Genomic DNA, 288,358 nt, shown 5'->3' on the forward strand with positions numbered 1-288,358 from the left:
TCCTCCATATCTGAGTCTCCATTAACATGGTTAACACTTCACCTTGCCTTGGTGATTCCTTGAGATGCTGCCCCACCCAACTTGTGGGCACAACCAAGCTACTTCCAGTGGCTTTTCCATACAAACGACCTGTCCTGGCTCATGCTGCAGATTTTCCTAAAATCTCTCAAAGATTCACAAACCTCAAACAAGCAGCATCTGGCCTCCATATGCCCTATACCTCTTGCTAAGTCACCCCAAGCCCAGCACTAGAGGCAGCCAGCCTCAGTTCAAAGGCTTTGCCTCTCCCAGGCACCTCCAAGCCCAGTGCAGGTGGCAGACATCTTTTTGGCTCATTCCAGGTGGCCATGTGCAGGGCACAGGCTGCAAATGAACTTGACCTGCAGTGAGGCCCCTCCCAGGAGGCCCTGGGGCTGGCATGCCTGGTGGCCAGCTTTGGACCAAGATGGAGAATTGTCTGGCTATCTCTGAGGATGACATATCCAAAAGATGGTCTGAGCGGGCACCAGAGCCCTGCTAAAGCAAATCCTGCTCCATAGGGTCAGCCCCTGCACAACAACTCCTCCACTGTAGTCACAGCCAGTCCTCACAACCAATCAGCCTGAGGGTCAATCCCTCTCATTGATGAGCAAACAGCGACTAAGGCTCAACTACAACATGAGGACACACACAGTCCACACAAGGGACACACCTGGAGCACCTGGCTCAGGCAATCAGGGAGACTGCGCCACTGCACCAATGGGCCCCACAACACACTATTACATAAGGACACTCTACCAAGACCAGGAGACATGGCATCTCTACCTAGTATATAGAAACAAACACAGGAGGCACCCACAATGGGGAGACAAAGAAACATCCCAAATGAAAGAACAGAACAAAGCTCCAGGAAAAGAACTAAACAAAATGGAGACAAGCAGTCTACCAAACGCAGAGTTCAAACACTGATTATAAGAATGCTCAGTGATCTTAGGGAGAACGTCAAGAAAGAGATAGGAAACATAAAAATGGAGATAGAAAACATAAAAAAGAACCAGTCAGAAATGAATAATACAATAACTGAAATAAAGAATACATTAGAGGGAATCAACAGATTAGATGAAGCAGAGAATCGAATCAGTGATTTAGAAGATATGGTATCAGAAAACATCAGAACAGCAAAGAGATAAAAGAATCCAAAAAAATGACAATAGTTTATGGGTCCTCTGGGATAATATCAAGTGTACCAACATTCACATCGTAGGAGTACCAGAAGGAGAAGAGAGAGAGCAAGGAATCGAAAACATATTTGAAGAAATAATGTCAGAAAACTTCCCTAATCTGGCAAAGGAAATAGACATACAAGCCCAGGAAGCACAGAGTCCCAAACAAGATGAACCCAAACAGAACACCAAGACACATCATAATTAAATGCCAAAGGTTAAAGACAAACAGAAAAACCTTAAAAGCGGCAAGAGAAAGGCAGAGCTTCCATAAGACTGTCAGCTGATTTCTCAACAGAAACTTTGCAGGCCAGAAGGGATTGGCACAAAATACTCAAATTGGTGAAAGGCAAGGACCTACAACCAAGACTACTCTACCCAGCAAAGCTATCATTTATAATCAAGGACAGAGAAAGAGCTTCCCAGACAAGAAAAAGCTAAAGGAGTTCATCACAACCAATTCAGTATAATAAATTTTAGAAGGACTTTTTTAAGAAAAAGAAGAAGAGGAAAGATAAAAATATGGATAATAAAATGGCAATAACTACATGTCTATCAACAATTACTTTCAATGTAAATGGATGAAATGCTTCAATCAAAAGACACAGCGTGGCTGAATGGATAAGAAAAGAAGACCCTTACATATGCTGCCTACAAGAGACTCACTTCAGATCGAAATATAGACACAGATTGAAAGTAAGGGATGGAAAAAGATATTTCATGAAAATGGAAATGAAAAAAAGCTCAGGTAGTAATACTTATACCAGACAAAATAGACTTTAAAACAAAGGCTAGAAAGAGACAACAAAGGACCTAGTAGTCCCAATTCATGGTATTTATCTGAAAATACCCAAAACACTACTTCAAAGGGACATGTATATCTATATGTTCATTGCAGAATTATTTACAATAGCGAAGATATGGAGGCAACCTGGGTGTCCCTCAAAGGATAAAGAAGACGTGGTACATACATAGAATGGAATATTACTCAGACATTAAAAAAAAAAAAATGGAACCTTCCCACTTCCTCAACTTTGTCCTCCTGCAGGAGGGTGAGGTCTACTCTGCAGACCAAAGGATCTCTATGCTTGGTTTCATTGTCCTGCTCCAGATTACCCAAAGGCCTGGAGCCTTTTACCCCACAGACAAGCTGGTAACATTCAGCAACTTGGCCCCTTTTTCCTCTATTTTACGCTTGTTGTTGTGTTGTTGACTTCCTGGTGGCTTGTAATCCTGAATAAAATATAATAACAAATTTTGTATAAATTGGAACAAAAAAGAGTCAAATCTTGCCATCTGGAAGAACATGGATGGGCCCTAGGGTGGAGTGGAGTAAGTCAAAAAAAGACAAATGCCTTATGATTTACTTATGTGGAATATAAAGAACAAAATAAATGAACAAACAAAACAGAAAGAAACTCATAGATACAGGGATGGTTGCCAAATGGGAGGGGCTTTGGGGATGGGTGAAGAGGGGAAGGGATTAAGTGGTACAAATTGGTTGTTACAAAATAGTCATGGGGATGTAAAATAGAGCATAAAGCATGTAGTCAACAATATTGTAATAACTATGTATGGTGTCAGATGGGTACTACATTTATTGGAGTGATCACTTTGTAAGTTATATAAATGTCTAATTACTATGTTGTACACTTGAAACTAATATATATGGTATGTCAACTGTAATTGAAAAATAAAAAAATATTTAAAAAATAAAACATACAGAAAACAAATAGCAAAATATAAAGCTCACCTTATTAGTAATTACATTAAATGTAAATGGATTAAACACTCCAATTAAAAGACAGAGATTGGCAGAATGAATTAAAAGACATGTTTCTAACTATATGTTATCTCCAAGAGACACGCCTTTAGATTCAGAAACACAAATAAGTTGAAAATAAAAGCATGGAGAAAAAGATGTAGTATGCAAACCACAACCAAAAGAGTGCTGGAGTACTATACTAACATTAGCCGAAATAGACTTTAAGACAAAAATTATTACTTGAGACAAAGTTACTTTATAATGATAAAATGGGTTAATCCATCAAGAAAACATAATAATTATATATGTTCTAGAGCCTCAAGACACATAAAGAAAAAGTGATAGAATTGAAAGAAGTAGATGATTTAACAATAATAGTTGGAGACTTTAGTGCTCCACTCTAAATAATGGATAGAACAACTAGACAGAAGATCAACAAGGAAATAGAAGACTGAACAAAAATGTAAAACTATTAGATCTAAAAGACCTATATCAAACAAACCATCTGACAATAGCGGAATACACATTATTCTCAAATGTACATGGAACATTCTCCAGGACTGACCATATGGTAGCTCATAAAACAAGCTTCAACAAATTTGAAGGGTGAAATCATACAAAGTGTGTTCTGACCACAGTGAATGAAATTAGAAATTAATAACAGAAGGAAATTTGGAAAACACACAAATAGGTGGAAATAAACTAACCAATGGGTCAAAGAAGAAATCACCACAAAAATTAGAAAATACTTTAAGATGAATGAAAACAAAAGTACAACATACCAAAGCATATGAAATGCAGTGAACACAATGTTGAGAGGGAAATTTATAGCTGTAAATGCCTATTTTAAAAAAGAAGAGGGGTGGCCAGTTAGCTCAGTTGGTTAGAGCATGGTGCTGATAACACCAAGGTTGCTGGTTTGATCCCCGCATGGGCCACTGTGAGCTGCACCCTCCTTAAAGAAGAAAGAGAAGGAGAAGGTGAAGGTGAAGGAGAAAGAGAAGGAGAAGGAGAAGAAGAAGAAGAAAGATTTCAAATCAAGAACCTAATTTTCCACCTTAGCAAATTAGTAAAAGAAGATCAAACTCATCCAAAACAAGCAGAAAGAATGAAATAATAAACAGTAGAGTAGAAATAAATAAAATAGAGAATCGAAGAACAATAGAGAAAAATCAGTGAAACCAAAAGTTTTATATATATAGTTGCATTGTAAAACACCCAAAAACATTGACTTAAAACAGCAGAAACTATTTATTTGCTCAAATGTCTGTATTTTTAGGTAGGACTCAACTCTATTTCACATGGTCATGTCTGGGTTTGTAGTCACCCAGAAGCTCAACTCGGGCCGTCACTTCCAAAACACTCCACTCACATAGCTGGTGGTTGGTGTGACTGTAGTTCTCTTGAATATGGGCCTTTTCTCGTGGCAACTTGGGCTTCCTTACAGCATGGCCACTGGGCTCCAAGAAGGAGTGTTTCGAGCAGTGAAAGTGAAAGTGGCAGATCTCTTAAAGACCAGCCATGAAAGTCTCACAGCATCATCACTACTGATACAGTCTATTGATCAAAACATGTCAGAGATCCTGCCAATTCAAAGGAGGGGAAGTAGACCACCCTATGGGAAGAGTGGCAAAGAAATTGTAGCCATCTTTAACCCACCTCCAGTGGCTTGCCTCAATCAGCCCTTCTCCCATAGGACCAAAGTAGATCCAGGACGTTCCTGCTACTAGCCCGCAATCTGTTTTACTTGCTGCAAACAAGAGATTTTGTTTTTATACAGGAGAGTGTGCTCCTCACTCTCCAGGCATGTATTTTGCTGCTTCTCACGTGTGTGTGTGTGTGTGTGTGTGTGTGTGTGTGTGTGAGAGAGAGAGAGAGAGAGAGAGAGAGAGAGAGAGAGAGAGAGAGAGAGAGAGAGAAACAAGAGGCTGCCTAGGACAGTGGGATGAAGAGCTCAGACTCTGGAGCCAGATGCTTTGGTTTGAATCCCACCTCTGCCACCTCCTAACTGGCTGACCCGGGCAGTCACTCAATCTTTCTGAGCCTCGGCTTCGTTGTAAATGCGATGTAAGAATTTGCTACTGCTGTTGTGTTGTTGTTACTACTATTATCTGAGCCACTGGGCACCCTCTGCTATCATCCTTTAACCCTTGATTGCTGCTGCTTTTGGCAGTCCCACCTCTGCTGTATGTAGCTCAGGATTTCAGGGGGCTCCTAGGTTCATTGGGAGTGGACTTCATGTTTCTGTACCTCATTTCCCATGTTGCTCCTCGGTAATTTTTGTGAGAAGGGAAGAAAGTTCTCGTTTTATTATTTATGTTATTGTAATAAGAGTGCTGTTTATCGTCCTGGTACAGGGAGGGCACCTTTCACATGGGAGGTTTAGCTCCTGTGTTCAGAGAGGCAAGGGAGGGTCAGAGTGTCCTCCTTGCACCAGCTGTCTCTCAAGTACCTTTAATTCAAAATACTGAAAATGCCAAAGTGGCGTCTTTTTGAGTGACGTATTCTGCTCCCCTTCAATGATATATATTCATTTGAATCTAAAAACAATGTCGATTGAAATATACGAGTTGCAAAAGTATCATTTTCAACCAGGTTCTTAATCATAAGCAACAGAAAATCCTTCTGACTTAAACCGAAAAGGATTCATTGGGAGGATATTGGCTAAGTTACAGGGGAGCCGAAGAACCAAAACCCAGTACTAAACCTGTAGCTGCGGTGGAGCCCAGCCCTTCGGCTGAGCCTATGTCACGTGCCTGTCCCCAGATGCCAGGAGGGCTGGGAGGATGGGCAACTGGCCTTTTAGTTTTTATGCTAGAGGGGACTCTTCCTCCTCCCGGAAAGGGGCCTCAGACACTGAGCAGCCAAAAGAATGACAAATGGCCACATAGCAGTCGTTTAAGCAAAACTTACAAACACCCAAAGCAACAGGCTAGATTGTTTGCAGATAAACACAGTTAACAGAAGTACAAATTTATTCATGGGAATGATACACTAACTCCAGGATAATAGGTACTTCTGAGGAGGGAGGGTAGGGGAAACGATGTAGGACTTCAGTTGGACTTGAAACATTTTTATTTCGTAAAATGAAACCTCTAAAACAAAGATGGCAAAAATGTTAACATCTGTTTATGCTTGGTGGTGGGTACAGGGATATCATTATTTTCTACCCTTGTCTGTATGTTGCAAATAATTCCTAATTACAGAAATCACTTCAATAAATCAAAAGTATGTGTCAGGCAGCTCAGGTCTCTGCAGATGTCTCCTTATATAATTGTTGAAATGCAAATAGATTCTGCACCCACAAGAGGAAGTGGAAAGCTGTGCTTGCAATCACCCACATATCTTGTGTTTTCCAACACTTGTGAGCAGTCTATGTCTCCATCAACTGAAAGTTGGCAGGGGTACTCGGCTGAGATTGTGAGACTGAGTAATGCTTGGCTTGGTAGTATTTACTGGGAAGGAGTGATTCATCTCATTATCAAAATTCTGAGTCCTTTAAAATGCCTCCCAAGAAGTTATCTGGTTTGGAAGATCAGAGACAAAAACTGGAAGAAAACAAGAATCTCAGAAAATTTGGAAAGATTGCAGATTAAAAAAACCCTTTTGTTCAGGCATTGACTCTGTAGCCAGTAGAAGTGAATTAGTGAATGTTTCTGTATGTAATTTTTAAAAATTGCAATAACATATAACATGGTGTAAGTTTAAAGTGTACAATGTATTGATTTGATGCACTTATGTACTGCACTCTGATTACCACCATAGCTTTAGATAATTCTCTCATGTCACATAATGACCATTTCTTTTGTGTGGTGAGGACATTCAAGATCTGGTCTGTTAGTAACTCTGAAGTATATAATACAGTGTTGATTACAATCACTGCATTAGCGCTCCAGGACTGTTTTATCTTCTAGTTGCAAGTCTGCACCCTTTAACAACATCTCCCTAATTCCCCAGGCCCTCAGCCCCTGGTAACCACCATTCTCATCTCTGTTTCTGTGAATTTGGCGCTTTTAGATTCCAGATATGAATGATATCACACAATATTTCTCTGACTCAGTCTGTGTGTGTGTGTGTGTGTGTGTGTGTGTTGCATCTTCTTTACTCATTCCTCCATTGATGGATACTTAGGTTGTTTCCATGTCTTGGCTATTGTGAGTAATGCTGCATTCATACATAATTGTTAATAACAGGAAATTCATTTTTCTCTATCCCTGCCTCCAGCCCCCCTTGCAAATAAATGATTAGCAAATATTTAAAGACTATGGCTTTGAAAATGACACCAAATTGTTAGCCTGCCAGGGTTATAACCTGTTTGAGTTTGGTCCTAAGCGTAGTTTCTGGACCATAATGTGAGCTTAATAGATATTAGCTATTATTACTCGACAGCAAAAATCAAATAACCTACATAAAAAGACAATGGACAAAAGACTTGAGTACACATTTTTCCAGAGATGATACACAGAAGGCCAAGAAGCACATGAGAAGAGGCTCAGCATCACTAATCATTAGGGAAATGCAAGTCAAAACCACACTGACCTACCACCTCACACCCATTAGGGTGGCTACTAATAAAATAAAATTAAAAAGACCCAGAAAATAAGTGTTGGCATGCTGTGGAGAAATTGGAACCCTTGTGCACTGTTGGTAGGAATGTAAAATAGAATAGCCTCTGAGGAAAACAGCAGGGAGGTTCCTCAAAAAATTAAAAATAGGGAGGTACTTCATGTCTCTGAACCGCAGTGCCCTTACCTCGAGCAGCGCTGATCTCGCAGGGCTTGTGTGAGGATAAAATGAGAAATAGACACCACAGGGCAAGGGACTTTTGCAGCCCCGCCTTGAAGAGTCCTGGATCTGGAATTTGGAGAAAAACTTATTGTAGAAGCCTGTTGTTACATCCTTACCTAGCATCCCAGCTCCCTTCTCTTGGGACCAGCCCAGGCTTTTCCTTGGGGAAGCCCCCTTTCCATCTTTCGATCCAGGTGATTGGGGTGAGCTTAATCCATCCCTAACTATGCGGGTGGCCACAGGCCATGGCTGGCCAATCAGAGCCATATCTCCCTGGTCTCATTGACTGGTTCAGGGATGGTCACATAACCCAAGACAGACCAATGAGGCTCAGGCGTGAGACTTTTGCTAGTATTACTGGGAAAGTCTCTCTGTTTTCCCAAAGAACTTGCTAGGCTGGGAGTTTGGGGCACACTGCCAACCTAGTCTTGGGCAAAAACCTAGCAATAGAAGAGTCTAGGGCAGATGTAGATGGACTCTGTCCAAAGGACAACTCACCTCTCCTAAGCAGAGGCAAAAATTGAAATTCATAAAATAGTTAATTAAAGGAAAAAAATTAAAAATAGAAACTACCATCTGATCCAGCAATCCCACTTCTGGGTATATATGCAAAAGAACTAAAGCAGATCTCAAAGAGATATTTGCACACCCAGGTTCATAGCAGCATTATTCCCAATAGCCCTAAGGTGAAAGCAATCCTAGTGTCCAAAGGAAGGAAATTCTGACACATGCTACAACAGGGAATAACATTGAGAGCACTTTGCTAGGTGAAATAAGCTGGATGATTCTACTTATATGAGGTATCTGAAGCAATCAAATTTATAGAAACAGAAAGTGGAATGGTGGTTGCCAGGGACTGAGAAAGGGGGAGAACGGGAAGTTCTTAGCTAATGTGTATAGAGTTTCAGTTTTGCAAGATGAAAAACTTGGAGATTTGTTGCACAACAATGTGAATATACTTAACAATACTGAACTGTACACTTGGAAATGGTTACCATGGTAAATTTCCATGTATTTTTTTGTTTTACCACAATTAAAAATGTAAAAGTTAAATAAATATTAGTTTATTAGTTAATATTTATTAGTTAAATATTATTTTACAGGTGAGGAAACTGAGTTTCAAGAGGGAGGAAGTGAGTTGACCAAAATCACTTCCTGTCAGTGCAGAACTGGACCTAATCCCATGCTCTTTCCACTTGGTCTTTGGGTTCCTCAGACTGATGAAGTCTTGGCTGATGAAGTATTTGTCTTTTTGTGATTGGCTCATTTCACTTAACACAATGTCCTCAAGGTTCATCCATGTAACATATTGCAGAATTTCCTTCCTTTTTAAGGCTGAACAATATTCCATCGTGTGGGTAGACCACATGTTGCTTATCCTTTTATCAGTTGATGGACACTTGGATTGCTTCCCCCTTTTAGCTATTGTGAACACGGATGTACAAATATCTCTTCATATCCTGCTTTCAGTTCATTTGGGTAGATACTCAGAAGCAGAATTGCTGGATCATATGGTAATTCTACTTTTAATTTTTTGAGGAACTGCCAAAACATTTTCTTCAGAAGCTGTACCATTTACATTCCCACCAACAGTGCACAGGGGTCCAGTTTCTCCATATTCTCGCCAACACTTTTTTTTTTTTAATTAATAGCCGTCCTAATGGGTGTGAGGTGATGTCTTATTGTAGTTTTGATTTACATTTCCCTAATGATTAGTGATGCTGAGCATCTTTTCATGTGTTTCTTAGACATTATGTATCATCTCTGGACAAATGTTTGTTCAAGTTCTTTGCCCATTTTTGAATCAGTTGTTTGCTGTTGAGTTTTAGGAGTGCTTTATATATTCTGGATATTAAGCCCTCATCAGATATATGATTTACAAATATTTTCTCCCATCCTGTGGGTTGTCTTTTTACTCTGTGGATGATGTCTTTTTTTCTTATTTTCCTATGTTATTGAAATATGTAATGCTGTGTAAGTTTAAGGTGTACAGCATGACTTGGGTTTCACATACTGATTACCACAGTAAGTTTACTTAACATTCATCATATCATATAGATACAAAAAAAATTAAAAATGTTTGTTTCAGTGTGATGAGAACTCTTAGGATCTGCTCTTTTAACAACTTCCAAATATATTATACAGCAGTGTTAACTATAATCATCATGTTGTATATTATATCCCCAGTATTGTTTATCTTATAATTGGAAGTTTGTACCTTTTGACCACTTTCATCAAATTCCCCCACACCCCCCTTCTGGTAACAAATCTGATCTCTTTTTCTATGAGGTTTTTTTCCCCCCTAAAGATTCCATATATAAGTGATCATGCAGTATTTGCCTTCCTCTGTCTGACTTATTTCACTTAGCATAATGCCCTCAAGGTACATCCATGTTATCACAAATGGTAGGATTTCCTTTTTTTATGGCTGAACCATATATATATATATATATATATATATATATATATATATATATATATATATATATACACCACTACTTCATAATCCATCCATCCGTCCATTTGTCCACCCACCCATCCATCGATGGACACTTAGGTTGTTTCCATGTCTTGGCTATTGTAAACAATACTGCTATATATAAACATGGGGATGCAGATATCTCTTTGACATAGTATTTGCATTTCCTTTGGATATATTCCCAGAAGTGGTATTACTGCATCATATGATAGTTCTATTTTTAACTTTTAGGCAACTTCTGTATTTTTTCCGTAGTGGCTGCTCCAGTTTACAGTCCTACCAACAGTGTACAAGGGTTCCCTTTTCTCAATGTCATCACCAACAGTCATTATCTCTTGTCTTTTTTATAATAGCCATTCAAACAGGTGTGAGATGATATTTCATTGTGGTTTTAATTTGCATTTCCCTGATAATTAATGATGTTGAGCACCTTTTCATGTTGGCCATCTGGATGTCTTCTTTGGACAAGTAAGTATCTATTCAGATCATCTGTCCATTTTTTAAATCAGGTTGTTTGGGGTTCTTTTTTTTGCTATTGAATTGTATGTATGAGTTATGTATTGTTTATATTAATCCTTATTCAATATGTGATTCACAAATATTTTCCCCCATTCCATAGGTTGTCTTTTCATTTTGTTGATCATTTCTTTTGCTGTGCAAAAGCTTTTTTAATTTAATGTTGTCCTGCTTGTTTATTTTTGATTTTGTTGTTTGTGGTTTAGACGTCAAATCCCAAAAAATCATTGCCAAGACCCATGTCAAGGAGCTTTTTCCTATGTTTTCTTCTATGAATCCTATGGTTTCTATTCTTACATTTAAATCTTTAATCCATTTTGAATTAGTTTGTGTGAGTGGTGTGAGATAGGGGTCCAATGTCATTCTCTTACATATGAATATCTAATTTTCCCAGCACCATTTATTGAAGAGACTGTCTCTTCTCCATTAAATATTCTTGGTTCCCTTGTCAAGTATTAGTTTGCTGTATATACCTGGCTTTATTTCTAGGCTCTCAATTCTGTTCCATTGGTATATGTATCTGTTTTTATACCAGTACCACACTGTTGTTTGATTTGTGTATGTTGAACCATCCTTGCATCCCTGGATTAAATCTCATTTGATCGTGCTGAATGATACTTTTTTTTTTTTTGCATTTGATAATTAGATTTATTATTTTTTAAAAAAATAGTAAATACAACCTTAAATCAATAGAATTTCACAGTAGACTTTCCAAATATTTGACTTCTGGCATGTGGTAATTAAGTGTAAACCATTGCTTTGAGCGCTGTTTTCAACATACAAAAATCACTCTTGCTTAAAAAATATTCAATATACAAAAATCACTCTTGCTTTAAAAATATTCATTTAATTTAAATTCTTCAGAAAACATCAAAAATGAATTACCATTATATTGTAAACATGATCAATATAAATCTTACATGATGAAAAAAAAGAACACAATCCCAAAAAGCAACACAAGTCTCACCTCCTTCAGAGGCCAATGTCTACCAAAATTAACATAGAAGATATTAACAGAATTCACCTGTCAATGACAATGGGAAAGAGAAAACTGTTTTCCACAGGGAGGATTCCTGGAAGGTTACAATTGTGAAAATTACTGATGAGAATTTTCACTTGAAAATTCTGCAAATGTTCATTAATAGTCCATTCAGTTATTCAAAAGATTTGTTCTCTCACGAAGCAACTTCTAACAGCATTGCTGAAATATTAGGTTCAATTTGCATTTGGACGGTGTGCTGCCTTCAAAGCTTGATCTATATCTTCCATTAGGTCTTCTTTATCCTCTAAGCCCACAGAGAGTCGAATCAGTGTGTCACTAATCCCAAGGGCATCTCTCTGGCTCTTAGGCACTGATGCATGGGTGATGATTGCCGGAAGCTCAGCAAGACTCTCGTATCCTCCCAAGCTCTCAGCCAGAGTAAATAACTTCAGGTTCTTGAGGAAAGTCTCAGCATGCTGAAGAGTGCCCTTAATATAAAAGGTGACCATCCCCAGGCACCCAGTGCACTGGCGCTTTGCCAACTCATGCTGAGGATGAGAGGGCAGTCCAGGAAAAACAACCTTTTCTACCAGAGGATTTGATTCCAGAAACTGAGCAACTGCCATTCCATTTTCAAAATGCTTCTGCATTCGGATTTGTAGAGTCTTCAGACCTCGATTGAAGAGGTAACAGTCAAAAGGAGACGGAACTGCTCCAATAGAATTTTGCAAGAAACGGAGCCTACTATGGAGGGTCTCAGAAGTAAGAGACACAAAGCCCATTACAACATCACTGTGGCCATTCATATATTTTGTTCCTGAATACATACAAATATCAGCTCCCAAAGCCAAAGGCCGCTGGAAATATGCCGACATGAAAGTGTTATCCACGACCAGAATAATGTCTCCACGTTTATGGACAGTATTTGCACAGGCTGCAATATCAACTATCTTCAAGTTAGGGTTCGTGGGAGTTTCAATCCAAACAAGCTTGGTTTCTGGTGTAATGGCTGCGTCTAGCAATTTAGTTTTGGAACAATCAACAAAAGAAATCTTTAATCCAAATTCAGCTGCCACCTGCCTGAAGTACCTGTTTGTACCTCCATACACATCATCCATACAAATAATTTGGTCTCCCGCTTTTAAGAGATGGGTAATAGTCACAGTGGCAGCTAAACCTGAAGCAAAGGCCAAACCGAGTGCCGGCCCGGAGCCCCTTGCTTGAATGTGGTGGACAGTGAGATGGGGGGCACTACAGCCATGGAGGTCCATTGCTCTGGTTCCTGGCCCACGTGGATGGCCTGCGTGGCGAAATGTTGGAAGCTGGGCAGGAAACTGTGTGGGAAGACGTCTTTTTTCTGCATGCTGAGCGGAGAGTGGGCCCTTCTCGGAGCGATGTCCAGGCTTGGCTCTCACACTGGGGGTCGAACCTGGGCAGAGTCTGGGTTAGATCCCCAGACCAGATGTCGAACCCGGGCCTTCGAGCAAAACTGGAATCTTAGCCGCTCCAGCTGCCAGAGGAAGGGCCCTCTTTGGTGCGGTGTCCATGTTCTTGGCTTCTCGAACAAAGAACTGAACGAAATACCAAGGTAAAGTAGTGAAAGAGCAGTGTATTAGAAGAAAAAGTACACTCCAAAGGGTTTGGAGCGGGCCCCCGAGCAAAAGCAAGGCTCAAAAAGCCCAAAGGCCCAAGGGCCCAAAGGTGGCATTATTTGGAGAAAGTACACCACAAAGCACCGACCAAAGGAAAAGCTCAAGAGACTCAAAGGCCGAATGATACTTTTAATGTGCTGTTGAATTTGGCTTTCTAGTTTTTTTATTGAGAATTTTTGGATCTACATTCATCTAGGGCCTGCAGTTTTCTTGTAGTGTCCTTGTCTGGCTTTGGTATCAGGGTAATGCTGGCCTCATAAAGTTTGGCAGTGTTCCCTCCTCTTAGTTTTTTTGGAGGAGTTTGAGAAGGATGGGCATTATTCTTCTTAAATGCTTGTTAAAATTTACCAGTGAAGTCATTTGTTCCTGGGCTTTTCTTCATTAGATTTTTTTAAATTATTATTTCTGATTCAATCTCCTTACTATTAATTGGTCTGTTCAAATTTTGTTTCTTCCTGATTCAGTCTTGGTAGGTTGTATGTTTTAGGAATCTTTCCGTTTCTTCTAGGTTATCCAATTTTTTGTTGTACAATTGTGTATAGTGGTTTCTTATGATTCTTTGTATTTCTGTAGAATTGGTAGTAATGTCCCTACTTCTACTTCTGATTTTAGTAACGTCAGTCTTCTCTTTTATTGTTGTTTTGTTTTCAAGTCTATGTAGCTAAAAGTATGTCGATTTTGTTTATCTTTTCAAAGAACCAACTTTTGGTTTCATTGATTTTATGTATTGTTCTTCTATTTATATTTAATTTATCTGTATTCTCATCTTTATTATTTCCTTTTTTTCTGCTACCAGGGTTTAGTTTGTTCTTTTTCTCATTCATTAAATTACAAAGTTAGGGTATTGATTTGAGATCCTTTTTGGTTTTTAATATATTCATTTATAGCTATAAATTTCCCATTTAGTACCACTTTCACAGCATCTCATAAGTTTTGGTATGTTATTTTCATTTTCATTTATCTTTAAGTATTTCTAATTTCCCTTATGATTTCTTCTTTGATCCATGGGTTGCTTGCTTAAATTTCACAATTTTTTAATTTTCCAGTTTTATGTTATTGATTTCTAATTCATCTTGTTTTGCTCAAAGAAGATACTCTGACACTTACCTTTTTAAAATCTATTGAGACTTAATTTTTGGCCTAATTTATGGTCTGTCTTGGAAAATGTCCCATGTGCACTCAAGAAGAATGTATATCATGTTGTTTTCGGGTAGTGTTCTGTAAATATCTGTTAGATCAAATGATTTATTGTGTTGTTTAAGTCCTGTTTCCTTATTTATCTTTTGTCTGGTTGTTCTATCCTTTCTTGTGAGTGGGGTATCAAATTTTCCAACTGTTATTGTAAAACTATCTATTTCTCCCTTCAATTCTGTCCTTTTTTTTTTTTTTTTTTAAGATTTTATTGGGGAAGGGGAACAGGACTTTACTGGGGAACAGTGTGTACTTCCAGGCCTGTTTTCCAAGTCAAGTTGTTGTCCTTTCAATCTTAGTTGTGGAGGGTGTCGTTCAGCTTCAAGTTGTTGTCCTTTCAGTCTTAGTTGTGTCGGGCAAAGCTCAGCTCCAGGTCCAGTTGCTGTTGCTAGTTGCAGGGGGCACAGCCCACCATCCCTTGCGGGAGTCGAACCGGCAACCTTGTGGTTGAGAGGATGCACTCCAACCAACTGAGCCATCCAGGAGCTCAGCAGCAGCTCAACTCAAGGTGCCGTGTTCAGTCTTAGTTGCAGGGGGCGGAGCCCACCATCCCTTGAGGGAGTCGAGGAATCGAACTGGCAACCTTGTGGTTGAGAGCCCGTGCTCCAACCAACTGAGCCATCTGGGAGGCAGCTCAGCTCAAGGTGCCGTGTTCAATCTTAGTTGCAGGGGGCAGAGCCCACCATCCCTTGTGGGACTTGAAGAATTGAACTGGCAACCTTGTGGTTGAGAGCCCACTGGCCCATGTGGGAATTGAACCGGCAGCCTTCGGATTTAGGAGCATGGAGCTCTAACCGCCTGAGCCACCAAGCCGGCCCCAATTCTGTCCATTTTTGCTTCATATATTTTGATGGTCTGTCCTTAGGTGCCTAAGTGTTATGACTGTTATGTCTTCTTGCTGCATTGAAACTTTTATTAATATATAATGTCCTTCTTTTTCTTGCAGCCTGTTTTGATTTAACATCTATTTTGTCTGATACCACATTTCCCTGAAATAAAGACCAGGTCTTATATTAATTTTTGCCCCAAAAGACTTATTAGGGCTTATTTTCAGGGGATATCTTATTTTTTCATGTACAACAATCTACATTTATTCATTTATTCATGTACAAAAATCTACACTTATTCAAATACAGTCATGTCATCTTCTTCTGGAACATCATCATAACTCTCCAAACCCCGAATTCCGGCTTGAATTTCTTGCGACTCCATTTCCTGTAGAACCATTGGCCCCAATCTCATGTCCAGCAATAGAGCTCTCCTTCAATGAGCACGTCTTGTCCATGCAGTCTGCTCGTAGAGCATTGGCAACACAGCTATCAGTGATTTTATCCCTTGAATTCTTCACCCAAGTCACGACCTCTTGAAGGCTAGGCTTCACAAAGTTTCCACACTGATTTATGTCCATGCTATTTTCAATGTAGTCATTGATTTCCATGAGCAAATGGTCCTTGAATGGCTTGTTTATTGCAATATCAAGAGTCTGGAGATAGGCAGTCATTCCTGCAGGAATCAGTATTCCATCTGTTCTTCTCTCTGCAAGGAAGTTCTTCACGTCTTTAGCGTGGTAAGTGCTGGCTGAAACCCAGACTAGCAGACCTCTTTGGCCACCTCGCAAAACAAGTGGCAGCATTAAATCGATCCACTTCCTTATAACTGCTTGTGTGCACCAGGATTTTTCGGTTTCAAGAAAATAAATGCCTGAAAGATGTTCAACCTTATCTTTCTTGCCCTTAGTGATGATTAGAGGTGGGGCTTTCTTTCCATCCAGACAAATTGCCAAAATACAGGTAACACGTGCACTTTCGTAACCAGTGGAGGGAATGCAGTAGGTTGACGAGGCACCCCTGTGATCAATTATCATTTGAGATCCTTGGCCCATAAACACTGCAGTTTCATCTATAGCAATCATGTTGGAAAGCCGGTATTTAGAAAAGTCGATGCCATCAACAAAGGACTTAAATGCAAGTACACATTTAATAACTTCAGTATCTTCCAGCTTGAACAGTGTTGTTGATCTTAGAGACAGTTCATATCGCTGAAGGACGCCATCCAGCCAGTGTTGTGATGCTTTGAATTCTTCTGGGGATATTTCTAATTGTGGTGCCATTGCAAGTGCAAATGCTTGCCTATCAGCCCTGTGCACAATCAAAGCCTTTGCTCTCCTGTCAGCAGTCCATTCACAGATGATGTCTTCCAGCTCAGGAAATAATGGTTGCCAGTCTCATCCACACTTGCACTTCTTAGCATTTCCCTTATCCACCTGTTGACTGAGGTTATCATGCTTTGCTCACCATTTTCAGACCATTCAGAGATCCAACTTCTTCTCTACAGAAAGCCGTAAGATTTTTGCCCTAGGGGTCCTCCACAATTCCTTTCTTGTACTCGATGGAATAGCTCTTTCTTTTTGCACTCAACTTGTCTGGGGGGTCAAAATATTATTCCCTTTAAATCTACCATTAAGTCAAATGTTATTTGAAGATATATGAGACAGGAGTGGCAACAAAAATGATGACAGTTAAGAATGATGGTCCACACAAAAGCGACGAAAAATTGCAGGCACCAAAATTCACAAAACGTTTCTTTATTTCACATGAATGCATTAAGTAGTTCCTTTACAGCGCATGACATATTGAACTATGAAGATTCATATTAGACACAACCACATCCATTCGTTATCCAGTGCTCACGTTATTCGTGCGTTGAGTCTGTACTCGGATTGGTCATTCGGCAATAAGTCTGAAGTTCATCTGTTTACATAGGTGTTTACCTCTCATCCAAAGGCGCCCACTTGGGTATTTACAAATACTTAATTATAATTTATTTTATCACTTATTTTAAGTATTAATGTCAATATTATTTATATTTAATTATATATTGTTATTTTATAATTCAATACGTCCGTTGTTTGTTGCAATGGACATAATAAATGCGTCCGTCTGGCTGACGATTTTAACTGGGGCTTATTTTGGGGATAGGGCTTATATTATGAGAATCCTGAAAACTCATGCTAGGGCTTATTTTCCAGTTAGGTCTTATTTTCAGGGAAATACGGTATTAGGATAGCCACTCCTATTTTCTTATGATTACTAATTACATGTAATTCATTTTTCCATCTTTTCACTTTCAACTTGTGTCTTTGGATCTCAAGTGAGTCTTTTGTAGGCAGCATATAATTGATTTGTTTTCATTCATTCTGTGGGTCTCCATCTTTTGATTATAGAGTTTAATCCATTTACATTTAAAGTAATTTCTGACAAGGAAAAGACTTACTTCTGTCATTGTGTTGTTTGTTTTCTATATGCCCTATAGCATCTAGTTTTTGTCCCTCATTTCCTGCATTCCTTTCTTCTTTTGTGTTTAGTTGACTTTTTATAGTGAAATGTTTAAATTTCTTATTTCCTTTTGTGTATATTCTATAGCTATTTTCTTTTTGGTTTCCATGGGGATTACATTTAACATAAAGTTATAATATTCTAAGTTGAATTTATGATAGCTTAACTTCAATAACATACAAAAAACTGTTCCTTTACAGCTCTCTGTCCACAACCCTTTTGGTTTTTGATGTCGTAAAATTACTTTATACATTGTGTGCCCAAATATATAATCATTCTTATAAGTGTATTAGTCTCCTAAAGTGTGTAGAAAACAAGACGTGGGAGTTACAAACCAAAGGTACAGTAACAAAAACTTTTACATTAATAAATGTTTTTTCCTTCAATCATGTAGGAAACAAAAAGTACTGTTACAAACAATTGTTATAACAATACTATCTTTTATTACTACCCATTTATTTACCTTTAGTGAGATATTTATTTCTCCATATGGCTTCAAGGTACTGTCTAGTGTCTTTTCATTTCACCTTGCAAGACTCCCTTGAGTATTTCTCGCAGGGCAGGTCTGAATGGTTAGGAACTCCCTCAGCTTTTGTTAATCTGGGAATATATGAATTTCTCCATTACTTTTGAAAGAGTTTTGCTGAATAGAGGACTCTTTTTTCTTTTTCCTCAAAGTTTGAAAACTTTGACTTTATTGGCCCATTGTCTTCTGGCCTTCAAATTTTCTGATGAGAAATCAGCAGATAACCTTATTGAGGCTCCTTTGCATGTGATGATTCACCTCTCTCTTGGTGCTTTCAAGATTCCCTCTTTGTCTTTTGAGGATATGAGTATAATGTGTCTAGGTTTGGGTCTCTTTGAGTTCATCTTACTTGGAATTTGTTGAGTTTCTTGGATATTTATGTTCATGTGTTTGATCAAATTTAGGAAGTTTTCAGCCATTATTTCTTCTAATACTCTCTTTTTCTTTCTTGCTTCTCCTCCTGGGACTTTTATAATGTGTATGTTGGTCCACTTGATGGTGACCCACAGATTCCTTAGGCTCTGTTCGCTTTTTTTCAGTCTTTTTTTCTTTTTGTTCCTCAGCCTTGATAATTTCCATTGTCCTTTCTTAAAGTTCACTGATTCTTCCTTCTGCCCACTCATATCGGCTCTTGAACCATATAGTGAAATTTTCATGTCAGTTACTGTGCTTTTCAGCTCCAGGATTTCTTTTTAGATTTCCTCTTTATCAATATTTCTGCTTTGTTCACACATAGTTTTCTTGATTGTATCCTTATCTTCCTTTAGTTCTTTGGGCATCTTGAAGATGATTGTTTTAAAGTCTTTATTTAATACATTTGCCATTAACTTTCTCAGGACAGCTTCTGTTGATTTTTTCCCTTTGAATGGGCCATGCTTTCCTGTTTCTTTGTATGCTTTGTGATTTTTGTTGTTGTTGAAAACTGGCCATTTGAATCTAATAATGTATTAACTCTAGAAATTATTTTCTTCCCCTTCCAAGGGTTTGGTGGTTTTTGTTACTGTTTTTGTTGTTTTTGATTTTTTGATTGTTGTAGGCTGTCTCTGTGCTGAGGATCAGTCTGAAGTGTAAATTTAATGTTTTTTTTCAGGTCTTTTGTGAGCCTTTCCCTGGCAAGTGTCACTTTCTAATTTTCCCTGTATATGCACTTGTTTTTTAATGTCCTAGCCTTTAATGTCTAGCCTCTGAAAGGGGAAAATGTGAAAAATTAAGAGGGGGCAAAAAGGTTGCTGGTCTTTTAAATCCCCCTGGAAGTCACTTCAGCCAGAGGGGGAGGGATTTGCAACAATGGGAAGAGGTGAAACAATGGCTGCCCACCTCTTTGTCTGCACAACAATAATCAGAAGCAGCAATCAGTGCACTGATCCCCAATATTCAGGGGACAGTCTTTTTCCCCCCACCCTAGCTACTACAGGCTGTGACCATGTGCTCCAGAAAAACTTGAGCTGCTGCCTTGTGGCTGGAGATCATGGGAGGGTAGCTGCTATTGTGCTAAGAGCTGAAATTGACTGCAATTTACTATCCCCACCTACCCCTGGAAGTTGCCAGGCCTCAACAGACTCCAGAGTTCCAAAATATTTACATCAGACAGATTCTGCCAGTGCAATTGTTGTCTAGGTTGGGAGAGAGATTCCTGGTGCTTCCTACTCTGTCATCTTCCCAGAATCTTCCTCCACTTAACGTTTGATCTGTTAAGGCTTATGAACTCTGAGTTATCAGTGTGAGTGGGAATAGATTTAAGATCAAAGTGGCCTGAAAACCATAGACCCATTTTGCAGTTATGCCTTGCTCAAGTCTGCTGCTGGCTCACCACCTCAAGGTATTCAAGGCCAAAATGACATTGCAGGAATTGCCAGAAAACCATGTGGTTTTGGCTTCCACATCTCAAGACAAGTAACACGAATAAAGGGCCACTGAGATAGAGATGCAAGGCTGCCTTATGAGAAAGGACAGGAAGTCAATTTATTGAGCATCTATTATGTACTAGATTGGGATGGTGTACTAGGTGCTGAGACGGTGATGAGTAAAAGGAATGAACGAGTTCCTGGACCCTTCAGTGGGGGTCATATGAGTACTATGTTTAGGCTGGTGTCATCTTTAGGAAGACTTTGGTATCTGTAGAGGGTGAGAGTGTACATGTCGGTTTAAGCTTTTGACTGAGAAGATCAGTTCTCAATGTGGAAACATGGTTGTGAGCAGACATCAAATCACTGGTAGAGTAACTGGAGTTAGTCACTGATTCCCCAAATACTAATCATTAGCTACTTGGTCTTCGCACCTTACCTCCTTGGTCAGAAATTTTTAAGGAGATAACTTTTAAAGCCAAATCATAATGCTTACAGCAAGAAGGTATTTTGTGAAAATACCTTCTTGATCTAGAGCAGACCCTGGTCAGAAATACTTAATACCTCAAGAAAGGCTTAGACACTTGGTGTGTTTGTAACGGGTCAACTAAGCCAAGTTTGAAATACGTGCCCAAGAATTCCTTCCTTGCATAGTTTCAGTTTGGTAAGAACCACAAGGTCTTGTGTAAGATTTGGAAAGTGGAAACAATGCAGCAGCCACATTCTTTTTATATTAGGCAGGTGAGTGGAAAGAGGGCTTCAGTGCCTGGCACATAGTAAGCACTCAATAAATAGTAGCATGACCAGTTTTCGCCTGTGGCTACAAGACAGCTTTTCATACACACTGATCTGAGCAGCTCATATCCTATCCTTGTTGATGCCTAAAGATTTTACTACTTGACCTTGTTTATGTTAAAAAGGTAGGGTCCCTTCAAGTATGGATATTTAAGTGTCTGTACAAAATGAGCGGAGTACAGAAGAAAACCTTTTGCCTTTTCTTGCTCCAACCAGGATCTAGAGAACAGGATCTGAAAAAAACAAGAACCCAAACACCAAGATTCCTTAACTCAACTTGGAACATGCTTTAAAAAGCGAAACATGTCTATCCTTTACATACTGGTAAATTTCCCACATTATTTTTACTCCAAAGTAGGATATAAGACCTATGTATGAGTCTAAGACATTTCAGTTCTACCAAATGTTTAGGGATTTTAAAAGTAACTACTAACATCTTATTCCATATGCCAAGAGAATCATGCTTCAGACTAGAAAAAGACCTATTTTGGAATTAATTGTGTAAGGGCATCAGGCGACCTGGATGACGATGGAACGGCCACTTCACCATTCTGGGTCTTCCTCATTCTTGATTCTCTCAAGTCCTCGGAGAATCCCTGCATTATGGACGATACTCCAGTTGTCCCATCTATAGTAGTGGTTAGCTCCAACAGGATGCTGCCAGTCTTCTTGTGAGTTACATTCAATGATGTCCCCTTTTTGCCATGTATTAAGGTCATGCATAGATTATTTGCAATTATAGGTCGACATAAATTATGCAAAATATAGCATCAAAATTATTTTGCCTTCTCTATATCCTTTCCTACCACAGTAACACATGTCAGACACAGGAGAGAAAAACCTGAAAGCAAGCACCGTGGGTCCCCCTAAGCATTTTCAAGCCATTAGGGAACTAATGGCAACTGTCCTTTTATGTACAGTTTTGTCAGTCAATGCTATTCAAACACATGAGCAGCCAGTGATGAAAATAATATATGCTAGTTTTTAGATTTTGACTCAATTCATATTCAGTGCATTTGTCACCAATGTTAGTGACAGTCTCCCAGGGTTGCCAGTCTCAGGGAATATGTTCTAATGTACCATAAACAGGGAGTTCAAAGTGTTGCTAGAAAAGCCAAAGTACGGAAAAGCTCTTCACTGATACTTTTCATGCTTTGCAGATGCAGGCTGCATCGAATTACCCAGATCACAAATTTACGGCCAGGAAACTTTCCCTGGCTCACCTCAAGATCCCTAATCATGATTTGCTTGGGGAAAATGTGCAAATAAAGGGGATTATCTCATTACCAAATAATTTCAGCAAAGGATAAGGAGATGAAGCAAGAAATTCAGAGGGAATAAAAGGTGGCTGGAGCCTGCATCTACCTGCCTGTAGGTTTCCGTGGTACTGCTGGGGAAAGGTGTGCCGCTGTCCCCGCCCCGTGCCTCCTTTCTTCTGCAGTGTGCATCAGGACTCCCCATACACGACACCATTTCCGTGAGCCTTCAGAAGACGTAACCATGACTTTCTGATGAAATATGACACTTAAGAAAGGCATGTTAACACAGCATCACCTGGCATAGGCCTACTTATATTTTACTTATTTAATGGTACAATGAAATCTTTTCATTTCCCAAATTAAACCTACCTTACAATCACTTAAAATGGTGGAATACCCACTGGTTAATAAAAAAAACAAAATCCTCTTGTTTTTCTGATTGTTTCATTTGAACAAAGAGGCATCATTCCACTGCCTGTGGCCCAATGTTGATTTCAAGTTGTGCATTAGAGCAAGGAGCTGGTCAATACTGTCCTTGCCAGTTTTTTCATTTTTTTTTTCAGTTACAGGTGCACAGCATAGTGGTTAAACATTTATATAATTTATGCCGTGATCCCCCAATTAGTCTAGTGCCCACCTGGCGCTATACACAGTTCTTGTAACATTACTGACTATATTCCCTATGCTGTACTTTACACCCTGTGACTCTTTTGTAACTACCAATTTGTACTTCTTAATCCCTTCACCATTTTCATCCAGGCCCCCAACCTCCTTCCCTCTGGCAACCATCAGTTTGTTCTCTGTATCTGAGTCTGTTTCTGTTTATTTTGTTCTTTAGGTTCCACATGTTAAGTGAGATCATATGGTATTTGTCTTTCTCTGTCTGATTTATTTCACTTAACATAATACCCTCTAGGTCCATCCGTGTTGTCACAAATGGGAAGATTTTTTTTTTTTTATGGCCGAGTTATATTCTATTGCATATGTACCACATCTTTATTCAGTCATCTACTGATGGACACTTGGGTTGCTTCCATATCTTGGCTACTGTGAATGGTGCTGCAGTGAACATAGGGGTGCATATCTTTTCAAATTAGTATTTTCAATTTCTTTGTTTAAATACTTAGAATGGAATTGCTGGGTCATAGGTAGTCCTATTTTTAATTTTTTTTGAGGAACCTCCAGTTTTCCATAGTGGCTGTACTAATTTACAGTTCTACCCACAGTGCAGGAGGGTTCCGTTTTCTCCACATCTTCTCCAAAACAGATGTGAGGTGATGTCTCATTGAGGTTTTTATTTGCATTTCTGATAACTAATGACATTGAGCATATTTTCATGTCTATTGGCCATCTGTATATCCTCTTTGGAGAAATGTCTGTTCATGTCTTCTGGCCATTTTTTTTGTTTGTTTGTTTTGGTGTTGAGTTGTATGAGTTCTTTATAAATTTTGGATATGAACCCCTTATCAGACGTATCATTGGCAAATATCTTCTCCCATTCAGTGCTTTTTGTTTTGTTGGTGGTGACCTTTGCTGTGCATAAACTTTTTAGTGATGTAGTCCCATTGTTTCTTTTGTTTCCCTTGCCTGATGAGATCTATTAGTAAAACTATTAAGTGCAATGTCAGAGCTTACTGCCCATGTTTTCTTCTTAGGAGTTTTATGGTTTTAAGTCTTCAATCAATTTTGAGTTTATTCTTGTGTATGGTGTAAAAAGATGGCGCGGTTTCATTTTTTTTTTTTTGCATGTGTCTATCCAGTTTTCCCAACATCATTTACTGAATATACTGTCTTTACTGCATATTCTTGTCTCCTTTGTTATTGATTAAATGACCATATAGGCATGGACTTATTTCTGGCCTCTCTATTCTGTTCCATTGATCTGTTTGTTTTCATGCTAGTACCGTGCTGTTTTGATTACTGTAGCCTTGTAATCTAGTTTGATACCTCTAACTTTGTTCTTTCTCAAGATTGCTGTCGCTATTCAGTGTCTTTTGTGGTTCCATATAAATTCTATTTGTTCTAGTTCTGTGAAAAATGCCATTGGTATTTTGATGGAAATTGCACTGAATCAATAGATTGCTTTGTGTAGTATGGACATTTTAATGATGTTAATTCTCCTACCCATGAGCATGGTATGTTTCCATTTATTTGTAGCTACTTCTATTTCTTTCTTCAGTGTTTTATAGTTTTCCAAGTACAGGTCTTTTACCTCCTTGGTTAAGTTTACTCCTAGGTTTGTTTGTTTGTTTGTTTTTTTGATGCAATTGTAAATGGCATTGTTTTCTTAATTTCTCTTTTTGATAATTCATTATTGGTGTACAAAAATGCAACCAATTTCTGAACATAAATTTTGTGTCTTGCTACTTGATTTCATTCATCAGTTCTAACAGTATTTTGGTGGAATCTTTAGGGTTCTCTCTCTATATTATCATGTCATCTGCAAATAATGAGTTTTTACTTCTTCCTTTCCTATTTGGATTACTTTTATTTTTCTTGTCTCATATCTGTGGCTATGTCCTTGCCAATTTTCTGATGTCTCAACTTGGGCTCCACTATAGTTTTCTAACCCAAACAACCTTTTCTGAAGACTAAGGAAAACCAAGAACAATGGGAAATCACGTTTTTGAATTTATTTAAGGAACACCAAAAAAGTGCATCTGAATGATTAAAAAAAAAAACAAACGCAAAAAAAAAACCACAATTTGTTTTTAATTCATTATATGCTGCCTCAACAGTCCATATGCAGTCTAAAAGATGCTGATTTATAGACAAATTGTTTAATATTACTGAATTTGATACAAGAATATGTGAAGTTTCTTTTTTCCGTGTGGTGATGGGCACCTCATAATTGTTTGCTCAGAACTGTTCACACACCGTTTTCCCTCTCTCTCCTCCACATACTTTTGCCTCGACAACACGTAACACACACTTGAGAGGTAGGTCACTAAGATCATCTATTTTGGGAATAGTTGTTTTGTTTGTTACCGCAAAAGGCCAACTGGACTTTTTAGGACAAAATGTCACTATTGGGCTCACTGGAGTCATGCTCTCATCAACAGAGCTACAAATACTAAACAGTTAGGAAAAGCAAAAGTTGATTTTGCATATTGCTTATTTCCTAGGTGAGATTGGGGCTTTTTAAAGAACTATCTCGTGGGGGGATAAAAAGCATAAATGAGGAATTATAATCATTAATGGAGAAACTCACAATTTAATTTTATCTGTCCCATGGAGAAAACTGGTGAGATTGGGGCTTTTTAAAGAAATATCTCGTGGGGGGGGGAAAAGCATAAATGAGAAATTATAATCATTAATGGAGAAACTCACAATTTAATTCCATCTGTTCCATGGAGAAAACTGGCATAAAACGAAACGACTATTTTTAGGCTTTATCATGGGTACTAAGCTAAGAATGAAAGTGTTTTGTTAAAACCACCATAAAAATTGAAGCTAATCTAAAACATAATTGCCAGTGTTCTTTAGGGTTTTAAACAAAAGTGAGATGTTCCAGGTTGAGGTGAATGTTTCTTTGAGGTGCCAAATGCATTCCCAAGAGTGTTTCTCAGGCTGTGGAAATAGAAAGCCATGCTCAATTTCGTTTACCCGTGAAGACTAAAATTCCACTACATGTACATATTTAAGACTTGCCCTAATTGAATGCCCAAGTACTCAAGATTTCAGGTTAGATGTACCTGCACGGGAGGCTGCTTTTAAATCTTTTTCACAACTCACACCAGGAAGAAGCTATCAGCACAGGGAAGGAAAACTACTATGTGTCAAAACTGCAAGGAAAACCCTCAGTTTAGAAGAGCAACTACTAACTGTGTTTCAACCCCACAGATTTTGTTTTAAAAAATCCAGCTAGTTAATAGTAAAAAGGTTTTTTTTTTTTCATGAGCGAGGAGTGTAAATAAAGTTCCATAAACCAGTATACAAATGTTTATGAGCCAGTAATTTTAAAAAGACAACAAAAAAAGCTGCAGGGATCCTAAATAGATATGTAAATAAACCCCCTCCAGGTCAGAGATATTATAAGAACAAGTCTTACTTCTTAATAGCAAGGGTTAGAATGGAAATACGAAACTGAACAATTGCAATGCCAGCAGGCAGTGCTGTACTCAACATCATTTCCTCCAAGGAAGAGAGGAAGGGAAAAAAGCACAATCCTGGTTGCTCTTTTCACATTTCAGCATCTCACAACTTCATCCAAAACAGGGACAGACAGCTAATCCAGAACCCCCTCTGCTCACTGTCATTGCAGAAGTGTTGTAGGAATGACAGAATTTCTTCTTAGGGACAGACTGGGTGTGGCAGAAACCCACTCTCCCTCAGGAGGGACTTTGGCGAAGTCAGCAAGCAAGCCGCCTCTGACGTTCTGGCTTTCAAGTCTGAGACACTCCTGCGGAGCTGGGGGTACCAGACCCCCACTGTGGGGACTCCTGGTTAAAACTAGGACAAGTTGCATTCATAGCACGTCAGTTATTTAAAAAACAAAATCTCCTCCTCCTTTCCCCCATCCAGCTGTAGGAAAGGAGAAATTCATTAAGCATTTATTTTTAGGTTTCTGAAGTGCTATTAAAATTCAATCAAATATAAAACCTAACGGACAGCCCCAAATTGTCAGGATTATCTCAAGGGCCCCTGAATTGGATATTGCAAGTTGACATAAACTGAAATGAGCTGGACTTAAGCTGTTGGCTTCATCTGGCCACACCAACGGTCACTTCTGTTCCACGTGGAGTGGTCGCACACCACCCCTCCATGACAGTACCGGGCAGCAGCAGAGTGTGGTTTTTGGGGAAGCTACTGGTTTTGCCATTTGCTTCCAGAATCACATAGACTATAACAAACTTGACATTAAACACTGTTTAGTCCTGAGTTGGGTGAAGCCCACGGAGGAGGGGCCGAGTTCATTAGGACTCTTCCCTCCTTTGCGTGGTGTCATACATGGCCTTCAGCTTTCTCTCCTTCCGTTGCTTGACTTCCTGTTTCTCTCTTATTGGTGACTTCTCCAATAGTCTTCTTGCGCACTGCTTTACTGGCCTCTTCCTGAGGAAGGAATAAGTGAAATGTTCAATTAGTTCCTGGCTCCTCCAAACTGTCCGTCAGGTCTAACAAGAGAGCGGTGGTAAAATGACTTTATTCTGGGTGCCTGACTGGTAAGTCAGAGCGGGAGCGGGAGCTTCTCCTTGCCTTTGCTTAAAATGATCAGCCTGCCAAGGTTTAATAACCAAGTCCACAGACGAGAGGGTTGGGGAGTGGGGGACGATGTGCTGAGGACCAGAGTACAGCTGTGCTGCAGGGGGGCTGACCTCTCCTAGCACACTGCAGCTGGCTCCTGAACCTCAAAGGAAAGGGCAAGATGGTGGGGCTTCTCCACCACAGCCCATTTCCTCAGCACAGAAGTACCATCTGGAAGAAACCTGATGTGTCTGGTTTTTTAATAAGAAGAGCTTTAGCATCTATCTAGGGAATTAATTTTTCTCATCTCTTGCACGGACCTGTCAGCAGCCCTATTCTACCTATGGATGCAAACCTGCCTCGGATCAGATTGGAAGCTGTTTTCTCTGCTCTTGTGCCTCTCAGCTTGTCTACCTGTCCTGTGCCCCGTGCTCGCCCTTGTTAGAATAAAAATCCAGGGGTAAGGTCACTTCTTGATCTACCTGAAGGCAGTGAGTCCCACACACACCTTTGCATCCTGCTCTGCAAACTTCTTGAACATGTTGGCATATATTCTGCGGTCCCGCTCGTTGTGCTCCTTCGCCTTTTTCTGGCACATGGAGATCTGCAGTCTTGCGGCCTTATTCTGGGGATTTACTTCCAACACTTTCTCAAAGTCGCCCTTGGCTGACTCAAACTCGTTCATGAGCAGCTGGGCTTCACCCCTCCTGTACAAGCCCTTCTCGTTGGCACTGTCCAGTCCAAGAGCCTAGAACAGAGGGTCTGTATTTTAGAAAGAATGAACATAATTTGTGGGAATTTTAAAGAAACTCAGTATTTACGTAAGCTACCAAAGCTCTCTGGCCAAAGGAATTAAAGAAAGTGTATTGAAAAGGTAGGTTCAAGGTTATAATATACTACTGATCAAAATACAACTAGCTACCCCAGTTAATTTCTGTATTTAATGCAATTTCTATAAAGATCTCAAAGGGATTTGGGAGGAGTCTCTTGAGAAGTCCATTTTGATGGAAGGAACAAATGCCCAAGAATGGCTGAGAAAATTTTAGAAAACAAAAATGATGAGAGGGTACTTGACCTACCAGAGAAAAAGACATACTATTAAACTACTGAAATTAAAACAGTTTGGTTACTAGTCCATGGGCAAACTGGTCAGTGGAACAGAACAAAGCATTCAGAAACAGATTCATATGTATGTATGTAAAAATAGAGTTAATTCTTACCTCATATCATAAACACACACAAAAAATTCTAAACCAAGTATATTTACGTGCAAAAAAACCCCCATAAAGGCTTATTTGTTTTATTACTATTTAAAAAGTAAACCTAGTTGAAGTTGGGTTTGCAAGTACCTAGTGGGATTATTTTCATAATCTGATGGTACAGAAGACTTATTCTAACTAGAAAGGGAAAGACAAAAGACAGCAATTTGACTACTTAAATACTGAAACTTTCTCTACAGCAAAAGATACCATCGACAAAGTTACGGGTAAAAGACAAACAAATAAGGAAAACAGGTTCTCTATTGTCAAAGAGTTAATAGTGATAATGTACAGGCTGTTTCAATCAATTGAAAACAGATAAATAATGCAGTAGAAGGATGAGAACAGGCAATTTACAGAAGAAATACAAATGGCTAATAAGTAATGAAAACTTCATTAGTAACCAAGAAATAGAAATAAAAATAAAATTTTTTGTTGCCAATAATATTGAGAAAAAAACACTGATACTATTTAAAGACAATATATAATGTATTAAAATTTAAAATGTTAATGTATTAAAATAATCGTCTGTTGACCCAGTATTTCCAGTTCTAGGAAATTATCCTATAGAAACAATCCTACAATTATGCACAGAGACACTATGTAATTGGTAATATCAAAAACCTAGAAATACACCAAAGGGGATTGGTTAAATAAACGATGATAGGTATATACAATGGATACTAAACAGATTTTAAAAACAATGAAGAATTATATAAGATGCAGAAAGATGTCTTTGTTTTATAAAACTATGTATCTAAATCTAAACATTTTCATTTTAAAAAATATACACATATATGTAACTCTATGTGTGGAAAAAAACAGAAGGAATGTGTGTGAAATAAATGACTATGGTCCTGGGAGAGAGTCAATGGGAATTTTATGAATTGACTTTTACTTTCTTGATTGTTTCTATAATGTTTTAATTTTTAATAACTTTATACTACTTTTATAATAAAAAATAAAGAAGCCAAAGTTTGTAATTACAAAAAAATGTACTAAATTAACATTTTTTTGTTAGGTAAAAATTTAGTATAACATGATAAGGAACATATTGATCCACAAAATTCAATCTTAAAATTCAAAAATAATCTTAGAAAGAATGTATGAAATAGTTGGTTTTCTCATCCCTTTCTGTTTATCATTAAGATACGTCCAATTATTAGCTTTTACCCACAGTACCCACAGTATAATGTACACTGTTCACAATATTATGTTACACCAAATGCCTGATGTAATATCAGCATCAGTTTGTGTACAAAAACATCAGAATCACACATCTGATAAACACTGTCATCACGGAGCACCCAAGTACGAAAAGACCAATAACAGCTTTAACAATACAGATGTAAAATAGAAGAGGGCTGCTGATGCTTTGTGGGTCTTTCAATTACTTACATGTATTTTTAGTCAGTGAATAAATCTGATCATAAGAAAAAGTGACTTGTATTTATCCTCTATATGAGCGGTTGCAGTCAGGTATAATAAAGTCCTGAAAGGCTTAAGTTATTAAATCTTATTAAATTGAACCTGAGTTATATGTTTAATCTGATACGAAATGCTATAAATTTAAGGGAGGTCATGGATGAAAATTATTTAATTTTATCAAAACTTTTATTCATAATATATTTGGATAAATAATCCAGGTATCAGAATAGTCTGTAATCAAAATCTTTCTGAATTTCCCAATTCATACTGAGAAACAAATAATCCACCCCCGAAATAAATAAAGCCAAATGAACAACCCTCCGAACCCTGGCTGAGGAAGCAAAGGAAGACCAAGTATGAGGGGAGAAAGGGAGGTGGAGTATGTGGAGTCCCACCCCACACCCCCACTCCCACGCATCTGCAGACACCCTACCTTGTCGCAGCACTCCACCGCCTTGCCGTATTCTCTGAGTTTCAGGTAGCACATGGCCAGGTTCAGGAACGCAGCGAGCAGGAACGATTCCGAGGCTTTGGATTCCTTTTCTGATAAGCCATATTCCATCTCCAACCAGGATACTATCTTCCCATACTGAATCACCGCCTGCAGGTACTTGCCTCCCTAGGAGAAAAAGCCCATCATCACTTGTTGCACTGGCTCTGGAGGGATACAAAGAAGCCTAAGCTCAGGCCTCCCTGAGAAAAACAAACCCTCAGAACGGAACATCCTCCTCCTGTCAACCCTGGAATGCCACAATTTCTTTCTGTTCTTAGGAAGTGGCATCCAGGCACCTTTTCCATTCTTGCTGAAGTCCCAGGGACCCCTGGGTGGGTCAGGACAGTGCCTTGTGTGCTGCCCTGTGTTCTCCAGCACTTGCCACCCACACTTCTCAGAGGGGCAGTTCTTCCAGCAGGAGGGCATTTTTGGGGTTACATTCTTTGGTACTAATATCTGCAGACTTTCTAAAGGTTGGTGAGTAGTTTCAGACTACTTCCCACGTGTATATGAGGGGAAGTGACTCTTCCCTTTTCCCCTGACGACCAGCACCACACAGCAGACATGTTCTGGCAAGTGCAGTCCCAAACACAGCAAATCGTAGTTACCTAAACCCGGGCTTGGCAAACTTTCCGGAAAGGGGCAGATAATAAGTATTTAGGGCTTTGCAAGCCAAACAAGCTCTGCTACAAGTCATTGGTGGTGCAGAAGCAGCTACAAACACTCTATAAATAAATGGGGGTGGCTGTGTCCCAGTAGGACCCTACTTACAAAAACATGCTGTCAACAATGGGAATATACATAGTCGACAAGCAGCATCCAACATAACTAACTGTAAAACATAAATCAGGGCCAGCCCGGTGGCTCAGGTGGTTGGAGGGCCTGTGCTCCTAACGTCGAGGTCGCCGGTTCGATCCCCACCTGGGCCAGTGGGCTGTGCCCTCTACAGCTAAGATTGTGAACAATGGCTCTCCCTGGAGCTGGGCTGCTATAAGCAGCCGTGAGCAATTGGAGGTTGGCGTGAGCCACTGTGGGCTACCGTGTGCTGCCGTGGGCTACCGTGTGCTGCCGTGGGCTACCGTGTGCTGCCGTGGGCTACCGTGTGCAGCCGTGAGCAGCCGGCAGCCTGCGAGAGGTGCCGTGAGCTGCTGTGAGCAGCTGACTGACGACCAGCGACCGACTGCCTCAGCCAGGGGAGCGCAAGGCTCATAACACCAGCGTGGGCCAGGGAGCCGTGTCCTACACAACTAGGCTGAGAAACAATGGCTGGAACTGGAGTGGGGGGAGGCGGAAAAAGGGGAAAAAGAAAACAACAAAACATAAACCACATAGGTGTCAGTTAACACGAGATAAATCTTTCTCTTAATCATAATTTTGCTCTTACCTGACTAGAATTCTAACATATCGTGAATAACAATTGTGTAATTAATTTACATGAATTATATACATGCTCTGTACAACAAGTTATGGGGCTGAGACCATGTTTTTACTGCCATTTTAGGATGAATGAAAGAAAAGATAGCTGGTAAATACACAAATCAAATGGGGTAGAAGTGAGGGATCCTTTCTGCAGGAGAAGACTACGAGCTTGAAAGCAGATGGCGCATCCTAGCAGATGGCAGCACTGGGACCCGTTAGGACATTAAATCCAATGTCTCACCAATGAACAGCGTTACGATCATGTCACCAGGATTTACCGCAGTCAGAGCAGTGCATGCAGCTCGTCTCCCCACACACACTCCAAACCTCCCCCATGACTGCGTGAGAAACATCACAGAGCAGGCTTACGAGGCTGTTCCTATTCTGAAGGACTTACAGGGGTTGGCATGAGAAATGAGCTCACTTGGGAAGGGAAGCCCTGATGCCGGTTTTTGGTGATGAGGATGGGTAGGTCAGTTCCAAGTGGGGGGCCGGGCTCTGAATGAGGGCAAAGCTACACCCCCCCTTGAACATCCCTCTTCACAAGTGACTTGTTTAGGAAAGGGGAGACACAGAGCTCCCTGGTTCTGCTCTAGGAAGGCAGCACAAAAGGATTCTGAGGTGTCATGAAGGAGAAGGGTTCCAAAATCAAAGTCTGTTATTCTCTCTGCCTCAGGAATTTGTGATACAGGTTATCTGTACGAATATGAAACCAGGCCCTTTCATGATAAATGCTGCAATTCTTGGGGAAATGATATTGTACTTGGTAGGGACTGAACTGTGTTGTTCCCCACCGTGGATTCCCATGTTGGAACCCTACCCCCAAGGTGAGGTGCTTGGTGACGGGGCCTTTGGAAGGTGACTGGGTTTGAGTGGGGTCCTCATGATGGAATTAGTTCCCTTGTAAGAGACACCGAGAACTTGCTTCCTCTCTCTCCCTTCTGCAAACACCTAGGCAAAGTCCTGTGAGGACACAGCAAGAAGGCAGCCATCGGAGAGCCACAGAGAGGGCTCTCGAAGACAGTGTCCCTGCTGGCACCTTGACCTTGGACTTCTAATCTCCAGAACTGTGAGAACTCAATTCTTGCCGTTTAAGTCACCCCGTTTATGGTATTTTATTTGGCAGCCCAAGGTAACTAAGACAATACTTACATCTGGTCATAGCCATAGGCCCACTACTTCTTTTTTGGGCACTACAAAAATAAATAAATAAATGAGTCCTCACCCGTTTCTGTCCCACTTTTCTCTTGCTGGATTGTGAGCTCTTTGAGGACAGAAAGCATGTCCTACGCCTTTTAGGAAGATCCAGGGTTTAGCACAAAGAGGACTTCAATGAAGGTTTGCTGAGTAAACATTAAAGTCAAAGCACTATAACTATGGACTCAAAACTTTTTCTATCATTGGGGGTAAAAATGGAGGTGAGGTAGAAATGAAAGGTGTCATTTCATTTAGATTAGGTAAGAAGGACAGGCATTTTTCCTGTTATGCCTAGTTTCTTCCTCCTTTCTCTTCCTCCTCCTCCATCTTTAATGTTTCTATTACCTTTCCCACTCTCGCCTAATATGTTGTTACAGGGAAAAGAAAGAGCCGGGGGTACAAAGACCCAGATCATTATCACTTCAGTAGGTTCTGAATAATCAGAATGGTACAAGACTATGGTTTCTAAAAAAAAAAAAAAAAAAAAAAAAAAGTAACAGACTTCAAAGTACTTTTACATTTATAGAGCATTTTTGATTTCTTGAAAGTTCTCATATATATTGTCATGCAGGGTGTCATGGGGGGGGGTCTCAGCTCTCGCTCCCCACATAAGAACGCAGGACATGGTGAGGCCAAAAAGGAACACCCACGGAGCCATAGAAGGGGGGTCATATATTCTCTCTGGCGGCTGAGCTGGAGACACAGGAAGCAGGAGCCACACTGTCCGCAACCTGCCATCCACTTCTCTCTGCCAACCAACCTCACTTGCTAGCTGCAATCCACCGTACTAACTGCAATCCGCTCTCGCTAGCTCAGCCACCACCTTCTTGCTAGCCCCCCATTTGCTGCTAGCGTAGCTACGGCAGTTATATTAGTGGCCAACAGCTCACTGGTTACAGCTGACGGCCAACTAGCCACAGCTGATGGCCATCCAATCACAGTTGATGGCCTTTTACTACCCGAGTGACCACCTTTCCACGTGAGGGTGAGAACCTGGAAACTGCACTCCTGGCTCTGTCCCCACAATCTCATATATAATTTTTTTTCAATCTCAACTTCCAATGAGCAAAGGTATTCTGTGGTATTTCTGCTTCTGCTGTGCTACACAGGAGTTCTCAACTGGGGGTGATTTTGTGCCTCTGCCCACCCCTGGGACATGTGGCTATTTTGAAAGATGTTTTTTTGTTGTCACAACTGAAGAGGGTATATGTGCTACTTGCATCTAATGGGTGGAGGCAAGGGATGCTGCTAAACATCTACAATGCACATAAAAGCCTCCCACCAAGACGTATTATACAGCCCCAAATGTCCACGGTGCTGTGGTTGAGAAATCCTGTACTAAAAGAAGGAAGAAGAAAAAAGGTAGGGTTGACTCTTCTTATGAGTTTTCCTTTTTTTAACCTAAAATCCTAATCATAAATGACTTGTTTCCAACCCCAGCACTGGTTTCTTGGTTCAGCAAGGGTGGTCAAAACAGCAAAGCCTGGTTTGTCTGAAAAGGGTTCTGTGGTTGAAAGGGGTCCTAGCTCGCTTTGGAAATGCCTTTTCCCCAAAGAGCACAAGGGGGCGCAAGAACCCTGCAGTGTCGAGTCGGAGAAAGCAAACACCGACTAGGTGTGACGGGAACGCTCGGTCCTGCCGAATGCTGCCAGCCAGGTGGGGAGAGGAAAATCAAGCCTGTTTCACTGGCTTGCACAAAGTCTGCCGTAAGATCATGTTATCTATGCTTAATAACTAGTTTGAGAGCCAAATGAAGAGTCCTCTCCTACCCTTCTTCAGTGCTCAGAGGTCGCTACTAGGAGTTGACAATCTAAGCAGCAAAATCATTCCCATTTAAAAGTTGAGCACAATTCAACTCTACCAAGGGGAGAGATTTACCCACGTAAGTGTAATCCAAACCAACAGGTCAATAAAAATGGGGTTCCAACGTATACCTGGCATGGAATGTAGGTTTTTATTGCCCCATCTCCTGCTCTCACCCACACATCTGGACTCTGCTGGGTACCTACCATGTGCCAAGTCAAACGCCCTGGAGAGACCAGGCCCAGGAGGCAGTGTGGTAATGAACCTGCCCTGAAATTTTAAAAGGGAATGTGTACAGGAAACTATCTACTGACCATTTTGAAGCCTTACAGCTAAAAACTAGGACACTGCTGGATCTTTTACCTATGAATATGAAGGTACCTCCAGGGAAGGTTTCAGTAGTACAAATGTTCAGAGACATTGTGGGAGAAAAGTCTTAGGTCAGTGGTTTTGAACCTTTTGTTAATTTTGCCCCAATAGACTAACGTTTTGAAAGGTTTTGTCTATCAAATTACATGTTTAAAATAATGAGTTCCATATGTGCGCCTGCCGATCCAGATTTTATTCAAAGATAAGTTAATTTTAAGACGGTTCATGATATTAAGGAATACACAAATCACTACTGCGGTTGTGATGCTAAGAAGCAATAAAGTACTTGTCTAGATACTGGTACGTAAGCACTGCTTTCTGCTACTGATCACAAAGCACGTGTACACACACACGCACACATTCAGGACACAGCTATAAGATATGTGGCTTTGCAACATTTCATTACCGATAATGTTCCTCAAAGTTCTGAGTCATCAGCAACCAATTAGAGCTTCTGCCGTGTAGAGCTGTTCTACTACCCTGAGTTAACATTACTTTAGGTTAAGTGCCAAAAGTGTCACCCCCACCCCGTCCCCCACAAACTGTTAACATTCTATTTCCAAGTTTTAGGAAATATGAAAAATACATTTAAGACTTTTATGAACCCGAGGTATATAGGAAACACCAATTTATGGATTTTACAGAAAATTTTATTTTCATACCATTGCACTGTGTATTTCGGTCTACAAATAACCTATTTGGAATCTTACTTGAATAGTTTTGAATAGCCAATACACCCAAATTGAATTAAAAAAAAAAAAAAAAGATCAAACTTTGCTCTTGAGAGTTTAGAAACTCACAGGATTTTATGGCTGAAAAAACTTGGGGATCATCTAATCTAACTCCCTCACTTTTCTTTTTCACATGAAAAAATAACCTCTTTGGATCTTAAATGACTTTAAATCATTTGGAGCCATAAAATCCAATTTTCCCAGTTCCCAATTCAGAACTCATTCCACCAATGCTTATCCTCAATGCTTATCGGTGATCCATACATTATTTTGGTATATATAATAAATAGTTAGAAATAAATATAAATATATATTACCTAAGCCAATGGACTTCAAATTTGTTTAACCATAATCCACAGTCAAAAATGTTTTAAATTATGACTGAGTACCCACTCACACACAAGCGAACAAAAGATTTATGAAACAAAATTTATCCTAAATAATGCAATATACATGTCCACTAAATTGATTTCATGACCCAATGATGGATCTTCTCTCCAAGTTTGAAAAACAATAACCATACACACTGTGCCCTCTGTTAATTTTGTGTTGATTAAACAGTCTTATATAATTCTCTTGTTGTTTCATGTCAGTGAACATAGTCTCCCCTCCCTCCAGACAAGGTTGTCAAAACAACAGCTTATCTTATAGCAGAAGCTCCTAAAGACCTGTTGAAAACATCGTCTAATTTTTGTTCGTGGATTGCAGCGGCAAGGGAAAAAAAAGAAAGAAACCTGGACAAAACTCCATTCTTTCTCTCTCTTCCTTAGTAAGCCTTTCTGCTTGACAGGGAGAAGGTACATATTTGGGGTGGGGCAGCAACGGGGAGAGCATTCTGATTCGAATTGAATAAAGGGCTGTTTATTTTTTCTTCTATCTGGGGGTTTAAGACCTAAGTGAAGAAATAACACATTCCTATATGTTACAAGAAAGGGTTTTCGAGAAGCAATCAATAACAAGCTTCATTCAGGAATTTCTGAAGGGTCCTCACAGAAGCAAGTGTGGTGGGATCATTGGTGGGATCATTGTGGCCATTAGAAGAAATTAACACTCGCCTCCTGTCAGTTTCTTTTGAAATGTGTGCCGGTTCTCTTTCCTTTTGTCATGTGCCTCAGTGACTTCACCAAGACAATGGAAAGGAAATCGATGTGAAACTTACCCCCTAGGAAGTCTATTATTTGCTAACAAATATTCTATTCATTCTTTGTTTCATTCCACAAACACTTGCTGAGTGCTAACCATGTACCAAAGCAAGATGCTTTGGGCCTTGAGTGACAGTGGTGGCTGGGCAAGCCAGACCTGGTTTGCCATAAGGGGGGAGTTACAATCTAGAGAAGACTGTAAAAGAGGCAAACGTATTCTTTTGTCACGTTAATTCATTATGTTTCACCATTTCTTATACTGAAAATGACAGACTTGTAAAAATTCAGGCTTTTACCCAGACGGGTATTGATAAAATTCAGAGTAGGAACTATTAGCACAATTATTGATAAAATTCAGAGTAGGGACTATCAGCACAATTAACTGACATGTGAGTAAATTCCTTGAGATGGAAAGGACTGTACAAGAACTCACATACCTTGAAGTACACAGTTCCCTTCTCTTTGACAATGGCAGCCTGCTCCAGTTTTTCTTTGGTATCCATCTCCCAGGATTCTTTGGCCTGTTGTATAAATTTGTGACAATGGTTAGATGAACAGAGAAGGAAAAAGCATCAGCTGATGCCCAGAAGAACAACAAGTAGCTACTACTTCTAGAGGATACCCACACCTCAAAATACACTGGATTTAAAACTGTGTGTCGCGGCCAATTCACTGCCAGGCGAATGCCCAATGACCAAGCTGCAGCGGGACCGATGTTGCTCAAGAGGGAGGAACAGGCAAAAATCTAGTGAGGAACATGAAGTGCTGAACACTGTTGAAGAGTGTATCTTCAGAATTATAAGGGGAGGCCACACAATGAATGTGAGTCCCTTCTTTCCTTCCTGCAAACTCCACCACTAAACTAGTATAACTTCAGCAAGCTGTTTCTCCAAGCCTCAGTTTTTCAACTCTAAAATGGGAACACTATTAGAGTCAAGTCACAGTTGTATACTCACAAGAATTTTTAAAATTCCAAGTCATGTAGTTTTCTTCCACTCTGAAACAACCAGATACACTAAAGCCTCCAATCTGTATCAACCTGCAGATGTATACTTGGGGAATTTCAAGTAAAACATAATTGGGAGGATAAAGCTGATGCAAAAATATCATTTCAAAACCATAAATAAATGATTTTATGATCATCTGCTAATCTGTATTATGTGTATCATTATTCTCCCCCATTAAAGGTACAAATCCAGAGGCAACTGCAGTTTCATTATGAACAGCTGGATTTAGAACAATCATGAAGAGTCAATAGAGGGAAAATGACAATGGCTATGTCAGAGCTATTTACTGCGTAGGAATTATGAAGCTTAAGTGGTAACTGTAAAATTCTCTATTCAAAAGTGGTGTATTCCTGGTGTCACAGCACACCACCCCCAAAGTGAATAATGAGAGGTACCAGTCTTTCTGGCAACCCCATGTTGCTTTCTAACAATTTAGCTGTTATTTAAACATCTAGTAACAAAGGCCCTTTGCAATTTTTTATAGTAGGTTCAGTCTTTATGGAGTATAAAAATAATACGACGAGGCAGAGAATGAAATCATGTTGCCTCCAAATCACACACCTTCATGTGGTTTCAAATAAGGCAAGCTGCGTCCCATGGAATGTACTCCTGGGGTGACGACAGCACAGGCTCACTGTGGCATACCAGGGAGAACGCGCCTAAGTAAGCCACGTCCACTGGGCCTCGACAGGAAGAAGCTGCGTGTGACTTTACTGAAACTGGAGTAGGAAAGTCAAAGGTCTAAATGACCATGTGCTAAAGATTATCCTCTCTCTCGAACAGTAAAAACCACTTGGTGCCATGAAGACAGCTTTGGAGAACCAGCGCTGAATTAGCAGGCCGCCAGAAGAAATTACCTGACAACAGGCGGTGGTCATGACAAGGGTATATGTTCATTTTGGGGAACATGAAGTGTGCAGGGTCTGACCAGGAACACCACTGCTGGGGGAGAATCCTACAGCAGTCCTTCCCCGACTGTCTTAGCTCCAAGTTATAGGCCTACAGGACAATGATTTCCTTTCAGAGTCTAATGAAATATAAGCAATCATTATTCCAGTCCAAGGCCTAACGCACAGAACATGGAGGTAACAGTGCAGGAATAAAAAAAGGAATACAAAATGCAGTTTTTGAGGATTCTGGGGAAGGGGGGACTCTAGCGGTGCCGAGAGGACTTAGCTGACACGAGAAGACCTTGCGCAGGCATATGCTTTGTGTCTGCCCACTGAGGCTGCCGCTGGGAGCCTCCAGAGGCAGGCCTGAGGTGGAAAATACTCAGAGAGGTACGCCGTTTCTGGAACTCAAGGCAACTGATGAACTCTCTCTTTTTTTTCTATTTGAAAAGGCATGAAAAGAAAAGGCCTGGGGTTAGCAGGTTTGTCTCTTGTGTTCCTTGTCACAGAGCCTGGTGGCCCTTGAAGCTTTGCAGTTTGGATAATAACTTGGAGCTCCATGAAGGCCTCTTCGCCACTCCTGAGAAGGGTACAATCCGTTCAGCACTGGAAAACCGTCCCACTCCCCCAAGGAGCTGCTTGGCAGAATGTGAACCTTTTTGTCTTCAACCCAGGAAAAAAAGTACAAAAAGAACAAGTCTAGGAACAAATAAGGGAACAAGTCTTGGATTCTACCCAAAAAAGTAAAAAAAAAAAAAAAAAAAAAAAAAAAAAAAAAAAAAAAACGGCTGACACATAGGAACAAAGTAGGAACACTGAGCTCCTTAGTTGTGTATAGTTGTATATCAGCTCTGCTGTACCAGTTGTCCCATGTTCTATCTAGCTGCAGTGTCAGAGACAAAAGACAAACTTGATCATGAAAAGAACATACAAATAAATACCATCTACCTACACCACCTAGTAATATGTTTTATAATTTACAGGAAGTGGATGGAGAGGAAATCGACCATGATTTCAGAGGAGTTCGTATTTTCTCACCTTTTCGAAGCTCTTAAGTGTAACTTCATATATAAGCTCAGCATTAGGTTCAATACCAAATTTAGGCTTCCCTGCCTCTCCAAAACCATATCTGAAATGGAGAGTAAAGACATGAAACTTTAAAAGAATGGGTGTATTTCCAGGCACTTCCTTTGGTACTTTGCAGCATCACATTAGACAGAGCTATCATTTGCAGACTACACACGTCACAGACCCTGAAGATAAACCAGATGTTGATCAGAAGATATATATGAAGTATCGCTGCTGCGGTTTTCTATGAAACCGGCTAGGTTTAGTTTTCTTTTCTCCTTCACATTCACATGTAATGCAACACCTGTGCTCCTTGGGGCAGCTTGCTTACTGTGATTTTAAATGTCACCACCTTTTTCTCTGCTTGATTTTATATCTAGTTCTTTTTACAAAATAGCCATTATTTGGCTATGAGAACTCCTCCCCAAAGCTTTATCAACAGGAGGGTAGAGGAGCCGGGCACTGCAATCGTTACGGAGCTGTTCGTTAGAGGGATGTTTTAATAAGCTTTCAGCTTTAAACAGTACCACTCCTAACAGTACCACTTCCAGTCAGATGGATAAGGGGAAAGCTCACACATAGGGAAAAAAATACATTGCCACAGTATTTCTCCAAGACTTTAAAAAAGTACACTAAAAAGTACAAATGATATAACAAATGCCTAATCAAACAGAACAGCCCTAGCACGCTCTAACAGCTCACCAAGAGAAACACCCTCGTAGTTCTGTGGCTGTCAAACTGTAAAATGCTCCAGCTTCTAGCCAAAACAGACTGAATAAAAGCATGAGGATATAGAAATGTGTTTTTTCGGATCCCTTCAGATATTTAACAAATCCAAGGCATTCAAGAAGTCCACGTCTACCACAATGGAAGTTCTGGCAGAGGTCTGTCTGGTTTTCCAGCATTTAGGACAATGCCCAGCATATTAGGAAAATGTTCACTGGGATAGATTCTGTTCTCATCTGTTTCAAGCCAAACTACTCTTTAATAAATGGAAGGACACTGCAAAAACATTGAATAAACCCAAATTTTCAGGCGATGAAAGATGCCAAACCAGGTCAATGCTAATACCTTGAATTTTCTCAGGGGCAAAAGGACTGGAGCGGGAGCATTCATATGCTGCTGCTTGCATCACTTTCTTTACCCCTTGCCTGAATATTTCAGGAAGAAAATGCTTACTCACCTCCACTGTTACACAAGAAAATGGAAGCTGGAGCCAGAGTGAGGCAAAGAGACACAATGAGAGCTGGTAGGAATGGGGTGTGGTGGTTTTAATAGCAGGGCAAAGGGTATCTTCAGCAAAGAAACAAGAGAGGACATAATTACCAGTGGCCAATTTTAGGAAGTGGTGACGAGTTTTCTACTTTGAGCTCTTAGACATATACATCCCTTATTTTGTTTCTGCCATCTGGTAAATAAAGAAAATTCCTTAACTGCTGGGAACTAGGTAGGAAGGTGAGGCCTTGCTGGGCACGTGCTTACTGGCAGCACGTTATGTTTGGAGCCAGGTGCTAAACAGGGGCGACTCCAACAGATGATCTGGCACTTGCCTTACACCAGTGGCTCTCAGTAGGGGTGATTTTAATCCCCCCACCCCCAGGAACATTTGGCAATGTCTGGAGATGGGTTTGTCACAACTATGTGGCTGCCACAGGCATCTGGTGGGAATAGGCCAGGGACACTGCTGAGTATCCTACAATGCACAGGACAGGCCCCACAACCAAGAAACGTCTGGCCCAAGGTGTTACCAATGCTGAGAAAAGCTGCCTCCGAGGAACTCACAAACACGGGTCCCAAGCCTGGGGGCGGGAGGTGGGGGGTTGGGTCAAGGGAGGCACCAAATTGTCCTGGTTATTATCAACGGGATTAAAGGAGACTGAAGAAGGATATTATTTCTACAACCTCTCCTGGGTTCACACGAAGAGATTCTGTGGAGATGTATGTGGAACACATCATCCCGGGAGAGGAAAGGTCACACCAAACTGTTTTGGGAGCATCTAACCTGACTTCCACATGATACAGAAAGTTGTCTGACTTACGTTCTATCAGCCTGGGCAAGGAAGGACCCAGGGCACACAAATTCATCTGACCGAAAGACAGAATACCACCACTGAATTCCAGGACTTAACCAAAAGACAAGCTAGGCTACAGTAACAGAAGGAACCCAGAGTTCACGCTCCTGAATTAACAGTTGTCTGCAGAGAGTAGAGATACACATAATGACCATTACTAGACCAGTAAGCCTTTATGTGCATACAAGAAGCACGAGTACCCTAAGTTCTTAACCAACTGTCCCCTTTTTATAGATGAAGAAACTGAGGCTCAGAGAGAAGTGCTTCCTGAGAGTCACACAAAGAGGCAGTGTAGAGCCAGGATTTAAATCCAGACTCTGTGTCCCAGAAGATGGTTTCGTTTTTGACCCACACTGCCTCCTAATTAGTTTGGCAGCCTAGGTTTTGGTTTGGGGTTGATGCAGAACAGAAACATAAGGAAAGGAAGGAAAAAGAAAAAGTCAAAACTAGCCATACTTTACCTAAAACGAAAAAGAGTCATCAGTCATAGTATTTACAACAATATATAAGATACTATCCTGATAAGAAGAAAGAAAATGGGTTCTTTGGAAGTGTTTTATGAATTTCTTATTATGAAAACATCCTGCCAAGGAGTCTATCAGAATCAAAGAGAAGGTATGACCTGGACATCTTTTGGAGAAGGAAATACAGGTGACACTAGGAGTAGCACAGGGCATATTTACAATAGCGCTCAGGGACAATGCTGCACGGTAAGCAGGCATCTGGGGAAGAGAAGGAATCCCTCGCAGGCACTCACACGTGCCCGGTGTTGGCGTGTTCTACATACATGGGGGATACATACATGCGCCGTACATGTGTGGGTAGTCTCCTACCGCACAGTATGTACCTTCCATAACGCCTCAACATACTAACCAACATCTGAAGAAGAAATAACATGTTCCTTTCTAACTATGCTAAATTATTTCCATAAAACATATGAAAAAACTTTTATATCTACAAATTTATGAAGACTTATTGACGACTTTTATGACTGAAAAAATTTACCATATGTTTACACAGGGTTTCCTCTTCCTTGTGGTTTGAGGGTCAAATGGAAGAGGAAGAGAGGCCTCACAACAGCAAACCCAGCTAGTACACAGAGGGTTTATGTGTCAGCCACTTTGCTAAGTTCTTTCCATGCATTATCTCACTGAGTTCTCCACAACTTTATGAGGTAGGTACTATTATCCCCATTTTACAGAAGGGGAAACTGAGGTTTAGGAGAGTTAAGTGACTTGCACAAGTGCACACAGCCAGTAAGTTGCATAGCAGGGTTTAAGCATTAATGATACAATTTAAACTTGCAAGGAACTACGTGCATTAATAAATATAAGGATAATTTCTGTTTCTCTTTGCCATTAAACTTGAGAATCTGGCCCTACAAGTGCCTTGTAAGCTAGGTTGAAATGCAACAAACTCATTCATATACTATTATATGCTCAGTGTATACAGAATTTATCTACAAGGAACTTAAATCTGAAAACATACGTTGGACATAAATACCACTCTCTATATGAAGCTAGAACTACTATAATTTTAGGATGCTAGATTAAAAAATCATTAGATATTTTTGGATAATATCTATTATCCAAAGCAGACAGCCTTCTCTGTGCATTGCTTGATTAAAAAAAATTCCTTATAGAGAGAAACAGGTTCACTAAGGGTGAACTACAAATACAGAGGAAATGTAAATGAAACACTGACGTGGGAAAATAGTAGTGGAAAAGGAATATGACAGAGAAAATGAAGGTATTGTGAAGGCTCTGAAGGGCTCAAGGTATAGGGCATTTTGGAAGATTTTCAAGTGGGTGGGGGCATGTTTAAAACATCACTTGAGAAATATGATTATGGCCCAAGTGTTAGGGCAGAGGTAAATACGCCCCTGATTACTACGGAGGCTAACCAAAGGCAAGTGATTGTACAAAAGGCACCATATTACCTACTGGTAAGCGTAGTTCATCAAAATCCTACTGACTGAACTCCAAAGAGGCAGAGAGGGAGCAGACACAAAGAGAAGCAGATGCACGTACATGCAAACAGAATCAAACACCCTGGTTTCTCTCAATGGTCCATTTCTCAAGATAGAAGGATTGGATTCATGGTATAATTTTAGATCTAAAAATAATACCAAATGTGTTTTCACAAGAGAGACTGTTAGTGTCTGATAGTTCTGAGCGTGCAAGTGCTAATGGGTATCCTTATGGTGGGAAAATTTAGGCAAAAATGAGTCATCTCCGCTGCCTGTAGATCCAGGAAGAACACTTTTTTTTCCCAGGGACTCTATAAGAACAGGTGGCACAAATTCAAGTGGTAATAAATCATCCAAATGCTGCTGCTACTTCTAACCCCCACAGGTTTTACTGCCCCCGGCCTAATTTAGAGAAGAGGAAAGGGTTGGTAAGAGAATCACAGGAGAAGTGCCAATAGCTTCCTGTCTTGGCAACATAGCAAGCAAAACAAATAAACAAACGAGCAAAACTTGCCTGTCAATCCTATCCTTAACACACATCAATCAAGTGAACAGGTTCACACGAGTTGGTGACATAAGGCCCATTACTTTACTCCGTGACTAACATAGTTTGATTGTTTCCACTGTTAGCACTGACTTCACTGAAAATACCAAAATGTTGATTGTAAAAGCAAGCATATCTCGGTTTTTCAGACAACTTCACTGTGTACTGAACTGGTATGCAGCTTACCGTGGGCCAAGATGTAAAATACACTGCTCTTCCCGCTGCATTTTCTCCAGGGCTTTGTCAATTCCGATTGGGATGTCATGGTCTTCTCCTTCGCCAACGATGAAGACCACATCTCTGCAATCAAACATCCTTTCACCACAGCGGCCTTCTAGGTGGACTAAAGGAGAGGACACAGGCCAGTCACCAAAGGTGCTCCCTAGGATTGGCTCACTAGGGAGGTGCTAAGTGATGCCTCCCCTTTCCCATTTCATCTACAGACACACATGGTATGTCCTGCTGTAGTTTAGTCTGCCCAGTCTGAAAATGTAAGAGCAAGCATATTTCTTTCTGTTTTAAGTTTAAACTTATAACCACTGATAACTGTATCAATCAGATATTGGCTAATAAGACAAAGTGGAAAAAATAGGTTTGATTTAAACCTACTATATGACAGAGGTTTCCTCACCTATAACATGGGTTCGAGAAATACTAGATTATTTAATAATTATCAAAATGTCACAAATTTAATATCACATATAAAAATATAAGTTTAATATCAAATATAAGCTTAAACATTTATAACTGCATCTTGGCTTCAGATCCTTGGGTGAAAAACAACTGAATGACCATTTCCTCAATGATACACAAAGGTTAACTGAATACAGACACTCGTCTTTTTCTTTAAGAGTCTTAATCTCATTCATAGATATATTTGAATAAAAAAGGAAAACCCAAAAGCAACATCTGACATACCGTGTTTCCCCGAAAGTAAGACCTAGCCAGACATTCAGCTCTAATGAGTCTTCTGGAGCAAAAATTAATATAAGACCCGGTCTTATTTTACTATAATATAAGACTGGGTTTTTATAACATAACACAACACAACACAACACAACATAACATAACACCGGGTCTTATATTAATTTTTGCTCTAAAAGACGCATTAGAGCTGATTGTCTGGCTAGGTCTTATTTTCGGAGAAACACGGTAGCTATGTCCCTTAGTGGAGTAATAAATGTAAAGTGCGAAGGCATCAACAGTCTACTATAACCTCACAAATCAAATTACTTAAGTACCTCCTCAGAAATGTTAGGTGAAGGGGTTTCTTGGAGCCTAATTCCCCACTCCACTCAAACTGACTCATCTTATTCTGGGGGCAATTTCATATTAGATAAGGGGCTTTTATGTTTTTTCAAGACAAAACAGGAAAAACGCATAGAGATTTATATTTTTTCTTAATCGGTTAGATTTTTTTCCCCAGGATAAACAAATAATTATCTGAAACTTTCAACTATTTTTAATAGTGAGGATTATTCATTCCTTACCATGTAGATCTTTGACTCAAAAAGAAATATGGGTGGCTTGTATGACAGCACAACAGCAATGTAGTAATTTCTCTCCTAAGAAAATTCTTTATTCCTACTTCTGTAATACAATGGCCTAGATCAAATGTAATGATTTCCTAAAATGCTTTTCTAAGACGGTTTGCTCTATTTTAGATCAATAAGTTACTTTAGGGAGCGTAAAAATCACTCGTTCTGTTACATTTGTTCCATGAGACAATGATTATTTTCTAAATACATATTCAGTTCTAACTTACTCTACTCTTGACCTACTTGATCTCAGGGGTTGTCCTATGAAGCTCTGAAATTCTATGATTCTATGACCCAGTAATATAATTCTCAATATAGTCCCAAACCAGCTTCAAGGCTAATTCCTGTAGTTAATCATTTGATCAGGTTACCTTTCACCACGGCCTGAGAAACGAGAGAAACCCTGATGAGTAAACAGCAGTTATGTAGACACGAGGGGCCACAGTGTCTCATGAACATTTATACTTTTCTAATTTACTAGGATTTGTACTATCCTGCTTTGTTCGCATTGCAGACATAGGATGGAGTGTAAGAAGCTTGGGCCAAACAAGAAAAGGCCTGCATCGAGTCAGACCCTCCAAACAAGGCCAAGAACCAGACTGGCTCTTAGGGTGGAGCTGGCATATAGGAATTTTGCTCTTTGCCCCATACTCATAAATGCTGATGACTCTATTACACTCACTTCTGGAACGGTCTAGATAAAATAAAACTTAACTTGCAGCACATTGAAAGTTCTTTTGAACTGGAAAATATTTTCAAAATAAAGTCAACTTTATTATTCTCAAATACGTACATATTCGAGAGGTTCAGCAGGGAGTCTGGGGCTTAAAGTATTTTTACCAGAGTAAAAGCTGATGTTTCTAAAGGGTTCAGAGTTCTGAAAAGTCTGGATTCTTAAATATTTTTCAATCTGCCCAAGAAATTTAATTTAGACTAATGTGATCACGCTTTTCATGAAAAGAGATTTGCTGAGTGAGCAAAGTGAGTTTCAGCCCATCTATTGTGGAATTCCTCAAGTACTGAGATTTACTGTCCTAGTAGCTCACAACTTAGTTGACAAATCTTTTTGTCTGAAGTTTATTGTTAGAAGTATCTTCCTCCCTAAAGGAGAGTACATTTAGTGGGGGAGGAAACTATCAGTACATTCATTGTGGTTTTTGGTTGATCAAGTTTAAATGTGTTGTCAAAACAGGAAATCCAGAGACTCTGCAAAAGATTCCTGCCTGTGTCAGTTTCCTAGCCTGGTTTTCGGCATGCTGCATATACTTGACATTAAAATTATATAAATAATTTCAGAAATTCTCTACATGTGATAACCCATCGTATTAGGAAGAAAATACTGGCTACTAATAAGCATGTTAGGAAGGTAAAGCAAACAAGCAAAAAAAGAAATGTTCAAGTCAAATGACAATGAAGACATAATTAAGAAAGGAAAAAAAAACCCATTCATTGCAGCTGGTCTCTTTAAGAGACAATAAATGATAGAACCAATGTTAGTGGCCACCTAATAGGAAGAAAAATTTGTAATAACTCTTATAAATACTTCCTACTTTATACACGGACTAATAACCTTTTTTCCCCAGTAAAATCTAACTCTTCTAAGGTGGACCTTAACAAACACTACCTGCAATACCTAAGATCTTAAACTGATAAACTGATACGTGCACGCGCACATGCGCACACGTGTCCACGCGTACACACTCACACACACCAGTTTATACGTTTATATAAAACCACCATCTTTTAATACTATCTGGAATGTCAGCACAAGAGGAGGGATCATAGCCGCAGGGAGTATATAGCCCATTGATTCTTCACATCTACCTGTAGCGAACGCTATAGCCAATTAACTGGCTTCTAAACTTGGAACACTGGTGTGACAAGTTCTACAGGACTGTTGACAAGAACTCAAACACCTTGGAGCCCCACAAACGTGTGCCAACCGCCACAGTAGGAATCCCCCTTCATGGTGACAGAGGCAGCCATGCTTAGCGCCTATAAAGTCAGTTATTATTATTTTAATTGTCTCATCAATTGCTACCAAAGAAAACCCTGGCAGCTCTGGCTGTGGAAGACCGGTGGTTGCTTCTGACCTTGCATCTCTTAATGCAAATACTCACTTAATAAATATTTCATAATAACCATCATGACTCACTGGGAGCTCGGCCTCTGGGGCTCAGATCTGTTGCTAATTCCAACCAGCATGACTTGCGGGAAGTAGACGGTCTATGAGGTGCCCAAAGAGAATAAAAGTACATGCAGGATGCTTCTACTTAGGGCTTTTGGGTAGAGAAAGAAATACACAAGTTAAAAAGGGACAACATTTTCCCTTAAAGTCTATGTAACTTAAAGTGGGGGGAGGTCCTTCAAACCCCGCGAAGTCAAACCAAACCAAATTACTGGAGCTTAGCTGCGCAATCGGAGTGTAACCACATCAAGTGAGCCTGGTCTGCTGCAAAACATCACTTAAACTGGAGCTCTGACTTATTGTTCTCTTACTGCCCTAGAGCAATTTTGTTTTGAAGAGCACAGAACACCCTGTTCTGAATGTGGCTGGCACATGAACTCAATGTGCTGACAGCAATTTGTACTCCGATTAAAACGGGTGGGGGGAGGAAAGAGTGTACTGCAGTAACAAAAACTGGAATGCAAGAACCCCAAAACTGTGTAATTTGTATTTTAGGAAGCAAAACTGAGAAAGAGGCTCCATAACCTTAAAAAAAGTGCTGTAAATGCTCCAGCCTAAAGACGTAGCTCTGGTAAGTGTCTGTTTTTCCCTTTTCTAATTATAGTAGTTGGTGTCTGATAGCTTTGCACTCATTCCCAAAACAATTACTGGGTCATGGGGATCTGAATGGGAATGCTGTAATAGCATTACTACTAGACAAGACCGGTCATTTGGCCAGAGAAAACCAGGTTGACAGGTTACTCCCACTCGCCAAGGGTTTTCTCTGCTGCCTAATTCATGCCAAATGAATTTCTCTCTGCCTGTGTCTCCTGCCTAATAGAGAGCATTCAAGAGACAGTGGGATCTTAATCACCCCCTGAAAAGGCAAATGAGGAAGCAGAGATGGATTTCTAAAATCAGGAGAGCATGTTAATCACTGATTAGAGGAGAAATGGTTCCCATCAGGCATGGTGGTCAAACTGGGGGCAAACTCCCTCCCTCCCTCCTTTGCAGCATTTCGTACTATTCGAGATTACCAAATACCACTGTAAGATTGCTTATGGGACTGAGGGACACATGCTAACTAAGAGCAGGCATGGAAACTGGCTACTTGAATAGAATAACATTTATGCAGATGACATATATCAGTCTAAACAGGAAGCATTAACAGCAATAAATTCCACGCTAACACAAATCCTCACCACTTTTCTTTTTACACGGGTATAGCACTGTAGTCAGACGTGGATTCCAGTCTCAGTCTGCCACTTAACAATTGTGGCTTTGGGCAAGGTCATTTACATTATCTAATTCAGTTTCTTCATCTATAGAATAGGGGAAAGAATATTAGCTAACTCAGAATTGTTGAGAAGATTAAATTAGGTCCTGATTAAAGCTTCTAGCCCAGTCAGTACCTGGCATTTGCAGATTCATATGTTGGGATGGCTACTATGTTTTCACACTGTGTTACATGTGGATACACAGAGATGAACTCAATAAATGTTAGCTATGATTATTTTCCTGCAATTAGTGGTAAATTACACCAGGTAAAACATGTTTCAGAATTTGGTATAAGAAACCACTTAATGGCTCCACAGAGACAACTGTGAAAGTATGAATAAAACTCAAAAACAGGCAAAAGCGATGTCTTTTGCTTCTTTTGTACCTCACTGTGCCCAACACACAGTTCAGGGCCAGAAAGTAAACATTTATTTAATGATTAATGTGAAAACAGGGCATTAAGGTAAATGGTAGTAATTTTCACTCATTATGGGAATTTTCCTTTTTGATAGTAGTCAGTACTCCTATTTTTAATAAATTCCAAGAGCTATTTAAATTCTTTACTGATATGGAGCTTTTGTTTCTTAATACTATTCTAAAATAAATGATCCATTAGCTGGATTTTTTAAAAATAACAAATAAGACTATTTTCTACTAAGATTTTACTCTACCATAAGACTTACAGATACCTTTTTAGAGGAGGTATATAAATCCAAAATATTTGAAACAATAAACACTGTCCATTTTAGACCAAGTGCCACACTACATTATTTTGTGAAAACATATAATAAAACAATTTCAAGAATTTGCTCTCTTACTGGACAAAATTTGCCAGGACATTCATAAACACTTCAAAAACATGTGAAAAACAAAAGTAAAAAAAAAAACCTCATCGCTCTATCAGATGGCAACATGGGCATATATGAAATCTTTCCATTTTCAATTTTTGGTACCATTGTTTGTTATTGGTGGTGTTTTATTTATAAAGAGCACACAGCTAGGTTTTGCTGTTGTTTTAACTTTGTAAGAATTTTTGCCTTTAATAGGTGACTTTATTCCATTCATATTTTTTGTAATCACTGATATGATCTGTTTTCTTCCTATCATCTTAGTTTAGGCTTTCTATATAATATTTTCTTAGTTTTTCCTTTATTACTTTTACTGGATTGACCAAATTTTCCTTGTTCCTCTACCTCCCCACTGGGGGGTTTGGAAGTTCTACATGCTATTTTTACTAGTACCTAATATTACATTTTAAACAAGTCATTTCAAGGTGTATATATATATATATATGTGTATATATATATATATATATATATATATATATATATATATTTATTAATGTTAACAATCAGCATAATCTCCCCTGGAATAAGAAAATCATTTTAGGCAATTTTGCCTCCCCTCTCCATTTCCCATCTGTACTACATTGTGTTAAGGACCCAGAATCTAGCTCCAGACTGTTAAACTATTATTATTTTTAACATTAAAGTGTTACCAATTCAAGGCTCTTTCAAGATAAATGTATCCAACTTCACTGTCATATTTTGGGAATTACTTTTTTGCTAACTAATGTTTCTTATGCCTGAGTCTTCACTTCTTGGCTTTATTTTTTATGATGTTTTAGTATATCCTATGGTGTTATTTTCAAAAAGGGCATGAGTCTGCACATTCCAAAAAGTTAATTTTGTTCTCATACTTCAATGGTAATTTCACCAAATATAGAATTCTAGGTTCAAAATACTCATAGTTAGACACAGTGTTCAAAGCCTTGTCTTGTAGTATTCAGTGCCATGCATAAGAAGTCTGATATTCTAATTCTCATTCCTTTGCATTTAGCTTGCTCCTCCCTGGAAGGGTTCCAAATTTTCTTTTAAGCTATGCAATTAAGAAATGTCACCAGGATATATCTAGGTGGAAAAGCCCTCCTTAGTCCTGTATGCCACCATCAACTGCCCCTTTCAACCTTAAGACTCTTCTGTCTTCTCTAGGAAATCTTCTGTTACATGTTTGATGAGATGCACGTTGCCTCGCCTTGATTTAGCATCTCCGTCTTCTAATTTTTCTTTCATGTCTCACCTCTGTTTTTTTTGCTCTGTGTTCTGAGATATCCTTGACTACCCTTCCTATCACCAATTCAGAATTCTGGGACTGTCCGTTTTGCTTTTCAACCCTTCCTCTGAGTTCCAGTTTTGATAATCATAGTCTTCATTTCCAGAAACCTTCTTATCCTCCCTTTCCTGTTTTAGAGAAGCTGGTTGTTTGATTTATGAATTTAATATCTTGTTAAACATCTCTGACGATAATTAGTATTTTAAAAGTTCTCTATTTCTTGTTAGTCTCCCTTGGTGCTTCTTTTTCATGGTATTTGCTGATGATTCTTTGTTGTTTGGTCATATTTATAAAGGAAGGATTAAGCAAGATTAAATGCCTGTCATTCCCTCGCAGAGTATTTCTAAGCAGTTGCGTACATGGTAGGCCTTTTCCCAAAAGGGGTGGCTAACTGTAGAGATGTCTGGGTGAGGACCCCCACAGACTCAGCATTTACTGTGTGCTGAGCACAATGTGCACAGGAAAGTTGGGGACATCTTTCCTTTCCCACTGGTGATGCTTGAAAAAGTTTCACTTCAGGAGCAAAACACTGGCACATTTACTATTGTGCAGAGCTGCTAGTTCACTTCCTCCCCCTTCACATCTGTTTTAAAAGTTCAGACACTTTATGTCCTCATTCTCTAGTCCAAGTCCTAACATATGGAGTCTTCTGAGGCAGATTCTTATTTTATTTCAGAAATCTGGCCTTACTGGCATTATTAGCCTGGGAGCAAAAGTCACAGCCAGGCCCTGGAGTCGTAATTCTCAATCCCTGGTTGCAAATTAGAATCAACTGGGGGAGTTTTAAAAAATACTTATGCCTGAGGAGTTCTATCCTTTGAGGTTTGAGATTCTTATTTAACTGGCCTGGGCTAAGGCCTGGGCAGCAGGGTTTTAAAAGCTCCCCAGGTAATTCTAAATTCAGCCAAAGTTGAGAACTACTACACCGGAGGTTTACTGGCCCCGCTGTGCCACATCGTCTTCTTACCACCCTGGTGATTGCCCCACAGCCTGCTTTGGCTCCCTCGCACCAGCCGACTGTGAGCTTGGAGTCCTGCCCGGGCTTGTGGGGAAGAACGGTATGTACTTCTGCAGAGGTCTTCTCTACACCTGTTTTGGGTTGGGGTTTCTGAGTCTAGTTTCCATCAGTCCGATTTCATCTACTTTACATATTCTAGAAATTCTTCATAATTTCAGATCCACTTCTTGTATTCTCCTAGTTTTCCAGCACTAATATGGATTTTTCCTTCTTTTCTGAAATCATTCTCCACCCCCAGCCCTCATCTCTCACTTTAGTCGGACTTGGAGAGGGAAAGGAGTTGAGAGGGAAGAGTACTCCAACAATTTGAATCCTGCAGATCACTCCGTTGAAATTTTCACATCTGAAAATGCTGCCATTGTTTGCATTCTTTGCATGCAAATGCAGCTGAAAGCACACTGGGAGGCGAGGAGCTAGAGCCACATTCAGCCAGCACTTTGATGTGCGCACTCTAAACACTTACGGGAACAAATCAGAAGACAGGAGAGATGTGGAGTTGGGGTGAAGAGGAGCTGGAGGCTATTTAGAGCCTTTTGTCAGTCAGATTGGATTTTCAAAGCTTAAAAAGTAACAACGTAGCCACTCCTGGCAATTAAACTAAAGTAGATGACTAAAGTCTCAGTCATCATAATAATGCCAATTATTAGTCACCTTAGAACACAGTGACTTCTTTTAAATGGAAAAAGGACATTGAATAAAAATTACAAGATGGTCATCTTACTGACATAAGAAAAAGCGCACTGGAATGGAATCTAAAAATTGATTTCAAGCATTAGGATTCTAACAGAGACAGTAAAAATCAAAATTTCTTTGAGAAAGAATAAAGCCTGTTGAATAAATTTAAATTTTCTCTTCCACATAGAAACAAACAAGTTATTAAACGAAAGCAAAAGATCACCACTTAGTAAAAGCCGTTTGATTCGGTCTATAACTTTACTTTTCAAAAAACAAGCACAAATCCTGAAGAAATATGATTTAAGTAAGATACCTATTAAGAAGATACATTATTAATTTGAAGACTGATATTAAGTACAAAGACAAATTAATCATGGATTCTAGGTTACCCCTGGTAAAACCAAAAAGATGTGCTGATGGATTGGATGTAGGATGTAAGAGAAAGAGGAGTCAAAGATTTCCTTCCTTAAATCTATTTAAAGAAAGCAAAACAAATGAAATAAACATAACAGAGGGTGGGAAAAAGAAATTAAATGTTCACCATGTACTAGGCACCATTCTTCATTTAACTGTCACAACAGCCTGTGGGGGAAATGATTATTATTCCCATTTTACAGATAAAAACACTAGATGCTCAAGTGGTTAAGTAATTTGCATAATCATAAAAATACCAAGATTCCAAATATGTTCCAAGTCTGTTGCCCCCAAAGCCGGTGTGGCCCTCTTCCCTGACTACTCACTGTATCTTTATGCAGAAGCGACAGAAGCTCTAACTCTTGTGTATTTATAACGACATATTAGAATGAATGACCATTGTCTATTGTTCTCTTTCACTGTAGAATTGCATTTAAGTTCTAGGATTTCTACCTGGTTTTGAATGTAAGTGTATAGATGATGCTCCAAAAAACGGGTGAGCGGGTAAAGTCTGAGAAGACTTCAAAGAGAACAATGTGATCCCAGTTTCTGACAGAGACCACTTATAAGTCAACCTTCTGTCCCCCTCCCACTCACAGCTAACTTATTTCAAAGAGGAAAAACAGGGCACCTTAACCTTGATAAATGAAAATACAAGAAATTTTTATAAAATTGATTTGTTTCAGAAAACCAAAGAGGGTTTTTGGGAGAAAATTAACCATTTACTCTAAAATTTCCCAGGAAAGTATAATCTAACAAGATGAAAGACAAAAGATTAGTCATTGCGCTTTCGTAATATATTTAGAAACAGAAAATAAAATTATATGAAGGATTATTCAAATGCATTAAAAAAATTCCATTCATAGTATGTTATCCTTCATGCAAAATGGAAGGGGATATAAGAAAAAAAATAAATGTCTCTGCTTATTTCTGTAAAAGACATACAAGAAATCAGAAACTAATGAGATGAGTTACCTGCAGGAGTAAACAATGGGGAAATGGAACAGGTTAGTAGGGTTGCAGGGGTAACACTTCTGAGTATATATTTTCATATATAGTTGGCCCTCCTGTATCGGTGGGTTCCACATCTGCAGATTCAACCAATTGTAAATTGAAAGTATGGGGGAGGGGGAGTTACATTGTTGCTGACTCATACCGTGTAGTTAGGCCTATGATGATTTCGGCAGTACTGAACATGTACAAACTTTGTTTTTGTCATTATTCCCTAAATAATACAATATAACTACTATTTACATAGCATTTACATTGTCTTAGGTATTATAAATAATCTATAGATGATTTAAAGTATATGGGAGGATGTGAGTAGGTTATATGCAAACACAACATTTTATATAAGGCACTTGAGCATCAGCAGATTTTAGTTATCTGTGGGGGAGGGGGGTTGGGAGAGTTGGGTGTGTCCTGGAACCAGTCCCCAGTAGATACGGAGGGATGACTGTAGTTTAGAATCTCATGGTAATGTTTCATATATCGAAAAAACAAACGAATAATTAAAAGCAACCAGAGTGTGGAGAGAACCCCAAATGGAATGCAAACATAACCAATGAATCTAACTGTATTATAAATGTGTAACATCACCATACTGAAGGGAATGAGGAAGAAAAGAACTAACCTAAGTTGAAAAACAGTGTTTTCAAAGTATGCTATAAGGCTAATAATGACAAAAGGAACTATACACAAATATTTGCTACTTTAGAAATTTGTGTTTCACAGGGGTGTGCGTTGGCAATTCTGAAACTACTTTCTGTATATACTACAATTTATGAATGATGAGAGCCAAGTTTCTCACTGTTGGAGAAAACAGTTTCAAATAAGCACAGGGAGAAGAAGGCTAGAACAAAGCTATGGTGTTGGATTGGAATGGAAAGTGTAAACATGTAGTCATAGTTTTTAAAATATACCGGTGCCAAAAAAATGTATACATGTGACTTATATTCATCTTTTGTTATCGGTATATATTGAGTATTACAATTTTAACACAGTTTTTACCTTTCTTATAATGTGTATACATTTTTTTGGTACCCTCTGTATACAGACTAATAGAGAAATACATACAGATGTGTGTATATGCAAACTGAGGTTGACATATTTCCTACCTCTGTCTGCTAAGAGGTTCTAGAAACAATAACATTTGAAACCATTAGTATACTTAGCATTTTCTTTTTTTTATTAGGAAAGGGGGAACAGTGTGTTTTTCCCAGGACCCATCAGCTCCAAGTGAAGTTATTGCCCTTCAATCTTAGTTGTGGAGGGCACAGCTCAGCTCCAAGTCCAGTTGCCATTTTCAGTCTAGTTGCAGGGGGCACAGCCCACCATCCCATGCGGGAGTTGAACTGGCAACCTTGTTGTTAAGAGCATGTGCTCTAACCAACTGAACCATCCAGCCGCCTCCAGATCTTACTTTCTAAATACCATTCTCCAATAAGAGGAATCAAAGCTCTTTGGAAAATGGTTTGATTTTAGGCCTGGGGCAGGGAAATTACAAAGTGAGCCTAGAGCACCTGTACTACCAAAAATAAGGAAGTGCATACTTAAAATACAATGAAGGTATGTTGAAAGGACACAAGAGCCAAGGTGAAGAGCTTCAATGGCCAACTCTGGGACAATTTGAGCAATAAAATACGAATAGTAATATATAATAACCTACAGAATAAATATCCATGGGTCCATGATGATATAAATAAACAACTGAATAAATAAACAGGGGCGAATAGGCAGCTCTTTTTTACAGTAGAATTCCAATTAAATGTAAAAGGAACAATGGAAATAAAAAAAATCACCATTAGGTAACTACCACAGTAATAAGTGTTGTATGCAAAAATCATTCATGGATGCTAAAATCAATGTGTGAAGTTGTGATGTAAAAGAAGATACTTGCATAGTTTCCAGTATTTCCCTCCCAATGAGATACTTAGTAATTACAAAGGGAAACATAGTGACCTTACAGTGGAGAAACATGGCAGACCCCACCTTAACCAAATAACCCAAGTTAACATCACCCATAATTGGCTGACACCAACATCGTGTGCCTCCTGATAATGACGAATTGAGAAGGGCACAACATCACTGATATGGTATTTTCTGAAAACGCGTAACCTCAGTCTAATCATGGGAAAACATCATACCAAACCAAATGGAGGGATATGCTACAAATAACTGGCCAGTTGTCTTCAGAAGTGTTAAAGACTGATGAACTGTCCTAGACTGGATGTGACTAAGGAGACAGGACAAGTAAACACAATGTTGGATCCTGAATTTGTGGATCAGAAAAAGGACATGAGTGTGGCAGTTGGTAAAATTCAAATAAGATCTGTAGAAAAGTTAATAGTATTGTATTGTTGCTGATTTACTAATTTTGATAAATGTACTGTGGTTAGGTAAGATGTTAACATTAGGGGAAGTTGGGTGAAGCATGTAAGGGAATTCTCTGTACTAGTTTCGCAACTTTTCTGTAAGTCAAAAATTATTTCAAAACAAAATGTTAAAAAAAAAAGTCCCATTGAAAAGATTACCAAAGCATGATTTAATTTACCCTGCTCCAAAGTTAACTCTACAGTGGTAGTTTTGTGGTATTTTCTGTAATCGGGAAAAGGTTTTTCCCTTTAATTTAGTTAACAAAAACCTCCAGTTTTAAAGTATGTATTATAAATTGTTGAAACATGGGGAGTCACTGTATCATAGGAAAAAAAACCTCTACTTCTGTATATGTTTGAAGTTTTTCATAATTAAAATTTTAAATACATGACACTTTTTTTAAGTGGTTGTTAATATACTGAAGGTAATTTTCTATCATTCCTATAACACTCATAAACATTTAGTATTCTATCATGGAATGTTTAGGGCTAGCAGGACCTTAGAAATCAAGAAGTCTACCCTGCCTGCATGACTGTATAGGAAGGAAATTAAGCATAGAGGGAGGAAGTCTAGTTAGAGCCAGCTGAAGCCAGAATCCTACCTCCTGACTCCTGGTCTAGGTATTTCTTCAACATTATATATCTGAGCTCTTCTTTTTTTATTCTAAACCTTATCATAAATGATAACCATCTAAACACTTCAACTGCAATATTATAGTAATACAATTTATAACTGTTTCCAATTTAAAAAACCCACAAAAAATTTGCCAGACTCATAGAAATGAAATATGGATTCAAAGTAGTATATACAACATTAAAGACAAGAAAATCAACTATTCTAGTTTACTGTTTTGAATGAACTCATTATTTTAAAATAGGCCTTTTATAATAGTTCATGTTGCCATCCTTATTTAGTGATTTGATTTTTTTTTTTTGGATGAGAGTATTCCTCTATTTTCTCACAACTATTTTTTTTAAATACTTGAGCTCAGTAAGCTCAGCATCTTTCCATGCAGAAAGCATTTACTGAATACCAAATGTGTGTAAGGCATTGTAGGTGACGCTGGAAACAAAGATGAAGAAGATTCTAGTCCTGAAGCACATACTGTATACAGGGAAATGGGCAAATGCTGATTACAGTATTAACTGACAGTGGTGTACACACTGTGCTCAGGGAGGAAGGATGACCAGCCATCCCGTCCTCAGCAGTCTCCTTACTCCCAACTTAGCAAAAGAAAACATGGACTAGCCTCAGGTCATTCAATAAAGGACAAAGCAGACCGAGGACGCAGGTCTCCTGACACAGAATAGAATGAACACTGTCATCCAATTTTGATCTAACTAAAATGATGATTTGTTTTCTTATCTTGATGACAGCCGGTGAGATGGATTTGAGAGCCCTGAAGGGTATTACAATCTACTGCTGTTTAATAATTCTGTTATGTTGGGCAATTTATATACCTTCTCTAAACTTACTTTTCTCACCTGGGGAAAAATAAATCTTACCTCATAAGGTTATTGTCAGAAATGAATAAATACACAGAGGGTGCCAAAAAAATGTATACACATTTTAAGGAAGGAAAAAACTGTATTAAAATTGTAATACAATGAATGTTAGCATTCATTTGATTAACGCCATCTTTTGAGCAAACGTCATACTACACATTGCTACCGTAATTCAATTCAACTTCGAAAAGTAATACATAGATAATATCTCTTAAAACGTATATACATTTTTTTGGCACCTCCTGGTAGGGCAACTAATACAGTTCTTAGCACACCAAGGAGTCCATAGAGTAAGAATTCCTCAATGGATGGGACAACCTTTTTTTCATTTTTTTGAGTTTGCAGAGGCTGGTACAGTACCTGGCACATACGTATCAAATGAGTATTTACTAAATGAAGTCATTGTTAAATAAATGTCAAATTTAAAACTATCTTGAGATATATTCGATGTATTTATTTCTATAAACAGATTTTCATAAAGAAATCTCCATTTCATCCACATTAGTGGAACCCAATCTTTAAGGACTAGTTCCCTCTCACAGCAATACCTACCTTCCACTGTCGCTCCTTCATTTGGGTTTGAATATCCTTCTCCTTTATGTTTGATTCTTCGGATAATGCCTCCATCTTCAAATAAATCCTCTCCTTTGAAATCAAGGAGCTCAATCTAGAAAGGAAAATGGGATTTGGCTGAGAAAAGACCAAACAAAACCAATTTCACCTACTTAAAGGCAAGGACAATCAACTGTCCTTTCATTTTACAAAGTAAAAACTCTGTTTTATATTTAGCTGTACTTCTTAGTTATTGGAAGAGTAGGGAAAAAAGAACACTGCACTTTTCAATACCTGGAAAGAACCTTCACATGATGACAATGTCTGGGACGACATCCTGTGGGGCTGCAGTGCACAGACAGACAGGAAATACTAGGAAAACTGCCCGGTGGGCAGACAGCCAGCGCTACAACGTGGAGGCCCCCAACCATTCTGTCTGGCTTGGGAGGCCACCACTTTGCCACCCCAGATTCATGAAATTCCATTCTTAAAATGTAAGAATAAATCCTATGAAGCAGGCTTACAACCAACTACGGGTGTGTTTTAGCTAGTTATGCTGTTTTAGGCATTTCCCCCTTAATTTTAAAATCAGGTTTGGCCAAATATGGTAATTCAACACAGGATGAATAACAAATGATCATTACCTACTGCTTCTAATGATGAAGTGAGATCTGTGACATTCATAAACCTTTATACTATGAAAATACTTTACAACTTGGTTTAGGTATTATTTCAACATTTATTTCCCACATTTCCATCCTGTCTTCTGGTCAATTTTAATGTCATACTCACACCACTGACCAGAACCTTTATTCCTGAGCCTGGTGTCTTTTGTTTATTTGGATATGACCTTTCTGTGCCAGAGACACGTTTCTAAGAAAGCACTGGCACACACCCCTTGGGTTTTTGGGAAACAATTCAAGAAGCCAAGCTCCAAAATAAATAAATTGGATCTGATTCTCAATTGCAAGCTTAGCTCCTTGTTCCACTGCCTGCTGCTTCAGAGCCAGCACTATAGCAGAGCAGATGCTAACACGGCAACATCACACACATACTTGCCTCAAAAAAGAGAGTTGCATTTGAGGGAATTTTGGGGATACTGCCAGTCGCACCATATGCATATTCTGGTCTGCACAGTAAATGGCACATCTCTCCTTTCTTCATAGTAGCCACTCCAATGTCCCATGCCTTGATAACTTGGCCTAAGAGAAAGGAAAAGTTGAGAGGCTAAAACTGCAATTATGTTATATATGAAGTCTTTGCTGATGTGGGGCTTAGCACAAGCGACTCCATTTTGGACTTAATCTCTTTTTTAACAAAAGCAACAGGCCATACTTAAAAAGATAAAACAAAAAATTCAGACAAATTTCCAATTCTTTATACTACGTACTCAGCTAGGAAGTAAGGGGTACAAAAGAACTCAGTGAAAGCTACACATTGAAAAATAAATTGTGGTAATTTTTTTGAGGGCTATGAGAGAAGATTCCCTGCTGAGGAAGACGAAAAGTAGTATTAATTTCTCAACTGCTCAAAGATTAAGTCTTTGAAAAGTGGCAGTAACGTAATCTTTGAAATGTAACTGTGTTGCAGTTGTTGCTTAATTTATCATTTCAACCATAATAATAAGTAAATATTTTCTAGGCAGAGATGAAACAAAAATAGTATAGAAAATGGAATTTATCCTAAGGAAGCTTATAATTAGGATAGACAAAAGCAAACAAGAAACAACCAGAAAAGTATAAATTGCATAAAAGAGCACACGAAACAGAGTTTTTCCCTCAAAATTTAGCATGAGAAAAAAACTTTTAAAAAAGCAAAATGGAACGTGTTCTTTTGTCAAATCAGAATTTTTTCCCCCTATTTCCAGGAAACTAAAAGTCAGTTTTACTGCTCAACTACAGAACAATATTAGCCTATATAATTATATCTTAAAATAAGCAGTCTCAAATCCTTTGGGAAACAATAGGAAATACAGGTAATTTAAAGGGATAAAAATACAACATTAAGGTGTTATGTTAATCAAAAACTTATGTATTCAAAGTGGGATCAGGTAAGCAATGAACCTAGAGGAAGTGAATTCTGAAGAGAGCTGTTATCTGGAACTGAACTGGTGGGAGGATATTAGAATGATGGGAACCCTATACCAAGGTATGTAAGTAGGAAGGATAAAGGACAAAGCATTTGAGACTCATGACTTCAGCTTGGTCTTCAGTATTACAACTTTTCAAAATATCAGATACACTTATTTTAGTTAAAAATTTATATAATAAACACCTAAATATTAAAACACATAAGAGAGACAGATATAAAGGGAAAGATAAAGGTCATCTACTTCCTCCTTGTAAGAAGCCACTGTTATGTTTCTTTTGTATCCTTCCAGTGTGCTGCTGCTTTTTAAAAAATGTAGAACACAAATGACAGCATACTATACGAGTGCTTTTTTATTTAATATATAACAGGTGCTCCTCGACTTACGATGGGGTTACGTCCCGATAAATTCATTGTAAGTTGAAAATACAAGTCGAAAATGCATTTAATACACACCTAACCTACTGAATATCACAGCTTAGCCTCCCCAGTTTCAACTGAACGCGTATTGCTTTGTACATCATGAAAACATTGTAAGTCAAACCATGGTAAGTTGAGGACCGTGGTAAGTTGATGGTATTTTGACCATCTCCATCAGTAGGAGAATATTATTTTATTATTTCTTATTTTTTTGAGACTATGCATTTTAGAGGTTAAAAGTGCAGCCTCAGACTGTCTGGATTCGCATACCAGGTCTGCTCCTTACTAGCTGTGTGACCTTGTGATGTAATTTAACTTCTGTGCCTCAGTTTCCTCATCTGCAAAATAACAGATACTAGTACCTGCCATAGTAACAGCACCTGCCATACAGTTGTTATAAAAACTATTAAATAGAATATGTCAAATGCATGGCATAGTGCCTGACATATAATATGTATTCAATAAAGGACAGCCTGACATATAATATGTATTCAATAAAGGACAGCCATTATCATCACTGTAAATAAATCTACCTCATTCTCAATGACTGTACACTATTCCAATCACTTTCCTATTGGGAAACATTACCAACAGTGCTCTAATAAGGATATTTGTCCATATATGTTTGCCTACTTCGTGCAAGTTTATTTGGAACAAAGTTGACGTGCACTTTCAATTTGACAGATACTGCCCACTGTCCTTACCAAATGACTACATCAATTCATATGCCCACACATGGTTCTACTGTGAAAACAGCCAGAAGCATCAGAAGAATCAGAAAGTCTGCTGCTGAAAGGCTGCTTTCCTGTTACTGATGTTCTTCAAGGCCTGCTATGTTTTAATGTAGGCCACTGAGAAGAAGTTTTTTTAAACTATCAACTCTGGTATTTTAAGACAAATACCTTATACATCATGCCTTCAGTAAATCTTTATACTGTGGAGGTTCTACTGTACATTTGTTCAAGACATTTACCCAATTACTGAGGAGCAAAGGTCTGGCTTAGTATTAAGTATACAAAGGTGGCCATTCCCTTCTTCCTTCCAAGGAACATGCAATGTAAAATGGCTAGTGGAGAAAAAAGATACACATGCTGTTTTTTCTTTTTTTTTTTTTTAAACACAGTGTGGTAAACACACTAAAACAATGTATAAACAAGGGGCATTTGCCTTGGAATGAGAGTTGGCACAATCAGCAAAAACTTAATTCAGAGGGTATGTATGCTAGGCCTTAGAAGCTGGAAATGTCAGTCTGTCAATTAAATCCTTAGGAGCCCCAAGCTAAATAAATCATGCCTATGCCTTTGCTTTTTTTCTCATTTGGGAACATTAAAGCTTCTTTTACCTAATGAAACACACTGAGCAAAGAGCCAGAAAGATACAGACACAGGTATGTTTCTAAAATTGCCAATACTGGGATTAAAAAAACAAACAAAAAAAAAAAAACCACACACACTCATTATAGAACACTTGGAAAGTATAGAAAAGCATAGAGAATACAATTTAAAAAACTTCTGAAATCCCAGCTTCTGGGGTAAACTGTGAATTTCTTGGTTCATTTTCTTCAAATTATATATGTACACTTTGTTTGCATAGTAAATTTTTACATATACATTCTTAAAATTCTGATCCTACCGTGTTTCCCCAAAAATAAGACCTAGCCGGACCATCAACTCTAATGCGTCTTTTGGAGCAAAAATTAATATTGTATTAAAATAAGACCGGGTCTTACATTAATTTTTGCTCCAAAAGACAGATTAGAGCTGATGGCCCATCTAGGTTTTATTTTCGGGGAAACACGGTAGTTTATTTGGTTTTGTAGCCTGTCCTTTATATTTCACATTATATGAGTATTTTTCCTGTTAAAAGGACACCTGAAAATATGACTTTAATAACTACCAGGGTGCCAAAAAGATGTATACACATGATTTGTATTCATCTTTTATCGGTATATAGTATTACAATTTTAATACAGTTTTTCCTTTCTTAAAATGTGTATACATTTTTTTTGCACCCTCTGTATATACTATTCCACCTTTTGGATATACCATAATTTCATTACTTCCATTAATGAACACAGAGGTTGTCTGTATTTTTTTTTTTTTACTATTATAAAAGTTTCAGTGAACAATTTTGCATCTAAATTTTTACATGACATTTTTGGCATAGTAAAAGCCTCCTACCTGACACAGTCAGGACTATAGTTAGTTAATTTAAAATGTTGCTTTAAGTAAGGAGTCATAAAAAAGAACATATGCATACCTGAAACACTTTTTAACTTAAAACATATTAAAGTACATTAACTCACTAACCTTGCGTTAGAAGCCCAAGGCCTTGTCTCTGAATGTGGCTCCAATGACAGGAGTTCCATGTCATTTTTACTCTATAAACCTCACTTAACGATATTTCATTTGCAATTTACAATGTGGGTTTCTTTAAAGTGGAGTAAGAGCCAGAAGACACTTATAAAGCGATCAGTATACAGAATCCTTCTGGATGAAATGTGTTCTGACGGCCTCTATATCGCCTTATACCCACCCCTAATTCAACAGCCATTTAAAAATGCTTTTAGCGATTCACCGTAATAAATCTTCCCAAAAATGTTCAACTTAGTTTTCATAGAAACAATGCCTCTCTTTTTGTACTAATTTCAATGTTTTATATACACTGTAATGAAATTATATAAGAAGTACAATGGATATAAACAGGTTTCCAGTGATTCTCAGCAACAGTCTGAGGAAGGAAAAAGCAGCCCCCAAAGTCTGGAAACTGCTTGACACAGCAGCCCTGAGGGTGTCTGAAGCGGGCCTGGGGCACACAGCTGGGCCATGCTATTCTCCTGTTGGACATAATCTCACAAAACATCAACATCAGACAAGGTCACTCTGAGACCATGAAAAAGTGGGACAAAACAAGAAACACTTCAAAATTTTGTCTAAACATGGACCAAAAAAACAAGGTCACTGTGCAACCTACAGAATACCAAACATCCCCCTCTCCTGGCGAATATGAGTGACTGCTATTAATACTTCTCTAGCAGGTATAGCTTTAGTCTCATTCCATGTCAGCCCTCTTAGATAAGATTTAAGACATCCAAAGAATCACCCACATTCTAATAATATCTAATCCAGAGCAAAGCCCCTCTTCCTTAACCATCCCCCAAATCACCTAATATAAGCCCATATCCGGTAAGTCCTTAAGAACACTCTTGCAGAGACCCCCCCACTTTGTACATTCTCCCTCCCTACAGACAATGAGTAATAAACCCAACTTGCTCAATTACAGCTGTGTTCCAGTGGTCTGCGGCTGGAGGCCCACTCAACTGGCTGAAGCAGAGTGTTCCCTCAGAACAGGGAATCAGCGGTATCACTGAGTTTATCCACAATAAATGAAGAGCATCAGTTAATCTGGAGTAAGTTAAGCAAGCTTCTACCACTTTCCTTAGGTCAATTTCTAGAAGTAGAATTACCAGGTCAAAGCATAAACATTTTTAAGACTCCTGATCTTTAGGATCTTAACTACAGGTATAATACACCAAGAATGTATAAATGTAATTTATTCTTACACTTGATCTGGACTTCAATTTTACTAGTTCAAACACAATTTACTTTATCAATTTCAGGAGTCCTATTCCATTTGTAACAAAATCTGAAATAAGTTTTAATGCTTTTTATATATACTAACTGTATGCAACTCAAAAAGTTTAAAAGTATAAAAAGCTCAGTATAAAAGCAATGTACTATACTTTTTTTCTTTCTGCAGAGTATTACATAGTTTTTTCTCATTTAAAAAAATCATATAGTACATACTGAAACATAAAATTTTAGAGGTTCAGTGTGGGTTCATCAATTCTAACAAGTGTACCGCCCTGGCGGGGGATGTTCAAAAGGGGGGACTATGGGGCCAGCCGGTTGGCTCAGGTGGTTGGAGCGCAGTGCTCCTAACGCCAAGGTCGCCAGTTCGATTCCCACGTGGGCCAGTGAGCTGCGCCCTCTACAGCTAAGATTGTGAACAACGGCTCTCCCTGGGGCTGGGCTGCTGTGGGCAGCCAGAGGTCAGCGTGAGTAGCCGGAGGTCAGCGTGAGCTGCTGCAGGCTGCTGCGGGCTGCCACGGGCTGCCGGGGTCTAACATGTGCCACCATGAGTAGCTGGTGGCCAGCATGAGTGGCCGGCAGCTGGCGAGAGCTGCCGTGAGCTGCTGTGAGAGGCTGATCGACGGCAGGCGACAGACTGCCTCAGCCGGTCGGAGCGCAAGGCTCATCATACCAGCATGGGCCAGGGAGCTGTGTCCTACACAGCTAGACTGAGAAACAATGGTTTGAACCAACTGCTCTAAAAATAGTCTACTGAAAAATCATACAACACATTTTTAAAATATACCATTTAAATTTAATCACTGAACACTTTCAGTTATAATAAAGACTATAGTGACTTTAGAACAGGGGTGTCCAAACTGCGGCCCGCAGGCCAACTGCGGCCCACAATCCATTGTTAATTGGCCCGCAGCAAATTCCAAAAATTTGTTTAGTTTACTTAAATAAACCAGGTGAGGCAATACGTACTTCACCTCGAGTGAGTGGCCCGGCTGTTTGTGTATTTTACCACATATGGCCCTTGGTGAAAAACGTTGAAAAAAGTTTGGACACCCCTGCTTTAGAATATTCTTTTTCTTTGTTTTAAAATTTTTAAAATTGTGATAAAATACATATAACATAGAATTCACCATTTCAATCAGTTTTAAGTGTACAGCTTAAATACTGTTAAATACCGGGGGTGCCAAAAAAATATATACAAGTGGACACTTTGGTCAACGTTGCTCAAGCAGTAGTTCACCTTATTCAGAAGTGTCTGGACGCTGATGGGAACCACTTTGAGCACCTCTTGTAATTGCAGAAGTCAAACGTGACTTGTATTTATCTTTTGTTATTGGTAATTGTAATACTGAGTATTACAATTTTAATAGTTTTTTCCTTTCTTAAAATGTGTATACATTTTTTTGGCACCCTCTGTATATTCACACCGCTTTGCAACCAATCTTCAGAAAGTTTTCATGTTGCAACACTAAAACTACCCATTAAACAACAACTCCTCATTTCCTCCTGCCCCAAGCCCCTGGTAAGAATTTCATTCTATTTTCTGTTTCTATGAATCTGTCTACTCTAGATTCTTCTAGATGAAAGAGGAATCATACAGTATTTGTCTTTTAGTGACTGGCTTATTTCACTTAGTGTAATGTCCTCCAGGTTTATCAGTGTTGCACATGTCAGAATTTCTCTCTTTATAAAGGCCGAATAATAGTCCATCATTTGTATATATGATAGTTTGTTTATCCATCTACCTGTAGATAAACACTTGGGTTGCTTCCTCCTTTTGGCTATAATGAACAATGCTGCTATGAACATTAGTGTACAAATACATCTTTGAGACTCTTTCAGTTATTTTGGATATGTACCCAGAAGTAGAATTGCTAGATCATAGGGTAATTCTATTTTTAATTTTTTGAGGAACTGCCATACTGTTTCCCATAGTGCCTGTAGCATTTTACTTTCCCACTAACAATGCACAAGGATTTCAATTTCTCCATAATCTTATCAACATTTGTTTTGTTTCTTGATAGTAGTCATCCTGATCAATCAGTGTGAGGTGATATGTCATTGTGGTTTTGATTTGCATTTGCCTAATAATTAGTGATATTGAGCATCTTTTCATATGCTTGTTGGCCATTTATATATCTTCTTTGGAGAAATGTCTAAGTCCATTGACCATTTTATAATCAGGTTGTTAGTTGTTGAATTATTCGAGTTCTTTATGTATTCTGGATATATGATTTGCAAATATTTTCTCCCATTCCATAGGTTGCCTTTTTACTATTATATCCTTTGATACACAGGAATTTTTGTAAACTTTGATGTAGTCCAATTTATGTATTTTTTATTTTTGTTGCCTGTGCTTTTGGTGTCATATTTAAAAAATCACTGCCAAATCCAATGTCATGAAGCTTTTCTTCTAAGAAAGTATAGTTTTAGGTTTTATGTTTAGGTCTTTAATCAATTTTGAGTTAATTTTTGTATATGGTGTAAAGTAAGGGTCCAACTTCATTTTTTATTTTTTGGTGAATATCTAGTTTGGGAAAACATCATTTGTTGAAAAGACTGTCTTTTCCCCACTGAATGTTCTTAGCACCATTGATAAAAATTACTGACTATATTAACTTTTAATGTATGTTTTCATTTGAAATATGAGCATACTAAAATAGGATGAAAGATGTACAGTGCATTATACAGAAAAAATACTTTTTCATATGGGAGTAGAACAAGAAAGAAAAAATATTTTAATTGTGAAAAGTTTTCCTTTCAAAATATAAAAGTTGATAAATACTTAAATGTAAAGTTAATCACTAGTAAGTTTCAGATAATTAAAAATACATCTGATTCACTTCTGCTGTACTTTCACTGAAGGATTTCCAGGACTTACTACCCATTTCTGATCAGCAAGATTTTGCAAGTATGTTTTTGCAGATAAGCTCTTATAATTCAGTTTTAAATACTGCAGTCACCAGGTAAAAACTGGTAGCAAGAAATGTGAAATTTACATAATATGGTTGAACTTCAAAAAAATATGAATTATCAATATTGGTACAAGAGTAAATAAATTTAAATACACCAGTAACCATAGAATAAATTAGAAAGTCAAAGTCTATCTCCTATGAAAAACAGTGTCCAAATAGTTTAACAGGCCAATTCTACAAAACTCTCAAGTAACAGGTACTATAAATATAAACAGGTATCTCCTAGACCAGAGGTCAGGAAGCTACAACATATACTGGCCTGTCACCTGCTTTTGTAAATAAAGTTTTATTGGAACACACACATACACAAAAATAATACTGCAGTCACAATAGAATCCCCAAATTAGTGTGACTTTACATTGAGCTATTTCTATTTATTCCCTTGGGAGAATGGGTACAACATAAGGGATCAAGAGAATTCAATGTATAACATGCATGCTACAGTCCATTTATATTATTTTTCTTCATTTTGATGAAGTAGCTACTGCTATAGTATAATGCTTCTTCTTTTATATAGGTAACTGAACACGTTATAAGAGTTTTACCAAAGGCATACTGCTCTATTATCATATTTTTAATTGTCATCTTAAGGGGGCCGCTAAAGTTTCTGTCATTGTGCTGGTTTTAGTCTTTTGCAGTTCTTGTTCCTGTACTCGTTACAGAAAGTAAGAGTGGAATCAGAGACTCAGGGTTAATCTTAAAGCTCCCCTACAGAAGCCTTCTTTTTATAGGAGCAGAGAAGGCCAGGTTAGGTGGCTCCTTCACATTAACATATCAGAGTAAAGAGCCAAGAGAGGAACCCTGGCTGCCTAACACCCAGCTGGATGCTCTCCCCGTGTGACCATGCTCTCTAGATAGGTATGTCCCAGGTACCGTGTTAACCGAAAGTTACCTCTTTTCTCTCTACTCAAAATTGGAGGAAACAAGAAAAGACTCATTCACCACAGAGGAGAATCTGGGTAGAGAAGGTTTAGCAGTATAGTTTATAGTAAAAAGTATAGTTTAGTTTTAGCAGTATAAATTCTCAGCAATTCTTAAGTCTACTTGCAAAGATAACTGCTGAGAGAAGCCTTGTTATCTTAAATCTATCAACTTCTTCAAGACAGAAAATCAAATGGTCGAGTAAGAGCTTTGGGCAGTGGGAACAAAAAGGTCTGACAAGACCATTTACTCTGAATCTAAACTAAGTCACGGCCATGCTGGTGGCCCTTCAGGTTCACATCCCTAAATCAACAAAAATGAAAAAAATTCGAATTTAACCATCATCATTATCTGCTACATCAAGAGAAAGAATCCGTTATTTGATTTTGATTGCTATCTTATTGAAACACAAGATTAATTTCACGTGAGCCATTAGTTCACTAGGGGCCCAAAGGAGAAGGGCGCACTGGCATAGCCAGCACTAGAGCCTGGAGAGAGAACAGCTGGACAGGAGCGCAAGTCACCACGACACACAAGTGCCTGAGTACCAGAGCAGACAGGGTGGCAGAGAGGCAGAGAGTTTAGTTTCTCACTTGCTGTTTGCTTTCCCAGATCACTGCTTAGTTAACAATTCAACTAGCTGTAGAGTAGGAAAAAGAAAGAAATTGTAGTAAGCACTGAGTCATGGAGGTGGACAGGACGATTATCCTTTTTCTCCTACACTTAATCTGGGACTGCACCAGCAGTCTGTCATACCTGTGGCAAATAAGAATAAAAAGACATTGCAATTCAGCCACGAATTTCCAAAAAGCCACATGGCCCTCCAAGTTCAATTTGATGTATGAGCTATTATTCTTCTCAGAAGATTAAAAAAATTAGAATATTAACTAAAGATATTTAAAAGCATTTGAAAAGAAATTAGCAAAAATCACATTTAAGACTTGAAAACAGTGGCTCTTAACCTTTTTTCCTCGGGACCCCTTTACATCTTAAAAATTGAGGACTCCAAATTTTTGCTTATATGATACATATCTATTGATAGTTATTGACAGTTTTATTAAAAATAAAAAGTTACATACCAATTTATTTAAACATAAAAATAACCTCATTGTGTTAATATAATTTATTTTTGTGAAAAATAACTACATTTTCCAAAACAAAAAAGAATTAGTGAGGAGAGTGGCACTGGTTTGTAATTTTACAAATGTAAAATGTGTCTGACTTAATAAAAGACAACTAGAGTCCCATACCTACTTTTGCATTCATCTGTTGCAATTCTTGTTGAAGCACATGGAAAAAACCCAAACCCACAAAGATGGATAGCTGAAAAAGGCAGGAGTACTCTAAGCCTTTTCAGATAATTATGAATATAACCATCTGATACTACATCAAAACTGGACAAGTGGTAGTTTCATAAAGGTTAGTTGCAATGTAGAACCTGAAAGCATATCAGTGAACCTTTCATTTTATACTACATTAATAATCCATTGGTCTAGCTTGCACACTAAATGGGTCTTTTACTCGTGCATAACTTTATAGTATCTTGCAGTGGTCATCGGGAAAATATTGCTTCAGTGAGTTACACAGATCTTCCAAATGTTAAGAGATTTCATTGTACAATATTTAAAAAGTCACATACATTATTAATACCCATTGATGTCAGCAGAAGTCTTTTAAGTTTTGGGAAGCTGTCAAGCTCAAAGTATCAGACACAAATTTTCCAAAACTGTAATTTTCACCTGAAAACTCAATGGTATCAAATATTGTCAGTTGCTTTCCTTGAAGTGACAGGCTCACTTCATTCATTTTCAAGAAAATATCTGCCAAATACTGAATAATCAAATCTGAATAATCATACTTTTTGCACTTTCTCATAAAAATGGTGTTTCATGGGGAAAAAAAAAGGCAGCTAGTTCAGCTCTCAACTAAAACAAGTGCACAAGTGGGCTACCTTGAGATAACCACCCTACTGCTTTATGTGTGTTTCCCTTTCTGTCACAAAATAGCAAAACAAGGTGAAACTCAAGGATTAGGATTTAATGAATTTAATATGTTTTACACTATATCAAGGACATTCTTACGTGAAACTGGCTTCCCTTCCTTATTTAAACAGTAAATGAGGGCAGTAAAGAACACATCACTATCTATACAGTTTGGTGCCACTGCCCAGATTTGTGCTAAAACACCAATGGTTTGACCACTGCAGGCTTTGTACCATCAGTGCAAACGTCAGCACAATAAAAACATAAATGACATTTAGCATTATCATGAAAATAATTTTGACATAATGGACCCTCTAAAAGGATCTCAAGGATCACCAGGAATCCATGGACCATAATTTGAGAACTACTGCTCTAAAATCTCTTTAGTTTTGTCAAGGAGAGGATCCACTAGCTCCTATATAAGTAGCAATAAATCTAAGTAAAACACAACTCAAAAAATACCCTCTGGGGCCGGCCCCGTGGCTCAGGTGGTTGGAGCGCGAATATCCTAACGCCAAGGTCGTGGGTTTGATTCCCACATGGGCCAGTGGGCTGCGCCCTCTACAGCTAAGATTGTGAACAACGGCTCTCCCTGGAGCTGGGCTGCTGTGAGCAGCCGGAGGTTGTCATGGGCTGCTGTGGGCTGCTGCGAGCAGCCAACCGACAACTGGCGACCAAGTGCCTCAGCTGGGGGCAGTGCAAGGCTCATAATACCAGCATGGGCTGGGGAGCTGTGTCCTACACAAGTAGACTGAGAAACAACGGCTGGACCTGGAGTGGGGGGAAGGGGAGAGGCAGAAGAAAGGGGGGAAAAAAATACCCTCTTACCTTTGCCAAGACTAAAGACAAATGGTTCTTTTCGATCATGACTGGAATCAAACTTCTTTCCATTTGACAATTTTCCTTTGTAATGGACATAAACTTTGTCTCCGATCATTGGTGATTCCTCACTATTCCCCGCTCTTTTGACGATCTAGAAAAGACAAACATCAAGAAAAAAGAGGTGGAACTTTTAACTTCTAATTAGAGAATGAAAAGATCACACAGTCCATTTCATATCACTCAGGCAGATTTGCAAATAATTATCTGTCTTTTTTAAAGGCTCCCCCCCCAGTTCTCTCAATAACCCTCACTGTTAGAAACTGTCCTGGTCTACTCTAAATCTTTAATGCTACAAAATAATGAACCAATAGATCCTGCCTCATTGGTTTAACGTCCTCCTTGCTTTGACACTAAAATTTCTCAAGACACAGAGCTAGTTCATATACAAACTGAATTAGACTGAAAAGATTAGTACTGACTTTCAAAACCATTCAAAAAGAAGTCTAAAGCAAAGTTTCAAAGGTGAGGTTTTATTTACTTCCCTCCTTGCATTACTTTTTGACTAGACTCCACAAGTTTGATTTAATTTCTAAAAGTGCAATTTCCTGGTATAACAGATTACACTTCCTATTATTTGAAGAATAGTCAACATATAAAAAAACAGAATCACTGCACAGTTTGATATGATACTTAATAATTTGTTTTCTAATAAAGGAAATGCCAAAAAAAAAAACCCAAAAAACAAACAAACAAACCCTCTAAGCTGAAAAATATTTAGCTATTGTAAAATCCAGTATATTTATTTTGTTCTTGGCAGAGAAAGCCACTAATGCAGTTGGTCAGTTCTGGGAAAAGAAAATCAAATCCTGGCATGTGGTGGTGTAATTTATTCTGTCAATCACCTATGCCAAATTACTCATTTTTATTAGATAACACAGGGTGGTAGCTAATGTTCAATGAACATCTTTTGGGGGGAAGGGTCTGAATTTTTATCTAAATAATTCAATTATTTGTTCCTAAATTCTTCTTTGAGATGTGTCCCACTTGCCCCACCTTTATATCACCACATAAACACTATGAACTTAAAATCTACAACTTTCTTAGTTCAAAAGCCCAGTCTCTAAAGGAAAATAATCATTACTGCTACTTCATCAAAAACTATTAGAACTAATTGGTGAATTTAGTAAAGCTACAGAATACAAAATCAATTGTGTTTCTATATACTAACAATGAAATATCTGAAAAAGATATAAACAATTTCGGAAATGCAAATCCAAACCACAATGAGATATCACCTCACACCTGTTAGAATGGCTATTATCAAAAAGATGTGATAAGAAGTGCTGGCCGAGTATGTGGAGAAAAGGGAACCCTGGTGCACTGTTGGTGGGAATGTAAATTGGTGCAGCCACTACGGAAAACAAAATGGAGATTCCTCAAAAAATTAAAAATAGAACTAACACATGATCTAGTAATTCTACTTCTGGATATAAATCCAGAGGAAACAGAATCACTATCTTGGAGAGATATGTGCACTCCCATGTTCATTGTAGCATTGTTCACAACAGCTAAGCCTTGGAAGCCACCTAAGTGTCCACTAATGGCTGAATGGATAAAGATGTCACACACACACACATAGGAATATTGTTCAGCCATGAGAAAGAAGGAAATCATGCCATTTGTGACTATATGGATGTACCTTCAGGGCATTATGCTAAATGAAATAAGCCAGACAGAGAAAAGAAAAATACTGTATATCACTTATACGTGGAATCTAAAAAAGCTGAACTCACAGAAACAAAGAGTAGAATGGTAGCTGCCACGGGCTAAAGGAGGAAACGGGGAGATGTCAGTCAAAGAGTATAAACTTCTAGATATAGGGTGAACAATTCTGGGGGTCTAGTGTACAGCCTGGTGACTATAATTAACGACACTCTATTGTATACTTGACAGTTGCTAAGAGACGAGATCTTAAATGTTCTCACCACAAAAAAGAAAAGGTAAATATGTGAGGTGATGGAGGTGTTAACTAACCCTGTAGTAATCATTTTGAAACATAACTGTATCAAGTCATCATAACGTTACATAATGTTACAGGTTAATTATATCAGTAACTTACATAATGTTACAGGTTAATTATATCAACAAAGCTGGGAAAATAATCCTATTTTAAAAATTAAATTAAAAGCTACTTAAAAAAAAGATTACCACCCTTCAAGGACTTCAAACAGAAAAAAGGTTTCAAAAAGAAATTCATCTAAAAGAAATCACACGATATTCTAAGTGTTCATGTTCCTGTACATCTGAAACAAATATAAAATACTACTGAATGTCAACTGTAACTGAAAAAAATAAATAATTAAAAAATAAAAATAGATAAAAATGCTCATGTCCATGAACTACAGGCAGTATCTGGGAGCCCGAGCCTCACCGGGAGGGAATCTGCCCCTCCGGGACTGAAGAAGTCACTGGGCATGAGGGACGGGCGGCTACCAGGGGGGCAGACGCTGCCCACACCAGCAAGGATACCGTGCTATCACTTCCGGTTTCTCCAGCAGGTTGAACTTGTGCCCACATCTGCAGATGCCTTAAGGACACAATCTAATCTCAACTCATTTGAAAAATGTAAGCTCCACAATGTAATTTTATCTTGCTGAGCTATTGACTTCAGACCTACCTTGGTCTTTTTAAAATATATATATATATATATATATATATATATATATATATATATATATATATATGATCGTTAATAAGAGAGGTTACGTAGGCGAGACACTGTGCTAAATGTTCTGTGTAATCCTGGTAACTGTGAGGTAGGTAGTAGTATTATTCCAGTTTTACAAAGGAGGAAACTTCCTCACAGGTGGGTTAACTAAATTGCCCTAGGTCACACAGTCAGTAGACCCACTTAATCTTAACTGAAAGCCCCACTGAGAAACTTGAGGCTCCAGAGAGTGATAAATGATCTGATGTAAAGGCTTGCAATCCCAGAAAGTTTCTTACAAGCCAAAAAACCTTCTTAGTTTATGCCCCAGGACAACCAGCGCCTGAGGCAAGTCCATGACTATGCTCTCTATATGGGTGCTCTGAAAAGATGAAAGAGAAGGGAGACGCTGAGGACGTGCTGCAATTTCCACTATCTCTAACAGCATTCCAGACTTTGGGATGAGGAATTCATACAGCTAAAGGCTGACAAGCCCTCTGAAAGAAGACAGCATGATATAAACCAATACCATAAAACCCTTATTCTGTAGTTACAAGTCTCCACAATTTGGCTTGGAACCCAGCAAGCTAATATAAAACATGTATATTCAGAAGAGATTCGGGCACAGAAAAAAGGCTTTCACATAAGCAACATTAGACAAAACAAACTGAAAAAATCTCATTTGCTACTGCAACACAAGGAAATATTAAAACTCAGCTTAGTGATAATATTTAGAAAGTATAAGATAATCTTTTCAGCAAAGAAAACTTAATTCTACAAAACTTGTATGTACAACAACAGTGTAGGAGAAATAACTTAATATGACCAAAGCCATTTAACCTCTCTCAGTTTCAGTTTATTCGTTTATATAGAATACAAATATACATTTTCCATATATAAATAGAAGAATCAAGAGGTGCTCCGATGGTCTCACAAGACCATTGTGAGATACAAAAAAAAACACATGTAAAAATGATTAACTACAGAGTGAAAAAAATATAATGTGTTTTAAAAGGAGGAAAGCTAATTCAAAAGCGATATAGTCTCTGATGAAACTGCAAAAAATATCTTCACTGTACAGGTACACTATTTGTACATAAAAACACATCCTTTTGAACTTTGCGAATTAGCTTTTCTTTTTCCTTAAAAAACAAAACAAAACACAATCTTCTGAATCGTCTTTGGCTAGCTTTAACGTACTTAAATATTCTATTAAAATAAAAACCCATTATACACTCTGAGAATAGGGAGGCTAGCCTTTTGGATCAGACATAACTGGGACCTGACCCCCAGATCTGGGCAAGTTAATTTACCTAGCTAGCTGGGCCTCCGTTCACCATCTATATCTGGGATTAAAAATAAACCTTAAGATAGGAGATGAAATGAGAATTTAGCTGTAGCGCCTGGTACTTACTAAGCCCTAACAAACGTTGTCCGCCTCCAGCCCCTGCCCTCAAAACAAGAGTTTTACAATCTTTCCAGATCGCAAATGTCTCTCCATGTCACTCACCCTTACGGCCTCACCTTTAGTACTCCCCTGTCCTTTTTGACGGTAATATCCTCTCCCTGTGCAGCGACAGCTGCTGCCGGGTTTTCTCCATTGTTCTTGGCACCTTCATCAGTAGTCATTGTCTTTTATAAGTAGATAACCTGTGGAGAAGACACAACATTTTAGGGAAAATATCACTTCTTTATGCATCTTAAAATGCTCCTAGGAACTGAGCTTTACCTTCCTAAGATTTATTTAGGGGCAATAAGGTTAAACTTTGAAAATGAAAACAAAAACATTTGCTATGAACGTGTGTTGATGTCATGAGGCATGTAAATAAAACATCCAACTCTTCAATTTCCCATCCAGCTCTGGTCCCAAATTAGACAGCAGTATAAGTCAGGTTTGGTGGTGATTATATTCCTTAACATAATTACACATTCAGAAGTAGTCCTTTCAGAACTTTGAAAATGTCTTTTTCGTACAGCCATATTCTTGACAGAGAATCAAGAACTTATCAGGTGATCGGATAAAAGGAAGAACATATCACTGTGGTAAACAGAACAGGCTTTGGAATCTGACAGACCCCTGTGCCAGCTGTAGCAATATCTGTTTGACATGTGCAAACTTACTGACTCTCATTGAGCCTCAGTTTCACATCTGTAAAATGGACATAGTACACTGTTCATAGTTATTGATAGGCATTAATAAGATAACATATGTTAAGAGATTAGCACAGAATCACATTTAAAAGGTAAGCATTTATTATGATTATTAGGTCTTCTATAGGGCCACATTTTCCATTTCCTGCTCAAAAATATCTACAGAACGAAGATCTCCCCTAGCTTGAGAACAAGGCCCTTCACCATCTGATCCTAACCTATCTTCCAGGTCTAGCTTCCACTACTTTCTTTTATTGTTTTTTTTTTAATTTTTTTTTTATTGGGGAATATTGAGGAAAAGTGTGTTTCTCCAGGGCCCATCTGCCCCAAGTCGTTGTCCTTCAATCTAGTTGTGGAGAGTACAGCTCACTGGCCCATGTGGGAATCGAACAGGCAACCCTGTTGTTCAGAGCTTGCGCTCTAACCAACTGAGCCATCCAGCCGCCCCCTTTTTAGTGTTTTCAATGCAGCTCATGTTCTAGCCAAATCAGACCCATTCCTCTTCCATAACAAGCCCTGTGCTTTCCCACCTCCATGCTTTTGGTCATTCTTTTTCTTCCCCAAACATTCTCCCCCCTCCAATGTGACCTCTAGCATACCAACCTTGACCATATACTTGGAGGTTGTCTGCCCTTTTCTGTACTTCCTTAGCTTTTCCCTTGATTTTTTTGTCTGTAATATATTCATAAGAAAACAGACTTATTGGATTTAAAAGATCCTTGAGAAGCAAGGACCATGCTTTGTTCATGTTTATATTTCCTAGAACGCCTCTTTTAGATTGGTAAGACGGAAAGGACAAGGAATTTGGAGCTCCTTACAGCTATTTTAACTTCTTATAAACCTTTTTCCTCAACCTGCGTAATTAGAATAACAATAATATCTGCTTTCACAGTGTGATCCTATATATTAAATGGTGTAATGTATATTTTAGAAGTATACTATGCCAGTGTTAGCTGTATTATCAGTCACCCGAATGACTAATGTTACCAAAGGCTAATCAATAGATGAGACAAACACAGGTCGCTGGCCACTGCCATGATGCTCTCCTCCTTAAGCAGGGAAAGTCAAGAAAGAATCACTTCTACAGCTGTTCCACAGTGGCTACTAATGGACATAAGGCTCCCTAAAGTCTCCTGCTGGACCTTCTTGTCTACACAGTAAAAAAAAGCTACTTTCCACTTGTGAAAAATGACTTATTGATACAACTGACAATGAGACAACTAAAACATATATTGTCGTGTTTGAACTCATTTCCAATTGACCTAAATTTACTTCAGTTATCAAGAAAGACACAAGTCAAATTTTGCTGTGCCCCAAAAAATCTTCAAAGAGAACACCAAAATCCAGGGGCTAAGCCCCTTTGCTTTATTTTCTAGTACAGTTTATGCCAAACACAGAAAGCCAAATGCTGGGCTCAGGATAAGGCAAAGTCCAGAACAAAGTGTTCTCAAACAAACAACATCCAAAATTATGTATCTAGTTGTAGGTAATCCTGGGCTAGACAATTAGGAAAATTAGATGAACAGGGTTGATTCCCAGCTTCTAGAAACCTACCATTTATAACAGACTTCTCTGATGCATAGAAACTTGTAGAAGGCACCTCAAAAACGGGGGTATGGGAAGAGAGCTTTTAAATATTTTGGAGGTCACGGATTGTATCCTTGGAAAAATACACACACACACACACATACACACATACAAATGTCCTCAGAGCTTCACAGATACACTGACATCCATCAATAGACCCCTGGGGAAACCCTGAATTAAATCAATAAACAAATTAAATCCACCAGGTGAAATGTTATTAGGGAACAGGACAGCCACATGGTCTCAAAGCATGAACGTACAGATTACTCCTTACTAAAAAAGGAAAAAGGGCTTTCCAATGAAGTGATTTGACAGATAACCCCTCAACACAAGTGATCTGAATTATGACCAAACTCTACATCACCAATAATAATATAAACTGCTATTGCCTCCTGATGTGATACATCTTGTTTCCCCCAAAATAAGACCTAGCTGGACCATCAGCTCTAGTGAGTCTTTTGGAGCAAAAATTAATATAAGACCCGGCCAGGTCTTATATAGTATAGCATAATATAATATAATATAATATAATACCAGGTCTTACATTAATTTTTGCTCCAAAAGATGCATTAGAGCTGATTGTCCGGCTAGGTCTTATTTTCGGGGAAACACAGTAATAAAAAGCACACATGGGGGAGGCCGGATGGCTCAGTTGGTTAGAGTGCAAGCTCTGAACAACAGGGTTGCCGGCTCAATTCCCACATGGGATGGTGGGCTGCGCCCCCTGCAACTAAGATTGAAAACAGCAACTGGAGGTAGAGCTGAGCTGTACCCTCCACAACTAGACTGAAGGACGACGACTTGGGGCTAACGGGCCCTGGAGAAGCACACACTGTTCCCCAATATTCCCCAATAAAATTTATTTATTAAAAAAAAAAAAAGCATACATGTATGTGGTAGTCCTACCAAAAATGTTTAACCTGAAACTAATCAAGAATAAAACACAAAATTAGGTTGTGGAACATTCTACAAGACTACTTACTGGCTTAGACTCCTCATAATGTTCGTGTTATAAAAGACCAAAAAAAGAAAAGAAAGGGAAAGAAAAGACAGAGGGGTCTGTTCTAGTTTAAAGGAGACCAAAGAGACACAACAACCAAATGCAATGTGTGGTCCTTGGCTGGATACTGGATTAGGGGAACAAAAAGTTATCAAAGTACATTTTTGAGAGAACTGAAAAAATTTGGAAAAACAGACTGTACATTTGATTATTATTACTGTATCATGTTAGCATTCTGGAGTGTGATATAGTATTGTGGTTTTACATAGAATGATATCCTCATTCTTAGGAGATATATGCTGAAGTATTTAGAGGTGAGATGTTAGGATGTCTGCCACTTACTTTCCAATCATTTGGGAGAGCATGTGCAACCACAAATATCACCAAAAAACTAACAACAAAGCATTGAGAAAGCACGACTACAACACATCCAAAGGCAATGCCTTTCTTTTGAATGCTCATCATTTGGGAGTCAGCTAAATTTTTTAACGAACATATTGCCAATCAAAAAAACATTTTATTTTTTGGTTCTAACCCTGACCTTTGGAAACAATGGCTTTCTAAAACTCAAATAAATCGGAAACTTGTATAAATTGATTTGCTACCTTTATAATTCCCATTTGATAATGGAATTTACTCTTCATTTTTGGTTCTAATACTTTAAGGGATGCAAGTAATCTTTGTAACTCAAAGAATGGTTCTGAGTAGTATAGAGTCCATATGCAAAGGGGCATGAATAATTAAGAAGCAAAGATAAAAACAAGAACACAAATTTTTGAACTTTTAAAGGCAGATAAGGGGGCAGCCAGTTAGCTCAGGTGGTTACAGCACGGTGCTCTCAATAACAAGGTTGCCGGTTCGATCCCCACATGGGCCACTGTGAGCTGCGCCCTCCACAACTAGATTGAAACAACTGTGTGACTTGGAGCTGATGGGTCCTGGAAAAATACACTTAAATAAATAACAGTTAAAAAAAAAAGGCAGATAAATCTGGAAGAATAAAAAAATAAACTGAACTTTACAGTATTTCTGCTTAATTCCAATTATGGCATTCGGTGGTATGGATTTTTGTAAACAAACAAATTAAAAAAAACAACCTTTTCCTTTGATCTCGTGTTATATAAAAGGCATTAAGAACAGCCAATTCCTAAAAGCCTGTAAGACACATTGAGAAAGTTCTTTTCATAAAAGAGCTTTTTCTTCTTTCCTATACCCTAGGTTTATTCTGGATTTAAAATCAGTATGTAGCTATGGATATTAAGTTATGATAAAACTCACTGTTCTGAATTGTCTAAAGGAGTAAAAGTGTCTAAAGCTACCCACCACATCAGAGAGGGAACACACAGTTCCTTCCGTTACGGACGTGCCAGGTAAGTACACACTCTCCCAAGTGCTACTCAGCAAACACCTGAGACGCAACAGGAAAATGAGAATACGCTTAAAATTTCATCAACAGTGTACTGAGAACTCCAGTTTACATAACTAAATTGTCATATCCCCCCAAGTGAGAAGTCATTTTAAAGCTTTGTCCACTAATTCCCCATGTATATTACTTACTGTGTTGTTCTTTTTGTTAAAATATAGATACTTTGCACCAGGCTATCCCACTATCTAATAGGACGCTTTTCAGAAAGAAGACAAAAAAGAATATAGGAACTGGCTACGTTAGAAGCACAGAAAATTATAGCACCATTCTTTCTTTCTAAGTACCACAGATATCTGGGCCATAAATGCTTTCAGCCTCCCAAAACTAAAACACAAAAGAAAAAAAAAACACAAGGAGGTATACTGAGGGCTTGTACTTGAATGCAATATAAGTGCATCTTAATTTTGAAAATATCCATGTAAGGATGAACTGGAAAGCCCTCATTTACTTTCAACCGCAGGCCTCTCTCAAACAATCAAGACCAGTAACGCAGGAATGTCAGGAAAGTTATCTATTTGTAGACAAGACATACATACAAAAAAGAGATAAATATGCACACAGAGGAAATAAGATCTAATATAAACACAGACAATACAACTATATGAAATACACTATATTTATTTACCTACTTTCCTTCAGTTCATTTCCTTCCTCCACACGGGGGTGGGGAATGGGGAGATGACGGACAATACTCCTATACGTGCTCATACACTCATTTGTTCTCCTCTTAAAAAGAGAGCTGCAAGAAGATATATAAATGGCCAGTGAGCACACGAAAGGATGCTCAACATCATTAGTCATAAGGGAAACGAGAATCAAAATCACAATGAGACGCCACACCCATTCGCATGGCTATTATCAAAAAAGGAAAAATGAGAAGTGTTGGTGAGGGTGTAGAGAAATTGGAACCCTCAAGCACTGCTGACGGCAAAGTCAATGGCACAGATTCCATGGAATAATTTGGTGGTTCCCGAAAATGTCAAACATAGAATTACCACATAATCCACTGATTGCACGCCTAGGTATACACCCAAAAGAAGTGAGAGCAGACTCAAACACACTGTACTCCAGTGTCCATAGCAGCATTATACACAACAGCCAAAAGGTGTAAACAATCCAAAGGCGCGTAAACCGAATATGGTGTTGTGTATGGATGTATTACATATTACTATTAAAAAGAGTATTATTCAACCGTATAAAGGATTGAAATTCTGACACACGCTACAACATGGGTGAACCTTGAAACCGTGGTGCTCAGTGAAATAAGCAGGACACTAAAGGACAAACACGGTATGATTCCACTTATATAAAGGACCTAGAATAGGCAAATTCAGAGACAGAAAGCAGAACAGAGATTGCCAAGGGCTGCGGGGAGGGAAGAGAGAGAATAACAGTTGTTAAATAGGTACATTGTTTTTGTTTGGGAAGATGTAAAAGTTCTGAAGAAGAATAGTGGTGACAACTGCACAACAGTATGAATGTACTTAATGCCACTCATTTGTTCATTTAGAAATGGTTAAAATGGTAAACTTTGTTATATATGTTTTCTCACAAAACAAAAAGAAGTCAGTCACTCAACCTGAGCAGCCAGACGTTAACTGAACAGACTGGCCAGCCAGACTTCACTTCTCTCTTTCATCCTCCCACCTTGCCCTTGGCGGAGGGCGCCTTTCACATGCCCCGTGTGCTGCCCAAGCTCTGGGTCGAGCCTCTAGCAGCGACTGCGGCATCAGCTCTTTAGGGACCAAAGCCTCGAAGATGTCCAGTCATGGAAACAGGAGAGGAAAGAGAATCCTAAATGGAAGTACCACTTTATAGCTACAATTTCCTCCTTTATTGCATCTCTTTGGTAAACGCACTTTTCCTCTCAGTATATTAGTTCCCGAGTCCTTCTTGGGTACTTTCTAGACTTTATGGGTTGCCTCTTACCTCTCACCCGCTAGCTGTGGCCAGCTCCACACCAACTCAGGACACCCACTGGCTCAAAGGTGTACCTGATATATATCGCTGCTAGAGTTGTGGCGGACTGCTAACAATTCTCAATATCCTCTTCTCCAGTTCTTCCTTGAAAATAAAATCTCTACTTTTTAATTGGACATGAAGCTTCCCAGAATAAAGTCCCAATTTCCTTTCTTGCAGCTAAGTGTGGTCATGTGACTAATTCTGGCCAATGGAATATAAGGAAAATATATCCACAAAGGATCGAATAGCCAGCTCAGGTCGGAAGAAAACTGTAAGAAGGGGACATCTGAGTTGAAAAGCTGAAAGGAACCATTCACCTATTCATACAACAAATATCTACTGAGCAACTACAATGTGCCAGGAACGGTTCTGGGCAATGGAGATACTGCAGTAAACAACAGAGAACAATTTCTATCTCCATGGAACTTACATTCTGATAAGAGTAAAGACAGCAGGAGTCTCTACTACCTGTTCATGGTTTTCATAGAAAAATTAAATTTCTACCTGGGCCACAGTGATAGATTATCAACTTGGGTTGATTCATGAGGGCCAAGCAGTTTGATTCTAAGTCTGTTGATGATTTGTAAGAAAGGGCCAACAAGGTAACATATGACAAAGGCCTGTAAACACTGTATAGGCGGACAACGTGTCCCATTCATTTTGGTACCCCACCACCTAGTACTGTCAGTGAATAGCATAAAAGAGGCACTCGATAAACACTGAAATGCACTGTGGTTTTCAAAAGCAGTCAACAGAAAGGTCGTAAAATATCAGACACTAAAAGGAATCAGTGCTGAAACTCCCTATTACCAGTTGACTATATTCCTTCTCTAAATTAACTCTGAAAAATCTAATCTGGAGAATTACACAGAACCTGAGTGTTCAACTATAAAAGCAAAAATAACATTCTGTTCTAATCAGAGGGGTGGTAATTAAGAAACCCCTAGCATAATATATCTTTGAAGTGCACTGCAAGTATATGTCTGTGCATACATACGAGTACACATAGATTTATCTTATGAATTGTATCAGTTTGGCTTAAACACGGGCAGTCAAGAACAGAGGACCACACCTAGCTGCCAATCTCTGAGTACAGCAGTCCGCCCTTACCTGTGGTTTTGCTTTCCATGGTCAACTATGGTCTGAAAATAGTAAATGGAAAATTTCAGAAACAATTCACAGGTTTTAAATTTTGTGCTGCTCTGAGTAGGTAATGAAATCTCGCGCCACTTGCTGCATCCCGCCTGGGACGTGAATCATCCCTTTGTCCAGCTTACCCACGTACATGCTACCTACCCACCTATTCATCACTACTACAGTATGTTGGTTAACAGGTCAACTACCTCAGTATCGCAGCCCCAAAGCACAAGAGTAGTGATGCTGGTAATTCGGATACGCCAGAGAGAAACCCTAAAGTGCTTCTTTTAAGTAAAAAGGTGAGCTCACTACCATAAGCTATTTTGAGAGACCACATTCACATAACTTTTATTACAGTATATTGTTATAAGTGTTCTATTTTATTATTTTTGTTAATCTCTTACTGTGCCTAATTTATAAATTAATACTTATCATAGATAGGTATGTATAGGAAAAGACATAGTATATGTAGGCTTAGTATTACCTGTGGTTTCAGACATTACACATTAACTAGCAACTGGAGGAAGAGATGGTTCATAGAACTGAAATGCAGAAGGAAGAAACCTGGCATAAAGGTTCTATGTAACATTGCATCCTCTTAAAGTATTGTCTCATCAAAGCACTATAATATAAATTAAGCAGATTTAAATCATGGCTTCACGAGGTCCATTATATGTCCAGGAGAAAAAGTGTACAAGAACAGCCTTTGGGGTCTGCGAACAAACCCTTATGTAGAAGGAACAAAACCTTGGCCACTTCAATTCCTACCAGAAAAGTAGAAAAGGAAGGAAGGAGGATGGGGATGAGGAGAGAGATGGAAGACTGCTGCTCTGGAGTCTGATGACCAGAGGTCTCTGGCTGGCACAGGGTTTTGAGAACAAGTGGATGTTCCATTACAGGAAGAGATTCAGTGTTTGGGTAGATGTCTAGAGAAAAATGGAATTTATAAGGCTGCAACATACTAGGCAGGAATAAATAAAGTTCAGTTTTGATGTGTTCCTACCATTTCCCAAACCCTTCCATTTTCAGTTGGTATCTTCCCCTGTGTGCAAATCTAGTTACTGACCAGAGAAGTCTGTTAGAATGACTTATTCCACCTCCTCTATGTCTGGCTCCTCCGGCCTTCCAAGGTGACAAGTTAATCTCATAAATTAATCATGTTGACTAAGAAAAAGATTCGTCTACCTCCCTAAGTAAACACCCTCTTTAAAGTGACTCAGATATTTCACAATTTCAGAACAAATTCCTAATTAAAGGGTATATGGGGTAGAGCACTGAACCATGCCTGAATTTAAACTCTGATCTATTGGTAACTATAGCTGCGGAATCTCTGACCCTCACTCCGTTTTTCTCTCCATCTATAAATTTCAGGGGGTTAGAACAGAATGATATCTAAGGTTTATTCCTACTCTAATGTTTTATATTTAGAATTACTTTTTAATGAATAAATACATGTTTTACTTTATGGAAAAATGAGGTTTGATATGTGTAAGGGAAAACAATTCTCAAGGATGGAAAAAGTTATTTTGGTATTACAGAGTTCACTTTCCACTGCAACCCTCTGGCAAAACATTGCTAATTCTGAGCTTTACCCTCTTACACAATGTATTGGTTGGTTTCCTATAGCTGCCGTACCAAATGACCACAAACTTACTGGCCTAAGTAATGCACATTTATTATCTCACAGTTCTGGAGGCCAGAAGCTGGAACTGGGTCTCACTGGGCTGAGATCAAAATGTTAACAGGGCTGCGTTCCTTCTGGAGGCTCTAGGAAGAGAATCGTCTCGTTGCATTTTCCAGATTCTAGAGGCCACCCAAATTCCTCAGCTCCTGACCCCAGTCCTCCATTTTCAAAGCCAGCAGTGCTGCATCTCTCTCATCACTCTTCTCCCTCGCATCTCGCTCTCACCACAGCCGGGCAAGTTTCTCTGCTCCCCTAAGTTTCTTAAGAATCCACGTGATTATATTAGGTCCATTTGAATAACTCAGGATAATCTCATCTCAAAGTCTCTGGCCTTAATCACATCTACAAAGTCCCCTCTACTCTGTAAGGTAACATATTAACCGATTCCAGTGATTCGGATGTGGACATCTTTGAGGAGCCCTTATTCTACCGACCACACATACCGTCATCCAATCAAGCTCGAAAGCATTTCTCCCAAGCTTAGAATTCTGTTGACTTCCTCCACTTTATACTTAGGGCTCTACAACATTCTTTCCTTTCTCTCCTTTATTTATCAACCAGTTGGAGAACAATGTTCCACAATTAAATGCAACATTTGATATCTATCATTCTGAAAATTCCTTCAGAATTTCAGAAAGTCCAAATTGGAACATTCATTTAATCTCTCAATTTTGTAGTAAGTTAAAAAGTTTAAGTAACCTTGACCTACACACTGCATGTTTTCCTACCTCATCAAACTTAATCACTGAAAACAATTTTTAAAAATTATTCTGAGTCCTTTACATGATTTTTGAACTTTGAGCAGCATGTTATAAATGCTGAAGAACACATGAGTGTATACATATTTTACATATTTAGTGACATATATTTAACATACAATAAACTGCACATATTTAAAGTATACAATTTAAGTTTTGACATACGTATGTGTGTATATATACATATGTATATGTGTGTGTGTGTGTGTGTGTGTGTATATATATATCCATAAAGCCATCACTACAATCAAGATAAAGAATGTTTGTCACTCACAAAAGTTTCCTTGTGTCTCTTTACAATTCATCCCTTATCGGCTCATGTCTCCCGGCAATCGATGACCTGCTTTCTGAATAGCTGTATTTTATAGAATTTCATATAAATGGAATTATGTCTTTTTTCCCTGGCTTCTTTCTCTTATTGTTATTATACTGAGAATCAAACACATTGTTCTGTGTATCAATAGTTCATTCCTTTTTATTGCTGAGTTCTATTCCATTGTATGGAAACAGAGCATTGTTTATTTACCTACTGATGCCTTTGTTTTTTAATTGTTGCCTATTACAAATAAAGCTGCTGTGAGTATTCGGATACAAATCTTTACGGTCATATATATTCATTTCTCTTGGATAAATGCCTAGGAGTGGAATGGCTAAGTCACAGGGCAGGTGTACATTCTGGGTCTTTAAGAAAGTGCCAAACTGTTTTCCAAAGTGGCTGCACCATTTTTGCATTCCTGCCAGAAGTATATGAGTTTGGCGGCTCCACATCCTCACCAACACTTGGTACTGTAAGCCTTTTTAACTAAAGACATTCTAACGTATTCAGTGGTATCTTGTGGTTTTAATTTGCATTTCCCCAATGACTAATGATATTGACCATCTTTTCATGTACTTATTTGCCATCCATGTAGCTTCTTTGGTGAAGGGTCTCGTTCAAATATTTGTCTATTTTTTACCAGGTTGTTTTCTTGAGTTTTGACAGTTCCTTATATGTTCTGAATACAAGTCTTTAATCAGATGTGAATTTTGAGAATATTTTCTCCCAGTCTGTGGCTTGCCCTTTTAGTCTCTTAAAGGTGACTTTCAAAAAGATGTTCTTAATATTGATATATTCCAATTTATCTTTTTTCTTCTGTAAACTATGCTTTTGGTCTTATGCTCTCAAAATTTTTACCAAACCCAAAGTCACAAATATTTTCTTCTAGAAATTTTACAGATTTGGGCTTTAGATTTTTGTCTATAATCAATTTTGACTTACTTTTACATACATGTATGATGCAAGGTATGGATTCAGTCTTTTGTATATGAATATCAAATTGTTCTACCACCATCTGTTTAAAGACTAACTTTTTTCCACATGACTGCCTTGGCACCATACTCAAAAACTGATCATATTTTTCTCTGGACTCTTCTTTTCCATGGATGTATCTATTTATCTTCATACCATTGTTTTGATTACTTAGCTATAATAACTTTTAGAAATCAGACAGTGTTAAGTCATCAAAGTTCTTCATCAAAATTGTTTTGGCTCTTCTAGGTCCTTTGCATTTCCATAAAGATTTTAAAACCAGTTTGTGACTTTCTACAAATTGACAGCTGGGATTTTGATTGGGATTGCACTGAATCTGTATCTGTAGAGAAAACTGACAATATTGAGTCCTCCAATCCTTGAACACAATATTCATTCAATTAGGTATTCTTTAATTTCTCTCAGTAATATTTTATAGTGTAGAGGTCTTACATATCTTTTATGAAATTTACCCTTAGGTATTAAGTATTTTACTGTAAGTGGTATTCTTTTAAAATTTCAACTTCTGACTGTTCATTTGCTAGTATATAGAAACACAATTGACTTTTCTATATTGATCTTGTATCCTGCAATTTTGCTAAGTGTACTTAATTGTTCTAGTAGCTTTTTTTGAGAAATTACAGGCAATCATGTCATCTGCGAATAACGTTTTACTTCTTCCCTGGCAATTTGGATGTCTTTTCTTTCTTTTTCTTATCTGACTGCACTGGGTAGAAATTCCAGCGCAATGCTGAATAGAAGTGGTGATGGTGGACATCTTGCCTTGTTCCTGATCTTAGAGAGAAAGGATTCCGTTTTTCAGCATTAAGTATGATTTCAGACGAGATGGGTATGTGCAGAGTGGTATGGCTGTAGACCTGATTTCAGATATTCATTTTACAAAGATGCTCTTTGTCAGATTGAAGAAGTTCCCTTCTATTCCCAGTTTGTTGTTGTTTTTTAATCAGCAATGCATTTTGGATTTTGTTGAATGCTTTTTCTGCATCAACTGAGTTGGTCATATGGTTTCCCTTTTGTACTCTGTTAACATGGTAAATGATGCTGATTTTCAAATGTTGAACGAATCTTGCATTCCTGGGACAAATTCCATTTGTTCATTGTATTTTATCCTTTTTAGAATGTTGTTGGAATCAATTTGGTTCCAAAATTTTGTTAAGAATTTTGCAACTACGTTCATGAGGGATATTTGGCTGTAATATTTTTTTTGCAATGTATTTGTCTGGTTTCAGTATCAGAATAATACCAGTGTCATGAAATGAGTTAAGAAGTATTCCCTCCTCATCAATTTTATGGAGTAATTTGTATGAAACTGGTATTATGACTTTCTAAAATGTTTGGTAGAATTCATCAGGGAAATCATTTGGATCCAGAGTTTTCTTTGGGGGAATTCAATTTCTTTAATAGATATATGCTTACTCAGGTTATTAGTTTCTTTTTAAGTGAGCTTTGCTATTTTGCGTCTTTCAAGGAATTTTCCCATTTCATCTAAGTGCCTAATGTATTGGCATAAAGTAAATCATATAATTCTCTTATTTATCATTTTAATAACTATTGGATTTGCAGCTTTACCAACTCTTGCATTCCTGATATTGGTAACTTGTGTCTTCTTTTTTTCCTGTTCCACCAGGCTATTATTAATTTTATTGGTCTTCTCAAACAACCAGCTTTTGATTTCATTGACTTTCTCTATTATTTCCCTGTTTTCTGTCTTAGTGGTTTTTGGCTTTTACTTTTAACTCATTTCTTCTGCTTACTTTGTTTCTCCTTTTTTAGTTCCTTAAGGTAGAAGCTGAGGACACTGGTTTGCAACTTTTCTTCTCTAATATAGGCATTTAGTGCTATAAATTTTCCGCTGAGCACTTGCATTAGCTGTATCCCACAAATTTCATGTTGTGTTTTCATTTTCAATCAGTAGAAAATATGTTCTAAATTCATCTTTGACTTTTTTTTCTTTGACCCATGAGTTACTTTAAAGTGTGATAGTTTCTAACTATTTAGGGGATTTCCAGATATCTTTGCTATTGATTTTTTATTTAGTTCCCTTTTGGTCAAATGACATACTTTTTATAAGTGATTTTAAGTTTATTGACATTATTTTCTGGACCAAAATGTGGTCCATATTAGTAAATGTTCTGTGTGCAATTAAACAGAATGTACCTTCTGTTGTAATGGGTAGAATGTCATACAAATGTCAATTACGTCATTGGTTGATGGTGTTGTTAGATCTTCTAAATTATTACTGACTTTTTTTGTCAACTTGTTCTATAAATTATTGAGAGAGATCCAACTATAATTGTGGATCTGTTTCTCCTTTCAGTTCCATCAGTTTCTGATTCATGCATTTGAAGCTCCGTTATTAGGTGCATAAATATTTAGAACTATTAATTCCACTTGATGAATTGACTACTTTATCATTATGAAATGACTCTCTTTATTCCTGATAATAATCTTTGTTCTAAAATCTACTTTGTCTAAAATTAATATAGTTATTCCAACTTTCTTTATTAGTATTAGCATGGAATATTCTTTTCCAACCTTTCACTTTTAGCCTATTTGTACGTCAATATGTATACTAGGTTTCTTGTAGGCAGCAGTTGAGTCTTGCTTTTATACCCAATCTACTAAGTTCTGCCTTTTAAGTGGGTTTAGATTTTTATATAGTTGATGTGATTGTTGCTATAATCTGGTATACATATAACATCTTGCTATTTGTTTTCTGTTTGTCACATCTGTTCTTTGTTCCCTTTTCCTTTTTTTTCTTAGATCTCGGAGTTTACAAGTTTTATCAAATTTGGAAATTTTTAGCCATTTTAAAAAACATTCTTGGCACTCCCCTCCTCTTCTCAAGACTACAATTACATATATATTAGGCCACCTGAAAATGCCTCACAGCTCATTAATGCTCTATTCATTTTTTCCTAATTTTTATTTCTCCTCTGAGTTTTATTTTGGATAGTTTGTATTGCTATGGCTTCAAGTTTACTGATCTTTTCTCCTGCACTGTCTAATTTGCTGTAAATCCCATATAGTATATTTTTCATCTCCCACATTGTAGTTTTCATCTCTAGATGTCCAATTTGGGTCTTTTAAATATATTTCATATTTATTTAACATTCTCAGTCTTTCCTTTACTTTGGTGAAAATATGGAATATAGTCGTAAACTGTTTTAATATCTTTGTCTATCATCTCTATCATTTCTGGGTCTGTTTTTATTTATTTATTTTCTTCCTCATGTGTTGTATCTGCATGTTTCATTCCAAGTCTGATATTTTGACTGGAGGCCAAATGTGAATTTTACCTTGATGAGATATTTTCATATAAACATAAATATTGAGCTTTGTTCTGGGATGCAGTTATTTGGAAAGAGTTTGATCCTTTTGAGGCCTGTTTTTAAGGTTTGTGAGAAAGGATCAGAGCAGTCTTTTGTTTAGAGCTTCATTTGCCCCACTGCTGAGGCAATAATACCCTTCTAAATACTCAACCCAATATCCTGTGACTTATGAGGTTTTCTCTCTTTGTCTAGTGGGAACACAAACTATTCTCAACCCTGAGAAAGAATGGGGTGGGGGGGATTCCCTCTAATCCTTTTGGGTGGTTCTTTCTCAGCTTTGGGTGGTTTCCACACACCACATGCACTTAGCAGTACTCATCTGAAGACTCATCTGTGCAGACCTCTGGAGTCTCGCCTTGTGCAGCTCTCTCTTCTCCAAACTCCAGTAGCCACCTTGGCCTCCACAACCCAAACTCTCCAGGTAAGGTTCATCTGTTTCTGCTTTCTTGGGGATCAGTGTCCTGTGCTGCCTGTTGTTCAGTGTTTGAAACTTCATATATTTTCTCTGGGGTTTTTGTTTGTTATATGATTACAGCCAAGATAGTAAATTGAATCTCTGTTATTCAAATGTTCTCTGTTTCATCTTGGAATATGAGTCCATGAGTACATTTTTAAGTCAGAATAAGACAGACACACAGTAAAAAAGACACAACTATTACGAATAGAGTTCCAAGTGGGGAAAATTATCTGACAAAACAAACACTGTTTAGAAAAAATTTTGACAGTCTGAAATTTGAAGGGTATAGTTTTTCCATGACACTACGAAAGTCAAAGCCTGTAATTAATAATAATAAATCTCTCTCCTTAAATGGCAGGTACTTTATTTTAAAACAGCAGTCAAAACAATGGTTTTGTGCATATTTCTGGAAATATGGATAATTGCTGTATCTTTTTTTCTTTAATCTATATAAGAAATTATTTTAAACCTTACAAAAAATTGTGATTTTACATTTCTAAAGGCCATTAATAAATATATCATTTTCTTTTTAAATCTGTTTAAAGCTCTTTTCCCTCTTCTTTTAATTAATTCAACTGAAAAATATAGAGGGGACATCACCTTAATAGTTCTAAGTCATAACGCTACAAAATTTGGCTTCTGGTTGACACAGTTTTAAATTGTTTTTAATTTTTTTATTACTTTCAGGTGTACAAAACAACATAATGATTAGACATTTGCACCCCTCACAAAGTGTCACCCCCCCCAAGTCTACTACCCCTCTGTCATCGTCCATAGCTGTTACAGTACCATTCACTATATGCCCTATGCTGTACTTTACATCTCATGACTATCTACCTATAATTATAGTTGACATTCGATATTATTTTAGATTAGCTTCAGGTCTACAGCGCAGTGGTTAGGCATTTATATAATCTATGAAGCGATCCCCGTTAAGTCTAGTACCCACCTGACACCCTACATAGTCTTTACAACATTATTGATTATATTCCCCATATTGTATTTCACATCCCCATGACTATTTTGTGACCACCAATTTGTACTTTCTAATCCCTTCACCTTTCTCACCCATCCTCCTAAACCCCTCCCATCTAGCAGCCATCAGTTTGTTCTCTGTTTCTATAAGTCTATTTGTTTTGTTTGTTCATTTATTCTGTTCTTTAGATTCCACATATAAGTAAGATCGCATGGTATTTGCCTTTCTCAGTCTGACCTATTCACTTAGCATTATTATCTTCTAGGTCCATCCATGTTGCCGCCAATGGTAAGATTTCATTCTTTTTTATGGCAGAGTAATATACTCCATTGTATAAATGTACAATTTCTTTATCCAATTGTCTATTGATGGGCATTTTGGTTGTTGACACTGGTATTAATAGTCTTTAGTAGGTCTATAAAACTAGCTTTTGTTTCGGAACAAATCTCAAATGGACACCTATAATATGCAAAACCTATAAAGCATTTCAATATACTGAGATTTTAACACTGCTTAAACTAGAAAGAATACGTACTCTATAGTGGCACTTACAAACAAATATGAATAGCAGTTTGTCACCAAGCCACATGGCTTGCTTCTCTGTATGCCTATTTAAAGTTTTAACTAAACTAGCCCTAGTACCACCTGCAGATCTCTGAACTTAAAGAACATAGGATTTCATAAGAAAACAGCATATACAGATGCAAAAAATTGATAGAAATACAACAGGGGCAGAGAAGACAGTAAAGAGCTCTGCTTGGATGACTTCCTTTTCCTCCTTTGAAAATCACTTTCCATCAAAGTGGCTTCTGTGGCTCAGACTGCACTGTCTGGCTCCTTGCCCTCACGCTGCCCAACCACCATTCATTCATTCCATTTATCAACGGCAACTGTATAAACTAGCCAGATTCCCGAAATTTCATCTAAAAATGAAAATTTCACTAAGGAAATTTCTGAGGAAAGTCCTAAGCTAGGGTGTGAGGGAGGGCTTTCAATGGAGAATGAAAAGGCTGGGAAGAAAGTGAGGGAAACTCATTGAAGAGAAAGAATTCAGGGAGCTAAGTGTTAAATCTGAGACTGGCTCATTCTAATCGTAACCTTACACCCCAGCTCCTCATCTTCATGTACTCTTCCTAGAAAGTCAAGTAAGTCTGGTTTCTATCTACAGAGCAAAAGGCTGCCTCTTGAGTTAAAAAATTATTCTAATGACTGCAGCCACTGTCCCTGCCGCCGCCGCCACCGCTGCCACCACTCAGCGGAGGCAACAAAATGCTCAGATCCTCTTACTCCGTACACCTCCGAGCACAATCTCCAGGATTCCCCAAAGCCTGGTCTCTACCTTGGCTCAGTGAGGACCTGGCAAGCTGGAGGGCAATCACAACAGAAAACTCCAAGGAGGGCTGAAAACCCCTCAAGACCCTGTTTCAGGAACTCAAACCAGTGTAGCCCAGATGAATACACCAAGCACCCATGATTCATGTCAACGAATTACACAGCAGTGGTGATCCAGAGAGAGACCCAAGACCCGCCTGGCTATTAGGAAACACCAGACGAGCTGCGCCACCTTCTCACCCCCCTCCAAGGTCTCCACTGCAAAAGCCACCCCCTCCTGATCCACTCTAGAAGGAGGCTAGCCAGGAATAAAATGTGATTTCTTCCTGGGGAAAAAAATGTTAATCGATTACCTAAAACTTAGTTAAAATTTTAAAAGTATAAATGCAATTATATTACAGAAATTTTGGGAGAGAAAGGAAAAAAATAATTCACTATAATCCAAATATTACAAGTTAGGGGTACTTTTTTTAAAAATAAATTTTATTTTTTAGAGCAGTTTTAGGTTCACAACAAAATTGAGGAAAATAGTTAAAAGAGCCTTGAAAAGAATAAAGTTGGGAAGATGCACCCTTGAGAGTTCCAAAACTTATGAGAAAGCTAGAGTAATCAAGTCACATGGTACTTGGATAAGGACACATAGATCAACAGAATTGAGAGCTGAAAAATAAACTATTACACTTAAGGCCAACTGATACTTGAAAAGGATGCCAAGACAATTCAATGGAGGAATGGATAGTCTTTTTCAACAATTGGTGCTGGGAAAATTGGATCTCCACATGCAACAGATTACAATGTTGGACACCTTTCTTCATACCATATATAAAAAGTAACTCAAGGGCCGGTCGGTGGCTCAGGTGGTTGGAGCTCCGTGCTCCTAACTCTGAAGGCTGCCGGTTCGATTCCCACATGGGCCAGTAGGCTCTCAACCACAATGCTGCCAGTTCAATTTCTCGAGTCCCGCAAGGGATGGTGGGCTGCGCCCCCTGCAACTAGCAATGGCAACTGGACCTGGAGCTGAACTGCGCCCTCCACAACTAAGACTGAAAGGACAACAACTTGAAGCTGAACGGCACCCTCCACAACTAAGATTGAAAGGACAACAACTTGACGTGGAAAATGTCCTGGAAATACACACTGCTCCCCAATAAAGTCCTGTCCCCCTTCCCCAATAAAATCTTAAAAAAAAAAAAAAGTAATTCAAAATGGATCAAAGACCTTAATGGAAGAGCTAAAATGATCAAATTCTTACAAGAAAACAGAGGGGTAAATAAATCTTCATTGACCTTGGATTAGGCAATGATTTCTTATGTGAAACTGAAAGCACAAGCAACAAAGAAAACAGATAAATTAGACTTCAGAAAATGAAAAACTTTTGTGCTTCAAAGGACACCATCAATGAGAAAGTGAAAAGACAACACATAAGATGGAAGAAAAATTTTACAAATCGTATATCTGATAACAGGATTGTATCTAGAACATATTAAGAATGCCTACAACTCAATAATAAAAAGGTAACCCAGTTAAAAAATGACATTTCTCCAAAGAAGATACACAAACGGCTAATAAGCACATGAAAAGATGCTCAACATCATTGGTCATTAGAGAAACGCAAAACCAAGGCAGAGTGAGATACTACTCCAAACCCATCAGGATGGCTAGTAGGGAGAAGACAGGTAACAAGCACATACTGACAAAGACGTGGAGAAAGGGGAACCCTCACACATTACTAGTGGGGATATAAAATGGTGCAGCTGCTTTGGAAAACAGTCTGTCAGTTCCTCTAAAAGTTAAAGCAGTTATTTGATCAACAATTCCAAGAAAATGAAAACATACATCCACACAAAAACTTGTACATGAGTGTTCATAACAGTATTATCCATAATAGCCAAAGAGTAGAAACAGCCAAATGTCCATTCACTAATGAATGGGTAAACCAAATGTAGTAAATCCATACAATGGAATATTATTCAGCAGTGAAAAGCAATGAAATGCTGGTAACATGTTACAACATGGATGAACCTTGAAAAAATTATGCTAAACAAAAGCCAGTCTCAAAATGCCATTTATTGTATGATTTTACTATATGAAATGTCCAGAATAGGCAAATCCATACACAGAAAGTAGACTGGTGGTTGCCTAGGGTAAAGGGGGAAGTAGGGAGTGACTGATAATTGGTATAAGATTTGTTTTTTGTGGTGATAAAATGTTCTGAAGTGGGATAATGGTAATAGTTGTACAACTCTGTGAATATACTGGAAACCTTTAAAGAGGTGACTATTAAGCTATGTGAATTTTATCTCAATAAAGCTGTTATAAAAATTATTCTATTCAATGGATGGACCACAATTCATAATATACATCACTTCCAATGTATCTATTCTATATAACACTGCTGTGAATATTTTTGTGCCCAGGCTTTTAACACATAATTAAGAGTGTGGATTCTTCAAAAAGTCTGCTTCAGTGGGAATCTTGGCTTGACAACACAGCAGCTGTACAATCTGGGGCAAGTCATTTAGCTTCTTTGTGCCTCAATTTCCCGTCTCTGACATGAGGTTAACAGTATTCATTCCTCTTGGGGTCTGTGAACTAAATCAAGTAATGCACATAAAGGGCTTTGTACAGTGCTGGTCACATAGTAAACTTTCAGTATTAGTAGTAGTGGTAGCTGTTATAATTGTCATTCTCATTTGTATCATTTTCTTAAGATGATTTTCAGAAGTGGTGTCACTGAGTCAAAAACCATGAACATTTATGCGTCTGAATCCATTTTGCCAAACTACATTTCAAAGGGGGTGCACTAAGTTGTGGTGCCACTAGTAAACACGGGGAGAACGGGGGTAACCATGCCACCATCAACATTATGCTCTAGTACATTTATTTTGTTAATTCAACAGGTATCCCACTTTGTTCATTTTTGCTGCTTTTGGCCTTCTGCAGCTTGAAACCCAACAGTTTTCCAATTATTCTATAAATCCCATACACCACGAATACCTACTGAACGTGAAATCTGCTCAAGATCCTATACTAGGGGCTACAATTGAAGCTGAAATGAGTTAAGGCCAACGATTTTGCATGAAGTAGGCAAAGAAACATTTTAATTCAAGATAACTATGATTAAGGATAAAAGAGCTACAAAGTATTTATAAGGGTAAGGAAAAGATGGCAGTTTATAAAGATTTATAAAGTAAGGAAAAGATGACAGTTTAAGCTGGTTCTTGAAGAATGGACGTAGTTTCACCTGGCAAAGGTATGGTAAGTAAAATCAAAGCTGGTTAAAAGAACACAGCACATTACAAGACTACGAGGCTGGAGTACGAAGTAGCTAGGGGAGGGGATGGTGGGAGAACAAGGCACAGGACGCTCCAAAGAGCACAAAGAGGACCCTTGAAAACAGAGCCAATGACTATACGAGCTGAGGGGGAGGGTTTCTTTACAGGCAAACAGCATGCAGAACGACACGCAGACACGAACGAACCATCAGGACCCATCCGGGGAACGGCCTGTCATCCAATTTGGCTAAAGCGGGAAGCACACAGAGGATGCTAGAACAACAGGCAGAAGACTGGCTGTGAAGGACCTCGTGAGCCAAAATAAAGCATCTGAACTTTATTCCAAAGGAAATAGAGAACTGAAGCATTTTAAAGAAAAGAAGTGACAATCGGACTGACTTTAAAAAAAATTACTCTAGCAATACTCTTAACGGCTTCCAGTCTCATACGGTATATAAAATCCAACGTCCTTCTTATGTTTAAATCCTATAGCCAATCTGGCTATGTCTGAAATTATAATATTTCCTATTGCTCCTCTCACTCACCCTGCTTTGGCTACACAGGCCTTCTTGCTGCACCCTGCAAAATGCCCCTCCTCGGGACTTTTGCACTTACCATTCCCTCCTGCCTAGAACTCTTCCCTCAAATGGCCAGGTTGCTCCCTCACTTCCTTTAGGTCTCTGTTCAAATACTTTCGATCAGAGAGGGCTTTCCTATCACCCACTATAAAAGAGCAAGAAATGACAGCAATCAGCCCTACCATGTTTTCCCCTCCACTTACCACCTAGCACATATTTATTTGCTTGCCTATTGTCTGTCTCTCCTTACTTACTAGAATGTAAGTTCCACAACGGATCCTCTCGATAATCATGATACAGGAACCATTACTGCCATTTCCAGATGGTAAAATTAAGGGACATAATACTCTAGTGAACCATGGAACCAGGTGGAATGACTCCTGAGTCTGCACTCTTAACCGTTTCCCATACTGACTCTCTAGTAGTGTCACAGGTCCCTGACTTTGATTCTAGATCACTTCCTGTGAACAGGCTCCATATTGACAAGTATCAAGACAGTAAAAATTCTAAACTTACATTATGTCCTCCTAAGGAGATATGGATTATTGTAATTTGTTATTAGTCAAGTTTCAAAAGCCAGGAAACATCTTTTAAATGATCAATTAAAATACACAAAGTATCTGGACTTTTATCTATCCAACAATAAGCTGTATTTTTTCTTGTTTAAGACCTATAGATATTAAAACAAGATGAAAAGTTTTATCAAAGTAGAAGAAACATAGTATATGACACCAAAACTATTTTTCCAAGACTTTTTTCCAAATAAATATTCAACTTCAGGAATAAAATTAACTCCATCTTTAAAATAACGTGTCAAAATTTTCTGAGGTATCACTACCAAAGGAAGAAAGAACATGTTTTCCAGGTAGACACCATGTTATGAAGTAAATAAGTATACAGTATCATATGTAGAGTAAAAGAATGAAAGTGATGTCTCAGTAACATTTTCTCCTGATTCTTTTCCTACTCCTCAGTTATTAAGTTCATCTTTCCCTGATTCTTTCATCCCATCTCCCATTACTGAGAGTACCCCTTTTCAAAAGGTAGTTCTCAATCAACAGCTTTTCCCTATCAATCACTTCATATCAGAACTTGTCCACTTTTTTTTTTCAACTTTTATTTTAAGTGTGTTTTTCCAAAACCCATCAGCTCCAAGTCAAGTAGTTGTTTCAATCTAGTTGTGGAGGGCGCATGCGGAGATTGAACCAGCAACCTTGTTGTTAAGAGCACTGCGGTCTAACCAACTGAGCTAACCGGCCGCCCAGAGAATTCATCTCCTCTTAATTTCAACTACTACATATCTCTGTTAGGATAAATCTGTTATAATTTCTGCCTTTTCCCTTCTCCAGTTTTTGCTCTCTAATTGCCTGACTATAGATACTTCAGGATGCGTTAATATCCCTACATTTTTAAAGAAAATAAACTTTTTCAAACTTGGCCCCTTCTCTATTTACTTCATTATCTATATTATCTGGCTATTCTCCTAGGTTTACATTATTTAATTTTTTTAAATATAATTTTAATATAATCTTTGTCCATTTAATTCATTGTGTTTCTTACAATCCTACTGTTCATTGTGTTTCTTACAATCCTACTTTTCAGTCCCACAACTATCACCATATCCTGGATTTTCTTCATTTCCTTCCTGAATTACCACTGTTCTCCAGCTGACCTGCCTATTTCCAGCCTACTCCCTCACTTCCATTCATTTTATACATACTATCAATAAAACCTCTCTCATACAGTATACTCCCCAATTCAAGGCCACTAAATAGTTCCCCAGCACAGCAAATCCAAACTTCTCAAACCAACAGTCAGGGCCTTCTCCCCCTTCAGACTGTCACTGGTAAACGTTTATGTTAAACATTCCCAGGAGACTAAATCCTAGAAAACCAAACAGCTTGATCTTCCATGTCTGAATCAGTGCAATGCACACTATAGATCTATAGACAATACAGTCTACCATCTTCTACTTCAACTAACTTCATCAGGCCATGGGAATATATTACTTCATCAACCATCTTCTGAATATCTTCAATTACCATGAAGATTCATTTTCAAAAGTTGAACCCTTCTAATCTACAAAATGAAAGTGTGTACAATTTTCAGAAAATAACACCTCATATCCTTAGTGAACATTAGAGAGTACAAAGTGGTAAAATATTTTGAAGGGTGAATTCGCTAATATCTATAAAAAGTTTAAGGACAAATATCCTTTAGCCCAGCAATATCACTTCCAAGAAATTATCCGTAGATACTGTCACAGAAGTAAGCAAAATTATATGCAGAAGAATACTAAACACAACATTGTTGTAATAGTTTAAAAATGGGACGCAATGGAAATTTCCTTACTGGACTATTATTACATGTCTCCACAATGGAATGTTATGCAACAATTAAAAATAAAGAAACAGATGTATGAATTGATATGGAAAAATGTTTCAGAATGGCAAAAGGGGGCAAAGCAAGTTTTAGAACAGAATGTACATTATTCTATTTGTATAAAGAAAATGAATATACATTTGTAAACGTGAGAAAATATCTAGGGGAAAAAAAGTGCCAAACCTTCAAAGTAGCTAATTCTGGAGAATGGGATTCAGGGGAAGAAATAGGGATTTTCATTTTTTGGTTTTTTTGTGTGTGTATGTGTGTACATATCTTTTTTTAAAAAAAAAAAATACTAATCAGTTTAGTAAATTTTCACTAAAAAAGAAAGAAATGGCTGAGCACAGCAAAGGCTCTTCACTTTAGATGAATATAATTGATCTTGATTATCCACAGTGCAGGAAGTATGAGCTACTCCAAACGCTTAATAAGAAACTCCTCTAGTCATTCAACAACTATTTATGGAACACTTACTATGTACCAGCATCGTGCCTGCTGATACTGAACACGAAGGACCTCCCTCATCCTGCTTCTGAAGAGCTTACAAAAAGGATCTTGGTCTTCATTTGCCTGCTTCCCCTGTAAGAACCACTCCGACTTCCAGGTCTGTGTTTTCATTATGCCTATTACGCCTATCATCTCTCTCAGAAAATAGATCCAAATTAAAAGAATAATTATATCAAACAAAAACAAAGCCTTTAAAAATTAACCCTTATTTCCTTCATAATGAATTTTAAAAGTTATTAGAAGCACAATTTGCAGAAAGAACAGCTGAAAAAGCACCCTTTCAAATAACCAAATAAGAAGTGACCTAGATGTTAAATGAAGTTTAAGGGAAATTAAGAACGTTCAGAAAGGGAAACAAGTGTTAAAAGAAATTTTTATTTTCTTCACTGATTATATTGTGATTAAATTTTTGTAAAATGAACATGTAATACATAGAAGAAGAAAAGTAACACGTAATACATGGTAAGAAGAAAGTAAAATTGTTCTCCAAAGAACTGTCTATTGTCATAGCAAATCAGCTGCTGCACCAAGTTCGACTCCTTATCCCACTTCCAGGCCCTTGAGGGTCTGACCTTGAGGAGACTCCTCGTTTTGTCAGTGCAGAGACCATTCCCCCTCCTGTTGGAAACAGCCTTCTGGGACTTTCCCCTGGGGAACCACTCTCCTCACCTCTTGGGATGGACCCAATCCCCAATCTTTGCCAGTCAGTGCTTTCCATCTCCTTGGCCACCACAATAGTTCAGAGGTGAACACATGACCCTATCAGATCCAAACCAAAATCAATCCTGAAAAGAGACTAATTTTAATGAGGCTATTAAAATGATTCCCATTACTGACATAAAATGCAGCTGAAATTGCTAAAAACCTGTAATAAATAGAATTTTCATTTATTGTAGCAGTAAAATAGTCTTAAGTTACCTCTTTTATTGAAACATACCCCAATGGAACAGCAACAAAAGTACATTATCACTAAATTCCCATTTTAAAGAAGCTATTAAAACTTCATGCTTGTCTCAAAGAATAAGAATGCTGAATCCAAATAAATCACACCCTGTTAAAAAAGCTAAGTACAGGAACAGTAAGAAAACACAGGTGCAGGCATATATGTTAATCACATCTCTGACAGAAAAATTTTTAATAACTTCAAAAATAAAGATTCCTATGGGTAGTATTTTCTGAGGCACCTAAAATGCCACAATACCAAAGTTTTATCTCAATAAAAAAGTAATTAATAAAAAAAAATGCCACAATACCTAAAAATACCACTTGATACATTTAACTTTTTAAATAGTTTTGATCGATTAATCATTTCAACATGAAGAAAACTATAGAGTACATTTAAAAATTACCAGGAAACAAAGTTCAATTCAATATGAGAAAATAAAACTTAGTCATCAGAACTTCCTAAGAGTAAAATGGGCTATCTTATAAAAGAGGGAACTCCTCTTCCCTGGAACTAAACTAAAACCCAAACTGTAATTCTCTGAAAATTAGACATCATTGAAGAATTCGACTGATGTGCCAGCTGTTTTATTTCTTGAAAGCATATAGCTGAACACATATAATAATCTGTTGCATTTTTTTCCTAGCATTGCACAATTTTCCTGGCCTACAATGCACATACTGTATCTATTATCATATTTAAACATCTGACAGCATTGTTATAAGAACCCATAATACTCATCGCTAACTAAATGCATATATAATTTTTTCAGTCTTCAAACGGCTATGGATTTCAGTAGTTAAGTATCATATATATTTTTTCCACAAAGCCTAAATACAATACATTTCCTGAACTTTTAGCTTTCAGTTTCCTGTTCGTCAATGGCTACAACTCTAGAGGCAATTCATAAACACAGCCCAGCCATGGTATTTCCACTTTTGACAACAGTGGACATGAACTTTATATGACCAAATATAACTACAGTCTATATAAATGGTACATGGCAACTAACACAACAATAGCAGGAATGTAATAATTTACAAAAATGGAAATATAAATTATATTCCTTATGTAAGAATTCATTGAACAAACCCCTTTTATAACTGAGAATCCAGAAAACGTTTCTCTCTCCTGAAAAACTGATAAGTTTTCTTTATCAGACAAAAACGATGAAACCCATCCTGTTTCCTTTTTTCTCTTGCTTGCCAGGAAGCTCAGAGCTAAATTTAATGTTCAAATACAGAAACTATCTTGCCTCAGATTACTGATGTAAAGATTTCTTTGCACTCCCTCATCCTGCTCATTATTTCTCAAGTGATTTGTGCTTGTTCTTTTGTTTTTAAAGGTCCTTGCCTTTTTTGGCTTAATTATAAAGTATTAAACCCTTTCAATGAATAGGTTAATATAAATTATAAAGAAATTTAACAATTTAAAAGATTATACCTTCACATCACTGAATGATCTGTCAACTTGATCTGTTAAACAAAATCTGTTAACCTACATTTATATAAAAGGTAGGTTCTAAATTGTAGCTCTATTTTCCTCTTTTAAAGTTAATAATTTCATATAGTTTGTGTTTTAGAAAAGCCAATGGCAAGTTTCTAAAATACAAGAATGATAAAAAGACACAGGATAAAAATAAATTATGAAATTCAGGACACAAGATTAGGAGGATTTATAATTTTAAATGTTTTTAATTTACTAACAAAATTGCTCTAGCTAAACGATGTAACTCATAAAATATTAACTCATAAAGTATATTAAAAATCTTGTATACTGTTATCAGCATTCTTAGATGCAAAATAGACAATAGGCATAAAAATATTTAGTTTAGAAACCTTTTAAAAAGAGGGAAACTTAGTCACACTTCTTTAGAAATTATAGACATACATGAAAATGTTCATATGTGATGATACCAAAAAGTTTGTTAAATGGAAATAAAGAGATATTAACAAAATGAACAATATGAAGATGAAAAGAAACTACAACCCAAATCGAAAAATCTAGACAAAAACTAAACAAAAATATATCATGAATTAACCAAAGAAAATCTAGAACATCATATTAAAAATCGAAAAGAGAAACAAACATTTTAGAACAAGGACTACAGTCTATAAGAATGCATAACATAATACCAAAGCTCTCTACTTCTAGGAGCCACAAATAAAAAACAAACAAAAAAATCATCATAAATGGAACAAGATAGCCAAATTTATGTAATGAAAGTGACAAAAAACAATTTCCCCTTTCTCTCTCAATATATGAGAATTGCAGGGCTTACACCTAAAGAAGTTGAATTACAAAAATCTTAATATTCTAAGAATGTAGTCAACAGCAAAATTTATTATTATATAAATTTAGAAGAAAAGGCTAGCAACCACTCATAAATACACAGTTTAACAGATTTCTTTCAAACAACAATAAAACAATTCCACATAAGAAACCATTTAAATAGAAACAGAAAATCCTATAGCTATTATATGAAAAAGGGGCTAAGAAACATCTACACACACACACACACACACACACACACACACACACACACACACAAATTCAGCCCTCAAAAAATATCAAAAATCTATTTTTGAAGTGTTTCTCTTCCCTCCTAATAGTATAAATAGTGGATAAAATCTGTTATAAAGAGTAATCATTCAAATACAAAACAAGTTGCAGATCATAAGAGAGAGAAAAAAAAATCCCCTTCTCCCTTCAGAAAAATGAAGACAGGAAAAAAGAAACCAAACTATGGGAAATATAAATAAGTGATCTGCTACAAAGCATTGAGGACATGGATTTTTTTCTTTTTGTATAGACATTTGTGGATTATACAATTCAACTTCACAGAGCTTTAAAATCATAAAAATTAGTATTCCAGTAAAAATGAATCTAGTCCAAAAGCCTTTCTTTTTTTTTGAAGGATTATGGCCAGATGAACAGAGGTCTGGAGTATTTTTATGTAACACATGCCACTTTTTCTTTCTTTAATCATGGGAAAGAATATAGAACATGAATACCAGTTGCAAAATGATTTCATGGTAAAATTACGCTTAATGTGACTAAAAAACACTTGTACACCATGAAAATTCTCAAAATGTAGGGAGGGCATCTTGCCAAAATTAAAACAATACATTTCAAAGGAAGAAAAGTGTTGCGATAATGATTTGGTAATTAGGAACTGACACTATTTATATCTGAGAAAAAATTACCTGCTCTGTAAAAAAGGAGGGGAGTATTTATTGAGCAACTAGAGTAACCAGATCCTAAGCTTAGGGCTTTATAGATATTCTGTCACACTGCATGTAGGTGGGAAAACAATGTAGAAGGAAATAATGTTTAAGTAAGTTTCTCACCGTTATGTGTGCCATATATTTACATGGAAGAGGCTGAAATGATGCAAACATGGACTACTGAAATAGTACAAGCACAGGGTCAAGAGCTGTGAGGTGAAAGTACAATAGTGCCCATTTTTTAATGCTAATCCTGCTGTCCTATCACTCTGTAAAAGAACCTGTGTGCCACCATGGTAGAAACTAAAAGTCCACATTATTTGAGAATGCTATTTATGTTTATAACACTATTACATTTATAATTTACAACTCTAAAAATCAAAGAAAGAAACCATTTCTTCTTAAAGCAAATTTTGGAATCTTGGTTTTAAATGTTACTTTAAGAATAGTAATGCTTGTCCAAGAAATGTAATCATGGGCTTCTCATTAAGAAGGGTGAATTATTCTCTCATTATTCTTGGTAATAAAATTATTTTTTATCTTGGAGTTTAATAGTAGTAGCAGAAAAATTGTTGGTAGTATTACTGTAATTCCCACCCAGATGGCTGAAAATCACACTAGGATGACAGTGAAAAACAGCCCTCTTTTAGCTCCAAAAGACAGGCCTGCTCATTAATTAGCTGTGGACCTTGAGCATGTATGTGACTTTCCTTTCGCGGGACCTCAATGTCCTCATCTGTAAAACAAGATGGCTGGGTTAGAGGATATTTCCCTCCCTTTTCCTCTCCCGGGCCCTTTCCACATTATGGCTTTGGTGATTTAGGATCTAGACTGGGATTTTCAAAGACAGAGAAAAAAACAGTAGCAGAAATCCACTAAACTGTAGAAAAGAAATGGACAAATTAAAAAGGCATAATGGTTCAGGTAGGAAATCATGAGTTTCATTGTCAAAATTAGTTTGAATAGAAGTTTCAGTTATACTGAAGTCAGGAAAGATAATGAAAAATGCTAGAGATACAGACCTAGAAATGTTATCCATAACACACAAGAATGCTTCACAAATAACCCAAGAAATCCTCCCAAATTTCCTCAGTACATATGGAAAAGATGTTATACCTCCTGGTTTAATCATTCTTAATTCTACCCTGACGTAATCACTCACTATTTTCCAACAGGTTATTATTCCCTTCGGCAATTTGGTTTCATCATGTCAAACAATCCCAAGGATTATCTCCCCTTCATTATCACTCAGTATTTTCTCTGAAATCCATTTCCCTTTTCTCAATTTGTAATAATAATATATTCATGCTCTCATCATGTTTGAGCCACATTCTAAGTTTCTGACATGTATTAACTCATTTAATTCTCTCAACAATCGTAGGAGGGCATTAAAGAAAATAGTTTAAGACACACAGTAGCAGAGCTAGGATTCCAATACAGGCAGTCTGGCTCCAAGGAGCCTGTCTTCTTAACTAGCTAACTAGTCCTTCAAAGCTCAGGTCAAGTTCATCACCTTCCTGAAGTTCTCTGCTTAGCAATTATTCCTGCCTCTTCAGTCCTTAAGGTAACCACTCATTTGCCACTTATCATGGGACCTACGTAGTTATTTCTTTTGTGCATATGTTCTGTCTTTTCTAAGAACAGGATCTTGTCTTATTCTGTAATAACACTGTTAGAACGTAACAGAACTTAGTATCTGGAACACAAAAATGCTTATTAATAAAACTATAATAGCATTTAATACTTACTGAAAACATAGACCAGGCTCTGGGCTAAGTGCCTTATATGTATTATCTCATTCAGTGCTCACATATTAATCCTGCCCCTCCCCAGTATTATAGATGAGGAAACTGAGGCTTAGAAAAGCTAAATAGCTCGTCCAATGTCACAAAGTGGTAGTGACAGTCTTAAAGTCTTACTTCAGAGTCTATACCATCCTCATAATCTCCAGCCTACCACAAAACACCATGATGAATCAGTTCAAAGTTGCACTTACTCTTTAGCACTATGCTAAATAAACACTAAGCATTCAGAATTAGAGGTACAGCTGTTGCCCTCAAGAAACTCAGTCCATTAAGACTTCAGGAGCAAACTTTGATATTACTGGCAGAGTCACCATCATCAAAACTTAAAATATTTGGGCGGCTGGTTGATTCAGTGGTTAGGGTGCAGTGCTCATAACACCCAGGTCGCCGGTTCGACTCCCACATGGGCCAGTGAGCTGCGCCCTCCACAACTACCGTGTTTCTCTGAAAACAAGACCTAGCCAGACAATCAGCTCTAACGCACCTTTTGCATTAGAGCCGGTCTTATTTCACTATAATGTAAGACCGAATCTTATATAATGTAAGACTGGATCTTATATTAATTTTTGCTCCAAAAGACGCATTAGAGATGATTGGTTAGGTCTTATTTTCGGGTAAACAGGGTAGATTGAAAACAATGACTTGACTTGGAGCTGAACTGCACCCTCCACAACTAGATTGAAAATGACTCCACAACTAGATCAAACATGACAACTTGACTTGGAACTGATGGTTCCTGGAAAAACACTGTTCCCCAATATTCCCCAATAAAAATTAAAAAATATATATATAAATATATATAACTTATATCTTAAGTGAAACATCCTTGGAAACTCTCTTCCACACCATTCTCCTCTCTCTTCTGCTCCCCCACCCCCTTTACCCTAGGATTCATCTTTCTGTATCATAGAGTAGAAGGGTTAATCCTAACAACTATCAGGATGTCTAAATTTTATTTACTAATAGATCACACTCTAGGGTCCATTTGATGAATTCCATGCCCACAATGAAATACGGGCCATGAAGGATAGCTAAAAAAAAAAAAAAAAAAAAAGCAATGGCAAGGAGAAACAACAAAAAGAGGGATATGAAATTCACACTGTAAAGACAATAAAAAAAATTAAAAGTAAGAAAGGAAGGAAAATGGACACAAATAGAAGGTGAAAGTAAGAGTCCAGAATAAATTCAGTGGAAACACACAGATAAATGAAAACACTAAAATTAATCCATTTTAAGAATGCTGACTTCTTCATTCTTTTCCTAACCTCCAGTGGAAACCAAACATGTATATATAACAGCAACTTAAAAAACATTAACTAGGAACAGTATACATAGTATATAAATTAGAGGAGTAGCTGCAAAGAGACCTTAAAACACTAATCCAACCCATTCATTTTACAATTAAAATAAGGCTCAGAAGGACTAAATAACTTGCCCAAGATCAGAGAGTTACTTAGTAGCAACACTCTGTGAATCACATCCTGTTAGATTCCTAATGTCAATTCCCACCACACTAGGCTTCCTAGAAATGGCATATTTTACTCCTCCATTTTTTGCTCTTAATAACCATTAAATTAATTTCTGAATAAGCATCTCAGAATCCCCATGTTATTCCTAGTTCCCACAGGAGAAAATAATCAGATATTCTGGATTATCTAAAACAATATAAAACAATTAATTTATTCACGAAGTCAGTAATCTTAAATTGGGCCTTGGTTCCTACCATCAGGAAATGCAAACATTTCCCAGAAGTGCAGAAAGATGAAAGATCTCCATAAGCTGACCAAAAGCAAGCCAAGGTCATAACTATAATACAATCCCTCTGGAAAAAAATCAGGCCCCAAAACCCTAGAGGCTAGAGGACTGCTAGTGGGAAGTACAATGGATGTCACTTATGTTCCCTTTGTATTTTATATCCTCCCAACTAACCTCAGGCTCCTATCTTTCTGACACATGACAATTCCAGGAGCCTGTAAAGAAAAGGGAAAATAATGAAAGAGAGTATCGTGTCACTTTCACAAGCTGGCTTTTTGATGGGAGCCATCTTGGCCAGGAAATAACGGGACAAAGGACAGGAGAAGAGTTCTGAGGTAAACCCACAGACCTAAATTATTAGCCAGGAAAACACTAGGAAGTCCTGAAAATGTTATAATATACTCAGTATTTACCCCACTGCAAAGCACTTCAGATATTCTGGGCTGGAAGGAACTCATCCTGGGCCATTTCTGTCGCCTAAGAAAGTCTGCTGCCTACATTCCTTGATAAACTGTGGGCCCGGCCAGCCACCATTCACCAGGTTATTTGAGCTGAGTGATTTGGAAATCACCTACAGTAGAACCCCTTTATCCACGGTTTCCCTTTCTGCGGTTTCAGTTACCCCCCAGTAAATGGAAAGTTCCATCAGCAAACAATTCATAAGTTTTAAGTTACGTGCCATTCTGAGTAGTATGATGAAATCTCGCACCATGTGCTCCATCCCACCCAGGACGTGAACCATCCCTTTGTCCAGCTTGTCCACGCTGTACATGCTACTCACATGTTAGTCACTTAGCAGCTGTCGAGCTATGGCAGTACCTGTGGTCTTTTACTTAAGAATGGCCCCAAAGCACGAGAGTAGCGATGCTGGCAGTTCAGGGATGCCAAAATGAAAGTGGCGATTGCATCCGTTAAGTGAGAAGGTGAGTACAGTACAACAAGGTATTCTGAGACCACAGTCGTGTAACTTTTATTAGTTATTGTTGTAATTGTTCTACTTTATGATTAGTTATGAATCTCTTACTGTGCTTACTTTATAAATTAAACTTTATCGTAAGAATGTATCTATAGGAAAAAACAGTCTGTATAGGGGTCAATACTACCCATGGTTTCAGGCCTCCCATACTATTCCATACGTCATGGAACGATAGTATTCTGTGAGGAACAGGGGATATTGCTATGTATTATCTTGGTTTGAATACACTGAGTTCCTATACCTTAAACATGACTGAAGACTTCTCTGGAAGGGAAGAAAACGCCGTATTTTACTTTAAAAACATAGCTTAATTTTGATATGTATGAAGTTCATTATAAATTAGGGATAACTTCCTGCTTTAACATGTTAACCAAATTAGGACAAATACATAAATGAAAAGAACAAAAAGATACAATGGGACACTTTCAAGTCAGAACCAAAGTGATTTAGTGACTCATTGAGTTTAAGGAGTAAAGCAAGAGTAAAAATGACCAGTAAGAACAATGGAGTCATTAACAGCTAAAGAGGAAACGTCAGGAAGAGAAGCTGGCTTTTGTTGTTGTTGTTGTTGTTGTTTTAACTGGCCGATGGGAAAGAGGTGCTGGGTGTGCAGCTGCTATAGAAATGGTATTTAAGCACATTTAGTTTCAAGAGCTAGGTGACAATTTGGGCGTCATTTTGAAAAGCCTCAAATTTAGACAAAAGATACAGATCTGGGATCTAAAAGCTCAGTAAAAACTGAGTTTTTAGAGAAAGAGAAGGTAACAAAAAAACTTTCCAAATGAATAGTAGTTTCTTCTAGATAGAATATTTGGACTAATTTATTCTAAATGAAAAAATGAAAAACTTATCTTTTCCAGGCTATGAATTAACAGAAAGAAGCTAAGGATAAAAATTATTTCATAATTACCATTTGTCCAAAGTCAAATCTCTGAGCTAAAATACACTGCTTTTTAAGTTTCTCTATTTATAACAAAACTTTTGAAAAAATTGAGAGAAAATCTGGTGCACCAATAGTACTACTATTGTACAATATTTGTCAGAATTTAATAGTTTTTAAAGCACATTAACCAAAATTTTGATAATTAATAAATCTGGAGAATAGGTACATGGAGGTTCATTATACTATTCTTTCCAGTTCTGTGCAGTTTAAAACTTCTATAATAAAGTCTAAAAAAAGGCTACCTACAGATATTTTAAAAATTCTATCTGCATTTAACGCTTCACAACTCGAAACAAAATTCTCGCAGATAAAAACTTTTCAAATATTTTATTAACTTTCGATAAGCCACTGAAATGTAGTGTGTATGAAAGGGAGAAAAGGCCCTGTCATTTCAGAGGAACATGAGTATGTTAGTTAACTGGAAAAAGTCCTTTTATCCACATTGGTTGATGCTGGACATTTGTCATTTTTCTCTTCAATGAACTTATATTTGTATTGAGGAAAAACGTATAGGTCATATAAATGTATGGTTTGTGTTAGTAAAAGCAAAATAGATGTTTAGCCCCAGTATCAATGATTAATTTGTTGAACCTGCTGGCTAGTCCTATTACTTCTAACATCTTCCACTCTAGTAAATAACCAAATAAACAACTTTCTTATATAGATGCAAAAAAAATTTTTTTTAATGAACCAATATCCATAAATTGTATTTAACCCTAAATTGTAAAGAACACAATTAACATTTTATAAAATAATAGAGGGAAAGGTTGAATGTTTTTTAAAATTATCGTCTAAGCTACGCCTTAAGTAGATGTAATTTAAATCAAATCACTCTACTGAGACCATGGAAGCACTAAAACTAATAGAGAGCAGCAAATTCACCACTTAGATTTACTGCATAACAACGATCAAGAATAATTTACATGGTTTACAAACTAAACCAATCCTTCCTCCCTATGACAAACAGCACTATCCAGAAATGACATTTGCTTGCCTCCTGTCTGGTAAAGACTTTGACCAAAAAAACTGTACATGTCTGTGCAAAACTTAGCACACTGTAGGTGTACAACTCTTTTAACAGGAATAATCACCACCTTCAATTCCCAGAAAGCTATTGCCAGCTATCAGTTTTATTCCCTAGGAGACATGCACAGGATAACAAAGCAAGGTTTCCTTGCTGGCAGTCCTGCCTTGAATAATTTTCAGTATCCTGTTTCTTCTAACAGAAATATGTCATCATGAAACTTCAGAAAGCAGCAGCATAAATACATATATGTAGAGACAAATGACTGTCTGTGAGTCTCTTTTTCTACATCACTAATTCTAAACAGAGTTTATTTCACGTTTTGCACATAATAAGATCATTCTCCTATCTTCAACAAATTTTTGTAGCTTTCTTCCCTTCTAAAGTAAAAATTACATACCGTAAGATCCACAGATCTTAAGTACTCAGTTCAATAAGTTTGAACAGGGCCGGCCCGGTGGCTCAGGTGGTTAGAGCCCCATGCTCCTAACTCCGAAGGCTGCCGGTTCGATTCCCACATGGGCCAGTGGGCTCTCAACCACAAAGTTGCCGGTTCAACTCCTCGACTCCCACAAGGGATGGTGGGCAGTGCCCCCTGCAACTAGCAACTGGACCTGGAGCTGAGCTGCGCCCTCCACAACTAGGACTGACAGGACAACAACTTGAAGCTGAACGGCACCCTCCACGGCTAGGATTGGGAGGACAACAACTTGACTTGGAAAAAAGTCCTGGAGGTGCAAACTGTTCCCCAATGAAGTCCTGTTCCCCTTCCCCAATAAAAATCTTTAAAAAAAAATAAAATAAAATAAGTTTGAACAAATGTATATACCAACAACTGGTGAATCTGGACCTTCCTTGTACTAATCTTGCAACTTTTCTGTAAGTTAAAAACTGTATGAAAATAAAAAGTTACCAAAAGTGTGCACTTGAATTATCATCACCCAAATCAAGCTATAGAATATTTCCACCTCCCTAAAAAGTTCCTTTTTGCCCCTCTCCTGTCAACCACAGCCCTTACCCAGAAACCACTGACCTGATTTCTATCACCATACCTAAGTCTTGTATTTTTTTTATAAATGGCATCATTTGGTACATACTTGTGTCTGGCTTCTCTTAATCTGAGTAACATTTCTGAGATTCATATATGTTGTTGTGTGAATCAGTAGTTGATTCCCAGTATGGAAAAAAGCTGCGATGAACATTTTGTATCAGTTTTTTTGTGAACATGTCCTTTATTCCTCTTGGTGCAGTAAGATTTAAAAAAGGGGGGGGGGGATGATTCATATATAAATAAACCTGGGAAGTCATATAGTATAGATAGATAAATGGATTTATATATGCACTACACATATAGCAAATATACATGTAGTTACACATATAAAGTGCAAAAAAATAGATAATTTTCATATATATACGTGTATGTGTGTGTATATATATACACACACACATAGTTGACACATATATATGCGTATATATATATATATATACACACACACACACACATATATATAGTTGACCCTTGAACAACACAGGTTTGAACTATGTGGGTCCACTTATACATGAATTTGTTTCAATACAGTAAATGTATTTTCTCTTCCTTATGATTTTCTTAATTTTTCCTCTACTTTACTGTAAGAATACGGTATATAATATGTACATATACAACACAGAAAATATGTTTCAATCAGTTGTGTATGTTATTGATAAGGCTTCTGGTCAACTATTAGAATAGTCAGCTCTCCCCATCTGTGGATTCCCAACCACAAACTGAAAATACTGTTTTGGATCTGTGGTTGGTAGATGCAAAACCCACGGATGCAAAACCCACAGATAGTTAAGTTTTGGGGGAATCAAAAGTTATAGGAGGATTTTCAACTGCGTAGGAGTCAGCAGCACTAACCCCATGTTGGTCAAGGGTCAACTGTACACACGTGCACATATACACATATACAAATGAATAGATTCTGAAAAGTCCACTTAGGACCAAGGATATATTTTTTAAAACTTTTAAAGTTCATAGTGAGAATAAATTTAAGATGGAAAAGATGACCATCTCAATTTTTCTTATTAAGTACTATGTTTTAACCCAAGAATAATTCAAAAGAGAAACAAATTTCTCTTCATGTAAGTTATCCTGTTGTTTCAACAAAATACCTTCTGCTCATAACAAATCCCCTTCACAAACCAGAATTTCAAAACATTATATGTTATCATCTACCATGTAATTTTTAAGCTAGGGGCAAAATCTGAAATGTGTTAAGATTACAAGATTTTATTTCATTGTCTTGCTTTTTTAAAAAAGTTAAACATGGAAGTAATTCCACTGGTTAATATTTAACATGGATAAAGACCATTCCATCCTCATTCAGAATATATTCCCATGAAGACTATCGATAGGATGTTTTCTCCATTCTAAAAATTTACTGCAACATTAACTCTGTGATAGAGATTGTGGGGACAGAGCCCCAGAGTGCAGTTTCCAGGCTCTCAGCCTCACGTGGATAGGTGCTGGCTCAGTTATTGGATGGCCATCAGCTGTAATCAGATGGCTATCCGCTGTGGCTAGTTGGCCATCAGCTGTTACCGGTTAGCCATTAGCCACTAATATAACTGCCGTGGCTACGCTGACAAGGGGGTTGGTCGGTTGGCAGAGAAGTGGACGGCGGATTGCCGTTAGCAAGCGCGGATTGCCGATGGTGCGGATCGTGTGGATCCTACTTCCGGAGTCTCGCCCAGCCGTCAGCTAGACTGGTGCAGGAAGACCCCTTGTTAGGGTACTGGCGGATGTTTGCTTTTGCGTCTCAACCAGCGCCATGGAGAATATAGTGGTCTGACTCCCCTATCTGGCTCCTTTGCTGTTCCTTTTTGGCCTCACCATATCCTGCATTCACCTGCCAGGAGTAGGAGCCGAGTACCAGCATTACACATGGCACAGCAAGCAGGGTATGGTGCTGGCCAGAATTTTCAAAGGGGTAATGGAGCAGTTTATACGTATGAAAGCTCGGTTTCGCGAGCAGGGTATGGTGCCGGCCAGAACTCTCCGAAGGATGGTGGAGCAGTCGAAAGCTCAGCTTCGGGAAGCCCGTGAAGAGCGGCGCCGGGAGCAGGAAACGCGATCTGCCTGGGAGAAACGTGACCCCTCAATGAATGGTGGTCCTCTCAAGCTCCTGGACGGCATGCCGCCCTGTTGGCCATAGCAGTCTGCTGCTGCCGTGGGCTCCTACAGCTGTGGACAACTTATACTGGGGCCACCACCCACTCGGACACCGGGCACGGCAAGCAGGATTCCGGCCAGGTAGGAATGGTGTCTGACTCTGGGCAGGAGGACATGTGGCCCCCACAGTGTGTGGTGCCCGGTGGCCACTGTTCTCAGGAGTTGGACCCCCAAGGAGGGGTGGGAGGACATGGATGGTTCTCTAACCAGCATAGAAAGAGCCATGCAGCTGCCAGAGAGCTGGACCCCGTGGAGGGGTGGGAAGACGGACGGTTCCTCAACCAGCACAGGCCGGAGAAAGCGAAGGTCGTTGCGACCGTGGGGACTGGGAGGTGCTTGCTGAGGCGGCCCAGCTGCGGGACTTGTAGTCCCAGGAGGAAACGCTTGCTGAGTCCTCAGTGGAGGCTGCAGGTGAGGTCAAGGTCACCCCTCACCCCCAGGTTGGGAGGACTTGGAGCCCTCGCCCTGCGGAGAGGGCACACACTGTGAGGCCAACGCACAGCCCTGGCGAATGACTGTGGAGTATGGGGAATTGCCTTCCATCCCTGATTTAGTGGACCGCTTGACTGTTTGCTTGGGAACGTACCACCATGTAGTGAAACTGGTGGATGTTTGCTTCCTGTGTTTGCCCGGCCGCCAGCGAGACTGTGGTACAGGAAGACCCCTTGTTGGGGTACAGGCGGATGTTTGCTTCCTGTCTCTCGAATGGCCACCATTGAGAATATGTAAGCACCTTGGCTGTGAGCCACTATTGTTCCAGCATGGTACCCTGAGGAACCCTGGCTGTGCCCAGAAAGTAGGTGGACATCAACGGACACCCACTGGGACATTACTTGAACTGGACTTAAAACATTTTCTCGTGAGTTGGGTTCCTGACACAGGGCCCCTCATGGAAGGCACCTGTCGCGTAGATTGTGAGGCGAGACCCTGTAGGGGTCCTGGAGTGTGGGGACAGAGCCCCAGAGAGCAGTTTCCAGGCTCTTAAGACTCACGTGGAAAGGTGCTGGCTCAGTTATTAGATGGCCATCAGCTGTAATCAGATGGCTATCCGCTGTGGCTAGTTGGCCATCAGCTGTTACCGGTTAGCCATTAGCCACTAATATAACTGCCGTGGCTACACTGGCAAGAGGGTTGGTCGGTTGGCAGAGAAGTGGACGGCGGATTGCGGTTAGCAAGCGCGGATTGCCGATGGTGCGGATCGTGTGGATCCTACTTCCGGAGTCTCGCCCGGCCGTCAGCTAGACTGGTGCAGGAAGACCCCTTGTTAGGGTACTGGCGGATGTTTGCTTTTGTGTCTCGACCAGCCGCCATCGAGAATATAGTGGTCTGACTCCCCTGTGTGTGGCTCCGTTGTTGTTCCTTTTTTGGCTTCACCATATCCTGCGTTCTTGTGTGGGGAGCGGGAGCTGAGTCCCTGCATTACAGAGACATTTTGACTTTCAAATTCCACTGTGTAATTTTCAGCTGTCAGTAGAGGAGGTTCTTTAACTTCCAGAGGTAGGAATATTAATAAACATGCACAAAAATTTTATTTTTGAAGAGATCAAAATGAAATTCCCAATCCTGCTTCTGATAATCAGATGGACATTTAAGGTATAGGAGTGGTTCCTCATTTAACATCATCTATAAAATTGCAAAGATGGAGGCAGAATATTACAAATGGTTCTAGAAATTAATAAATACTTGCTTTAGGAAAGATTTGCAAACACAAAAAGGAAAAAAAACCCTCTTCTAGTCTTTGATCTTTCTTCATCTTTTATTTCTTCTTCCAAAAAATCGGTAATTTCAAAAACATACAAATTAAATGTACATTTTTAATCTTAAAAAAAAAAATTCTTAGGATTTGGAAGTTCCCTAACTTTTACAGATGTGTGTTTACTTAAAAACCCACTTACATTCTGAAAATACATCATTTTCACTTTTCTAATAAATGTACCTTTTTATAAAAGCAGACAGCCTTGATTAAGTATTACAAAAATGACAGCAGCTCCAAACAGCTACAATCCCCAACTTAGTTTCAATAATCTTTTGTCTGATTGTTTTAGAGAACTAAAAGAAATTTCTTATTTTTAAAGTGTTTTTCTTCCAGACCAAGGGTAGAAAACAAGCATACCAAATGTGTAGATCCCACATCCCCTCCGGTGACCCTTCACTCTCATTAACTAGGTGTTTCCTAAAAGACTAGAAAGTAAATACTAAATTAAGCATAAAATGAACTTGCCTCATTTAAGGACTATGGTCTTACAGGTTTAAGTTTCAGCTGAGTGCAGGTCAATTCTCATCATGACAAATTATGAGGTGCAAACTATTTTGAGTACTTGAATTTGTTTCAAATAGTGCTAAAATATCCTTAGTAACCTGTTAGCTACACAGATTACACTTAAGTGGTTATTGTTTTTAAGTCAATAGTTATGTGATTTACATACCAATGTCCACCTAATCTCTGATGTATAGATTTAATTTTCTTTACACTTTGGGGAATTAAGGTCAGAAGTTAAAAATACACCATCGAAAATTTCAGAAATGTAAAATAACAAAAAAATAAAATCTATTAATAATCAGCTTGCTTAGAAAGTCCAAATAGTTTTAGAATTATAAAATACACATTTTAACTGTTCAGCATTAAATAATTACAGAATTTCATGTGCTAAAATATGTATAACACAGATTCTTCTTTACCAATTGTGAAAATTATATTCAAGGCCTATAGTAGATATTCCTAATGTCAGGCATAACATGCATATTACTGTTGAATGAAGCAGCATTAATGTCTAACAGTTCATGTGATTTAGCCTTAAATTTAATTGTTTTAAATATCTGTTTCTGTGTGTGTGTGTGGCTTTATTCATTCGAAAATATCTGCCCACCCCCAAACTCAACAGCAGCCACACCTGAGGGTAAATGACCTAAAAATACTCCCAATGTTAATCGTGTGAGAATTCAACTTATGCTTAATTTTGAAACTGAAATGTGGTTGATAATTTTATGATATGGTCTACCACAAGTTAAAATGGACAAAAAAATGGCAATTAAAATATCTAAAACTGAATCTGAAAATGGGCTTTTAATTATAAAAGGCACTTTTATCAAGTTGCTAAAATATGCTTTTGTGTAAATAAAACTATGAAATATAGCTTTATGATGTGGATATAGTTAAGCATCATCATAAGAAAAAGATTATAAAATTTCTAATTACAAATAATAAACTATATTCCTATACACTTTAAAGAGCAATTATATAAATCATCCATAACTAGACTAGTGAGAGCTCTAGACTTGTAAGATTCCTTACAACTATTTATATAGAATAAAACCCATCCTACATGAAGACAAGCCACCATTCAACCAATCTATCCTAAGGGTCAAAAAGCCACCTCAGTTTTTAATAATAACTTCTACAGCGATAGAAAGAGGATGTTCTTTCATCTCTAGACTGATTCCTTCTAAGCTAAGAAAACTTTAGGAAACTAAAAATAACCGAAGATACCTATTCTTTTCCAATCCAAGAAAAAAAACAGAAAAATTAAGATTAATTGCCCAATCCATTATTTTTTAAATTTTTTATGTTGAACTGGTTAAAATTATGTTTAAAAAAATACATTCAAGGGGTAGTGGTAAAAGAGGGAAAAGGGGGTCAAATATATGGTAATGGAAGGAGAACTGACTCTGGGTGGTGAACATACAATGCAATATATACCGTTTCCCCGAACATAAGACCTAGCCGGACAATCAGCTGTAATGCGTCTTTTGGAGCAAAAATTAGTAAGACCCCGTCTTATTTTACTATAAAACCGGGTATAATATAATACAATACCGGGTCTTATATAATACAGGGTCTTATATTAATTTTTGCTCCAAAAGACGCATTACAGCTGATTGTCCGGCTAGGTCTTATGTTCGGGAAAACACGGTAGATGAAGTACTATAGATATGTATACTTGAAACCTATATAATTTTACTAACCAATTTCACCAACAAATTTTATAAAAATTAAAAAATGAACAATAAAAAGACACCAACCGCAAAGTCCCAAAAACTAAAAAAAAAAAAAAAAAATTAAAGATTCAGAAACATACTTGTTTTACTAAGATGAAAGACACAACATATAAGCTTGTTATTTTAGAGAAATAAAACATTTTATAAAGACCATCTTTGATTTTTTTGTTGTTGTTTAAGCCCAAAGTCACAACAAGCCTCTTGGTTGGAGTTCAGCTTTAAATATTGCTACTAATTAGCTAGGGAAATAAGTAAAATCATTCAATGAAACACTAATAAGGTAGCATAATTAATCAAAATTGTAACTTTGTTCTTAAGATGTTAAACTTAATCTATTATGTATAAATCATACCCAAGACAAATATAAAAGAAGTCACATTAGAAAACAATCGAGTAAAATTGTGTTTCTCACAAATGAATGTTAACAACCCTAATTTAAAATATATATTTTATATTTTTAAAAATAATTATATTATTTTAAAATATATTTTTCTATAGATGCCCTAAATTGGTCAGGACCATAATTGCAGATTGTTAAATGGAAGTCAGTTAGGAAAGAGACAAAGAGAAAATAAGTGAAAGTATGACAAGTGAAAATTTCCCACAAAAATAATGTTTTAAGACTATCCTTGAATTTTGATTCAAACAGCAAGAGAAAAATCTGCATAATTTTCTGAAGTAAAAACCCTTGGGTGGAGGGGCCGCACGGAACTCCATCGACTATTAAAAATAACCAAAATGTTGCCTTAACTTTTTTTCCCTTGTCCACAATCTAACAAAATGGGAAGGCAATGAAAATAAACACTCCTATCTACCCTCAGAGAGGCAAAGAAAGCTCCCATTCAATGCTAAGCCTTATTCCACTGGAAAACATACTCCTGAAAAGTAAATCCAAAACCACGAGCTCAAACTGCTTCGTGCAGAATTTACTGAATGGCGGCCAAACGTCGTACACGCTGTCCTGAACCATACTGAAGGCTATCTAGAGTTCTGCGTTCTCCATTTACAACTTGTACCTTACTATGCTTTTCCCACCACTACAGAAACCGATTTTTTAAAATGAGACTAAAATGTTCCTCCTGGCTCGTCAATCGAAAGAGGTCATTCTACACTGACCGTCCTCCCACCCCCGCCGCCACAGACACACACACACCAATTTTTCTTTTATAATCAACACTGAGTTTGATTATACAGTCAACTGAGTTTGATTCCTACAGTCGGCAGTACACCTTCTTAGACAGCAATTGGGGAGAAAGCGTTATAACGTCCCAGGAGCGAACTGAATGAATAAGGAACCCTCAAACAACTTTTAACTGGCTTTCAGCCGGCACTAATCACCTGTTAGAATGGGCGCTGCGCTGGCACCCTCCAAGAGCGCCTGAGAGCGGGGATGCTGTCCCCAGTCACTCGTCCCAGGGCGGCAGGTGAAGGCGGTGAACGCGCATCCGCACCCACCGCCCGGGCAGCGAAAACCTAAGCAAGGAGCGCAGCAGCCGGACACTCCGTTATCCTCACCCTCCGCGGGCCCCACCAGGTGAGCGAGGCTCCATTGCGCCCTCGGCGTCCCGGCGCACGGCTCACCCCTGCTCGACTTCTCCCGCCGCCCAGGCCGGGAAAGGCGAAGTTTCTCTCCCGCCCGTGGCGGGGGTGCACGCGCCGCCAGCTCTGGGCGGCTGCGGTCACCGGTGCCGGGCCTCGGGTGATTCTGAGACCGCTGACGGGAGCCGAAGCCGGGACCTGTCAACCCCGGCGGGAAACAAAAGCCGGGTGAGGACGAGCAGGCGCGACCAGCCTCGTCTCCGCGAGGGGGAGCGCGGAGGGGAGGGGAGCGGCTCCCGTTGCCGCCCGGCTCCGCGCCTCCCGGAGGGAGCAACGGCCCCATCGCCCGGCGTGGCGTGGCGCAAGGGGCCCCGCAGTGGGGCTGGGGGCCTTCGGCGCGCTGGCTTCAAGGCTTCTCGGGCCCCGCTCGCCCAGACAAGCTGCTCCCGGGCTCGGGAGCCGCGTGAGGGGGCGGGGAGGTGGAACGGCGGCGGCCGGAGCGCGAAGGAGGGGATTCGGCTCCCCGGGCACCGCAGCTGCCCGCCCCATCCCTGCGGCCATGGCGCCGATACCTGTCGCAGCAGCTGCTCGTCGGTTCCGTCTCTCTCTCTGCCTCACCCGCACCACCGCTTGCCCCTCAGCCCGCCCAGCAGGCCGCCCGCGCACCGGACGCCGCAGCCCGAGACTGGCAGCGCCCGCGAGCCGGCCGAATCCCCGGGGCAGCGCCCGGCACCGTCCCGCCCCTGCCTGCCGCAGGACCCGCCTTCCATTGGGCCCTGGAGCTGTCAATCCGCCCCCAAAAGGCGCGCGGGCTGTTGCTCTGCTTGTTCGGATTGGTGGCCGCGCGCCGTCCATGCAAATAAGGCCCCGCCCCCGTCCATTTGCACCTCCGCCTTAGTGTAACCTCCGCCTCTTCACGCCAGCCCACGTGTCTGGCCCTAGCCCTTTGTGGGGGCAGGAGGGAAGGGCTGGAGGAAACTGACCGACGCCCACCCCCAACACACATACACCATCCACTACCTCCAGAGAAAGTAATGCTTGAACAAACTAGTTGACTTCGCATCCGAACAGTCTCTGAAATCTCTGCTCTCCTATTTGTCCAACCGGCCTGCCGGTAGGATGGAGAGGAACAGGCCAGGCTGTTGTGTCAGACAAGCAGACTGGGTTAGCCCCAGGAAACAACCCCAGGAAGTCAATGTTGCCCAGTTGGGACTGGGAAAATCCCATTTCCAGAACCAATTTAGACATAGCACTTCTGTCTGGACTCTCAGTAACTGTGAAGACTATGCTTTCCCATGGCTTTCTTCTTTTCAAACAGATCCCAGGCGATTGAAACAGCAAAGGACCTTAAGAAATGTTTGTGTTTTCTATCACCACCCAGCTCCCAAAAGATAGGCCTGCTGAGCAAACTCAACTTCAGGAGGGTCCCAGGCCCCTCCAAGGAGATGGGCACCTCTGAGTTGCTCCCATAGACATTCCTGGGCCTTGCAGAATAACTAGATCAACCCCCTCGTTTTTTGAGGAAACAGAAACCTTGAGCCCCATAGCAATGGGACTTCATACGGTAGTTACCTGTGGAAACCTAATGTCTCATAGCCAGATTAAAAGCCCTGTCTCCTAGCTCCAAATCTGCTCTCTGCTCTGCATCACATTGGTCATTTAGACCTGCCTTCAAGACGTGGTGCCTGTAGGAAAGACAATTAGAGCCAACACCGAAACCTCAAGGGCAAGGGCCCTGTCTCGGGGCCCAGAAGTTTCCCTTTTTACCCGATGCCTGGGAAAGTCACTGAAACAATTTATTCATACATCATTTCAGCAAGACAATGGTGATTAAAACTACTCTGCATACTATCACCAATAGGTTAAGCATTTACTATGCTTACTAATAGCAGGTTTTAAGCACTGTGCTATGTACAGGGCATGCATAGGTGAGCAAACATTGTCCCAGCCCTTGAGGGATTAAGCCTACGAGACAGTGACATCCACAGTACATGTCAGTGCTCCTCATGTTACAGGGATTGTGACAGATACCCGCATAGGGCACAATGGAAGGCTCCAAGGAGGGAGGAATCAGCTCTTCCTGGGAGAGGCAGGGAAGGCCTCCTTGAAGAGGTGAGACTAGATCTGTGTCTTCATAGATGGAGTCTTGAAAGATTGTGTTTACCAGATGGAGGAATGTGGACGAAGGAAAGGGACTCCCAGTGGGGTTGGGGTGGGTGAGGGGAGATGAACATGAACAGAAAGAATACAGATCTGGAAAAGCCTAGTAACTGAGGGAACAGCAAAGAGCACTGGGGGCAAAACTGCAGGGCTGTGTGGCCATGTCATCTGCTCTGGGACCAGGCTCTTCTAGGAGGAAGACAGAAAGGCCCGGGAGGCTGCCAGGCTGTGTTGTAACACACCGCAGCAAACAGCAGGCCCTGTACATACAGCTGCAGGCTTTTTTATTTTTTTCTAGGCTAGAGTCTGTGGGGAACAGTCAGTTCCACAGTTGCAATGGCAGCCTGGCTGGCCCCACCCACTCTCAGACAACCACTCCGGTTACTGCACTTGCCCTCCTCAGCATTTGGAAACATGTGTGCTTGCGATTTCCCTAAATATTGCTCTTGCTCTTCAGAATTCAAAGATAATGTGGTCAATGGCTGCAGACACCTGGGTGTGGGCTGACCAGCCCTTTGCTAAGGCACAGAGCAGTTCTTTGCAGGGTTTGTCACCAAGGCTGGCATTGTGGGCATGTGACCTGGGCTTCGCTTAATGCTCTGCTGTCACCATCTCGAATTTCTTAATCATTTTTCAACAAGGGGCCCTACATTTTCCTTTTGTGCTGGGACCTGCAAATTATGTAGCCAGTCCTACCTGTCACTGCTAATGTCCCTGACAATGCTTGCGATACTGCTTAAACCACAGCTCACTTTTAAAGCACTTGGCATTCACTAGGTTTGTTCATATGTACTGTATCACTTGATACTCGCAATGGCAATGTAGGGTAGCCAGTAGTACGAGTCCCATTCATTAGTTGAGAAAACTGAAGTTTAACAACCTTCTCCAGGTGGCACAGCTAGGAAGTAGCATAGCTTGTACTTGAACTCAGCTCACCCGAGCCCTATTCCATTGGCTGCGAAGCTACCTCCATGTTGGTTTCAGAATCCTTTCAAAGGCAGATCTGCACATGAAAGATATACTGTTTTAAGAGTCAGAACTCGTGATAGAGTGGATATCTGTCATTTCACAGCTGCCTGTCACCTTTTGAATAGTTTTTCATCAATTTGAAAAAATTCTCAGCTATTATACTCTCATGTTCAAATACTGTTTCTGTACCTTTTCCTCTTTTGAAACACGTTAGACCTTCTCACTATTGAAACACATGTTAGACCTTCTCACTACATCCCTTTCTTCTGTATTTTCTATGTTTTGTCCTCCCATGCTTTGTTCTAAAAGTTTCTTCTCACTATTTTTCAGTTCGCTAATTCTCTCTTCAGCCTTTAAAAAAAAAAATTCTCCTATTAAACTTATCCATTAAGGTTTTAAATTTGATTATTCTATTTTTTTTTAGTTCTAAAATTTCTATTTTGTTCTTTTTCAGATCTGCTATGTCTCTTGTTATATCTCTTAGTGCCCTGCTTTAGTGGTCAAGCTTGGCTTTTCTCTCCTTAAGCATAGTGAGAATAGTTGTTTTATGGTCTGTGCCTGTTAATTCCAATCTGGAGTCCCTGTGGGTCAGCTTCCATTGTCAGTTTTTACTACTGGTTCTTCCTCATGTCGTTGTAGCTCATCATGTACCTGGTTATGTTTTGGACCTTGTATTTAAAAAATCATTTGCAGCAACGATGATAATATCTTCCTCTGGAAAGGATTTCCATTTATTTCTGCAGGCATCTGGGGACACCAGTAAGCTAGGATCATCTTAACCCAATTTCAGGACTTCTGATTTCTGAGTCTCCCAGATGACTTGAAGGTGGACGATAGTCTGTGGGATCATTTGTTTATTTATGGATCCCACTTATTCAGTGCTTCAGTTCTTTGAGGTCCCAGTCAAAGATGGGGAATTATTTTAGTTGTATATTGTTCCATACCAAACTACCTCAAAATTTAGCAGTTTAAAACATATGTCAGCAGACTTTGTCTTAAAGGGCCAGATGGTAAATATTCTAGGCTTATAGGCCATATGTTCTCTGTCACAACTATTCAACTCTCTCATTGTAATACAAAGCAGCCATAGACAATACGTAAATGGATAGCATGGCTGTGTTCCAATAAAACTTTATTTACAAAAACAGGCAGCCATCCTCAACCTGATAAAGGGCATCTACGAAAATCCAAAACAAATATCATTCTTAATGGTGAAAGACTGGATCCTCTCCTCAGGAAATAAGGAACAAGACAAGGATGTCCACTGTTGCCACTTCTTAATATTGTACTGGTGGTTCTAGCCAGGGCAATTAGGAAGAAATAGAAATTAAAAAGAAAGAAGTGAAACCATTTCTCTTCACAGATAACATGATCTTGTATGTAGAAAATCCTAAGGAACACATGCACTAGAAAACAATTAGAACTAATGAACAAATTCAGCAAGGTTGCAGGATTCAAGAGCAACAACAAAAATCAACTGTATTCCTGTACAAGTTCGATGAACAATCCAAAAATGAAATTAAGAAAAAAAGTCATTTATAATAGCATCAAAAATAATAAAATACTTAGGAATAAATTTAATTATACTCTGAAAACATTATTGAAATTTAAAAAGACCTAAATAATTGGAAAAACATCCCAGGTTCATGCATCAAAAGACTTAACATTGTTAAGATGGCAATACTCTCCAAATTGATCTACAGATTGAATGCAATTCCATCAGAGTCCCAGCTGACTTCTTTATAAAAGTCAACAAGCTGATTCTAAAATTCACATGGAATGTCAAGAGACCCAGAATAGCCAAAACAATATTTAAGAAAAGAAGGAGGAGGATTTGCATTTCCTGATTTCAAAACTTACTCAAAGAAATCAACACTTGGTACTAGCACAAGGATAGACATATAGATTAAAGAAATAGAATTGAGAATCCAGGAATAAACCTACATATCTTTGGTGAACTGATTTTTGACAAGGGTACTAAGTGTTGGTGAGTAATGTAGGAAAACTGGAACCCTTGTGCACTGCTGGTGGGAATGTAAAATATTACAGCCTCCGTGGAAAATGGCACTTCCCATAATCTTAAACGCCGAATTACCATATGGTCCAGCAATTCCACTCCTAGGCATATACCCAAAAGAACTGAAAACAGGGATTTAAACAGATACCTGTACACCAATGTATATATCATTATTTATAATAGCTAAAAGGTGAAAATAATCTAAATGTCTATCAATTGATGAATGGATAAACAAAATGTGGTATATCCATATAATGGAACATTATTTGGCCGTAAAAAAGAATGAAGTACAGATATGCTACTACAACACGAATGTTGTACTACATTCGTACAACAACCTTGAAAACATTATGCTCAGTAAAAAAAAAAGCCAGTCACAAAGGACCACTGTGGTGATGGTTCTACATTTCTGTGAATATACTATAAACCACAGAGTTGGATATTTTAAATGGGTTAATTGTATATGTGAATGAGTTATATTTCAATAAAGCTGTTAAAAAATCATGCAGCCATCCATGGGCCCTAGTTTGCTTTTTTCTGGCTAAAAAACAATAACTATTGTATTTATTTGCTAATGAGTCTGCAGTTTGGACAGGATTTAGCAGAGACAGGTAGTCTCTACTCTATGTGGCATCAGTTGGGGCACCTTGACCAGGCCTGAATGATCTACTTCCAAGATGGCCTTACATGGAAGGCAAATGGCACCTCAGCTGGGCTGTTGGCCAGAGTCCTCAATTCCTTTCCACATCGTCTCTCCATGAGGCTTGGTTGGGTTTCTCACAGTGTGATGATTTCAGGATAGTTGAACATCTAAACATGGTGGTTGGCTTCCTTCAAAGGACAAATGTGGAAGCTTCCAGGCCTTCTTAAGGTCTAGGCCTGGAACTGACAGCGTTATTTCCACCAGCGTTATTTCTGACGTTCTGTCAGTTACAGCAGGTCACAGGCCAGTCCCGATTCAAGGGGAGGGAACTGATAATGGTGTGAATACTCAAATATGTGGTTCACTGGGGACCACTGAAGTGACAATCTATCACAGTATACTCTCCGACCCCTTATGGTTCACTTCCCCCCACATGCAAAAGACAGTTACCACTCTTAAGGTCCCCAAAGTCTCACCCCATTACTGTACCAGGATTGAGCTTGAAGTCTCTCATTTCATCATATAAATCAGATCCAGGTATGGATGAAGTTTCTCAAGTGGTGCTCCCCTGGATCTGACTGCCTTTGAACTAAAGAGACAAATTATCTGCTCCCTACAGGAAATGGTAAGGCAGAGAAAGGAAAATGTTAATAGATATTTCTATTCAAAAAGGAGGAAATGGCAGGCACATAGCAGCCACAGGTCCATAGCAATTCTGAAATCCAGCTGGGCACATGTCACCAATTCCAAGTTTAGGTCCCCGTTCTTAGGGTAATTGAATTTCTTACATGGCAACTGGCTTCCCCCAGAGACAAAACATGAAAGCTGCCTTCTTAAGGCTTGAACCAGACCTGGCACAACATCACTTCCATCACATTCTATTGGGTAAAATGGATCACAGAGCCAGCCCAGAGTCAAGAGGAATACACAGAGCATAAATATCCATAGCCATGGTTCATTGGGGGTCATCAAAGTATAGGCTACCACAGGGGTGGTTTATCAGAATCTCCACACTCGGTAACCCCTGAACTCCAATTTTGTACCCCTAGTCCTAAGAAGCTTTCAAAAGCACAGTTCAGCCCCTCCAATGACTCAGACTGGCAAATGCTCTTGGGCAAAAGCAGTCCAGGTGCTGGACTCACTTTGCTGGTAGGGTTGCCAGATTTAACAAATAAAAATACAGGACATCCAGTTAAATTTGAATTTCAAATAAACAACCAATTATTTTTAGTATCAGTATGTCCCAAGTATTGCATGGGCATACTTACACTAAAAAATAATTGGTTGTTTATCTGAAATTCAAATTTAACTGGGACATGTACTAAAAAATTATTTGTTGCTTATCTCAAAATTAGATTTAACTGGGAGTCCTGTATTTTATCTGGCAACTCTAATCTCTCTGGACTCCTATCTTTTCATGTAACTTCGTCCAGTAGTTCCTCACCATCTTATTAGATTTTTGATGTTTTTAAGGTTTAAAAATATTGGACTAGAATATGTAGTTGTCTTTGATAGGAAGATTGGTCCAAATTCTAAATGGCCTTTATATTTGGGGAAATTCCCTAAAATGAGTTTTGCCCCTCAACCTGGAAGTCAGAACTCAAATTCCCAGCCTCCCTTGCAGCTAGAACATAGACATGTGACCTAGCTTTACCAATCACACACCCAAGGCGGACTTCAATTTGGAAGTGCAGGACATGAGGCTTGGTGAGGGGCTCCCACTTTTCATTGGACAAGTGGCTATAACAATTGCATTTTTCAAAATGAAGCAAATCTATGTATACTGTAGCAGAGATTGTTAGTCATTTCCAAATATTCATTCTCCTCTGATTTTTGAGCTCGGTATATGTTTACCTGGAATGAAGAATATGTTTCCCAGCCTCCTTTGCAGCTAGGTATGTCCCTATATTCTGGCCAATGGGAGCTGAGCAGAAATGCCATAGGAATTGTCCTGAATGGGAGAAAGGATGTCCCTCTGTTTCCTTTCCTTTTTCAGCTGGCTAGACGCAGATGTAATGGCTGGAGCTCAGATAGCCATATTGGACCATGAGGTAGAATCCCCAGGTTGAGCATGGCATAGTAAAAGACAGAAGGAATCTGGGTCCCTGATAATTGTAGAGTCCTAGTATTATCTGGCTACTTACCTCTGGACTTCATTAATGAGAGAAAAATCAATGTCTGATTTTGCAAGGCACTGATATTTTGAATTTTCCATTCCTCACAGCTGAACCTAATATTAACTGATACACATAATGATGTGAAATGATTTCTAAGATAAATTGTTAAACAAAGAAAAATAAGGTACGGAGCAATGTAGACAGTATGGTACTATTTTGGGGGGAAATGCAGATAGATATATCTATGTTTGTTTATGAGCAGCTTTTTCTGGAAGGATATACTGTTTGAATTTTTTTCAATGTGCAAATGTTACTTATTTAAATGCTAACTTTAAAAAATAATCAAATATTTAAAATTAGTCAATAATTAAAAATGATTTACACTTTTAAACCACAATAATTGGTGGAAATATGGTTGATTTTCCTCCTGTTTCTACGTTTCTATATTTTCAGGTTTCTACTCATATTTACATGCAAAATCAAATCGCCCCAGACAATAAAAATAATTTATGCTTTAAATATTTCTGTTTGTTGCTATGCATACACTTTAAATCCTTGGACCTCAAAGATATTGAGTATACGTTCTAGACTGCAAATCCATTCACCAATATGCAGAGGGTGCCAAAAAGATGTATACACATTTTCAGAAAGGAAAAAACTGTATTAAAATTGTAATACTCACTATATACCGATAACAAAAGATGAATACAAGTCGCGTTCGTTTGACTTCTGCAATTATAAGAGGTGCTCAAAGTGGTTAGCATCAGCGTAATTTTAATACAGTTTTTTCCTTTCTGAAATTGTATATACATTTTTTGACACCCTCTGTATATTGAGCACCTACTATCTATCAGGCACTGTTCTAGGTAAAAACAGACAAGATGTCTTTGTTCATGAGGCTAATGTTCTCATGGGGCAGGCAGTCAAAAAATAGACAAACAAAAAAGAGTCTTTCAGGGAGGGCTCACCACTACAAAGTAAAAAGCAGGGTAATGTGATAAAAAGTGTCGAGGACACCAATGGAGAGGATGGTGAGGAAAGACTTCTGAGGAGGTTAACACTTGGGCTGAAGCCTGAATGATGAGAAGAGGCCAGTTACGGAAATTTTGAGACGATGAGAATTCCAAGGAAGGAGCCTAGAGCATGGGAGAAACAGAGAGCAGGTCAGAGCAGATGGGGAGAAGGGTGGGGGCGGGAACAGTGGTTCCAGAAGAGGTTGGAGGAGTGCGCATATGCGTGCTTCACTGAGAGACCACTCATGCCTACCAGATTGCTAAAATTAGAAAGAGCAACAATACCAAGAACTGGCAAAGATGTGGAACAAACAAAACTCTCAGACTTTGCTGGTGGCAGCGTACAGCCACTTTGCAATAGTTTGGCAGTTTCTTTGGAAGTTAAACACGTACTTACCGTATAACTCAGCAATTCTGCTCCCGAGAGAAATAAAAAACATGTGGACACAAAAAGAGTTATCTAAGAATGTTCATAGCAACTTTTTCATAATAGCCTCAAACTACAAATGACAACAATCTCCATCAACAGGAGTGGATAAACAAATTGTGGTATAGCCAGACAATGGAATACAATACAGCAATAAAAAGGAACAAACTAATACATGCAAAAACATGAACAAATCTCAAAAACATGACATTGGGGCAGCCGGTTAGCTCAGTTGATTAGAGCGTGGTGCTCTTAACAACAAGGTTGCCAGTTCGATCCCGACATGGGCCACTGTGGGCTGCGCCGTCCACAACTAGATGGAAACAACTGCTTGACTTGGAGCTGATGGGTCCTGGGAAGACATACTTAAATAAATAAAATTAAAAAAAAAAAAGGGAGGGGCCGGCCCAATGGCTCAGGCTGTTAGAGCTTCATGCTCCTAACTCTGAAGGCTGCCGGTTCGATTCTCACATGGGCCAGTAGGCTCTCAACCACAAGGTTGCCAGTTGAATTCCTCAAGTCCCATAAGGGATGGTGGGCTGCATCCTCTGCAACTAGCAACAGCAACTGGACCTGAAGCTGAGCTGTGCCCTCCATAACTAAGACTGAAAGGACAACAACTTGAAGCTGAACGGCACCCTCCACCACTAAGATTGAAAGGACAACTTGCCTTGGAAAAAAGTCCTGGAAGTACACACTGTTCCCCAATAAAGCCCTGTAAAAAAAAAAAAAAAAAAAAAAAAAAAAAAACCATGACGTTGAGCAAAAGAAACCAGATGCAAAATGTACATACTGTGTGATTCCATGTATCTGAAATTCTAGGAAATGCCAATTGAATTCAAAGTGACAGAAAGCAGATTAGGAATTACTCAGGTCAGGTAGCGATTGATTGAAACAAGTGAAGGAAATGATCTATACTGTGATAGAGCTTTCACAGGCAAACGCATTTGTCAAAACTCATCAAATTGTTTCACTGAAATGGCTGCATTGTATTATATGTGAATTACACCTCAGTAAAGTTGGTCTAATACACACACATAAAGTATGTGCTTATTAACTAGTCTGGTACATTATCTGTCTGCTTCTATCTGTATTTTCAAAGCAGCAGCTTGTAAATAATTGTTGCTTACCTGCTCACTTGTTTGTTACCCTGTACCCCGAACCCCAAAGTGAATTAAACCTGTCACCTAGAATTTCTAACTTTTGAGGCTGGCTCCATCACCTCAACCCTCACCAAAGCTCCATCTTTATCTCCATTTTACAGAGAGCAGAGATTCAGCATGGTTAAGTCAGCAGGAGTGCTTTCCCTGGAGGTATCCTTTGTGGATTTAGGGGAGCACCTCAAAGCCCCCAATGAGTTGCTTTCCTCTGCTGACTAATGCTGGAAATTCACGAGTCCTGGTGTCATCCTTTCAGCATTGGGCTTTAGGAGCCCAGGAAGGGAGATGACACCAATCTTGCTGATGTGATGAAATGAAAAGTAACCCCATTCCATTCCACAAACAGGTCCTGAGGAGACTGGGGACACAGAGATGAGTGACACCCAGGCCGTGCTATTGAAGCCTTCAGTCTCAGCTGAGTGGTCCTGGCTCAGTGAGCCTAACACTCAGCCAGGAACTTGTTCGATACACAGATGCCTGAGCTCCCGGGAGATCCTTATTTGGGTGGGGCGTTACTAACAAACTCCCAGGTGTCCTGTGCAGATCACATTTGAGAAACTGGTTGGGATAGAAGGAATACTGAAACCATTAATGGCTGCAATTGTTCCAAATTTGATGAATGACACCCAAACAGGATAAACACAGGGGAAATCTCACCATGGTATGTCATAGTCAAATTCTTAAAAAAAAAAAAAAAAAAAGTAATTATCAAGATAAATTCTGGTTTAGGAGATCTAAGAGAAAGCTTTAACAGGATGGGGGGCATTAGAAAAGAGCCCCAGAAGTGGATAAGAAGGGCAAGATAGGAGTGAAGGTGAACTTGATAGTTCAAAGTGAATCCTCAGGCCCTCATGGTTTGCTAAGGAGCAGCCAGTTGGGCCTGGCACGGGGAAAGGGCCCCGGCTCTGTTTTGTAAGCTAATCCCCTCTCCACCTGCCCCTTCCCTTTGAGGAGCCAGATTTATATCCCACCCCAGCCTCATTCTCAGAGACCTTTGGGCTCTCTCTGCATAACTGGATGGTGCTGTCACCCTGTTGTCTGAACAACAGGTACAGTATTTCCCAGGCCTAGCTAGTACACGTAGGGCTGTGAGCTGGCTGCCCCCCAAGTTGCCGAGAGGCACCAGGGCCTGCTCTCTGGGGACTTAACTCTGGTGTCTGGAACCTGGCTGACCCTCGAACTGAAGTTGGCCGTGTGCACTCCCAGAAAGTATTTACTCAGGTTTCAGTGCAGCTTTGCTTTCCTGTCCTGGCCCTACGAGCACAAAGCAAAAACTAATCTTATCCCAAGAAACTGGTGTATCAGCCTACATAAGTGAGCAGAGGCAAATAGAAGGGGTGACTGACTCGGGACATTTGGTGGTGGAGGAGCATATTGTTCCCATCCACAGGAACCACACCTGTACAGAGAACTCTGGGACTCAAGAGAGGCGGTAGCAAAGGCCAAATCTGTGGCCTAGAAGAGGGATAACCCAGTGAAATTTTGTATCATTTTGAAGGTCCTTGGTTACAGTGACAATATTAGCTAATGTCCACAGGGCACTAATGGGAAGCTGGACCATGTTCTAGATGCTTTAAATGCCTTAACTAATTTAATCTTCAACAACCACCTCAGGAAATTGTGCCAATGCCCTGCCAACCCAGCCAGCAGCCGAGCCGGGCTTACCCTGTAAGCCACACCACCTTTCAGAAGTGAGCATAGGAAGTCTGAAGCTGTGGGCTGCTTGGGTGGCCAGCCAGCTGTGTCAGACTAGAGGATCAGCAAACCCTCTTGCCCTGGAGATTCTCCTTTGCGCTTTCCCCCAGTCTTCAAGGATCAATTTGCATATAGGATAACAGAAAATGAAAAGAATCAGCCACTTGTCCAAAAATGTACAGGTACCTAGGGTGACAGTGAAGGCGATTTCACCCCTCTTCCTGGTCTCTCCACCCATCTCGTCCTCTCTTTGTTTCCTGCATTTCTGCCCTGCCCTTTCTACCACCAAACCTGGGGGGCCAAACATTCTCTGGACTTCCCTGCCCTCCTCCCTTCTCTCCAATCATCAAAATCTTTTAAGACTCAGCCCAAATCTCACCTCTTCCAGAAAGCCCACAGACATCCCTGGTTGGAACCATTCTGTTCCTGGCTTGTGCCCTGAGATGGGCTGTTCTTTCAGCCCCAGCCACCACTCACCTTGCCTTAGGTCCCTTCGCAGTGGCTGTGTCTCCCTGCTGGCATAACCACGGGATGGCTCAGCATGTGGCTGACACCCGTCCGTGTCATGGGCAGCACTTCATAAGAGGATCCTGAGAACATCTCTCGTCATTGACTTGAAAAACTTAGGCGTGGAGAGCCATATAAATGCCATGTTAAAAAAACAAGAAGCCAAGATGAAAACATGACATATGGGATTTTACTCTCAAAATCTATTTTCTTTAAAATTTTCTATGTTCTGTAAAATTAAACTATTAGATTGGTGCAAAAGTCATTGCGGTTTTTGCAGTTATTTTTAACCTTTTAAACCACAACGACTTTTGCACCAAACTAATAGCTTTAGCATGGCAGACCTCTTACCTAAATGAAGATGAGACCTACTTCTTCTATTAAATTTTAGTGAGTTCGTTCCATCAAATTCATTCATTCATCAGACATTCACTGACTCTGACTGCTCAAAAGCTAGGTAAGGTGGCAAATACTTAAAACAGTAAGGCAGTGTCATGCAGGGGTTAACTGCACAGACCCTTCAGCTGAACTGGCTGTGTGTAAATCCCACTCCACCCTTACTACGCATGTCACCTTAAGTAAGTAAGTCAACTGAACTCTGTGTATCAATTTTCCCATCTATAAAATAGAGATGATAAATGGTAGCACCTACCAAGGTTGTTATGAGGATTAAAGGAGATACACACACACACACACACACACACTCAGAATACATACTGGGGGGGCCAAAATAATGCAGACAAGTGGACCCTTTGGTCAACGTTGCACAAGCAGTAGTTCGCCGTCATCAGAAGTGTCTGGACGCTGATGGTAACCACTTTGAGCACCTCTTGTCATTGCAGAAGTCAAACGTGACTTGTATTCATCTTTTGTTATCGGTATATACTGAGTATTACAATTTTAATACAGTGTTCCTTTCTTATGTGCAAGTCACAGTCACAATATTGACTTTTAAATCATTATTGTCAGCATTATCACAAAATGTGCTGTAATGGAGACCACGAAGGACCTCCTCGGCGTGGAAAGATGAGGAGGTCCTTCCCAGGTCAAGGAGTGGGTGGACATTCCAGGCAACAGGAACAGCACATACGATGGCTCAGAGGTAGACACCAGCATAGCCAGTTGGGGGAACCCGCACGCTGGGACATCACATGTAGCTGGGGGCAGATGGAGAGGTGCAGGGGCTATGCATGCTGTGCATGGAAGGACGGCTGGGCCCTGTCAGGCACTGGAGCCTTCCTCCTGATGGTAATGGAGCAGGGAAGGGTTCTAAGTTCCACATCAGCTGTGTCTTCGAGGCAGATGGTTCTGGCAGCAGTGTGGAGAATGGTTTAAGCCTGGAGGTGGGACCCCCGTTTAGAAGCCCTGGGAGGGAGATGGTGAGAGATGTCAAGGCAGTGAGCCCTGAAAGGAGAGAATGGATGGGAGAGATGGGATGAGAATAACCCGTGGGATGGGGGACTGTTGGGATGGGGTAGGAGCGGGCAGATCTGGGTTGGTCCCCAAGTTTCTGCCCTGGGCCACAATGTGACGTTAGTAACCAATATAGGAAATACAGCAGGAAGACCAGACAGGTGGTGGTGTTTGTGCTGCTCTGGGGAGGGGTGGGCAGAGGTGATGGCTTCTCTCTCTCTCTCTCTCTCTCTCTCAGGAGACAGTTACTGTGTCTTACTCATTTCTGTATCCGCCCTCTTACTCTCCCTGCCCACCGCAGCACCACGCCAGGCACAGGCTCTGTGCTCAGTGACTGCCTGAAGCGGGTTTAATGGAGTCCAAGCTTGCTCTCTGCCCAACCCTGTAGATCTGGTAATTGTGTCACAGACACAGCCACTTCTCCTCATCCGTCTTCTCTAGGGGGCCAGCCTACTGGAGACCCTGTTGTCAGCCCCAGATCCACATCAACCTTGGGACTAGATCCCCTTCAAAGCCTTCCCGGAACCTCCCTCCCCACAGGAAGGGAACATGGGCCTGAGGCCTCTGCACCAACGGGAAGAATGGATGGAACGGAGTGTGAGTGTGAAAGCAAAGAGAAGAGCAGCCTCACATTTACTGGTCCCACAAAACAGTGGCTCCTTGGAGACATTTGTTCACAGAAGTAATTGAATCCTTACCACCCCCCCGCCCCCACCCCATTCCTATCAGGCCCCCAAGCAAGGTGCTGCCTGGAATAAACTCATAGCTCTTGGAGCTTTCTCTGCTTCCCATAGGGCCATCAGTAAGGAAAATTAATACAAAAGACCCCATTTGATGTAAATGTCGAGGCAGCCAGACCCCAACAACGGAGCACTCTCCTTCCACATTCCCCTGCAGCATCCCTGGCTCAGCAAGCATGAGGTCAGCTCACCTGAGGGCTGAGGTGGAGAGGAGGCCACATCATGGGAGAGTGTGTATATGCGTACCCATGTGTGAATCCACGTGTGCCTGTGTGCCCGTGTGAATGTATGCGCCCAGGGTGCATATGGGCACGATTGCACACCCATTGTGTGTCTGTGTGTGCCCAAGTGTGCATGCGCCATGAATGTGTATGTGTGCACAATGCTTGCCTGGGGGGAGGGCAGGGGAGCAGAGGGAGAGTGGGGTACATTTTTGCAAAGTTGCTAGTCTGTTTGTGGGCAGATGGGTAGGAGTGGGTTTGGGTGTGGTCGTGTTTGCTGTGAAGGAGGGTTTCTGGCCAGTGTTTGTGAATGAGGATGGGACAGGTGAGGTGGGGCCACCATCATTTCAGCTGAGGCCCCGCCTGTTCTCATCCTTTGGAGTCACCCCCCAGGGTCGCCACCTTTGCCAAAAGTGCCCCAGTTGATACTCTGGGTTGGATCAGCCTGCCCAGCAGGAAAGCACCATCTCTAAGAGGCCCTAAGGAGGCTCAGTCTCTGAAAGCTGAAAGGGGCATGTAGATGTGGGGTGGGAGCAAGAATTCACTTCAACTCCTCCAAAGGTAACAGACCATCAGACACCTTCCCCGCGGGAGGCCCTGCCCTAGGATGGGAGGGTCACAAAGTGAGGCAGGCTCTGTCTGTTCTGGTAAGTGGAGCCCTAGATGCCACCACTCACACTCAATCGATCTCCAAAGACTGCGGGGGGGGGGGGGGGGGGGGGGGGGGGAGGGGGTGGGGGACACGGACCTCAGGGGGCAGCATTTGAATGAGGTCCTAAATGAAGAATGTCAGAGGAAGGAAGTGCAAAGTAAAGGGGTACTCCAGACGGCAGAAACTGAGCAAAGGCACTGAGGCAGGAAAATGAGGCAGGAAAGTGCCGGGGACACTGGAGAAAGTTAGAGCTGAAGGCATCTTAAAGCTCCCCCGGAGGTGGCCTTCCTCATATGCGCGGGAGAAAACCAAGGCCCAGAGAGGGAAGTGTTCCTGAGCCCTAGAAGCAGAAATGAGGCCTCCCAACTTCCAGGTCAGTGCACCCTCTGTCACTCCAGAAAGCTGTGAGGGAGAAGGCCAAGGAGTTGCTCGGGCTGTTCATTTTGCTTCCTTTGCTTTCTTATCTCCAGCTCGGGGGAGGGCTGTGTCAAGGGTCCCTGTTCTTTGCCTCCCTCTGCCAGCAGCTAGCTGTGTGATACTGAACAAATCACCGCACCTCTCTGAGCCCCTCATCGCCAATGTGAAGCGGGTATAAGGCCTTGCCTCACCTGGGAATGCCACCTTTGACTCCCTAGAGAGCTGACAGTTGTCTTAGTCACCCTCGCATACCCAGCACCTAGCCGAAGCTACAGAACAATGGAGGTGCTGAAATAAGTGTTTTTAAATGAAGGAAAGGAATGATGAGCTCCTCCACTCTTCTACCACCCTGCTTTGAAAGCCTGGGCCGCTCCCCTCCCTAGGCAGGATAAGGGGTGAAGGGGGCCCAGAATCATGAAGACCTTGAAAGGAAAGAGGGAAGAGAAATAATCGTGCAGAAGCCTGCCGTCCCGTCTCTGGGCGGATGCCCTTGGGAGCGCCCTTCCCTGCAGCCTTAGCCTTGCTGAAAACTACTGTGGTGAAGGAAGGGGCTGGAGGAGGGGACGGACCTCCAGCAGAACATGGAGGCGGCTGGACCCAGGAGGAGCCCTGGCAGGCTTCCCCCTCACTCCTGCTCTTCACACTCACTGAATCTCGGTTCCAAGAAGTATCCTAAGCTCTCCTGTCCCAATCCTGAGGGGTCGGCTATGCTCTGGAACCTCCTGATTCCCAAGCCAATGATTCCTTAGATTTTTTGAATTCCAATAACCCTCCCTTTTTTGAGGCCCCCTTTTCACATGAAAAATGTTATCGCCTACTTCTCTGTTCCATGATAGCAGCTGTATTTCTTTTAACCTTGTAAAACACACACAAATCTAATCTATGATGATAGAAATCAGATCATGGTCACCTCTGGGGTGGGGACTAACTGGGAGGGGACACGAAGGAACTCAGGAGTGCTGAAAATGTTCAAAATCTTGATCCAGGTGATGGTTACGCGGATATATATATACATGTGTAAAAATTCATTGAGCTGTACACTTAGGACTTGTGCATTTTACTGTATGTGGACTATTTCTCAATGAAGTACCTCTAGCGTCTGAAAGACACACATGCAGAGAAATGCACAGAACAGACCTGCTCAGCCTGTGTAAACACACCCAGAGTGCCTGGTGCCCCCGAAGTCCACCGAGCCGGCTGTAACCAAGCAGATCCCCTTAGACCCCAACACCCACAGACCAGGCATCTCTACCTCAGACACCATGCACCTCTTGCTCCGCAGATTTATGGGGACACAGAGGCCAGGGATGGGATGAAGCCCATTGAACCTAGAATTTCCCATCAGTGCTTGACTGCAGCTCCTGTTCTGGTGAGTTGAAGGAACAGAAAACACACCCGTTTCCCCTTTCTGGGAGGGGGGTTTCCGTACTGGCCTCTCCGGGCTGAGTCTTGGCTGGGGGGTGGGGGATGATGTCCCCAGTGAAAGTCCAGGAGAAATGTGCCTTCCCTGCATCCCTGCTAAAAATAACCCGGGCAGAGCTGCTGCCACTGAGCAGCAGGAAGGACACAACGGTGTTTTGCTTTAAACCTAGAAGCAGCTCAGCAGTTGGGGGCGAGGGAGGGGTGGGAGAGGGAGGCTAGGGATCTGAGAACCCTGGCAGGACTCTCCACACCCCCACACCCCAGCTGTGGCTGGTCCTCTCAGGGGTGCCTGGGAGGGGTGTGTGAGTGTGTGTGGTGGAAACAGGGCCTCGGCAGGAAGCCTGGGAAGGCTGGGGATGGGTGGGGAGGGGTCTCTGTCCTGCTTACTGGAGTGTACAGGCTGGAAGGGCAGGAGTCACGTACTCCACCGGGTCCCCACCTCCTCTGAGAAGAGCTCTGTCCCAGCAGCCCAGGCCCGGCTCCCTCTGCGGGTCCCTGCCCTCCTGCAGTTTGGCCGCCTGCCCTTGGGGGCTCCCGGCACACACAGGGCTGAGGATTGTCACTTCACAATCTCTGGTTCTGTCTGGCTTCTGCTCTGCGCAAAGAGATGGGGAACGGTCCAGGGGTGAGGACTTTCCCTGGAAATAGGAAGTACAAGATGTGTCAGCGTAGGATCCCAGCTCGAGGAATGAGCGGTTGAGTGACAGGGAGGAGGCCCTCCTAGCTGCCCTCTCCTGGTCTCTCTCCTCCCACAGCTCCCCTGCCTGTCCATGCATCAGAGGCCTCACATGAGGGCAGGACGATTCAGCAGTTCCCTCAGCTTTCCAGGGTAACACCAGAGAACTACCAAGAATTGAATGTGTGCCAGGTTCCAGGTACTCCACTGACCCTTACATGGATTATCTCATTTAGTCCTTTCAGCAGCCTATGGTATTGGAATTGTACTCTTCCAATTGACAAATGACAACACTGAGGCTTAGGGTGATGAGCCAGGTAATCAGAGACAGGGCCGGAAGTCAAGATGCGGGACACAGAGAATGTCCAGGATGCCCATCCAGGGAACAATGAGACAGAAGTTTGGAAATTGGACCTTCCTGAATAATTTGGGATACGTGGTTGTTATACTCGATACTTCGGTAGGAAAAAGAGCAGTGGCTTTAGAGGGAAAATGTGTACGACCAGCTATGATTTTGGCCAAGGAACTTAACCATTCTGAGCCTCAGTTTCTATCTCTACAAAATGGGTACAATAATCCTTGCACAGACTTGCTGGGGAGTAATGAATTTGAACCTAGCCGTTTTTCTAAACCTAGAAAACACCAAGCTCCTTCCTGCCTCAGGGCCTTTTCATGTGTTGTTTCCTATGCCTGTAAGCCCAAGTCCCCAGGTGTTCACATACCGGTTTGTTCTTGTCATCTAGGTTTTAGTTCAAACATAACTTTTCTTAGAGGAGCCTCCCCTGACTACCCAGCCTACTCCATTATTCTCAATTGCATCACTTTTATTTTCTTTGCACTCAGCATAATCTGAAATTACCGTGCTAATTTATTTGTTTTGTTTCTTTGTTCATAGCCTATCCTCCCTCCCCAACTGCCAAGGATATAAGCAAGTTTCTTGAGAGTCGGGCCCAAAGCTCAGAGCAGCACCTGGCAAACATCAGAGCTCGCTAAACATTTATGAGTGAATGAATGAATGAATGTGCCTCGGAAACAGCATTATATTTAAGTGCCTGAGTCTCCCACAGGCCTCGCTGAACCAAAGAGCAGTAAATATGGGTTAATGGGAGCTAGAGACAGAGCTTTGGGGCTGGCTCAGGCCCAGTCCTGAAACTCCCAGGCTGCAGGGAGCCATGAGGCTGCTTGGGCTTCTGGCTGCTCCAGGATAAAGGTCAACCCTTTTGCTGGAACATGAGGTTCTGCACTGTGTTGGCCTGCCTGTCGCTGGCCTCATCTCCCTGGGCTTCCCAACCTGCAGTCCATGGCCAGGCCAGACCAAACAACTCAAAGTGCCTGCTGGAGAACACGAGGCAGCCTCACGCCTGTGTGCCTTTATACATACTGTTCCTTCTACCTGGAATGCCCAGCACCCTTGCTCTGCCTGGCTAGCTCCTCAGTCAGATTTGAAGATGCCTCCTCAGGGGAGCCCTCCCTGACTCCTGTGGCCACACCCAGTCCCCGACTTTCCAGGACATTATAATGATCTGTTTTTGTGCGTCTTCCCAAGTAGCCCAGAGATCTCACGAGGGCAACAACCAGCTTTTGTGCTCTCAGTTTGAAGCACAATGCCTAATGCACACAGTAGGTGCTTAACAGATGCTCCAGCACCACTTTTGGACTTTTGGTTCCCAGGCATTAACACAATTCCTGGAGCACACAGTAGGAGCCCATTAAGTGCCCACTGAATGCATGAACCTGAGCGATCTGACACTGGCAGAAGCTGGAGGCAAGGTGAGGAGTGGGGGTGGCATAGGAATGGAAGATGCTTCTTGGGAAAGAAGACAACGTCAGAGGGAAGGCGGCAGAGGGGACTTGGGAAATGTCCCAGGAGAATGGACATGCAAAAAGCAAAACTAAAAAGCAAACACAGATGGATGGAAGCATATAAACAGGACTCTCATTGAGCAAGGAGAGAGAAAGTGAGAAGGAAGGATAAAAGAGGAAGAGCTGGGCTCAGAGAGGACAAAATGTGCCCGTGAGAGCCACCGAGGACAGGAAGCCAGAGGCCAGGACAGGCCAGCTACCTACAGGATGTCTGGTGCCCTTGCTTCAGCCCCTGGGGGTAGATAAGGGTGCCATGGGCAGTGTGGTTGCTGTGGTCCCTTCTTAGAGTGATAGGGCTGGATGAAAGGCCACATGTCGCCAGGTTTTGGGACATCTTGGGAAACTCTTCCTCTCTTAGCTCAGGAGAGGCCCTATATTATGAAACAAAGCACCGCAGCTATCACAGTCACAAACCTAGTTTCATGCCCTTGGGTGAGCAACTTAGCTACTTTTGCCTCAGTTTTCCCATCAGGAAAGTGGGTAATAGTCTCCTTACTTTAGAGGAACATTAAGATCATACTGAATTAGAACATGTAAGGGAAATCTACACAGCCTGATACAAACGCCAGGGATTGACGTATGGTGATTTCTCCCAAAGCCCTGCTGTGACTGGGTCCTAAGAGGCCATGCCACCATGTCACTGGTTTCACAGACAGATCTGAGTTCAGAGCCCTGGAACCTAGGCTCAGCCCCTGGTTTTTAGATCCCAGTGCCAGATCAATACAATGAGGCAAAGTTTATCCCCAGGTGAGAGGGTGAACGGCAGCAGGCATACCAGCTGCCGGCAGAGACAACCGAAGCTGCCCACAGCCAGCAGGCCTGACTAACTCCACCAATGAATGTTCTCTGGAGCCTCCACACCGCAGCCTGTTACAAGGACTGAAAACACTTTTCAGGCTAATCACACTTCAAGGTGTGCATGGGCTCCGAGGAGGAGGCAGAGTTCCTGAAATCATTTTTAGGGAGAAGGGAATAAGACTGAGGCTTGAGAAATGGAGGATTTACGATTTAGGTACATGATCTAAGCAATCTAGCAGATCATTTAGAAGTACTGGCTTTGATGTCAAACAGACCTAAATGCAAACCCAACTCTGTCACTTCTCTGAGGCTCAGTTTCCTTAACTGTCAAAGAGGACTAACAATAGCATCCACCTCCCAGGGTTGTTAAGATGAGTAAACAAGCTCGTGTACAAGTATATAAAGCCCTGAGCCCAATGCTTGGTCCCTAGTAGGCAATCGATATTAGCTATTATGTGACTAATATCACACGCTCCTGGGGGAGGAAGGCCAGATCACAAATGTATCCATCTCTGAATATCTAAGCCACTTTGACATTAAACTTGTCACAACTCAGAATATCATTAAGTCACCAAGTGTCAAATTCCATTTTGCAGCATCAATTAGGAATGTGTGACTCCTGGGCCGGGGGCAGGAGTGGGGGGGGGTGAGGGGGGCGGGGATTTCCCCCCAACCCTCTCTCTGCAGTGTTCTGATGGGGGAGGATCATGGGTTAGCAGGTCTGCCAAGATTTTGAGGGGATGCAATTTAAATAGAGCCTTCAGCTCACTAGTCTAGCGGGACCCAACAATATTACAGAAGTGCTCCGGTGGCCAGGAGTGGGGGGGGGGGATCAACCTCAAAGGCCCAGAGCACCTTCAGATCCAACTTGGGGAGTCCATGGCCTTGGAGGCAGTTTTAGGGTTGGGTGATGGGAGAGAGAAAGGGGACGGGCCTTCATCCTTCCAGAGTCCAACTTCTCTCCTCCAGGGCTCTCTCTGCACCCTACCACCACCTCCTACAAGAGTTTAGAACCCAAGCATGACCCACCATGGGGCTGGTGAGTGGGGGGCAGGTGAGAGGTGGGCAGATGAGAGCAGGGGTGACTGACAGCCAGATGCCACGACTGAAGAAGGAAGTATAAATATGAAGTGGCCAGTGTAGGACTGGACAGAGGCCATATGAAACACACGGTACATTCCAGCTTCAGCGTAACAAACTGTACCAGCCTTTTTGAGAGCTGGGAGTGCTGAGGGGAGGGAAGAGAGCAGAGGTTCCTTAGAGGTTGGCCTTGCCTCCTCCTCCCCCAGTTCTCCCACAGCTCGGGCACTGCAGGGAAAGTCCCAATGTTCCTTTTGCAACCACAGGAAACCTACTATCCCTGCTTACCCTCTGTACCCAGTGTTCTTCTCAGCAGCTCCAGACTGGGAGGGAGCAATGAGTGGGGGAAGGGTGGTGGTGGTGTAGGCAATCACAGCAGCCCAGGTAATATCAGGGGAAGCGGCAAGCATCACTGGAACACTGGCTCAGAGTCACAGCCTGTTAGTGCTGCAATGGCGGTACTGATGACAGCAAGGTGTAGGGAAGGAAGTGCCTTGCCCAAGGTCACACAGCCAGTTGTTCAGCAGGGTGGGACCTGAGTGCATCCAGAGCTGGGCAGTGCTGGGCAGCCTTCTTGGGTGTAGTGTGTAGGAGTGGCAGGCCAGGGAACAGGCTGTGCCCCGGGACTGAGGGTGGGGAGCCCAGATCTAAGGCTGCCTCTATTCTCTGGTTGGCTCTGGGCAGGTCTGGCTTAGACACTGTACCCTCTACTCCTCCCAAACCTACCCTCCTCCTTAAACATTAGAGATAATGAATGTAAAGTGCCTAGCATGGAGGCTGGTGTGTGATGTCAGCCAGAATGAGTCACCTCCACGCCTCCTCTCTCCTCCTCCACACAGCTCAAGGCCTAGAACCTCCTGGGATCTTTCTCCCATATCATCACCTCCTTCCTACTGAGACCCTATAGCTCTTACACACATTTGGTATTCACCACCTGCTGGCTTGGGTTATTATTTAACCTCACACACTGTGTGTTTGTCTCTTCAACTGGCTTGCAAACTGCCCAAGGGCAGGAAATTATTTCAATACACCCAGCATTTATTGAACATCAATTCCAGGGCCAAGTTTTGCCTGTGGGGATGAGCTCCTGCGATGGGGGAGGCCTCAAAGAAGCAGACTTTGTTTCTGCCTCAAGGACTTTCTAATCTGGTTAGAGGAACAGGATTAGTAAACAGATCACTAGAATATAAAACAAGCCACATGCTGTGCCATGAGAAAGGTACAAACCTGGTGTGTAGGGCATTTGAAGGGGAGAGGAATAAGATTTGGCTGGCGCTGTTCCAAGCAGGCTTTATGAAGTGGAGCTTGAGAGATGGGTAGACATGGGGGATAGGCTCTCCTGTCACCGCAAATGGCACCGCCAACGGCACCGCCAACGGTGGAGGTGAAGAGGGAGGAGAAAGGACTTTAGGAATTGTGTCTTACATTTTAAAATTTAACTTAATTAAAATTTAATTTGTTTAAAAATGTAAATCTTAATGACATCCTTGGCAGGACCCAACACAACCTTCCATCCGGGTAGGTGCTCGGCATGTAAATCCTTTGTTCCCTCCTTGGTTTGGAGACGGAGCAACCTTCAGGACTAGCACTCAGTGATGTCTTTCTGCAGAAGGATGGTAAGGAGAAAACGTGGCTCTGAATAAATCCTTGGGGCTGGACAAAGGGAGGCGTCAGGCTCCAGTTGGGGTCGTCTTCCGCCACCCTGCCCTGGGCTCCCACCCGGTTAGTGTCCCAGCTGTTCCTACCCCTGGCGTCCTGCCAGGGGTTTCCCAAGCTATCCAAAAGGGCTGGGCTTGGTTTGCCAACCCCTGGGAGTCCCTGGAGTCTCCAGGCTGGTGTGAAGAAAGGGATCAGGGAAGGGAGCCGAGGAGCTGGGAGGCTCCTCCAGGGATCGCAGAAGTTGGCCCCATCTGCCCGGCTTCCGTTGTCACGTGACTGCATCCCAGGTCTCCCAAGTCTGGGGCTGGCGCGCTCCCAGCTACTATCCTCCTCCAGACTCCCGGGTCGAGCGCTGGTGGGGCATGGGCGGCAGCCTGGGCGGCTCCTTCTCCCTCTTGCAGCGACACCACCTGCCCCACCCCCAACTGTGCTACTCCAGGCCCCATACACGCCTGGGGTTCCACACCAGGGCTCAGGTGGGGGCTGGGAAGGTCTGGGTGCTCTAAGACTGAGGACCGCGCAGGGCTGCAGGGGCCACCCGGCCTGGGCGCACGTCCCTGGGGTCGCGCAGCCGCCGTCGGCGGTCCCGGGGCCAGCGCCTGGCCCGGGCCCCACCGCGCACTCGCAGGCTGCGGCGGGGAGGCTGCGCGCGGAGCGTAAGCCGCGAGCACAAACAGGGCGAGGAGGCTGGTGTGAGCGCCTGGGCCCCGTGCCAGCGCGCCGGGGCTGGAACACAATGTCCCGGGCGGGCGGGCGGGCGAGCGGGGAACGAGAACAGCCTGACTCAGCAGCTGGGTAAGTGGGTGTGTGCTCGCTCACCAGATCAACCGCTCTTGCAGCCTGCGGTCAGCGACGACCGACTCTCGGAGGCTCCCTCGAACGGGAGGGGCGAGCTCACGGCGGGCCCCTCGGCCCCCCGCCCCTGCCTGCCGCTCGCTCAGGACCTCCACGTGGCCGCTTGGCGGATCTCTCTGCCTTCTCGCCCCTCCTTTAAAGTGTCTCACAGCCCCCAGTCTGAGCAGAGCAGGCTCTGGCCCCCTGGGAGGGGCACTCTCCTCACCCCACCCGGCAGGTGTGGCCGGCCATACAGCTGCTGGATGCATGTCCCATTTCCTTCAAACCCCACCGTTCTGGAAGGCCTCTGATGGATGTAACTCTTTGTAGCAGATGGAGGTAGAAATTTGTTCTAGGGTGCTGGGGAGCAGAGGAAGAAGATGCTGGGAGAAATGGGATATAGGGCAAATTCTTCCCCGGTCTCTGCCCTCAGCTGACCCAGAGTTCAGAGTCTCTTCCTGTCCCCTCCCCTCAAAACCACTAGGCCCCTGAAGATTTCCTCAGAGAAGCAGGTGGGAGGTGCTTTGAAGCCTGAGACCCTGCTTTTCTGCCTTACCCACCCTCCTACCCAAAGCCACAACAAAGCCCCAGGAATCCTGCCACCCAGCCACAAAGTTTCTCCTTCTCTGTGCCTCCTGGCCCCTGTGGTCTGGTGGGGCCATTGTGAGGATGACAACCCCAGAGCTGGACTCTTCCTGGAGGGCGGGGACTTGTCCCATGCCCCAGCCAACTGGGGTGTCTGTAAGGTACCCCAGGGGACAAGCTGTGCCTGGAGTGTGCCAGGGCAGGCAGGGAGGGGCTCCGTCCTCTGCCGAGTTCCAGGAAAGGCCCTGGCAGTCAGCACAGGCCTGGGCTTCAGGGCCTTCAAAGGTGGGGCTGAGGGAGGGACCTTAGGCTGCTCAAGTGCCTCACCTGGGCCTCATACCCTGGGGCCCAGCTGATGACATCTCTGGCACCCTATGTAGCCAAAGGTGAGGAGATGGATGCCAACACAGGTCTGGGCCATGGACCACTTTCCCACAAATTCAGGCATACTTCCTACACATGTGCTTACCCAGCCAACACTCACAGAATCTCCCAGTCAGGAGTAAGCTTCACTGTCATCAACTCCGAACTTCTACCTGATGTATGAAATCTGTCCGTGCTATCCCAGGTCAGTGATTGTTCTGAAGCTGTTTGCACACGTCTAGTGACAGGGACACTCCCAGTGCAGCCCACTGGACTCCCCTATCTCCAAGCCCAGGACACCTGCTCTCACATGGCCTAGAAGAGACTGAACTTATCCTTATGTCTCTCACACCAGCTCCTCCCCCAGGCCCAGCACCACCCTCCCATCCCCCAAACTCACCATGATGTGGGTTAATTTTTAACTATTTTCTCTCCTTCACCATCCTATATCTGACCTATCACCCAATTCTTCCTGTTTGTTGCTTTTATTACAAAATGCTTTGTTTGTTATTTTTCTTATTCATCTCTTCCTCTCCAACTCCATAGATTCTACCTCTGGCCTGAATTCCTACAGCAGCTGCCACACTGTCCTTCCTAACCCAGGTTTTTCCTTCCTCCTACACACCCCGCTGTAATAACCTTTCTCAAATACTGTTTATTGTGTATGTGATCAACTTCAGAGTCCTCAACCAAGCACATCGGGTACACAACAGCTGCTAACCTGCGTTTCATATGAAGGGACCCGGATTCAGTCATGGTATACCCAGACCACAGAGTCCATCCAGCACTGTGCAGAGCAGGAAGGCAGCAAAATCACTGATACATTTGGTTGCTCCTGTGTCATTCTTTCAGTCCTCCCTCCTGACTTGGTCTCCCCATTCCCATCAAGCCTGTTGGCTTCCTGATGCTTGCGCAGGTCCTTTTGTTTTGAGGAGCCACTGTGTTTCATTTCCCAAAATCTTCAGAGAGGGGTGGGGAAGGAAGAAGCTGACATCCAAGTTAACATCAGTGTGAGCCAAATACCAACTGCATAGGCCTTGAGTGCAGAGTGGAATGAGTACAGCTGCCTGCTGGGAGCTTCTGCTCCAGTGAGAAACAAAACCAGTGAGGAGGGTGGAAGGCAGAAAGGACACTGCATACAACCAATGGCTTTTGGGTGTTTAGAGAGATCTCACCATTGGAGATCCCAGCCTGCCTAGCTCTGGGTCCCTGGTCTGATGCCTTCAGGTTGTTCTCTTTCTTGGCACCACATCACATACACACAGGCACGCACACCCCCATCACCACTTCATGACCCAGCTCAAAATCTACCTTCTGCAGGAAGGTTCAGATAATCTCCACCCACCTTTGGTCATTTTGTCATCACCTTCCCTCTGAGTCTTGTGTGCTGCCTTCAATCTTTTCACAATGTATCGTTTAGTTATTACCTGTAGTATTTTCAACTCCATAGATTGTAAGCTCCTTCAGAGACAGTGTCTTTTATTTGTTTGTTTACTTATTTAATATATTTATTTTGAGAAGGAAGCAGAGATAGGGTGCTCTGACTTTGGAGGCCTCGTAGACCTGGGTCTGGATCCTGGTTCCAACACTTAGCTGTTTGGCCCTGGGCAAGTCTCTTACCCTCTCTGAGACAGTTTCATCATCTGTGATACTTACCTTGCAGAATGAGGGGCAAAGATGACAGAGAATACAGTGTCAAGAAAGTGCCTGTTGCATAGTGAGCAGACAACAGCTTGTCTTCCTTTCTTGCACAGTTGAAGCCTTCCCTGAATTGAGGGACAGGGTTCCCTAACTACCCACCCATACTGACACACTCTTAAGTGTGAAAAGGAACATTACTAATAATTACACCGGTTCTACAGCAGTGACTCCTGGACGTATGGCCACCCTACCTTAACGATAACCGGTGAGGGCAGGGTTGCGATAGAGCGTCGTCGGGGTCACCCCATGCCTAATAATTCAAGCTCAATGGCTATTTGTTGAATGAAACAGCGAACAGAACCTATTCTTCCCTCAGTTTCTTGGGGCACCAGCGAGTGAAGAAGATTGAAAAGCCCGCTCCCCCCAACTCCCCGCCCCCTCCTCCCCCTGCCAGCTCCCCACCCCCACCCGGGTCCCAAAGCCTCGGGCAGCCTCCTTTCTCTAAGGTCTCGCAGTCCCCAGCCCGCTTCCGCCGCCCCCGGTTGGCTTGGCAACAGTGACGTGCAGTGAGGGGCGTCACCTCTCTCCATCCTCAGCCTGAGCAGGGGGCCCCTTCTTATCCCAAGCAGGGAGAGGATGACGTTGGGGTCCTCTACCTTCCGGCCCCACCGCGGGGCCTGGAGCAAACAGCGCCCACCTGGCCGCCCCACTCGGGCGCGTGCGGGTGCCCACCACCAACCCCCTCCGAAGCTCGGACTTGGCAGGGGCTGGGAGGATGCCGGCTTCAGGCCGGGGAATCCCTCTTCACCCCTTCACCCGCGACGAGCCAGTGGGTCCCGCGATCACGGGCCCAGTGCTTAACCCTGGCCTGTCCCTACCCAGGCAACTCTCGGGCTCCTGGGGGGTGGGCGGGAAGAGTAGGAGCCCAGGGGGCGGCCGGGCGTCGCGGAGCGCGGGAGACAAGGAGTTAAACAAGGTGCCGGCGCCGGGCGCGACGGGGCTGGGGGAGGGGAGCGAAGGGAAAGTGAGAGCGGGGGCGCGGGGGGGGTTGGGGAACGGGAGCGAAAGAACATCCTGTGCCCGCCGCCGGATGCGCGCGGGGGGAGGTAGACCCGGGAGGGAGGGCAAGATGGGGGAGGCCGGGGGCGGGGAAAGGCGCGGCCCCCACCCCCACCCGCTCCTCCTCCTCTGGGGGCTCCGCCCCCTCCGATCCCAGGGCCTTCGCCGCGTTTCTTCGGGTCCCCACGCCTTCGTCTAAGTAACGAGCCAGCGAGAGGCCCGCGAATCTGGTTCCTGGGCCGGGGTAAGCGCTTGGCTGGGGAGGAGACGGTCTCGGCGAGTGGGATCCGCGGCAGGGCACTGGCGCCCCCCCAAGCCTTTCAGCTTTCGGCTTCTGGCTTTCCGCGAGGGAAGCTCGCACGTGTTGAACGTCTTCTGTGCACCGAGAGTCATAACACATTCTCTCATTCCTGACAACAGCATTTCCCGGTAGTAGGTAGATATTAATAGACCCGTGTTCCGGAGGAGGAAATTGAGACTCAGATTATGGAATTTGCCCAAGCTGGTCGGACTCCAACGAGCTTTTCGTTATGAAGTATGCTAATTTTCTCTTAGCTTCTCCTGTGCATACAACAAGCACTAGGCCCCGCCAGAGTCACCCTCCTTAATGGCCTAGCACTCTGTCCGCACAGTAGGCATCCCGCAGTATAATCAGTCTCTAATTTCTCTAACCCGAAATTATTCAAGGCAGTTAAATGGGTTACAGGAATTGAGAAGGATTAGCCTGAAGACCAGGGAGTGGAAGGGGCTGAATGATGTACCTTACACGTCTCACTGAAGCCCACTATCTGTGCTCACTGCCTTACCACATTCAACGTTTTTTTTCCAGGTGAAACCTTTTATAATAGTAATTATTATTACAGTCAACGTTTGGTGAACTCTGTATGCTGGGCACTGTTTCAAGTTCTTAATCCCCACAAACAACCTCATGAGGTAGGTATTATTCCCATTTTACAGGTGGGGAAGATGAGGCACAAAGAAATCACAAAGCTGAGTCAGTGACTGAACTGGTTTTGAACCTGGCAATCTGGCTAGAGCCCACCAAACTAAACTGCACCTAACAGGATGGGAACATCAGCCTTGAAGATAGAAAGCGGGTGCAGATGGCAGAGAGGAGTGTGATAGGACACCCCATGTCCTTTTGCCTTGGTGAGGGTGACTAAGAAACTCTGGGCTGGCTGTGAATATATGGAGTCTCAGACTTTAGCCAGTGGTTCCAAATTTCTGGATTTGACAGGAAAACCAAAACAAGAAAACAAACAGAAGCCAAGTTCCCTCAAAGAGTTGCAGCTTTAATTTATGCTCCTTTAAAAACATTCAAAACATAACTACCATCTATTGTCACCATCATTTCATAAAAGCAAGTATATTTTAATTCTCTAACTAAGAAAGACATCCGAATCAAAAGCTGTCATTCCCAAGAAAGAACAGTCATTGACTTTATATCAACAAATATACATTCCTCTGTCTTTTATAGTTTTATTTATTTATTTATTTATTATATTGGGGAACAGTGTGTTTTTCCAGGGCCCATCAGCTCCAAGTCGTTGTCCTTCAATCTAGTTGTGGAGGGCGCAGCTCAGCTCCAAATCCAGTTACCCGCTTTCAGTCTCTTTTTTTTTCCCCCCTTCTTCCGCCTCCCCCTCCCCACTCCGGTTCAAGCCGCTGTTTCTCAGTCTAGTTGTGTAGGACACAGCTCCCTGGTCCATGCTGGTGTTATGATCCTGCGCTTCCCCTCCCCCCCTCGGCAGTTGGTTGCAGGTCGTAGGTCCGTTCACAGCAGTTACAGCAGCTCTTGCCCGCTGCTGGCCGCTCATGATGACTGCCAGCCACTCACGCTGGCCACCGGCTCACGCCAACCTCCAGCTGCTCACGGCAGCCCAGCCCCAGGGAGAGCAGTTGTTGACAATCTTAGCTGTAGAGGATATAGCTCACTGGCCCATGTAGGAGTCGAACATGCGACCTTGGCGTTAGGAGCCCCAGCGCTCCAACCACCTGAACCACCGGGCCGGCCCACCGTTTTCAATCTTTAATCTTTAGTTGCAGGGGGCACAGCTCACCATCCCATGCGGGAATTAAACCAGCAACCTTGTTGAGAGCTCACACTCTAACCAACTGAGCCATCCGGCCGCCCCTATCTTTTTTAGTTTTGCTGTGGACTAGTGAAAATGCCCTACTGGGGATGGCTCTGCCTCTAATCCCTTTGAATCACTTGAAGGCAGAACCAAAAGAAATGGGCTTTAGGTACAGCAGGAAGGAGTTAGGTTAGAGTCAAGAAAGAGTTCTCTTTTGGAGGTCTTTTAAAGAACAAGTGAGCACTGTGTTTGCTTAAGATAGCAGGGTTGCAGAATCAACTCCATGGACTGGGGAGACCAGTAGCTCTGGGTCACACACCAGAGAAGGGCAGGGACCTTGTTCTGAAGAATCTATCCTCAGATCCACTAGGGTAGCCTTGGAACCTAAAATAGTCCTCCTAAGGCAACCTTTTCCTTCTTGGAGGTCATGGGTGGAGACTGGTGGTCCCATGGCAGTGAGGAGGCCTCTACTCTCTCCTTCCAGGGAGTCCATATGGTCACCCACCTTGGGGCTCCTAGAGTGCTAGGAATGACCCTTGAGGAGGACTGAAGGAAAGGAAGAGAATGGCCACGAAGGAGTGTTGTTGTCTGCAACCCGGGTGTGATAGGTGAAGGTTCTGGATGGACAGTCCTTGGGGCCACTGGGGGTGGGGGGGAGGGGAAGAAGAAGGGAAGAGGTCTGGTCTCACCTGCTCCATCCTAGCAGTGGTGAAGACGAAGGCCTCCAAACTTGGGCTCTCATCCTCCAGGGTTGTGGCATCCTTTGACACCAGAGGAGGCCTCAAGCCCCATGCTGCCCTGTGTGTGTTGGGGTGGGGATGGGGGTGGGGGAGGACTGGGGCATGGTTCTCATAGATTTAGGACCCCATGATTTAAAGGCACAGACCTGCCCAAATTTTAATCTTGGAGTTTTAGAATGGTAAATCTGGATCTCCTAAGGTTACAAATGTAGAAACAGATCCAAGCCAGGGCAGTCCCTCCTCCAGGCTCACACTGGTTAAATGGGCCTCGAACCCCTGTAAACAGATTCCCTGTCACTGTTCTGCCCTCAAGTCCTCGAAGAATGTCAGAAGTCATGACTTGAGCACCTATGAAGTGTAGGACTGCTGAATGTTGGAGATGCAGACAGCTGCTCTCAAGAGCCTGGGTCACACAGGTAAATATGCGACAGGAGAACATGTAAATGCTGGAAGATGATGGGTTTGCCTCAAAACTCTGCAAAACTTTATAAGGTGCTCCTCTCCCTTGAGGGGGGCCTTGCTTGAGGCCCAGAACTAGATGTATGGTGATGAGATCAAAAATGGGGAGGCCAGGGAAGTGAGGGGGAACAGGGCTGCCTGTGGGCACACCCCAAACACCCCTCCCAGAAACTTCCAAAGGCCAGAAATCGGGTCTCTGCTGCCCTCTAATGGAGTAAAGGCAGCCCCTGGAACTGCCTGCTGGGGCCCCACTAACCTAGATCCCCTAAAGAAAAGGCGACATGAAGGACCTTTCTTCTGTCCCAGGCTTTTTATTTCCATAGAGTCCTGAGATTTAGTTCAGCCTCCAAGCTGAACTTTCTCTCCTTCCAAGCACCCCTGGCTGCCCAGTTTCCTTTGTTGCCCAGGTTCCGATTCTGATACCCTGGATTCTTGGCCCTGCCAGAGTTCTGGTTCCGGAAGGCCCTTGCCAGGTGCCTTAGGACTTGCTCCCACCTGGGCGCAAGGTGGCACTGAAGACATGGGCAAGTCTGTCCCCCAACGCCTAGGGCCATTGGACATCCGCAAAAGTGTGGTGAGCCTGGCCACGGGTGCTGGGGCCATCTACCTGCTCTACAAGGCCATCAGGGCAGGCATGAAATGCCAACCGCCGCTCTGCACCAACTCGCCCATCTGCATTGCTCGTGAGTGTCAGGGCCCAGGGGAGAGGGCTCTGCCCTCGGAGGCACCTGCTCCCAAGGCCTCCCGTTTGGGAGGGCCTATTGGTGTCTCCTCCAACTTCCTCTTTCCTTCCTAGTTCTCATCTGCATCTTCCTCAAATCTACTCTAGAGATGCTAGTTCAGGGTCCCTGGGTAGTAGATGGCACTCAAGGGGGAATCCTCAGGACTCGTGGCAGGTCTTTAAATTCTGCATTCACTCTAGCTTCCAAGATGCCACTGCATGAAAATTTGGCATCAGCAATTCTCCCTAAGGGAACATTGGGGCACCTGCATGCCCAGAGCCTCTACTAGTTCGTATGACGACTTTGTACAAATGCCAGGAAATAGTTACAGTAAACATTACAAACTATGATGTTTCTGATATTAATAATGGAGAGACCAGTAGTTCTGGGTCACACCCTAGGGAAGGGCAGGGATCTTGTTCTAAAGGATCTATCCGCAGATCCACCAGGGTAGCCTTGGAACCTAAAATAGTCCTCACCAGGCAACCATTTCCTTTCTGGAGGTAATGGGTGGTGACGGGTGGTCCCATGGCAGTGAGGAGGCTTCGGGGGGCCTCTACTCCTCCTTGCAAGGAGTCCATGTAGTCACCACCTTGATATGGTGCCCTTGTTTAGTACACACCCTGTTCAACTGTACGCGGTGGTCGTGCATATAGCAAGAAAGCTTCAGAAAAGACGAGGCAGTTTTGTCCCCAGGTCCCTCTCCCCAACTTCCCAACCCCATTCTTTCATCACTTCTGAGTCCACAGCCTGAACTGGGCTCGGGTGGTTGTCTAGGCCTGGCCATCGAGCGAGAGCGGCACGGGCGGGACTCAGGTGAGCTGCGGAGGCTTCTCAACTCTTTGGAGAGCAAACAGGATGAGTACGCCAGGAGCATGATCCTGCACAGCATCACTCGCTGCGTGTATTTGCTGGAGGCTGAGGTGAGGGCAGGGAAGCAGGAGGCCGGCCCCTGGAGGCTACAGCGGATCCTTGGCCCCTTGACTGGCCAGACTGTGTCCTGGGACCTGTCTCTCTGGCTGATGGCGGGAGGGAGGGGTTGTGCTGACTGGTCGTGGTGATGGGGGTGAAGGTGGGGGGTAGACGGGACGCACTGGACCCAGGACTCCTACTTCTCCGGCCTTTCTGTCTCTCTTGGCGCACTGTAGGCCTCTGCTTGTACTGCTGATGACATTGTGTTGGTGGGCTCCATGCTGGATGACAAGGAGAACAGTGTCAAAATTCAAGCTCTGAACACACTTAAAGCTTTCTCTGGCATCAGAAAATTCAGGCTCAAAATCCAGGTGAGCCCAGGGGCCAGGGGTGGGGTAGAGCACACAGGATGGCCGTAGTCCGTGGGTTCTTTAACAGGCATAGGATAAATGGTCCCGTTCCAGAAGCTGGTTTGGTTCTGAGTTTGTAACCCAGAAATAATATTTTTCCTTGGAAATCAGTGGGAAAATGGTGGTCGGATTCCCAGCAGGTTCATAAAAGCCTTTGATCTCAGGATGACGCTGAACTAGGGCACTGGGAATATCTCTGAACCCCAAACAGCAGAAAGCCCCCTGAGGTTCTTTCTGCCACCAACTAACTCATTGACACTAACTGGGTGTCTTGAAATTCAATTCAATTCTGACACACTACCTGGAGTTAGCACAGACTCCGTAGGTTAAGGGCTGAGTCCCACAAGACTGCCCTCCACCTCCTCCACCAATTTCAAAAGCTAGTTACAAGTCTTAGTACTTCTGACTGGCTGGGCTATAAATTTGGAGGTTCCCACGACCCCCTTTTCAGGGTTGATAATTCACTAGAATGGCTCGTGTCGATGAAAAAACATCCAGCCTAAGAGAAAGCTTGTTAAGAGTTTATTTGAGCCAAACTGATAACAATTGCTGGAGAGAAAAATCTCCATGGATTGAGAAAATGCTCCAGAAAATGGCGGTTTTGCAAATGATTTTATATGTTAGAATCAAAGGAGGAAGGTTACTTGAAAACCATTGCTGGTAGGTTAAGGGTGCTGGAGAAAGCAAAGCAGGGAAATCTCTGGGATTGGATAAAAAAGTAAATTGGAGAGACAGATACTTCTTTTACATAGGTGGGTACAGGATAGTTAATAGCATTTGACAGCACACGGAGGTGGTAATCGGGACAACAACGAGGGATTCTGTAGCTTCTGGCTCTGGTGTGGTGGGTTGTGCCCTGAGAGGTCTGGAAAAAGGGATTACTCTGACATTCCAAGTGTATGTTATCTTAGATGCAAAAAGACAATCGACAGGCTCACTTGAGGTAAAGATTGACCTTTGTCAAGGAAGCTACCTGCCAAGGATGTGACTACCGGCCACGACCGCTTTTAGTTAGGAATTTTTATGTTCGGACCGTCCTGTGTGGTTAATTTCGGTCTCTGAGTTTGTAGGGACTGCAATGCAGGCTTCCTCTGAGTTTGTCAGGTTTAGTGTGTGGCCCCTTGTTCATCCACACTCACAACTCAGGAAAACGCTTTGCTTATGTTTACTGGTTTATTGTAAAAGATAAAACTGAGAAGTAGTCAAATGAAAGAGATACATAGGGCAGAGTATGAGGAAAGGCGTGGCAGAGCTTCCATGACTTCTCTTGGCATGCCACCCTCCTAGGACCTGGATGTGTTCATAAACTTGGAAATTCTCTGAACCTTGTTATTTGAGGGTATTTATGGAGGTTTCATTATGTGGGCGTGATTGATTAATTGGCCATTGGTGAATCTCTAACCCTCTTTTCTCCCCAGAGGTCAGGGATGGGGCTAAAATGTCAACCATCTAATCATGGCTTGGTCTTTGTGGCCACCAGCCCCCGTCCAGAAGCTATCTAGGAGTAAGCCAAGAGTCACCTCCTCAGCATAAACCCAGGGTTGATAGAAAGGGGCTCATTATGAATAACAAAAGGCCCTCCAGTCAGGCAATTGCAAGGATTTTAGGAGATCTGTGCCTGGAACCAGGGACAAAGACCAGATACATTATCATCCTGCCACCACCACCCATGCTGTGTGGGTCAGAGGCTGGTGACTTCACTGCCACCATATAGAGAAAATATAATCCACGAAATGTCAGTTCCCCCAGTTTCCTGCCATCAGCCTTACCTGTTTCCATCCATCCTTTTCCTGCTTTCCTGCTGATACCATGTGTTAACAAAAAACATCCAGCCTAAGAGAAAGCTTATGAGTTTATTTAAGCCAAACTGACGACAATTGCCAGGAAGCAAAATCTCAATGGATTGAGAAAATGCTCCACAAAATGGCGGTTTGCAGCTTATTTTATACATAGAATCAAAGGAGGAGGGTTATGTGAAATCCATTGGTGGTAGATGAAGAGGGTGGGAGAAGCAAAGTGGGGAAATCTCTGGGATTGGATAAAAGTAAATTGGAGAGACAGGTACTTCTTTTACATAGGTGGTACAGGATAGTTAATAGTTCTCATAGAGATGTTAATCAAGGGACAAGAATATTAATGAGGGATTCTGTAGTTTCCTGCTCTGGTAGTAGTGGTGGGGGTGGGGAAGGGATTACTGACATTCCAAGAATGTCATCTTAGATCCAAAAAGACAATAGACAGGCTCCCTTAAGGTGAAGATTGACTTTATAAAGGAAGCTTCAGGCTAAAGATGTGACTTCCCGCAATGGCCCACCTTAATTATGATTTTTTAATAAATGTCTTGTATACTTTTTTAAAAATTTGTTTTATTGGGGAGTATTGGGAAGCAGTGTGTTTGCCAGGGCCCATCAGCTCCAAGTCAAGTCGATGTCCTTCAATCTAGTTGTGGAGGGGGCAGCTCAGCTCCAAGTCCAGTTGCCATTTTCAATCTTAATTGCAGGAGGTGCAGCCCACCATCCCGGGAATTGAACCAGCAACCTTGTTGTTAAGAGCTCGCGCTCTAACCAACTGAGCCATCCAGCCACCCCTGAATTTTTTTATGTTCATTCCATCTTATATGGTTATTTTCAGTCTCCTGACCTTGTCAGGTTTAACCTGTGGCCCCTTTTCCATCCTCACATGAAAAAAGCTTTCTTTTTGTCTGTGGTCAATATTTGTTAGTCTCTGTCTGGGATCCCATCCCATTCCTTGAGGGACTGTCTCCTGGTTAGCCTCTCTGATGTGGCCTTTCCTGCTCTTTCCCATTCATATTCAGCATGCTCTAATCCTTCCCATCTTAAAAAGCAAAACTAAAAAAAAAAAAAAAAAAAAATCTCTTCCTTGACCTCCAAACTTCTCTCTAGAAACAGTCTATCTCCCAAATTAAAAATAAATAAAATATTTAAAACTTACATTTTTTATGTGTATAGTACAAAGAATAACAATAAAACAAAACACGCATAACCAGAACCTGGGCTAAGAGACAAAACCGGACCAGTAGGTTTGATGCCTCTTCCGCCACCAGAGGAAATCACGTCCCTGCATTTTGTTCATCAATTCCTTGATTTTCTTTGTAGTTTTTGTTGTGGCTGGAGGGTTGTGAAAGCATTCACCAGGCAGGTAGAAATACAGAGGGAAGATTTATTAAAGCAAGAGGAGGGTCAGCTAGGCAGAGTCTGCTGGAGACTACTGCCCCGAGTCTTTGTTTCATCTGAAGTTTTTCATTTTCTAACCAGGATGTAAACTGCTTTGGCCTGCAATGGAATCTTCTATTATGTTCCGCTTTGTCTGTTGGGGTGGGGGAAGATGTAGTTAAACTGGTTATTGCAACCTTTGCATATGTTATGTAGATTTAAGTTGGAGCCAGGAGTGGATCCCATACAGGTATAAAAACCTCACCCAAGTCACCTGCTGAAGTAAATAGAAACATTGAAACTGATATGCATAGTAAATGTATAGTAAACAGAGCCATTGAGTCTTGTCAGAAAGAAAAGAGCTTTCAAAAAAGTCCCAAGCTAAATTACACTTGTTAAATTGAATTATGCCAGAAGTCCAAATCTCAAAATAGAAGATATAGTCCCACCATTACAATTTGCCCTGTCTTATCAGTTTTACCATGTGTGCATGCATTATCTTATATTGCAGCAGGGCACGGCAGACAATAAATGAATAGGTAAAACATAGTTTGTGTGGACGGAAAAGGGGCCACACGTTAAACCTGACAAGTTCAGAAGACTGAAAATAACCACATAGGATGGCGTGAACGTAAAATTTCCTAACTAAGGTGGGCCATGGTGGAAGTCACATCCTTGGCCTGTAGCTTCCTTGACAAGGGTCAATCTTCACCTTAAGTGAGCCTGTCTGTTGTCTTTTTGCCCGAAGATAATGTACCCTTGGAATGTCAAAGTAATCCCTTTCCAGACCCCCCAGGAGGCACAACCCACCACACTAGAGCAGGAAACTAAAAATCCCTCATTGTTATCTTGTTGCCCAAATACCATCTCTCTGTGCAGTAAAATGCTATTAACTATCCTGTACCCACCAATGTAAAAGAAGTGGTTGTCTCTCCATTTTGCTTTTTATCAGAGATTTCCCCCGCTTTGCTTTCTCCCACCCCCTTAATCTACCACCCATGGATTTCATGTAACCTTCCTCCTTTGACTCTAATGTATAAAATAAGTTGCAACACCACCATTTTCTGGAGCATTTTCTCAATCTGTTGAGACTTTGCTTCCTGGCAATTGTCTTCAGTTTGGCTCAAATAAACTCTTATAAGCTTTCTATTAGGCTGAATGTTTTTTTCGTCAACATTACTTGGCAGAGCGGGCAGGATTCCAAAGAAGCCCACCCAGGACCACCCTGCGGACCCGGATTCTGTGCTAGGTACCAGCAGGGGCCCTTTGTGCCCCACCGGCTCCCCGCTTTGCAGCAGGTGAACTTGGGTGAGTTTTTCTTGGAATTCAGGACCTCCCTGTTTTAAGGTAGGAGGCCCTGACCTTTATTTTAGCTGTTTTTTTTTTTTTTTTAATTGTTGTTTTTTTAAATCCTCGAGATGGCATTAAAAGGTTAAGGGTTGAGATTACCCAGGTTAAGGACAAGAGTTAAGATAACTCTGGGAAGGGAGAAAAAAAAATGGGTGGGTGGTTTTCATTTCGGCTTTTCAATTGAAATTGCTTACTGCGAGTCTGAACAAAACCTTTTACTGGATAAATGAGAGTCTGAACTTGTTCAGCTCGGAAGATAAGGAGCATTTTCTCAATCGGTCCCAGCGATTGTCGTCAGTTTGGGTCAGCGATTGTCGTCAGTTCGGTAAACTCTTACAAGCTTTCTCTCAGGCTGGATGTTTTCGTTGACATTTGGAAAGCTTTTAAGCTTCATGTATCTGAAGTATGCAGTTTGTATTCTGTGGTTTGCCTTTCCCCTTCCACATTGGAAGAGTCATCCTTACTGATGTGGATAGCTTTGTTTCCTTCCCCTCCACTGCTTATGGTATTCTCCTTCGTGAGTACCCTGCCATTTTCTTTATCCATTTACCTGCCGGTGGGTGAGCATTGGAGTTGTTTGTACGTTGTTCCTCTGAACACTCTTGTATACATCTCCCTTGCGGAAATGGGAGATTTTCTCCAGGGTATGTTTGCAGGAGTGGAATGGCTGGAATGGGTGCGAGGGTGTGCCCAACTTTTCAAGAAAGGTTGTATCAGTTTACGCCTCCACCAGCCTGTACAAGTGTCCCTGTGATGTCATTTCCTCCCCAGCACTTCGTATTTGCACACTTTAAATTTTTTGCATCAAACTTTTTTTGGGGAAAACAATAAGTCTCTAGGTCTTCACTTTTCTTCCCGCCTCTGCTTCATCCCTTGGCCCTCTCAGTATCCCTGAAGGCTATGATTCTCAAGCAAATCAGAATTGCCTAGAGAGCTGGCTGAAAACAAAGATTTAGAGCCCCACACCCAAAGGGACCCAGGAGATTCTGACACAGGTGGCCCAGGCACCACAGTTTCTTTCCCCTAGGGTCTGTATCCTGAGGACTCAAATCCTATTCTCCTCTCTGGGTGAAAGCAGCCACTTCCTGGCCTCAGTTTCCAACTAGATGTGCTCTCCTGCGTCTCTGTCCGCAGCCTGGGGGCTCCCCTGACCTCCAGACCCATGTCCAGAAGCTCCATTTAGATAGCCTAGTACCCTGTTTCCCCGAAAATAAGACCTAGCAGGACCATCAGCTCTAATGAGTCTTTTGGAGCAAAAATTAATATGAGAACCGGTATAACATAACATAATATAATATAATATAATGTAATACCGGGTCTTACATTAATTTTTGCTCCAAAAGACGCATTAGAGCTGATGGTCCTGCTAGGTCTTATTTTTGGGGAAACACGGTAGCCTGCTAACCCAGAACATCCCAAATGGAGCTCACCTTTACTCCCTGAGTTAGACCACCCTCTGCTCAGGGATCTGCTCTCATCAGCCCTTTGCTTGGTCTTCCTCAAGGCTCTTAGCGTAACGTACAGTATCAGCTCCACCTCCTTGCTCCAACCCCAGCCATTTACACTGTGTTTCGTGCTCTCCCACTCCCTGGCCTTTACATCTGCTGTTCTCTCTGCCTGAAACCCCATCCTAGACATGCTAGCTCCTATCTGCCCTTCAGGTCTCAGCAGACAGTGAGGGGTGGGGGCAGAGAGGACCAGCGTTCCATGGGGATGCTGTGATGCTCACTCCAGGGTTCTTCCCTCCCTCTTACGTGGCTCACAGAGGTATAGCTTGTGAGGTTACCTGTCTTTAGTGATACCTCTTGGTCCAAGCATCTTGCATCTCAGAAGGCAAGATCACTTTATTCATTGAACAAATCTATACTGAGCACTGACTAGGCACCAAAGCACGCTGCTGGGCCCTGGAGATATAGCAGTGACCAGAGCAGGAAAGATCCCTGTCCCAACGGGACTTCTGTGCTAGCAGGGCAAGGCAGGCAATGCACAAGTAAACTATGTAGTGTGTTTCATGTGACAAGTGCTATGGAGAAAAATACAAGTTTGGTGAGGAAGGTTGGTATGGAGGTAGTGTTGCAGTGTTTTGTGTTTGTTTTCCTGATTAGTTCATTCATTTACTCTTTTCTTTAGATTCCACATATAAGTGAGATCATATAGTATTTGTCTTTCTCTGACTTATTTCACTTAACATAATGTTCTCTAGTTCCATCCATGTTGCAAATGGTAAGATTTCCTTCTTCTTTATGGCTGCAGTTTTAAAGGAGAAAATCTTTGGGACCTAGGGCTTGATGAAGAGTATGTAGAAATAACACCAAAAGCATGATCTATGAAAGAAAAAATGGACGAATTTGGGCTTCATCAAAATTAAAAACATTTGCTTTATGAAATATTTTCTCCCAGTCTACAGCTTGTCTTTTCTTCCATTAAGAGGAAGAAAAGACAAGCTGTAGACTGGGAGAAAATACCTGCAAACCACATATCTGATGCCTCATATCTAAATTATATAAAGAGCTTTCAAAGCTCAATATTAAAACTTAATCCAATTAGAAAATGGGCAAAGACATGGATATATTTCACTCAAGAAGATATATGCATTACAAATAAGCACATGAAAAGATGTTTAACATCAGTAGCCATTAGGGTAATGAAAATTAAGACAACAAATTAAGGTATAACTATACACCTATTAGATGATCTAAATTCAAAACCAGTGACTATACTAAATGCTGTTGAAGATGCAGAGAAACTAGATCTCTCATACATTGCTGATGGAAATATAAAATGGTGTCACAGCCACTGTGGAAAATAGTTTGGCAGGTTTTTTTTTTCTTTTTTGTTTTACTATACGTTTACCATACAAACCAGTAGTTGCAATCCCGGGTATTTATCCTAGAGAAATGAAAACTTCATTTGCACAAAACCCTGTACACAGTTGTTCATAGAAGCTTCATTAGTGATAGTAAAACACACACACAAAAAAAAGAAAAATGGTTATACAAACTGGCACTCTATAACATTGAACATTACTCAGTAAAAAAAGGGAACTATTGATACATACAACACATTGGATGGATTTCAAGGGTATCATACTGAGTGAAAAAACAAAACAAAACCTCAGACTGTCACAAAGTGTAATGCCATTTATATGACATTCTCCAAATGATAAAATTATACGTAAGAGATGAAACGCAGATTAGTGGTTGCCAGTGGTTAGGGTTGGTTTTGGTGGGAGGGATAAGTGTGACTATCGGTAGTCTCACAGGGAAGATGTTTGTGGTGATGGGACAATTGTGATGGAAGAATCTGTTGATTGCAGGGGTGGTTACATGAGTCTACATGTGATAAAATGACCTAGACCCACACACACACACATTGTACTAATACCAATTTCCTAGTTTCGATATTGTTATGTATGATGTAACCATCAAGGGAAACTGGGTGAAAAGCACGCAGGACTGTTCTGTACTATTTTTGTAACTTCCTGTGAATTTGTAATTACTGGAAAATGAAATGTTGAAAAGTAAAAAGTGTGTTCACATGTGACAGTGCTATAGAGGAAAATAAAATAAGGATGGGGGATACGGAAGGCTAGGATGGGAGTGGAGCTGCAGTTTCAAAGGAGGCAGTCAAGGAAGACCTCAGTGAGGTGACACTCTTACCTCTGGAAGGAGTGAGCTATGCATGTCTGGAGGGAGAGCATTCTAGGTAGAGGGAACAGCTTATGCAAATATCCTAAAACAGGTGTGTACCTGGGTGTGTACCTTAGCTATTCAATAGCTAAGCGGTCATTGTGATGGGAACCGTGGAAGCAAAGGGGAGAATAGGAGATGAGGTCAAAGAAATAATGGGGGGAGGGGCAGACCATACTGGACCCCGTAAGCCACTGTAAGGACTTTAGCTTTTACCCTCAGTGAACTAGGGACTCTTGAGCAGAGGAATGGCATCCTCCATGTCTGCTGTTCTGAAATAGATTTGGGTGTGGGGGGTGGTGGTGGTGGGAGCAGGGAGACAGGAGCCTATTGCAGAAATCAGACGAGAGATGATGGCTGGGAACAGAGTGGTAGAAGGGGGGTGGTGAGAAGTGGCTTCATTGTTGGTAGTTTTGAAGGTAGAGACAATAAAATTTCCTGAAGGATCGGAAAAAGGGGTGTGAGAGAAAGAACATAGTCAAGGAGGACCGCAGAATTTTGGCTGGAGTAACTGGAAGGAAGACGTAATCAACAGCTGAGACAGGAAAGGTGGTGGAAGGAGCAGGTTTGGGAGCTGGAGCGTGTTGACTCTCGGAAGTCTATTGAACAATTCTGGAAAAGAAGTGGAATTGGCACCTGAATATATGACTCTGGAGTTTAGGGAGATGTCCAAGGTGGAGACAAATTTGAGGAGGTTGGTCAGAAGAACGAGAAAAGAAGTCTGTGAAAAAGAAGCCAAGTGTAGAAAAAATTTCAAGGATGTGGGAGTGGTCAATTAGGTCCAATAGTGTTGAGAGTTTAAGTCAGAGGGAATTGTCTATTGGGTTTGGCGCAGGCGTCATGGGTAGGGGCAGCAAAGAGTGAAAGCAGAGGCTGGGATAGTATTGGGGATCTTCATAAAAGCAAACCCGTCTCTCTCCCCTCCCCGCCAGGAACACTCCATCAAGGTACTGGAACTGATAGCCACCATCTGGGACTCAGAGCTGCACATTGCAAGCCTCCGACTCCTCAACAACCTTCCCCTGCCTGACTTTGCACATCCACAGCTGCGACGGGTGATGCCTGCCTTGATGGAGATTCTTCAGTCAGACTATATCCTGGCACAGGTGCCTCAACACCATGGCCCACGCCCTGTCTACCTGACAGCCCTGGCTCAGCATCTAGAGGGAGGAGAAAAGATTTGTGTCTTCTCTGCTCAGGCTCAGACTCACCTACCTTCTCATGCTTTACTATTTCCTTTATTCAGGTGCAAGCCATTCGATTGCTGAGCTCCCTGGCACAGAAGAATGACCTTCTCTATGATATTCTCAACTGCCAGGTGAGAAAGGAACTGCAGAGGGGCTGATGGGTCCCAACTCGGATATTGGGGAAGGAAGAATCATGGGTTCTCCAAGCAGACTTAGCCCTAACAAATTGGTCTTATTCCTCTTTCTGCCTCTGCACTAGATACATTGAAAACCATTCCCTCTCCTTTATCCCAGTAGAATCAGAATCTATTTTGTTGAGAGAGGGGAATCGCCTTTGAGGAGTTTTCTAAACTCTGAGAATCAGGAACACAGGTGACCAAACAAAAGTTAATGTAGGTATTTTAATATTAGGTAAAAATTACTTACAACAGAAACCATTATTAGGAATAGACAGTCACTACATAATGATTAATGGTTCAGAAGGATAAAGCAGCTCTAAACTTATATGTACCTAATAACATAATCTCAAAATTGGAAGTATTACAAGGTAAAACTGGGTAGATACAAGGAAAAAATTTTTTCTCTGTTTTTCAGTTTCATTGAGGTGTAATTGACAGAAAATTGTAAGATATTTAGAGTGTACATTGTGGTGATTTGATGTATGTATACATTGTGAAATACTCCTGCCATCGAGTTAGTTAACACATCCATCATCTCACATCTTTTTGGGGGATGGGGGTGCGAGGGGGAGTGAGAACATTTAAGTTCTAATCGCTAAGCAACTTTCAATTATATGATACAATGTTATCAACAATAGTCACCATGTTTTATGTTAAAGCATCAGACCTTATTCATCTTACAGCTGAAAGTTTGTACCCTTTTACCAACCTCTCTCTATTTGCCCCTCCCTCCAGCTCCTGGCAACCAATTTTCTGTTTCTGAGTTTGATGTTTCTTCTCTCTCTCTTTTTTTTTTTTAGCTTCCACCTAAAAACAAAAGTGATACCATGTAGTATTTGTCTTTCTCTGTCTGGCTTATCTCACTTAGCATAATGTCCTTAAGGTTCATCCATGTCACAAATGGCAAGGTTTCCTCCTTTCTCACACCTGAATAATTATAAAGAAAAATTGACACATCTACCACGACAGTGGAAGAGTTTAACTACTTTTTCAGCAATTAATAGATAACAACCTAAAACTAGTAAGGATGTATTTGTATTTGTTGTAACAACTAAGCTTGAGCCATTAGACATACCCAGACACATTCCTCTCAAGCAGACAAAATATTTATAAAAATTAACCACACATTAAACTTTAAGTGTGTCACTCCAGTTAGAATGGCTATCATCAACAAGACAAATAGTAACAAGTGTTGGAGAGGCTGTGGAGAAAAAGGAACCCTCATACACTGTTGTTGGGAATGCAGACTGGTGCAGCCGCTATAGAAGGCAGTGTGGAGGTTCCTCAAAAAATTACGAATAGAATTACCATATGACCCAGCAATCCCTCTCCTGGGTATCTACCCCAAAAATCTGAAAACATCTACACATAAAGACACGTGTGCTCCAATGTTCATTGCAGTTTTATTTACGGTGGCCAAGACATGGAAACAACCAAAATGTCCTTCGATAGATGAATGGATAAAGAAGTTGTGGTATATATACACAATGGAACACTATTTTTACCATACTAGTGGTAAGAAAAAATGAAATAGGACCATTTGTGGCAACATGGATGGATCTTGAGAATATAATGCTAAGTGAAATAAGTCAGACAGAAAAAGTAGAGAACCATATGATTTCACTGATATGTGGTATATAAACCAAAAACAACAAAAGAATAAGACAAACAACTGAAAGAACAAAAACTCATAGACATAGACAACAGTTTAGGGGTTACCAGAGGGTAAGGTGCAAGCAGGGCTCTAGAAGAGGGTAAACGGGGTTTAATATATGGTGATGGAAAGAGAACGGACTCCGGGTGGTGAACACACAATGTGAAATATAGATAATGTATTACAGAATTGTACACCTGAAATCTATGTAACTTTACTAACAATCGTCACCCCAATGAACTTTAAAGAAAAAAACCCCAAAACCTTTGTGTGTCATAATGTATTTGCCAGAACCAGTATTATTACCATATCACTCACTTTATGACCAGAATGTAATTATGTTAGAGAATAATAATGAAAGGAAAACTGAAAAAAATCCTACACAGTTGAATCTGAAACTTAGGTATATCGGGGAGTTGAGGCAACACGAAGATGGAAGAAGGACTTTAGAACTCGCCTTGGATTTCATTCCCATCCTCTCTCCATCCCAACACAGGTGCACTCCAACTTCCTGAACCTGTTCCAGGCCTCACAACCGGGGAGCCTGCTGTTTGAGGTACTGGTGTTTGCCGAGCGGCTGAGTGAGGGCCGGAATACACCGCACTACCGCGCCGTGAAATGGCATTACAACGAGCAGTCTCTGCATGAAGCCCTCTTTGGGGATGAGTCACGACTGGCAGACCGGCTGCTGGCCCTGGTCATCCACCCCGAGGAGGAGGTTCAGATCCAGGCCTGCAAGGTCATAGTCAGCCTGCAGTGCCCCAAGGACGTGGGACTGCGGACCTCCCTCGGCCAAGCCAGTCGCTCCTGCTTTAATAACGGGGAATAAAATTAAGGAGAGCCAATAAATGAGTATGGGAGAGAAGCTAGAAGGCCAGTGTCTGTCCAAGGCCTTCCAGGGCTGGAGAGAGCTTTCATCCAGCATAATGCCTGCCCTAGATATAGCAAAGCATGGGCCCATCTCCCAAAACACACCCCCACTTCCCTGTTTAGTCCCCTTCTCTTGCTGCTTTTCAAATTGGAATGTGGAGCCAGTGCTTCCAGGGAGCTGCAGGAGAAGGCAGGTTTGGAAACTGAGGCCAGTATAGCGTTGGATTAGTCCGGAAGGGCTAGGTGAAGCCACAGGAACAAACAACCTCCAAACCTTTGCAGCTTAAAAATGATAACGATTATTTCTTATTCACACTGTATGCCCATCGGGTGGGGATGGTGGTGAAAGGGCAGGTGTCCGTTCCACGTCATCTTCTTTCAGGAACCCAGGCTGACGGTGGCTCTTCATTGTGTTTCTACAATTCCTCGAGAAGGAAAAGGAACCATGGCAGTGATCTTACCTCTTAAAAGTTCCACCAGAAATGATGCTCACCATTTCTGCTCATATTTCACTGCCTCAGGGGGTAGGGGAGATCAGTCTTACCATGTGTGCAAGGGAGAACTGAAAATATTCGGTGACAGCACTAATGACAGAACTGCAGGCATATTGGGGAAGAGTGAGAGCTCTGGAATCATGGCCTCAGGTTCATATCCCAGCTCTGTCACTAGCTGTGTGACCTTGAGCAAGTCATTTTACCCTACTGGAGCCTCAGTCCCCTCATCTATAAAAATGAATATAATAATAGTACTTACCTCATGAGGCTGTTGGGAGGATTTTATGGGAGTTGTTTGAATTAATGAATATGAGGCACCATGTTCTGAAGCCTGAAGAGGGTATTCATCAAAGATTGACTCTGAGGAGCTAGGAAGTCATCATTGTGAAAATGAAAGATTAGCACTGGAAAGATCCTTGGAGATCACTGAGTCTGATGTTTCTCCAGCCTCTTTGGGTTACAGGCACTAGGGAGTCCCAGGGGCCTCTACGAAGCACCCTGAAATGTCGCTGGAACTTAGCTTTAGAAACCAGAGTACTTGTGGGATAGAAACCAGAGTGATTGTGTAATACAAAACCGTACCCACGAAGTCTCCAGAAACAAGCAGACCGTCGATCCAAATTTCGTCACCCATTCTCAGATTTTTCCCATTCACTGCATTTCCCACTTTTTCATTCATTGTGTTATCTGTGATCCTTTGCTGGCAAACAAAGAGTACTGATTGCTAATGGTTTAAGGAAACATTATGGGAGAAAACTAAAATTGGAGCTATTCACAGTCTGTTACTACTTGATTTAGGAGGCAGAACATGTTGATCCAGGCTTGGAACCCCAGTGTTCTTCAGAGGCAGGATTTGAAAACCAGAATCTAGTCCAAGGCCAAGCCTGGCATGTTGCTGAAGGGAAAACAAACCCAAAGAAGGAAAATGACTTGCTCAAGGTCACATGACTGGTCTGGGACAGAAATAGAATTAGAACTTCCTAGTCTTGGGTGTTTTGCTTTTATAGTCGTTGGCCTGAGCCCATGAGAGTGGACCATGGATTCTAAGCCAGAACGTGTGGCAGGTGAGAAATACCTCAACGCTTCTGGCTTTTAGGGGCCAGCTAGGACGGAACTACGTGAGGAAATCTGTCCCTGACCCAGGATCTGGTCTCATGGGTGGGCGGGGTGGAGGGTTACTGAGGATGGGCTAATCAGAGACGGCCAGTTCCCACCGAGGGACCCTCCTCATCACTGTCTCCCAACATTGACTTGTCACCTCTGAATCACTATCAGTGTTGCATCGTCAGCCCTCATCTCTCTCTTGAGTTCAGGCCTGAAGGCTGCTCCTTCCTGCTACGTGGATACACTGCAGTCACCCCAATGGAACTTATCAAAAGCCAACATCACCCTGCCCCCCCCTCAACCCGCTCCCATGTCACCAGTTGGGCAACACCTTCAGCTTCTCCACCCCACTGCATCCAACCAGGCATTCTGAGCATCTCACCTCTGCCCAGTTCTCCAATTTCCACTGCTGCTACCCTATCCCCTACATCGGGGCTTTTGGGTGGTCACTTTCCTACTTCCGGCCTCCATCCTCTCCAGCCCTACACACTTCAGGATAATCTTAGAACCCCACATTGCATCATCCTCGAAAACATTCAGTGGTTCCTCGCTGCCATAGTGAACCATTTCCCGGCCCCAAAGCTAAGTCACATGATCTGACAAGTATAAATATACTCACAGCAAAAGCAGGTTGCGTTTAGTTCTGGAAGGTATGGTCACTGGACCCCTTCGTTCCTGATAGCACCAAAGGAATTAGCCGCCTTCAAGGCCCTTCCCGATCTGTCCATCTGGCCCGCCACCAGCCTACCACGTCAAGTCTCATCTCTAGCCGAACTGGACGCACTAGGCTTGAGCTTTTGGTACACACTTTTCCCTGCCTGCAATGCCCTTCTCTCTCCTTTGTACTGGGTGGGCTGTGTCCTATAGTGTCATTTGCAGCCTAGAACTTTCTTCCGCTGTGCCAACCTTCACTGCTTCCTGTGGCACTCCTCACTGGAACCTCTCCTTTGGCATTTGGCAAATTAAAGCTTGGATCTTATAAACTCTGCTCTTCTTTTTGCAGTGTGTCATATCTAACTGCTTAAAAGCCTTGAAGGAAGAGCCTGCCCTGGGTAGGCATGTGGTAACAATTGGCTGATGATAATAAAAGAAGAGTTGGCCGTGGGCAATGACACGGGGAAGGCTGTAGTGATTATTTGTTGCTGCGTACGAGATTACGACAAAACTTAGTGTATCCATCAGTGTCTAGTCAAGAGAGAGAAACCACACAGTAATTTCAACAGGGACATTTTACAACGGGATTGGAGTAACATAACAAAGAATTGGTTAGGAAGAGTAAAGAGAACTCTAAAGAATACATGAATAGCAGACATAGGAGCAGCCCCTAGATACCTCACCCCACAAGGCTGAAATCTGGACATTGTTGAGGAGAACACAGGCTGTGGCTTTCCAGAGGACAGAAAAGTCACTGTGGTGTCATGCCAGTGGAACTTGCTGGAAATATGCCCTCTAGGATGCCAAGGAAAGCTCTTTGTGGTGAGGCCACATAACAAAGGCACTCTACTACAAAACTGCCTGAGCGGGGTGTGGGGTTTGGGGCAGTGGCTACTCGCTGGGAGCTGCTGGCCTCCAGGTACTGCAGGAGCCTGGTGCTCAGATATCTGTGTGTGCTGCTGGAGTCTCATGCTGGAGAAGCCACGTGTACAGCAGGTACTGGGAGCTGGAGAAGCTGCAAAAGCTGCAGGAGGTAGAGGCACTTGGCTTACACAACTGCCCGAGAGGGACAGTGTCAGAAGCAGCTAGCCACTGGGAGCTGCTGGCCACTCCTGGAACTGGACACCGGCGAAGCTGTTTGCACTGCTGGAGCCTGCCAATCAAGTGCACTAGAACCAGGAAGCAAAACCCTCTTCCTCTGGCAGTGTCCCTCCAGCTTCCTCCCTTTTAGCAATTTAAAACATCAAGAAGCATTTGTTATCTCTCATAGGAATTCAGGAGCCTTTGGGCCGGTGGTTCTGATTCAGTCAAGCTTTGGCTGCAGTCAAGCTTTTGGCCGGGGCTGCAGTCATCTGAAGGTCTGACTGCGGCTGGAGGATCCACTTCCAAGATGGCTCACTTACGTGGCTGGCAAGTTGGTGATAGCTGCTGGCATTTTCTCTACATGTGGGCATCTCCACAGGGATGCTTGAGAGTCCTCATAACTTAGCAGCTGGCTTACCCTAGAGTGAATCATCCGAGAGAGCAGGGCAAAAGCTGCAATGCCTTTTCTGACCTAACTTCATAAATCATGTTATCACTCCACCACATTTTATGTATTAGAAGTGATTCTTCAGTTAGGAGAGGAGAGGGAAAAGCTTTTGAGGGTGGGAAACCACTTGAACTTCACCAAAAGGGAAGCTCCGATGGGATTATGGTAGGGCTGCGGTGCTGGTAGATGGTATTTGGTCATCCAGACTGCCAGTTATTCCTGTAACTGATATCCTGAAGAAGATGGCTGAGAGAAAGAGACTCCGAGCACCACTAGACTTCTAGCAGGACCCCAACACACACACGGCATAGACTGCTAGACTGCCCATGCCTGGTTTTTTGTTTTTTTTTTTTAAGGAGGACGCAGCTCACAGTGGCCCATGTGGGGATTGAACCGGCAACCTTGGTGTTATCAGCATCATGCTCTAACAAACTGAGCTAACCGGCCACCGACCCACGCCTGATTTTTGTCTGGACACATGACTGCCTAGAATAGACACTACATTTCCCAGCTTTTGCAGCAGCTAGGTATGGCCATGTGACTATGGCTGGCCTATGGAATAGAAGAGTTCTTGAAGGGAGGAGTCGGGCGCTTCCTTCCCTCATCCTCCATTCCACTGCCTGAAATGTGAGCGGGTTGGTAAACAATCTTGGACCATGCTAATGAAGACAACGTCTGTAGATGCCAGAGCAACAAAATTAAAGCAGCCTGGACTGCTGAGGCCGTGGAGCTGCCATATAAGTCCTGGACTCTGTATGCATGGAATGCTATTTGAAAAAGAAACTATCTTATATTAAAACATTTATTCTGTGGTTTCTTTTACTGCAGCCAAATCTACTTGTATATCGTACAGCCCTGCCTTGGTAAATTAGTGACTCATTTGTTTTGTAATTTATTTATTGGGCAAATATTTATTGAGCTTTGAGTGCTCTTGTTGTAACCTCTTAAATAGGAGCTGGCAGGTAAGCACAGAGATGGGTACCAGGCTACGGAGCGAGTTTGGTCCGTCAAAGGACTAAGAAAGGGGAGGTGGGTTTATCTGTCTGCGGGTCCTTCCCAGGACCATCTCTTGCCTTGGTTCCCATAAATGGCATTTATCATCTGTCTGTGAAGCAACCATTTTTAAGGAGGGAGACTATGATTACCATGGAAGTCTAGAAGGGGATGAGCAAGTACAAGTTACCAGTGACTAAAAGAGGAAGTGCTGTATCAGCACTTCCTGGTCCTTGGGCATTCGTTCAGCAAAAGTTGACAGTGGCATGGGCCAGAGGGCGCATTCTCTCTTAGTTGTTGCTAGAAGAATGTGACAAAGGAGTAGGTGAGTGGCAGCTCGTGTTCCAGGGAGTGGGCCAGGGTGGGTAGGTAACCCCAGTGCAGTTGGTAAGGGGGAAGGCTGGGGGCATGGGACTTCCCCATCAAATTCCCACAGGGGGCGGGAACCCTGACCATTGGAAATGTGATAGGAAAAACCCAACATGTTAAATATACATGAAAAAGAAGCACAGAAATAAGAAGTATAGGTTGGCATTCAAAATGTTCTGCAGCTGTAAAAATTGAAAGGTTTTCAGACAGGAGGTACAAACCTCCTCCCTTCATCCCATCCAGGTAATCCATGCCACATCCAGACATTTTGTTCCTGTAGTGGCTACTGTAGCTGGCTTGTTCAGTTTTGTTCCGTCTCCTCCTGGTGTGCCTTCCTGTACATCAGGGTGGGAAAGCTGAACACTAGACTGTAGCACCAAGGGTTCCAGACGTGGCTTAGGTATTTGTGGTCACGTGTGCTGCCTAAGACCTAACCTGAATAGAGTTTAAGGGGGGCAGAGGCATTTGTGTGGGAGGCATTCTTTTTTTCTTTTTATAGCGAGGGCAGATATAACAGACACAGGCAATAATTTTTGCTGGCAGCTTCCTGATCCTGAGTTCACAGCTAAGGTGGGTCCTGGAGCCAACAATTGCTGCGATGACCTCCTGACTCCCACCTTCCTGATGGTGGCAGAGGTAGTAGGTTCCTCGGCAACTCAGTTCTGCAGTGGTTTTTGGATTTCATTCCTGGAAGCTCAGTCTGATTCCCACCCCTCCAGACCTTTTAATGACTTTGTGAGTCCCCAGTCATCTGGATTTCATCTCTTTCTGCTTAAAATACGTACAGGAGTGTCTGTTGTCTGCACTGAACCCTGATGATAAAGTGCCTGACACAGAGTATGTGTCACTAAATGTTTTTGGGATGGATGGATGGATAGATGGATGGATGGATGGGTAAATGCAGTCTGCCAAGATATCTACAGTGAGTTGGGCAGTCAAACCAGTTGGACTCAGTACAGTGGTAGAGCAATTGACACACTATAAGTGGGCAGTGAAATCAATTTGGTGGATTCTAACCAACATTTTAAAAAGATGAACTAGAATAGAATAGAAAATGTCAGAGCAGATCACATATATTAATAGTAATGTAAGTATTGTTTTGTGAAGCTTTAGTTACACAGTGGTGATTTTCTAAATATTCAACAAGCATGACAGATATCAATCGATTGAGAGGGATGCCAACAGTATCTACTGGTTGTCTGAATACCAGTATAAAATATATCTTTTGTAGTAAAAAAAAAAAAGTGATTGAAGTCCACTGGTCTATGGAACATGGAACATAGTTTTTAAGGCTTTAGGGGGATGAGAGGCAGCTAAAGGAACATATCTGTAATTCATTCCTGCCCCTGGGGGAGCCCTTCACAAATCCAGAGCAATCCCCAGTGTGTTGCAACTTGGGATATTCTAGACACCTGTGTTTCTGCCTGCTGGCATCTTCTGAGGAACCAGCAACCCCTCAGCTCCCCTGCCTTTGGGAACCTGCTCTGCTCAGGCTCCATGAGGTTCTGCTGATACCAGTCCCTGGACTCCCGGCCACAGTGATTGGCCCAACTTGGACCAATCTAGGGTTTTCTTTATGGGTGCTGAAGGGAGGTGCTGGGGGCTGTATAGAGCTTTGCCCTCCCCCTCCCACTCTCCACAGAGAGGCAGTCTTCCTCTTGGAGAGAAAGAGAATAGGGCCTGTGCAAAGGTTGAAAACAAGAAAAAAGACATCTGATGTCAGCATGCGTATCTCTGGAACCTGGAAGCCAGCCTCACACAGCTACTGCCCTCGTACTGTTCCTTTTGGTTTTTATTTTCAAAATAAGTTAGTTTGTCTTGGGTTTCTTTCACTTGCAGATGAAGGAGTCGTGATTACCTCATGCCTCCTGGAGATGGACAAGGGGCCCTCATTGCTAAAGAGACTGAGTACTAATGTGGCTCAGAAACTCACTGAGTGGGAGCAGGACAAGATTCTGATGATCTAGTGCCAGCGACTCTGTACATGCACCCTACACTTAGGCAGCGTGTCCAGGGCGCCAGGGTGGGCCATCCCTCTGTGACGCTCCGAAGCCGCACGGAACGCTCTGGGCACTGTCTTCTGCATGAGCATTTCACCTAACGTAGAGGTTGTAGGGAGCCCTCCACGACCCCTCTGAGGAAGGCCTGGAGCTCCATTTCCTTGGGTGGGAGGCAATGACCACTAGGTATGACCGCCCACTTCTGTCCTCCAGCTGGAAGCCCCAGGGTCTGAGGGCTGGCTAGGTCTGGAAGAGGCTGCTGGTTAGTTAGCTCTGTCCTCTCCTTTCAGGCCTTTCTCCCCAGCTGAGCTGACAGCTCCCCCCGCCCCTTCCCCAAGGCTCAGCCTATCCTGGGAAGAAATGAGAGCTGTGTGTTCTGAGTCTGGCCCCTGGTTCTGTGTGTGTGTGTGTGTGTGTGTGTGTGTGTGTGAGAGAGAGAGAGAGAGAGAGAGAGAGAGAGAGAGAGAGAGAGAGAGAGACAGACACCTGAGGCTGGACAGGTGTTGACCTCTCCCAGTGCATGCTGGGCCTCTCCCTCTCTCAGGAGTCCCCTGCCCTCCTCACAGACAGAGCAGGGCGGCCTCCCTCACCTTCATACCCATGGCTCCCAGGCTAGGTCTGGGGTACTCCTGCCCTGACTCCAGCACTGCCACCACTGGCCCAGCTGTCCACTGAAGAGTCATCTCAGCTGGGGTTACTTTCATGGTCCCCCAAGTTCCCTGGAGCACAGACTGCCCTGACTCCACTTTGCTTCCTTCCACTAGCAGACAGCCTGTCTCGCTATGCTGTCCCTGCACTCTACGCATTCTCATCTTTGCTCACTCTGGATCCCTGCTTGGAGGCCTTTACTCTCTGCTTGACCAAATCCTAGTCCCCCTTCAAGCTTCACAAAGAGCCCTCCTGTTGGCATCCAGGGCTGTCTTGGGCACTTTACGTTGGACCTCGGTACCTCCTCACCTCCAAAGACTTCCCATTGAGGACCTCTTCTCTAAGAAGACTTTGCTGTGCTGTCTCCACATCTCAAACACTCTCAGACACCTCCTTGTTCATCATCTCCCCAGATTACCTTTAGAGTTCCTTCAGGAGTGGATTGAGAAACACAATTTCCACTAGGTCACTCTTCTCCAGAATTTTATTTTGGATGTCACAGACTGATAAAACTTGCAAAAAATTTTGCAGACCGACAGAATTTCCCTTCCCCTTTAACAACATATATAACAACCAAGTAATAACATGGAAACAACCAAGTAATAACAACCAAGTAATAACATGGAAAACTGAAAAAAACTACCATTGTGTTATTGCCATTGTTTCATAAAAACACATTGAATACTAAAAAAGCAGGAGTGATGTAATTTCAGAATAAAGAATCATTCTTTAAATTAAGTACATTTATCTTTAACCAAAAATATCACATTACCCTTATTCTTTTCATTTTGCTATAGACCAGTGAGAACATTGTCATGGAAACCACCAGAAAGATGCAGGAAAGAAAAAGAAAGACACTGGAGAATGTAAGACGAGGGAAGGCAAAAGGACAGGGAATGAGGACGTGGGGGAGACAGAGATCCACCAGTGAGGGGCTGCCCTGCCCTGAACCGACCCCCCTTCTCCTCATACGAGACTGGGATGGTCAGATTTGGGCCCTGACCAACAGGCAGAGCTGCGGCCACGCTCATAGGTCAGGTGGCTCAGGGATGGCCCTACTGGCCCCACTGGCTCCGTCCCCCTCACAGTGCAGGTGTCCCGGACTTGAGCTTGGGTCCAGCCCCAGCTGGATTTGGGAGGCAGGCCCTCGGTACAGGAGAGAGAGCACAGGACTTGGAGTCAGGAGCCCGAGGTGTAGGTCTGGCTCTGCTGAGTCACTTGGGAAAGTCCCTTCCTTCTCTGGGCTCAGTTTCCTCGGCTTAACATAAAGATTCTGAACCAGTCTTGAGTCATTTCGGAGGAAAATTACAGCCCACTCTCAAAAATCATTTTTTAAAGCCATGCACAAGATATTTTGCATAGAGTTTTAGGGGTTCCACCATCCCCTCAGGGCCTGCAATAAACTTCCTAGGGGACCGTGGGCCCCAGATCAAGAAGCCCAACTTGCCAATTTGGATACACAGCTGCTACTCTCCTGCTTTCAAATCTTCCCCTTCAAAGCAATCAACAGTAGTTTCCAAATATCACCGGCTGGGCTAAATAGCTCAGGGAAGGTGTTTACTCTATACAAAAAGTTATTAGTCCCTGGGGGCTCTTCATAAGTTCTCAGTGGGGCTGGGAGACACAATGACCTTTATGGATGGGTAACTCGCTGACCAAAGCAGCAGGACACGGGTCTGAAAAGAGTTTCGGGCTGTGACTACTGGAGGAGAGGACATGGTGATAACAGGAGTCCTTTTTTTTTTTTAATTTTTTTATTGGGGAATATTGGGGAACAGTGTGTTTCTGCAGGGCCCATCAGCTCCAAGTCGTTGTCCTTCAATCTAGTTGTGGAAGGCGCAGCTCACCTCCAAGTCCAATCGCTGTTTGCAATCTTTAGTTGCAGGGGGCACGGCTCAGCATCCCATGCGCAAATTGAACTGGCAACCTTATTGTTGAGAGCTCGTGCTCTAACCAACTGAGCCTTCCAGCCGCCCCGACAGGAATCCCTTTACTGGGGATAATGCCTTTTGACCTCCCGAGGCAGGGTAGGGCAGTGGGAAGAGCTTGGGCTCAGTAGCTAGAATGCCCTGGGTTTAGATCTGGCTCTGCAACTTAATTGCGTTATTTGGGCAAGTTATTTTATCTTGAACCTTCGGGTTCTTCACCTGTAAAATAGGGATAAGAGTTATGCAGCAGAAATGATAGAATACACTAAATATTCCTGAGTTCCCTTAATTTCCCAGCCTCCCTTGCAGCAGGTTGTGGTCATGTGACTAGTTCTGGCCAATGGTCTGAGTGGAAGAGGCATGTGTCACCCCTGGCTGAGGCATTCAAGTGTCTGTGTGCTTCCTCCATGTCTCTCTTTCATCTTCCATAATGACCTCAGAGGCCAGTCTTCCATATGATGTGGCTACAGCATGGACGAAAGGTTTCTTGTCCCGTATCAGACTTTACATGTTTGGCAAATAAAGTGGTATTGCACCACTGAAATTCCAGGAGTTCTCAGCTGTGACAGCTAACGTCAATGACACTAAGACAGGGAGGGCAAATAGAGATAATAGACACAAAACACTCTGAGTACAGTGGGGGCTGTTATTCTTAGAGAAAATACCTAAGCCCCCTTATATTAGTCAGCTCAGCTGCTATAACAAAATACGATAGACTGGTGACTTAAATGACAGCAATTTATTTCTCACAATTCTGGAAGCTGGAAGTCCAAGAGCAGGGTGTCAGCATGGCCGGGTTCCGGCAAGAGTTCTTCCTGGCTTGCAGATGGCTGCCTTCTTGCTGTGTCCTCACATGGCAGAGAGAAGAGACAGCACTTCCCAAAGGCCCCAACTCCAAATGTTATCACATGGGGTGTAGGGCTTCAACATGGATTGGGGGGACACAATTCAGTCTATAGCACCACCCCATCAAGACAGGGCTCCTCAGATCTTTTCTGAAGAGCACATTTTTAAATGCAGAAGCAGGCAAGGGTGGGGTGAGGCAGGACTTTCATCCAGGGTTAACGTGATGAAGGCCTGCCTCACCCCCACCGCCCCCAGTTCCACTGATTGCTATAGGCACCCTCCCTTTACCCTTTATCCTCTTTTTCCTTCTGAGTTTTCCTCTCTGCTCTCTCCTCCCTTCCATTTTGTCCCCCACACCCTGACTGGCATAGAATTCACAAATAAATTCTTAGATAATGAATCGACTCATTAGGACTGGAAGAGGTCATCTTGTCTTACCCCGGTTCTTACAGATGATGAGACTGGGCCTGGAGAGGGGCTGGAAGCCCCAGAAGTCAGGGCTAGTTTATCCAAAAGATTAGGGGATGGGACAGTGTGGTGCAGCAAGGGTAGAGAGAGAGTCGGAATATCAAGAAGGAAGCTATTTTTGTAAGGGTGAAATTCGGTAAATCAATAACGTAATTAGACTTAGCTGGTTTACAGTTTGACTCACCGCATAGCTCGCTATGTAGCCACCTGTAATTAAACCTAGCTGGTTTGCAGTTACATCTGCCCTGATATTCAGCTATTTCCTCTTTGTTTCTCCCCTCACTGATTAACTGAAGAATTCTGTTTTGTTCCCTTTCTCAAGGCTACCCATATCTCGTTAATCCATTTAATTAACAAAATCCTAACCTGAAAGGAGCGATTTCTTAATCTTCAGGTGCCCAGACACCTGAAGATTACAGATAAAGCCCCAGGCTGCAGTGGCGGAGTCTGGGGAGTCCGGAGATAACGTGATCTTAAAACAGACCAGACCCCCCCCACCCCCACCCCCGGAAGGATCAGCACTCCGACCCTCCTGACCGACTCCCCCTCTTTTGTTCTTCTTGTGTACCTATAAAACCTTCTGACACGTCTAGGAAGGGGGAGATGGCCTTTGGACAGGAATCCGCCATCCTGAATAAACCTGCTTTTCTTTCCACCAACCATGTCTCTCGATTTTTAACTTTTTCAAGCGGCAGGCAGCCAGACCTTAGCACGGTATCATTTTCATTTCAGCATATAAATTTTGCATAATTTTTCAATAAAATTTGTAAAGTTTTATTTTACAGTTTTGAGTGTTTATTTGGAAGTAACATATATGGAGGCCCCCAGGACCCCTTCAACCTATAAAATCCAGCCTGTTCAAGGCTTGAATCAGGGTCTCACCGGAGCGCCTTTCCTTATTCCATCCCCTCCCGGGGCGCTGAAAAGGGCTTTGCCCGGACTTCCTCCCCCTCCTCCTCCAGCCGAGGGCGGGCCCCGGGGCGCGGGGTCACGTGTCAGAGAAGGGGTTTATCCCCTGGGCCCCTCCAGAGCCCCGCCGGACCTCTGCTGCCCAAGCCCATGGCCGCTGCCTTCTTGCTCCTCGCGGGGGTCCTGCTCCCCTGCTGGGCTGCGTTCCCGCAGGTTAAAAGGCGGGCAACGAAGGTGAGCCAAAGAGCGAGCGTTTCTAATCTTTCACTGCAGTAGAAGGTGGTGGCTGAGGCCTCACAGTCTGGCCAGAAGGTGCAGGTTGGGTTCGGAGAGACAAGTGGCCGGTGGGGGTGGAAAGCAGCCCACGTTGGGGATTAGTTCCCAGACTGGAAGCTTTGATGCGTTCCTTGGTGGCCCTGGAAGTGGAAGAATGTGGGCTTATGACCAGCACTATCCCCTCCGTCCCGCACCCAGCTCCCACTCGCCCACTCGGGACCGTCTCAGCCCTGGGCCCTCCAGCCCTGCCTTAACCTACCTGCTCTAGTTTCTCCCAATCTCCCCCCACTTCCAGGCACAATGACTCTTTCTTCCCTTTTCTATCTTTCTTCTCCCCCACTTTCTGCCCACTCCCTACTGAAAGTGTGATCTGGGAGTATTGCTCCCCCAGCACAGGTCACCCTCTGGGACCCACAGAAATGAGGGGGCCCTGGGAAACAAGAGGCAGAGAAGAAAACACTAAATCCCCACTCTTCCCCTCCCCTGTTCCTCTGAGTGCTGCTGGGGGGCGGGGAGTGGCATGCAGTGGGGGTGGGACTTGGGGGTGACTGTCTCAGGCCCCTCTTCTTGGAGCCCTGGGGCCTTGGCAATACCAAGATCCCTCCCCCCGCCCCCAGAGAGCTGGTGACTGGATTGTCTCCACAGATGAATGGAGCTGGGTGCGCCCACCACGCTGAGTGCTTCAGTGACTGCTGCCTCATGGACTTGGACCACGGTGGTGCCTTCTGTGCCCCCAAGACCAAAATAGCCACAGTATGCTTGCCCCAGGTGAGGCTCTGGGGTGGGGCAGCCCCATTGGCAAGTAGGGTGGGGAAGGAAGGTTAAAAAACCCACTTGGCTGCACCTGCTTTTTTACCCTGTGCTTGGGAAACCATTTCCGCCTTCTCCACCTGGCAAACTTCTACTCATCCTGCAATACAACTCCAGCCAAGCTCTCTGAGAAGCCCTCTCTCTTTAGAATTCCCACACCCTTGGCTCATACTCTCAGCAGAGCACGTCTCTCCCTGATTTGCCATGCCTTCTGTCTGTCTCTGCCACTGGGGGGGTGCTCTTCAAGAGCAGGATTGCAGCATATTTATATTTGACCCCCCCACCCCTCAGTTTAGTGTCTGCACAGAGTAGTTTCTCAACAAATATTTGTTGAATGAATGAATATCTCTACCCTAACATCACTGAGGCAAAGTAGGTGGGGAAAGGCCTTCTCCCTAGCAATCCCCACCTACCTGCCACAGTGACCTCACTTCCAGAGAGGAGCAGGGCACTGAAGTGGCAGGACCACAGCTTTACAGTTGGACTTGAGTGTAAATCCTGGCTTTTCTGCCCCCTGTCTTTGAGACTTCAGGTCACTTGTGTTCTCTGAGCCTTAATTTCCTCATCTGTAAAATGGGGCTAAAGTACCCACCCCAACAGGTTGTTGGGAAGAATATGTGGTCCTGGCAACAACAGCGCTCAGCCGAGCGTGGTTGTTATTAGCTGGTGGAGATGCAGGGAACAGAATGCACAGTATGTCTTGTTCCTGCTTGTCTTCTCTCTCTGGCCCCAGGCCCAAATCTTTCTAGGGAGCATGGGCTCGGCCTCCATATCCCTGTCTGGGGAGCGCCAGTGCCATTAGAAACCAACCAGACCCCTGCCTGGTCTGACTCTCCAGCTGAAGTGGCCAGAGGGTCTTTTCATTATGGGTACTTGATCTACCTTATTTCACTTAACCCTCACACTAACCCTCAGAGGTGGGTTACTATTGTTATCCCCATTTAACAGATGACCACACTGAGACAAAGAAGCTCACTGACTTGCCTAAGCTCAGGAAGTTATAAGCTGTATGGCTGACAGATCCCAGGTCTGTCTTACTCCATCACTTGTGCTCTTGTTTCTTCTCCTCAAGAACTTTAACCCTCTTCTCCCCTGCACCTTGGTGACCCCCAACTCTCATACTCTTTTCCTGCAGACCAAGGGAGCCGCCAACATAATATGCCCCTGCCAAAGGGGCTTGAGTTGCATATCCAAGGACGAGATGTGTCCCCGCCGGTGCCGTTTGATTTAGAGGAGGATACAGGCTGGTCACTGCCATTTTCCTTCCCTCCCTTGGGGCCAGAGGCCTTGGGAGCCTCCATCTTGCTCAAAATCCAGCTCCTGAAACATGAAAGTCTCTTCCTGGCTCTGGCCTCTGTCTGCGCTTCCTGGGTGAGGGAACCTTGTAGGGATTATTCCAGTTTGGGGGTGGGTAAAAAGGGAGACTAGAGGCATGAAAGAGGTTCTGATGGGCTTTGGCCTGTCTGGAGGCATGGTGGCCTCAGGGCACAATTGAGGGAAGGGAATGGGGTGAGGGGGTGTGTGTGAGTGAGAGAAGGCTGAGTCCAGGAAGGGTGAGTCTTGGGATGGAGGGCCGTGTGTGTACGTGTGTGTGTGTGGGTTGGGGGAGGGTTGAGGAATGTGTCTGGAGAGGGAGCTTGAGGTGCCTATGGATGGGTGTATGTGGGAAGGACTGAGAGGGAGTATGTAATTGCTTTGCCAAGGGAGCAAAAGGGTAGAGGTCATTGAGAGAGTATTTATGAGAATATGTGTGACGTATAAACGCAAAAATGCTCATGCCTGTGGTTGGAAAGGGCTTGGTTCACTGACGTCTCTACTTTCTCAGATATTATCAGTTCCATTTTATGGATATAGAAACTGAGGCTCAGAGAGCTACGTGACTTGTCGAAGGTCACACAATGCGGGTATTGGTGAGGAAATTTTCTGCTGCAAGTATCCAAAACCAACCGAAAACAAAACCTTAAATTGATCTATATGATGAGGGAATTCATTGGTGATGAGAACTAGAAATCCAGAAGCAGGGCAGGCTTCAGGTCTGGCTGACTCCATGGCCCTCAGGCTGGATTTCTTCCTAGTAGCCACAAAAGTTCCAGGTGTCACCTAATAAAAACAGGTGGCATTTATTGAGCACTTATTATGTCCTAGACACTGTGCAAAGTGCTTTCTAATCTGTATTAACTCATTGTTACAAGATTATAGTAGGCACCATAATTATTCTTATTTTACAAATAGGGAGTTGAGGCTCACAGTACCCTTCCCAAGGGTTCACAGTATGGAATGGGGCTGGGATTTGAACCCAGGCTGTCTTGCTCCAGAAGGTAGGCTCTTAACCACAAATCCACCTCACACATGCATATTGTTCATTCCAGAAAAAGGGAACATCTCTGTCCCAGGTTCTTAGCAAACACCCCAAGATTGACTCTGATTAGACTGACTTAGTCTGCAAGCTCACTCCTGAACCAATCAATGTGGTAGAAATTGCTGATTGGCTTAGCCATGGCTTAGCATGGGTGGAGTCAGCCTCCCTGGGATAATTTTGATAGGGGTGGGTGCAGGTCTTCTCTGGCATCCCCACAGCCAAGAGGGCACCCACATAGTTGGGACTCGGAACTCCACCTCCTCGCTGGGCCAGATCCTGACAAAGATGTCCGGCCACAGCTCTGATGTCTGGACCCACCTTCCTGGATCAGTCTGGAACCCTGAGACTCTACCTCACCCCAAATTTAGTCTTCCTTGAGGGCCATCCTGTCCTGGACCCATTCACCACTCCTCGTTTGACAGAACCACAGTGCAGCTCAGAGATCCTTTGCCTCACACAGAAATTAGATATTGCTTTTTCTCCTGTATCGTTCTATCTTGATCATTTCCCCCATGTCACCAAAGTATTTGTAAAGACACTAATGACTGCCTAATTTTATTATACATGGACCATATTTTGCTTAACTCTTTCCTTATGGGTAGACAATAAAGTCATTTCCTAATCCAAACTATCTATGTTCTTAAGGATACAAGTTTATAGCTACAGAAACAAAAACCTACTCTAATGATGGCTTAAGCAAGGTGGACGATTTTGTCTTTCACCTGGTCATTGGAGGAGGCTGGGTGGAGGCTGTGCTGAGTGAGGTTGTCCGTGCTCCCCTGCCCACCGCTTTCCATCTTCTCATTCAGCCATCTGCTGCTCTGCTTCCTTTTTATTTTTATTGTTTCACTTTTTTTATTTATTATTGTTTTATTTTTTACAATGCAGCAAACATAGAAGCATGACATCTGTATAGCACGGTGGGGTGAAAGTGGAAGGGCTGTGGGGCTTTCCTGAGGGCAGAGGGGATCTATATCTCTGACACACTAGTTGGGAAGCTCTGCCCTAGGATGTTTTTTTCCTCTACATCGTTGAAGATGGCTCATCACCCTATCCGCTGTGTCCATATTCTAGTTAGAAGAAAGCGAGTAGAAGGACAGCAAATGCTCACCCTTCCTGAAATGGCATGACCCAAAGGCAGCACAAATTATTTTCTCTTACCCCTGGGCAGAACTTATTTACATGACTGCAGCTCGCTGCAAGGGAGACTGGGAAGTGTAGTTTTCATCTGGGTGTCCATGTGCCCAACTAAAGATTGGGGTTCTAGTACCAAAGGACAAAAGAAGAACCTACAGTGGGAACAAGTTGCCACCACAAACCCCTTTATTATTATTTTAATTAGCGATGGGAGTTTGGATCCCACGACCTAGAGCCAATGGTGTACTGTTTGGCAGCTCTTCCTTGAGCTGTGTACTCTGGCTTCACCATGGCATTGGAAATTGCTGGTGGAAGACGAGCACATGACCCTCAACTTCCCAGCAAGCCTTGCGGTAAAGTCCAGTTGCGTCCCTATTGGAAACATGGTAGAACTGTACTCAGAAGAGCAGCTACCTATATCTATATCCATGAGCAAGTCGTGGTTTTCTTTTCTGCAGGAGATGAATGTGGCAAAATTTTTATGAAGATTAAAAAAAACACACACACAAAAACAGGAAAAGTTTGAGGTTTGTTTCACAGAGTGGTATGTCTCCCATCCTAAACACTGACATCAATGCTATCCCCAGGCTTAATGACGAGCTTTGTGGTAGGTGTGATTCCTTCCCTTAAAGTCCCCCTATAAGTAAAGCATCCTGAAGCCAAGCCGTTTATGAGAGCGAGGGAGGGACAAAGTGGGGAAAAGACAGAAGCACACTGACTCCTCCCAGCCTGGAGGGTTTGGAAGGAAGGTGGGCCAATCATTTCCCTGTTTGCCCTCCTCCAACTCAGCTCTTTATCCCTGGAACTACATTTCCCAGGCTCCTTTGTCTTCTGGGCTTCTAGGACCGGCTGAAGATCAGAGGGCAGGAAATGGGGCGATTGCCCTCCTCCCAAGCCTCTGCTTTCCACTTCAGGTGATGTCACCAGCAGTCCTCTTGTCTCCTTTAGGACAGCCCCTCCCCTACAGTCCCCAGGGACTTCAGTCACACAGCCTCATCACATTGTTTCTCCAGCTCTAGGGGCATCGGTGTCTTCCTGCTATTGCTAATCTCCCTGTTGCCTTGACATCCTGTTTGGTTTCTCAGCTTCTCCATCACCTGTGTGACCATTTCCGTATATTAAATTCTCTCTCTTTCAAATACCTAGAGTAGTTTCTGTCTTCCTGACTGGACATTGACTGGTAGAGAAGGAAATTTTCCAAGTGGAGGCAAAGCCAATTCTGGAACTCTAGACTCTCCTTAAATGGGTAGAATTCACTCAAAACACAATAGCTTTGGAAGAGAGCTGAGAATGGTAGTGACTTATAAAAAGTCTTATAAATACTTTTACTTTGAAAAACTTTAAAACCAATAAAGACTGAAAACACTAAGTAAAAGCTGTGCTAATGACACTTTGCATTGCTTTAAATTAGGCATAGTGGGTGGTCCCCTAAAAATTCCCATTTGCCCTATCTAAGGCACGTTTACTGATTTTGCCTGCCAAAGATCCATTGCTCCCTTTCTCTTGGTAACCCTGAATTTCCTGTAAGGAACCACCCCGCTTCCATTCTCAGTTCATGAAGTTGGGTGGGACTCCATCCACATCAGAATGCTGAGTCCTCTAGACACAGAGATTGGTTCAGTAGGTGGCCATGAGGTTGGTTCTGTTGCCCTGGCTTTCGGGATAGGTTTGGCCATGGGCACATGGCCCAATTTGTCCAATCAGAGTGAAGTTCAGGATTTGTACTAAGATGAAATCCTTTCTCACTGGACTTGAGCCTGGGAAAAAGTAGGTCTGTGGTTATTGGCAGCCATCTTATCACTACATGGACTCAGAAGGAAGGCAACACAGAGGAGAATTTAGCCAGATTATAATGCCTTTATTTTAGCCCCTGAAACAAGCTGTGCCTTAAGTCAGATAGCTCTAATGCTGGACTTTTAAGTAACATAACCCAGTACATTCACTATTTTCTTTAACCACTTTGGGTTGGGTTTCTGTCACTTGTAACCAAGTTAAGTCCTGAATGATTCTCTGTCTCTGGAACATGAGCAGCTTTTCAGAATCTCCCTTTCTTGCTATAGTGATAAATACTTTTTGTTTGTTTGTTGCATTATGGTAGTTAACATGCAGATTCAGAGGTGAAGTTTTTCTGCATCTGGATATTCAAATGTTCATATGTTCCTCACTTGGGAGATTTTAGAGAAACAAACTTGATGCTGAGAAGGCAAAAGCTCCAGGCCACCTGAATTTCACCAAATCTTTCTCCTCCCATTATATCAGACTTATCTCTGCCCAAACACAGGCTCAGCCCCTCTCAGAAGGTTTCTTTCTTTCTTTCTTTTTTAATAAACATGTTTAATTTGCCATTTTCCAGATTGATAAACCCATATCATAAATCTACTTTTTAAAAATTTATCAGGGTAACATTGCTTAATCACATTATGATGTAGAATATTTTCTTTGTGCTGGATTGTGTCCTGGGAAACCGAAGAATGGAAGAACAGAGCAAGGAGAGGCGAGGAGTTTTAAAAGAGGGTAGTTTCTTAAAAGTAAAAAGAGTTGTAGCTCTTGGAATGAGAGGGGGTCCTGACCGGGTTGCCCAGTGACTGAGGCAAAAATTCTTACTTTTATACCTTCCCTTGTCTGTTTGGGGAAAAGGAACTGGTGTCTTCTAATGGAATTCGTCTATCAGGTTTGTCCTGTTTGCCCATCCTGAAGGGATTAAGGAACCCATCCCGATCTATCAGATCTGCTCCTTTGCCAAAAGAGATGTATAGATAATTTATTAACCTCAAGGCGCATTCTCATATCTTTGTCCTGGAGTGAAGGAGACATTCCAGAACCTGGAGTTTCAGATTATGGCTGCTTTTGCTTATTTTACCAGGGATCTTTCCTGTCTGCCTAACAACATGTTAACTAACCTGTCTCAATTACATAAGTTTCAGATGTACAATTCTATAATGTATCACCTTTGTCAACCTGAATAGCGCTGAATTTTGTGATGTTGACAACCGTTTACAATAGAAATCAGAATTATACCCAGATCATATTTTTTCATGCAGTTCCCCGATTTGAGAAAGTGAACACTGTCAATAATTACAGCAGGACTATAGGAACATTTCAGACACACCAAGATGTATGTCCATCCTTTCAGAAGCCTTATTTCTAAGGCGAGGTCCACACCCTTTTAGCTTTCCTTTCTTTTTTTCAACACAAGGCAGACACAATGCTGTGAATTCAGCAAGTCCCACTTCGTGTCTTCTCCCTCAGCACTAGAAGGACTGCCTTCCTGCAGGTAGCTTGGGTTGTGTGAATATTTCTGATTTTGTGAAGCGACAGGTGCAACTTCTGGGCCAAAGCAGAGAAGAGCAAGCGTGATGTGATACAAAAGAAGACTCCATGTTTGATGATTGGCGGATGACAGCTTTCAAGCCCCCATCACTCCCCTTTTGCCCTACAAATCAGCAAGTCAATAAGAAAAGCACGTGCGCCCTCCCTTGGCGCTGTTGGGAAGTGCAAACGGCACAAACCCCAGCCTGCTCATGGGGACGTCCCCCTGGCCCCATCTAGCCACAGTAAAAGTTAAAGACACACGCCCCTTCGTTCATGCCACTCACATCTCTTTGCACCTACCTGCTGTCCCTAGAACGTTATGTAATTCAAGTAATAAACCTTTTCCTATCATCTTGGTACGTGACCTCATGGGGGTTTGGGGGTTGATTTCACCTTCAGCGTGGTACGCAGAAAGCCTGTGAGTTCTACAATTGTCTTTCCTTGCCATGGCCAGGTGGTGCAGGATGGGAGATGCCTGGATCACTAAGTCACCACATGCTGTTCAGGAGAGTCCCCGGACCCATAGCAGACTTTGAGTGAGCAGGAAACCCACTTCTGTTGTGTGAAGTCTCTGCGAGTCCTGGGTAGTTTGTTCCCACAGCAGTACCTGGCCTGCCTGATGAGTGTATATAAAAATGTTTCTCGTTGCTCTGCCCTTTGCATTACCATCCATTCCCACTCCTAAGACTCTGACACCACAACCCATTCATGGTCTGTGAGTCATAGGCTTGTAATTCTTGTGTTTGCCAAAAAGGCCTACGCAAGTACATCCAGGCACTCTGTATTTTCTACAGAGATGGAGTTATTGAATTCTAATGGAAGGTCTCTGGGGGAAGGGAGTACAAAGATGAAAACTAGAGTCTAATGTGTCACTTTATAGCTTGCTGACTTTGGGGAAGTATGGCAACCTCTTTGGGACTTAATCACCTCATCTGAGAGACAAAATGTTTATAATGCTGTTTATTAATAATAATATACCATTGGATTGGATGAGAGAATCTTTTCAAATCCCTCTAACTCTGAGATCTTCTAATTCTAAAGATAACAACTTCCATTTCCTGGGTGTCTACTCTATGTGAAGCACGACACCAGTTGTTTTAGCTTCGCATCATCCCTGTGATGTAATATTATTATCCCCCGTTTTGCAGATGGTGAAGCTGAGACTCAAAGAAGTTACGAAGCCTGCCCTAGATCACACAGCCAGTAAGCAAGGAAGCTGGGATTGAGCCCAGATCTTGCGGAGCCCTGGCACACAGACTAGACTCTTCTGCTGGCAGTGAGATGAGCACGGCACCTGGTCCAGGACGCACAGTGGTCCCCGAGAACGTCCACTTTTCCCCATTGCTTATTCCTCCGTGTCTTTGGTCTGGGAGTCAGCCCCGCACTGCCAGCCTCTCCTGTCCATGCTGGGATTGGGCGGTCACACGTCATTACCTACCCTTCAGGCCTTACTCACATGGCAGGGACATGGCTGCGGAGTATTTAGCTGGACCTCAGAAGTGCCACCACCACCACTGGGCCATGATTCGGAGGCTGCTGCTCCCGGTCCTCCTCCTTCTCTGCTCTGTTTTCTTCCTCCTCAGCAGGGGCTCATTTTTCCAGATACAACAACCCCCAAATTTGGTAAGGAACCTTGAGGGTACAGTCACGTCTTCTGCCACCATCCTAAGACCCGTACTGTTTGGGGAGGGTGGGTGGGCACAGAGGCTGACGTGGGTGAAAGCCGGGAGTGGGGGGGCAGCAGGGAGTGTTGGGCAGAAGACGCCTTGGATGAAACGGAAACTCATCTGAGTCATGGGAGTTGAGCCCAGGCGGGCTGTCACAGAGGGGAATATGACACCGCACGCCCCCACCCCAGGCCCATATCTGGTAAGAGAGATATTCATTCATTCATTCATGCATGCATTCAGCACCTATTCTATGTAAATTCTTTTTCTAGTTGGTAGGGCTAGGGCTGTGAGCAAGACACAACAATCCTTGCCCTTGTAGAGCTGACGTTCTCCTGTAGGAGGCAAATAAGTGAAATATTACTATATCCTGGGTGATAAACACCTGGGGACAAAAAAACGAGGAAGGGGCTTCAGGAGTGGTGATAAAAGGAGAGGTTGCAGTTTTAAACAGGGGCCGACGACGGAGAGACCTTACTAACAGAATGACATTTAAACAAAGGCCTGAAGGGAGTGAGGTCTTTCCTAAAGGGAGCCAGGCAGGCAGGTATGTGGGAAAGAGCGTTCCAGGTGGAGGGAAGAACCAGGGCAAAGATCCAGAGCTGGGACCTGGCCTGCAGATTCAAAGAACAACAAGGAAGAGCGAGGGAGAGTAGAAATAATAGGGCATGAGGTCAGAGGGGTCAAAGGACAGAGTATTACAGTATCGTCATTTATTCAGCTGTTTTGCATTCAGCACCTACTATGTGCGAGGACTTTAATCTTAGGGGATAAGAAATACTGCAGTGAACGAGGCAGTGAGAGATCCCTGCCCTCCTGGAACTGAGGTTCTAGCAAGGGGAGAGTTTTTTTCAAAATAAAAGATAAAGAAGATAATTTCAGAGAGTCATAAGCGCTGAGAACCATGTGATGGGGACTGTTCTAGTTGGGTGTACAGGAAGGCCTCTACGTGAGGGCAGGAGAGGGAGGCAGCCAGGCCGAGCTCACAGGGCAGGGTGTTCTGGGGGAAGGGACCAGCAGTGCAAATGGCCTGGGGCCACGGTGAATTGGGTGCATTCAGAGCCCCCGTGGTATCTGCAGGGTGTGTGTGGGGGGCGGGGGGAGGGAGGTGCGCAGCAAGAAATCTAGTGACAGGCGGCCAGCCCTGGAATGAACAAGCACTTCAGGTCCCATAAAGAGTTTTCTATCTAAATGCCCTGAGAAGTCCTTGGACGTTTTGAAATAGGGGAATGATGTGATGAAATTTACCCTTTAAAAAAGATTCTGCTAGCTGTTCTGGGAAGAACTGATGGCAAAGAGGGAGCGTTAGGAGGAGGGAAGATGAAGGTGAGAGTGTCCGGGTAGAGGTGGGGGGACTGGGGTGAGTTACAGGCAAGAGTGGAATCAGGGAGAGCAGGGACGGGCTAATGCCAATCCCCCCTCCTTTCCTGCTCTGTTTTCTTTATAGCACTTAATCATGCATAATAGATACAATTACACACACGTAATATAACTCATAATTATTAATGAATAATACCTAACATATATGTTAGGTAAACATTACATACTATACAATGCCCAGATCTTGGTTGACATTAAAATCAGTGGATTTCAAACTGATGCAAACACCCTCATAAGCACCGGGCAGATCAATTTACACAGCTTGCCCAGCACTCAGAAGGCCCCCGGCAGTGGTCCGAAAAGTAACAACACTCTCCTGACCTCTATCGTTGTAGATTACTGTTGCCTGTTTCTGAACTTCATATAATGGGGTCACACAGTGTTTTGTTTTGCTTTTTTTAATCTGGCTTCTTTTGCTTCACATTTTGTCTGTGACACCCTATTTCACTGATGTACTTATAATCTGTTTTCTCCCCTCGAGCTGCACTTGTCCAATAGTATAGTCACTAGTCACATGCAGTTTCTTACATGAAAATTAATAAAAATTAAATAAAATGTAAAATTCAGCTCCTCAGTCATACTTAGCTACATTTCAAGTGCTCAGCAGCCATAGTGGCTGGGACTACCAAATTAGACCATGCAGAAGAAGCACGTTTTCAACATTGCAGAAAGTTCTGTTCGACTGCTGTTCTGGAAGGTCAGCTCTGTTTGTTTTGATCCCAGCTGTGTCCCCAGTGCCTGGAACAGTGCCTGGAACAGTGCCTGGACACAGTAGGTGCTCAGCATTTGCTTGTTGAATGACTCCTGAAATTGTCTGACAGAGAGGCAATGGATGGCAGTGATAGATAACATGTCATAAACCCCAGCATTGAGGGTCATTGATGTATGTGAGTGTTTATATGTGTGCGTGTGTGTGGGAGGGGGTGGCAGGTGACATTCCAGCTCAGGTGGAAAGGTAAGTAGGAGTTTGCAGGAGAAAAGTTTGTGCCAAGGAAAGAACTGCAGTAGCAAAGACAGGAAGGTCTGCATAACCCTGGTGTTTGCTAGAGAAGTAACTATTTTGGGGACACTAAGGACAAATTTTTAAAAACTGTTTAGCCTCTCTAGGCAAAAGTCACGTCCTGCTGGTGCCCTCTTTCCCCGCCCCCTACTGCACAGATATCCCCCAGTCTCCAACTAGAGATGGCCCAGCCTGGCGGCAGTGGGAGTGGTGGTGAGGGCACAGTGTGGGGGGAGCCAGCAGGGAGAAAATTCCGGGTGGGCAGGCGGTGGGCGGCGATGGAGCAGGCAGGGTCATCTCCCAACTTGACGACAGGGAGATGTTCATCCAGAGCAAGACGTGCAAGAGCGGATGCTTCCACCGGGAGTCCTACAACTGCCAGTCACGTTGTGCCCTAAAGGGGTCTGAAAGCAACTGGTGTCATTCACAGGTGGGTGTAGGCGTGGAGCCTTGGGTGGGGTGTGGTTGAGGAGGGAGGGACGCACAGAAAGGGAGGTCCAGGGTGGACCCAGATCTCGGGAAGGAGAGAAGGGTAAGGGGGTGGAAAAGACCCAGAGCTTGTAATTCTCTGCTGTGACTGCATCTCCAAGCTTCCTGGGGCCAGGAAGAAACTGAGGAGAGACCTAATGTGGATTCCCACTTCAGGGGCTTGGGATCCTGAGTAGGGTCAAGCTCCCCTTTTTAACATGGGTTTCCGTTCTCCAGGGTTCATCTCAGCAAACCCTGAAAGTAGCACCATAAATGGGCACAGCTAGAAGGTCTACTCTGCCTTAGACTCACCCCTCCTCTCCAGCCCCAGGAGTTCTGCTGTGGCCCCAGGTGTTCCTGGAGGGAGGTGGGCTGAGGCAGCCTCTGAGCTGGGTGTGCAGGATTGGGGAGTTGTTTTGCCCATGAAAGGATTTAGGAGAAGAGATAGAAGGGCACTGAACAATCCTAAGGGTCAGCCTGGAGGAGGCAACCAGAGACACAAACTCTGAGCAGTTGGGTGAGGGGGTCCTTTATGCCCAGGTTCCTCTGCTATGTGGAAGCAGATGGGCCCCAGAGCTGGGCTGGGGTGGAAATGGGGGCTGCCCTTCAGGGCTGCGGGCAGAGCAGCTGCCAAGGTCAAGGTCAAATGCCAAGGCCTTTCCCAAATGTTCCTGGGCCTGTATAACAAGTGTCCTTGACAGCCAGACCTGACTTGTGTATTTCCAAAGAATGAGAAATTGTTTAAAATTGTCTATGGCTATTATAAGAAAATTGAAAAAAAATAGGCCAACTAAGAAAAGTTTTTTTCCTAATGTTTCTTCTTCCTTGCCTCCTGCCCCTCCTTCACCCATTCCCATGTCTACCCAGAACTCTGTGTTCCTGCCCCTGACCCCCAGAGCCTCTACCAACAGGGCAGGGGCAGGGAGGGAAGGATAAATAAAGAGTTTTCAATGTTTGCTGCCTTGGAGCTGGGGGCTGGGTGCGCTCAGCTGGGCTGGGCATGGGACAAGTTCCTGGGGCAGTGAGGAGGTCGTGAGGAGATGAGGAAGGAAACAGGAAGGGATTCTCTTAGGCTTGGGTTTGTCAACAAAAGTTTGTAGCCACCAATCCAATGCCAACAGGCGTTCCCAATCTGGGGTGCAGTAAAAGGAGAAACTTTATTCAGATGAACAGTTTGTAAAATGAAGAGATGCAGCCTCCAGAAATCATAAGTGTGCTTTGCCGATTATAAGACAGGAATGGGTAAACAGGAATGGACTCCAGGGGGCTGGCTCCACCTTAAATTTACATAATATATGCAAAGGTTATGATAACAAGTTTAACCGCACCTTCCCCCATCCCAAAGGACAAAGCTGAACACAATAGAAGATTTTACTACAGGCTGAAGCAAATTACATCTTGGTTAGAAAAGTATAAAACCCCAGCTAAACAGAAACTCAGCGCATCTGTCTACTCTAGACTCTGGGCGACTCTGCCCACCCCCCCCCAACTCCTCTGCTGGTGCGGTGTTAAATAAACTTTCTAACTTCTATTCCTTTGTGCCTCATGAATTCTTTCACAACCTGGGAGTGAGCAACCATGACAGCAGAGACAAAGGGGAGAGCTGCTTTTATAGAGAAAGTCCCTGCCCCAGTCCCCGATTGGTCTATTTCTATCCAAATAAGGAATCCAAATTTGCAGTCTTATTGGTCCAAATAGCACTGTCCTTATTGGTTGGAATCACGTGTTCTGGTTGGTCATTATGGAGCTGCTCTGATTGGTCAGTAAGGATGCAAATGAGGATATTGGGCAGATCTCAGCCCATTGGCTGAAAGACAATTCCAGGAACCCCCTTCATAATGGTCAGCTCAAATGGCAGGAACACAGAGCAGGAGGCTGAGAGTTCAGTCTTTGGCCTTCCTCTGAAATGCAGAATGTGTGAGAAGCTCCTGTCAGCAATGGCTGCTAGACTCTGATTATGAATTTGAGCCCAATTAATTACAAGGAGTCCTTCTTGGCAGGTATATTCCTTCTCCGGGTCAACAGGGTCTTTCCCCTGTTGGAGCATGAATAAAAGTCCTTCAGAGGAGACTTGAGCTCCCTTCTCCACCCCAACCCCCTTCTGACTTCAGCCCATGCCATAATAAGCTCAGTTTACATCTGAGCTCTTGGTTCCCTGACCTTAAATTTCAGAAATGTGAACAAAAGTGTACAAAACAAACATGTATACAGAATTGAATGTTTATTGAGCACTTACTAGATGCCAGGGGCCATGCGAGATGCCTTACACACATGATCTCATTTAATTCTCCAGAAATCCTTTAAGGAGTAGTATCATTATCATCCTATTTTACAGGTGGGGAAACAGGGATTGAGGAATGTTGACATAAGAATCATCCAAACTTGTAGAGAATTTTTATAAGAGTTTATTTGAGCCAAGCTCACAATATATGTGGGAAGCAAACTCTCAAATGCTCCAGAGAATAACAACTTTGCAGGTTTTTTAATGTGTTTGAGATTAAGGAGGGACCATAAGGAAGATTACATGAGGGTGGGAAAAAGCAAGGTGGGAATTGGATTACAGGCTAGTTAAGATTATGTATGTTTTAGAAGTATTGGTCTGAAAGGGGGCATTTTAAAGGTGAGTTAACCTAGATGCACAGAAACAATGGACAGGGCTGGCTTAAGGCACAGATAAATGTTTACTAAAGAATTTACAGGCCTGCGGTGTGACTATCCACCATGATCTGCCCAGTTAGGAATTTATCATCAGATTACCCTGAGGCTACTTTCCATAGAACCCCTTCTTTTGTCCACAGCAACCTGCTCAAGGTCACACAGCTTAAAAGGGATGAACCTGACTCTTCTGGGATACAGGGAGAGAAAGAAGGGATGAGAAAGAGCCAAGGAAAGAGAGTGAGAAAGAAAAAAAAAGATTGGAGCATTTATTGTGCTGATGGGAAGAGAATGAATCAAGAGGAGTTTTAGGAAGTTGCACTGCACGTTGTGAGGCTCGGAGAGCCCGTTGCAGGCTTGCTGGCTTGTGCGTAGTGCATTCTCAGCAGAGGCAGGCATCAAGGTGGCCCTGTTATAGTCAGCTTGCATTTTGGAGATAACCGTTTCAGATTTTGGAGCTAAGTTTCCACACTCAGCCATCACTCTGATTAAGTCCCTAGACCTGACCAAGTGTACTTTCCAGGGTGTCAGGGTTATGGTACAAGAGCTCAATAGTTGAGATATAAGCTGTGGTTGTACTTATAAATCACAGCAAAAGTGTAAACCATACCTTGGTAGACTATGCCATCCTGTACTAAAGGTATCAGACAGATACATAGTGTTATATATACATCAGACAGATACATATTGCTATGAGCTCCCCCTATTTGGAGAAAGCCAAATAGGCTTTCTCCAACCTGGGAAACCTTGGAAAACCTTGGAAACAGAGGTTGCAGAAACAGAGGACACAGAGGAAACACTTGGACACTTGGAAACAGAGGACACTTGGAAAACCTTGGAAACAGAGGACATAACCTTGGAAAGAGAGGTTGCAGGCTGGAAACCCAGCCTCCAAGGATACCCAAAGTCTTAGAAGTTTGAAGGGGAGTAAGAAAAAATGATGTTGCTGATATGATTAAACTGGTTCTAAGTGTTGGGAAGGAAAAACTTTTCCTCTACCCTCTTAGGTTCAATGTTTGAGGGTCTGCAAATTAAACTGACAAAAGACAAATTAGCAAGAAAACAGACATTTTTATTCATGTGCGTATGTGGAGAAGCTCGTACAAAAATGACTCAATGAGGCAATTAGAATTTGGGGCTTATTACCACCCAAATTTGGGAAGGGAGAGGGAGAAGGACACTTTGGAAAATGACTTTTTAATTGGGAAAGGGAGAGAGAAAAGAGCATTTATGGGAAAACAAATGACTTTTAGGAAAAATAAATGGGCCCTTAGGAGAATAGCTGGGAGATGTGATAGTTTTGTGATAATATCCATTTAGGTGTAACTCAAATGTCTCCTCTCCAGTGAGGTCAAGTGCTCAACACGTGGCTGGCTCATAGCTACCATAGTAGACGGTAGGTATCCAGGGTCCAGCATCAGGAATTTTTTGTGGATTCAAGGCTGCAAATACCCCTACTGCTATAGCTGCATATCTATCAGCTCTAGAAAAAGTTACAGCAAGATGAGCAGTTCCTGGGAGTGGGCTATTCAGGTGGAAAATGTCAATGACAAGGTGACAGCCTCCAGGGTATCTTTATGTGAATTAGAAAACAGTGACTCCTCTGTTTTCTAGTGGCTCAAGGCTTAGCGAGAGGAAGGTGCTTTTGAACAACAGCAACAACAATAAAATGCTCCCCTTCATCCAGCAGTCTTGTATTAATCGGGTTCAGTGTAGAAAAACAAGTACTACTCCAGGTATTTCAAATAAAAAGATTTAATACAGGGGAACAGGGGTCTTGGCCACTTCTGCATAGTCCAACTCCCTACACACTCCTGGAAACTAGAGACATTTCCCTCATGTCCCCACAGTTTGTAACACAGTGCTGGGCACTGTGGTCATTCAGTAGATGTGTTAAGAGGTGAATGAGGGGCGGCTAGGTGGCTCAGGTTGTTGGAATGCTGTGCTCCTAACACTGAGGTTGCCAGTTTGAATCCCACATGGGCCAGTGAGCTGTGCCCTCTACAGGTAGATTGAGAACAACGGCTCGACCTGGAGCTGGGCTGCCGTGAATGGCTGCAGTGAGCTGCCAGCCAGTGGCTGGTGACTGACCGGCTCAGCTGGGTAGAGTGCAATGCCCATAACACCAATATGGGCCGGTGTCCTGCGTCCTCCACAACTAGACTGAGAACAATGGCTTGACTCAGAATTGGGGAGTGAGGGGGGTAGGGAAAAAAAAAGAAGTGAATGAATATAGATCTCCCCCAGGGCTGAGTCTGGGCACCCAGGAGTATGACCTACCCTTGCCTCAGGGCTGAGACCCCTACTGGGCTAAGGTGTTGAAAACCCCTCTGTTTGCGCACTAATTCAGGCGTGGCAGACATTCTTACCAGCCTTAGGCCCCGCCCCTTTCCTTGTTAACAGAACCCCAGTATTGTTTGGGTAGTATGTGCCCAGCACCAGGAGAGAGATCGTAATTAGTCTAAGCCAGTGACGGCAATTCCATTCCCTTTTCCCAATAGTTGATTACCCAGCCTCCCTTGCAGCTGCAGGTGGTCAGGTGACCTCGTTGCAGTCATGGAGCTATGGAGAAGTCTGCCTGGAGGTTTTAGGGCAAGACAAGAAGGTATGCTAGGATAAACACTCTGCCTTCACCCCTATCTCACCCTTACTCTACTCCATGCTTCCTAACTTAGAATATGGTGAGAGGATAGACGCTACTATCAAAGCATTTGCCAACTGTGAGGAGAAGGTCAAGAGAACTGCAGATCTGCCAGCACCCAAACAAATGCCAGCACTGCCTATCTCTAGATTTCTTGATTCATGAGAAATATACGCCACTATTTGTTTAAGCCATAATTATTTGGGTTTTTTGTTACAGCTAAATCCAGTCCTAACTCATAAACCTCATGGTTATTCAAATGATTCATGGATTCTTGAACTACAGAAACCTGGGCCTGGGAGAGTATCTCAGTTTCATTTAGTTTCCTTTCCCACATTCTTGGTGTGAATCTCCTCTCCAGCATCCCCACCGAGGGGTCAGTGAACCTCCACTTGCACATTTTAGAGATGGGGACTGCCTAAGGCAACCCAGGTTTGATGGCTCCAGGGGGCATGGCATTTTTATATGAAGCCAAAACGAAATTCCCTGCAATTCCAGCCAATTGTCTTGGTGATGAATGATTGGGAAAGAACAGGAAATCGTAGAAAGGGTGGGGGTGGTGATAGATGGGTTTAGTGCCAGCTTTTTGTGAGATTGGGCAAGGTATTTAACCTCTCTGAACCTTAATTTCTTTTCTCTATGAAGTGGAGACAATAAACTCTGCCTCCCAGGATCACTGTGAGGATTTGCGAGCACAGTAACTAACCCACAGCAATGTTAGGGGTCTGACCCTTTAACACATGGGTTGAGTCTGATAGCTGTCACATCTGAGAGTTGAGGCCAGAAAAGAGGTGTGAGCCCAGGACAGGGGACAGGTAAGCTTTGATGCAGAGTAAAAAATATGGGTCATTATAACTCCTCACCAGAGGGTTGTGTGTGTGTGCAGTTGCCTGTCTGTCTGAGAACTCGAGGGGCAAGGAGAGCATCCCAGGGAAACGTGATTGCTCCCCAGAAATGGAAGGGTTCCCAGCCTGCCGGGGTCTGCTTCACAACTTTGTCTCCAGTCTGTCCAGCCTCATCCTGCCTGGAACCAGACCCATCCCTCCCCGTTGAGGCAAAGGTTTGATGGAACATAAAGGCGCTGATTCAGCAAAAACATCCAGGAACATGGGGAAGGTTTGCAGGACGGGCTTTAATTGCCAAGAACCCAATTAGAAAATGGAGGTGGTGGTCAAGGGGGTGGCCAGCCGGGCAGAGGTGGTGAAGGAGGAGAGCCTTCTGTGTGATGCGCTGCGGGCAGGGCTGGGTGGGTGGTTTCACTCCCGGGAGCGTCCAGGATCTTTGCAGACGCCGAAGTTGGTGTTGGTGATGGAGCCCACGATAGACTTGTCCACATCACAGCTCAGGCCCCGCTCGCAAGGACACTTGTAGTAAACCCCATAGAGCGTCTGCAGAGACATGGAGCCAGGGGAGTCCCAGGCTGTGTGGGGCTACTTTGGGCACCAATTGCCACCTGCCTGACCCCAAGAACCAGACGCAGCCGGCTCTTTTCTGATGGTGCTTCTCCTGACTGCCTCCCCAGAGGGCGCTGTGGGCCTGGAGGACCCAGCTTCTGGTTCCCAATCTGGCTCATTCGCTCCTACTAACTAGATCTCTCTGGGGAGCCTCGTTTACCCATCCATGAAATGGGGACACCAAATCCCTGCCCCCACCCACCTCACGGGTCAGTTGTGAGTGTCAAGACAGACCACGGGATGGGTAAGTGCTTTGAAGCCTGTTAACCTCCCTCTCACATCTCAGCATTCCAGGTCCATCCTCCCTGATCCCACCCCAATTCTCCAGGGCCCACCCCTCGTGGACGGCCCCTCTCCCCTCCCACCACCACAACCACACCCAACCTCTGGCACCCACCTTGGCGGAGCACTCGCTGTTCTCGCTGGCCTTGGGTGCGCAGCGGGCCAGGCTCAGCCCACTTGTACGGTGGCAGCACTTGCTCTTGCACTGGGCACTGTTCATGCAGAGCTCGCCCTCTTCCTGTCAGGGGCAGTCCATCAGCCAAAGGCCCCTTCCCCTTGGTCCCTTCTCCACCCAGACCTCCACGCCCGGCACCCACTGCCCCCGACAGTGCTTCCCCTGCTGAGGGTGTGCGTGAAGGAATCCAGCCCCTGGGCCCTGGTGGCCTCTCTGCCCACCTCACCCCCACTCACTTGAGAAACATGCAGTGTGATGCCAGAAAAGCAGCCCTGGGCTGGGGGCAGGATGCCTGGGTTCTAGTGCCAGCTGTACTACCAAGTCCCTGGGTGACCCTGGGGAAGTCATTACCCCACTGTGGGGACAGAGCCTGGAGAGCAGTTTCCAGGCTCTCGGCCTCACGTGGAAAGGTACTGGCTCGGGTAGTAGATGGCCGTCGGCTGTGGCTGGTTGGCCGGCAGCTGTAACCAGTGAGCCATTGGCCACTAATATAGCTGCTGTGGCTTCACTAGGGGCTGGGTTGGTTGGCAGAGAAGCACGTGGTGGATTGAGGATCGTGTGGATCCTGCTTCCCGTGTCTCACCTGGCCGCCAGTGAAATGGGGGTGCAGGAAGACCCCTTGTTAGGGTACTGGCGGATGTTTGCTTTTGTGTCTCGACCAGCCGCCATCGAGAATATAGTGGTCTGACTCCCCTGTGTGTGGCTCCGTTGTTGCTCCTTTTCAGCCTCACCATATCCTGCGTTCTTGTGTGGGGAGCGGGAGCTGAGTCCCTGCATTACACCCACCCTCTGCCTCAGTGTTCCCATGGGATATACACATGTGGCCCCAAACAGGGTCCAAACCTCTCTGGGTCCCTTACCCCTTTGAGGACCATTTCCCTGGAAAACTCCTCCCTGCCCCCCACACAGAATTTTACACATAATCTCAGGGGGAAACTGAGCCCATGCATGGTCCTGAGTGAAGAAACTCTGGATGGGGTGGATGGTCCCGAAGGGCTTTCCCATGTCTCCTCTCGCTGGACAGACCGTGTGGGGCAGTGGGGAGAGTATGGCTGGTTCCATCTGCCTGGGCTCCATCCCTGCTAAACACTTTCCAGCTGTGGGATCTCAGGCAGGTTGCTTAACCTTCGTCTATGTCAGCTTTCCATCTAAAATGGGGCTGATGATAATACCTGTCTCGTGTGGTTAGTATGAGGACTAAATGCGTAAATATTCTTGAGGCATTTAGAACTGTGTCTGGCATGCAGGAAGTGTGTGCTCAAGGTCAGAAGCAGAATCACTGGGGGAGCTTTGTAAACCACTGGGCCTTCTGCGCCCGAGTTCCCAGGACGGACACCGAGGGCTCCGGCTTTTTAAAAGCTCCCTCAGCCAGGTTGAGCCACTGCTCTGAGCTTGGGCTATGCTGACCAGACTTTCCTGGGGCCCCTAAGGAAGAGGCGCAGGGCAGGGCATGGGCAGTAAAGAAAGAGATGCCTCACTGCGCGGCCCCAGGTGGGAACCTCAGAGGTCAAGAACAAAGCTTAAAAAATTCCCACCCGGGGGTTCAGATGACTCCTCCCCTGAAGACCCTCTTACCAGGTTGATAAAGATTCCCCGGGGGTCGGGAACTGCATAGGCCACAGCGAGGGTGACGAGCAGAAGGACAAGGACCTTGTCCATGATGAATGGGCAGGTAGGTAGCAGCCGACTGGTCAGGTGGCAGAAGACAGAGCCAGTTGGGATGGTGGGGCTATAAAAGGGGCCCTGTCCACATGTGACCCACGCTTCCCATCTCGAAGGGCCTGCCGTGAGCAGAGGCCCAGCTGTGACCAAGCTGCTGGGGGGAGGGGTCCTGATAAGGTAAGTGGGTGGCAGCTGGGCACCTGGTACCTTTTGCGTGTGTAGGGTGGTGGTGGGCGGGTGATACTGTATCATGGTTAAGAGTGTGGACTTTGGAACACGTTTACGTGTACAAGTTATTAGCTGGGTAAGTTATCTGTTCTGAGTCTCAGTGTCCTTGTCTGTCAACTGAGGATAATTTCAAATGAATGAATGTATGTTATATATATATACTGTACATGTTAATAGATAGATGATAGATAGAGATAGAGCCCAGAACAGGGCTTGGCACATGTAAGCAGAATGTTAACTGCTCTTATTGTTGCTCTTATTTACCCTGTTTCCCCGAAAATAAGACCTAGCCGGACAATCAGCTCTAATGTGTCTTTTGGAGCAAAACTTAATATAAGACCCGGTCTTACATTATATTATACTATATGAGACCTGGTCTTATATTATAGTAAAATAAGACTGGGTCTGATATTAATTTTTGCTCCAAAAAACACATTAGAGCTGATTGTCTGGCTAGGTCTTATTTTCGGGGAAACACGGTACCTCTAGTGCCCTAAGCTCCTTGACAGGGCTGGGACTAGGGTGAGGGAAGAGAGACATCTAAGGAGTAAGCACCTCTTTAAATTTACATCCTAGGCACTTCCCTTGCCTCTCCCTATCCATCCCTGCTTTGGCCCCACCCAAACCCAGGTATCTGGCAGCGTCAGGCTCAGGTGAGAAGGGGTCCCAGCCTCCCCACTGCTCAACCTTCTCAGGCCCCCTTGGGGATTTCAGGATAGGCCCAAGTCCCTGGGGCTGACCAGCTTTGCACCCACCTGGCCAGGGGAAGTGTATTCTCACTCGGGGTGTACCTCCTTCCGCCTTCACACCAGGGGCCTGCCCCTGGAGTGATTTCAGGGGCCCTTAGGAAGTCCTTTTGAAACGATTCTCTCCAGTTTCCTTTCCACTTTAGTTAATATCTGCAATTCCAGCATTTAAGACTCACCCCTTTAGTTCAGGCTCCCACTCACCCTGTCCTTACCCAAGGCCACGTGTGAGTGGGAGGGGGCCTGGGAGCCTCAACCCAGGGGCTGGAGGCTGGGAAGACTCAGCTGCCTGAGTGTGCTCAGGTGTGGGACCAGAGCAGCTTTCCCAGAAGGACGGGCCACTGCAGCCAGGGAGCCCTTCCCCAGCCTGGGAGGGGGAAGACAGCTCCATTGTGGAGCCCCAGATTGGGGTGCTTCGAGGACAGCTTTGATTCAGACAGACTTGGCTTCAAAAACTCAGCACTAATTAGCTACGTGACCTTGGACAAGTTATTTACATTTGTGAGCTCCCTGAGCCCGTTTCTTCTTCTATCCAAGGAGGATGAGGGCTCCTTCATTAGGTCAAGATTGATTAAGACAGTGCATGTGGAGCCCCTGTGGAGGTGCCTGGCACACAGTAGGTACTCAGCCCGAGTAACACCACCCCTTATACCAGTGGAGGGTGGAATATAAGAGAGCAGCTAGATGAACCAGCCAGGAGACCCTCAAAATGAGAGAAACCCACCCAATTCCAGAGACACGGAAATACCATGATGAAAGGAGCACTGCCCTCACTTGTTTTTATAGAACTCAGTGTGTACAACCCCTTTTCCCATGAGCTCATTCTGGCCCCTCCTGCTTTCACCACCCCCCTTCACTCCAATACACCTGTGAGCTGAGCCACAGGGACGGTGATTATGGTTCCCTTCTCACAAGTCAAGACTTGGAGGCTGGGGAAGGGAGAGAAGAGCTATTTCTATATGTGAATGGAGCTGTGAAAAATGCTTCAGTCCCATCTGTAGCTGATCACTGCTAACTTTCCAAAGGAGAAAGAAGGGAGTTTTTTCCACTACAAGTAGGATATAGCAAAGAGAACTTTAGCAATGTTTGTGCTTCTGTCATGTGGGAGACTCTGCTCGCTGCGCCATTTGTCGTGCAGGGCGGCCTGCGGGCCTCTCTAGTCCCGCTCCCCACGTAAGAACGCAGGACATGGTGAGGCCAAAAAGGAACACCCGCGGAGTCCTTAGGTAGGGGAGTCACACCACTATAGTCTCGCTGGCAGCTGGAGTCACACGAACCTGCAACCTGCTGTCTGTTTCTCTGCCTGCCAACAAACCGACTCGCTCTCGACTCCCCTCGACTGACTCCCCAGTGCAGCCGTGGCAGTTATATCAGGGGCTAATTGGCTAACTGGTTACAGCTGTCGGTCAATCAGCCACAGCTGATGGCCATCCACTACCCGAGTTAGCACCCCTCCACATGAGGCCGAGAGCCTGGAAACTGCACTCCTGGCTCTGTCCTCACACTCCACCCCTACAGGGTCTCGCCTCACAATCTATGCGACAAGCGTCTTCCACGAGGGTCCCTCTGCGAGGAGCCTGGAGGTGAATGCAATATCCTGGACACAACCAGGGTTTCTCAGGGTACCACCAGTCCTTCTGGGCACAGCCAGACTTCCTGGGCTTCTTAGGGTACCACCAGTCTCCCTGGACACAGCCAGGGTTTCTCAGGGCACTGCCACTCTCTCTGGGCACAGCCAGACTTCCTAGGCTCAGCCAGGGCCTTGGATCTTTTCCTCGTTCACCACCCTTCACCGTGACTTCAGGTGGCGGAGAAGAGAGGGAGCTGCTTGCTCGAAATCTGAAAGAGAATCAGATGTTAGCAAGACATCATCGACATAATGAAACAAGGCCACAGAGGACGGGCGATCCCACTGTGCCAAATCCTGGACTATGAGCCCGTGGCAGATAGTGGGGCTGTGCAAGTATCCTTGCGGAAGGACTTGAAAAGACCACTGCCGCCCGTCCCAAGTAAAAGCAAACTGCTCTTGACACTCGGGTGCAATGTCAATGGAGAAAAAGCATTGGCCAAGTCCACTACATAGTGATATGTCCCCAGGCGGACAGTCAGATGATCCATCAAATCGTGAATTGAAGGTACTGCAGCGTGCAAGGGTGGTGTCACCTTATTTAACTCCCTATAGTCCACAGCCATTCGCCAGGTCCCATCTGGCTTCATGACAGGCCATACTGGGGAATTAAAGGGACTGCATTGGCCTCACAATATGTGCCTTCTCCAGTTCCAATATTGTATGACCAATCTCCTCCTGTCCTCCTGGCAGGTGGTACTGTCGCACTGTAACCACGCTCCGGGGCTGCGGCAACACTTGAGGAGGGTGGTGAGTATGCCCGCGTGTCACCGCTTTCACCACCCGGATCCGGAGACGGAACTCTCCTACCGACGTCTGTAAGCTGAGGCCATGTAGCACGTCCACTCCTAGGATATACTCCGGAACAGGGGGAGACATACACCTTGTAGGTACGAGGCGGAAGCCTTCCTATACCCAGTGGTAAAGAAACAGCTTTCACAGTCAGTCTTTCCCCCGTAGCCATCAATGCAGATTGCTGGTCTGGGTAAGAGTTCTGGGTTCCCATAAACAAGACTGCAGTCTGCGCCAGTGTCCACTAGGGCCAAAACCCTCTGCACATTAGAAGGGGACCAATGTATGGACAGTTCCACGGGGGGCCTCCGGTCCCTGCTCGTCCCCTCTGACCGGGTACCTTGGCCCCACCTCTAATCAAGCTGAAAGGAGTTGTCCTCAAGCGGCTGCATGAAGTCCTGGAGGGACACGGGTCATGCTTTCCCAGACTTCTCCTTTAGGTTTCTCTGGAATTGCTGTTCCGGACACAACTGTTTCCAAAGTTCCAACAAGAGTGCATTGGGTTGTCGGTCTATTTTTTCCCGATCGACCCCTGCTACCACGAGATCACGCCACATCTGTGCGCATGGCACTCTCTGAGGCCCGTGACCTCGCCCCTTTACTTTTGATTTGGGCTTCCAGGTCTCAACTGCGCGGACCTCCTGTCTTAACTTCCTTCGCCTCCGACTTTCAACATCCCCTAGGGTGGCCATGGCAGTTGTAATTTCATGGATCCGCCGCCCCACCTAGGGCGTAAGAATGGCGACCAAGGATCCAAAAGCACTCGCAGGTGCAGTATCCAAAACCTGATCTCTCATGCTGGCTGTAAAAAGCTCATCATCCGGCCCCTGCATGTTAAGGTTAAAAATAGCATGTCTCATACCCATTTCACGGATGATTTGAGTAAGTTCCGTATATGACTGCCATTGACTCACAGTGTCTGGCAGCTCGCCAGCCTGTCCCCATACTGTGTGTACCGCAGCAGTGAGCCACTCCATTAGGGAGTGGTTGCCTTTGTCTTGGCCAACCTACGGCAGTTCTGTAACCTTTGTCGCAGGGACAGATGCACTGTCATGAAGGCTAGCTTTTCCATCTCGCCTGGGGAGCAGAGAATGTTGTCTGCCCCCTCATCCCATAAACGTGGTAGCCAAGCCGAGACTGGCTCTCCAGGGCACTGTCTGTACCGCCTCCCCAGCTCCTACAACTCAGTGGGAGTGTAAGGGGTGTAGGCTGTGAACTCAGTCACAGCTGGGTTGCCTGCAGCAATGCCCCCGGGGCCCAAAGGTTGTTCATGGTTTACCCTTTGTTCAAGATTGGCCTGGCTTGGGGGTTGGGAGCTACACTGTCTCCACTCGCTTCCTCTGCCTCTGCCTCAGAGTCTCCCACCTTGGGGCCTCTCTTCTAACAGGCGGACCCGGGCTTCCAGCGCTTCTAACTGGGACACCTGGTCCGGCACCTGGGCCATTTCATTAGGTGCAGTTTCCGTGTTGAGACTCAAGGCCATGAGGAACATCCAGCCCACATGGCCGGCTGCAGCCTTCTCCTCCTCTGGCAATCGCTCAGCCAGAGCCTGCAGGGCCCTCTCCACGCTGCCTGGAGAGCCATCCATGTCCTCCCACCCCTCCTTGGGGGTCCAACTCCTGAGAACAGTGGCCACCAGGCACCACACACTGTGTGGGGGCCACACGTCCTCCTGCCCAGAGTCAGACTCCATTCCTACCTGGTTGGAATCCTGCTCGCTGTGCCAGGCGTCCGATTAGGTGGAGGCCTCAGTGCAAGATGTCAGCAACCCTCGGAGCCTAAGGCCTCAGCACATCACTAAAAGGAAGGTGACGCCTTCTATGGCCAGGAGGGAGGTGTACCATCTGGAGGCTCGAGTCTCCCAGGCAGACCGCGCCTCCCATTCCCGGCACAACTCCTCTCGGGCCTTCTGAAACTGCACTTTCACACGCACACACTGCTCCACCATGCTTCCGTAGGTTTTGGCCGCACCATACCCTGCGCGCTGCGCCATTTGTGGTGCAGGGCGGCCTGCGGGGTCTCTGGTCCCGCTCCCCACATAAGAACGCAGGATATGGTGAGGCCAAAAAGGAACACCCATGGAGCCATAGGTAGGGGAGTCATACCACTATAGTCTCGGGGCGGCTGGGTTGGAGACACACGCAGTAGTAGCCACACTATCCACAATCCGCCATTCACTTCTCTGCCTGCCAACCAACCAACCAATCAACGCAGCCCCGCAGTTACATCAGTAGCCAATTGGCTAACCGGTTACAGCTGATGGCCAACAAATCACAGTTGATGGTCATTCACTACCCAGCCAGCACCTCCCCATGTGAGGCCGAGAGGCTGGAAACTGCTCTCTGGGACTCTGTCCCCACACCACCCCTTTCCCAATCTAAAAGGTATTTTACTTTGGGGTTTCCCTCTCAAAAAAGAACTTAGTTCTGGTTCCCACATGCAGTCATATGGGTTATGCTCACAAACATAATATTGAATGAGAAAAGCCATAGGCAAAAGAATACAGACTGTGCGATTCCATTTAAATGAAGTTCAAGAAGAGGCAAAACTAACCTATGGTGATTAAACGTCTGCAGGGCTTCCTCTGGGAGGAATATTGACCTGGAGGGGGCAGGTGGGCCTCTTCTGGAGTGTTGGAATTGTTCTAAATCTTGATCGGGGGTGTCAATAGCACATATATAAAAATCTGCCTAGTAGGGTGCTTCAGATTTGAGTATTTTACTATATGTAATGTTGCTACTGTACCTTGATTAAAAAGCAAACAAACAAAATGGGGCCCCAGCCCAAGGCCTTTTCCAATGGAAGGAGACATCCCCTGCTCTGGGGAAGCTCCCAGTCTGATGGGGGAGACACAGACTGTGCCCTTGATGAACTTCCTGTCTGATGGTGAAGACTGGTCAAAAATCCGGAGATGTAGGAGAAAGAGGAAACATAGGTAACGGCACAAATATGTTCTAGGCAGAGTTCTTTTTGATAGTGAAAAACCAGAAACTTCCAATATACCCCCACAAAGGGGAAATGATTCAACAATTATTATACAAGCATTAAAATACAATTTTTGAAAAAAAAAGGATACTAAATTATATAAACATTATCATCCAACTGTGTCAAACAGTATGTGCAGAAGGAGGGAAATACACCAAAATATTAAAAGAGGTAGTAATAATAATAATAATACGAAGAAGGAACATTTTTAGCACTTTTATATGTAAGGTTCTGGGCTAAACAGCTTACATACGTTATTCTATCTGGCCCTTATGTGATCTCCATTTTATAGATGAAGAAACTGAGGCTCAGGAAGACTAAATCCATGGATGGTCACTTAGCTAATGAGTGGTTGACTCAAATCCAGATCTATCTAAAGCCAAAGTCCATCTTTTTAAGATCATCTTGTCTCTCTTTAGATCTTGATGTTGGAGTTACGAGTAATTCTGTAACTTTCCTGAATTTCCTAGTTCTCTACACTTACCATGTATTTACCTATACAATCAGGAGAAATATATATATTTTGAAAAAGAGGGGAAAAAGCTATATGCAACAAAAACATAAACAAGAGGAGAAAGACATTATATTGAACAAAAATCACATGCTAAGGTCCGAGAAGGCTCATAACAAACATGTACTTTGTAGTTGCTTCTGTTATCACACTACCAACTTGTATATATATACATATTATATATATATATATATATATATATATATATATATATATATACACACACACACACACATACTGGAGGTGTCAAAAAATATATACAAGTGGACACTTTGGTCAACATTGCTCAAGCAGTAGTTCGCTGTCATCAGAAATGTCTGGACGCTGATGGTAACCATTTTGAACACCTCTTGTAATTGCAGAAGTCAAACGTGACTCTCAGTCATCTTTTATTATCGGTGTATATTGAGTATTACAATTTTAATACAGTTTTCCTTTCTTAAAATGTGTGTATATATGTTTTGGCACCCTCTGTTTATATACGTGTATGTATATATGTGTACACATATAATGTATTTATAAATAATTTTAAAACGATATATTTATAAATAATATATTAAAAATATATAGCATACACATATACATATACCTATATGTAAATATCTCACAGTCTGAGAGCAGGGGCCCTGCCGATTTTATCTCTGTGGTTCTTGCTTAGGGAAGATATCCTCCAACATAGGGCTTTGCACATAGTAGGCTCTTAGTAGCTGTTGATTGAGTGATAGGGTCTAGAAAACAGTGACCGGAAGATACAGTCAGAAAAGACCTTTCTGGCTTCCCGGAGAGTGGAGGTTACGGGAGGGCGACATGGGAGCCAGCGAGGGGATGGCGCTCAGGAAGCGGTTTTGCGGCAGGAATTGAGCGGGAGGAATGTGACAGCTGCAGTTCCACCCTCCCAATTCTTGTCATCGTCACTCAGGCGATGAGGGGTCTCGGTTCTCTGTGGTGGGAGTGTGCGGCGGGCGTGTCCGGAGGCTCCCCGCGCCTCCCTGGGGCGGGGTTGGCCCGTGCGGTCACCGGGTGCCTCCCGGCCCCGCCTCTCTGCCCCGGGGCGCTGGCCGCGGTGCTGAAGCCGCGCTCTCCGCGGAGGGAGGCGGGAGGGGCCGGCCGAAGGGGGCGGAGCTCTCCGGAGGTCTGAGCTGGAAACGGAGGAGGAGCAGGGCGGCGCCAGCAGGCCCGAGACCCTGGCGGGCTTGAGAGGAGGCAGGCGACCGAGAGCGCCCCGCTGGAGCGCACACAGGCACCTAGACAAGTTTCCCCTGAAGAAGCCAAGGTCGTCCTCCTCGTCCTGTGAGTCGTCTTTCCTTTACCTTGGAGAGCCCCTCACCTTGTGCCCTGACTGCAGCCTCCTGCCCGAAGCTGCTGAGGAGTGACCGCTTCAGGGCCTCCATCTGCACTTCCAGCCCGTAGGCCCCAGCCCAGGCCCCCGCGCCCTCACCATGGTGAAGTTGCTGCCTGCCCAGGAGGCAGCCAGGATCTACCATACCAACTACGTGAGGAACGCGAGGGCGATTGGTGTGATGTGGGGCACGCTCACCATCTGCTTCTCCGTGCTGGTCATGGCCCTCTTCATCCAGCCATACTGGATCGGTGACAGTGTCAACACCCCCCAGGCAGGCTACTTCGGCCTTTTCTCTTACTGTGTGGGCAACGTGCTGTCCTCAGAACTCATCTGCAAGGGCGGCCCACTGGACTTCTCCAGCATCCCCTCTAGAGCTTTCAAGACCGCCATGTTCTTCGTGGCCTTGGCCATGTTCCTCATCATTGGCTCCATCATCTGCTTCAGTCTGTTTTTTGTCTGCAACACGGCCACAGTGTACAAGATCTGCGCGTGGATGCAGCTGGCTGCGGGTGAGCAGGGATGGGGGAGGGCAGGCCGGGGCCCACCCCGGCCACAGGGGCAGCTGAGCCATCCCACCCACTGTGGAGGCTCTGGGTCTCCTACTCAGCTGTCCTCTGTTAGCCCAGCCCTACTCAGCGCTCTGTAGAAGCTTCTGAGGAGTAGAGAACTCAGAATGGCTGCGACCGAAAGGACCTTAGATCAAATTGTTCAACTGCCTCATCTTGCAGATGAGGAAGTAAAGTCCAGAGAGGACAAATGACTTGCTCAGGATCACATAGCTAGTTGACAGAAGAACTCGGGTGTTCTGACTCCCAGGCCAGACCAGAGGGTAGTGCTGCCCTGGGAGGGAGAAAGAAGGAAGCTTCCATTGTCGGCCATGTGGGAACAGGACTCAACTGCCGGGCAAATTAGTGATGCTAGTCAAGCATCTGGACGTCCCCGTCTCTCACTTCTGGGCACTTATTCTTTCTCCTTTAAGGATCTCCAGATCCCTGCTCTCACTCCTTCCTTCCCATCCCAAACTGCTCTCAGGGAAGATTCTAAGGCCAGTCGTTGATTTGGAGTGTGACCTCTCCCATAGAAACGTACATTGTGGAGTGAGAGTCTTTGTTCCTGAATTATAGGATTCCACACTGGACGTAGCAAGTTGGGGTGATGTTTTGTGAGGCAGAGGGGGTGCTGTCTAGGATCTGTAAGACCATGTGTGGTAGGTGGTGACTGGTGCTCAGCCCCTCTTCCTGCTCCTGGCCCAGGCAGGCCTCTCAGTGGTTCTGCTGGTCCTATTCTCCTCTAGAGCCAGGAAGAGATGGCCTCAGACTTTGTCTGGCAGCCTTTGGTTCTGCCCCACCCCAAGACTGCACATAGACTGTCCTTACTGGGAAGATGTCCAGGAGCAGTGCTGGGGACTGCAGACAAGAGTGAAGCCATCTTGACGTTGTTGGGTAGAATGAGAAGCAGTGTTAGCCTTAATGGGGGAGAATGAAACAGAGATCCGAATCCCAGAAAACTAAACATATAAACTCAAGACTGTCAGAGTTGGGAGGGGACCTCAGAGAGCTATAGGCTCCTGCCCCCCAACTATAGATGAGAAATCCTGGGCTGAGAGAGATGATAAGATTTGGCCAAGATAGAGCAGATCAACTTGTCAACTAAGGACCGAGGATATTTAAGGCAGTGGGTCCCAAAGAACTAGATGTATTTCAAAGACGTTTTTGTTGAGCCACATATTTGCGTAAATATAGTGATTTGCAGAATGCCTTCATATGTATCAATCTAGAGGAATCTCATCATGAGGCAGTGAGGTGGGGATTCCTCCCATTTTACAGGTAAGGCTCCTAGTGGGTAACTTGTCTTCGAGCACACAGGTAGTGAGGGACAGACCTTTGATTCCAGATTTATACCCAGGCCTCTCACCTGCTCTGGAGCAGCCTCCCCAATCCCCCTACCATCTCCCGTTCCTTTGTAGTCTCACTATATGAGGAGGGAAAGTCTGGGGCAGGGGTGAGGCAAGCCTTGGTGGGCCGTGGAGAGAAAGAAGGGGCAATGAAGATTTAGCAGTTTTGTGCTGAAGAAGAGTGGAATGGACCCTGGCATGCTTGCCAGCTTGGCCTGCATATCAGTTATGGATTCTGGAAACATATCTATCCTCTCATTCTCATTCTCTGCAGGTCCCCTCCTCCTACCTCCCACAACAAGTGTCATTTGCTGAGCAGGCAGTGCTGGGAAGGCCTGGCTGGGGGAGGCGTTACCAGGCCATCTGAGCCAGACTCTTTCTGGGTCATGGAGCTGGAGACACTGTTAGCAGAGGTGCCAGGTGTCATCTCATGAAACATTTATGTTGGGGGAGAGCGAAGGTGGTGTCATGTCCCATTCTTCAGTGCCGGGGAAGGGAAGATGAGCCAAAGGGAGGGATGAGGATGGGGTGTGCCCCACAGCCAGCAGCTGGGAGATGCATCCATTTGAAGAGACCTAAACCAGTTAGCTTGACCTTGCCAAAAAAGCTGGGAACCAAGGAAGGGAACAGGAGAAGGGAAAGAGGATTGATGGCTAGGGCAGTGTGGGGCTATAGGTTAACAATATTAACTGAGCTTCTGGATGCCAGGTTTAGCCTGAGTGTGGTCCCAGCTCCCAGAAACACAGGTAGGAGCTGAATCGTGGTAACCTCATTTGTAGGATGTAGCAACGGTACCCTACCCCAGGGCGGCGAGGATGGGATGATATAATGCATTCAAAACACCTTGCACAGTGCCGGACACATGATAAGTGCTCAGTAAATGTGAAATACACAAAAAACAGCTTTGTCAGTCAGGATGGGTGAAGTGATACCACAATAACAAACAACTCCCAAACCTTCGTGGCTTCAAATAAAGGTTTATTTCTTGCTCGTGGTGCATGCTCACTGAGGATCGGTTGGGGGCTCTGCCTTCACTGTTCTCGGCGGGAACCCAGGCTGATGGAGTATCATCTGTCATTACAGGGGGGGAAGGAGCTCTGGAAGGTCTCCCACTGGCAGTTAAATGCACACCACACTTCTGCTCACATTTTATTGGCCAGAGGGAATCAGATGGCCTTGCCTAACTTCAGGGGATGGGGGCAAGGAAGTAGAATCCTACTGTGTACCTGGAACGTTGGTGAACAGCTCTAATGACAACCACAGCCACCAAGGGTGCTTCCATCTGACTTCAATGACAATAAAAAGAGCAACAAGTCACGTTAGTTGGTCACTTACCATGCAGCAGACACTGCAGCAAGCATTTTCTCTACACGATTATACTTCGTCCCCATAACCCTGCTATGAGTCAAGTATTATTCTCCCTATTTTACAGATGAGAGAATGGAAGTCAGAAAGGGTATGCAGACTTGCCTGATACCGAGCTGACAGCCCTGAGACACCGCAAATGGGCTGACCCCCCACAGTGCCCAGGACCAGAGGTGGATAGGTGGGGTGCTCACAGAGGGCTGTGGTGCCCTTGTAACAACCTGTTTCCAAGTCAGAGGCGCTGGGCTCTTTTCTGGAGCCCTCATAGGGAGATTCTATGGAAGGGCCAACGGGAGGAGCGATGGGAAGAAGGAAAGTCCAGACGGACAGCTGCTTTCCACATTCACCGATTCACCTACACACTGAGCGTGTGTGTGTGTGTGTGTGTGTGTGTCCACCCCCCACTCCCTCTACCATTAAGCGAGGGGCCATGCCAGCCACCAAAGGCTGGTCTCATACCAAGAGGGGAAGGCCACAGGCTTTACCAAAGAGCTCTGGGAGGGTTCTCCCTCCCCCACCTTAAGTATCTTCCTGAAACATTTCTCAGTTTATCACTAAGTCTGAAATGTCACCATGAAACACATTCAGCTCTTTGGATATATGTCACACTCTGGGAGTAAGGGGAAATAACTTTGAAGTTAAGAAAGTTGGGAACTATGAGTTCAGGTCGTGGGTCTGCCATAGCTGGATGAGTGGGCAAGTCTCTTGGTTCCTTGACGACGTCGGTTTTCTAATCTGTAAAATGGGACATTAATATATGGTCTACTTAACAAGACTGTTGTGAGGATCAAGAGAAAAATGGTACATGAAGTATTTTGTGATCTATAAAAGAACTATATAAATGAGCTCCTCCTATAAGAAAAATCAAAGGAGGGCTGATCCATTTATGTGGGGAGGCGGGACCCTGATCTTCACACCTGACTGTGCATTTGTTTGATCTGCTGACTTGCTGACTTTCCTTGTAGGAACAAGCTGAGACCCTGGCAGATCACGTTGGGCCCTGCATGTGCTTCTCTGAGGGCCTCCCAGGCAGGGCAGCCTTGGGACTAAAGAGCCTCCAGCCTATGGAAGCAGGGCCCGGGGTGGGAAAGCGACACAGATAAGGGAAGGCACCCCCGTCCTGCATGGTGGTTGTCCTTAGCGTTACCCTGGTCACATCCCAGGATTATATCACTTGTCTGTGCAGCTAAGGAGCGATGGTTTGGTGGGAGGCCATGGGAGAAGTGGGGGAAGGTGGGGAAAATGGATGTTTTAGCTGTAAAGACTGAGTCACTAAAAGCACAGGGTGGGATGACAGTCGCCAACACTCGTGAAGTGCCAAGTATGTGCCAGCCTCTGTGCTGAGCACTGTCCCAGTGATAACTCATCTGAACCTCACTGCAATCCACACAGGGAGATACGAATATAATCCCATTTTCACAGATTAGGAAACCGAGGCAAAAACAAACAAGCAAACAAACAAACAAAACTTAAGTAGCTTGCTCCGAGTCACCCAACTAGTTAGCGAAGAGCTGGACTTGAAATCCAGGCAGCCTGCTCTAGTGTTTCCTGGCTTTTCCTAGTGCGAGAATCACCTAAAAACAGGGATTCCTGAGCCCAACCCTGACCCGAGAATCAGCATTTTAAGCAGGGCGTTCTTAATTCAGGGGAGAGTGGCCGCTGCGCTGTGCTGTACCGGGTGAGGGTGAGGAGACCTGGTTGTTTGAATGGAAGTTTCATGAAGGAAGCAGTGAGAGATGGGGCAGGAATACATCTTGTATTCATTGTATCTAAGATACCTGAGTTGTAGGACATACCGTTATTCTATGTCCTGGGAAAAGGGAAAATGCTTGTAAGGAAACTATGGCCGAAAGCTTTCTTATTAACCTATTTCAGAAATGTCGAGATATGAACAAATGTGTATTAGGAGTGATGAATTCTCCGGTCTGGGACCAGATTTTGGAAGGCTTTGAAGCCAGGGTAGGCAATCCGGGTCAAGTCCAGGGTGATTTGCTGGCTGAGGGCTGGTAGGACCACCTGGCATGGTAGGGTAACCCTCCCCGGCTCGGGAGCCCCGCCCTCGGCCCCGCCCGCTGGCTCCCAGGGGACAAGCCGCTTCAGCTCCTGGACCTCGGTTTCCTCCCCTGTGCTCTACAAGCCGATAGGAGCTGCCCCTGGGGCCTCTGAAGGCATCAACACAAGGAGAAGGGAGGTGACACGAGGACAGCAGTGCGAGGCGGGAGGCGGCAGGCGGAGGCACCCAGCCTGACACGTGCACCCCCTCTGGCCCCCCAGCCACAGGCCTGATGATTGGCTGCCTGGTCTACCCAGATGGCTGGGACTCAAGTGCGGTGCGGAGCATGTGTGGGGAGCAGGCGGGCAAGTACACGCTGGGCCAGTGCACCATCCGCTGGGCCTTCATGCTGGCCATCCTGAGCATCGGGGACGCCCTCATCCTCTCCTTTCTGGCCTTCGTGCTGGGCTACCGGCAGGACAAACTGCTGCCTGACGACTACAAGGCCGATGGACAAGGTAACTCGCCCTTCCCTGGGAGGTGGGGCTTCCTGTCAGCCACTCACTGAGCTTGGCCCTCCGAGACCAGTCAGACACAGCCCTTGTCCTGGAGGCCAAAGGCCAGTGGACGGTGGTGACAGACCTGTGTGACACAGGCTGTCTGTGATAGAAGGGTGTCTCCTGCACCCCGCACTCTCAGGGTCTATAGGGGAGGGAGCCCTGATCCAGCCTGGGAGACAGGCAGGGCCTCCCACAGAAAGCAGCACTGAACCTGGGTCTTGAAGTAACACTGGGAGTTTCTAGGTCTCTGAGAGGAGCACCAGCAGAGCAGAGCGGTGAGTTGTTGGGGAAGGAGGAGAAAGGCAGGTGAGGGTGCCCACGTGATAGCTCCTGGACTACAGGTGGTGGGAGCCTGAGCCCGGGGGTTAGGGGAGCCTTGGGGTTCTCCGTATGCCCATCCTGTTTCAGTTCCCTCTTGTGCACATCTTGACCCCTAAAAGTCCGCTGTAGCTGTCCCTGGAGGCCCAGGCGGATGCTTCAGGAAGCCTCCTCAGATGGCTCCCCATTGCCTGTCCTTCCTCCTAGAGTACTTTCTGCTCCTGTCTGTCATTAGGCTCTTCCTCTATCTTGAGGAGCTAACTTCTTCAGTACATATATTTCATCTCCGAGTCACAGGGCAAGGCCTGTCTCACACCCTTGTGAGTCTGGCAAGTGGCCACTGTGAGGGGCCTAGCACCCTTCAGACACCTCTGGAGTCTCCCTCTCCATAGTTGTTTCATTTCACCCCTTGGATCTGAGCAAGAAGAAACAGCCAAATTCCCTTGTCCCCTGTGACCAAGGACCCTTCCCAGGTGGGGAGCTCGAAGCCCAGAAGGGAGACCAACTGGAATGCACAGAAAAGTGGTCGCACAGATGAGACCAGAGCTCAGGTCTCCTCTGGCTCAGGCCGGGGCCCACTTCTCCATGGGGAAGAAACTGGAAACATTGGCCCCTTCTTTGGAGGTGTAAGAAGAGAAACTCACAAACTTAAGTTATGTGGTTAAGATGGAAACCAAATTACCAGAATGAGCTGGGTCAAGGAGAGATGAGAGAGAGATTTTCATTACACGCGTAGGGCCTTGGTCCCTTGTGGGCCCCATGAAGGGAAGGGAAATGGAGCTGAGCCTCTTCTATGTGCAGGAGTGATGTCAGGTTTGTTCAGAGGGGCAGTTTTTATTAAATCTTCCCAGCAACCGTGTGAGGGAAGGTGGGAGGTGGGGATTCCAGCAGCAGTCTCAACAACCAGCAGTGAGGGCGATTCTCCCAGGGAGGCCTCAGCAGGAGCTGCTGGAGGCGGGTTGTCTCGTTCTCAGTCCCACGGCCGGGCCACCCTGACTTCTGCCTGGACACGTACACACACACAGCATTTTTATATTCCTCATTTGCATTCTCTCTTTTTCAGAAGGGATTCTTTTAGCCAGAAAGAAATGTTGTTCACATAATCCCTCTTTAAAGTGCTTTCTTATAAAAAGATGGTTTTGTTCCTTTGACACTTTCTTTACTAATCAAAATGTCAATTCACTTTCCTTCCTTGTCTCTCTCCTTTCATATCCCATGCATCTTGTCCCCAATCTTTTCAGATGTGTTTCCTCTCCATACAGGATTTAATTTATTCTTTTTTGTTTATTACCTGTTAGGAAGCACCCACATAACCTTTCTGAATACATCTCACTATTCAATGAAGCAGTTATTGCTTCTGTCATAGCACAGAATTGGGTCAGGAGAGCAGAGTTTGAGTTCCGGTTCTTCCAAGTCACTTTACCTCAGTGTTCTTTTCAGTAAAAAGGGGGACACTGAGCCCTGCTCTGCTATCTCCATTATTGTGTGGCTGATGGAAACAATGAAAGTGGAAATGAAGCCTTGCCCAAGTACCAAGGGTGCCAAAAAAATGTATACACGTGACTTGTATTCATCTTTTGTTATCGGTATATATTGAGTATTACAATTTTAATAGTTTTTTTCTTTCTTAAAATGTGTATACATTTTTTTGGCACCTTCTGTATACAGTTGCTAATCTACTCTTTAGGGGTCAAAGAGGCAGAGGAAAAGGAGGACGGGCTTTGGAGTCAGAACTGGGTTTAAACTTTTGGTCCCACTGTTACCTAGCAGCGGTTACTTAACTTCTCTGAGTTTCAATTGCCTCATCGGAGCCTCATTTCTGTCGGGTAGGAGGCAGGTTTTTCATTATTTGTAAAAAACACCTACTTCAAAAGATTGTAATTAGGAACAAGATAAAAATGTCTGCTCTTGTAACTTCTATTAAAGATTGTACTGGAGCTTATAACCAAGGCAAGTAGGCAAGAAAAAGAAATTGAGTTTGGAGAGAAAGAAATAAAACTATTTTTTTAGCAGATGATATGATTTTGTATATGGAAAATCCTAACTAATCCACTAAAAAACTATTAAAACTAATATGCAACTTCAGCAAGGTTTCAGGATATAAGAGCAATATACAAAAATCTATTGGATTTGTATACACTACCAATGAACAATCTGAAAACGACATTAAGAAAACAATTCAATTAACAATAGCATCAAAAAGAGTAAAATACTAGAAATAAATTTAACAAAAGAAATGCAAAACGTATACATGAAAACTTAAAAATATTGTTGAAAGAAATTAAAGGCCTAAATAAAGAAAACCAGCCTATGTTCATGGATCAGAAGACTTAATATTGGTAACATGACAATACTCCACAAACTGATCTACAGGTTCAGTGCACTCTTATCAAAATCCCAGTTGGCTTTTTGCAGAAATTGATGAGCCGATCCTAAAATTCACATAGAAATGCAAAGGATCCAGAATAGCCAAAACCATCTTGAAGAAGAACTAAGTCAGAGGATGGATATGTCTTGATATCAGAACTTACCACAAAGCTGCAGTAGTCAAGATGGTGTAGGACCAGCAGAAAGATAGACATACATATCAATGGAATAAAATTGAGAGTCCAGAAATAAATCTGAACATCTATGGCCAATTGATTTTCAACAAGAGTGCCAAGACCATTCAGTTGAGGAAATAATAGTCTTTTCAATAAGTGGTACTGGAACAATCATATACCTACATGCAAAAAATTAAGTTGGACTACCTACCTTACATCATATACAAAAATTAACTCAAAATGGGTCAAAGGCCTAAATGTAAGATAGAAAATTATCAAAAGCTTAGAAGAAAACATAGGTGTATATCTTCGTGACCTTGGATTAGGCAATGGTTTTTTAGATATGACACCTAATACACAAGCAACCAAAGAAAAAAATAGATAAATTGGATTTCATCAGAATTGAAAACTTTTGTGCTTCAAAGGACACCATCACGAAAGTGAAAATATGGGGTGGCTGAATGGCTCAGTTGGTTAAGAGTGCGAGCTCTTAACAACAGGGTTGCCGGTTCGATTCCCACATGGGCCAGTGTGCTGCACCCTCCACAACTAGATTGAAGACAACAAGCTGCCGCTGAGCTGCCGGTGGGGCGGCCGGATGGCTCAGTTGGTTAGAGCACGAACTCTCAACAACAAGGTTACCGGTTTAGTTCCCTCATGGGGTGGTGGGCTGCGCCCCCTGCAACTAAGATTGAAAATGGCGACTGGACTTGGAGCTGAGCTGCGTCCTCCACAACTAGATTGAAGGACATCGACTTGACTTGGAGCTCATGGGCCCTGGAAAAAACACATTATTCCCCAATATTACTCAATAAGGTCTAAAAAAAAGAAAGAAAGTGAAAAGACAACCCCCACACTGGGAGAAAATATTTGCAAATCATAATTTAGTATCCAGAATATATTAAGAACTCCTACAACTAAACAAGGAAAATACAGATAACCCAATTTTTAAAATGGGCAAAGGATTTGAATAGACATTTCTCCAAAGAAGATGTACAAATAGCCAATAAGCACATGAAAAGATATTCAACATCATTAGTCATTAGGACGATGCAATTGACAATTACAGTGAGATATCACTTCATACCCACTAGGATGGCTGTAATAAAAAAGATGAAATATAACAAGTGTTGGTGAGCATGTGAGAAATTGGAACCCTCATACATTGCTAGTGAAAATGTAAAGTTTTGCAGTTGCTGTGGAAAACAGAATGGCATTTCTCTAAATGGTTAAACATAGAGTTACCCTGTGACCCAGCAATTCCACTCCTAGGTATATATCCCAAAAGAACTGAAAACATATATTCATGCAAAAACTTGTCCACAAATGTTCATAGCAGCATAATAGTCAAAAAGTGGAAGCAACTCAAATATGCATCATCTGATGCATGGACGAACAATATGTGCATATTCAAAACAGTGGAGTATTATTCAGCCATAGAAAGGAATGAAGTACTGAAAATTGCTACAATGTGTGTGAACCTTGAAAACTTGACATGAAGTGAAAGAAGCCAGACGTGAAAGACCATATATTTCATGGTCCCGTTTATATAAAATGTTCAGAATAGACTAATCCTCAGAGACAGACAGTAGATTTTAGTGGTTGCCTGGGGCTGAGAAGAGGGTGAATTGGGAGTGATTGCTAATGGGCACAGGACTTCTTGGATGAAAACCTAGAATTAAGATGGCAGTGATGGTTGTATAACCTAGTGAATATACTTAAAACTACCAAGTTTTACAAAATGATTTAAAATTTTGTTAGAGTATTATATCTCAACGAAAAAGAACGTGCTGAGGAGCGATGCCTGCGTATTATAGGTGATTAACGAATACTAGCTCTCTTCCCTGTCTTCCTAGGATCTCCATGACATCCAGCTGCACAATCCGCCCCAGTTCCTGTGCTCACTGCCCGGGGACACCTTTAGGCCCTGGGGGCCCCGTGGTGAGGGAGGAAGTCTAAATTGGAATTTGCAGTCTGGTAATGGAGACAATCTAGCAGTAGGGAATGACAAGCTGAAACATGTTATGAACAAAGAGGGAAAGCTTTCGTGAGAGTGAATAAGAGGAATCTGATCTAGTTTGGGGAAGGTGTAGTGTACAGGAAATTATCCTGAAAACGAGGCTTGGTTGTAAACAAATAACGTTCTTTCTCTTTTCGTTGCAGAGGAAGTCTGAAGCAGCTGAAGGGTCGGTGAGTAATTCCACAGGTGGGTGGTGTGCATGCCTCTGGAAGGGCTGTGGCCTTGCTTCCTTATTGAATCGTCAGGCTGTCAAGGAAGGTCTATAGGGGCTGCCGTGTGGCCTGCGGCTGACCCCTGACCCCAAGGCGGGAGCTGGGTGGCATCTGAGATCTTTACTGAGGGGCAAACGGGAACTCTTTAGTTTTACTTGTGTTTTGAGAAGTGGAAAAAGAACAAAGAGAGAAGAAATAATTTAAAACCATCAGGTGGTTTCATAAACTATCTTTTTGTGGAGCCTGGCAAACAGGAATGATGTTTTAGAAGTCGTTATTGTAATCTGGACCCGATTTTCAGAATTTTAAATGATCTGTAAGAAGATACTCAAAAGCCTAATAAAATAGAAAACAAAAACCATAAGAGGAAAACAAATATTCCAGAAAGCCAGGCTAATAGAATTACTGTATTGAGTATTTAATTTACCTTTATGCTTCCTGATAGCTGAGGCAAAAAGGAAAACACGACTTAACCAGTTTTAATGTATGGTTGAAAAGGAAGCACAACATCTTAATTTCCATATTGTCTCTTAAGTTTCCAAAATGTGATTTAACAACAACATTACGTAAGACGTTTAAAAAGAAAGAAAAAGAAAGAAGCCCACAACAGTATCACCTCCAATAGCTGCCATTTTTATTGAGGACCTATCCAGCAGGCCAGGTACTTTGTGTGGGTAGGAGGGAATATCTCCATTTAAACTATTTTAATTTTTGCAAATACCTTCCAATCTGTGACCATATAGATATACTTTTTTGAACACTTATAAATCAGCATTTCCCCCTCCCTTATTAGATGTTTCTCAAACTTGAATATGCACACAGTCTCCTGGGGGTCTTATTACAGGCAGATTCTGATTCATGGGAGAGGGGCCACAGACACGGCATTTCTAAGTGTTACCCCAGTGATGGGGGCTGAGTAGGGTTCACACTTTCAGTAGCAAACTATCAAAAACATTTTCTTAAGTTTTTGCAATGATATTAATGTTTTTAAAAGCTGCCAACTCCACACAATTTAATTGTGAAACCAGGCCCTAGTTACCAGTCATTTAGTATTGCTGTCATAGATAATAACTTTTTGATAAATTCTGGAGTGGAATTACTGAATCAAAGACACCTCTATGTCTGCTTTTTTCTTTTTTGCACCACATTTTATTTACATTTTAACGGACATGAGTTTTTACTTGAGGGACATTGAACATGATCTTATACACTAATGAAGAAGTTTGCATGTCTGGGTAGAACTGAACCAAAATGGGGGCATATGCGGGGAAGGTTTTCGTTTTTATTGGCTTTAAAAGTGTCACATTTTCTAATCTGACAATTTTTTGTTTTGATACTACAGGTCATCTATTTCCCTGACAATGGAAAATTAAGGATAGAATTCTTCCGAGATAAAAACTCGTTCCTGTCAAACGTCCCTGCCCCTGGCTACTAGAAGCCTGAAGCCCGGAGCCTTTCATTACAGAATTAGAACCTGGCAGTCTCCTGAGACCAGACCTCCTACTGTCTCCAGAAAACTTTCAGGTGATGCAGAACTGCAGTGGCCCACATCAAAGAAACTCAGAGACATGGGTGATATTCTCCTGACTGGGGACTCACGTTCTCTTCTATCCCTTCATACTCTCTCAAGGCCTCTCCTGTAAAACAAGAGGCGAATGAGTCCATGTCTGGGGCTCCCCGGGTCTGAGTGTCTGACAGCCTCATTAACTGAGGTTGCCCTCATTTGAAGGCACACCGGAAACGCCACTGGCTGTATAGGGCGACAGAAGAGGTGGCTGTGAGCTGCTGGGTTGTTTCAGGTGGAGGTTTTCGGAGGCCTGTGCTTCTCCTTAACCCATACACTCTGACAGCATTTTGGTTTTTTATTGATGCTCAGAGGTGAGTAAGGCATAGAGGCTCCCAGAACCTGAACCCATCGGGACGTTTAATAAAGATTGGGTGAACATAGGATCTAAATACTTAGGAGACTAAATTGATGATTTTTCCCTTTGGAACCCCAAATCCCATTTCTTCGTGGTCCCCACACTGACCCAATCAGAACTGGCTATGAGCTTCAGAAGTTTATTTGTGTCTAAGTATAGTGACAGATGACATGTCTTGTAACACTTCGAATTTGCCACATTAAATGGTGAATCTTTTGCCAGCCTCCAGAGGGGAGCTCGGTTTAGGGAAAACCTCATTGTAGCGAATGCCAAGGCCAATGAGAGGTTCTCTAGGCTGTTCCCTGCCTGGGGCGTAGTGTATTAGAATCTGGGTTTTGTCGATTATCTGCAGTGAATGACCCTGGGGAATGCCTGGGCCTCGTCCATTTACTCAGGAAAGAGGAAGCACGGGCACTGTTCTCTCACAGGGGAGAGGGATAAATGCTCAACAAAGCTGTCATGGGTCTTGTCCTCACTTGGGCATGCAGCAGCGACACTGTGAACAGGAGGTGTCTTATTCCTGGGCTGTAGGGTATGATTTTTCACCAGTGCACTCTGACAACCGGCCGTCAGTGTGGAGTTTCTTTTCCAGTTCAGATGGGCGAGGAGTGAGAATCCTTCCAGTACCATCCCAGTTGTGGCTGATGGTAGCTTTATAATGGAATTTAAGAACAGTGATATTTGTATTTTCTTGTGCTGACAAAATTATTTCAGAGTCAGGCGAGCTTGATGAATGACAGAATTTGACAAGTTCTGTAGCTTAGTGAGTTTCCTATCTACATTTGTTCATTTATTTCTTATAATTTTACTTTTTGTAAGAGGCATAAAAGACTTCTAAAAGCCTCTCTACCCACAAAATATTTATCACTGAACTGGGACTCATGGTGTTTCACAGAAGCTTCTGGGGGCTTAAGGCGCATCTGCCAACAGCCCGCGTCTAGCTCTTACCAGGAAGTCAGTGCTGGGGAAGATCTGCAAAGTCCTGTGACCCAGCGTTTCACTTTAGCCTAATCTTCAAGGAAACTCAGAAGTCACCCTCTCCAATAACAGTGATTTTGGTTGACACCTTGTAACTGCTTATCAGCTCTTTTCAAGTGGCTTTACCTGTAAATAAATGCTTGAAATGCACCTCAAATCTCATCTTTGAAAGTATATAGAAAATCAATAAAATCAGCACTCCTCTAACCAAGTTGTTTTATTCCTTCCTCACTTCTGGCTTGCCTCTGCCTTGGGCTGGGGGTTAGGGACAGTTGTGACACCCAAGTTTCACCAACAATGACTAGCCCTGAGCAGATGAGGAAGGACTAGCCATTTATACCTGAAATGTGAACTGCAAGGATATCCCAAATGCTTTATCTTACATCCCTGAATTAATTACCTGTTGCTGCATAACAAATTACCCACAACTCAGTGGCTTTAGAACATTCGAGTTTCTGTGGATTAGAAATCTGGCACATCTTAGCCAAGAGTCTCTGCCTCAAAGTTTCCCACAGAGCTGCCATCAAGGGGTTGGGTCTGCTTCCAAGCTATTTGTCTGCAGGATTCAGTTTCTCACAAGTTGTGCTGATGGCCCGAGTTCCGTGCTGGCTGCGGGCCTCTCCATAGGTGTATTCACCTGGCAGCTTGCTTCCCTAGAGTAAGAGGGGACACAGACAGAAGCTACAGCCCTTTTGTAACCCTGTCTCAGAAGAGAAACGCAGTCATGTTTCCCTTCATCTGATTGTTAGAACAGTCACAAATCCAGCCCACATTCAAGGCAAGGGGACTACACAAGTGTGTGACTACCAGGAGGTGGGAACCACTGGGGTCCTTTTACAAGTTTTCAGTTGTTCATAATTAAATTTTCTGCTGAAATGGGCATGTACCAGAATGCTTTATTGGAACAAAGATTAGATTCGAGTAACCTTATGTGCTGCTGATGGATACATGTTTGTTCTGTAATAAATTCAGTTGCTGAAGATAAAGGGGCCCTAACCCTCAAAACTCATCCCATTTCTATCTAACCTCAAGAATTTATAGCAGGGTCCACTAATTGCCAGCACTGACCATACTTTCCTCTATATTTAGTAAATCCAAAGCTACCAATGCAGTCGCTTAGAGGCACAAGTTCTAAGAACACAGCTCAAACTGTAGGCAGCTGCTACACTTCCGGAACACAATCCAGTTCTGCCAATCGGAAGGGCAAGGCTTGTTACTGTATTAAAATGGGCAAAGCTAGATGTGAAGTAAGGACAACAGATGATTAAAAAGTGAACTTGGGAGGATATAAAATCAAATTAATCATCTATGTATTAAAAACCCACCCTTTACAAGGAATGGTGCTGTCAGTAATACCGTGTTTCCCCGAAAATAAGACCTAGCCGGACCATCAGCTCTCATGCATCTTTTGGAGCAAAAATTAATATAAGATCCAGCATTATGTTATTATATTAATTATAAAGACCTGGTCTTATTTTACTATAAGTAAAATAAGTACTTATAGTAAAATAAGACCAGGTCTTTTATTAATTTTTGCTCCAAAAGACGCGTTAGAGCTGAATGTCTGACTAGGTCTTATTTTCGGGGAAACAAGGTAGCACTGGGTACTAATGTAAACTTGCTTAATTCGTTTTAAAACTTTTTTCACCCCTTCTTCCGCCTCACCCCGCCCCCAACTCCAGTTCAAGCCGTTTCTGTCTAGTTGTGTAGGACACAGCTCCCTGACCCATGCTGGTCCTGACCCATGCTGGTATTGAGCCTTGCGCCCCCCACCCCGAGAGTCAGGTGCCGGTAGTCCGCTCACAGCAGCTCAGGGCAGCCCGTGGCCACTCCAACTGCTCACGGCAGCCCAGCCCCAGGGAGAGCTGTTGTTCACAATCTTAGCTGTAGAGGGCGCAGCTCACGGGCCCATGTGGGAATCAAACCAGTGACCTCGGTGTTAGGAGCACAGGGCTCCAACCTCCTGAGCCACCGGGCTGGCCCTAAAACTTCTAAACACTTAACATAATCTCAAATTTTATGTCTTCTAAACTGTTATTTCTGATATCACAAGGACTTGGTGTGGATTAATATTTGTGCAAGGACTTAAAGACAAATGTCTATCATACTTTTTAAATTCCAACTTTTTAAAAAAAGACGACAAAAATCACGATTCCTCCTCAGTAGGTTTCAAGGTCCATGTACTATCTTTGTATACTGTTTTGAAGACTGTGAAAGAGCTTACCAAAGCCTTACAGTTAGCAAAGGCACCAAATTCGTGGGCAAGGCACAAAGCACTACTCAAGCTTCTCTGGTGTCATAAGGCCTTATTTTGGGAGCCAATCTAAGTTCAGATTCAATTATCAATAAATCACCAGTTTCCTATGATACAGTAGCCTAAGAGCAAACCACTGTCCTCCTAAAGCCAAACTGGAAGACCCTATGGGCTTCAAAAAGAAAAGAATGGGAAGCAATGAAATCCATTTGTAACCTGGGCCTGTTCTGGAGTAACAAAATGGTTTCCCTGTGGACACTGAGGGCAAATGAAGAGTTAAAGGTGGGGCTGTAACTCCACCTCAGTTTGCTGGTTCTTTTGAGACAGCTGTAAGCATTCCCAGGACAGCATTCAAGTCTTCCAAAACCCTGGGAGTTCTAAGTATACATTTAACACATGGCTTGAAGAGACTGCCTAGATTGGTCAGTCTGGTGAACACAGTGGTTTGATGAATCCCAATTAACTTATTTTTTAAACAGGTTACATTCTGATCAACACTACAATATGAATACACTACATGTCTTAAGTATGGTGCAATTAAAACTAACTAGAACAGCTTATGCAGTTCGGGATGGGGAATGACTTTCTATGAGTCACACTTAAAAAGATCACAAATGAAAATGAAAGGCCAATTAAAAACTAGAAAAGTATGTGATGGAAAAAGACAAAAATGCATTACTTTTAATATATAACAAGTTCTTACCAAGTCATCAAACAGGGAAGCACACCAGAAGAAAGCTGGGTAACACAGGCAAGTAACTAAAAAAGAATTAAATGGGTAATAAAACCCATGAAACAAGTTTCTAATTTCACTAGTCACCCAGTATACAGATTAAAACAAGAAACTCCCTTTTTTGGGCAAATTAGCTATTAGGAATAAAATGAGTGATTGCAATCGGCCCATTGAATTCTCTTGGTCACAGCCAAACAGTGCAATTGCTCTCCACATAAATTAGGCAAATTTATTAAAAGCCTTAAAAATGTGCTTACTCTCTGGCCCAGCCATTCCATTTCTAAGAATTTATCCTTAAGGAGTGAATCAGACAAGTGTATGAAAACCTGTGTAGAGTGTTCATCATACCAGTTGCCTCAAGAGTTCACACAAATCTTTTGGCATTTTGCACACATTGCAATTATAATCTGAGGGGAAAAAAACATACACCACAAATATTCTCGGGAAAATGCTATCAGATGTAGAAGATAACAATTTTCTTAATGTTTTCCAAAATGTATTTTGCCAGTCCCACCCCCAACCCCAATTTAAAGATAGAAGCACAGCTACAAGCCCCACACAATAGCACGTGTGCAAGTGGTACAGTTTCATTGCATATTTGAGTTCTAAAAGCATACTGAACCAATCCTTTCCTCCATTCTGAAGTTTGGGTCAGAGCAACTTGGGCAACAAATGAACACAACTCTTCTGGAAACATGTAGGTTATTAAATTATTTATTGTATTGCATTGACAAAGAAAACAGACGATGCACCCAGTAGAAAGAATAAAAATGTATTCAGGGTTTTATTTTTAACTGACAGCAAATAGAAATCCTTTAGTGAGATCATGGCAATTTGACAGAATTATGATTAAATTCAACAAAGGTATGGGGGTACTTGAAGATCAAATTCTACAGCTGCCTCTTTCCACAGCTTCTAATTCATCTGGCTCCTTAAATGATGGGGGGAAAGCCCTTATTTGGTGGGGAAACATTTCCAAAATGAAGTTATAGGTTCTCTCTTACTAAAATTTCATGTCAGTTGTCAAAATGGGGCCTTCTATTTGTGTGTTTTGGTTATTTCACTTTAACATCATCACCAGAATTCCACAATTGTGATTTTACAGTGAAGAGAAGAATTCAGTTCTTGTTTGCTATTGCTTTAGATGTATGTATCGCTGAAAATCCAAAGTGGATAAGAACTGCTGAAGGATTTTCCCTGCCGTTTGATACAATCTATTCTCTTTATTCTTGATACGTGCATAGACAGCCTCACTTAAAATTCTTTCTACAGGAACATGTCTGATTTCAGGACTACCCAATCAAGGATCCGATGAATGGCTGGCCATAATAATATGTTTATGAGTTAAATGGATTGCATAATTGCGCCACTTTTTCCTTTGCCATTGTTGGTGGATAAATCTAGATTCCAATCTCCTGTGTAGAAAGTTGGCTACTCAGCAGTCTCGTTGGTAGCTTTGCTAGCAGAGCCTCAAGTCGCACCTCCTTGGCTTTCTGTAAAGCAGTCCTGTAGCCACTTCTGGAGGATGCAGTAATCCCCAAGGCCCCCTTGGTCCACGCTGACCGAGCGGTGGTGACCTCAATCCTGCCCCTCTTTTGCTTTTCAATATGACCCGAGGAATATGTAATGTAGGGCAAGTCTAGGAGAGGCCCATCCTAAATAAGATGCACAAAGCCTTTCTCATTTAAAAAAAAAAAAAAAAAAAAAAGCCTCAAGTACATCTCGAAATTGCAGTTAAAAAACTTACATTATACAAGGAAATAGCAGCAGAGAATGTCTAATCTTCAACCAACCAACCAACCAAAAAAAAAAAAAAAAAAAAAGCCAAAACAAAATACTCAAAATAAACAATGAAAAAAGTACCATCCCACCCCTCCCCTTGGTTCTTTTATCCTGGGATTTCATTTAAGACCTGAAGGCTCCGAGAAAATGAGAAAGGCAAAGCCACAGAGGGAAACTGCTTCAAGGCTAAATTTTGGACAAGGTAAAGAAAAAGCTGTAAATAAAAGGGAACTGTTTTGAAAAGAATCAAGAACTCTAGGATATTTTCTTCTTAGCTGGGAAATCTCTGAAATCCAGACCACTTTTCTAGAGTCATCCTGAATTCTTTAGTTATGGGGCAATAAACTCAAGTGCAATGAGTAAAGTGCCAGCCAGGGATGAAAAAAACAAAACACAAAACAAATAGCCAATCAAAATAACTGCTGTTAGGGTAACAGAAGACACACAGGAACGGACTGATTATAGAACATCTGTGGTTCTGAAGAAATTACTAGTCAATGGTTGTTTTTGTTTCCACCAAAAATCAGACTGAAGATTCAAGGATCTTAGAGTTATGAAAGGATGAAAATATGACAGTGCTTTTGAACAGTGATAAAATGGTACCCAAATTTGGTGTTTATACAGCTCATTTAAAAAGATAGTAGCTTAAAAGTCACAGGAAAAAATAACGTAGAGAAGAACAGAAACGATCCAGGAAGATGATGCAGCCTGGATACAGCAAGTTTAATGTCTCCGCTGCCCAGAGAATTAACACCCTTTCCCTGCTCTCATCCTTATGCGGCAATAGGATATGCACTAGAAAATTTGACTCTTAGAGTCAGTGAATAAAAGGATGAGCTCATATGTCTTCATAGCTCTTTTTAAAAAAGCTGCTTCTAATTGAAAGAATGTCCTAATAGAAAGACATGGGTACAGGGCGAGAGGTTGTTTCACATTTTAGTGCATTAGTCTTTGGCAAAGCCCAATCAAGGCCGAATTCACCTAGGATGCCCAATGGCTGTGGGAGAACCTCCACAGGGTCAAGTAAGCAAACCCAAATGAACATGTTGGATTAAAAAAAAGAAAAAACACACAAAAAAACAAAAAACACACACAAAAAAACCCCTAGAAACCCTTGAAGGAAGAGCTTCACCCTGAAAAGGGAAGAGGGCAATTCTAGAAGAAGGGTGGAGGGGCGGAAGGTCAGCAAGTGATCTCTGCTGCAGCGCTGGGCTGGGTGGGGGGCTTAGGAATTGAGCCAAGGGTGCCGGAGACAATCAGCAGCGGTGGCTCTCTTCTCAGGGACCAGCTCCAACATTGGCAGTAAGAAATCCGTGAAGCCAGCTGCCTCTTCCTGAGACCACTCATACTTCTCCACTAGAACCTCAAAAAGGCCCCAGGGTTTCAGCTTCGTGATGTGTTTCAGGTCACCTATGGTAAAAACAGTACAAAAGAAACTGACCACCACTGACAAGTGACACGATTCTTTTGTGGAAATCCAGAAACTAATCCAGGTAGTCTACAAAGAATCATATTTTGCCACCAGCCTCTAATCCTCCATTCACAAAGCACCTCTCCCCTACTGCATTCCTTGGAAAGAAGTGTCTCCATTCTTCATGAAGGCTTAAAAATTTAAGAAAATTTGTTTGCTCTACACCATTCCAGGATTTTAGTTCCAGTCAAACTGGAAGGGCCTATCAGGAACTAGGTGTTCACTAAAATGAATATTAGATGATTAAATAAATGCCTATGTACTCAACACAGTTTCATACAGCAGCCAGAGGCAGTTTATAACCACATACCAAGAACAATTTGTTTGTACTCTTTTTTTTTGGCTTTATAATCTAGTAAATGTTGCTTCAAAATGGGCAGTAATTTAAAAATAGCTAAAACCATGTCAAAGATGTATAAAAGCAACAAAACTAAAAAAATAAATCTCATACAGCTTTCAGATACAGCTGCATCACATTTTGTACTATTCTGGAATGTCAATCTATTTTTTGCTTCTTTGACGTAACATTTTTTAAAAAAGACAGTCAATTATCAGTGGCTTATTAAGTAGATGCTGCTTTAAAATGTTTTCCTTTGCAACTTTTATTTGAAGTCTCTTATGTGGGCAGTGAGTGCCCATTTAATTGCCTACTTGGTACACGCATTCCATTCATCTGACTTTGTACACAAGGGAAACGCTTATGAAACACTTCACCATTTTCTTGCCCAGAGGAGGAACATTAAGAAATGTTTCTGAGTATGCTTGCTGCCAGTGTTAGCAGAAAAATTATTTTTCTCAGCCCTAGTGTACAGGTTGTGAAGAAAACGTACCAAGTTAAAAATCTAAGGTGAGAATCTTATCTTCGTTTCCTTCACTAGTAAGTGATAACATAAACTCATGAAACTACCAAGTAGACAGTTAATTCATATGACTGATGTGTTTAAGTGACTGTGTTAGGTGACAGTGGGCTACAAGATGAGTGACATGTAGTTCTGCCCTTAAGCTTAAACTACTTGCCCTTTGATAGAGGCAGTTCTTAGGCTAAATGCTAGCAAAAATGTGCTCGTTTTCCAGAGTGCTGTGTAGCAGTGATCAACCAACTATGTGCCATCGTAACTAATTTAACACGAAGTAAACACCATTAGTATCCCAATTTAGAAATCAGCAAACTGAGGTTGTGTCATTGGCCGCACAACTAGTGGAGCATCTGGGATTTGAACCCAGATGGTCTGGCTCCAGTTTCTCTCTTGACCCGTTATTTCACCTCTCTCTGCTAAGTAACGGCTCAGCATTCAGAGTAGGACTATCCTTCTTGTAGGTGCTGGGAACATGTACCCCGTTGTACTTACCTCTTAATGTTTCAACATTTTTGTCCCCTTAATGTCTGGGAACAAATACATTATTTTACCTTTTTTGGTGAAAAATTCCTTGGAATATTTTCCTGCCACAATGAGCTTGCGAGGCACCTTTCCCAGAAGTTCTATGATCAATGCAATGTGATCTGTATGTTTCAAACATTTCAAGAGGGGGGAAAAAGACACACATAACAGGAGTAACAAATGTCGTTCTCGGCAGCAAGAGCAGCATGCACACCTTTGTCAAGCGTTTCAGGCTTAAATTCTGTCCTAAATGGGAAGAAGAGGACTCTATCCAGCGACTGGAGAATCCAGAAAACCATAAAAAACTCAGGTGCCCACTCCAATGGGACTTGAGTGCTAAACAAAAACAACCCTGGTGTGAATGCTCTGCTTCCTGACGTTGTGTCCCTGGAGCCTGGATGAAAACCCACATTAACAATACTACCTCTGCGATTGAAGAAGTCCTGTGAATATTTCCCACTGAGGGCAAAGCGTCTTGGAATTCTGCCTATCAGCTCTATAATGTGCGCAATGTGGTCTAAAATAGAAGGGTAAGAAGAACAGGATCAAGGACAAGCTGTAAAAGAGGTTTTTCTATGAATAGCTTTTTCAAGGACTAGCTGTTTAAAAGTAAGTACAAATAAAACCAAGGATACTCAAGGGGAGATTGGGAAGGCCAAGAGTTATTTCAGGTGCTTGGTCACCTGATAGTAGCTGGCATGTCCCATTCTGGGGTTTGGAGGCTTAGCTACACCTTTCTTTCTGTTCGTCTATATAGCTAAGTTTAGGTGGGTTTTTCAGGTAAGGTAAAAAAATGTACCAGTACGTTTTAGAGATTCTAGAACTGTTATTTATTTATAATAGTGCACTGGGCTTCTAAAAATGCTCATGACGGTTAAAGCATTAACATATGATTATTTGAATTTTCACAATCACCCTACAAAATGGGCGAAGGATTAATACACCATTTTAAAGATGAGAAAATGGAGAGAATACACGGCCTACTTGAAGCTATAGAGCTAACAGGACATAGAATGCGAATGAAAACCCACATTTTATCATGTCTAGTCCAGAGCTGTGTTTCTTTAAAAAAAAAATAAGTCACACTTTTAAAGTAAAACTTAGCACAAACATTTCAGAGTATGGCTACTTGACTACTTGCAGGCCACTGAACTGCCCAAGTCACGGAGTGGCTTGTAACTGTCACAGCGTGAATATGGGCTGTGAACACTGACAGGGAGGTATGTGGTCTGTCAGCAGGAAATGAGCTGGAGACCAGCCAGCGCCCACGCGTACAGGCAGCTCTACTGCTTTTTTCGCCTTGTAGTGACAAACTAAGAATACGAAGAGGGGTGAAAAGTGATGGTTCCTCACCAGAGCTTTACAGATGTCTTTAATCCTATAGTTATAGAATCATCAACGTCAAAAGGAATCACTTACAAACTTCCAATAATGTATCTTGTAGGGGAATAATATGCTACAAACAGCCATGTATCTTGGGATTTTGTGAAGGTTTCAGGGCATATCTGTTTCTCATGTAAAGGACTCACTGGTCATTTAAAAGGGCTTTACATTCATGAATTCACTATAACCTCTGGGCAGTTTTGACTGAATTTACAGCTTGGTAACAAGTACTTGGCTGCCAAGAAATTTCTACCGATTTTAGGCAGGACCTACAAATAAATGTCTTTGCATAAAGTAACTGTGAGACAATAGTTTATCTTATTGTCAATTTCCAAGTGCAATACTGGTTCTTTTAATATTTTTCCTGTATCAAGGAATAATTTTTCCCTTGAAATTGTTATTTTACATTTAATTCCAGCAACCTATCTCTGGCCTATCCATTAATCATAGGCTTGACATATTCTGACAGGCAAAATGATCAAGTATTATTCTAAGCGTTAGGGCTGTGGAACAGCAACAGTGACAGAGGACATGCCACTTAGGCCCCAGTCTTACCGTGACTTGTACCAAACTGCATACTCTAGAGCCAGGGGACAAGGGTTTGCTCTTTCCTGCTCTTAGGGGCCAAACTGCAATAATTTGGGGTTTCATGTAAGGACTGTTAGTATTGATTGGTACAAGAAGGAATAAACTAGGATCTAAATGTCTAGGATAGCTGGCTCCCGCTTGTCTCTTACTTGGGACTTTTCATATACATTTTGATTTTCAGGTTTGATAGCATAAGATCCTACACAATATAATTCTAGCTACTATGTGTGTTCTGTACCACACACTATAGGGAGTCCAGGGGACTAAAGAGAAAAAAATTAATTACCCTCACAGACATAGAGGGCATTTCTAAAACAATATAAACCTATAGCCCAAAACTTATAACCCAGAAAAAAAGCAAGCAGAGAACAGGGAAAATGAAGTGTTTACAGAGGTAGTAATTACAGTCTATTCTTACATGAAGCTTATGTATAGAAAACACGTCCAAACTACACCCACTAAAACAGGTATTTGGCTAATAGGAATTTGTTAGCATAGCATTTTCTAAATAGTACATGTTAGGAATAACAGCAGACCCTACTAAACTGCCTATTAATATCCCAGGGGACCACAGTTTGAGAAATAGAGCTTTCTTGTTTCTGTAGAGCACAGAACGTGACTTCCCAAAGAACTGAGGAAAGCATAGAAAATAAAGGACACCACATTTTCCACATTGGGAGGGCATACTGCTACTGCTCTTCCAAAGTAATCCCCATTAATACTGAAAACAAAAGCTGCCTAAACTGTATAATAAAGAAGGCAAAACATTTCTTTAATAGTTTTTTCATTCACATTATCTCATCTAGTTATATGGATGCCCCATGATAGAAGCCACCCCCCCGTCCCCCCCCACACATCCAGCTGTCTGCTTTTACAGCCTCTCAAAGGAAGCAACTGACTGCTTGGGCTTTTCTCAAGGGCTATCACAAAATGTAAATCAATAAAATTTTATTTTAAAATGGAATTCTAAATGTTAGTATCATTTAAAAAGAAAAAAACATGGCTTTAATTTTCAGAAAGGGGAAAAAAGAATGCTAAATGCTGCAGAATTTATATAGACAAATCGGACACAATCTCTGCATTCAAGCAGTGTGTTTGTATATTAAAGTTATTAACTTCCAAATAAAGTTGGAGCCATAAATAAGCAAAAAGCTGATGAACAGGGAGATTCAAACTGGGTAAAGAATGAATCACTGATTTATATAGAAAGGAAGAATGCAAATTTTAGCTTAACCAATTGTGGCCTTTTCTCTAATCCTCATATAGAGTTCTTTAGTATCTATTATATAATAGCTAATATAAAACTTCTTATATTTCTATCTTTTTTGGGATTTACATATACTTGGCACACTAAAAAGACTAAGGCACTTGGGTACTAACAAACGGTGTCAGCCACATGCGGGGAAGTGTAACTCCCATGAGACACCCTGTGAAGGGGACTTACCTTCATCTCGAGTGTACTCTTCCCCTGAATGAGGTTCAAACAAATAGTCACCTGTGGCCAGTTCAAAGGCCTAAGGAAAAGAGGAGAGCATATGAAAGCATTAGGAAAAAAAAAAGCCTTTGGGAAGCTTATTGCTATTTGGCTCAATAGAAAGTAATTTTTCTTGGAAAAACCTGCAGGTGATCATTAAAAAAAAAAAATCAAAGATTACTCCCATAGAGCTTTCTTTCCATACCTGTATCTTAGTAAAATGGCACAGGAAAATCGCAAAAACGCAGTTAATACCAACATGTGGATTATTTTTCAAAGTCTCACAGTGGGAGTTCAGTAAAGATATTGATATTAAAGTTTTAAAGAATACAGAAAATTTTCTGAAACTTAATTTTCTACATTTTTTCACTTAGATACTTACACCTGGTTACATATAGTTCTCTAGGAGAACTATATTTTGGAACATAATATACTTGCTAGTAATTACAATTTTACAAATAAGATAACAGCAAAAAACCCAACCCAAACCAAATGATCACAACATTAGAACTGAAAACTAGCAGGAGCTCTACGAAGATGACAGCACCTCGTGAACACCCTTCCTGTACAGATGAGAAAACTGACCAAATGGAAAGGCAAAGCCCATCCTCCGACCCAGGCCTCCTGATGCCCACGCCCACGCTTGTCTCGCACTGATGACCAAAGAGCCTGCTCATGCCAGTCAGGGTTAGGGGGACAGACACAGGCCAAATCAGTTACAAAACCCAGTGTGCTGGGCATCCAGACAATGGGATTACTCAGTGCTAAAAAGACATGAACTGTCAGATCAGGAAAAAACACCGAGGAACCTTAAATGAGTATTACGAAGTGAAACAAACCAGCCTAAAAGGCTACATCACTGTATGATTCCAAGTATATGACATTCTGGAAAAGGCCCAACTATGGAGATAAAAAGATTGGTGGTGGCCAGGGATTGAGGGGAGGGAAGGGTGAATAGAGGAGCACAGAGGATTTTTAGGGCAGTGAAACTGTTTTCTATGACACTATAATGGTAGATATATGTCATACATTTGTCAAAATCCACAGGATGATTAGTGTTTAAAAAACATCTATTCTTTATGAATTCTTGTTTCTCACAAGTCGTGCAGACAATCTCATAACTTATCCCTACCTCTCAGAAAGGGTCCCAATCTTTCTATCAATTCATTGCATTGTACGCAGGATGATCCATCTCCCCAGGCACTTCTGATATTCCAGGATTTATTTTTATTCTCTGAGTATGGCCAAATTTAAAGGAACATTCCTATGTCTATCAGCAAAATGAGAAAAGTTTGGGGAGAAAGAATGGGGCTCAAGTTCTCATGGTATTAATCACATGGTCAAGAAAATTCCTGCATGTAAGCCGGTCCAAACGGGGCGAGGTTACTTTTTGGACCTTTTTTGCCTTACCTTTTTTCCTTTTATATTTTTTGCCTTAACTTCTTAAGCCTGACATAGCAAATACTCCGTTAAATAGCAAGCAGGACCTTACAGTACTGTCCTCAATTAACCCACTACCCACTACTAAGAACCATGTGATAAATCAGACGCCATCTATAAACTCGCTACATTTTGTAGTTGGTGCTATCTATTACTTATTTTCTCCAGCCAATCAATTCAAATCAAATTCCTCAAAATCATACTTTAAAGTATGGCAAAAAAGAAGGCAAATTTTATTCCAATGTTCTTTCATCTTGTGTGCCTAATGCCAAACTTTATTCCAGATAGTCCTTCATCTTAAAAGCCACTGATACGCCATAACAAATGATTTATAAAGTCATGCCATAGCAACAACATGATTTTAACTCTATTACCTTTGGAAGACAAAGTTTTTCAGAAATGTAGGATGGACGACTAAACAGGTAGAGGTTTCTAGTCTGTCCTTTCTCTTAAGTTTTCCCCAAGAGTTGACTGAATACTAATCGAAATGATAATTTAGTATATTTCTTGTTTAATTCACTCATTTGATGGTCCACAAATATTTATTAAATACTGTTGTATCATAAAGAATCTATTTGGTTTTTGTTCCTGTTTCCTGAAAGGGAGTCTTTAAACTGAATTTCCAAGTGATAAGGATGGGCCCTGCGACTCACTTCAATTTATGCTCATGATGAGCCTGAGCTCTGTGGGTCATTCTAGCCAATTGCTGAATCTGAAAGGTCAGTGGAACCCCCCAATTTGTAGCCAGTTGGTCAGAAGTGCAGGTGGCCTGTGGACCTCAGAGCTTGAGGCTGGTGTCTGAATTGAGGGGAGCCTTGTGGGAAACTATGCCCTTAACCTGTGAAATTTGTGATTAACTCTAGTAGTTAGCATCAAAACTGCATGGAAAAAACCCACTGAAAATGTGCCAGGGCCTGAACCAGACACTTAGCAATTATAACAGACATGATTCTTGCCAGCATAGCACTTATAACCTAGTGGAAAAGAAACAAGCAAATAAACACATAATTACAAGAGTATACGCCATTTCAGGAAACAACACATTAATAACACAACCTAACATGAGGCTATTTGTGGGAAATCATTTAATATCAACTAAGTCTGACCACCTGAATTGTTGCTTGCCTGGGACAAAGCAGTAACTTATGAATCTACTGATGACTGAGCTTCACATCTTACGAGATGCAAAGATGTCTGAGTAATTGCTGAACTGTACAGAATGAAACAGTTTTCAGGGGTTTCCCAAATATGAAAATAGATTAGAGCCAAAATCAAAAGCAACACTTCAGAGTAGTTATTTTTACCCCCCTCCCCACCTGCCTAAATCTGTAGTAAGAAACATTTGGTTCCTTCACCTAACAGGAATTTGGCAGGAACCAAATGGAATGCTAGATGTTTATAAGTAGCTTTTGAATTCGGGTCTCTCCAGACATAAGAGTTAGAGTGCCAGTGGTAAGTCACACAAAACATTTTTTCTGTTTCTTAATTTGCTGGTCTACTGAAATTAGCAAAGAGGGCAACGTACGTTACTACCAAATAACGAGTGAAGGTCAAGGGGAAAAAAACGTTACCATGCATGCTGTGCTCCAAATGTCAGCAGGGGTATTATAGCCAGATCCTATCAGAACTTCCAAGGAGCGATATTGCCTTGTTTGAATGTCTTCGGTGAAATGTTTGTGCTGAGTAAATGGAGAAGGAAACAGCACACTTTAAAATTCATTTATTCTAAAAAGCAACAAGTCATGATTGCTCAATAATGGAGATTAAAATAAATTCTCTGAAGTTTTCTCCAAACCAAAGTTTTCATTTAGCTAATACCTTAAGTAACATTTTGATGCAATTAGCTCCAAATAGCATTTTGCTTTAGTCTACTCCAAATAATTTTTGCAAACATATGAATCTAAACTTAATATACAGATTCAAGAATAACAATTTCTTTTTAAAATGTAGGTTTCAAGTTTCAAGAACCTTATAAACAGCACCTATAAAGAATTCTTGAGTGATGTCTGCATCCCGGCAGAGCGAGACACACCCTTTGTCTCTCCCCTTCAATCTAACAACTAGTGGAAGATCTGTCATTCCTCTGACCAACATGCTAGGATGCCTGAGAGATCCACACATCTATACAGCTGAAGGTGGGTGGATTGGAATATAAGGAACGGTGGAACTGGAGGAACAGCAGGGATTGTGCCTGAGACCTGTTCCCCAGCGGCAGTTAAGCCTGCAGCCCCAGTGAGCATGGAAGCAGCAGAGGAAAAGGGCTCGTGACTCCCCCCAGCAAAGGAAAAGGCCAGTAGCAGCGTAGATATGTGCAAACCTGGCTGCGGTGGTGCCCGAGGCTCAGATGACCCTGGACACAATAGGGCACCCGCCATCCTGGTGATCCCAACCACACTGGAAGCAGCAAGGCACAAGTGACCCTGGAGGCACAAGCAGGTATGAAGAGAGCACCTGTGATACCTCTGGCAGAAACTGTGGAGGTTGGAAGTGCTGGCTCTCAAATATAGCTAGCGGCAGCTCAAGTAAGAGAAACCAAAAACTTGTGTTATAGTGCCACCTACTGGAAAACAAGAAAAGGCCTCTAATTACCAACCTCGGTAAACTACCTAAACAAGAGGTGTTTGCTACTTCAAATGCACCAGCAGAGGAACAACCCATCAAGTGCCATGAATAATCATGGTAACACAAAAATAAAAATGACAATTCTTCTGAGAACAAACTCAATTCAAAATCATGAATGCAAAACAACTGTAATGAATAAAGTCAATGAGATACAAGAAAACGCAGAGAGGAGGTTCAATGAGCTCAGGAGTAAAATTAATGAATACAAGGTATGCTTTAGAAAAGATATTGAAACAAAAAAAGAACCAAACAAAAATTCTGGCACTTAAAAACACTCAATAAATAAGATGAAGAATGCATTAGAAAGCACTGGAAATAGACCAGATGAAAGAGAATTAGTGAGCTCAATGACAGAAATCTAAAAATGATTCAGGTGGAAGAGGACCGAGAACTAAGATTAAATAAAAAAACATAAAAACAACTCTACAAGAACTATCCAACTCCACCAGAAAGGGAAACATAAGGATAATGGGTATCCAAGAAGGAGAAGAGAGGAAGAAGGGAACAGAGAGCCTATTTAAAAAAATAATAGATGAGAACTTCTAAACCCGGAGAAGGAACTGGACATACAAGTACAAAATGCTAATAAGACACCTAATTATCTCAATGCAAAAGACTGTACCTAAGACACATTATATTAAAACTGTCAAAAGTCAATGATAAGAAAAGAATTCTAAAAGCAGCCAGGGAAAAACAGACAGTAACCTACACAAAGGAACCCCCATCAGGTTATCGTCAAGTTTCTTAGCAGAAACTCTACAGGCTAGGAGAGAGTGGAATGGCATATTCAAAATACTGAGAGATAAAAAACTGCCAGCCAAGAATAATTTATCCAGCAAAGTTATCTTTCAGATATGAAGGAGAAATAAAGGCTTTCCCAGACAAAGAAAAGTTGAGGGAGTTCAACACCACCAGACCTGCCTGACAAGAAATGGTGAGAGGAGCTCTCCTGTCAGAAACAAAATGGCCAAAATACACAAAACATTGAGTGAGGTGATAAATAGAATCAGAAAACTGCACCTCTATTACAGAATACGGTGTTAAGCACTTAATTATAGCATAAAGGTTAAAGGGAAAGCATTAAAAACAACAACGGCTACTTCAATTTGGTAACGAACACACAGCATAAAAAGGAATAATTTGGGACAACAAAAACATAAAAGAGAAGAAGAGGATGGAACTTCTATAGGCAAATGAAGATAAGATGCTATCAAAAGAAAAAGAACTACTTTATCTATGAGATATTTTATATAAACCACATGGTAACCACAAAACAAATCTAAAACAAAGACACAAAACAAAAGAGGAAATGAAGATAATCATAGAAAACCACCAAATTAAAATAGCAGACAGAAAGACAAGGGAAAAGAAACAATGGCGATACAGAGCAACTTCAAAACAAAAATAAAATGTCAGTAGTAAGTTCTCATATACCAATAATTATCCTAAATATAAATACACTGAATTCACTAATCAAGAGGCACAAAGTAGGTGGATGGATCAAAAACAAGACTCAACTATATGCTACCTTCAGGAGACTTATCTCAGATCCAAAGATAAACAAAGGCTCAAAGCAAAGGGGTAAAAGATGATACTCCAAGCAAATGGTATTCAAAAGAAGTGGATATAGCCATACTTATATCAAACAAAATAGACTTGAAGCCAAAAAAGGTAACAAGAAACAAAAATGGATTATTATATAATGATAAAGGGGACAATCCACCAAGAAGACACAACATTTATTAATATATACGCACCCAACTTAGGAGCACTAAAATATATAAAGCAATTATTAACAGAAGAAATTATTAAAAGAAGAAATTGACAGAAACACAGCAGTAATACCGTTTCCCCGAAAATAAGACCTAGCCAGACAATTAGCTCTAATGTGTCTTTTGGAGCAAAAATTAATATAAGAGCCGGTATTATATTATTTATATCATATCATATCATATCATATATCATATCATACCCGGTCTTATAGTTAAATAAGACCGGGTCTTATATTAATTTTTGCTCCAAAAGACGCATTAGAGCTGATGGTCCGGCTAGGTCTTATTTTCGGGGAAACACGATAGGAGACTTTAACACCCCACTTAACCAATGGACAGATCTTCAAGATAGAAAGTCAACAAAGAAACATTGGCTGTAAATGACACATTAAACCAGGCAGACTTAACAGATTTATACAAAACATTCTACCAAAAGCAATAAAATACACATTCCTCTCCAGTGCACACGGAACATTCTCAAGGATAGACACAAGTCTCAATAAATTTAAGAAGACTGACATCATATCAAGCATCTTTTCTGAACACAACAGTATGAAACTAGAAATCAACTTCAAAAAGAACAGTGGGGAAAAAAATCAAAAATACGTGGAGATTAAACAATACGCTACAAAACAATTGGGGCAGCAAAAAAAATCAAAGGAGAAATCAAGAAATACATGGAAGGTGGTTGAACACACAATGTGATATATAGATGATGTAATTGTACACCTGAAATCTATGTAACTTTACTAACAATTGTCACACCCCAATAAACTTAAAAAAAAAAAAAATTCATGGAGACAAAAATGAAAATACGACATACCCAAATGGAATGTGCAGCAAAAGTGGTATTAAGAGGGAAATTTATGGCAATACAGGCATACTGTATATATTGTGGGTTCAGTTCCAGACCACCATAATGAAATGAGTTATAACCTTCAATTTATGAAAAATGCAACATCTGGAAAGCAAAATAAAATGAGGTATACCTATACAGATATAGGTATAAACCAGAAAAATGTTGGATAAACAACCTAACCCTCCACCTAAAGGAACTAGAAAAAGAAGAATAAACAAAACCCAAAGTCAGTAGAAGGAAAGCAAAAATCAGAGCAGAAATAAATGAAAGAGAGACTAAAAAGACAATAGAAAAAAAAATCAATGAAATTAAGGGCTGGTTCTCTGAAAAGACAAACAAAATGGACAAAACTTTAGCTAGACTCACTTTAAAAACAGAGAAAAGATTCAAATAATAAAATCAGAAATGAAAGAGAAGTTACAATGCATACCACAGACATACAAAAGATTGTGAAAGGCTATACACCACACCAAATGGACAACCTAGAAGAAACGGATATTCTTAGAATCATACAACCTTCCTAGACTGAATCATGAATAGAAAATCTGAATAGACCAATCACTAGTAAGGAAATTGAAATCGTAATAAAAAACCTCCCCAAAACAAAAACCCGGGACAACACAGCATCACTGGTGAATTCCACCAAACACTCAAGGATTTAATACCTATTCTTCTCAAAAAAAACTGAAGAGGAGGGAACACTTCTTAACTCATTTAAAACACTTCCTAACTCATTTAAAAAAGCCAACAGTACCTTGATACCAAAAACTGAAAGGACAACACACAAAACAAGAAATTACAGGCCAATGTCTCTGATGAACATAGATCCTCAACAAAATACTAGCAAACTGAATACAACAATACATTAAAAGGATCATACACCAAGATCAAGTGGTATTCACTCCAGAGATGCAAGGATGGTTTCAACCTCTACAAATCCATCAATATGATAAAACACATTAACAAAATGTAGGATAAAAATCTTATGATCATCTGAATAGATATAGAAAAGGCATTGAACAAGACTCAACATCCATTTATGATAAAAAAAAAAACACCTCAATAAAAGTACAGAAGGAAAGTATCTCAACATAATCATGACTATACAGGATAAACCCACAGCTAACATCATACTCAACAGCGAAAAACAGAGCTTTTCCTCTAAGATCAGGAAGAAGACAGGAATGCCCACTCTCAACACTATTCAACATAGTACCGAAAAAGTCCAAGCCAGAGCAATTAGGTGAGGAAAAAAATAAAAGGCATCCAAATTGGAAAGGAATTTAAATAAAACTCATTTGCGGATGTCATTATATTATATACAGAAAACCTTCAAGACTCCACCAAAAAACTATTAGAAATAATAAAAAAAATACAGTCAAGTTGCAGGGTACAAAATCAATATACAAAAATTTGTTGCATTTCTATATACTAACAATGAATTATGAGAAAGAGAAATGAAGAAAATAATCCCATTTATAATCATAAGAAAAATAGAATACCTACAAACAAACGTATCCAAGGAGGTTAAAGACCTATACACTGAAAACTATAAGGCACAGTTGAAAGAAACGGAAGACAAAAAAAAGGGTAAGATATTTCTTGCTCATGGATTGGAAGAATTAACACTGTTAAAATGTCCACACTACCCAAAGCAATCTACAGATTCAATGCAATCCTTATCAAATTCCCAGTGGCATTTTTTCACAGAAATAAAACAAAAAGTCCTCAAATTTGTATGGGAGCCATAAAAGACCCTGAACCAAAGCAATTCTGAGAAAAAAGAACAAAGCTGGAGATATCACACTCCCTAATTTCAAACTACACTACAAAGCTATAGTAATCAAAATATTATGGTATTGGCAGAAAAACACAGACAAACAGACCAATGGAACAGAACTGAGAGCCCAGAAATAAACCCAAACATACGAGTATATGGACAACTAATTTACAACAAAAAAATCAAGACTACGCAATGGAGAAAGAAAAGTCTCTTCAATAAAAGGTGCTGGGAAAGCCACATGCAAAATAATAAAATTAGACGACTCTTACACCGTACACAAAAATTAACGCAAAATGGATTAAAGATGTGAATGTAAAACCTGAAACCATGAAGTACACAGAAAAAAACTCAGGCACTAAGCTCCTGGACTTTTCAATCTTAGGGATGTTTTTGTGGATTTGACTCCAATGGCAAGGGAGACAAAAACAAAAGGGACCACTTCAAACTAAAAAGCTTCTTCCTGTTCAGCAAAGGAAACTATCAACAAAACAAAAAGGCAACCAACCAGAAGAAATTTGCAAATGATACTTCTGATAAGGGGTTAATACCCAAAATATATGAAGAACTCATACAACTCAGTAACAAAAAAAGAAACACCCAACTAAAAAATGGGCAGAGGATCTGAAATAGACGTTTTCCCAAGGAAGATGGCTAACAGACACACGAAAATGCAAATTAAAACTACAGCGAGAGATCACTTTATACTATTAGAATGGCTATTAAAAAGAAATAACCAGTGTTGGACAGAAGGTCCAAGGGAATCCTTGTACGCTGTTGGTGGGAACGTAAATTAATGCAGCCACTGTGGGAAACAGTATGGAGATTTCTCAAAAAATTACTAGAATGACCATATAATCCAGCCATTCCATTTCTGGTATTTATCTGAAGAATATAAAAACACCAATTCAAAAGATATATGCACCGCTATGTTCATAGCATTATTTACAATAGCCAAGATATGGAAACAACCCAAGTGTCCACTGACTGATAAGTGGATAAAAATGTGTGTACACACACAGACAGGAATACTACTCAGCTGTAGAACAAGATGAAATACTGTGCTTGCTTCAGCAGCACATATACTAAAATTGGAACAATCCAGAGAAGATTAGCATGGCGCCTGTGCAAGAGGATGACACCGCAAATTTGTGAAGCATTCCATATTTTTATTATGAAATATTTTTAAGGCAGAATATTGTGCATGCATCTAAATAATGTTTCAAACATTAAATGATATGGGAAAATGCTCATGATAAAATGTTAAATTTTAAAAAGCTGGAAGTAAAAGTGTATGTGATCCATTAAAAAAAAAGAGAAAAAAACAAAAAGATGAAATGTTGCCATTCATGACAACACAGATAGACCTTGAGGGTATTATGCTAAGTGTACTACAAAACAAACAAAAAGAAACAAGCAAGCAAAGCAAAACAAAAAACTCATGGATATGAACCACAGATTGGTGGATACCAGAGAAGGGGGACAGGGCGGGGGGGGTAGGGGAGAAAGGAGGTGACGGGTGTAATGGGTAAAGGGGTCAAATGTGTGGTGATGGATGGAAACTAGACTTTTGGTGGTGAGCGTGCCATAGATAGGTATACAGATATCAAATTATAATGTATACCTGAAACTTACGTAATGTTATAAACCAATGTTACCAATAAAAGAAAAGAATTCTTGCCCTCCTCCACTGTCCCCTTGGGCCCCTCTAAAAAAAATCAAATGTGACTCTTGGGGAAACAGAGACCATGGGAAGCACCATAAGGATGCAAACAGCAAAGCAAGGAGTTTCTTTAACACATAAATTGTATGGGGGAAGAAAAAGGAAAAATCTCTATAGTAAAAGCAGTTTAAGAGACACAGTACCCATAGTTTAGGGGTTATCAGAAGGTAAGGGGAGGGGGGTTGCAGAAGAGGGTAAACGGGGTCAAATATATTGTGATGGAAGGAGAACTGACTCTGGGTGGTGAACACACACACAATGGGATTTACAGATGATGTATTACAGAATTACACACCTGAAATCTATGTAACTTTACTAACCATTGTTACCCCAATAAACTTTGATTAAAAAAAAATAAGAGACAGTACCCAATTTTGCATTCCTGGGTTTTATTTGGACACTGTTTCAAACAAACAAGATTAAAAGAATACTTGAGATTAACTGGCAAAACTGACTGAATATTTGCTATTAGCGAATTGTTAACGTGTGAAAATCATCTTTTAAAAGCCGTATTTACAAGCGAAAATAAAATGCCTGGGATATACTTCAAATAATTTGGAGGGGTGGCAGGGTGGGGATATAGGTGAAAATAAATTGGCAATGAGTTGATAATGGCTGAGTGACACTAGTACGACAACACAGGAGTTTGTTATTCTATTCTCTCTACTTTTGCATAGGTATGAATTTTCCATAATAAAAAATACAGAAAAAAGAAGCTTAGAACGAGTCATATACAGGAAACAAAATTTGGATAATAGTAAAACATGTACAAGAAAGTGTGAAAGATGACTTTCTAATCCTACTGAAATTCAAAACCAAGGAATGGCATTTGTGAAGAGAGAAAATTAAGTAGAGAAAGCTTTAGGTAGAAAACCAACACTGACCAGAGTTCCACAGGGTCGGGTCCAAACTGGATTAAGTTTGACCAAAAAAAGCAAGAAGTACTCTAGGTAGAGGGAACACCACAAGTGAAGGCACAGATTTTACCTGGCTGACAAGAGAGCACCGCCGCGTGTTAGTGAGTAGGAAAGTACGCCTTAAGAAGCCTGATGTGACATCTGAAAACATCATTCCTGTAGCCTTCTGATTGGTGGCCCAATTTAGGCTTAGGAATGAAAATCTGAACAATGGTTGTAGAAATAGGAGAGGGAAGCGTTAAATCCAAGGACAATCACAGAAAGAAAAAGCAGAATGTAAAAATTCAATGGCTAGATGTGGGAGACAGTAGGAAGAGCCAAAAGCAACTTTGTGGCAGAGGCCTTTCTTTAGGGTTGGATGTCTGTTGAGAAACAGAGATGAAGAGACTTAGAGGGAAGGGGTGTTATAGGAAAATAATGGGTTCAGATACTGAGTGTGAAGTGGGAATGTATTGCAGGTGATAAGATACATTTACAAAAATGGACATGTTGTTCCAGGGAGTTGTCTTTATTCATTGTACCTCATTACCACCTTATAATGAGGTCAAGATTTAGCAAAAGTACAGAAAGTGGATTGGATACACACACACACAAGTTCACTCACTCCTGAAACTCCATTTTAGTAGAGAATCCAGTGTTAATTTTAAAGCATAAGCTGACCAAGAGAGTGGCAAAGATGTCAGAGCAGTAAAATTTAGGAATTGGAAAGGAAAGCAGAGAGATCACTGGTAAATGTCTTGGTGGATTCAAGAAAGCTGAATAAGAAGCCACTGGTGAAAAGCTGAGAAGGAATGCGATGCATATACCACGGCACTCCTCCCCCCAAGGCTCAGGATTGGTGGTATCAGGTGTCTCTGGAAACGGGGGAGGTGGGGCTGAACACAGGCAGACGGCTTTGAAACATCTTTGAAAGAAACAGACCTCCAGAACGGAGTGCGTGATGCAGTCTCACAGCCCCTGCCGCTGGCCTGCAGGCCCCTGGGAGGTTTTCTCTGGAGTAAAACAGGGTCTCTGGAGGATGCTCTGCACAAATGAGCAGAGAGCACCATTCTGAAAACAGGGAAATTAAGTGACTCTGTGTAACTGGATGGTGTAATTTCTTGCTTAACTCAACGCCCAAAACACTAGCAGCCAGGCATTGACCTCTCTGGGTAGGAGATCTGAGGAAGACTGTGAGTCTTCTGTGGGAAATATGACCAATCCAAGAGGTAAGATCCACAGGTCCTGATATCTGAGGAGGAACTGACACAGCCCAGACAGATCATTCGCTAGTGAACCGCAGCCAACAAGAGCCACCCAGGCAGAGCTTCCAAATGGTTTTCTAGTACTCCATTCACATGGTCACAGGCCTTTGTTTAGTGATCCTAGACAGAAAGAAAGCTACAGATACCATATAGGAAGAAGAAAAAGTCAAAAATGGAAAAATAATATCCTTCGAGATAAGCAGAACCAAAAAACTATTGGAAAGTAAAAATAGAAGAAACAAGATAAAATAAGGCTTTGAGAACAAGTTGAGAAGTCTCCCAGAAAACAAAACGATAGAAAAAAAGGAGAGAAAGGTAAGAAAACGAGACCTACATAGGAAGTCTAACATTTAAATAATGAGATTTCAGAGCTAGAGAACAGAGAGCAAAGAGAAAAAAAAAAAAAAAAGTCAGGAAAGAGCCAAAAGCAAAGAACCAGAGGTTCAATACTGAGTCCTTCGCATGTATCATGGATGAAAACAGACATAATGAGGCGCTCCGCCGGGAAACGAAGATCCTACTGACTTCCGTGGGGGAAAAGGCTTCACGCAAAGGATCAAGAACCAGAAATGGCAACGGTCTCATTCAGCAGCAACAAGACAGGAGACTAGAAGACAGTGGAGCAATGACCAATGTTCTGAGGGAAAATGATGTTCCACCTAGAACTTTACACATAGCCACTGACTGTAAAAGAATGAAAATGTTATCAGACATGCAAGTTTCCCTCTGCCTGCCCAATCTCACACAACTTTCTACTGTTAAGTAGTATGTACTTCAAAACAAACAAACAAACAAAACCTGCACAAAAACAACCAAGAAAGAAGATCAGAGAGACAGAGAGCAGGATATAAAGAGGAAGTAAACAATAATCTCCAAGATGATAGTGAAAGGATATCCTAAATGGCAGAAATACAGCAGGCTTACAGGGCAATCCAATGATAAACACAGATTAGAAGACTCTTTAGGGAAAAAAAGTTGAAAGAATACCCAAGGTACTTGTATGTATTAAAGTATTTACACTACTGGCTAAAAGTGTGGGGTTGAATTAAGTGGAAAGTGTACAAAGACACCAAGCAAATAAAAGTGTTCGGCAGAAGGGATCATGATACGTGCTCAGTTCAGCTGAGGATGGCATTATAGACCTAATGATGTAAACATGGAATGATTACCTAACCAAAATTCATATTGGTTAAGCCCTACTTTACAGGAGGAAGAAATAATATCTAAAATTGAAAAAAAGAATTGAGAGCAATACATCCAAGTTGTTAGTAGTGACATGAAGGTAAATACTGTTATGTGGACAGTGAAAAATTGGCAAAGGGAGGGGGTAGATTTTTGAATCAAAATCTATGTAACAGTCTCTAAACTACGTACTTGTACGTGCATAACTGATGAGCAAAAGTATATTTTTAAGAATCAAGCTATTTGAAAATCACATATGTGGACAAAAAAGGGGCTCTATAATAAACCTGACAAGTCCAGTGACTGAAAGTAACCTCCCAGGGTGACCTGATCATAAATTCCTAACTAGGCAGGTCATGGGGGGTAGTCACGTCCCAGGCATATAGTTTCTGTAGTAGAAGGTTTCTTTCCAGCCCTGTCCATTGTTCTTGTGCACCTAGGTTAATTCACCTTTGAAATGCCTTTTTCAGACCCCTCTGAAGCACAACCACCCTCAACGGAGCACATAATCTTTGCTAACTATCCTGTAATCCAATTCCCACCTTGCTTTCTCCCACCTTCAAGTAAACTTCCTTATGGTCCCTCCTTAACTCCCCATGTAGAAAAGAATAGTGCCAAACTGTCATTCTGTGAAGTATGGAGATCTTGCTCCCGGCAGTGTTGTCAGTTTGATTCAAATAAACTATTATAAAAAATCTCTGCAGCTTTGGGCGTTTCTTATGCCAACACATAAAGCTGCCTTACTGACTAACTGAGGCTGCTATGCTGCAGACACCAACAAGGTGTGAGATTTGACCAGGACCCAGCAGAGCAAGACATATCTAGCTGATTACTGCGTCCTACTGCCTAGGTCAGACTATGTCCCAATTATTTTGCTGAATGAATGAATGAATTCATTCAGTAAAGTCATTTTGGTACAGACACGCATGTAACAGTTGAAGAAAAGAGCTTAATTCTGTTGTAGCAAAACTGACACACGGTGTGGGCAGAAAACTGACAAATATGTGATGTTGTATCATGTGGTATTTATTACAGAACCAATGTTTCTCTACAAATTTATTCACTTAAATATTTACTGAGCACCTCTGATGTACCTGGCACTGTTCTAAATATCATAGAAATAGCAGTGAATAACAAAAAAAATCTGTTGTGACAGAACATACGTTCTAGGCAGAGTGATATTAAGCAAACAAATATATAGTATCAGATTGTAATAAGTACTGTGGAGAACACAAATTTGAGGGGGGAGAGGAAAAGAGAGAAAATCCATGAAGGTGTACATGTGTCTGGAGAGTGGTGGCCTGACAATTATGTTAGGTGTTCAGGGGAAGATTTCCCTGATAAGACGACTCTGAATAGGACTTGAAATAAGGAAGGGAGTGAACTGTACACAGTGTCTTGGCAAGAGAATTACAGGCAGAAGTAAGTTTTTCGTTTGGTGGTGTGTGGGGAAATGGTAAGGACTTTGGCATTCATTCTGCAAGGTTTTGAGAATACCTGACCTGACTGACACTTAAAAGGATCACTCTGATCGCTGTGCTGACAACAGTCTTTAGGGGGCAAGGGCAGCAGAGGGAGAGCGAGCGAGACTATTGTAGTCATCCAGATGAGAACATATGGTGGCCTGGACCAGACAGGGGCATGAGGAAGGAATTCTCCTATAACTGCTTGAAAAGCTTTTCCACCTTCCTATCAACCAGTGCTAAGCTCTGACTTCATTTTTTCTAAAAGGTTATCACACTATTCTAGAATTAATATTGGAAGTGAGATCTTTCTTGCATATGAACCATTAGGTACAGAATGTCATATGGAATAGGGAATGTGAAGCCTAAATATAAACATAAGACCAATTACAGATGATTTTCAACAGCTCACAGTTTTTGCCTCAACATTCTTTAACATTTCTGTTTACAAAGCATATGGCTCTTTGAGTAGTGTCATTTATGTGCAAATCATGCTACTGTAGATTTAAAATAATGTCCATTAAAAAGAATGCAAAAAATCCGTCCGTTCTTAACTAAGTAAACAACAATATTAACATGACACTATACATCGAAAACCCCTTAAAAAAAAAGCACCCGACTTCTGACTTAGCAATTTCGTATCTAAAACACATTCTAAGGACAACTACACAAAGATTCATGAGCTAAGATGCTCATCAGTAAGAGCTGTCAAAAATGTGTGAAGATTATAATATATTAGGGATACTAAATAACCAATACTAAATAACCAACTGAATTTGATAAAAACTTTTTGGATGACAAAGAAAAGTGTCCAATATACTAAGTGAGTTAAAAGGTTACTTACAATCAGTAAGTTAGATGCCTATTTTGAAAATAAGGGGGAAAGTAGGAACACAGGCATTGAGAGTACGCAAGTGAATGAGTAGATAGATAAAACAAGACTGGCCAGGAGCTGACACTATTGAATCTGGGAGACAGGTACCGGAGTGGGAAGGATTGTTTCATTATACCATTCACTCTACTTCTGTAAATATATTTGAACTTTTCCATGATAAAAGGTTAAAAGAAAAAGTGAAAAAATATTCACTAAAATGTTAACTGGCAATCTGGGTACAGAACTGAAGAAAGATGCTTTCTTTTAGCACAGTGAAGTCCCAATTCTCATTTACTCCTAGTCACTTCAAAACAAAACACTGCGACAAGTTTAACTTACCACCCAGCAGGCATTTCCAAGATCAGCAATCTTCACTTGGAGCTTTTCTGCATTTTTTGGCTCAAGGGGATTAACAAGAAAATTTCCAGCAGTGGATTTTCCTATAGACAACAGGTATCATCAGTAAGACTGTTCAATGAATGCAGCCATACCCAAAGGCTAATAAAACTTTCTGAGGTTGGCCACCTACAGTAACTTTTCTAAGATAAAAGGAGCACAGCAACACCTGAAGTCTCCTGAATTAAAACCTTTGCCTTTATAACAACAGGTGAAATGCTGTATACCCATTACATGACCAATAAAATTCAAAGTTAGCTATTACAGATTCACACATTGAAGGTAACTTGGACACCTGCTGTAAAGCTACATTTACAAAAACAACGGTGCTTTTAGTCTAGAAATTCCTGTCTATGTTACGCAGGGAAGGAGTACTGGGGAAGTCTGTGTGCACAGGTACCTTTGTTGTCCAGTGGTCCATTATGTTCTTGGTCTTGCTCATCTTCACAGGGGATCTCTGCTCGAATGCTTTCTTGAAGCTCACTGATGTCCTGCTCACTGAATGACTGCTCTACAGTTGATGCAGACTGGCACATCATGGGATCTGACACCTCAGAGGTAACAGGTGTACAAGAGTCTGTTTCTTGAGATGTGCTGCTGTCTCCATTTTGGGAGCTTAGGAAACTAGTTTCCTGCTTCAAATTTTGGACAGCACAGTCATTAGCATTATGTAGATCCTCTTTAAGCCTCAATGTTTCTTTATTACTGTTCTCAGTATAATTAACGATTTCAATTACTCCATTGCAATTAATTTCTGCTTCACCACCCTCTACACCACGTTCCATAAGTGTTTGATCCTGGTCAACGGTACTTGACTCTTCTAAGGAACAAGCAGACAAAAAGGATGTATGTGTATGCGTGTGAATGAAAGAACAGAAAAACCTCTCAAGATTACAACATTTTCTAGAACTTACACAGGGTGACATAAAAACATGAGTGGACATCTAAAACCTATTTACGGAAGGACAAAGTTCTTCCTTATCCAATTGCTAAATGAAGTCTATGTTGCATTTCCTGAGAGAAGTTAGAAATTACATTTGAATATCACCTGCCTAACATTTATGACAAGTTCTGTATTCTTACTGGATAAGGACACCCCCAGAGATGTGTTGTATGCATTAAATCACTATATTATATAACAATAATAATGTTAAAGTTTGCTATAAAGTAATTTTTGTGATGCTCTATTTATACCAAGTTTTTCTTGGGTCATTTTATTAGGTGGGTTCTCTTTCAAGGGTGTTTCAACAGGACTCTCTGATTCTTCTTGCTTGTTTGGTCTTTTTTGCCCAGGGCCCGACTCTTTCTCCATTTCCTCAATTTCCTGCATTCGCTTCTCTAGTAATTCTGCCTGGCGCTTCTGCTTCTTCTTCAATTTCTTCTTCTTATTCTTTGACATTTTGTCAGCCTGGGCGGAGATTACAAACAGATAAAGCCTTCAGGTGGCTAATCCATTACCCCCAGTTGGAGATAACTGTTAACTTTAATTACTTCCTAATTAAATTTCACTCCTTCCCTAACACAGCACTTTTTTCATTAACTTAAAAAATGCATATACTCTTATGAAACCAAATAAAAACAAAATTAACAACAAGTCTTGGTCCTCTGAGCAGTTTGTGGGGCCTGGTGTACTCTCAGACACACTCAAATTTATAGACGTCTCCCTTGCGGAAGATGCATGGGAATTGACTGGAGAAAATTATAGAAGCGCAGGAGTATTTTTTTCTTTGGTTTTCAAACTCTAAACAAACTGTGATCATCCATAACAGAAGAACCCCTGCCCACTGCCCATAGCTCAGAATCAAATATAGAAAGACGTTATACTTACTGGTTTAGGCTGGGGTGCTGTACTGACTGAAAAGAAGAGAAAACCAAGTAAGAATCCTGGCATTCAGCAGGCAATATAAACTACGGCTCATATTAAGACACCCTACCACAGTGAAAAATCTTTCTCGTACAATTTAAACTGTAGAGACAACTACGTAAGCAACTTTGGTAGAAGCAACACTGAGAAAGACAAACAATGTATACAGAGAAGCTGACAAATTTAAACTAAGTTTAAATAAATTAAGTTCTTCAGAGAGCATCAATATACGCAGAGCGAAGTCCCGATTTCTGTTTTCCACTATTAATGCTAACATGCCATTCCCAAGTACTGCTTAAATTAAAACATGATAGGCAACAAACACCCTCATGCCCAGCCAGGACTCCCATCTCCATTCTTCCCCTTGGCACTTGTCAGTTTTAAAAAAAGAGTGGCACCAAGAGCTATAGTAATTTGCTAACATAGCATGTCATGGATATATATTAGTTTAGCTTAGGTGGACGTAGAATCTTCAGTCTTCTTTTTAAAAAAAAAAAAAAAATTTTTTAAATTGTGGTAAAAAAACACATAATGTAAAATTTCTCATTTGACCATTTAAAGTGTACAGTTTAGTAGTATTAACTATACTCACATTGTTGTGTAATATTTCTAGAACTTAAATGAAACACTATGCCAACTGAAAACTCCCCATATTTCCTACTTCTTCAGTTTTCCTTTTTAAGGAAGCCTATGATAACTGGCAAGTTCCTCAAATACAATGAAACTACTAAAATTAAAATCTGTATCTCAAATGGAAAAAAGAAAAATCATAGTAGCCAATATTTATTTACCACATAATACGGTATGGCACACTACAAACTGCTTTAACATGAAATTTCATCTGCAATGAATTCCCGCATAAGAAAAAATGAAGTCAAGTGACTCGCCCAAGGTCATCCAGCCAATGATAAAGCTACGATTCAAACCAGGTCTGTACACTCCAGTGCTTAAACTCAAGCTCTTAATAGCAATATTATCTTGCCTCTACACAGGTCACACTCCCATAAATGAGCATGTATGGTCATGGTAAGGGGTAAACACATCAAAAATGGACATCAAAACACAAGAGAAAACATCATAAAACAACATGGATCAGTTTTTATACACATAGTTGACCCGTGAACAACACAGGTTTGAACTGAGTGGGCCACTTACTTGAGGACTCTTTTCAATAAATACTATAAATGTGTGTTTATCATTTTCTTAATATTTTCTCATTTTATTATAAGAATATAGTATATAACTCATAGCATACAAAATATACGTTAAACAACTTTTTATCAGTAAGGCTTTGGTCACTGGTAGGCTATTGTTTAATTTTGGGGGGGTGTCAGCAGGCCAAAACCCTGTAGACTGGTAACATTCCTGAAGGTACATTGAAACTTTGAAACTTAACCACCAGGTGGCTATTTCTGAGAGAACAGCTGAATAGCCAACTAGCAGGCGCCACCATTATTGCCCACAACCAGTCCTTATGGACTACGCACCTAACCCAGAACCAGCCCCGCTTCATCTTCTCCCACCCCTTTTATCTACAGCCAGTGTAAATTCTTTCAAGTTAACTTACATCTTTCTTCCCAAGCCATTTGCACAGAAGAGCCTCATCAATTCCAGGGCGGTGGACATACTGTCTTCTCCAACCAGCCCTGCTGATGATTTAGACCACATGCCCCAGGACCTGGTCTTTTTCTGGTGAGCATGTGGCTCAACAAACCCTTTCTTTTAGAAAAGTTATCGGCCATGACAATTTTTGGTTAACAAAGTGAATTTCTGAATGTGTGGTGGGGTGGGGTGGAGGTGTCAGTGCACCTAACTCTTGAATAGTTCATGGTCAACTGTACAATATATCTGTACCTCAAAGACATAATTTTTAGTCATCTCCTTCCTATATGGAAGCAATATCAAGAAAAAGTCATTTGAGGGCTTGGACTATTTTTTACATGTAAGTACTTACTGTATCTTATTGTTAAATGAATGAGTGGTACTTCACTTAACTGTCTGGTAATAGAGTAAAAATAGAAACTTCTCTTTAACTATATGGTGTCAAATGGGTACTAGATTCATCCGGATGATAGATGGGAGGACATTGGGGGGCAGGGTGAAAAAGGTGAAGGCATTAAGAAGAAGAAACCGGTAGTTACAAAATAGTCATGGGGATGCAAAGTAAAGCACAGGGAACATAATCAATAATATGGTAATAACTATGTATAATGCCAGGTGGGTACTAGACTAATAAGGGGAATACCTGTTACATTATACAAATGTCTAACCACTATGCTGTACATCTGAAATATAAAATAATACTGAATGTCAACTGTAATTGAAAAATTAAAAAAGGGGGGGAAGGTGAAGGGTTCAAATTTCCAGGTAAAAAACAAATAAGTCACGGGGATGTAATGTATAGGGAACCTAGTCAATAAATTTGTGATAGTGTGTACGGTGTGGCTATGGTAAGGTAAGTCCAGGTGGCTGCTGGACTTATCATGGTGATCACTGCTTTGGGTATATAAATGGTGAATAACTATGGTGTACCCCGAAACTAATATAATAGCTGTATTTTTAATAACAATGTAAAAAAAGAAAGGAAGGAAGGAAGGAAGGAAGGAGGGAGGGAGGGAGGGAGGGAGGGAGGGAGGGAGGGAGGGAGGAAGGAAGGAAGGAAACTTCTCTTAACTTCCCCAAAGAAAACGTACCTGCAGATCCAGAAGGTGGAGGAGCTCCAGATCGCTGCCATTCTGTCGCTTCTGCTGCCAGCCTCCGGATGTACTGCTCATTCACGGACAACAAGATGTTTTCTGGCTTAATGTCGGTGTGGATGATCCGGCACTTGGTGTGTAAGTAATCCAGACCCTGCAACACCTGGATGGGGACAGAGCAGTAGACTTGCAAACACGAAATACTAGTCTTTCTGCAGAAGGAAGAAATCACCATAGAGCATGTAAAACAAATATAAGAACGATATGGTAGTTTTCCAGAGAATAAAGCAATTTTTGGAAAGCACAAAGTAACCTCCCCAGAAAGATTAATCGTAAACTATGAACAGACAAGAGTTTATTTATAATACAAAAGTTCTTCCAAGTTTTACAAAGCTAATTCTATTTGGAGGTTAGTGTCAAAATATAGGTGGTGAAAAAAATTTAGATATCTTTTTATTCAAATTTCCTTGTTGATAAAGAAGGGAGGTTTCTTGCTTCCCAGTTTGGAGCTCGGTCCACCAAAACACACTGTCCAAACAAATGATTTGCCCTTTGAAGTATTAATATTTTCCTGATGGTAAACTTTTTTGTTGTACACTGAAAGCTATTCAGAATATTGGAAAATGTCTGTGAATAATGTTATATATAGAGATGGCAATAATTTGACATACAATTCTCTATTAATACAGAATCAGTATTTGCAACCAGAACTTCTGGATTAAGGATTCCAAATTTCCAAAATTAGGAACTGCACCCAGCTTCCTTCTAATAATTATCATCGGAGATGAACCTGGGGAAAAATGGTTATGCTAAAACATTTAAAAACAGAATAAACACAATAAGCCCTAGTGGCTGAATAAAACAATTTTAGCATTGAAAACAACCTAGTTTTTAAAATAAAAGTTCTATGGAAATAGGAAAATTCCTGATGCGTGTGAGTATTAAAAAAAAATCACCACATAGACAATACCGTGTTTCCCCAAAAATAAAACCTAGCCATACCATCAGCTCTAATGCGTCTTTTGGAGCAAAAATTAATATAATATATAAAAATTAATATTACATTACATTATATTATATTATATAAGACCCGGTCTTATATTAATTTTTGCTCCAAAAGATGCATTAAAGCTGATGGTCCGGCTAGGCCTTGTTTTCAGGGAAACACAGTAGTAAGATACATACTTGCTGTATAATTTTCTTGACACAAGGCAGTGGAAGCCCTTGATAATTGGACTTGATGATCCACTTGAGCAGATGATGCCCCAAAACTTCAAACACCATGCAGATATCTAGAAGTTCATTAAGGAGGAAAAGGAAGGCAAGATGCATCCCACCCCAATGAAACTGTTACTGTATTATTCTTTCAGTATAAAAAGTTATAGAGCTCGACTAAAAATATAAGGTCAATATTCTGAAATCCCAAAGGTTAATTAATGCTTTAGTCACTGAAAACATCCAAGAAATAGAAAATTCTGGGGATTGGTTTACTGATAAAACCATGCACCTTAAAACACTCAGTGGTACAAGAAAAAGTGAAACATGTACATGTGATTAGTGAAAGCATTAGGCTTAAGCTGATTAGACTTTGTTCCCTGATATCAAAACTAAGGTCCAGGGTAACAACTCCTACTCTAGGAACCAGTTTCAAGAGGATGCTACTAACCAAAGTTGAGAACATTTTAAAGAGTGAGGATATGAATTAACTTATAAATTAAAAATAGAATGAGTCCAAAGGAGTACTAAAAATAAGTGTGTTGAGGGGAGGGAAATGTCTTCTTTTAGAGAAAAAGTCAAGTAATAAATATACAAAGTATGACAGAAATAGAAAACAACCGTTTTACAATAACTATAGTAATAACTAATTTAGGGAAGAATCAATGAATACTAAAACTACTGAATGAAAGACAGTTGGGAAAAAGTATCAGTGCCACAGTGTCACCCCCCACACTGCTTACTGATCATAAAAGAAAAGTGGTACTTTAAACAGGGAAATTTGGAAGACACTGCCTTAACCAACTGACCCAACTTATCACCACTAGTGATAAGCACAAATTCATGTGCCCTCTGATGTAACACACTGAGAAAAACAAAAAATCATCCATGTAGCATACTTGACCAAAATGACTAACCTCAATTTTAATTGTAAGGGAACAATCAGACAAATCCAAATTAAGGGAGAAAACAACTGGCCTGGATCCTAAACGAAAAGAAAAGTTAATGCCATGAGAGGAAAGAACTGTTTCAAATTAAAGAAGATTAAAGGGACATGACTACATCAGGGAAACACAAATGAAAATTCCAGTAAGATACTGTTTCAAACCACTAGAATGACTAAAATAAAAAGACTACCATGACCAATCGTAGGTGAGGATGTGGAGCAATTAGAATTCTCTTATTATGCTAGCAGAAGTGTAAAAAGCTACAACCACTTTGGAAAAATGATTGGTAATTTCTTAAGAGTTAAACATACACTTAGAAACTTCTGCTTCAGCCAAGATGGAATACCAGGACTGGATTTACCCTCTTGCTTGAAACAACAACGACAACAAAAGCAGACAAAATACATAAAACAACAGATTTAAAGACCTTGGACATCAGGCAATCCTGAGGGAAGAGAAATAAATGAGTTGAACCCTCCACTTGTCCCATCTCACTGCCTTGAGACTTTCCAGGCAGACCACTGAAGTTAAACAGATGGAACGGGGCGTCTCGAGAGACTGAGGCAGCTGTAGAACCAGGAGCCAGAGAGGAGAGAGCTGCAGAAAGACCCTCTCAAGTATTTGGCAGTGCACTAATCAGCTCAGGTACATGAGGAAACTAGCAGAGGCAGACAGAAATCATCTAGAAGGATCAGAGGGAATAGTGCCCAGCATTCTCACAGGGTACCAACAGTGTGAGTTCTCAAAAAGACTAGAAAAACTCATAGTCATAGGCCAGAAATCAACCTACACATAAATAAGGTCCATTAATTTAAGACAGAAAAGCCATGATTATACAAAGGGGAAAGGACAATCTCTCCAATAAATGGTGTTGGGAAAAGTAGACAGCCACATGCAAAAAGACCACTGGATCACTATCTTACACCACATCCAAAAATCAACTCAAAAGACTTGAATGTATGATTTGAACCCATAAAATTTCTACAAGAAAACATAGGTGGTAAGCTCCTTGACATTGGTCTTGGTGACAATTTTTTTGGATTTGATACCAAAAGCAAAGGCAACAAAAGCAAAATAAAACAAGTGGGACCACATCAAACAAAATCTTCTGCACAGCAAAGGAAACCATCAACCAAATGAAAAGGCAACCTACGGAATGGGAGAAAATATTTGTAAACTGTATATCTGATAAGGGGCCAATATCCTAAGTATATAAAGAACTTACACAACTCAATAGAAAAAACCCCAATCCAATTAAAAACTACGCAGAGGGTCTGCACAGACATTTTCCTAGAGAAGACAGATGGCCAATATGAAAAGATGCTCATCATTATCATCAGGGAAATGCAAATCCAAACCACAATGAGGTATCCCCTCACACCTGTTAGAATGGCTATTATCAAAAAGACGAGAGATAACACATGTTGGAGAAAAGGGAACACTGCTGCTGGTGGGAATGTACATTGGTGCAGCCACTATAGAAAACTATATGGAGATTCCTCAAAAAAATTAAAAGAGCTAGGATATGATCCAGCAATTCCACTTCTGGGTATTTATCTGAAGGGAACAAAAACACTATGTCAAATAGATAAGTGTACCCCCATGTCATTGCAGCATTACTACAATGTCAACACATGGAAATAACCTAAGTGTCCATCAACGATGAATGGCTGAAGAAGTGGTTCACACAATGAAATATTATACACACAAGGGAATATTATTCAGCCATAAAAAGGAAATCCTGCCATTTGTGACAATATGGATAGACCTTAAGGGCATTATGGTAAGTGAAATAAGTCAGAGAAAGACAAATTCTGGATGATTTCACTTATATGTGGAATCTAAAAAACAACAAAACCCAAACTTAAAAAGAGCAGATTGGTGGTTGCCAGAGGTGGGGTGGGGGATGGAGGAAATGGGTCAAGATGGTCAAAAGGAACAAACTTCCAGTTATAAGAAGAGTAAGTCCTGGGGATGTAATGGGGACTATAGTTAACAATACTGTATTGTATATTATTACGTTGCACACCCAAAACTAATAGTGTCATATATCAATTATAACTCAAAAAAAAAAATCTCAAGATTACCAGGCAGCCAATATGCAGGAAAACGTATTTGAAAATTAGAATAATCAATTATTTGAAACTGACTCAGAACACAGCTAATTAGCAAACAAGAAAATTCGTTATAGCTTATTTCATACATTGAAAAGTAAAGACACAGAAGATATCAAAAAGAGACCTAAATTGAACTTCTGAGATGAAAAGCACACGTGAGAGATGAAAAATACACTGGATGGGATAAACGGCAGCTTAGTTCACAAATCACTAAAAAAGATCAGTGAACTTGAAGGCATAGCAATAGAAACTACACAAAACAAAAAACACAGAGAAAAAAAATAATCCAACCAAACCAACCAACCCACCCACCTTCGACAGTAAACTGCGGGGCTACTTCAAGTGACACCAAGGGAGAATAAGGAAAGCACTGCTCTTTTATGATCAACAAATCATAAAAGTAACCGCAATGACCAACCCAGTAGCAAAGTGTACTCCTAATGCTTCGATTCTGTTCAACATTTCTCACTAAAAAGGAGGTGGGCTTCTTAAAGAGATGGATGATTCCAGACTTGGACAGGAAATGTACAAGATGGGCCTGAAACATCTTGACGTACCAAATAATAAAGAAAACTGTCAATGACCTTATGTGGCTCCTGATTCAAGTAAGAATAAAAAAACTGTAAGAAAAAATAAAAAATATCTGGAGACTGAAACATTGACTAGCTACCAGATGACTAAGAAATTGGTCCCAGTTTTGTTAGGTAAAATTGTGTTGAGATTATATTTTAAAAGACTCCTTGTCTTTTGGAGATACATTCTAAAATAATTATAGGTGAAATAGTACATCTAAGATTGGCCACAAAACAATCATGGCTATGAGTTGATAATGCCTGAAATGGGTAATGGGTTCTGTGGGAATGCATTCAACTATTCTATTTTTATTTTATATGAAATATACCAAAACAGAATTTAAAAAAATGCAGATTGTTTAAAAAACAAACAAACCAGATTTTAAGTTATTTTCTTATGTTCCTAGCTTCAATTTTAACTTTTATTTGATGAGAAAAGCACTGCAATTTGGCGACAATGTTTTAATTTGTAGGCAGTGATATTTAAATGACCAAACATTTTGTAGTTTAAAACACAAAAAGAATTAAATAAAACATCAAAAGAATGTATGAAAAAACATTTCTTGGGGAGATGGTGTAAAGAAAAAACCCAAAGGGCTGAAAACGAATTAAGAGCCACATTTAGAGTGCATTCTGAACAATAGGAGCTAACAAGAGGCAAAATACACATTAGGAAAAAAAAAGCATCCTAAGACATAGTAGGTAACATAGGTGGCCAATAATGACACTCACTGGCTAACACCAATATTATATATAGACCAGTTGGTCCCTTCTTTCTTAATTACTCCCTTCCCCTTACCATCTATGGAAGTAGAATGAACCAATTTATATTGAAGTCTACATAACTTTCTAGCTCAGGGTCCTTTATATTTCAATATGAAAAAGGATAGTGCTCCAGAGAAAAGCAGTGTACAAAGGAAAAAACAGGTATCTGTATGTAGTTCCATGCAGGTATGCCTGTGTTGTGAAGGGATGAGGGGCAGGAGAATGACATAAGCCACTAACCCTTAACTCAGTGCTGAGTTTTATCCTTTTCAATCTCTAGTGGCAAATAATGGAGCAGCGAGGAGAGCTGAGTTAAGCAGGAGGAAGGGCAGAGAGAAATGGCTAAGGACAAAGGGAAAAATTAACAAAATAGGGACTTGGTGGATAGAAACTACACAGAAACCGGCTGGTAATGTTTGGAAAGTATCTTGGGACTTGAAAGTGAAATATACTAAGACACCTCAATGATTTAGCTCAGCTACTTAGAGCATGGTGCTGGTAGCACCAAAGCTGCTGGTTCGATCCCTACACGGGCCACTGTGAGCTGCGCTCCACCCCCGAAAATAAATAAATACATTTTAAAAAAGGGATGATTCTTCTAGCAGCTTTCCTTACAGATCGAAGGTATGTGATTTTTACTTCTTCAAGGAAATAACTCACAACTAACTTCAGAATGATACATAAAATCTTTTCACATCACCTATTCTCTGCTTTCCCATCCTCTCTTGCTTCTCTGTTCCAATCTCTTTCCATAGTCCACAAGATACTACAGAGCCGTATCTTGCCTGCCTCCTTAAAAAAGATCACTTGCAATTAAGAGTGTATGTTAAGAGAAGCTAAACATGCAGGGAAATACAATGATATATGAAATGTCTTTCTTTTGCATTTATATTAGGTTGGTGCAAAAGCAACTGTGGTTTAAAAGGTAAAAAAAAAAAAAAATCGCAAAAACTGCAATCACTTTTGCCTAACAGTTTATGAACAGGTAGTTTTAGACTCTTCAGTCTCACTCAGATTGGAGAGTCTATCTTTTGTTCTGAAAAATGTGATAGACTTTTATAAACATAGCTGTTCCAACAACCTTTCAATTAGCTCAGTGAATGTTGCTTTGATATTAACTTGTAAAGAAAATCAGTTAAGGTTCCTTCCAACTGTAAAATTCTAAGAATTCAGATAAAAACATAAAACAAGTCAGTTTTTCATTACGACAGACTGCGAACAACCACACCTGTTTAGATTCTAAGCACTGACCTTGCATGCACAGCCTCTTCAATTTTGAGGCCTGGTAGATAATACAATGTGTTAAATTCTTGTTTACCCAGTACTTATTATGAAAAATTACTTCCATCAAAATTTTCTGTGCTAATTGATAAAAATCATAGAACCTTTACTTAGTAACACAAGGCTATTTTCTAAAAACGTCCTTCTTTTGACTTTGGTTTAATGTGGCTGAACAGGGTTTGATAAAGCCTAAAGCAATACCCTGAAAAATCACAACATGCAAAGATAGACATGATTCAAATCTGTGTTCAGAAATTCACAAGAAAGTAATTTGATTATAGTTTGCCTTGAGAAAAGAGACTAACGTTGTTTATATAAATCTGGTTCCTTTCTTTAGGATAAAGTTAATTTATGATTTATTTTCAAATAGATTCTTAAAAGGATACGTGTTCCATTAACTCCTGATATCTTAAAGTCGTCTAGCAGTTGAACAACCATTTCTCTATTTGGATCATTAGGATCTGAATTGCGAACCTATAGTGGGAAAGAAATAGCATTCAGTAAAAGGAAAGCATGAAAATAAACCAAATGGCTTGGGAGGGGCTACCTGCAGCAAATATAACAAAAGATTAATTACTCCAAGAAAAACTCTTATAAAAATGTAGAGAAAAGCACAGTAAAATTTTAATAGGCGAAATACTTAATTCACAAAAGGAAATACAACCAACAAAGACTATTGTTCTAAATCGACCGTTTTGTTAATCAAAGCGTTACTCCCAAATTAACTGCTGATAACCAGGTCATGAGGAATTAAGGTACTTTTGTAGGGATACAATCAACTACAGCACTAACTACACTGTTTATTCAGTTGACATATTTTTCCTATAGAAAAACTTTCTCAATGAAGGAAGCAGTACATTAATTTGCTTTTGGGCACAAGCTCCTTATCTTGTCGGACTGGCACTTTGAAAAGTACTTCCTTAGACCTCTCCTGGTCTAACACTGTCTCTTTACAAATGTAGAATCTTCTGTGTTTCCCCAAAAATAAGACCTAACTGGACCATCACGCTCCAATGCGTCTTTTGGAGCAAAAATTAACATAAGACCCGGTGTAATATAATGTAATATAATATAATACCAGGTATAATATAATACCGAGTCTTATATAATACTGGGTCTTATATATAATAAACATAATATAATATAATATAACATAACATTATACTGGGTCTTATATTAATTTTTGCTCCAAAGACACATTAGAGCTGATGGTCCGGCTAGGTCTTATTTTCGGGGAAACATGGTAATTAAGGCTCAGAAGAAATAAAATGATGATTTGCAGGATATATTGGGACACAGCTGATCCTAAAACCCAGGTTTTCTGAGTTTAAGCTCCTTTTAGTACATTGACATCTTCCTAGTTTATAACAAACCTGAAAATAAGTTTTTAATAAATTTGCCCAAGTTTCCAGGTATAAAGGAATTAATAAATACAACATCTATTTTTATAACATTTTAAAACATAAGACAGATATTATATATTTATTCACACAACTTTCCTTTTAACCATAGTAGGAAAGAAAAACATTCTCTGTGCTATCTGGCATATAAAACATGCTCAATAAACATTTTCCTTTATGTGAAGGTTTTTTTGATGCGTATATAGGAGAATTCCCACGACAGCATATTCCTCCAGTTCTCTACCACACGCATAGAATGTGTAAATACTGTCATCTTCCTCTACTTCTTTACTAGATATTGGAACTTTACAGTAAAAATTAGCCATGCTAAAGTATGTACACTTGGTATGTCTTAATTCAATAAAACTTAACTTATTTAATGCTTTGCATTTCACACATATGCTCTAATACTCACTGATTTCAGCAACCGTATTTCATCTAGTGCTGTTTCAGTATAATGTTCAGCACTTTTAACTACCTTCATGGCCACAAACTTCTTTCCCCTAAGAAACAAACATAGGCAATTAAGACTAAATGTCTTATCCTTACTTTAGGAGCTAAGGTTTAGCTATAACTGGGAGACAGTGACAAAAGTATCAATGCTGATTTCATGTTTCCCTATATTCAAACACAGGCTACGGCTATGGGATCACCTGTACCTCTTAATTAACTAGCCAGATTTAATGTACAGGAAGAAGAAAATCTGTTCTTGGGGAAATGTCAGTCACCAAACATTTTCTCTACGTTAAAATCTACCTTAATGTCTCCTTGAATCCAAGTAAAACCATGAAATGGGGATAAATAGGTAGGAAACCCCACCAAATCAGAAGTATCCTATATATTTGTATGGTAAAAGCTAAAAGGTTAAAAGCTATAGTGCTTTCCTGTAAGAAGCCAGAAGAAATACTTGGATGAAAACAGACTAATAAAAAATAAAGTGCATAGAGCAATTACTGTCTCATCAAAGATAGTATATATTTAGGTAAACATCCAATGTTTAACTGCCTGTGATTTTTACGTAGAGAATAGTTTTAGGCTGTATGGCTGAGCAAATTTGTTAAAAAATATGTACATAAAAAAATAATTTCACATTAAGTTGGTCTACTGTGTTTCCCTGAAGATAAGACCGAGCCGGACCATCAGCTCTAATGTGTCTTTTGGAGCAAAAATTAATATAAGACCGGGTCTTATTTTAATACGATATAAGACCGGGTCGAATATAATATGATATTAATATAATATAATACAATACCGGGTCTTATATTAATTTTTGCTCCAAATGATGCATTAGAGCTGATGGTCCGGCTAGGTTTTATTTTCGGGGAAACATGGTAGGACATCATCCAAAAATTTAACTCCACTCCAGTGAGGAAAATCTATGAATACCATACTTTCATTAAATAGTTGTAATGCTTTGAATTTGGGAGTTCTAAGTGTCTTTCTGATGCTCCTTTAATTAAACTTTGTTCTCTAAGGTTCTTCACCAGAAGAAAGTCATTTGCCCAGCAACATAAAAATTACCAACTACAAAATTCTGATTAAAAAGTCAGTCTAGAGTTAGACTGAAGGCCAGATCATCTCTGGAAAATCAGGCAAAAACATTTAGGCATCCCCTAACTAATTCTTTTCCAGGACCACTAAAACTTACTGAATATCCCATGATAACCACACTGTTGAAAAGTGTCCCCAGCCCAACTTTCGAATCACGTGATATCTCCCATTGAATAGATCTCCAATTTTCACCAGATGATAACCTCCTAGAAGAAACAACAGGAGGGAAACAGTCACTTAAGTAGTAAGAAAAGGTATCTCACTCCCATTTTTCAACATCTATACACCTAATATCAAATAAAAATGGTTTCTTCCATACAATCAATTCAACAGAAGAAAAATTTAAGTCAAGTTAGCAACACAAATTATTGAGCTCATGTTACAAAAAAATAAATCTTAAGAGAGTAAGATTAATGATTTAGAGTGAGCAAGTGGCGCTTTGCAGAACAATCAATAGCTATGTAAAAAAATGAGATGCCCTTAAACAACAATAAGGTTATGTGTCACAATATTCCTGCCCCTCAGTAATCCAACAGACTTATCTAAACATATAAATCTATTTATAGTTGCAGTCCCAGGATGTTTTTTAGGTGGGAAATCAATGAATTCAGTTTGCTAAACTTAAAAGAAAACACGGTTTGCTTCTTTAAACTACAACACAATGAAAACCAGAAGGCCTGAAAATGCTGCCAACGGTGGCAGGAATCAAGGTACTGTAAACACCTCTCTTTGCCCGCTGAGAAGAAGAGCCAAGTTCTTCTAGGTGGTAAGATACATTCTGTTATAAGTTCTACTTAAGAATACTAGAAATTCTCATAAAGAAACAGAAGAGCTATCAGGCAACCTTATGACACAGTTTAAGTATCTATAATTCCATTTTAACTTACCTTAGCAATCATCACAATGAGAAAAAAGTATGAAAAAGTGTTATGCAAAAGTCTACATACCAGATCTTATCACTGGTTACTTCTGGATGATAGCAATAAAGATCGCTTTTATTTTCTTTTTGTTTAACATATTTCTGAAATTTTCTAAGGTAAATATGCACCATTATTTTTAAGGATAAAAAAGGTAAAAACAGATTTAATATAAAACTAAGCTTCAATAAACTAAGACAAACTAAGAGGAAATACTATTTCCTATATACTTAGACCAAAAAAATGCATTAAGCAGAAAGCATCAACACTGTTTACGATGAACAAACATTCAAGTGAGAAACTGCATACACATGGATCGTGGCTTACTTAGAATCTCCTTACAGAAAGCTTTACCTTTACAATAATCATTGGGATCTTCCTGCTCATCATCATCAGATCCCAGAATCTCCTCTTCCTGTTCCGGTAGATCACTTTCAGAGTGGGGAGCAGAGCCTCGGTGCTGAGTTTCAGATCTAAGAAACAATACAAACATGTTTAATCCAAATGGACAGAAGAAAAGGACTTTAAGAAAATTAAAGTCAATACACGATTAAAAAAAATCTGGAAAAAAACTACAAAGGGAAAAATTACTTAAATTATAATATCCAAACATAGTCGTTGGTAAAACTATTAGATTTTCTTCCAGTTATTTCATTCTATTTTTATAAAAAATATATTTGTAATCACATACTATATAAAAAAATCTGTATCCTGCTTTTCCTACTACATAGTAAATAAACTTTTTCCTTCATTCCTATGCAATCTCTTAAATCTTATATATTTCCTTTAGAAGTAGGACCACTTACTGTAACACATTCTGCTCAGCTGGATATTTAACTTGTTTCTAATTTTTCACTACTAAAAATAAAGCTATTGAATATTTTTGGATAATCTTTATTCTGTATTTATAATTATTTCCCTAAAGCTAAACTACCAGATAAGGATAGAAACATTCTCCCTATTTATGTGTATCTCAAGACACACACAGACTGAGAGTGAAGGGATGGAAAAGGTATTCCATGCAAATGGAAACCAAAAGAAAGCTGGAGTAGTTATGCCTGTATCAGACAAAATAGACTTTAAAAGGAAGACTGTAATAAGAGACAAAGATGGGTGCTACATAATGATAAAGGGGTCAATAAAACAAGAAGATAGAACATTTGTAAGTATTTATGCACCCAACATAGGAGCACCTAAATATGTAATGCAAATATTAACAGAGCTAAAGGGAGAGAAATAGACCGCGATACAACAATAGTAGGGGACTTTATACCCCACTTAGATCAATGCCTATATCATCCAGATGGAAAATGAATAAGGAAACAATGGCCTTACCTTGTTAGACCAGATGGATTTAACAGATATATACAGATATTCCTTCCAAAGCCAACAGAATACACACTTTTAAGGATAACATGAAACATTCTCCAGGACAGATCGTATGTGAGGCCACAAAACAAAGTCTTAATAAATTTAAGAGGACTGAAATAATATCAAGTGTCTTTTGACAATAATGGTATGAAACGAGAAATTAATTATACAAAGAAACTGGGAAATTCACAAGATATGTGGAGATTTAACATGCTACTGAACAACCAAAGGGTCACAGAAGAAACCAAAAGAGAAAAAAAACAATTACCTTGAGGCAGAGGAAAATGGAAATATACCAAAACTTATGGGATACAGAAAAGCAGTTCTAAAAGGGAAGTTCGTAGCAATAAATGCCTACCTCAAGAAACAAGAAGTCTCAAATAAACAACGTACCTTTATACCTCAAGAAACTAGGGGACAAAAACCAAACAAAGCCCCCACTCAGTAAAAGGAAGAAAATAACAAAGATTAGAGCAGAAATAAATAAATAGAAACTAAAAACTACAATAGAGAATATCAATGAAACTAAGAGCTGGTTCTTTAAAAAGATAAAATTGATAAGCTTTTAATTAGATTTATCAAGAAAAAAAGTGAGAGGACTCCAATATGTAAGATCAGAAATGAAAGAGATGTTCCAACTGATAACAGAAATACAAAGGATCATAACAAACTACTATGAACACAACTACACACTACCAAATTGAACCTAGAAAAATGGATTAATTCCTAGAAGCATACAACCCACCAAAAATGAGTCATGATGAAATAGAAAATCTGAACAGACCAATTACTAGTAAGGAGATTAAATCAGTAATCAAAAACCTCCCAAAAAACAAAAGTTCAGGACCAGATGGCTTCACTGGTGAATTTCACCAAACATTCAATGAATTATTATTAATCCTTCTCAAACTCTTCCAAAAAATAGAAGAGAATGGACCTCTATAAACTCATTTTACAAGGCTAGCACTACCCAAACCAGACAAAGATGCTACAAGAAAAGAAAAGGCCAATATCCCTAATGAATATAGATGCAAAAATACTCAACAAAATATTAGCAAACTGAATTCAACAATACCTTAAAAGGATCATACACCATGATTGGGTGTGGGGGGTTCATTCCAGGGATGCAAGGATCATTCCATATCCACAAATCAATCAATGGGAGACACCACGTTAACAAAATGAAAGATAAACATCACATGATCATCTCAATAGATGTAGAAAAAGCATGTGACAATATTCAACATCCTTTATGATAAAAACTCTCAACAATGTGGGTATAGAGAGAACGCACCTTCAACATAATAAACATAATAAAAGCCACATATGATAAGCCCACAGCTAAAATCATACTCAATGGTGAAAAGTTGAAAGCCTTTCCTTTAAGATCAGAAACAAGACAAAGATGCCCACTTTTGCCACTTCTGTTCAACATAGTACTGGAAGTCTTAGCTAGAGCATTTAGGCAAGAAAAAGAAACAAAAGGTATCCAAATTGGAAAGGAAGAAGTAAAACTATTACTATTTGCAGATGACATATTATACATAGCAAATCCTAAAACTTGTTTTGTACTGGTCTCATCCTATTAATAACCAATGTTATGGCTGAGCCAGCCCTTGTGGTTCTTATTATGATTGTAAGATCTTCAGTAATAACCACCAGCAAACTTTGATAAGACACAGGTTTCTCATTCACAGGCCCTGGAAATTACACAGCACACCTGGGGCCACACAGTGAGGTCATGGGGGGTAGGTGGAGAGGAAGAGGGAGGGAGGAAAAGAAAGCATGCACACACGGGGGCTTGGGATGCTGCTTTTTACCAGGTTTGAGGGTGGGCGCCCAGGGATTCGGGGGCTCACTCTTTATTGGTGAATTTAAAAGCATAGAAAGAGAAAACAAACAAGTAGCCCAAAAGGTCAGTCACGGAAATAAGATCTCTAAAACAAAGGAACCTTGGTGGGGGTGGAGGGGGAGGCCTTGCCCAGGTCTTTATCTAGTCCTGTGGCTGGCAAGATAGCTGTCTTTGAGTGGATGCCTCTTTGAAATGAATGTCTTGGCAATCAAAGCTTAAGTCAGGTACTTACAGTATTGGGGGGAAAAAAGTTAGGGTTTACACTATATAAAGGTTGAAGTAAAGTTACCCAGTAATCAAAAGTGGATCTAGACAGACAATAATAACAAGTGAAGATGTGAAGAAACTGAAACCCTCATACATTGCTGGCGGAAATGTGAAATGGTGCAACAACTTTGCAAAACTGTCAGTTCCTCAAAATGTTACACATTAGAATTACCATATAACCAAATAATTCTACTTCTATGTATATATCCAAGAGAAATGAAAACGTGCGCACACAAAAAATTGTACATGAATGTCCACAACAGCACTATTCATAATAGCCCCAAAATGGAAACCACCCAAATGTCCCTTCAACTGATGAACAGATAAACAAAAGGTGGTACATCCATACGATAGATTACTATTCATCCATAAAATGGAATGAAATACCGACACATCCTACAACATGGATGAATTCTGAAAACATTATACTGAGTGAAAGAAGGCAGACACAAAAGACCACATGTATTATTCCATTTATATGAAATGTCTAGAATAGGCAAATTCATAGAGACAGAAAGATTAGTGGTTGCCAGAAGCTGGAGGAAGGGTGTAAGGGTGAGTGACTGCTAATGGGCTTGGGTTTTTTGAGGGGTGGGTGGGTGATGAAAATGTTCTAAATTTAGATTGTGATACGACTGAGATCTTTGTGAATATACCGAATTGAACACTTTAGATAGGTGAATTTATGGTATGTGAAGTGTACCCCAAAAAAGCTGTTTAAAAACTGGATCTAAAACTAGTACTTTATTGGGAGCAAGGGGGAGAAACAGTGGAGGTAGCATAAGTAAATTAAATCTTCCTCAATCATAGCATGAATCGATGGTAATAGTTAAAGCTGATGAATCAACAAATAGCAATAAGTATGCTGAAGATGTGTATCTAAACAAAAGAACACGAAAGCAATACTGCTATAGGTCATTTATATCTCAATAAAAAAAATAAACCCTACAAAAGAACAAACCACAAAGAAACAGGTAAAAGTAGTTGCCTTAGGAAGTAGTACATCTGTGACTGGGGAAAGGGTGGGACAGAGTACCGTGTAGCTTTTAATTACAAAGGTTGCCACTCTCTCTTTTTTTATACCGAGAGATAATCTCTTCGAACAACCTGGAAACATAAACATCCAACAAGAGGGCTAGGTAAATTTATTGGCTGTATAAATGATCCTCATTTGTTTATGTAAAAATTGATTACCAATTTGTTCATTTGAGGTAAAAATTGTAATTGCTAAAACGATCAGTGACTTGTACCCCTTAATCAATACATTCCACTTTGAATGTTTACTATACTTGAAAATGTTTCTACTCAATGAACTTCTAGAGTATCCATTACTTTTTTTTTTTTTTTTTTTTAGAAATTTATCACATTGCTAGATTCTTCCATTGTCTTCAAGCATACGAGTCCGTATATTATTGTCTGGATGTTTTCCCCAAGACCTCCCTCTTAGAGCCCTCTGACCTCTGGCTCCAGTGAAGATTTTCCAAAACACAACATAAATGATAACAAAGACATCGTACACCAAACACTTGCAGACAATGAAGGAGTTAGCATTACTCCTTCATCTGCATAGTCCCAATAAGATTAAGTTACCTGTATCAGGGAATTCATGGCAATTCAGATTAAGTGGAAAAAGAAAATAGATTTTCCTCTACATGAATTGATCATAAGGCCTTAAATTCTACAGACACATATGTGCCCTTTTGTCTCCCCTCTTCCAGAAGCTCAGTGCCAATCATTCATCATATATCATGAGAGACTTTATAACATGGTGGGTAAGAGCATGGACTCCGTCATAACTCGTCTATGGTCAAATCTTGGCTTCGCTACTTACTTCGTGTGATCTTAGGCAATTAACTTAATTAACCTCTCTGAGTCTATTTCCTTTTCTATAAAGTCATAAAAATAAAAGCACCAAGTTTATAAGGTTGCTGTTAACATTAAATGAGTTAGTTCCCACAAAAAGCTTAGAATAGTGTCTGGCAACAAGTGCTGTTATTGTTACTTCATATAGAGAAGTTTGGATAGTTTCTTTGGACTGGAGCTGCTGACTGGAGCTTTTCTCTGATTGTCTGATATTAACAAATACTGGCAGCTAGTCTGAGGAATGCAATTTAAAAATTTTGGGAGAAAGGAACCAATAACAGTACCAGCATTTATCCCAATTACAATTAATTTCAAGATATGATACTTTTTTAGATAAAAGTATTCGGGACTTAGAAAATACTTGGAGGTTCTTTTTATTTTCCCTTTTAGAGTGGCACTTCTTGTCATGACTGAATCATCACCACCTCTAGAATCCTCTCATATTTAGCAGAAACATCACTGATTAGGACACTAAAAGCCATAACACAGTCATTCTATCCCTATTCCTGTCAATAAGTAAGGGATCTTATTCTGTTTCTTGCCATTTAAAAAAAAATTATTTAAGTGATTTCAGTGAAGTTTCTTGTGTGATAATGTACATGAAAGCACTCTGACAATGAGAGATGGGGCTTTTTCTTATTATAAAGTAGCTTCTTATCTCTTGCTCATCTATTTGTGCCTGACGCTTATCATACACCAGCATGCCAGTAAACACAACGTCATTGCTTTTCTTAAGGAAGAGTAGTTGTTCACTATAAGTAGGAAAAAAAAAAAGTAACAGGAAGAAAAGAAAAAGTCTTGAACTTTATTATGCAATTTCCCACCAAAGTATTTCATTTAGAGATATCCAACTCATTCATGACCGTGCAATTATTTGAAGGTACAATAATCTTAAAATATCCTTGACTTCAAATTATTACATTTGGCCTAAAACCTTACAGAAAAGACAGTTTCTGCATTCCAAAGGAATAGAGTTTAGAATTTCCAATTATAAACATGATATATCTCCCGTCCCCAAAGGTGGATCAGATTTAAAAGTAATATGTTTTAAAGCACAAAAACATCAACTATAAAAACCGCATACAACATCTAAATACTTTTCAAATTAGTCTGATACCAAAAAGACCAAATCTCCTTGTTTTAGGCTAATTCAAAACCACAAGGATATTAAAGTCCACCGCTGCTTTGTGTAATAAGTATATGCACAAATGAGGAAAAGTTATTTTGAGTATTTTACCCAAATACAACAGGAATATAGAGAAAGACTGTACTGCTGATCCAGAAATAAAGCTATTACTTCCTGTCTAGTTCTTTATGTGCTACTGAGAATAGCAGTCCAGGAAGAGAAAGTGTGCAACAAAAGCAAAACTTGTTCTCCCATTTGGGCGACAGAAAAGCCTTCAGGTTCAATGCATTCACAAGTGCTAATGTAGTTTTCTAATTTAATCAAAGGGGTTATGCACTATAATAGAGTAACAGAAAAATTTCACCTTAAAAACTATTCAGAAACTAGATTCCAATAACCATGTGCTTAAATTTCCCATTACATTCCAAATACTATACAATATGAAGTATACAGCACCATCTTGAATACTCACATCAAAATGTTTAACTAAAACCCAATCAGGCAGAAGTCGTAACGATGTTGATGCCCAAGAAGAACCGGATTGCCATTTATGAGCTCCTTTTTAAGGAGGGAGTGATGGTGGCCAAGAAGGATGTTCACATGCCCAAACACCCTGAACTGGCAGACAAGAACGTGCCTAACCTTCACGTCATGAAAGCCATGCAGTCTCTCAAATCACGAGGCTATGTGAAGGAACAGTTTGCCTGGAGACATTTCTACTGGTACCTTACCAACGAGGGTATCCAGTATCTCCGTGATTACCTCCACCTGGCCCCCCGAGATCGTGCAGGCCACTTTGCGCCGCAGCCGGCCTGAGACGGGCAGGCCAAGGCCCAAAGGTCTGGAGGGCGAGCGACCTGCAAGACTTACGCGAGGGGAAGCTGACAGAGACACCTACAGACGGAGCGCTGTGCCTCCTGGTGCCGACAAGAAAGCCGAGGCCGGGGCTGGGTCAGCAACGGAATTCCAGTTTAGAGGATTTGGTCGCGGACGTGGTCAACCCCCTCAGTAAAGTGGGAGCGGTCCTTTGGTATTGAATGAGCTTGTGACGGAAAAAAGAATCTTGTGTGCCCGTCTTTGCATAATGTAGTCTGATCAGGAATGTTTTAGAATCAGTGTAAACGGGGCGAGACTGGATTGGTTGGGGGGAAGTCCCACGGCGGGGGGACATGATCAACAATCTCAGTAAAGTTGGAGCGATTATTAGTGTTTGAATAAACTTTGGAGAGAAAATGGTCTCAGCAAACTGGGAGCGATTTTGGTGTTGAATAAACTTGTGGTGAGAAAAAAAACAAAAAAAAAACCCCAATCAATCTTTTAATCCTAGCTTTCAGTTTAAAGGAAATACAAGAGATTGAGGAACAAGTTAAAGAATACCATGAGGATACAGAAAAATCCAGAGTGTGGGATATTTTACAAGACAATTGGCCCAACCTCTTGCAAACGACAATGGTATAAAGGGGGTGGGGGAGAGCGTGGAAGGAGAGTTTTAGATGAAGAGAAATAAAGAAACATTTACACCCAAGATATAGTATGAAAACCTTAACTGAACCATGAGGTTTAATTAAGGTAACTGGCAAAATATGAATATAAACTGGCTGCAAGCCATTATTAATCGTAATACTATTAGCACAGCTAAGAAAAATATGTAAAAGAACATCTTCATCTTAGCAATAGCAACTGAAGTACATATTTAGTATAGTGTCTGGTATTTGCAATTGACTTTCAAATAGTTCAGTCAAAAATAAAAGTATTTATATACACACATTTAAGCAATACATCCAGATGGCTGAGTATTCAAGTGTTTACTGTGCTAGTCTTCCAACTTTTCTGTATTTTTTAAATTTCTCATGATAAAAAACTGTGAAAAAGGATTAGGGTCAAATCAAACTCTTTGTGCTTTTTATTATATGTATTTTATTAAATATTTTATAACATGAATATTCTATACACATGCATTTTTTATTTCTAATGTGTTGGAACTTTAGGTTGTTTCTGTGATTAACAACTTCAAACATTAAAAAAAATGAAGATACATAGAAAAGCATTAAAATCTATTTTCTTGACATGAAAATAAATAAAATGATTAATGATTTTCTCATGACTAATGGAAATCTAGTAAAGGTAGTTATGAATTCCATTTATGTAAACCACCAAATAGAATGTCAAAGGAAAGATTTCCTTTTATAAAGCATATATTTGCTCAAGAATGGAGTGTGGTTTTTTTTGGTCATCTAATCAGTTAGATTTAGTAAGCAGATAGAATATCTGTATAACATTAGTTTTTCTTTGGCACCACCAATCTGAAACTATACTATAATTTTCATGAGTACAAACTGTGTCTTGTTCATTTTTGTTTTGCACACTGACAAATGTTTACTGAATTGGATAGACTTATTTTCTTTGGCCCCGTTAATAAATTATAACCAGCCTTCAATTTTACATCAAGGAGTCATTTTACTTACTGATTTGATGAAAAGGAATGCTTTCTTATGGACTTAATTTTAATGTTTCTCCTAGGGTCATTTACCGTGTTTCCCCGAAAATAAGACCTGGTTTTATATTAAGGTTTGCTCCAAAAAATGCATTAGGGCTTATGTTCAGGGGGTATCACCCTGAAAAACCATGCTAGGGCTAATTTTCCAGTTAGGTCTTCCTTTCGGGGAAACATGGTACTCTCTACCTAATTTTCCCGGTTCCATCACCGAACAGGGGCTTCGGCCATGGACGCTGCATCCTAACGCGGGTCCATCACTTCCCATCACCGGGTCCAGTCCTCCTGTCTGGGGTAATAACTAACATACCAACAGCACGAGGAGGCAGAGGGCGTCAGAGGCCTTTAAAAAATTCTTCATAAGTTAATACTCAGAATTTGGATCTACAAACTAACTTTTAAACTTTTGGTCAAAGTTAAAATCCTCACCTTAGAGGTAGATGTTTTAACAGTAATAAAATGGTTAGTAAGAGAAAAAAAGCTATATAATAAAGGAAATGAGAAACTGAGACCATTTTTTCCCTAACATATTTTATTAAAGATATTAAAAATGCTAACAAAATAAAATGTTAGTACATACTCATATCCACAGTATACAAGTAAACTGGTTTACTATTTTGAGGACTATTTTGAGGACAGTTTGCAATTTATATCAAAAGGTAAGCGGTGTATTAAATGGGTATAACATTTGACCAGAATTCTATTACTAGAAATCTATCCTATAGAATATTTACTTAACAGCAAAATATAAATAAAAATATGTTTAAGACTATTTTAGCTCTATTTGTAATACTAAAAAATTGGAGATAATTTAAATGTCAATACTTAAATAAATTATACCAAAATGAAATTAAGAAGATTAGGAAAGATTTGCATGTAAACTCAGGAGACGTCCATAATAACTATGCTGAGACAGGGTTTATATCATTTTTATGGGAGAAAAAACAACCCATACACTAATGAGGATGTGTTTTTAAATACATGAAGTACACAATGCCTGTTAGCCAACCTGTGCTTTCTCAAGGGAGTGTGGATGGCGGTTGAAGTTTTTTTTTAAAAATCTTTATATACTTCTCTGTATTTTATGGGCAAAACAAAACAGTACAAAAAAGAAACAATACTCTCTCCTCTTGCCTCAGAAATCAATGTAAAAGCTAAAACTCTAAAACTTCCGGACCAAAACTTAAGAAATTATCTTCACAACCTTCGGGTAGGCCAATATTCCCTAAAACACAAAAGACACCAATAGAAGGAAAAAATTAAGGAAAAAAACAAAACACTGGACTTTGTCAAAATTAAAAAGCTGTTTTAGAAAAAGATACTTTCAAGATATAGAAAATACAATACATACATCTGACAAAGGAATTGTATCAAGAATATGAAAAACTTTTTACAACCCCATAACAAGTCAAACAACTCTGTATATGGGCAAGAAGTTTGGATTTCATTGAAGAAGACATACAAGTAGCCAGTAAGCACGTCCAGCATTTAGTCATCCATGAAAAATAATTTAAGTAAAAATTAAAATCAAATGTGGAATGACTGAAATTCTCATACACTGTTGGTGGTAATGTTAAATGGGAGTCATTTTGCAATTAGCAGTTTTATATAAAATTAAACAGACTGTAACCGTATTCCAGCAATTCTAATCCTAGAGAAACAAAAAGACATGTCCACTCATGGATTTTATATATGAATTCACAGAAGTTGTTCATAATAGCCCCGGACAGAAAAACCCACAAATGTCCAGTGGAGAAGACATTAACAAACTGAGGTATATTCATGCAATAGACTGGTATTCAACAATAAAAAGAAACAAACTACTAATACATGCAACAAACACAATGGATCTCAAAATCATTATGCTGAGCAAAAGCTAGACACTAAAGAGTACATACTCTATGTTGACCAGCCAAACGAATCCCTACAGTGACAGAAAGAAGACTGGTGGTTGCCTAGGGCCAGATGGGGAGGGTGAGACTGAATGTAAAGATACACACATTGCAAGTTCCTGCAGTGATGAAAATGTTCTAGCCTTGACTGGGGTATTGGTTACATGGATGCATACTGAACTGTACTCTTAAAATGAGTTCATTTTATTGTTTGTAAATCACACCTCAATAGAGTTGGTTTAAAAAGGCACAGTACAGTAATCCCTTTACCTACAGAGATACGGTCCAAGACCCCTAGTGGATGCCTGAAACTGACAGTATCGACTCCTACATATACTATGTTTTGTCCTTTACATACATACCGATTATAAAGTTTAATTTACAAATTAGGCACAGTGAGAGATGAACAATAACTATAATAAAGTAGAACAATTATACTGTAATAAAAGTTAATGGCTTTGGGGCAATTATTAAGTAAAATAAGGGTTACTTGAAAACAAGCATTGTAATACAACAAGAGTCAACGTAATATTAATAACTGAGATGGCTACTAAGTGACTAAAGGGCGATACACTGGACAAAGGGATGATTCACGCCCTGGGTTGAATGGAATGGGATAGTGTGAGATTTCATTATGCTACAATTTAAAATTTATGAATCGTTTATCTCTGGAATTTTCCATTTAGTATTTTCATGACTGATTGCAGGTAACAGAAACCACAAAAAGCAAAACTGCGGATAAGGGGGGTACTACTGGATTCCCTTCCTTCTGTTTTTAATAGAAATTAAAGCTATCCCTGGATTAATCCAAAGCTAGAGAATTACGATTCTTTTTGCTTATTGAGAGTTCTTTACATCTGGCCAATGGCAGCAAACTAACAGCTCTTCCTAAGGAAAGGCCCTGGAATGGAGCAGTAATACCAGCAATAGAGACAAAGGGGCACTGAGAGCAGAGCTGGAGGAAATCTACTGCCTATTTTTGTAATTACTATTACTGCAGTTATGTAAGTGGACGTCCTTGTTCTAAGGGTATACTGAGTATTTAGAGGCAAAGGGGCACAATGTCTGTAACTTACACTCAAATAGTTCACAAAAGAAGGTTTTTTTCAAGCATCCACATTTTCTATTCATGTGACTGAGCTGGCAACACAAACTTCTGTAGAGCCTGCTTATTTTCTGAAAGGCCCACCCACATGTATGAAAAAGAGCCACTAGATGGCACTCTGTGATCTCCTAATGCCAGCAGCTGTGGGTTTCCACAGGCATTTTAGATAATCATCCTTAACAAATAAAAACTGGTGATCTTTAATAAAGCACCAATATTAGGCAACCGCTACACTCAAAATAGCTGTTTTCACAATGGCCTACAAGGCCTTACGTGATCTAACTTCAGTGCCCCCAAAACCCATCCATCTCTCTGACCTTACCGCTTTCGGTCTGTCAAAAGTGTTGCCTTTTCAGAGAACCTCCCTGACCCTGCCATACGAAACAGCAGCTGGGTGCATGCTCTCCCCTACCCCCTTTGCCCTGCTTTATTTTTCTTTAGTACTTGACATTTTATTGTCTTCTCTCCACACTCCCAGAATTTAAGTTTCACGAGGACAGACTTTATTGTGCTCACTGCAGTATCCCAAAAGCCTAGAAAAGGTACGTACCTTCTCTTTCATCTTTAGCTGTAACCCATCACTCTTCACTTGAAGTCCATGATATCCCCACCCCCAACCAGTACTCTAATGGAACTAGAAGGTGAAGAGATTTCAATGTCAAGCATTGATAAGTGGAAGAAAGTCATCAAGAGATTTAAGCAGCAGTCATCCTACAAAAGCAGTGCTTTAGAAAATTCTTTTGGCAAAACGGTGGTAAAATGTAGCAGGACTGGAAAGCAAAGAGATTGCAGGAGACACTGCAGAGGTACTCACTGACAATGGCAGGCGACTTAGGTTTGATTGTGGCTCCCTCGTTTACCAGACTCTGTGACTTTAAATAAACTATCAATATTAATTCAAGAAGCTCTTTGTGCCTCAGTTGCCCAGTGTGTAAAATGAGGGCCAGAAAAATATCTACGTCATAGGGATCATGAAGTTATGATTACCCTATGCTTAGCATAGTGCCTGATACATACATTTTAGCATTCCTTGTAGAAAATAACGGAAAAGCAAATATTCGTTCATTTACTCAACTTATTTTTGAGTGCTCTATAGGTACATCAGGCACTTTTCTAGACACTGGAAATGCAGCCATGAGCGAACAAAAGAGCCCTTGGTCACACTGTTTACATTCTAGCATGAAATGACAAAAATTAGCCCTGATTTATCTGCATCTATCTAGTTTGTGCTGGTGAATAGCTAAAGTTGGGACAGCAAAGTCCTATCTTAACGTCTCTCAGGGAGATACCCGTCCTATAATGTCAGGCTATGAGAAGGCCTATATAAAGAAAAACTAAGTAGGGTAAAGGAACAGTAAGCTGACCTTATTTTAAATAGGGTTGTGGCATTTTAGTAAAGAGGTGAGAGATGTTGGGAGTTTCATCTGAAATGATCCAAAATAAAACTGAAATTCAGGAGGAAGAACCGCTCTGAAGATACTGTGTTTTAGGGTCAAGATGACTGAGCTCTGGCTACAAAAGACAAACTGAAAGCTGACTGGAAATAGCACCTTAGAATTACACGTAAACTTAAGTCTTCTTTTTCTTTCTGCCTTGAGGAATGAAGAATTGCAGACCTCCGAATGCAGAGAACTATCTTCTAGGGGCTACTCAGATGTTATGGGTTGAAGTGTGTCCCCACCAAAAAGATGTATGGGAGCCCTGACCTCCAGTACCGCAGAAGGCGACCTTATTTGAAGACAGGACCTCTACAGAGGTAATTAAAGGTTAACATGAGGTTATTGGGACGAGCCCTAATCCAATATGACTGATGTCCCTATGAAAAGGGGCAGTTTGGACACAGACTGAGACACGCAGAGAGGGCAGATGCTGCACAGTGACAGGGAGCACAACCATCTTCAAGCCAAGGAGGGAGGTCGGGAGCAGATCCTCCCCTCGCAGCCCTCAGAAAGGACCAGCCGTGCTGACACCTTGATCTCCGACTTCCAGCCTCCTGAACTGGGAGACAATACATTTCTGTTGTTTCAGTCACCCAGTTTGTGGCGCTTTGTTATGTAACCCTAGCAAACGAATTCGGACTGGATAAAAATCCTATCTGTATACTTATCTCCCTTAAGAGATCCTAAGTCCCTCGAGGGGAAAGACTGGCTGTGCCTTAGTTATCTTTGTGTCCCTTCTGGAGTACCTGATCTCATGCAAAACTTAGTAAGATACTATTTTAAGTTCCTGCACCTACAAACAGTGTAGCTCAACAAATGCTGAATTTCTCCCACTACCTTTTCCATGTGTATTTTTCCTGACAGATAATTTCTTTCTTTTGCAAACTGAACTTAACTTCTGAGACATACTCAAGTAGTAATCTCAGCTCAGTAATCTTCAACTGGAGCTAGGTTTTGGCAACATCAAAATTAAAATTTGAGTGCCTAAATTTGTCAGGTGTTATATACAAATAATTAAACTATCCCTGATCTTTAGGCGACTGTACTCCAAAGTGTACCTGATACAGATACCTAGATAGGAAATACCAACAGAGGAGTAGAAGCGTTAGTTTGATACATGAAGAGTAGTGAGAAATGGCACATAAAAAAGTCAAAGGTAAGGTAGACAGCGTAAGCAAGGGAACAGTCACCAGAGCACTTGATGTCAGCTCAGCCCTGGGCCACGGATGCACGCTGAACTGTACCGTTAAAACGCACGCATTCACACACGCAATTTCATCCTCAGAACCTCGCCATCTACAGATAAGGAAACTCAGCCTCAAGGAAGTCAAATGACACTGTCCTCGTTCACCCAACAATGGTGTTGGAGGCAAACTGGAACCTGGGCTGTGTGACTGAAGAGACAAACGTTTTGGTAAACAGTATATGAGCGTACACCGACCGTACGTTATCCTTCCAGCCAGAAACATGAGCATGAGTTACCTAATTTATCCCATTATATTTTTAATACTGGCAAAGAAAAACGCAAAACACAATTCCTGTTCTCAAAGGCATAGGTAGCTGTAGAAGAGGAGTATAAAAGTTATCAGGGGAGTAAGCTCCTGTGTAGACAGAACCTGTCATCTTTGATCAAACTGCTTGGCTGCAAGTACATTCAAGTACAGAGGCTCAACAGCAGCAACACAATTAAGAGCAAAGTGAACGAGAAGATACAGTTGCCCACAAATTACATTTATAACCAGTTACAAAATACGCCTACCCTAGTATTTTGGGAAACAAAAGTTCACAAGACCACCTCCAAAAGGACTAGTATACTTGTTAAAATGCCCACTCATTCAGAGCAGTTTAGAATTTGAATAAATGAAATAATATATAAAGATCACCAACATAACTCATGGTACCAACTCCAATTTCATGGCACTGATGTTCCTTTACCACTACTGGTGACAATTCTTACACAGTAGTTAAAATATAAATGTTATCCTACAATACCTATCAATATTGCCCAAGGCATTTATACCACTGAAAATTTTATTACCAACAGCACTGAATGACACCTGGCCAAAATCTTCATCTGTACAACCAAAGGCATATCATGGTACAAACGAACATGATTTTTATTCACCTCCTGCCAAATGACTTTTGTGTCCAGTGCTACTATGTGTCTCCGAAAATGAACAAAGAATATTTATTTTGTGGTTTCTGATAACTTTCTGAAATCATGTGTCAAATAGTTGAAAAACTGGATTCTCTGGTCTTCATAGCTGATCTTTTGCGGTCTTTTCCAAATTCCCAGAGTTAATCCTTTCGTAAGAGGCACAGAGAACCACAGGCTTCTTCCACAACAGTGCTTACTGTCACTTCAGGAGAGGGTGCTTGAGACAGCATTAAACCTATTTATGCCTAACCCTCACCCTGAAGGCTCTATGGCAGAAATCACAGCCTGCAGAATGTCAGCTGAATCATGCCCCCAAACTTCTGTTTACCATGGATAAAATAATTAAAATAGTTGTGAACACTAAACCATCTGGAGAAACTCTGGAAAAATCTGAAGACCTGGTAACACTGGACTCATCTTTTCACGGGACAACCCACAAGAGCTAAGAAGTCTTTTCCTCTTTAGATTTAAAGGAGTCACCCCACTCCGCAGATTTAAAGGAGTCACCCCACTCCGCACGTTCTAACCACCATTCCCATTTGGCTTACTCATAGTATGCTTCTTATGCCACATTCTAAAAATCAATCAACACAATTACAAACTATATCCGTTATTCACTTTAAACTAAGAATACAGATGACCCAAATTAGGAATCTTTTTGAAGGCTAAAGATGATATAAAATGAAACAAATGAATCTGTGTAACCAGGTGTAATCTAATTACACAGTAAGGAACTACCATAACTTTTTCAGTAATTTGCCTCTGCAACCATAGTGAAATACACCTTAAGAACAACAAGAAATCATTAACTTTTTCCAGTAATCATATTGTTGGTGGTAGTGTCTGAATCATCATTCAGAGACTATTTTGGATTTAGTCTCCTCTTTGCGAAAAAGAAAATGAATAATCATGTTGGTGCTGTCAAGAACCGGGGTTTTCAGCGTGGAAGAACGGAGACAGAGATGGAACATCAAGGAAGAAAAGTCCCTGGGTCATTTAATGTGATTTTTAAGTATATCATGAACCCACGATTTTTTGGAAAAGAAAAAACACAACTTATTTTGTAGCTCTAATTACAGAAAAAGCCTAGAAACAATGACTAACTCAGTAGGAATACGCATCTTAAGAGCCCAGATTGTGATCTCCAAATGCCATTTTCCACTAAAACACTTCTTGGAGAAAAGGGCTATTTCCTAGTTTGGGGAAAAAAAATGTACAAGATAAGTCTGGACAAACTGTCATACCAGATGCAAAAACTATCAAAGATGCCTCAAATTGAGTCAAAATGGACTCAGGGGCCATCATGATGGTACTCCAAATGGCCAAAGATGGGACATTCAATAAAAATAAAAAGTACACATGACAAAATGCATGAATACTGAAAACATCATGCGAAGGAAAAGAAGGCAGTCACAAAGGACCACATACTGTATGATTCCATTTATATGAAATGCCCGGACTAGGCAAATCCATAGAAAAGAAAGTAGATTAGTGCTGGAGGTGGGGTAGCAGGGTGGGCAAAAAGGAATGACTGCTAATGGGTATAGGATTTCTTTTTGGGATGATGGAAAAGTTTCAATCTTATTAGATCTTGGTGATGGTTGCACAACTCTGTGAACATACAAAAATCACTGAATCAGACACTTTAAACAGGTGAATTTTATGGTATGTAAAGCTGTACACAAAAAACTCCAACTACAATGGATTGAATCACAAATATGTTCAAATCTGTGAATTCATATTCAAATCTGTCCTGATCATTTTGGAGGATGCTAGGAATCCAGTTCGTTATTTTGAAAACTGGAAAGTATCAAATATTTATTGTGTCTCTCATATGTATGAAGTGTCTCTCTAGGTAACCAAAGAGATAAGGTAAAGTTTCTCTTTATAGAAGTATTACAATTTATAAATTAAAGAACAGATTACCATTTTGCAACCCTAAATAAAACAATGGATCTAGGAAATGATCAATGGCCATAAACATCACAAGAGTCAGCCAGACATTAGGTGCCTTCTGATAGAAGTATACACCACCACCTATGGAGTCGTCTAGCAAAAACAAAACCATGGAGAACGTACAGATAAAAAGACTAGAGACTTTTCCAACAACGGCGATGTAAGGACCTTATGAATCCTGATTCAAACAAATTTAAATCAGCAGGAAAAATTGGACAGATTGGCATCTGCTATTAAGGACTTGTTTTAAAAAATTTTAGATGTGATGATACTGTCGTTATGTTTTTAAAAAGTTATGAGTCCTTGTCTTACAAAACAATATGATGTCTGAGCCTTGCTTTTAAATAAGATGAAGGGGAGTAGAAGATATAGATGAAACATCAGTCAAAGCTGATAACTGTTGAAGTTGAGATGAATACACGAAAATCTATTTTGCCATTTTCTCTCATTTTGTATATATTTGCAATTTTCCACAATAAAGCTTTTAAAAAGACAATAATCCCACACATGAGAATTAATGCATTTCACAAATTCAAACAGGAATATGTCTCCCACCATTTCACATCTCTGAAATCAAGATGTAATGGTGTATCAGTTTAATTGGTAGTGTACTTTCTTAGTGGTATATAAAATGGTGTATTTTAAAACTGACAGCATCTTAAACTCAATAAAAAAACTGTAAGATCATAAATATACTTAGATATCTATTTCTCCTTATCTAACTCATTATTTGCATTGTACCTAGAAAGGAAGAATTTAAAAAAATTCTTGGCTACCTGCATTTTCTTACTTGCTTGGGATTAATTCAGTTACAGTGAGAAGTATTAAAATAATACTTTAGCCAATATAAAAATGAACGTAGTCCCCAAGCCAGCACTAGTGCTAGAGAGGACCTGGGAACATGGAACAAAAGTTTACTTAAGGTGGGGGGAAAATAACTGCAGCAGTTATTCCACCAAGACTAAAAATACAGTAAAAATTAATTCTAGTCAACTAGCCTATCTTTTCTTCATTTTTAGTAAAGGAGTTCCTAAGCATCCACCACTTCGAACACTTCAACAAGTTGCTCATTCCAAGTATAGGTTGGTGCAAAAGTAATTGCGGTTTGAAAGGTTAAAAATAACTGCAAAAACTGCAATACTCTTCCACCAACCTAATAATCTAAAGGAGCATGGCACTTGGCAAGCCTGAGCCTCACTGTAGTAGAAAACTAACGTAAACTCAATTTACTAACATAGGAAGAAAAGAGGACAAAATATTTCTGACAAGAGCAAATTTAGAAATGCAATTTTGCAAGTACCTACTTCAACGGAATCACATAAAATTAAAAATGCAAATTTTTTAAAGATATGACTGTTGACACTCAAAATTTCAAAGGTAATACCGGAAATTTTTAAAAAGCAAAGGAAAAGCCAGATTAGCCATTAAAAAAAAATCAATTTATGTCAAAAAGACACTATAAATGAAATTTGAAAGGCTAACAAGCTGAGAAATACATTTGCCCTATGACAAAAGGCATAGACTTAGTAAATAGCTCTTAAGACCAAGAAAATGATCAACAATCTGATATTAAAAAATAGGTCAATAAATACATCCCCAAATGGTCAATCATGTTGGTAAACAAAAGAAATTACAACAAAGCATACAGGTTATGGGATTTGGGAAGCTTTAAAGTAATAGTGCACAGTTCTGCTGGCTAAGCAGGAGTTGCAAGAATATTTCCACCCCAAATACTGGAGCAATCCTCCATCTACCTCCTTCAAGTGTCACCTTAATGTGGCCTTGTGCACACTATTTAAAAATCAAATGGCATCCCCATCCCCGCTTGTTAGCCCCTCTTATCTTCCTCTTTTCCCATCACCTACCATACTGTGGAATTAACTTATTATGTCTATTGCTCATCCCCCACCCCCCCGCCCCCTGGCAAATAAAATAAAGCTCCTGAGGATAGGGATGTTTTCCTTTCATTAATGTGTCACAAGGATGGAAAACTGCTTGGGACATGGCAGGTTTTCAAAAACTATGTGTTTAACGAATGGAGTTAAAATGGCTAACTCTTTCTGAAGAAAACTTTTTGACAATATGAATTAAAAATCTTTAAAACGTACAGACCTATATCACTTCTAAGAATTGATTCTAAGGAAACAATCATTGATGTGAGTGAGCAATGTTTATCCAAGATTATTCATCTTAGCTGTGAATTGTGAAAAACTGCAAATGGCCTATAGTGCGCAACATTTAAAATGATGTGGAGTATGAATGCTATGAAAAATGCTCATGGAATGTTAACTGGGAAAAATATACCCAATGATTCAATTTTTTCCCCAAAAAGTACACACGTTTATTAACAGGAACTAAAATATATTATGGTACATCCATTTAATGAAATACTAAAATGAAGCTACTGTGTCCTAATACGGAACGATTTCTAAGACTAAGTGAAGAAACACAGAGCTAAAAACCAAACATAGTAAGGCTGCACTCTATGGAACTAATACAGAACCAATTTCCAACATACACTGTAAATGTAAAAAGCATCCAATATCATTTAATTTGTAAAAATTGTTTTAAGTTTATGTACTCTCTACTGGATAAAAATGTTGGAAATTTTAAAATACTTTCCCTTCTAAATTTTCAATGTAACAATTACATTTTTGGAAAATTAAGAAATAAAACCATCTCCCCTCTGACTCCATAGATCAGCGAGTACCAGAATGAGCAAAAGCTCTTCTCCAGCTCGAATAATTTTACTATGAAATTTATACTAAACCCATAAAGTCCTTTAACTGAAAATTACTGTCCAAATTAACTTCTAAGCTAAAGTAATAAAATTATTAGATATGAAACCCATTCTGGAATTGTGTTCCATAGAAATAATTTCAAAAGCAGACATAAACTGTGTTAAATTATAAAAGCTTATGACAAACAGCTAAAGGTGCGGCTATTGGTATACATATCAAAAACTGAATGCTCAAAGGGAGATACAGCATTGTACCCTTTTAGAGACATAGACAGTGGGCCATGAAAGGGTACCCAAACACCCGGGCATCTTGAGGTCCCTTATTCAGAAGGCTCTGTTCATTCAGCCTCTGCCTTATTTGTCCTCAGACATACCAAAAGGAATTACTGTGTTTCCCCAAAAATAAGACGTAGCGGACCATCAGCTCTAATGTGTCTTTTGGAGCAAAAATTAATATAAGACCCAAGCTTATACTGTATTATATAAGACTGGCTATTATACTATATTATATTATATAAGACCTGGTCTTACATTAATTTTTGCTCCAAAAGATGCATCAGAGCTGATGGTCCGGCTAGGTCTTATTTTCGGGGAAACATGGTATCACTTGGAGACAGCAGTAGTTAGGAGCCAAGGCTTTGGGCTATGTCAGACCTGGGTTGGAATCCTAACTGTACAATTTTATAGGGGAATAACCTGACACATCTCAATTTCCTTATCTGTAAAGTAAAATACAGATTATCCTCAACAAGTTAATGTTAGTAAGAGTACAGTGCCTGAAAAAGTGAAATGGAGAAGGAACTCTTCAAATAAGACAACTAAAAATCTCCACAGTAAAATCTTCCAACATTGAAAGAACCCAAAGGAAACAAATCCTGAAGAACACTGAGCTGCAAAGCAGGAGCCCTGGATTCGTTTTGACCCCGCTATAACCAGCACCAGCTCTACCTCCATGGGCATCTTATTTCGTGTACGTAGGTTCTAGTTTTAAGATCTACAAAATCAGGTAACTGAAAATTCTTTCCACCTGTACCACACCCTGACTAAATTACCAGGATGCTACATATTGTCATACTTTCAAAAGTTTCTAAAAGTTTTCATTTAACTGTTTGGTTTTTGTAGCTATAGGTCCTGATCAGTTTTCTGTATGACTGAGCTACCAGACATTAAGAACGTATAAGACTGTTTCTTTAACTAAGTTATTAGATTGCTAAAAAGTGTCAAAATCAAAATTCAAACCATATCTGACTGACTCTGAGCAAACTTTGTGGCATGCTTCTTCCTCAGACCTTCTCCCTGACTAATCTGGTAACAGCTTGCCTTTGCAAAATGACTGGAAGCCAGGGGTCATGGAACAGAGTCAAGTTACCTGAGTCAGGTGGGGCTTGAACTTCTGACACAGTACTCTAACCAAGTTCATTAATTAGAAATTTCAACTACTTAAGAGGCTAGAGAAACAAAAAAAGAAAGGTAAAATTATCAAGGACAAAGAAAAAAGAAGACAAAAGAAAAATAAAGCACCTCTGACACTACAAGTAAATGGGGTTGGTTCATTCCCATATAATTTTCAGGAATCAAAGTTGCACACGATGAAATACTCAGATCTATGGCCATACCACCCTGAACGCGCCCGATCTCGTCTGATCTTGGAAGCTACGCAGGGTCGGGCCTGGTTAGGACTTGGATGGGAGAAATATTCAGTAAAATAGGTGCTAGATTATCTGGACTATTTGCTTGCTTTTGAGCAAGTCAGGAAATAATAAAGACCACTAACTCTAGGTTACCCACAGTAGTGAATGGAGTAATAGAAAACCCAAAGTACATATACTCAGCGTTAGAAATGAAGCATATGGCCTAAATAGATAATCCAAAGTAATGAATATCTATGTTAAAAATAAAGTATATGATCACTTATATATCTACCCCCCAAATTATTCAAGCTAATATCAAAATTAATTTCCATGTGGAGAGAGTAGGACAGATGACTTCTAAATAATACAATGAACAATAAAATCACTACCTCTTTACATGAGCAAAAAATGATTTATAACACATTTATATCAGCTCCACAGAGAATAACAAAACTAAGACAAAAAGAAAATGAGTAACATTTAAATTTCCACTGCATAGTAGAACCAGGTTAGCTCCTCGCTGTTTCCATTAAAACAATCTGGGATTAAAAACTGGGTTTTGAATAATTCATACATGGATAATCAAGAGGCAAACACACAGAAACATATACAAACACTCATTTCAATGAGTTGGTTACAAAGCACTTTACAAAAAAAAAAAATTTCCTAAGACAGCTGATAGAAATGGAACAAGAGGTGAGGTCACCTACCACTTTATTGACAGACGTCATTAGGTGCTCCCAAACATTAGGTAGCCACCAAAACAACATACACTCCTACCTGGTACTGTCATTCAGAAAGATAACCAAGGAAAGCCTCTGAAATGCATTTCATCAGCTCAGAAAGAATTAGATGGTATACAACCCCACGTAACCTTAAGTAAATGGAAAAGTGTCGAGAAAATAATGCATTTTTTTTTCCTGAACACAAATTATCTAAAAGACAATTCCCAAGACCCTTTGCAATTAAACGTGAGTACAAAATAAAAATTCTTTAGACTAAGCCTCACTTACAGAAGCCCTCTACTGGGCGTTTCTACTAAGCTGTGTCCAACTTTTGTTTCCCACAATAGCGCTAAACCACCGTTTTGTATCCTGCTGATAAAACCGGATATGTGGCACTTAATACACCAAACCAGAATCACCAAGTGTTGGCTAAAGAACTTTCCCAGAAGCTGTCTGCATTCAGTGCAAGGACTCGAGGTTGAGAGAGAGCAGCAGTAGGGAAAGCGGCTATGCGTACAGGGGTCTGCCTGCACACAGTGAGCAAGGCTTTTGCGCCCTGCAGGCTCCTCAGGAAGTTGACTAACCCAGGGAGACCATGCCCTCCTCTGTAAGAGAGCGTGTAGCTGGCAGACCAAAATATGGCACATTCAAGAAGTCCCTGACGGCCTATCACAGCATACGTAGGAGGCAAGTTAGGACACTGGGAAGCAGGTATGGAAAAGAGAGCAGAGTTCAGGGACAGACTGATACTGATCCACAGCTCCGTTGGGATGCCCAAAGTAGGGGAGTTGTGCCTCCTGTCTGGAGATGGGAGGTAATGACCGGCCGGGCTCTGGACCGACGCCCGCAGTCCTTTGCAGTAGACCTGAGGCTGCTAGGACCCCGGCCTGGCCCTGCGCAGCGGACGCTCCCTTCCACATGGTTCTCGTGGAGCACCCCTCCAAGGCCGCCCCGAGGCCATGCGGCGGGGGCCGCGGGATGCCCCAACCCGGTGCACGTTCAAGATGCGAAACCAGAGAGGAGAGGAGGTGCGGGGGGAAATCCAAAGGATGGGATGTTGGGGTTCAAGACTCACTTTCTTTGGGCTTTGTCCTTCTTGGCCTTGGTCCTTTTCTTTCGGGCCTGGAGCGCAAGCACTGCAGGAGAGAGGGATGGATGAAAGGCGAATGTGGAGGGAAGGAGGCAACCAAGGTGAGGGTGGAGACCTAACAGGGACGCCAGGCCGGAGTGCGGGGCCTGCCAGAGGGGCGGCTTCGGCGAGGCGACCGGCCAGGGGACCGGCGGCCCACGGGGCGCGGAGCAGCACCCAGGCGGGCTGCGCCGGAGGGGGCTCGGGCCGGGTCAGGGGGCCGGCGGGCGGTGGTCTGCCCGGCCCGCCGAGGGCGGGGCCCGGTCGTGGCCCCAACGCGCCGGCCGGCCTGGCGGGGAACAAGGGGTGACGACTGTGGGCGCGGAAGGACGCACGGGCTGAGGGGCGCGGACCCGCAGCCCAGAGGCGAGGGTTGACGGGCGGCGCCTCTACAGTGGAGGGACGCCGCCCCGCCGGGGACCGGACTGCAGCGGTTAGGCGAAGCTCCGGCACTGGCCCGGGCCTCGCCCCGGCAGCCGTTGCCCCTCGTGGCGAAGGCCGCTCCACCGCTCACCTTTCCGCTCCATGGCGAGACCGGTAACCGCCAGGCGCCTGCGCACTCGAGTGGCGGTGACTCCCGCTCCCGCCGCGGCCCAAAACCAAGCCCGCGCTCACCCCGCCCCCCAGTTCCCGCCCCGCCCCCGCCCCCGTCCCCGCCCTCGCCCCACGACGGCGTGCGCCTGCGCGTTGAGCGCGGAACCTACCACCTGCTCCCGAGAAGGGGAGGGCAGTAAAGAATGGGAGCCGAGGGGCAGGAAAGAATGCCGAAGGTGAATGCGAAAGAGAGGTTTGAGAACCAAGCTTGGAAGCCTGG

The 288,358-nt window shown here is 41.6% G+C and overlaps 8 protein-coding genes, 2 long non-coding RNA genes, 1 other non-coding gene and 1 pseudogene across 20 annotated transcripts; 7 read left to right on the plus strand and 5 right to left on the minus strand.

Annotated features, from left to right (window-relative positions):
• Nucleotides 1-11,581: 11,581 nt before the first annotated feature.
• LOC117016100 (cystathionine gamma-lyase-like) lies at nt 11,582-13,097 on the minus strand. The gene is given in 2 exon segments (XM_033095198.1): nt 11,582-12,927; nt 12,930-13,097. Coding segments are annotated over 2 exon segments (1,128 nt in total). The 5' UTR covers nt 13,096-13,097; the 3' UTR covers nt 11,582-11,965.
• An 11,928-nt stretch (nt 13,098-25,025) lies between these two features.
• On the minus strand, nt 25,026-121,029 carry FKBP5 (FKBP prolyl isomerase 5). 7 transcript variants are annotated; one of them, XM_033102437.1, is made up of 12 exons: nt 120,899-121,029; nt 120,369-120,524; nt 76,573-76,698; nt 72,348-72,492; nt 60,603-60,745; nt 59,544-59,658; nt 45,096-45,252; nt 40,295-40,385; nt 37,797-37,880; nt 30,639-30,824; nt 28,027-28,266; nt 25,026-27,386 (listed from the first exon to the last, which is right to left on the minus strand). In XM_033102437.1, the coding sequence occupies exons 3-12, from the start codon at nt 76,675-76,677 to the stop codon at nt 27,279-27,281; spliced, it is 1,374 nt and encodes a 457-aa protein (XP_032958328.1). In that variant the 5' UTR covers nt 76,678-76,698; nt 120,369-120,524; nt 120,899-121,029; the 3' UTR covers nt 25,026-27,278. The 7 variants fall into 7 exon arrangements, with proteins under 7 accessions (XP_032958328.1, XP_032958327.1, XP_032958326.1 ...); XM_033102436.1 differs by having other exon boundaries at nt 120,303-120,524; XM_033102435.1 differs by lacking the exon at nt 120,369-120,524.
• LOC117020176 (uncharacterized) lies at nt 48,639-74,943 on the plus strand. The gene is made up of 3 exons (XR_004422640.1): nt 48,639-49,206; nt 65,334-65,460; nt 74,747-74,943. It is a non-coding gene; the product is annotated as an uncharacterized LOC117020176 (long non-coding RNA).
• On the plus strand, nt 88,686-99,162 carry LOC117020175 (uncharacterized). 2 transcript variants are annotated; one of them, XR_004422638.1, is made up of 3 exons: nt 88,686-91,815; nt 93,093-93,115; nt 97,602-99,162. It is a non-coding gene; the product is annotated as an uncharacterized LOC117020175 (long non-coding RNA). The 2 variants fall into 2 exon arrangements; XR_004422639.1 differs by lacking the exon at nt 97,602-99,162 and adding an exon at nt 93,996-95,086.
• An 11,993-nt stretch (nt 121,030-133,022) lies between the features above and the next one.
• LOC117018800 (uncharacterized) lies at nt 133,023-145,078 on the minus strand. The gene is made up of 5 exons (XM_033100007.1): nt 144,795-145,078; nt 143,824-144,618; nt 143,544-143,655; nt 138,339-138,537; nt 133,023-133,149 (listed from the first exon to the last, which is right to left on the minus strand). Exons 1-5 carry the CDS (start codon nt 145,076-145,078, stop codon nt 133,091-133,093), a joined length of 1,449 nt encoding a protein of 482 aa, XP_032955898.1. The 3' UTR covers nt 133,023-133,090.
• Nucleotides 145,079-151,571: 6,493 nt separating this feature from the next.
• Nucleotides 151,572-170,288, plus strand: ARMC12 (armadillo repeat containing 12). Of its 2 annotated transcripts, XM_033093438.1 has the most exons (9): nt 151,572-151,688; nt 152,139-152,414; nt 153,231-153,376; nt 153,602-153,736; nt 162,920-163,093; nt 163,234-163,305; nt 165,504-165,563; nt 169,400-169,543; nt 170,017-170,288. In XM_033093438.1, the coding sequence occupies exons 1-9, from the start codon at nt 151,643-151,645 to the stop codon at nt 170,050-170,052; spliced, it is 1,089 nt and encodes a 362-aa protein (XP_032949329.1). In that variant the 5' UTR covers nt 151,572-151,642; the 3' UTR covers nt 170,053-170,288. The 2 variants fall into 2 exon arrangements, with proteins under 2 accessions (XP_032949329.1, XP_032949324.1); XM_033093433.1 differs by lacking the exons at nt 169,400-169,543; nt 170,017-170,288 and having other exon boundaries at nt 165,504-165,872.
• A 7,683-nt stretch (nt 170,289-177,971) lies between these two features.
• Nucleotides 177,972-180,139, plus strand: CLPSL2 (colipase like 2). Its single transcript, XM_033093454.1, has 3 exons — nt 177,972-178,055; nt 178,743-178,865; nt 180,043-180,139. The coding sequence occupies exons 1-3, from the start codon at nt 177,972-177,974 to the stop codon at nt 180,136-180,138; spliced, it is 303 nt and encodes a 100-aa protein (XP_032949345.1). The 3' UTR covers nt 180,139.
• A 16,517-nt stretch (nt 180,140-196,656) lies between these two features.
• Nucleotides 196,657-199,126, minus strand: CLPS (colipase). Its single transcript, XM_033103368.1, has 3 exons — nt 199,013-199,126; nt 197,378-197,500; nt 196,657-196,914 (listed from the first exon to the last, which is right to left on the minus strand). Exons 1-3 carry the CDS (start codon nt 199,094-199,096, stop codon nt 196,783-196,785), a joined length of 339 nt encoding a protein of 112 aa, XP_032959259.1. The 5' UTR covers nt 199,097-199,126; the 3' UTR covers nt 196,657-196,782.
• A 7,857-nt stretch (nt 199,127-206,983) lies between these two features.
• Nucleotides 206,984-221,327, plus strand: LHFPL5 (LHFPL tetraspan subfamily member 5). Of its 2 annotated transcripts, none has more exons than XM_033094528.1 (4): nt 206,984-207,839; nt 212,864-213,100; nt 218,167-218,209; nt 219,578-221,327. In XM_033094528.1, the coding sequence occupies exons 1-3, from the start codon at nt 207,428-207,430 to the stop codon at nt 218,175-218,177; spliced, it is 660 nt and encodes a 219-aa protein (XP_032950419.1). In that variant the 5' UTR covers nt 206,984-207,427; the 3' UTR covers nt 218,178-218,209; nt 219,578-221,327. The 2 variants fall into 2 exon arrangements, with proteins under 2 accessions (XP_032950419.1, XP_032950409.1); XM_033094518.1 differs by having other exon boundaries at nt 218,167-218,193.
• Nucleotides 221,328-224,820: 3,493 nt separating this feature from the next.
• On the minus strand, nt 224,821-288,086 carry SRPK1 (SRSF protein kinase 1). Its single transcript, XM_033101451.1, is given in 17 exon segments — nt 224,821-227,314; nt 228,784-228,876; nt 232,170-232,239; nt 235,211-235,318; nt 248,415-248,515; nt 248,872-249,291; nt 249,666-249,879; nt 250,300-250,325; nt 253,029-253,194; nt 254,217-254,323; nt 260,315-260,402; nt 261,744-261,831; nt 262,977-263,085; nt 264,151-264,269; nt 287,491-287,684; nt 287,686-287,996; nt 287,999-288,086. Coding segments are annotated over 17 exon segments (2,472 nt in total). The 5' UTR covers nt 288,072-288,086; the 3' UTR covers nt 224,821-227,129.
• LOC117020950 (U6 spliceosomal RNA) lies at nt 241,734-241,843 on the plus strand. Its single transcript, XR_004422774.1, has one exon. It is a non-coding gene; the product is annotated as a U6 spliceosomal RNA (small nuclear RNA).
• LOC117019568 (40S ribosomal protein S10-like) lies at nt 270,775-271,567 on the plus strand (annotated as a pseudogene).
• Nucleotides 288,087-288,358: the final 272 nt, after the last annotated feature.

Source organism: Rhinolophus ferrumequinum, chromosome 3, assembly GCF_004115265.2.
Source record: "Rhinolophus ferrumequinum isolate MPI-CBG mRhiFer1 chromosome 3, mRhiFer1_v1.p, whole genome shotgun sequence".
NCBI classification, from domain to species: Eukaryota; Metazoa; Chordata; class Mammalia; order Chiroptera; family Rhinolophidae; genus Rhinolophus; species Rhinolophus ferrumequinum.

Excerpts from the sequence above, each read along its gene's own strand:
- FKBP5 (XM_033102435.1), bottom strand. The coding sequence starts at position 76,677 with ATGACTACTGATGAAGGTGCCAAGAACAATGGAGAAAACCCGGCAGCA. Across the intron at positions 72,493-76,572 it reads AGGACAGGGGAGTACTAAAG|ATCGTCAAAAGAGCGGGGAA; the intron begins GTGAGGCCGTAA and ends TGTCTTTTCTAG. Across the intron at positions 27,387-28,026 it reads TTGCAGAGCAGGATGCAAAG|GAAGAGGCCAGTAAAGCAGT; the intron begins GTGTGTGTGGGA and ends TTCCTTCCTCAG.
- LOC117018800 (XM_033100007.1), bottom strand. The coding sequence starts at position 145,078 with ATGCATCCAGCAGCTGTATGGCCGGCCACACCTGCCGGGTGGGGTGAG. Across the intron at positions 143,656-143,823 it reads AGCACCTACCCGGATGGAAG|GAGAGCCTATCCCCCATGTC; the intron begins GTTGTGTTGGGT and ends TTGCGGTGACAG. Across the intron at positions 138,538-143,543 it reads TCAAATGCCCTACACACCAG|GGAAAGTCCTCACCCCTGGA; the intron begins GTTTGTACCTTT and ends TCCTATTTCCAG.
- ARMC12 (XM_033093433.1), top strand. The coding sequence starts at position 151,643 with ATGTTGGAGATGCAGACAGCTGCTCTCAAGAGCCTGGGTCACACAG. Across the intron at positions 152,415-153,230 it reads CTCGCCCATCTGCATTGCTC|GCCTGGCCATCGAGCGAGAG; the intron begins GTGAGTGTCAGG and ends GTGGTTGTCTAG. Across the intron at positions 163,094-163,233 it reads CAGACTATATCCTGGCACAG|GTGCAAGCCATTCGATTGCT; the intron begins GTGCCTCAACAC and ends TCCTTTATTCAG.
- CLPSL2 (XM_033093454.1), top strand. The coding sequence starts at position 177,972 with ATGGCCGCTGCCTTCTTGCTCCTCGCGGGGGTCCTGCTCCCCTGCTGG. Across the intron at positions 178,056-178,742 it reads TTAAAAGGCGGGCAACGAAG|ATGAATGGAGCTGGGTGCGC; the intron begins GTGAGCCAAAGA and ends TTGTCTCCACAG. Across the intron at positions 178,866-180,042 it reads CCACAGTATGCTTGCCCCAG|ACCAAGGGAGCCGCCAACAT; the intron begins GTGAGGCTCTGG and ends CTTTTCCTGCAG.
- CLPS (XM_033103368.1), bottom strand. The coding sequence starts at position 199,096 with ATGGACAAGGTCCTTGTCCTTCTGCTCGTCACCCTCGCTGTGGCCTAT. Across the intron at positions 197,501-199,012 it reads GGGGAATCTTTATCAACCTG|GAAGAGGGCGAGCTCTGCAT; the intron begins GTAAGAGGGTCT and ends TGCCCCTGACAG. Across the intron at positions 196,915-197,377 it reads ACAGCGAGTGCTCCGCCAAG|ACGCTCTATGGGGTTTACTA; the intron begins GTGGGTGCCAGA and ends ATGTCTCTGCAG.
- LHFPL5 (XM_033094528.1), top strand. The coding sequence starts at position 207,428 with ATGGTGAAGTTGCTGCCTGCCCAGGAGGCAGCCAGGATCTACCATACC. Across the intron at positions 207,840-212,863 it reads GTGGATGCAGCTGGCTGCGG|CCACAGGCCTGATGATTGGC; the intron begins GTGAGCAGGGAT and ends CTGGCCCCCCAG.